The following is a 282411-nucleotide window of genomic DNA, read 5'->3' as shown; positions in this document are numbered from 1 at the left end:
GCCTGGTCTCCTGTTTGACACAAATACCACTGAGGCTGACTCTGCACAGGAGTGTGGGTATTGCCCAAGGGAGACCCAGCTGCACCTTCTTGAGGGAGGATAGCTTCAGGCATTCAAGGTGGCCCTATGAGGGTTTTGTGACAATCCCAAGAGAAAAGTGGCAAGTTCTGGGTATACAGAATGCCAGCAGAGTTCCAGGCACCAAAGTAGGAATGGATGTAGAGATGCTGCCTCCAAAGGCACTTCGACCCAGGTGGCCTACTACCACACATTCCAGGAAAGGGACCCCAGGACATCTCACTGACCCCAGGGTGGCAGAAGCATCACAAAAGGCACTGAAAGTGCCTTATCAAAGTCTTATGGAGCTGCATTGCATCGCCCCCTGCCAGCCTCCTGCCACCAAGCTGACACTAGCAGAGGACACCTGCCATATCCAGGACAGATCCAGATGCTGCACTGTCAGCCACAAAGGGCCATCCTCAGGCAGAAGAGGCGAAAGAACAATAGTGACTAAACCTCAAACCAGGAACAGACACTTCCAGAATCTCAGGGTCTGTTAATAGACCCACAGTGCACTCAACAAAATTTGCCTCAGCAAGACTGCAGTGACACCCACAGGTGCATGAGCTAAGCAGAGTGGCTCTGTTCAATAAATCCAGGAATTTTTGTTTTCCTCTGTTTTTGTTTTTTGAGACAGGCTGTCTCTGTATATCCCTGACTGTCCTGGAACTTGCTCTATAGATCAGGCTGGCCTCAAAATCACAAGATATCTGCCTGCCTCTACCTCCTGAGATTAAAGGCCTGTTCTAACATCATCCAGGAAATTCAGGAATATTTCAATGTTACTCAAACAGTTTCAGAACTAAATACTAGTTTTAGTACATTTTTGAGAAGCCTGTCCCCACACTGGAGGCCTTGCTCAGGATTTATTCTAGTGGCTGACTCTGGCATGAATAGGAAGTGATTTCTTATTTATTTATTTATTTAATTTGAGATTTTGCCAAGGGTGTTGGATCCTGGAGTTATAGACAGTTGTCAGCTGCCATGTGGGTGCTGGGAATTGAACCCGGGTCCTCTGGAAGAGCAGTCAGTGCTCTTAACCACTGAGCCATCTCTCCAACCCCAGGAAGTGATTTCTAAGTAAGATGAGACCATCCATCCTCATCAAACCCATTTGATACATACAACACTTGAAATGTTGAGTAACACAGACTGGACATGCTACATTAGATACCATTTACTGATGACTTCTAACTGCCCAACAGCCCAAGGAATCTGCAAAGAAGAAGAAGGCAAGGCACTGGGCACCTACTAAAGCAAGAGCCCACCTGTCAGCACACCAGGAGTGTGTTTTGCTTCAGTCGAGGCAAAAATATAGTCAAGATTTTTCTAGACTCTTCTAGAAGGAACCACAACTCCACATGTAGACTACCTCCAACCACACCACCCAAATGTCATCTCATCTCAGTCCCAAATAGTGTGATGAAGCCAAGCAATGTCCACTTACACTTCCAGGTTGGCTGCTGTAAGCTGAGGTGCTGTTGGAATTGAGATCACGGCAGCTCCAGTCATTCACCATTCCCAGGTTCTCTACCAAGAAGAAAGAGCAGCTAACATTGTGGGGCTCCCGGCTGGCCCAAAGGATAGGTGCAGAGCACAGAATGGTGTTGTAACCACTTCCCCTTTTCTGGATAGCAGGCCAGTCCTCACAGAGCCATTTAACTTTTTTTTTTTTTTTTTTTTTTTTTAAAGATTTCTTTTTAGGGGCTGTAGAAGTGGCTCAATGGTTAGGAGCATTTGCTGCTCTTGCAGAGGACCTGGGTTCAGTTTCCAGAACTCACATGGTAACTCACAACCGTTTGTAACTCCAGTTCCAAGGAGTGCAGACACCTTTTGGTTTTTGCAGGCACCAGGCATGCATGTGGTGTACATAAATACATGCAAACAAAACACAAACGTAAAAACAAATAAACCTAATTTTAAAAGTCTGTATTTATGTATGTGTATATGTGCGTCTCTGTGTGGGTACGTGCGTATGAGTGCAGGTATCCCAGAGTCCTTAAGAGTGCATTAGAGTTCCTGGTGGTTGTGGGCCTGATGTGGGTGCTGGGAACTCAATTCTTGTCTCCTGCAAGAGCAGTACATGCTCTTAACTACTGGCCCATCTCTCTGGCCCCCAAACAGTGCCATTAATTTTAATATGAAAATCAATATGCCAAGTGTGAACACAACAGCTACCATCCCATCTGAGACAGAAAGTGAAGTTTGTGTTTGTAACTACTTTATAACCACCAGAACCCAAACTCTAGAGCTGGGGGATAGCTTTAGAGAATCTAGTATGAGCCTATGTGAAAATTACTGACTACTAGGCTCTGGGGCAGCTGGCCAAGGCTAATTAAGAGACCTTGGTGTCTCCTCCAGCTACTCGGACAGACATTGACTCCACAAAGCCACTGCCACTCAGTCCCACTAGAACAGTAGCTCAGGGCAAGGTGTAGGTAGGTGAGCAGGTAAATGACAAACAGATCTGCATCTTCCTGAGGTAGGTGGGGCCCAGTAGGCCTTGGGGCAAGTATCCCTCTAAGGTTTGCAGTCCTGGCCTGTCCAAGATACAAAGGGCAAGTCTGGTCCAGCCATATGGCATGAGCCCCCACCCCAGCCATCTAAATGGGCATGACATGTACAGATGTGGCCAGTCCAGGTCATAGTGCTGATTCACCACTCTTTCCTGGTTATCAAAGCTGGCTCTGGTGAGCCAAAACTTAGTGAGACTCTGTGGATGTGCCCGGGAGGCTAGAGATTATCTACTTACTCTCAACATGTGCAAAGGCACAGAAAGGGCCCCGAGGGCAGTAGCCAGTTTGGCGCATGTCATTGCATTTTGTAGATTTGTAGATCTAGGAAATAAGACAAAATATGGAAGTTTACTGATTTGGGTCTCTGTGAGAAGAGCACAGCTGACTGCTCAGCACACACCAACAATCACAGACTGTGCAGGCACCTCCAGCTGCAAAACAGACATGCAGGGTCTCCAAAAGTTCATGGAAGGCCTAGTTCTCAACACTGGAAGATACTGAAACCTTGACAACTCAGGGCCAAGTGGGCAGCCCCTGGAACAATGAGGCTTGCTCTTGTGGGGGCAGGGCAGGCCCAAAGCTATGGGGCCATGTGATCATGGATGAGAACCTCCAAAACTTGGAGCTATTCAAACCTTTCTAGTGACAGAAAGTGGGCCACCACCTTATCTGCCCCTAGATGCCCTTGGTCCTGGAAACCCTCCTCCAAAGAACATATTGGCCAGGGCCAAGCTTATCCATGAGACTCCATGCAAAGCTACTCTTCTACTTGACTTCTTTGGAAGAGGTGTCTATCTCTCTCTGGTATACAGCAGATGCTCAAGCAACGCCTTCTCAATGAATACAAGCAACTACCTTGTAAGTAGACTTCTCACCATTCACTGAGGATACCACATTCACCATGGGAATATGGGAAAAGACAGACAAGCCTTGGCACCAGGAACTCTACCCCAAAAACCTACATTTGCCCAGATACCAAAATCATACCCCCCACTAACGAGGCTCAGGGAAGGACACAACACCACCCCTGCACTAGTAGATTTATGCCTGCATAGAGTCCCATTTCCTTCAGGTCCTTCAGCTTAGCTCCAGCTCTCTGCAGACTCAAGGCTTCAAGGACACTCCTTTTGCTTCTTCATTTTCACTCAAATCTAAGTGTGTTCTGCTTGGTGACTGTGGAGTCAAGGTGAACTCATAAGGATAGAGACAGACATCCCTGACCATCCTGGTAGATTGAACCCCTGGATCATTCTCACTAACTAGAGTCTCAGGGCTAGGTCGTTCATCTCACATGGCACTCAGGGTGAAGCTATGGGCCACAAGGAATCAGCTGAACCTCAACAGGTACTGGCAACAGGGGGTGAGTGCAACCCTCTAGTAAAATCTGTCCCACTCCCCCACCTCGTCAGAATCCCTGTTCTGGGAAGGTAAACACTGCCCTCACTCCATGGAGGTTGTTCCCACCTCCATCCCTCCCAATCTCCTTCTCCAACTCCTCCTATGCTGATTCAATGTATCTTGTGAGAAACATTGAATGGCATTTCTGAGTTCTATGAGCCCTTCCAAGGAGGATCCCACACACAGCAAGCCCCCACTGAGCTGCTAATCAACCCATCCAGGCCTGGCCAGATGCCTACCTCAGGATGGAACTGCTGCTCTGTGCGGGAATGGCAGTACTGACAGCTGTCCCCACCTTCACACCTTGAGGGCTCGCCCCACTCGTCACCATGCTTCACACTAGGGCAGGGCGTAGACCTAGAGCAGGAAGAATGTACCCAGTGTACTCAGAATCTGGCTCCCAGTTACTCAGAAAGCAGTGAAATTACAAATCCACCATGTTCATCTATAGGAGAGGTGTCTCTGGGCTCTTAAGGGGACATGGGATTATTACAAAGAGGAAAGGGCAGCCCTCTTCAAAGAAAAGGAGCAGGCTGAAGGACAAACCTGTGGGGACCGAGGCCTGGGCCACCACCAAGCACAGACTGTAAGCCGTAAGGGGAGGCCAGCTTACAGAAAAGGGCGGCTAGAGGCAGAGTGGATACTTTGGATGATGGAGGACCATCAGCCTGCTGGAACCCCAACCTAGATACAGGTGAGGATCAGGAAGTTCAGCATCCCCGAGAACACTCAGTCTCCAGACTCAGTGTTTTGTTATCAGCCTGGAAGGTGAACTCCATTTCACATCCCCCAGTAAAGTCAAAGGGGCAATGACTTCTGGGTGGGGCCCAGACCTTACATTACAAGAGTGGTACATTGTATAGGTGTGGTACATTATTACCAGAAGTGCCAGTAAAACACACAAGGATACTGGACATGATGCAGGGGGTAGCCCCAGTTGTGTTCCCCAGTGCCTGACAGGATGCCAGTGGGGGGATCTTATGGGAACCACTGTGCCTCAGTGCAGAGACCTAGGCCCAAGCTTTGCCGCACTTGTCCCTACAACAGATGTTCAGGCCTTTACTTTGTCTCTAATAAGCTCAGCCCTTTAAGACAGCTTCCTCGCCTATGGGGCGACAGTATTGCTGAGCAGCGAATCCTCAATGGGAGAACTCTGAGCATGGAAAATGCTCCCCCTCCCCAGCATGAGGCACAAGGGTCACAGAAAAGAAGTGAAGAAGCCTCATGGCCCTGTTTCTGTCAGATGAAGGGAGGCAGAGGGAGTTGCAGAGCAGTAAGGGCAGTGGCTACAGTAACGGTAGCTATTCTAGAGTTAGAGCAGACCCCTGATGGGAAACATCTGGGAGATGGCGCAGAGTCCTCCTACTTGTGGTCCCTGAACCCACCTGTACTGGAACCTCCTGGGGTTCCGACGGCGGTCTCTGCTGTTGTGGTAGTGAGGACAGGCATAGCCCTGGCGACATAGGCGTGGTGGCTTTGGGCACTGCTCTGTCTTATAGCTGCCCAACACGAAATTACTGTCTGTAAAACAGATGCAAGAAAACCTGGCCTTGAGTGCTCACAGTAACATCAGGCACAGCAGCCCAAGCTCAGACAGCCATACATCCATCACCACTGAGTAGATAATCAAACACAGTGTACCCCTGAGGAAGGACCAGACCTGTTGTACTATGGATTGCCCCCATCTCCTATACACAGTAGGAGATGCCAGGCACAAGGCTGTAAATACGACCAACATACATAAGATGTACAGAGTAAGAAAACCCAGAGATGAAAGATCACCAGAAGACAGGGAAGCCCAGTTCAAGTGGGATAAACTTCCTTTGGGAACTGGCTGGAAATATAGCTCAGTTAGTAGAGGGCTCACCTAGCATATACAAAGCTTGGCTTTAATCCCCAACATGACACAGGCATGGTAGTACATGCCTATAATCCTAGCATTTGAGAGATGTAGACAGGAGCATCAGACATGCACGGTTATTCTTGGTTATACAGCAAGTTCAAGGCCAGCCTTAGTGAAATGAAGCCCTATCTCAAAAAGAAAACATTTAAACGAAAGTGAAGTGATGGTCACACACTGGTGTGATCATATTAAAAACCACTGACAGGCTGAGGAGATGGCTTAGTGGTCTGTGCAAGCATGAGGATCAGACTTCAAATCCCAGAGTTTATGTAAATTCCACTCGGGCATGACAGCCTGTCTGTACTCCCATCATTCAGAATGCAGATCCAGTGAGCTGTGGGTACAATTCAAAGACTCTGTATCAATGAATAAGAGGAGAGTGACAGGATGATACCTGATGTCAACCTCGGGCTTCCACATATACACAAATTCACTTGTCCACACATATTCACAGGCATTCACACACAAACAACAACAGAAACAGCTTTTCTAACAATATACTTGTCCCCAGCTCACTGACCCACTCCCATTCTCAGGCATGTCTTCTTTTTCTTGAACTATTTCTATTACCTTAAAAAAGGTCAACTTACTGAAATGTAACCCTAATCTCCAAAGGCTTGGGCGATGACAGACCACTGTAGGTCTACCCAATGCACCAGATGTCTGACTCTGGCTCTACTGTGGATGCTGTCAATAAGGATGAGATGCACAGGAAGAGAGGCCTGGATTTTCTTCTAGTCTGTGGTCACTAAAAATACTTTTAGGCTAGTGAGATGGCTCAGCATGTAGAAGCACCTACTGCATAAACCTGGCAACCTGAATTAAGTCTCTGGAACCCACAATGAAAGGAGAGAACTGATCCCCAAAAGTCATCCTCTGACCTCTACCCAAGCACCATAGCCCTTGAATGCCCACTCCCACCGCTAACAATGATGACAATACTGGGGGAGAAGAGGAAATTCCTACTTTCAAAAATGCTTAACTTTTTTTTTTTTTTTAAACTGGTTACATGTAATCTAGACTGGCTTCAAACCCAACCACCTGTGTCTGCCATCCCAGTGCTGGGATCACACCAAGCTCTGCTCAGATTGTGCTGGAGATTAAACCTTGGACCTTTTTGTTAGGGAGGTACTGGGGAATGTATCTAGGACCTAAAGCCCAGGCAAGTGATCTAATATGGAGTTAAACAAACCCAACTTTCTTTTTACTTTCTACTTTGAGACAGGGTCCCATTAATTGCCCAAGCTGGTTCTGTAGCTAAGCTGGCCTAGATTTTGCAATCTGGCTCAGACCCAGACTCCCAAATGATAAGATTACAGGTATATACTAACCAAACCCAGCTCAACATCTATGTTAACGCTATGAAACACTCTTGCTATGTAGCTTAGGCGGTGCTTGAGTTCATGATCATCCTTCCTCAGTCTCCTGAGCACTGGGATCACAAAGTGTGCATCATCAACATTCAGCTTAAAAATAATTAACCTTATGCTGGGTGGTGGCGCACGTCTTTAATCACAGCGCTTGGGAGGCAGAGGCAGTCGGATCTCTGTGAGTTCAAGGTCAGCCTGGTCTACAGAGTGAGTTCCAGGACAGCCAGGGCTACACAGAGAAATCCTGTCTCAAAAAAACAAAACAAAACAAAACAAAACAAAACAAAAATGGTTAACTTTGAGGCTGGCTGTGGCAGGAAAATTGTAGTACTGGAGAGGCAGAGGCAGGTCTGAGTTACATTAGTAAGACCCTATCTAAAAACCAAAACAAAACTCCAAGCAAACCAAAACATAGGCAAAGATCCCTAAAAATCATCTACTTTCTTTCCTTCTTGCTCAGTTAAGTCCTGATAAGTCAAATCTACTCTCAGAGACGTGAGGGTTCTCACCTCCCACCTGTGGCACTGGATCAGATGCCCACTTGGAAGAGGAGAACAGATCCTGCCACCAGGGAGACTGCTGGATTGAGCAGAAGGGTGATAAAAACACACAAAGCCAGACATGAAGCTGCTGCCACACCATCCTCTAGCTGAATATCACACCCTGTCCCTACTCTAAGACAGGCCACTGCATGCCTCTCTCTCCAACAGAGACTGGGCAGGCAGTGTCCCTTCTCTTCTCCCAACAACGTGACAATAGGCCACAGCTTGTCAGCAATGAACCAGGTGGGGCAATGAAGAGAGTACAGTGTGAGCCTCAGTGGTGCCACCCAGCAAAGTGGGGGACCACAGTTAAGAGATGGACAAGGAGTCAGACAGAGCTCCACAGTCATACTGTTATCACAGCCTCTGGCCCCTCACTCAATTCATTCGATCCAATGAGGGAAGAAGACTGCAGGAAGACAGTCCACAGCTGGACTATCTTCAATGTGAATGCACTACTTACAAATGAGAAAGCTCTGAGCAGAGCAAGTTGGAGGGGTACTTCAAGACTTACTGTATTTCTTTAAACTTCACAGACTGGACATAACTGCCCCCCACATACACACACACACACACACACACACACACACACTTAAATAATAATAAAAAAAAATCTTTAAAAACAACAGCCAGGTACGGTGATGAAGATCTTTGATCCCAACACTCCAAAGCAGAAGCAGGTGGATCAAGTTCAAGGCCAGCCTGGTCTACAGACTGAGTTCCAGGACAGCCAAGGCTATACAGAGTAACCCTGTCTTGAATAAACAAAAACAACAAAAAACAAATGGAAAAACCTTCACAGACCATGGGTAACACATGACTACCCTTGAATAAAGCATTTCTTTTGTGTGTGGGTGCACATGTCCTTGAGCGCACCTGTGGGAGCTAGCAGTTGACATCAAGGGTCTTCCTTTAGCACTCCCACCTTATTATTTTATGTGTAGAAGTGTTTGCATATATGTCTGTACACCATGCATGTGCCTGGTGCCTACAGAGACCAGAAGAGGGCATCAGATCCCCAGGAACTGGAGTTACAGACTGTTATGAGCCACCATGTGGGTGTTGAGAAACACTGTGGTCCTCTGGAAGAGCAGTCAGTGCTCTTAACTACGGAGTCATCCTTCCAGCCACTTTTCCCTTATTATTTGGAACCCAGCACTTACAATTAGCTGAATTGGCTGGGTAACAAGCCTTTAGGATCCTCCTGTCTCCATTCCCCTAGTGCTTGGATTACAAGTCTGCACTGTAACACTCAGGTTTTCTCAGGAATACTGGGCATCTAGACTCAGATCCCGAAGCTTCTACAGCAAGCACGTTACTCACTGAGCCATCCCCCAAGCCCCCAAAATGGTGATTTTATGCGTATTTTACCACAAAACAACTTTTACTCTTCACAACTATCATCCATGAAGCCTGCAGGGAATATGGGTTTCAGAGCTCCAAAGGACAAGTTCAAGGACAGATAAACATCTGATTTAAGCTCCAGACACACAGAAACCTGGGTTTAGGCAGGTGAATCTGACTTTAATGGGGTAGGTGGCAGTAGACACCAGCTAGCAATATGCTGGAACAGGCTGCCTGGAAGTTGCCGTGGGCCCTTAACACAGACCTCAGCCACAGCCAACCAACACCACCCACAAAGACACCAGGTGGTATGATGGGCCAGCACAGCCTGGGACCAGATGGCTGGGTTCAAATCCCATTTGGCCATCTGTTTCTTAAATGGCTGAAGGTTAGCAGTGAACTGAGGAACCTTGATTTTTCCATCTGATCCTCCTGCAGGTTATGTTAAGAACTTACCAAGGGAGCAGCCACCAAGTGAAAGGGCACGGCTCTCCCCTGCAGGCACTGAAGTAAGCCTGGGCTTACCTTGCCACCGAGGATCCTCACCCAGGATCTTCTCGATCATGGCCTGGCTGGCCAAGACCCCAGGCTGCAGATCAGGTACACCATCCCCACCGCTGAGCTGGCCATTCTGCAGGGCTTCCTGAGCCTGAAGCTCCCTGCAACCAATAGCACAGCAGTTATAGCCTGGGGGTCCCTGGAGGTGGGGAAAGCCAGCAGAATCCATGGCTCCAGAGCCACTTAGTCTGTCACTTCACTGGCACTACCTGGAGGATCAGGGCCGGACTACAATGGCATCAAGCACAGCAGCCTGTCTTGGGATACCAGCTGTCTCAAGTTGCAATTTTAGAGCTGGTTCATTTAAAAAGGCTCTGCCCCCAGCCCCCACCCCTTCTATTTTAGACAGGGCTGATGTAATCCTAGCTCTCCTGGAACTTGCTATGTAGACCAGGCTGTCCTGAAACTTAGAGAGTTGTGCCTGCCTCTGCCTCCTGAGGCTAAGATTCAATGCATGCACCACCACACCTGGTCCTTTTCTTTTTTCTTTCTTTCTTTCTTTTTTTCTGTAGCTCAGAATGTCCTGGTATTTACTGAGTCACCCTATATTGCAGATAGGGCTTGAGCCTGACTCAGCCTCCCAAGTGTTATGATTTTGTAGGTGTGTGCTCAGGAAGGATCTACTTTCCACAGCAGCTGGGCACACACAGTGTTTATCTGTCTAGACAGAAAGCATTACACCTTTGTCTTTATTTGTGGCTTACAATACACAAGGAAACACTGAGAACAGATGAGGGGTGGCCAGGGGTTGTATGAAATCCTAGGTTTAATCCTAAGCACCATAAACTGGGAATGGTGGCAAACTCTGTAATCTTAGCACTTAAGGAGTGGCAGGAAGATAGGAAGTTTGAGGTCAGTGTGGGATACACAGGAGATCCTATCCCCAAATAGCAAGTAACCAAGTAAAACTGGGGCTCAGAAAGAGATGCTGTGAAACAAAGATGCCAGAAGCAGCAGAAGCAGCGCAGGAGGGAGCTGGTCCTCAGATAAGCACCCTACTCACCTGATGTCACACACAGGTGGCCGAAGGTCCAGGGGCCCATGTGCGAAGGCACAATGTAGGCCATTCTTCACACAGTGGCCCCGTGCATCTGTTTCATGGATACACGTGCCTGTCTTGTAGTAGCGCAGGTGGTACTTGCGCTCAGTGTCCCCAGTTGTTCGATGCAGGTAGGGGCATCTGGGAAGCAGAGGAGTGAACACACTGACTAGTCCTTGTAGACTAAAGTTGACCCCGAGCGCCACCTGCCTGCCACCGGCGTCTGAGTAGCTGCGTCTATAACCCTGCACACCAAGGTCTGCTCTGAATAGAAGGATGGCATACTGAATGAGTACCTGGCCCCTACCCTTCAATGTACAGTAGCTTTGCATATTTTACACCATGTACTGCTACTGATGCTGCTCAGTTTTTGTCAACTTGACACAAACCAGGGTCATCTGGGACCAGGGAATCTCAACTGAGAAAATGCCTCCATCAGACTGACCTGTAGACAAGCCTGTGAAGCATTTTCTTGGATGACAATTGATGTGGGAAAGTCCAGCTCACTGTGGCAGGGTCCAACCCTGGGCAGGTGATCCCCAGTTGTATAAGAAAGCAAACTGAAGCCGGGTGGTGGTGTTGCACGCCTCTAGTCTCAGCACTTAGGAGGCAGAGGCAGGCAGATTTCTGTGAGCTCAAGACCAGCCTGGTCAACAAGAGCTAGTTCCAGGACAGCCTCCAAAGCCACAGAGAAACCCCGCCTTGACCCCCCCCAACAAAAGAAAGCAAACTGAGTTGGTTTGTGGTGGTACCCGCCTTTAATCCCAGCACAGGAGGGACAGAGGCAGGGGATCGCTGTGAGTCTGAGGTCAGACTGGTCGACAGAGAGAGTTCCAGGACAGCTAAGACTACACAGAGAAACCCTGTCTTGAAACAACACCAAAAAAAAAAAAAAAAAAAAGTAGTAAGCAGAGTTCTTCCAAGGTGTCTGCTTCAGTTTCTGCTCAGGTTCCCTCAGGGATGGACTGTGATATGAAGTGTGAGCCAAGTAAACCCTTTCCTCTCCCAAATTGCTTTGGGTCAGAATGTTTTATCACAGAAAGAGAAAAGCAAACTAAGACATTATCCTTATTATCAGTAATTACTCTATGCCAAAATACATGAGATCACATAAAGACAGAGGCTTTTGGGTGGAGAGAAATTTAAAGGCTTTATTTTTATTTTATTATTATTATTGTTTTTGTTTTTTCAAGACAGGGTTTCTCTGTGTAGCTTTGAAGCCTGTCCTGGAACTCGCTCTGTAGACTGGTCTCGAACTCACAGAGATCCACCTGCCTCTGCCTCCCGAAGGCTGGGATTAAAGGTGCGCCACCACTGCCCAGTGTGAATAAACTTCTTTTTTTTTAATTTATTTACTGATTTTTATTACATATAGTGTTCTGTCTGCATATTTGTCTGCACACCAAAAGAGGGCACCAGATCTTATCATAGATGGTTGTGAGCCATCATGTGGTTGCTGGGAATTGAACTCAGGTCCTCTGGAAGAGCAGTCAGTGCTCTTAATCTCTGAGCCATTTCTCCAGCCCCTGAATAAAATTCTTAAATGTACATTCTTGGCATACACAAAGGTCATGTCATCTTTCTGACAAGTTATTATCAGAGAAGGTTAGGGTAACCTCTGAGTCCACATCCTGGTGTTTTCAAGGACCCCAAGGAGGGAAAAGGGTCAGGAAGAGCCAAGGCAGGACCTGGGGCAAACTGAAGAGATAGTGCAACGTCACATCACAATCACACAACAGGTACATGGCTATATACTCCCACAAGTCATAAACAACCAGAAAAATATAGGGGAACAGACCAAAGAGGCCTCATACTATAGGGTGTGTGTGAGTGTTTGGGGGGGATGATAATGACAACACTACAAACAAGTCCTCAAATATAAGGAGATGGACCTCACCTCCATTTACAGCCCACAGCTACCTTGCAGTGACCAGGCATGTGATCATTCATTCTAACCACCATCCCATCAAAGAAAAGATAGGACACAGAAAAACATCACTCCATAGGGGTAGGAAGAGAGGTCCCTCCAATGCAGAGAAAACTCACCCACTTTTATCCATCCTCCCAATTTTACAATGAAATGTATGTCCATTTCCATGGGGTTTGTGCTGAGGGACACCTTGTTTCTTTGCTCCAGGACCACTGTCATGGCAACCAGAGCCCAGTCTGAGATTTCTCCATAGAGCACTTGCACTCCCACTGCCTAGCATCCTTTCTGCTTAGCCAGGCAGTCACTGCCCATTACTCCATGACCTCAAGCTTGAGCTTTGATCAAATATAAATAAAATGCCTTGATGATAGGCATGTCTTATTTTTGTTGTTGTTGTTTTTCTGGTTTTTCAAGACGGGATTTCTCTGTGTAACAGCCTTCCATGGCTTGGAACTCATTTTGTAGACAGGCTGGCCTCAAACTCAGAGATTCACAGAGATCCCCCTGCCTCTACCTCCTGAGTGCTGGGAGTAAAGGTGTGCACCACCACTGCCCAGCTTGAGTTTCCATTTCTAAGACTTAAGAGCAGCTTTGCCTGTATACTGATGACTGTGGTGTGTGTATCATAGTTCTTACCTGTGATGTCTCCATGGAAAGACCCTTACACAGCATTTCATAAATAAAAATACTTGTGTGGGACCAATCGTGATGTTGCACACCTTTAATCCCAGCACAAGGGAGCTAGAGGAAGGCAGATCTCTGTGAGTTCAAGGCCAGCCTGGTCTACAAAGCAAAATCTAGGACAGCCAGGATTACATAGTGAAATTCTGCCTCAAAAAATGAAGATTAACTTGTAGGGCCTAAGGCTTAAATGAAAGCTGGACTCCCTGCAGGGTGAGTGTGAGTTGCAACTGTGCAAAATTTTGCCATGAATGGGAGGCATGAACAGTCCTGATGGCTGGAGTACCATATGTTAGAGGGAGAGGAAGGCTGATCTCTGAGTTTGAGGCCAGCCAGGTGTACAGAGTGAGTTCCATGACAGTCAGGGCTACACAGAGAAACCCGGTGTGGAAAAACCAACAAAAAAAAAAAAAAAAAAAGAAAGAAAGAAAGAAAAAAAAAAAAAGGGGAAACTCCACTCTTTCAGAAGACTTAAGTTCAGTTACCAGTATCCACATGGGGTAGCTCCCAACCACCTGTAATTCCAGCTGCAGGAGAGATCCTACATCTCTGGCCTTGGTGGGCTTCTGCACATACCAACACACAGACAAATAAAAATAATTAAAATAGCTGGGTGGTGGTGGCGCATGTCTTTCATCCCAACACTGGGGAGGCAGAGGCAGGTAGATCTCTTGTGAATTCAAGGCCAGCCTGGTCTCCAGAGCGAGTGCCAGGATAGCCAGGGCTGTTGCACAGACATCCCCGTCTCAAAAATAAATAAATAAATAAAATAAAATAAAAAGGAAAGAAAAGAAAGTTACCAGCAAGTTACCAGGTCATGGGAAAAGGCAGCAAGGGGGTGACCATCAACCACGGAAGAGTGTGGCAAATCTTAAGAATCTTAACAAGACTGCTTGACAGCAAGCTTTCCCAAGGAGTGTGTCAAAGACAAGGGAGACTGGGAAGGACTCTAAAGGGAGAGACGAGATGACCTGAGGGAATGGAGGGTACTCATCCAGGTTAGTGATGGTTTGGAAACCAGAAGGAAAGGGTGAGGGTAGGGGAAAAGTTACTGAGAAGTGCTGGCAGTGCTGCCCATCTAGAGTGCCCACCCTCCTGGAGCAGACCTAGAACCCTGCATGCTCACTTTACCCTACACTGACCAAAGGGGCTTTGCACTGAGAAATGCTGACGTTTTAAAATAACGGGTTGAGCCGGGTGGTGGTGGTGGTGGTGGTGGTGGTGGTGCACGCCTTTAATCCCAGCACTCAGGAGGCAGAGGCAGGCGGATCTCTGTGAGTTCGAGACCAGCCTGGTCTACAAGAGTGAGTTCCAGGATAGGCTCCAAAGCCACAGAGAAACCCTGTCTCGAAAAACAAAAAACAAACAAACAAACAAACAAAAACAGGTTTATGGGTCTAGGCATGAGGTTCAGAGGTAAAGCCTAGCTTTCTTGAGATCCTGGATTCTATTTCCAGTACTGTAATAAATAATTGCTTATTGATTGTTTGATAGTGCAATGCCAAAAACAAAGAATTTCAAGACCCTGAAATAAAGGGAAAGACGCAATGTCAATACTCTGGAAGGTACTATCTAATTTACAATTTCTATGGCAACTCTGCATGAACCAGAATATGCAATTCAATGAGATAAATGCCAGCCATTCCACACGTGCAGTGCTGGGGAAGTCCTTCTCAGTAATTACTAAGCAGGGACTCCCAGCGGAGGCAGCCTGTCAAATGCTTCCTGAAGGGCAACTCATCCCATGTGCTCTAGATAAATTACAAACAAAAAGCTTTCCTAAGACACATCTGACTCTTTTTAAGCACACATGCCCACAGAATACATTCCAAACTGAATGGCAAGCATCTGGACAAGTGCTGCTTAGGTTTCCGAATGATAAATTATAAGCAACTAAGCCTGAATGTTAGTTAACATGTCAGTAACAACAGCATATGATTATAATTGTACTTGTACACAGCTAAAGGTCATCATCTTCAGGTTGGAGTTCACTGCAGCATACTTATTCCAGTAAGAACGTATGCACTTGCCGGGCAGTGGTGGCACATGCCTTTAATTTCAGCACTCTAGGACACAGAGGCAAATGGATCTACAAAGTGACACACTCTGGATGCCCAACAGTGACATGCTCCAATAACCAAGACAACCAAGTTTCAGAACCACAAACTGCCCCTGAGACATGCTTTCTCTTTTTAGATTCATTGTACAAGTAGTTTGCCTGTATGAGTATCTGTGTACCATGTGTGTACCTGGCACCTGCAGACTTCAGAAGAATGTAATATTCCCTAGACCTGGAGTCATAGGTGGGTTGGAAGCTGTCATGACTGCCATATGGGTGCTGGGAACTGAGCCCAGGTCCTCTGGAAGAGCAGCAAGTGCTCCTAACCACTGAGCAAACCCTCCAGCCAAAGACATGCTTTCTTTTACAAATCAAAATCATCACTGGTAAATTCTACCAGATATCCCAAGACCATACTCTAGGACAAGGTCAGACAAGGAGGGTACCATTTGTCTCATGTATTCCTGCTCCAAGCTCAGGTAGTAGCAGCCCCAAGGTGACCAAGAGATCATAGAAAATTATGAACTAAGCCCAGGTCTTAGCTAGAGAGTCATCTGTCCTCTAAGGACATGTTCGAAGGAGCCAGTTCAAAAGGAATTAAATACCACAGGTGGTTGCATATCTTTAACTCTAGTACTTGGGAGGCAGAGGCAGGTGGATCTCTCCGTTCAAAACCAGCCTGATCTACATAGTGAGTTCCAGGCCAGCCAGGGCTACACAGACTATGACTTTAAAAAAAAAAAAAATGCTGGGTGGTGGGGACACATGCCTTTAATCCCAGCACTTGGGAGGCAGACACAGACAGATCTCTTGAGTTTGAAGCCAGCATGATCTACAGAGCAAGTTCCAAGAGAGCCAGGATTACACAGAGAAACCCTATCTCAAAACAACAACAAAATTACTTTATGTATTTAGAGTGTGTATGTGCAAGCATGCACATATATAATAGCATGTGTATGGAAGTCAGAGTATGATTTGTTTTGATTGTGAGCCAAGCTGTTAAGGGCTGGGCCATCCTCTAGCCCTAGAGTATATAGTTTGTATGAGTTTTCTTCTTCCACTATGAGTTGCAGGGATAAAACTTAAGTCATCAGGCTTGGCAGCTACTGCCTTTACCCAGTGAACCATGTTGCTGGCTCCAGAACACTACTGTAACTGAAGCTGCACTTTATCTAGTTTGGCTCTCAAGCTACATTAACAGCAACAATATATCCACTAAAAGCCTTTCTGTGAGGAACTGGAGGGATGGATCAGCAGTTAAGAGCATGTACTGCTCTTCCAGAGGACCTGGGTTCAATGCCCAGCACCCATATGGCAGCTCACAACTGTCTGTAACTCCGGTTCCAGGGAACAAGACACCCATGCAAAACACCAATGCACATAAAATGAAAATAAATACATTTTTTAAAAAAAAACGATCATGTACTGCAGAGGAGCCAAGCTGAGCTTCCAGAATTCACACTGAGTAACTCACAACCATCTGTAACTCCAGCTCCAGGAGATCCTCAGGCTTTTGTGGGCACCTCAACACTCATGTGCACAACACATAGACTCATACAACACATACACACACATACATACATACATACATACATACACACACACACACACACACACACACACACACACACACACACACACACACACACACACACACACACACACACACACACACACCCTGAGCAGAAAGCAGCTACTCCCTCCACCTCCCCAAACTACCGAAAGGACCAAGATAAAACCTCCTGATACTATCTTCCACCTCCCTCTGAACACAAAGTCTGACTTGAACTTTCTCATCTTCATACTTCAAAATGAAGATATCTGGGGCTGGAGAGATGGCTCAGTCAGTAAAATACTTGCCTTACAACTACAAAGAACTGAGTTTGATCCCCAGAACCTTAAATAAAACAAAACAAAAACTGGGCACAGTGGCACACACCTGCAATCCCAGTGACAGAGAGGCAGAGACAGGTGGTCCCTGGAGCTTGCTAGCAGACCAGCAAGCCTAACCTAGGTGACCAGCTCCAGGTCAATGAGAAAATCTTTTTCAAAACGAGTGAGGAACACATGTGAGGCTGACCTGTGAGCTCCGATCTCGGTATACACAAGAGAAAGAGCACCTACAGACACACTGCACCTGTACACATAAGCTCACACATGTATACACACATGCACAAAAGCTTGACTTATTAAAATGTGAAAATGTTCCATAAATGACAATGTGCAAATAAAACAATTTTCCTACCATTTTTTTTTTTTTTAATGACCTGGGAGGGTATCTCTGTGGTAGAGTCCTTGTCTAACACATGCAAGGCCATGGGTGTCACTTAATATACACTACATTATTACCAGTAATAAAAAGCAAAATCACCTCAGATTAACAATTCTGCTCCCCTTCTTTAAAATACACAGGTTGCTTTGGCACCACATATACTGAAATTGTAACAATAACAAGAGAATTACCATGGCCCCTGTGCAAGGATAACATGCAAATTCATGAAATGCTCCATATTTTTTTGTGGTCGAGATGTAAATCAAAACAAAAAAATAGAGAGTAAGTAGCAAGGAAACATTCCACGTTTATATGTAAGCAAGTACTTGAATGAAAAGCAACTGATCACACAAAACCATTTTACATCAGGTAGCTGCAAAACAACCGACAATTATAAAGTAAAGGCACTGAGTGGTATAAGGGTAGAAAGTGAATCAAAACCAGTTTGAATTACCAAACATTTCCCCCTACAACACACAATATCAGGGAACTAGCCTAAAAATGGCTAGTTCTGCTGACTCCTGGAAAACTTGAGTAAAAATGAGGTTCCCCTCTACAGGTAGTAGAAGTCAAAAAGAACCAAGGAGCTGGCATACTGGCATACACCTTTAATCCCAGCACTTGGAGAGCCGAGGCAGGTGAATACCTGAGTTCCAGGCCAGCTTGATCTACAAAGTGTTCCAGGACAGCCAGGGCTACATAGACATCCTATCTCAAAACCAGGAACCTCAAGAACCTGTTGACCTTTCCTGGGGAGAGGCCAGCAGCCACCCACCGGAGCCCCACTTACTCATCGCCGTCGGGACACAGGCCGGTGGCCTCATCGTACTTGGAGCAGTACACGTCCGGGCTGTAGTTGAAGGTGCCATCCCGACGTCGGAGCGGTCTGCGCCGACGCTGATTTAGGAAATGCCAATGGAAACAGGTGAACGGCCTGTGCTGGCTGCACTTATGCTGCAAAAACAGGGAGCACTGCTCTGTCCTAAACTCCTTTAGATACCTAAAAAGACAAACAGGGTTGCGGGCCGCGGCCGCCCTCGGCTGGAGGCGCCTGGGACGCGGCGAGGCAGGGTCCCAGACCCGAAGCCCCCCACACCGAGTCCATCTGATTTACACCCTCCCCTTTCCGCAGGCACAGTTCCTGGACCCCAGGCGACACCCCCCAACTCAGAGACAGGTAACTCCAAATAGACTCTCCGTCGCCTGATCCCAAATACCACTCCCCAGTCCCCAGATAAGGTTCCCCAAATCGAGGCGCACACCTCCTCCCAGCGTGCCACCCCCAAGACCGATCCCAGATAACTCTACACAACTAGACTCCATTCTCCGCCCCCTTCAACACAGTCCCTGACCCCAGGCGCCACCTCTCGATCCTCAGACCCGGTCTCTCGACTCCCGCGCAACTCCCTTCTCGGGTTCCAGATGGACTGACTGCAAGCTCCACCCGCCCACACCAAGCGCAACCCCTTTTCTGCACCGCACAAACGACCCCCAGGCTCACAGCCCAGGCGTTCACCCGACCCTAAGTGCGACTCCGCCCCCAACCCAGAGGCCACCCCAGACCCTGGGCGCCGCCTCTCAACCTCAGGCGGCGACTGCCGGCGTCCGGATGGTCGTGCGTCCACCTCCAGCCCAGGCGCGGCCCTGAGCCCCAAACGCAGGCGCTGTCCCCAGACTCCAGCCGTGCGCGCAGGGTCGCGGGAGACCAGAAGCAAGCCCAGCCCCCAAGCCAGGGGTCACCGAAGACCCTGGACGCCACCTCCCACCTTAGGCGGCGGCCCGCGCCCGGACGGCGTGACCCGCAAAGGCTGGCGGCGGGGCGCGCGGCGGGGCGCACCCTCAGCGGCGACACCCGGGCCCGGGGCGCGCGCGCCCGCTCCCCTGCGCCGCGGCGTCCCGGAGGCCACGGGCTGCAGCCCAGGCACTGACCTGTAATGAGTTGGTTTCTCGGTCTGCGGGGGGGACCCGCTCAGCGCCGCCGCCGCGCTTTCGAAACCGACGGCATTTTCAGTCAAAACAATGCAGCGCGCATGCGCCGCGCCGGCGCCCCCGGATCTCCCCCGCACCGAACCCCCTGCGCCCCCCACCGCGCCGGCCACACCCCGAGCACGCCGCGCCGGCCACGCCCCCGCCGACCCCTCGCCCACGCGCGCTGTGCGGCGGGGGTGGGGTGGGGGGGTGACACGCAGAACCAGCGAGCCCCCTACGACAGCAAGTTATCGGAGCAAAGCAGGACACGCCCGTTGGTGTAAAGTCCCCTCGCTGGCCTCTGGGCCCAGGGCCGTGGGCCTGATTGGGAGGCGAGGGCTGCTGGTGGGCATAAGGTTCTTTCAGCTATAATTAGACTGTGGCGATGGCCGCCCCTTTATTTAAAAATTGTGAATTTATGGATGGACCGTGTGTGAAGTCTCTGTTGGGCTGCTTTTTAAAAAATATGTGCAAAAGGTTGGCAGTTGAGCACTTAAAGGATGTACAGGGTGGTCAGAAATGAGTGAGCTGGGATCCACAGGGTGCTGGACACACGTTGGGGGCGGGGCTCAGCAGGTGCTAGGATGAATTCGGAAGCAGTGTGTAACTGTGTGGCACGAGACATCGTAAATGCAAAGAAAAGTGACCACAGTTCCTCAGCTGATAACATGGTGCTCTGAGGGATAAAGTTTGAGCATCGAGCTGCGAGGCCACAGGTACTCTGAAAGGAAAGGCTGGAAGGCAATTAATCCTTCTGCTTACAGAAAAAAAATCTGTCCCATTTCCAGAAACACCGAGCTGAAATGTGAACAAAGATATAATATGGTCCAAGTATGTAAGCTACATTTTAAAATACAGAAAAGGTAAGATTATCACTTGCCAATAGGCTGACTGACTTCTTCATATGACATTTGCAGACAATTTGTTTGAAACTTTTGGTAGTTTGGTTTTGGTGCTAGAGGTAGAAGGAAGAGCCTGTGAATGCTAGCCAAGCACTCTATCATTGAACATTATCCCTAGCCCGAAAACCCTGAAATGAACTTTAAAAAAGGTGGGTGATGTGGTTGCACAGGTATGTAATCCTCACACTCAAGAGGTGGAGATAGTGAGTTCTAGTCTAGCCCCGGGAAGAGAGTCTCAAAAAACAAAAACAAAAACAAACAAAAAAACCCTCCAAAACCAGGAACATTGTCATTTCAAAATAGATCAAACAGAACGCAGGGAAGGACAGACGGGGAAATCTACAGAGGAACGTACACATCTCAACGATTGCTGAGGAGTGGGCAACGAAATCTAGATCACCTACAGTACCCATGTAAAAACTAGAAGTTTCCTTTTTATTGAAGCTGTTATTCAAGAGCTGGAACTAAATCAAAACAGTTTTTTCTCTGTGTATGTAATAGCTCACCTTTTGAGAGACTGCCCAACACAACTGAGACCTTCCATTTGTAAAAGTTTACAAAAAGTGGCTGGTGGCTGTTGGGGTTGGAGAGATGGCTCAGTGGTTAAGACTACTGACTCCTCTTCCAGAGAACCCAAAGTCAGTTCCTAGGACCCACATGTTGGCTCACAGCCATTCAAAACTCCAGTTCCAGGAGATCTGACACCCTCTTCTGACCTGCATGGGCACCAGGCAAGCATGTGGTTCACATACATACATTATTAAACATATAAATCTAATTTTTAAGTGACTGTTAGGTTAACTCCTTTCCCCTTGAAAGAACATACTTAATCATTTATTTCTGCCCAACAGTTTATCTCTTGTACATGAAACAATCACCCATGCTGGCTCATATTTGCAGGTCCTCTCTCTATCAGATGTTTACTGGGCACTTACCCAGTGAAGTCACTAGGCTGAGCCCCTAGGAAAAACACAAGCTACAGCCAACCTGATCTACAGAAAGAGTTCTAAGAAACTCTGTCTCAAAATATAAAAACAATAAAAAAAAAACCACAAAACAGATGTGTAGTTAAGTGTGCCCACTGTCCCAAACAGCCAACATTCTCCTTTTGCTCATGAATGAGTTCAACTACACATATCACTTGGGGAAAAGTGATCAGCCTGGCAGCATTGTGGACCCACTTCATGGAATGTGACATTTTATTTATTTATGTATAAGAGTGCTGTCTGCATGCTCACCTTTACACCAGAAGAGGGCATCAGGTCCCACTATAGACAGTTGTGAGCCACCATGTAGGTGCTGAGAATTGAACTCAAGACCTCTGGAAAAGCTGAGCCATCTCTCCAGCGTGTCCCCCCCACCCGCCCCCCCAAAAAAAAAAATTCTATGTGAGCTGGGAGTAGAGCTCAGAGGTAGGCTAACATGCTAGATTCCTGGGTTCAACCCCCAACACCGTTAAAAAGACAGAAACAAAAACCCCACTGTATCATTGAAAAATAATTTTTTGAGACAGGGTCACCCCATGTATCCCAAGCAGACCTCAGACTTAGGCTACTCCTGCCTCAGTCTTCTCTAAGTGATGGGATTACAGACATTCACTACCACTCTGTCCAGCACTATTTTTGTTTTACTTGGTTTTGTTTTAAGTTCTCAAGTGGGAGGGAGAAGAGAAAAAAACAATAAACAAAAACAAAAACAGAAAAGGTTAGCTGCTTGGCCTAGAAAAGTACTCCTTTTGAAAATAAGAAGCCACAGGTCCTGCTGAACACCTTTAATCTCATCACTGGAGAGCTGGAGGCAGAGTCAGGCAGATCTCTGTTTGAGGTGAGGCTGATCTACACAGCCAGTTCCAGGTCAGTCAGAGCTATATAGGGAGACTTTTGGCTTTCAAAAAGCCAAAACAAGGAAACAAACAAAACAACGACCACCACAACAACAAAAACCACTTGATACAAGGGGAGGGGAGAATTGTGTTCATTAGACTTTACCAAATGTATTTTCCGTTTGTTAGTATTTAAAGTAGCTTCAACTGATGTTGTACACACCATGGCACCATACAAAGTGTAAAACTTCTGCAGTTATTCTGTCTCAGAAAGCAAATGACTGCAGACAACCACCCCCACCAGAACGGCTCTGGAAACATGATTAGGTTGTACAAACACATCGCAAATTCAACAGCACACGGTGCAGCCAAAACCTTTTCTATGAGCCTCAAAAGTCCTTGGGACATAATCACTGGGCATTGGTGTCTGGCAAGGATCAGATTTCGAGGATCCAATTCCGTGCTGTGTTCTCGCGTCTCGGCGCCAAGAGCGCCATCCAAGTCCTTTAAAAGCATCGAAGACACACGCAGAACCGGGTCAGAAATCGCCAAACTCGACAATGAAACAGAAGGACGGCTGCCTGTTTCCTTCCTCAGCAGGAAACCTGTTACGTTCTAGCTCCGTAGAAAGCCGGAGCTTCGGGGTCCTCCAGACGACCGTCCGGCTCTTCCTCCTCCACCTCGCCCATCACCTCTCTCAACCACTCGTCCGTGCTGGTCTCCTGCCTCAGATAGCACCATAGGATCAGAACCGTGAGAGTGATGGTGACCGGCAGCACTTTCCACCAGGGCCGCCGCTGATTCTTCCCCAGGGAATGCTCCACCGTCCAGCGGATTGGGGTGGCTTTACTGGAGGAAAACTGGAGGGGATGATTGAGGTCTTCCTCTTCCTCCTCCTCCCTGTCTGTAGGCTGGGCTGGAGACCCGCCATGGAGCGGCGGGTGCAGGCTCCGCGAAGTCCAGCCCACGAGCCGCAGAGCCCGGACCGCTCTGGAAAGAGAGTCAGCAGTAAGCGTCCCGCCGCCACGGCCGCCTCCCGCCCTCGCCCACCTGCACCTCACCGCGCTCACCCCGCAGTCCGAGAACATAGGACACCTCTCATAGCGACCTCGGCTCGCACTGTGCGGCGCACTGCGCTTTCGTTACTTCCGTCGCACAAAACCGGAAGCAGAACTTCACATCAAAGTTCTCTCACGACTACAGAACGTGTGTCCAGCCGCGCAACGGAAATTACGTATTTCCTCCCGTGAGCTCTTCCGTCTCGAGTCCCGCCCTGGTGGCCTGACGGCTTTCGCGTTTGTATAGTTTCTCCATAGAGACTGGAGCCGGCGGGGCGGGTCTCTGGGGAGCTTGACCGGGGGCTGTTGAGTGTGATGCCCGCGGTGCGCACAGACTTGAGAACCCTTAATCTTTGCTGTCTTCTTTCCAGGGCCATCATCACGGAGGGACTTAGTCCCTTTTTCCAGAAGCTCGTCTTAGCTCTCCATCCAGGCTCTCAGCCTCATTCTCAGCCAGTGCCTCAGCTACTAGCTACGTCCATCTCAGTTATAACCTCAGGCCAGAAGGTGGGAAGACTTCGCACCGTAGATGACGCCTGGCCAGGCCGTCCCCTCGAAAAGGCATGTAGAGACATCGCATTCACCTAGACTGCCATCAGGGAGAATGGAAATGGCTCTGGGTAGACCACAGGATGTCCAGACCCTGGACAACCTACCAGCTTACCGGGAGGCGATTCCGGAATTACACCCATACCTCACCAATGTAATGTGTGCCTGGCAATTTGAGCTGGGAGCTGATTGAGGCTTGAATTGAAGCTGCCTAGCCAGGCAAGCTTGTAACCCCAGAACTAGAGACAGAGACAAGAGGATCACTGATTCCAGGCCAGCTTGGACTACATGGCTAGATTACCAACCCAATTTAAAATACAAAATCAAGCTGGGCGTTGGTGACGCATGCCTTTAATCCCAGCACTCGGGAGGCAGAGACAGGCGGATCTCTGTGAGTTCGAGGCCAGCCTGGTCTCCAGAGCGAGTGCCAGGATAGGCTCCAAAGCTACACAGAGAAACCCTGTCTCGAAAAACCAAAAAAACAAAAAAAAACAGGATCAGCCCTAACTGTCTCCTGTGTACCTATCCTGCATAGAAACTGCAGTGAGTTATATCACACCTGAGCTTACCACAGGACCCACTAATGACAGTCACTCTGGACTTGTTCTTGATCTGTGAACCAGTCATGAAAAATAAAAACACCTCCCCTTGTCTCATGGGTCAGACTGCTGTGAGTCCCATAAACCGAGAATCCTTTCTGGACAAGCAGAGTCCCCATGCTTTTATTTTGCTCAAGGGATAGGGTTTGAAGGCACCAAATCAGGGAAAGGGAGAAGTTAGGCAGGAAGCTGACCCTTCAGCCCCTGACTGGTATCAATGTAGACATTCCTGCTGGAGGGAGGCCCAGTCTTACACAGCACTCCCAAAGAGGTGGTGGGTGCCCTCACTAGGCTGCAGAGAGGGAGATACAACAACCGCTCACAGAGCAGCAACCTGCTTCCTGAAGACATGAAAGTTCACTCAGCCCCACTGACCTTTCTTCACTTTCAACTCCTCTTCTGGGGGGCTGAACTGAAACTTCTCCCCATCCAGGGAAATAGGGACCTGAAATAAGTTAGATCCAGAATCATGGAGGGAAATTTGCACCTGTTTCAACTGCGGGATCAGTGGGCAGCCTGTAAACTCGCCTGCTTTGTCCCCACCAAGTGAGGAAGGCTGGGACCTTGTGACCTGGTTTTTTCCCTCCCTTTGCTCACTGTCTCCTTCAGTCTGTCATTCTGAAGATGACCTTAGCTTTTGGCTTCTTACTGTTTTGTGGGCAAAAGAGGGTCCTGGGATCTGTAATTACCCCAGGATGGAACAAAATTAGGAGCCTCCTTGTGACCTGGAGTATGTTGTTTTCCTGTGCCCACTGAATAGTGGGAAAAGCCCCACACTCGTGTTCTTGCCCGAGGCACTCTCACTGGGTTGGAGCAGGAGTAATACTAGAGATGTGAGAGCCCAGGAACACCTGTGAGTCTTCCCCACACTGAGAGGCCCAACCCAGGACCCTGGTTGAGAGCTGCTATGTCAACACAGGCACCTGTCTGCCAGGCCCTTCTCCCTGGGCCCTGCCCCACCTGTTCCATCACAGAACCCATAGTACTACACCACTCTCGACAAAGACCTAGCAGCACCCAGGGCCTTAACTATAGGTAATGTGCAAGATGAGGGGTGGGGAGGGGTGGCTTCCTGAAGGAGGTGGAGCTCAAGAGACCCTAAGGTATGAAGGAAGCCAGGCTCCTGGACCGGACTCTATAAGGGAAGCCAGACACAAGCTGCCCAGGACCATCTATGGGACCAAACAAGGAGGTAGAGCAAGAGTTAAGAGTCTCATCCTGGGGTGGGGCAGCCTCTCACAACAACTGGGGAGCCCATCTCAGCCTCCAAGCCTGTCTCAGATCAGAGACAGAAATATACATCTTAGGGCTGAGGGGAACGGCTCAATCTGTAAAGTGTTTGCCATGCCAGCATGAGGACCCAAGTTTGAGCCTTTCAGTTCTGTGTGTGAGCCAGGCTCACACCTTTAATCCAGACCATAGGAATACATCCTCTCTCTCTCTCTCTCTCCCTCTCTCTCTCTCTCTCTCTCTCGTTTTTTCGAGACAGGGTTTCTCTGTGTAGCTTTGGAGCCTATCCTGGCACTCACTCTGGAGACTAGGCTGGCCTCGAACTCACAGAGATCCACCTGCCTCTGCCTCTAGAATGCTGGGATTAAAGGCGTGCGACACCAATGCCCCACTACATCCTCTCTTTTGATTTTAAAAATTTTCAGCCAGGCTGTGGTGGCACATGCCTTTAACCCCAGCATTTGGGAGACAGGGGCAGGCAGATCACTGAGTACAAGGCCAGCCTGGTCTACAGAGTGAGTTCCATGACAGCCAGGACTACACAGAGAACCCTGCCTCAAAAAATGTCCATTTCATGTGTATGTGTTTTTCAATGAATGAATATATGTGTGTGTGCCTGGTGCCTATGGAGGCCAGAAAAGAGTGCTACATCCTCTGGAACTGGAGTTAGAGATGGTTGTAAGCCACTGTGTGGATGCTGGGAACAGAACGCGGTCCTCTGTAAGAACAGTAAGTGCTCTGAACTGCTGTGTCATCTCTGCAGCCCCATATGTCTGTTGTTCTAAGTCACCAAGTTCACGGTGCTCAGTCACAGGACTCCAGCAACTGATACAGACATCACCTTCACATCACCCTGTTCCTGAAAGCATCTGGTCCAGGGCCATGCCCTGTATCCTTGGAGCCCATTTCTCAGCCACTGGCTCCTGAACCAACCATCCTCCCACAGACTTCTTTGGGAGGTTCCTAGCTCTTCCTAGCAGGTTCTGCTACAGGAGTCTGGCCAGGAATCTGGAGAAGATGCAGCCCTATAGTACAAGCTCCAAGATGTAATATTCCGCCAACTGTATGTGAAGCCTTTGTCTTATCTCTCAGGAACATAAACACCTCAGCCCTCATTATTGTAAAGCACACAGAGAAATTTCACAGGAAACTTAATGTCTCCCTAATGGGGAGGCAGAGGCGGCAGCCGTCAGTGTGCTTAATGGCAGGGTAATTTATTATAGCTCCACTTAAGAGCTGACATATTGGAGCTATTGATTTTCCCAGGAAAATAGATACCAGGTGCCTGGGGATAGGCAGGTCTGTAAGAGCTGATTCTGCTCTTCCAGGGTCTGAGGCCTAACAGTAGGTCCTCACTGGTAAAAGTTAGGAGACAGCGGGCAAGGAGATTTGCTGGGCCTGACCCAAAACATTGCCCAGTTTGGGGCAGATGCTAGGACATATGCTTCAGCCCCAGCCAACTCCAGAGTCCCAAAATGGCAGATGACAAGGCCAGGATGACAGGGGCTTGGCCTGGCCTTGTCCACTCACTAACTGCCATCTAGACATATAAGGCAACCATTCTAGGAAAGTGTGTCTCTCCACTGACCCAGAGGTCTTCAACCAAGCCTTACCAGAAACAGAAGCTGCAGTTCAGCCTCTACCTGCAGGACACATGGTCTGCCATGAACATGGCTGGCAGCCCAGCAGGGGTGAAGAAGCCCTTTAAGTCTCCAGATCGTCCCTACATTGACACTATCAGTCTGCCCGTGTGGCTTCCTCCCTCAGGCCTCCCACCCCCATGCCAGCCCCATAGGCCCCTCTTAGGCTTCTCTTTCCAGACAACCATATGCTCTGGTTTCTCCCCATTTTAGAACCTTCCATCCTAGCTTGTGGTTCTCCCTGTCTCTTGCCAGGCAGTGAAGAGTGTCAAAATGACTGCAGGATAAGGATAGGGCCCTGTCCATGCACACCTTCCTCTCAGCCAGTACCAGTGAACATCTCTGCACTTGGTCAGGTCAGGACCTAAAGCTGTCAAAGTTCAATGTCTGAGTTAGACAGGGGGGAGGGGTGAAGGTGTATAGTGGGCTATGGTAAAAGCTGAGCACTGGGGAGGAGGCAGACCTAGGGAGTGACACAGAGGAGACGCTGAGGCTCTGGTGTTCTTTGGTTTCCTTGTATGTGAGCTTGTGCATGTGAACTGATGTGTGCATGTGTAGTGGGAGGTGCATGGATGTGAGAAGGGCACATGTGAATGTGTCCACGCGTGTGTGGAGACCAGAGGACAACTTCAGGTGTGGTTTCTAGATGCTGTTTACCTTTTCATTTATTTTTATTTAATTTATTCATTTTGGAGACAGGGTCTCTCTATGTAGCTCTGGCTTGCCCTAGAACTCACTATGTGGACCAGGCTAGCCATAAATTCACAAAGATCTGCCTAGCTTTGCCTCCCAAGTGCCAGGATGAAAGTCTTGCGCCACCACACCCAGCCTTACCTTTTTTATTTTCTGACAGTCCCAACTGATCTGAAACTCAAGAAGTCTAGGATAGTTGGATCCTAGGGTCTGCCAATCTCTGCCTCCCTAGAGTTAAGATGACAGTCATGTACCACCACAGCCAGATTTTGGCACTGAGTTCTCTCTCTTTTTTCTGTTATGGTTTTTGAAGACAGGGTTTCTCTGTGTAGCCCTGGCTGCCTTGGAACTCACTTTGTAGACCAGGCTGGCCTTGAACTCAGAGATCTGCCTGTCTCTGCCTCGTGAGTGCTGGAATTAAAGGTGTGTGCCACCACCGCTTGGCAGCTCTGGAGTTCTTGACCTCACCTGAGCATGACCTTAACTAGGACATTGGTACAGAGGATCCCCATGCTGGGAGCCACAGGGTCCCACAAACCCATCCAGCCCATGTGCAGCCAGGACTCTCACTGTGGTGCTCCTGTTGTGCCAATGCTCATGGTGTCAGTTATTAGCTTATGTGGGAATCCCGAGAAGGGTTTGGGGTCCAGGGCAGTTTTATTGATTTGAAACTAAGCATCAGATGACATTCCAGAACCTACAAGGAATACTGGATTCCTTATGTTTTCCAGCTTCTGAAAGTCCCAGAATCCCTCGGCTCATGTCCCTTTCCGTTATCAAGCCAGCAATGAAAGCATCTTCTAGCCTCAGAGATGGTGACAACTCTGTGATGACCTTGGGGATTCTAGCTCCTTGGTGATGGCTCAATCTTTTCAGACACTCTCCTCTGCTGGGACACTCTGCCTGCCTCAGCTCATCCATTTACATCTCTGACCTCACACCAAGCTCTTCCAAAGCCCATTCTTTGGCCACACAGGTGGGCCCTTCTCCTGAGCAGAATTGTGTTGCATTTCCTCCCCCTGAAGCACCTAGCCTGAGGTCCAGAAAGTGACCAAGGCTTGACCAAGTGAGCCAGTGATGGTCTGCACCCACAGCCTCAGGATGTCTTTCCCTGCCACCAGTGCTGGGTGGAATGCAGGTCACACCTCACATGCCCTTCTGGGAGGTACTTTACCCAACTCCCTGAAGCCCTGGCTACCCCCAGCAAGGTGCAGGTATGCAGCTGTAGACCCCAGGCCCACCTGTCAGTGATGTCATCTGCCTGTTTCCATCCCTTTCCTGGGCCAACATGTCCTTCTCCCACCCAGCAGTAGAGGGTGATGTGGCTTCAGCTCAGGGCAACTGCATTCCACTCCCCCCTGCCTGGCCCTCCTGCAGGTTCGGGCTTCGGTGGGTGAGAAGGGAGTGGACGGAGGCTGAAGCAGTGCCACCCACAGCCAAGACTGGCATATGTTTTTAGATGCTGGAGTCTGGAATGGTCAGACCGTTGGGGCAGAAGTAGATGGAATTCAGAGTAGAATGGACATTCAGAGCTGGCCCTAGCCAGGCATACTTCACTCCATGGCAAAAGTCTCATCTGGTACTCGCTGGGGACATGCCCAAGTTTCCTGCCTGAAAAGAGGTAGACGAGGTCAGAACTGGCAGTATCTATGCCATCCCCTTCCCCAAGTCTTCCAGTGTCCTGTAAGTTCTATAGGTGGTCTGCCCCATGCTGACCTTCTACAGGGACCAGCTCCAGGCATACAACCTAGTCTTTAGATGTGAGCAGCTTTCTAGACATTCAAGACAAAGTGTCCGTCTTGCCTACAGGCTGTTTTGTCACAGGGTCCCTTCCTTGTAGCCTAGTGTGGCCTTGAACTTGCTAAGGATGACCTTGAACTTCAGAATCTCTTGCCTCCACCTCTCAGTGCTAGGATTATAGGCATGCAGCATCATACACAGTTCATATGGCATTGGGGATCTAACCCTGAGTTTTGGGTACACTATGTAAGCAACCTACCAATTTCAGTACATTCCCAATTCAGCCTAGCCCTTAGAGGTTCTCATTCTTAGGACTTTTCATTTCCCTATGGCTTTCCCATGCTGGGTGAGGGGTCCTGACTGCAGTGACCAGGTGTGGAGTATCTTTAGGGTTGGTTCCCCTAACCTCTTACCCTCTAGAAAGCACAAACTGACTAAAGCCATCAAGTATGTTCTTGGGGCAGGAAAAGGCTGAAGGCCATTGTAGTGTGTTGGAAGTGTCGGGGAACATACCCTCAGCCTGGAGATTAGGTTCCCAAGAGGGTTAAGCTGGCTTGAAATAAAGTGCTGTCCTTGCCTAAGGTAGGGGTGGCGTCTGGAACAAGGAAGGGGCCAGGAAGGGTAAATGTTAGCCACACCCCTCTTAGCTCCCCAGTCAGGTGAAGTGCTGGCCTTAGAGACAATCATCGAGTGCTTTGGGCCCAAGATAGTGAAAGCTATGGTGTGAGGAGACACTTTCCTGTCCTTGGAACTAGCCCCAGCAGAAGGAGCCATAGTTGACACTCGAATTCACTGGGGGCTACTTCAGGGCAGCTGAGTGCCCCAGGGGACACATTCTTCCTGGAGAGTACCTGGATCAGCTAGAATAGTGTCCCCACTAAATGCATGTCCACCCTAAACCACAGGATGTGAATATATTTGGGAAAACGTCTTTGTTGCTGTGACTAGTGAAGCTTAGGGTGTGCTGGATTAAGGTAGCCCTAAAGCCACCAGTAAACACCCTTGTAAAAGTTGCAAGCCAAGCATGGTAGTATATGCCTGCAATCCCAGCACTCAGATGGCCACTAGGTTTTGGCCAGCATAGGCTATATAGCAAGACCTTGTTCCAAGGTTTTGTTTTGTTTTGTTTTGTTTTTAAGTGAAAGCCTGGAAACATGGCGGACCATGTAGATCAGTAGCAGACTGCCAGTACCGTAGAGGAGTCCTGGATCTCATCAGGCTCAGTTTGGATGAGGGACTTTATGTGAAGATGAGAAACGCCCGAGAGCTTCGAGGCAGATTATGTGCTTATGAACAACATTTAAATATGATCCTGGGAGACATAGAAGAAGCTGTGACAACAATGATAGAGACTGATGAAGAGACATATGAAGAGATATATAAATCAACAAAATGGAACATCCCCATGCTCTTCATCTGGGGAGATGGTGTTGTTCTAGTTGCCCCTTCACTGAGAGTTGGCTAAGACAGAAGATGGTCCTGTGTAGGAAAATGGAGACTTTGCCTATGGAGATGTACAGAACACTCACATGCATTCTGATAGTCAGAAATGACCTGAGATCCCTCCACCCTCAAAGAAGTTTATTTGCAAGTAACTTATAACCTCTCCAGCTAAAATGACACATTCCTTTTTCTCCAGCCCTCCTGTCAGTGTAACCACTCTGCTCTTTTCAGGAGTGGTTTGCCCATTGTTCTTGCAGTTTCAAGTTGTTTTTCTTCAAATTAAATTTGATGTCCCTTTTTTTATTAAAAAAAAAGTGAAAGCCTGTGTGAAGATGACAGCATTGATGGTAATGACAGGCTTCAAGATAAGGAATACCAAGTGGCTGGCAGCCCTAGGATCTCCTCAACTTTCCAGAAGGAACCAGCCTTGCTGACATCTCAGTTTGGACTCTGGCCTCCAGGAGGACAAAGAACAATGTCCTGTTGTTCTAAAACCACCCACTTTGAGATCAGTGATTAAGGAAGCCAGAGGAAGCTAATACACCACCAGAAAGGCAGAGAGGACCTCAGGAGTACTGGAGACAGCAGGCAGACATTAGAGCCCCCCGACTCTGCTTAGGTGCAGGAGCATCCAGAAGGCTTCCAACCAGAGAATGGAGGTGCCTTGTGCCAACCCCACAAAGGATGCTCAGGAAAGCAGTTGGTTAAGCAGTCTGACTACAATTACAGCTGGGTTTCTGGGCAAGTGGGTGGCAGCCACCATGAGAGTCGTCCTCACAGTCTTTACTGGGTTGGTTGACATGATTATGGCTGATTTCAGCTGCACAAAGGCCCAGAGACTGGAGGAGCTTGGAAGGGATCACAAGGGCTGCAAGTGTTAGCTCCTGTCTTGGACATGGTGGATGGTTGCATATACTCAGTACCTTCCCCCTGCTCCATGTCCTGTTGCTACATAGCGTAGTTTATAGCATGCACTGCAGGCAGGATGTCCTCTGGAGAGGCGTACTCCAGAACTCAAAATAGCATGAAATTTAATTTTCCGCCTATTTGACAAGGCTTGGATGGGGCCCCAATCAGCAGCACAGATAAGGGTCCTCGGGTCCAGGGTGTGGGCCAGCTGGGCCTGAGGCAAACACTCCATGGTCCCCAGGCAGGCTGCGTGCAGGTGAGGCAGTCTTCGGGCACTCCCCCCGCGGAGCTCTGGTTGCTGGGCGCTAAAGCAAACGGGATATGTTTGCCCAGTCTGCGATGACAATGCCGTTGCCAAATATTTGCCAGCCTCAGGCAGTTGTAGAGCCCAGCTATAAATGCTTGCACCCCAGGTGGAGGTGGGCCTGCTGAGTGAGCGCTGCAGTTCCAGTCAGGTAGGAGCCTGGGTGTGTGGGCTGGAGTCTTCTGGGATGGCGAGGAGGGACAAGGGGGGAATTCCTTCCATAGGGAATATGTCTGCATTGAGCTCTCCATTAGGAGTCATCCTCACAGACAAGTGTCATGACCATTGGGCACCTCCTGGGACAGAGGGATCCAGCAAAGTAGGACATTGATGTGGTCAGTCTCTGCTTCCCAAACTCAGGGTTTCAGGATAGCAGGGAGGGGCTGTGCAGTTTGACCCTGGGGAATCTGACCAAGGGGCCATTCATACCCAGGCCTCTGAGAGACAGATCATCTTCTGACACACCTAAGATATTCCCCTTTCTCTGTGAAGAGAGCCTGGTGACTCTAGGATCCAGATCTAGCCACTTCAGGGTTTCTAGCCAGGAAGAGCCATATTACTCTCCCAACCACCTCCTCTTCCTTAGGCTCAGTAGTTGTCTTTAGGTCTTTTTGGATCTGCACAGCAATCCGTGGGGTTCACTCCTTTAGGAATCCTTCATCTGTCCCTATAACCCTTAGCAGGAGGTTTGGGTGGGGGACATTCAGGTATCCTCACATTGTGGTCAGGTATCAAATTAAAACCCAGGGCTAGCTGGGCGTGGTGGCTCGTGCCTATCATCCCTGCATTCAGGAGGTAAAGGCAGGGTTGATGCAGGTTCTCCCAAGTAGGTCTCCTTTCTTTTTCTCTCTCTTTTTTTTTCTAGACAGTTTCTCTGTATAGCCATGGTTGTCCTGGTACTCACTCTGTAGACCAGGCTGGCTTCAAATCCTGAGATCTGCTTGCCTCTGCCTCCTGAGTACTGAGATTAAAGGCATGTGCCACCATGCCTGGTTTGAGGACCCCTCTCCCTTTTTTTTCAAAACAGGGTTTCTCTGTGTTGCCCTGGCTGTCCTGAAACTCACTCTGTAGACCAGGCTGGCCTCAAACTCACAGATATCCACCTACCTCTGCCTCCTGAGTGCTGGGATGAAAGGCACACACCACCACTGTCCAGCTAGATGCTTTTCTTTAAAAAACAAGAATCCCTACTCAGGAATGGTGGCACATGCCCTTAATCCCAGAACTCTGGAGGCAGGGACAGGCAGGTCTGTGTGAGTCTGAGGCCAGTCCAGTTTACATAGCAAGTTCCAGGACAGCCAGGACTATGAGAGAGACCCTATCTCAAAACAAAAGAAAACCAAACCAAAGCAGGAAAAAAAAAAAAAAAACTAAACCCCTACAATGTCCCTCCTCAGAAAAGAACTGCAGGCAGAGCTGTGACTGTAGCTAGGTAAGAACCAGGTTGGGTGGGGCTTTTTGACTGCCACAGCCCTTGAAGCTCCCCACAGCATCTGCCAGTGTTCTGGACCGGTGAAGGTGCTGTCCTGTCTCCACAGTGATCCCTGCCTATCCAGGTAGTACTTCTCTCTCTAGGACTTCTGCCTCTCCTACCATATTCTGTGGCCTGAGTGACCACAGCTGTGGTGGTTCTAATAGTTCCTCTGTACCACGATGGCCCCACCTACACCAGAGGATCCTGTCCACCTATCTCCCTGAGTTCAGGAGGCCCAGGGATCAGGAGAGGAAAGAACGAGGCAGCCTTTCCCGGGTCACACATTCAGGCTGTGTCCAGTGGGCACTGCCAGTCCTAACTTGCCAGCTCACCCCTTTACTTCCCTCCTAGCTTGTGTCTGCTACCCCAGGACCATCCCCCAAATTTGGGGGACCTCAACAAGATGGCTGCTGGTGTGATACGGTCTGTCTGTGACTTCCGGTTGCCCCTACCATCACATCAGCCCTTCCTGCCCACAGATCTGGAGGTTCCAGAAACTTCTGAAGAAGAAGAAGAGGAGGAGGAAGACGAGGAAGAGGGATACCAGGAGCTGCAAGATGAGGGGCCACAGGACTGCAGCCCAGACTCCCAGAGCTCAGGAGTGGCCCCCCAGAGTCCCAGCAGTCCTGAGACCCCAATGCAGCTGCTGCGCTTCTCAGAGCTTATCAGTGGCGACATTCAGCGGTACTTTGGACGAAAGGACACAGGGCAAGACCCAGATGCCCAAGATGTCTATTCTGACAGCCAACCAGCCAGCTGCTCTGCCCGGGACCTGTACTATGCTGACCTGGTACGCCTGGCCCAGGATGGGTCCCCAGAGGATGAGGAGGCTGCTGAGCTCAGTGTGCATGTGCCTGGGGGGCCTGAGGGTCAGGTGCACAGGCTGGGCCACAGAGGAGACAGGGTGCCACCGCTGGGCCCCCTGGCTGAGCTCTTTGACTATGGGCTTCGGCAGTTCTCCAGGCCCAGAGTGTCAGCTTGTCAAAGACTGAGGCTAGAGCGTAAGTATAGCCACATTACCCCCATGACCCAAAGGAAATTGCCTTCATCCTTCTGGAAGGAGCCTGTACCCAACCCACTAGGCCTACTGCATCCTGACACACCAGATTTTAGTGATCTGCTGGCCAGCTGGTCTGCTGAGAGTAGCTCTGAGCTGCAGAGTGGAGGCCCCCAGGCCCTGGAGGGAACACAGCTTACTGAGGTGTAGTGAGTAGGCAGGGAAGGGGTGTGCTAAGGCAGTGGTGACCCTTGCTAAGACACCCAGCCTCTTCTTCCTGTAGCCCAGGCACCTCTCTCATGGGTCTATCCAAGTAGCAATGTACTTGGCTCTTACCTCAAGAGGAAAGCAGACCCAAGAGGATCTCAGCTTATCCTGAGCCTGGAATTGCTGCCACCAGCACTGGATAGGGAGAGCAAATGCTTGTCTAGACCTGGCCATATCTGGCTACAGCTCTTGAAGGACCCGGCTATATACAGCAGGCCTCAGAACTCTTCCCTCAGGCACGAACTGTGAGTCACTTGCACACATGTCCCTCTGGGGAGACCCATTCTTTACCAGGCTAGCTCCAAGATTCAAGGTGGCAAAGGGTAGCTGGGTTGGGGACCAAACAAGGCCAGCCTTCTCCACTGTCTCTCTCTGTAGGGCCAGAGCTGATGATTCTATGTGCCATCTCCTCAGCAAGGCTGGTAGCAAGGACTGGGAGCTTCATGCAAAGTGCAGGTTTTCTTGAGAGGCTAGAAGAGGGTCACTGCTCGATCACACAAAGAAACATACATGCTGATTCATGCTCACAAGTGGCTTCCTCGGTGGCATTTCAGTGTTAATGGGCAGCTAGGCAAGGGTGAGGCTGATCTGAGGACCCTCACAGGCAGCTGGGGTGGGTCCTGACAGGTGTGGCCTAGGAAAGGTGATAAAAGTGCCTGGGGCTAAGCAGGGCAGGATGGATCCTTCAGGGTCAAACAACCTGGGCCTTCTGATTTTGCTCCCTCTCACTGCTTGATGCCCTTGCCAGGCCTATGAGCCGTGGAAAAGTTATTCTATCAGATAGCAAGAGACTCTGGCTCCAGTAGGTAAAAAAACTGGCGTGTTTATTTCTAGGACAGGGTCAGAGACATGATCTCAGCTGCAGGCTTCCAGTGGGTCATCGCTGAGATTGTTCTTGGCCTTTGCTGGGCCACCAAGTTCAAGAGGACTGTCTTCCATTGAAGCCACCTGCCAGAGACACAGCTCATACACAACATGCCTCCTTGTGGCTGGGCTGCTACCCTTGGGAGACCCAGGCTCTCAGCTGCCCACCTCACAGCCTGATACAAGCCCCAGGAGTTCACAGGAAGCAGCTCGCCCAGGGCTAGGTCCTTGATGAAGAACCGCTGCCTCACCAGGGACATGAAGACCCGCTTGCTGCCCAGTGTCAGTGGCCAGGGGCCCTCCTCACTCCACAAGCTCAGCATGCTCTCACGCAGAGTTGCAATTTCCTCTGTGCGCTGCAAATGTAGAGGTAGCATGTTAACAGGACTCATGGCGGGGGGTGGGGGGGGAGACAACTGCAGAGAAACGGGGATTGGATCACAGGTGGGCAGAAGATGTGTGTATGTGGGAATATCTTCTGTGGAGGAAGCCCAGCAGTAGGCCCTCATCTCCAGGAAACACTGTCCAGCACCACCCAGCTAGCAAACTGCCTGGTCCCCATGGAGACGGGAGAAGAGAGACTTGGGGCGAGAGGTCAGTGGTTCTTCAAGTTTCTTCTCACCAGCTTGGTCTCGTTATTAAACTTCAGGTTCTGGATGGTCTTGTTGGCCTGGAGGCTGTTCTCTAACTTTATTATTTGCTTCTGAAACTAAACACAGCTCCAATCATGGGTAGACATGGACTGCTGATGTCCAGATGTACCCATTACTACAGAATCACCAACATTTGGAGGTTAGGGAAATGGATGCAAGTGGCCTCCTGGGGCCCAAAGGATACCGTGGCCAGCTGGCCCTGGATCTCCGCAATCTTCCGTCCAGGGTTCTCCTCCTTCAGAAACTGCACAGACATCAGCAGGGTGGCTAGCTCCTGTCGCACAGCCTCAACCTCAGACTCTCTGTGGGCACCAAGGGCTGGTTGTAGGGGAGTCCCAGAGCCCAAGGAAGAAGGCAAGACTATCTATCGCAGGGCTAAACTTGAGAGTGCATACAGGCTATACCACAGGAGATAGAGCTCAGAGTGGGACTGGTTGGGGACAAGGCAAACACTGGTGCAGAGGTGCAGGGCTTAGAGGAGTACTGTGGGGATCAGTGACAATCAAGAGGTCCCAACTTTCTGTGCTTCCCAGTGGCCTGGGAGGCTTCAAACTCACCTGGTCTTGCCTTCAGCAGAGATCTTCAGGTCCACATCACTCTTGAGAAGAACACACTTGTTGCAGATACTTTCTATCTGAAATGTGGAAGATGTAGGAACCCCAAATGACTCAGCATAGCCACTTGGGAGTACCAGGCTAGCTCAAGCACAGCCAAGGCTAGCTGCACCCCGGCCTTACCCACCTGCTGGGGCAGGCTGTTCACTTTTTCTTGCATCTCCTGCAAGTGAGCTGAGATCTCTTTCAGGCATTGGGTCAGACTCTGCAGGGAATCCTGCTCCACGCCTTCCCATGCAGTCTGCACCTACAATTTCAACATCCAGTGAGGGATGGTACACAAACAGGGCTGACTGAAGCCAGAGGCAGAGTGTCTGACTCTAAGCATGTTTGTATATAGACCTGCATCTTGGCATGGTTTGTATATACACAGCCTGGCCAGACACTGCAGAGGACAGAGATGCCAGACCTATGGTCTTCCCAGCCAACAAAGCCATCCAGCTGAACAGAACCATGTTGTTGAGGAGGTGACAGCTGGCAGTGAGAGGAATAGAGAAGAGACTGGCCACACTGTAGGAGGGTACAAACATTGTGGTCAAAGGACCCTGTTGGCAGTTACTCTTTCTGGCCGTACATGCCCAGAAGGGATGCGGAGCCAGCCAAAGTTGGGGGATCTAGAGGTGTATATTCACAGGAGCTATAAAGGAGAACAGCCCATGTCTGTCAGCATAGGAGCAAGCAAAGCATGGCCTGTCCCCTTGTGGGAATGTTACCCAGCTGTAAAGGGATAAAGCATGGGTCCACACAACAGCGATGACCCATGAAGGCAACTCAAGAGAGAAGGCTGAGATGACAGGGCTGGGATGAAGGGCCTACAGCACACAAATCAGAGCTGGAGGGGGAGAAGAGAGACTGTTAGACTCTGGGGTTTCTATCTGAAGTAATGAGATAGCTTTGGCTGATAGCTTTTCTATGGATGTACTAAAACCATTGTGTTTTAGTTAGGGTTAGGGCTGAGCTCAGACACATGATCCTAACACTCAGGAGGCTAGGCAGGAAAATTGACTATCAGGCCAGCCTAGGCTACATGGCAAGATCCTCTCTTAACACACAAAACAAAATGGGAGGAGGTGAGGGGTGGGAGGAAGCAAGGGGGGCAGGAAGAGGGGTGGGAGGGGGAGAACTGTGGTTGGAATGTAAAATGAAATAAAAAATAAAAAAATCGGAAAAACAAAACAACAATAAAAAAAATAACGGGCTGAAGGAATGGCTCAGCAGTTAAAAGCACTTGCTGCTCTTCCAGAGGACTGGAGTTTGGTTCCCAGTATCCATGTTGGGTGGCTCACAATCACTTTAACTTCAGCTTCAGGAGATTGACACCCTCCTTTGGTCTGAGCACTCACACACATAAAATATATATAAAAGAAACTCAAATAAAATATAAAACCAAACAAAACCCAGTTTTTTGTTTTGTTTTGTTTTCCGAGACAGGGTTTCTGTGTGTAACAGCCCTGGCCATCCTGGCACTCACTTTGTAGACCAGGCTGTCCTCAAACTCACAGAGATCCACCTGCCTCTACCTCCTGAGAGCTGGGATTAAAGGTATGTACCACCACTGCATGGCAAAAGGTGATTTTTTTTTTCTTTTTCAAGCATGGTTTCTTTTTTTTTAATACTTTATTTAACTTTATTTTATGTGCATTGGTGTAAGGATACCAGATTCCCCTGGAACTGGAGTTACAGATAGGTGTGGGTACTGGGAATAGAACCCAAGTCCTCTGGAAGAACAGCCACTGCTCTTAACCCCGGAGCCATCTCTCCAGCCCCCATCAAGCAGGGTTTCCAGGTTGGCCTGGAATTCATTGTGTAGACCAGGCTGGCCTAGAACTCACAGAGATTCACCTGCCTCTTTCTCTTAAGTGCTGGGATTAAAGCAAACAGCCACCACTGCTGGGCTGAAAGAGGAATTGTTGGAAGGAAGGAGACAGAAAGAGGACAGAGAGAGAGAGAGAGAGAGAGAGAGAGAGAGAGAGAGAGAGAGAGAGAGAGAGAGAGAGACGTGCATGGCAAGGGGCCAAGATTACTGGAGCCACTCTGCCTGATTCAGAGGATCAGGTCTCTACCCTTGGTCCCATCATCTTTACTGCCCTTCCTTATGGGCCTGTCCACCTCACCTGAGACAGCTTCAGGCCTAATGTTTGCTCCTGCAGGTCTAACTTCCAGTTCAGAGCTAGACAGTGGTCACTCAGGTCCTTCAGCTGCTGCTCCAGCCGGGCCATCGACCCCTCTAGGACCTGGCTCTTCTCTTGGAGCTGCACAAGACAGCATGGGGTCGGGGGTCTCTGGCTAGATGCCTGCATACACCACTCCTGCTGACCACCACACCCTCAGCCGCTTACCAGCTGCAGTTCGCTCTGCATTTCCTGCTGGGCTAGCTTGCCAGCCATCTGCACAGCCTCCAGATTCTCGTGGACATACGAGGCCAGCTCCCCAGCCTGGTTCTCCTCCAAGCTCACCTTGGCCTCCCTGCATATCGATGCTCAAATTGTCCCTTAGCACTGGTCAGTGAGGAGACCTGGTTGCTAGCTCTGGGACCTTCCAGGTAATTTCATGAACCAGAGGATGGGTGCTATCAAGAAGGGGCTCTGTGTGAGGGTCAGGGTGGAGGAACAGGAGCTCTAGCAGAGGCCCGCTAGTCTGTCATAACATGTCCAACTGGCCTAATGTTTAACTTACAGCTGTAGGGGTTGTGGCAGGGCATTCCCCAGTTGAACCCAGCCAGTGGTTAGCTGAGCAAGGGACTGGGTGGCCTACTGTCCTAACATGACACCTACCGAGCTTTCTGTTCAGCCAGCAGGACACGATTCAGTGACACCTGGTTCTGTCGCACAAACTTGGTCAGATAGACCACAGCTTTGTCCAGGCCCCGGCACTGCTCCAGCAGGCGACCCTCCTCCTCCTGCTGTGGCAGAAGTGGCCCTGAGCCTTGGCGACTAACCCATCTCCCACCCCACCTGGCCACCCAGGCCCACCTCACTATGTATCTGCAAGGCCCGCAAACGCTCCTCTGTCAGTTCATGTAGCTTCTTCCAGTGGCTTTCCAGTTCCTCTCGAAGGCTGCTTTCTGCCATGAGCCGTGTGCTCTCTGAAGATTTCATTCTCTGTGGAGATAGCACTGGCTGCTGTGAATTTGTGACCCACCTGGGCAATCCATGAGGACACTGGGCCCCGCCAGGCTCTCACCTGCTCCATGGCCAGGAAACACTTCTGCAGAAAACTGCATAGTTTGGCCTCCCTCTTTAGGAATCGGATGCTCATCTCCTCACCGAATTCAGTTACCTGGTCCTGGGAGGGGTCACATAGTCACCTGAAGCTTCCCCACTGGACATCCTTCCATGCCTGGTGTATCCATTCTCTCATCCAGGTCGCACACACACACACACGCACACACACACACACACACACACACACACACACACACACACACACACCATGTTCCCAATCCCTGTATAGCCAGGCTTCATGCTTTGGGCTGATAGGATCCACTGTACTCGGAACACTAGCTCATGGGCCAGGAAGGGACCTAAAGGTCAAGGTCACAGGAGTCCAGACAATTAAGCCCACATTCAGAGCCCTAGTGTATCCAGAGAAGGTTGTGTAATGGGCACCGAAATCCATGCTGAGCTGGAGTTTCATTAAGAGAAGCAGGTGTGAAAACACCCCCATTATGTGAGAGCATCCCCATCCATGAGGGAACACCCCATGCTCAGGCCTCATCAAGGGGTGGGACGGAAACTATATGTAATCCTTTGCCTTCTCTCTATGCTGCTCTCCTGCTGCTCTGAGGGTCTGAAGGCACAGGACAGAGGTTCAAGGCCCAACCCAGCCTTCTGTCCCTCCACCTCATACCCTCTGTACAGTTGTCTCCTTTAGGACTTGACATAGCCAGTGCCATTATGGAGTTGACCAACTGTGGTGATCTCTTGAGATCTTGATCCACAGTCATGGCCATGAGAAACATCTCTAAGAAGATAGCTCTGTCTATGGGAATGGGGCTAACAGTCCCTCTGGGAGGAAGGAGGGAGAGTCACAAGACCTTTCTATGACATTACAACCACCACTTCCTCCTGTCCAACTACTCCCACATTAGAGGATAGAAATGGTAAAATTTTGATGGTGAGGTCATGGGGACTTTTTGGTGTTGCACCACCTGTGTTACCCATGTTGCCTGTAAGAAGCCCCAGTAAGCTTATTTATTTGTCTGCCAACCTGGACTTAGAATCTCTCTGTAACCCTGTTGGCTCCTTCCCTATTTGTAGTGAAATAATGTTTCTCTTATGTCTCCCCAGGAGACATAAGGTCAGGATTTGACAAAGCTGAATGTGTGTGGCACATGCCAGTAATTCCAGCACTGGAGGCTGACGTCCACAGGAGGGTTGAGGTTAGCCAGAGCTTTGCAATGAGCTCTCACCTCCCTACACATGCCAAAGAGAAGTCATAAGAAACCTGCTTCACAGTATCCATTTAACTCTGATCTCCTATGGCCACAGGCCTCTCCTGCCAACAGGCCCAGGTCTCAGACCCTGGGCTGTAGTCTGGGAGAAGGTGGCTCTCAGGGAAGTTTTAACATCATCTGAGCCACTGCTGGTCCCTTCCCCTGTAGGAAGAGAGCCTGAAACAGTGTTGGCCACTTTTTCTCTTTTGGGAGGGAAGGGACATTTCAAGACAGGGTTTCTCTGTGTAGTCCTGGCTGTCCTAGAACTTACTCTATAGACCAGGCTGGTCTCTGGTTCCTGAGTGCTGGGATTAAAGGTGTGTACCACTACCGCCAGACTTTCTTTTTTTTTTCCTGTTTTTTTTTTTTTTTTTTTTCCTTGAGACAGGGTTTCTCTGTAGCTTTTGGAGCCTGTCCTGTAACTTGCTCTGTAGGCCAGGCTGGCCTTGAACTTACAGAGATCTGTCTGCTTCTGCCTCCAGACTGCTGGGATTAAAAGCATGTGCCAGCACCACCTGGCTATTTTGGGGGTCTATGAGACCCTATCTTAAAAGAAAAATAAGATTTTTTTTAAGATAGGGTCTCATAGAGCCCAGGCCGCTCTCATATTTGTCATGCAACAGAAGATACTGAACTTCTGGTCTAGTCTCTAGCTGCCAAGGGTTACAATTACAAGCATGTGCCACCACACTCAGTTTTAGGGGTGCCAGCAGTTGAGTCCAGAACTTTGTGCATGCTAGGCCAGCACTCCATAAACTGAGCTACACACCTATCCCTCAGCCACTTTTTCTGAAGGATCAGACAGCAAACATTTCAAGCTTGCAGGGTCTCCCCTGAAGCCTCCCAACTCTTGTCCAAAGTTGCCACTGTCATATGTTAAACAAATGTTCATGACTCAAAAGCCTTATTATAAAAACAGGTATTGGGGCCGGGCGTTGGTGGTGCATGCTTTTAATCCCAGCACTCGGGAGGCAGAGGCAGAGGATTTCTGTGAGTTCGAGACCAGCCTGGTCTACAAAAGTTAGTTCCAGGACAGCCTCCAAAGACACAGAGAAACCCAGTCTCGAAAAACCAACCAACTAAACAAACAAAAACAAACAAAAAACAGGTATTGGGGTGTAAAGTCCTGACACCATTGCAGAAGAGCCCTCGAAGGTCCTGAACCCTCCCTGCCTAGTATACCAGGAATCCTAAGCTCCTGTGCTCTCTATGATGCCAACGTATTAGCTTCCCAGAAGCTCTGAGGGGAATGCCAGTACATCTGGGCAGCCAAATTATGCTGGGACAGCTGGAAGCACTCAGTATGCCCTGCCCATCCCATCCCATGAGGAGCCTGGACATACAGAACAGCAGCTGTAGTCACTGGTCTCTATTTAGAGCCAAGGAACTGGGTGGCAGGCATGTGTAACCATTCTTCAGCCCCATGAGGCCCCTCTTATGGGTACCAAGCAGAAGGGAAAACATGCTGCCCTGGGAATTTGTGGCTCCTACTTGAGGGAAATGCTAAAACTGAAAATAGCTGCACAAGGGGCTTTAGGACCAGATGTCCTTTTCTGATAGTTCACTGAGATGGTAAGAAGCCCCTTTTCCTGTACGTGGCTCTGTTCCCCCAAACTATAGCTACACATCACTTGAAACGCGGCTGTGTGACAGCAGAAGTTTTCAATGCCTTAGAACAAAGGTAAGGTCAGGGAATGGGCAATGCCAGGTGGGATGGGAGGTTACCACATCAGACAGAACAGTACTGGGAGCCTTATCTTTGATAGCGTGCAGACTGACACAAACAACTGCAGGAAGGGAGACCCACTGATGGCAAGGCCATAGGCTAGGGACACTGGAGGTCTATTCAGACACTTTTTGATGACTCCTGCCTAGGCTAGCGAGGCTTGGCTTTCAAGAGGTACCTGCATCTTGGCCAACCCAAGGTCCACCTTTTGGTTGATGTCCTCCTGGTTCTTTTGTAGGGTGCTGCAGGCTGCTTCCCGGCCCTTCTCCTCTTGCCTAAGCAAGTCAGTCAGCTTGGTCACCCTAGAGGCAGTAGGTGTGGTGACATCAACTCAGCTGGGGAAACACCCGGAGGCTGGTGGGCTTTGGGACCCTAGGTTCTTCTTAGGCTAGGGAGCACAACCTGCCCAGGTAACACATGGAAGGGTCCCTAGTGAGGGCTAGTGGCCAAATGAAAGAGAGCAGGAAGGCGGGGGGGGCAGGGGGGGCGCAGTCAGCAGTGCGGCACTAATGGCCGAGGATGGCCCGCTGGTGGCACTAGGGCAAAGGGCAGGTAGGACCTCAGCCTCAGTCAGGTCTGAAACTCCTAATGTTTATACTAAACTGGTTTGGAGTCAGTTCAGGGAATTGGCCCACCTGAGGTTTATCTCCTGCTCGGAACATTTCCGCTCTGAGTCCTGTAGCACCTGTGTCCTCCTGATCTGTGTCAAAGCTTCTCGGACCTCCACCAGCCTGGGATAAGGAGTTGCCCTGCCAACCCCAGAGCAACTAGGGAGCATTTATTGCCATAGGTCTAGCCACGGGGCCCTGCAACCAGCCTCCCACCACCTGTACAGAACCCAGTCTGAGTTGGACTATTATAGGTATCATCTACTTAAAAAAAGACACCCTCATGGGCCCTAACACCAGCCACTCCAGGGACGCATGGGTCCCAGTCCCTCCCACTGAAGCTTATGCTTGTCTCTGTTGTGTACCTTTTGTCCAGGACTTGTATCTGGTTCTGGCTCTGGGGCCCAGACAACTGCAAAGGAGGCGGAAAGAGGGACTAGGCAGGCCAAGTTTGCTGCCTAAAGTCCCTCCAGTACTGATGCAGGTGGATGTGTAGGAGCCAGGGCATGGAACCACTGAATTAGTAGGGTCAGGGTCCAGGAAGCTGTTCCAAGCACAAGGAAAAGGGTGGCTTGCTTATGTCTGCTGCTTGGCCCAATGTCTTACCTCTAGCGCCTCCTTCTCAGGGCTCCAAGCTGCCTGCTGCACTTCTTGCCTCAGCTGTCGCAGCTCTGAGGCCTGCAGCTGCACACGAGCACGAACCTGCAGCAGCTCACGGAGCAGGCCCAGTGTGGCATGCTCACAACGTTCCTTGTGTCTCCTCAGGCGAACCACCTCAGCCTGCAGCTCAGCTACCCTGGTCAGGGCCAGAGCAGCCTGGTCAAACAAACTGTGCCTCTCTCGGAGGTTAACTCCTCAGTGTGCCATCTTTCCCTGTATCTCATACTCTGTGAAACTCACCACTGCTCCAGCTGTTTCCGCTGCTTAGGAGTGTCATGTTCAGGGACCAAGGAGCTGGATTCCCGGCTACCACACTCATACCTCTCTGAGGTCTCCACACTCAAGGGCTTGGGACTGGCTAGGCCTTCTGTTAAGAGAAGCTGCAGGTCCTCGAGCGTGACTGTGCTCAGTTGTGAAGGTGAAAGTCCTAGTGAGGGGCTGTCCGCTGGCTCTAGAAGGAGGCACCTTGGGAGCTTATGCTCAGGAACAGTAGCAGTCCCTGTAATCTTGCTCAAATGCCATCCTGAACCCAGCTCTTGCTGAGTCAGAGACCAACCAGCTTGCTAGAGGTTCAGATAAGAGGGGTTGAGGGCCGGGAGGAAGGACACAGTTCTGGGAAGCAAGAGTAGCAAGCTTTCTACCTGGCCAGCTCTATCAGCCCCTGTAAGGTTCAGAAGAGGGACAGCTCTGCATATCCCCCCCGGCCCCACTCACCTGACATGGCTTCACCAGCAGTCACCACCTGTAGCTCAGGTTACAATATCAGTGCCTATGTGGCTGCCCAGAGCTGGACATTAAGGCCAGGGTGGCTGAGAGGTGGGTTGGAGGGAAGCAAGTAACTAAGGTCAGGAAGCTGCAGGGACTGGGGATTGGTAGAGATAGAAGGCTTTGGGCCAGAGTAGGCAAGGACTTAAGCGGCTGTGGTACTTAGGGAGGTGAGGGTGAAAAGGGGAGGTCTTTGGGAAGAAGATGGGAATGGAGACTGTGGACCTTTGGGAGAAGATGAGTCAGAAGAGGCTGTGGACCCCCGAGAGCAGTTGAAGTATGAGGTAGTGGGCTCCTGCCCTTATACCTGCCTCCAAATGAGTTAGTCTAGAACCTTCTTTTTCTCACCAGAACCCTATGACTTCATGCCCAACTGCCAATGGAACCTGAGTCCTCATCTACCCTGTCCTGCAGCCTCCCTAACTTCTGATTCCTGAAAGGATGTAGGGGGACTATGAGGCATCCCTCTTGAAAAGGGCCTCTTCTGGGTTACGGCCATGGTGAAGAGGTTGTCCAGGAATCTTCACAGGTGCTTGAGTCACACACACATAGAGCAGAAAGTGAAGGTCCTAGGCAAATGGGACATAGTCAGCACTGCATCTAAGAGCAGAGACACCCAGAGGGTAAGATAGCAACCACAGAAGAGACCACTGGAGTTTCAGCCTTCCCAAGAGCCACAATGATAATATTGGGAGACATGTTTTGATTGTTTTATTTAACCTAATATATCCAAAAATATCATCTCAACATGTAGTCAACACAGAACTGAGGACAGATTGCACATGCTTTTTTGGTACCAAGTCTTTGAGGCCCTGTGCAGTGTTTTTCATCCCCTTGGGTCCAACTTAGATATGGCTCTTCCCAATCCAGAGCACCCCTGGCTTTGTCACAAAGACCTAGTGGAGCAGGCAAGGTGGGTCAGTTACAACTTCTTGACATGCAGAGCCTGGCATGCCCAGGTTTGAGGACAGGATGTCATCCAAGAAGGTGACAGAAACCACGCTCTGCATTGAGCCTGAGAACAAGGCTGTGAGATGGGGATGAGGTCAGGGTCCCTGGATGACCCTCCCACTGGGCCCTGGGCTAGCTGAAGTACTTCTCAAGAGTTGCAAACCACTGCCCCTCACAGTCAGCAGCTACTGTTATAGAGGTGCCACTTGCACTTGTTTGATCATCATGCTGGGTGCCCAACTCTCCAGAATGCTGAGCCCTAGGCAGAGACAGGAGCCTCTCATTTCTCATACCCAGACCCAACAATACAATTAGTCCACCTCCTCATGGAAGGAAGAGCCACTCCTCTGGAGGGATGACAACTGGGAGGCAGCAGCTGCCAGCTTCCCAAAGGATCCATGTGGCTTTGTAACAGACAAGTGCCAGAGACACTGGAACTATCCTTACACAGTGTCCTAGAAGAAGACTCAGAAGGTAACTGCTGGATGTCAGGTCTACCTTGGTCCAGTGGAGCCAACTCTGACAATACAGGGTTTCAAGGTGAGGCTCCTTGGCTCTGGGTCTGGCTCAAGGTCCCTGGATGACCCTCCCACTGGGCCCTGAGCTAGCTGAAGTACTTCTCAAACCACTGCCCCTCACAGTCAGCAGCTACTGTTTATAGAGGTGCCACTTGGACTTGTTTGATCATCATGCTGGGTGCCCAACTCTCCAGAATGCTGGCCCTAGATCCATCTTAGGGCCACCCTTGGATGGCTAGGTCCTGGGAGGCCCCTGGCCAAGGGTGTATACAGTGCAGTTATAAACAAAGCCACTATGGACATCAGAGTCCCAAGTGCTGCAGGAGGACCTGCCTTCCAGCTGTGGTCCACAGTGCCATGACCCCCAGTTCTGAAAGCCTGGGGTGGATGTAGGTAAACCCAGATTCAGTCTTCATGTGATCTTCAGCTCTCAAGCCCCAGCCATAGAACCAGTCTCCCCATCTTCTGGCACATGTGGGTTCCCCCAACAGAGTCTGTTCCAGGCTGCACAGTTCCTCATGTCCTTGCTGCTGAAGCTCTTGGCTGGTGTGGGCAGTACCACCACAGTGTAGGTGCTCAGAGAAGAAACAGCAACAGGCAGTAGCTCACGCCTGTCTGTCTGTCTCTGTCTTTTTCTCTCTTTCTCTCTCTCTGTCTCTCTGTCTCCGTCTCTCCTCTCTCCTCTCTCTCTCTCTCTCTCTCTCTCTCTCTCTCTCTCTCTTCTCTCTCTCTCTCACACACACACACACACACACACACACACACACACACCACCACCACCACCACCACCACCACCAACAACAACAACAACAACAACAACTTCTACTGGCTCTGAGAAGTGAGCCACAAGGGGTGCAAATGCACACATTTCATCCTTGGAGAAGGAACCCAGGAGAAGGGCAAGTCCAAGGTGTGGAGGGGTCAGGGAACAAGGAAAGTGCTGATGATGTAAACCAACTGCCCAAGAACAAGGGTCTGGCCCCCACACCAGTCAGGCCCAGGGAGGACATTTGCTCCTGCTGTTGCACTGCCCAGAGGGGCAAGGCTTTGGCTGAGACCAGGGACCCTGGGAGGAGGTGCAGAGGGGCTCGGGTACCACTGCACAAGGGTAGAGCCAACCCTCACGTCTGGGCCAGCGAGAGCTCTTCAAGGCCTCCCTTCCCTAGGCGGTATCTTGCCAGGTCCTTCCTGGTCACCAGGCCGACCACCTGCAGGAACAACACCAGAGCACTTCTGCTCCATATGATGGCATACTCTACACACCAGTGCTAAGCAGGTGTGCAGCAACAGGCTAGGTCCCAAGAGAAGATCCAATGTCCACCCACAACCTAGCAGGACAGTGAGCAGCCTCACCTGATTGTGGTTGTCTACTACCACCAGGTGCCTCAAGCCCAGAGCCCGGAACAACTTGAACACTCGAGGAAGAGATGCCTCCTGCAAGGTAGTCAATTGCCTTTAGTCCACTTCACCCCACTGTAGAGATTCAACTCTCAAACCAGGCATTTCCAGGGTCCTGAGCTGTCCCTTCCCCTCCATGCATGACTCCATGCATGACTACCAAATTCTCCCAGGCTTTGGTAAGATGGTCCATCTCAAGCAGCAAGCCCCACTTGCACCATCCCTAAAGGCCTCCTCTCCACCTGGCAGCAGTTATTCCACAAGACTCCAGAAGCTCCTTATCACCGTTTCAAAGTGTATAAGGCATCTAGCTTGGGTCCTGGAGGTCATCCATACCCAGGCCTGCCCCCAACTCCTTTGGGTCAATAAGTACCTGGGGCACTGTGTAGGGAGAGGGGTTCATGAATTCAGAAAGGTCCATAGTGCACTCCCGCTCATCCTGGGATACATGTATGGACTGGATTGGAGGGAAGCGAGGGTAGGCATCACGGAAGTCCTTCAGCTTCAGCCGCCGCTGCACCAGACCCATGTTGGACCTTTCCACAAATACCTGCAGGCAGCAGCCAGTTGTGGTATCTGCCACTGTGAAGGACAGTGCCCAGGACACTCCCACCCATGGACTGCTGGGCATACCTTGTGCTTCAGGAGCACGATGAGCTGGGAGCGCAAGATCAAGCCTTGGAGCCTGGCTGGCTACAGGAGAAGAAAGAGAGGCCTTGAGATTGCAGTGGGAAAATCTGGCCAGATTCCCCACTGGCCCATGGTTGCTGTTTAATAGTCACCCCTAAGCACAGGCCTTGAAGTGGACATCTCTCACACACATTCCTGCTAATCCCTAAGGTATCTGAGACAGGGATAACCCAGTCTGCAGAGCATGGAAGCCAGTTGCTGAGAATGGAATCAACAGGATCAAGACATAAGCCAAGTCTGTTAATCACATTTCTTTCAAGCCACCAGGCTAATGTTCAACACATCCCTACAGAATAAGAATTGGGCAAGGGGGTAAACATTAGCTGGGCTCATATCTCATTGGCAGCTCCTGAAAGACATCACAACACCATAACCGACAAGTCCAGTCCAGTCAGAACTACACAAGGTCTGTACTGTGGGGACAGGCCAGCTAAGAGAAGGATTTTACTTTATATGCAACACAGGATTTCCTGTTCATGGGCTGGAGAAATGGATCAGTGGTTAAGAGCACTTGTTGCTCTTGCAGAGGTCCTTGGCTTGATTCTAAGCACCCACTGGGTAGCTCACAAACATCTGTAATATCGATTCCAAGGGGATCCAATGCCCATTTCTGCAGGCACCAGGTATGCAGGTGGTATACATGCAGGCAAAACACATAAATAGGATAAAAATATTTTTTTTTTTTTAAAAAGGAATCGTGTTCAGGTGAACTGCATGATGAACTTCCCCAATATATATATATTGCTCACAGGCACAAAAAACTTATACTCAGAAAGGTGCTCACAGTACCTGAGTGTCTCCCACATCCTCCACCACAGGGAACCCATTGTGATTGGATGTTGTGTCACTTAGGACGTCCACGATGACGCCAACCTTCTCTTTCCGTCTCAGGCAGGTCACAGGTGTGCTCATTACTTCCCTGCCAAGAGGCCCAACCCAAGGATACCATCTCAGTGACACTCATACCTCATACTGTCAAGGTACTTCCTTAAGAACTCTTGTATCATGTTAATACTTGGCAGACATGAAGTTGTCAGACTTGGGACCCCAAGAACCCCATTTCCATGCTATAAACTTAGCCAGGCACTGGGAGACCAGTCATGGGCCAGCTACAGTGGGAACACTGGTACCTGGGCTCTCCACAGGCATTCAGTGTTTTCCCCGTACACATCCACCCACAGTACCCAGGAACCTGAGAGCTTAGCAGGCCAGCTGGCCATACCTGGCAGTGAGCGAGTGTGAGGTGACCGGGGCCTCCCAGTGCAGGAAGGGAACACTTTGCAGTTGGATGTGCATGTCATAGAGGCCCTGGGTACAGAGTCATGTTTCAGGACACTGCCCAGGGGTCCTTAAGGCACCTTGCCTCCCTCAGGGCCCCACCACTGCCCCATTCCAGAAGGACATATGGGTGTGGCTCAATGGGCCCTCTTTCTTGTGCAGCTCTGCAGGCCCCTCAAACCCCAGTGTCAGGCTACAAGGTCAGTATCCAGAGTAAGCAGAGGACATCCCTCTCATGCTGCATACCTCAATGAAGACATCACCCACAATCTTAGCAGTCATCAGCACCAGCATGATGGGAAAGCCATAGGTCACATTGCTGGTAGCCTCCATCATGATGACTGTCAGGCTAAGAGTCATTCTCACGATCCCACCTGTGGAAGCAGTCATAAGCCCCTATCCCTCTAAACACAGGATCCCTAGCTCTGCTATGTCTACAGTCATTTTACCCACGCATCTTTCCAGACCCCAGAAGCAAGGGCGGTTACTGCTGGGCCCTGACTATTGCCATCTGGCCATGCTATGGGTCTGATGACCTCACCTGCCTCACTTTCTATTTTGTTCACATGAATGGCAAAGGCCAACCTTGGTGGAACTCATAATGGGTGGGCAGGGTACAAGTGAGCCCCATTCACCAAACAGGGCAAGAGCTGGGGCTTACCAAGCTGAGCAGCGGCTCCCATCAGGGCATATTTACCCGGGTCTGCCCAGATCTGTGGGAAGCAACATGGCTGAATATCAGTAGCAGTGGCAATCCTTCCCCAAATCTGCCAGAGCATACCAATGAAGATGCTATAAATTGGGCTACTGATCCACATACAGGAGTGATTTCATGGCTCACATGTAGAACACTCTACTCCAGTGCTCTCTGTTACAACCTGTGTGTTAACACTCTAGCTAGGTGTGCCTTGTACAGGGACAGCTATACAAACTCTACCTACTACCACCTGCCCACACCCAGGAATTCAGAAGGCTGTACGTGCTTTGTGCTGAGGAACCTACATGAAGGAAGACAGCAGGGCAAAAGTATACACAAGGTGCCACTGCCAATGCAGACACATTGGATCACCCAGCTGCGTAAAAAAAGATTCTAGGACATGTTACAACAGAGATGAACCAAACAGACATCATGCTCAGTTGGAGACCAGAGAGACATATGAGGGTGTACACTGTGTGCCCTAGGAAATGTTGCCAACAGATGAGCCCAGAGACAGCAAGGAAGCTAGAGGCCATTAGACAGGGGAAGGGAAATGGGAGCAACTGTGAATAGCAACAAGGTTCCTATCTAAGTGGAGAAGGAGCTCTGGAGCTGGCAGTGAGGGTTTAACAATGCTAAGCATTTAATAAATGTCACTGAACTGTTTCTGTTCAAAGCAATCATTCTTACGAAGCACATCTCAGAAGACAGAACTCAACCAAAGGAGATCTAGACAGATTCCTGAGCCTGAGGACAAGGGAGGGGTAGGTATAGGCTTCCTGTTGTTATCCCTTCTGTAATTTGTCCACCTTATTCACATGATTTAAGTGAGAAAACACACACAGATTAAAACCCCAAGTTCCACTAGCAGTTGCTGACAGGAAGAGCTAAGAGACCTACATGCAGGTCAGTGCTAGATGGACCTGGGCTCATTTCCCTTTTGTTATATTCTCTCTCATCTCCCCAACGTGTCTCCACAGTTCTGTGATATGGCTACCTGATAGTGTTAGAACTTTTGTCTACCTGCACTAGGTACCCTGATCTCCCCTGTTGTGGCCTCTGGGGTCACCAGAACATTTGAGCAGTGGAGCTCTGGCATGCCTCCCCCAACTCACCGCTGCCCCTGTGAGGTAGGACAGGGAGATGCCAAAGAGTCGACCCCAGGCAGCCCCAATGAGCAGAGATGGGATGAAGACGCCAGCAGATACTGTGAGGCCATAGGTCCAGCAGGCCAGGAAGAAGTAGACCAGAGTGAACAGGCCTAGTGTCATAGGATTGTAGGAGCCTAGGGAAAAGGAAGGCCATTGAGCTGTAGTTGGAACTCAAGCCTGCACAGGGATGTCCTGCCTACCATGTGCTTCCACCCTGAGAACCAGGCCACCATAGCCCATTCCCAGTGGTCCCCAGAAAGCTCTGCATCCTCAGCTGCTCCAGGTGAAGGGTGGGTCCCTAGAGTCAGAAGTGATGGTGAGAAGTACAGCAAGGGTCCATCAGGCCCCACGTCAGCACCAAACTCCCCACAACAGCTTGCCATGCCCTGCCCCATGGGGAGGCCCTCGTCTGGGAGAAAGAGGAAGCCCATGTTCCTGAGAGCAGCAGCAGACTTCCAACTCAGCTGGACTCACAACTGGTGTGACTTCACATAAGGCAGCTGCACTAGGACACCTTCCCTGAGCCTGAGCAAGGTCTGAACCTGGGAGCCCTGTAACAGCAGTTCAGGGAAAACACCAGAGGTGAGAGGTGACCAAGACATGTCCTATTGGGCCTCCTAACTACTCCAAGACCTGGATGGTATGTCTTTTCTAGACAAATGCTGAGGTTATATTTGTGGGTGAGAAACCAGAGAAATAAGACCAAATAGAGAAGAACAAAGAACCACAGTGGCCTATGTGAAAGCCAGAGTGGGGGAAAGCGTCATCAATCTGTATGGCTAAGAGCACCATGGCACAGATTACTGAGGTGAACAGGGCAGGTCAGTAAGGGCAGAGATCTATGTGTGGAAGGCCATTGGCTTATTCTGTGCCAAATTTATCCATTAACTTTCATAATCCTTTCCTATGGACAGCCCTGCACACAGGGAAGTCCCCAGTAACCTTATCCAGGAAACAATTGTAAATACTTGTCCCCCTGGGTAGGGTGGATGGCATGGTTAACTTCAGTTGCCAACTTGATACATTTGTGAAGAGGGAACTAAGGAACTGCCTCTATCAGATTGGCCTGTGGGCATGTCTGTGGGAGCATTTTCTTGATTGCTAATTGATGTGGGAGGATCCAACATACTGTAGGCAGTGCTATCCCTGGGTGTGTGGGCCAGGCCTGTATGAGGAAGGGAGCTGAACAAGCAAAAAGCAGTGCTCCTCCATGGTCTTTGATTCAGTTCCTGCCTTAGCTTCCCTCAAAGATGGACTGTAATCTGTAAGCTAAATAAAACCATTCCTTCATAAGTTGGTTTGGTCACTATTTTACCACTGACAGCAACAGAATGTGAACTAAAAAAACTCAAGGAGAGGAGTCTGAGATGCAGGCCTAAGGCTGCTCAGCTCTGCTTGGGCATGGCTGTAGGGCTTGGCTGAGCCCAGAAAGGCCTGGGCATGGAATCACCAGGCTAGGTTTTCTTCTTGAGAGAGAGACAGAGGTGACTCAGATGACTATCCTTAGGAAGAAAGAAGATGGAGAGCCCAGTCAGTTCCTTTCCAGGTGCTTGGCCACCAGGTACCCTACAGAACCATACAACCCCATGTTCCCAACTCTGCAATGTTGGTTCCTGAATTCCAGTACACCTCACCATACCAGAGGTGATGCCTCAGCTCAGGGCAGTGACCTCTGGGCCAAGAATTTGCCCACTGTCTTTAAGTCCCAGCCATGCTGACTGCACATACCTGGTGGATCATGGAACAGGCTGACAACACTCTTCTCCGGGGTGTTAAAGAAGGCTGCAGCCATGGAGTTGTACTCGCCATCTGCACAGAAGAGCTGTGGAGATGAGAGAAAAGACAGAGGGAGAGATGGCCACTGGGAGGATTCTGTGCTGCTGCTGAGTGCTCACGTACTGAGTCTGGAGAGCACCAGACAGGATCTGGGCTTAGAACACAGCCTAACTATAAATTCAGCCACGGCTTCAATGGCAGGACCATCTCTCTGGAGATGGAGATCCATCTGTCCCTGCTACCCAGAATAAACAGGAACCTAGGAGCTTTATGAGTAATGCCTCAGAATCAACAGTTGGACAATGGCCCTGGGAACCAGACTCTCAGATGAGTGCCATTTACTACATGGAGGGACACACCATTTGTTGGCCTAACAGGCTCTTATGAGCTGCTACAAGTATCCCTCCCTATAAGGTTTCTGTACAGTTACAGATATGTACTTCTCTAATCTAAACCAAGCCCGATTCTAAAACTCTCTCCAGGAGGTGTCTGGAAATGACTATGGTGAGATCAGTTTAGTATCACCACTCATTCCCCAGGCACCTGAAAAACAGCTTCAGATTACCATGGGACCCTACAATATAGAGCCTAAGGCCTACTAGCACTGTTAACACTGAGAAACAGCATTCAGGAGAGCTGGTCGTGTTCATGAGGCCAGCCCAAGACCTATGCCTACCTGGAGCGGGTAGGACATGGAGCTCCCCTGCAGGGGCTGGCAATCTCGAGATGAGTAAATCAAGACGAATGCAACCGTGGCTGTGACAGCAGCCACCAGCATGGCCTCAATCACTTGGAGGCAGGGTCGGTGGATGTACCTAGAGACCAAAGCCAGGGTGGACTTTGCTGCATGATCAAGAGTAGCCTCACCTGCCCTGCCCCTGGAAGTTGCCATGGCAACCTGACCCAGAACCCATTGATGAGAGGGCAAAACAACACAGGTTTAATGATCAATCAGCCCAGACTCCTGGAGTTATCTTTCTCCTTATGGCTATAGACTTCTCAGTAACAATGCATCCTGTTACACCACCACAGCAGCTTAGTCCAGTGCAAAAACCAGGAAGACATTCAGTGTCTTCCCAAATTTGATTGCTTCTTTTCTAACAAAAGGGTCAGCACCCTAGGCAGAAGGTAGACAGTAGCTAACTCACCTAGGGCTTTGCTCTCTGTGACAAATTTTCTCTGCTAACTTTCACAGACCTCAGGACCTGAGGGATGTCTCTCGGGGGAAGAGCACTCAGCCTCTGAAGCTCCTTCTGCCTCTCCCCCACTCCCACTTACTTGTCCCTCTCCTCCAAGGCCACACATTCTTGACCTGCCCTGAGAGCTAACCTGGGTAGACCTTTCAGAAAAGGATCCTCACTGACAAGGCTGCTACAATTAGTCCATTTCCTGCGCCCAGTGGGGCTGCACTGTCTATCTGGCACAAAAAATGGGATTCCTTCTCACCTGATTCGAAACATGGTTAGCCAGTAATTCAAGGCATTGAACACAGCTCCAAGAATGCCACCTGTGACCAGAAAAGAGACTAAAATTAGCTTCAGAGGGAGGACAGTGGAGGCCCCCAGAAGTGGGAAGGCCCTGGTGATGGTGTATTGTCAGATGGCTCCCCAGGCCGTACCACTAAGGCTGCTCTGCCTTCCACTCAGATTCTTTACAGAGCAGTATGAATTGAGCATGGGAGGAAAAAAAAAATTCTGGGAGGAAAAAAAAGGGGAATCTGAACCACTTCAGGCCCTGAGTATTTTGGATAAGGAGTCCTCACTCTGTAAATGTTGTAAAGTTCCCCTTGCCCCCCAGGGAATCTCCTTCCAGGTCTGAAGCTTTGCCACAGTAGAATTAAAGCTCTGGGGTCTTTCTGAGTTGCCCACCCCTGCATGCATCTTCATAAGACCTCTATCAGGACAGAGGTGAAAAGTGGAGATCTTCACAGCACCACTCTGGAGCTGGGAATCCATCTTCCCCAACACAGGCTCGCTCTGGTCCATGCTACAGGGAAGGGCCCTTACCCACCACACCCATGGCGATGAAGACAGGAATCTCATGGATGGTGTAGGCCATTTTCTGTGCAGAGGGGAAAAAGCAAAGGTTTTGAGAAGTTGCTGCTTAAATTACAGGAACTCTAGCTACAGGCACCGAGTCTTCTAGCACTTTTGTACAGAATCAAAGAGGTTCCATTGGTCTTCTTTGAAAAGACCTTATGGCCCTTCATGGGTGAGCTGGTTTGGGTGGCTTGTGCAACCTGGCACTTAGTACTGGAGCTATCTCACACTGTAGCTGTGGTACACTCAAAGCCCTGAGGGAGCAGATCCCTATGCACACTCCCAGAGGACTACAAGGTCCTCGAACTGACAAGAATTCAACATCCTTACTAAGAACTAAATTTTCGGGAGGAGAGATGGCTCAGGGGTTAAGAGCACTGACCAGAGAACCAGAGAACACTTCCAGAGGTTCTGAGTTCAATTCCCAGCAACCACATGGTGGCTCCAACCATCTGTAATATGATCTGGTGCCCTCTTCTGGCATGCACTGTATATATGGTAAGTAAATAAATAAATCTTTAAAAAAAAAAAAACAAAACTAGATTTTCCCAAAGCCATGTTCAAGTCTCAACCAACAGGGCTCTGAGGTGGCACCAGAAAGGGCAAGGTGGGATAATGTAGCTGGCAAATTACCTCTGAGTCGAATCTTCCAAAATTTATGAGGCCTGGGCTGGACAGGTCCCACATGTTTCCATGGTAGATGCTCAGAACAAAATTCAGTGTAAAGGTGGAAATCATGGAAGCAAAGAACTGTGGCAGAGAGAAACCAGAGCCTTAGAGACCTGCCTGATGCACCCAGCACCCTCAGAGCCCTGTCCAGCCCAGCCCAGCCCACTCAGTACTCAATGTCCTCAGAGTTCTACCTGGCCCACCCAAAACCCTCAAAGCCACATTTGGCCCATCTAGGCTCCATATATAGAACACTTTCATCTGAGTGCCAGAGCCAGATATGGAGACTGGGACTTGTGGTCATTTGGAAAGTTGTGTGTCTGGATACCTCATCTAAGACAAAGGGGCTGGAGCCAAGTGGGGCTGGGTCTACTGCTTGGCTGGGCAAAGGTGGCGTTGCTGCTCTATAGACAAGCTAGTGAAGGGTATAAGAGAAGGTAGTGTGTCTGAGGCAACCAGCACCAAGAACACCTGGCAAAGGGTTAGAGCTACTGGACCCACTGCGGGATTCTATAATACAAAAGGAAGAGTTCTCAAGGGAGAGAGAAGCATGATCGCCTTCCTCAGGTACTTACAATTCTCCACGTCAGGAACTGATTCCAGAAGGACGCACCTTCCTCCAGGCTGAACAGGACCCCACCTAGAAGGCAAATGGCAGGACAAAAGTGCCACCTAAGCCATAGGGCAGTCTACTCACTGCCAATGCCCAACAGAGGCCCCAGGGGATTAAGACATGACACAGGGAAACTGCTAGGTGGTACCAGGCCACAGCTGGTGGCTGTAAGGCACTGCCCATACCCTCGCCTGGCACTTGTCTGCAAACATCAGAACTATGCCTACAATAAAGACCTGCTTCTCTATCCTGGCCAACTATGAAGCACCCAAGGACATAGTCAGAGATGACAGGGAACTGGCTCCTCCTTACCTACAGGGGCTCCAAATGCAGCAGACACTCCTGCTGCAGCTCCAGCTGAGACAAAGTCCCGCTTCTCTGTGTCTCTGCGGAAGTACTCAAAGATCTGAAAGAAAAAGATGGAGGGTATGAGGGAGGCTCTGAAGGGTCACCTATCACAGGAAGGAATGTTGGAAACAGGTCCCACCAAAGGGACCAAAGAAGAGATATAAGAGGCAGGGAGCCTTTTTCTAATAATCACAACATTATAATCGTAGCAGTAGCCACTGGATTCAGAGAACAATATGACAGACAGTGAAGAAAACAGGAAGGCTGGGGGTGCCCATGTACCCACAGCTGAGAACATAACCACAGGATTCCACTTGTGACAGTGACCCAACTTCTCCACACATGCAAGCTTCTTGTTCGAGCTCTATCTTAGTAACTGGAGAAAATCCAATGAGTGGAAAAATCTAATCTTATTCTTGATTTTACAAAGGATTGTTCAGCCAGGCTTGGTGGTACATCCTTGGCATCTCAGCTCCCAGAAGCCTTGAGCCAGAATCCTAAGTTCAAGGCCGGCCTGGGTTACACAGTGACTGTTTCACAAGACCGGTAGACTTATCAACATAGAAGTTTAGCATAATGTCCATCTTATTGCTGTTAACAGTGAGAAATGTGACAAAATTGTACTAAGCATCTGAGTAGCCATTTAAAGCTCTGACCTCCCTCAAGTGACTATTCCTCCGAGAAGCTGGTCAGAGCTTTAGATCCTTTTCAACATAATCACACTAGCATCTAACACCAGCATCCTAGGGATTGACCATGGAGAAGCCACATGGTCTGTAACCACCTGGACTGGGAGCAGGCCAGGTTGTCCGTAGAGTCAGCAGTGGGCACAGGAGCTGGATGTTGAGGGAGACCCAGAGATCTAGAGAACTGCATAGGCAGAAGACCAGCTGAGACACACTCATGACTCCCCAGTTCACATGTGTGTATGGAAGGACTCACCTTGAAATCTCGCTTGAGTGATGTTGACCTTCCCTGTGAAATCCCAGCAGCGATCACTGAACCCGAGTGGATCATTGGCCCTTCCTGGGAGCACAAAGCAATCAGTACTCAGAGACCATGCTTGGGTCTTGGTGTCCCCACAAAGACAGAAACTCAGACTCAGGAGGGACCAGTATCACTCATTCTGTTGTTACCTTTCCCACAGCTAATCCTCCTACCACAGACAGAATCACACCGGACACCTTGATCACCAGCGTCTGAAACAAGGAAGATGCAGAGTTTGAATAAACATGCCGTACACATGTCTGAGCCTCAGGGGCTCAAGAAAAGCCAGCACCACTGATGAGTGCTCAGACGAGAACTAACATTCACCATCCACTCACCACAAATATTAGGGCAGCGCCCAGGGCTCCTGTTCCACACCCCATTGGGGGATCTAGTGCCAATGTCCCTAGAGGGTTCTGAGGGAGGAGCTCAAGCCTGCCTACAATTAAGCCTTTGCTCTAGGCCCAGCACAGCTTCATCAAAGAGACAACTACTAGCTGGGACTGACAGCACGACCTCCATCTCATGAACATACAGGTGTTTCCCCTGGAGACTTTAGTACCCACTCCATGGACACCCCAGTATTCCTCCACACTTCAGGTCAGAAACCATGAAGGTGAGGGCTGAGGGACTGTGACTCCCCTGAATAGCATGAGCCTGATGGGTGCTCAAGGCAGTCAAGGATGAGCAGAACTCAAACTCTGTCATCTAGGCCCATTAACAATAAAAACATAACAACTTATACATGCCTCCCCTGATACAAGGCCCCTTGTGCAGGGATGAAGGGGCCACTGGGAAGGACATCATGTTCAGTGCAGGTTCTGAGGAAGCCTCCTACACCTAGTCTGCTAGCCAAAGGCATTTAGCAAAATGTTCTAGAGTGTTCCACAAAGTCTAGTATGGGTAACAGTCAGTGCTATGTCCAGAAGCATCATCATGTCTACCCTATTCTATAGGAGAGCAGCAGCACAGGTCTTTTGCTTTAAGAGTGTAAACAAACTGCCTTTCCTTGGATATAGGGCACTAGGCCTGGGAGCACTCCAGAGAGGCCATGGAGTATCAGACAAGGAGTACATCAAAGGAGGCCAATGCTCACCTGTCTTTTGAGATAGGGACAGGAGGCAGTATCTGGCCAGCCTCAGGCAGAAAGGCTAGTCATGCAAAAAACAACCAATAATAAGCAGACTGTGTGGACAACTGCTTAGCCTCTGTGGCATTAGGATGCTGGTAATATTACACAATATGAGGAAACTTTGAACGTAAGGAAAGAAGCGGGTGTTGGTGACACACGCCTTTAATGCCAGTACTTGGGAGGCAGAGGCAGGTGGATCTCTGTGAGTTCGAGACCAGCCTGGTCTACAAGAGCTAGTTCTAGGACAGCCTCCAAAGCCAACCCTGTCTTGAAAAACCAAAAAAAAAAGGGGGGGGGAAGCAGGCCACCTCCCACCCTAGCTTAGTTCCTCTGGCTCTGAAATACTCAGGGCCATATGTAACTTAGGACTCTAAGTTACATACATGTACTCCGTGACTGCATGCACTACTTACTGAAGACAAAGACCAGTTTTTGCTACTTTCAGATGTACAATCTGTTGCTGTGAGCACACACAACAGCTGGTGTGCACACAGCTTGTACCAGGTGTGATGGATCAAGCAAAGACAGACCTAATTAAACCAGCAGAAATCCCATGCCCTGCTCCATATCACACCTCACCTTAAGTCGCACCACGTGAGGGATCTTCACCCCATTGAGAAAGCACTTGATCTGGGGGATTCCGCTGCCAGCAGCAACTGGCTGGAAAGACAGAGGTGCCACTGAGCAGGTGGAGTAAGGGGATGCAGCCTCTACAACCACAAGAAACATGGGGGGGGGGCAGGTGTGGAGAAGTGCTGCATGTCAGGGAAGCAGAGGTCCTTCCTTACCCCAGCCCAGAATGGAGTGAGCCCTAAGAGAAAACCTGGTGGGCATATGTAAAGGCCAAGGATAGAGTCTGGTGGTCACGTATCCCCAAGTGAGTTAGGGGAGCATGGACAAGACACTCATCATGTACCAAGTAGGAACTAGACGTTCCTAATATATGGGATAGCTGCTCTATAGCCACATAGAGGTTCTGGATGCTGTCCATTCCTTCTTTTATGACTCCACCGAAAGGAAAAGGAACATAGAGGGACCTAGAGAAGGGAGGACTTCTGGAAGCCTTGGAATAAAGATGCATTTTGGAAGGGCTATCTGTGGGATGGGAATACAGTCTCCTTGGGGAATGACTGGTCCTGCTGCCCCTCTGCTTGGATACTTGCATGAGTTGTCTGAACTCCTAGAACTTGCAGGCCCTAGAATACCTCATTGTATAGCTATGTAAAGGCCCTAAAAAACCTAGCTCTAACTATATGTGAGTATGGGGTAGATATGGTATATCTATGGTCTGGGTATGAACTGGGTAGCCAAGGGATGAGGTGTGGGTTGTACTACGAGGTTAAATATAGTACCACTAGGAGTCAAGCTGAGGAAGCCCTAGTGTCTTTTCTGTTCTGACCGAGTATTTCCCATCCGTACCATACTGTGGTTGTCTTTGGCAGAAAGCCTCCATCCTCACAAGCTAACAGGGCCCAGGGTAGGTAAGCTAGAGGGGCTCATACATTCACTGAGGCACACACAGCAGCTTTACCTCTATGAAGGCCACAATCACAGACCCCACGAGCACGAAGGCAGAGTTCAGCGTGGCCCACAGCAGGAGGGAGAAGGACAGGCCGCCCTTCTCTGTGAACTTGTCGATGTCTCAGGGATTGTCAAGGACAGGCACTGCTATACTGGAACACACACCTGCCCTGCTTGTCTCACTATTATGGCCAGTCTATCTGGCCCAGATCATCTCATGACCTGGGCCAGCACAACTACTGAATAGCTAGCAGGCCACAGTACTAAGTAGACAACTTGGAGATACCTCATAGCCTGACTATGACTACACCACCCATATGCTGAGCTGTGTGTGTGTATGGTAGAGGGTGGTCTCTATGGAGCCAGGCCTGCTCTATTCTTTACTGCCTGCCTGTGAAGGCACATGCTTGGGTTCTGCTACTGAACTCTCACCCCGTGTGCCCCATGCTGAGTGTCTCTGGAGGATACTGTCCTTGATGACTTTGTACTTGAGGCCCGCCAGGTTCTCCACTACAATGTCAATGAAGCAGGCTACCAGGCCTGTCAGGATTCCAATGAGGGCACAGATAACCCATCGTTTGATCTCCACCGTCCGGAAAGCCTAGATAAGGATGGGAAACATGGTGCAGTCAAAGGCAGGCACTGCAGCTAGGCACTTGCTGTGCACTGCTCTGGTGTTGGCAGATTCAAGGCTGCTACCACACATAGTACAAAGTTCAACTCTCAGCCCAAAGCTACTAACAACAGCCTCCAGCAAATGTTTCAATGACCACTGAGGGCCACAGGAAGTCACAAAGAGGTAAATAATATCCTACAAATTCACCACTAGCTACTAACATTTGAGGCACTGTCTGCCATCTGCAGAACAGCTTTATTGGCCACGATGATTTTAGTCCTCCCTTACAGTTTCCAGTATCTGGGGCCAGGTGTCACATGTTCAGAGCCCACCCTCCACACACAAACCATGAAACTGTGGCAGCAGAACTCAGAGGCTCGGGGTAGAAAAGAGGGGAGGATAGAACAAGGATACCACCTGGCCCAATATGCCAGCACCCAGGCAAACAAGCCACAAGCACAACCTGCTCACCGTGTGGTTGATTCGTCTCTCCTCTTCCAGAAAGAGCTGGTTCTCGCTATTGTCATAGTCCAGGCTCTGCACAGACCAGACCAGAGCACAAGGAACTTGATTACTGACCCAGGGACCAGAGTGCAAGTAGAGCCAGGCGACAGGGAAGAGGGCTGGAAAGGGTAGGGCTTGAACTCAGTCAGAAGGGATGGGGAACCCACCTCATACTTGAGGGAGAGGAGCTTCTCATTGTGTGGAATCTCCTTGGGGAAGGTGTGAGGAGGGTCCACTTCCTGTATGAGAAAAAAAGCAGTCCCAAGCTCTTTAAGAATAGAAACAAGAAGAAAAGGGGCTGAGTCTCAAATCCCATAGTTCAGCATGATCTGACACCCAAGACTGGGAAGTCACAAGAAACCTACAAACTACCATCCCATGAAATGTGGACACAAAAATCCTCCAGTGGGGCCCTGCAAACACCATATGTTTATTTCAGGAGTACAACGTTAGTTTAACATCCTAAAAATCAACTGATGTTCTATGTCAGAACAAAGGTCCACAGACTACCCTTCTTTAATTTATAGACAGACACATGGATATAGTTTGTTTTTTTTTTTTTTTTTTTGAGACTGGGTTTCTCTGTGTAGTCCTGGATGTTCTTGAACTCACAGATCTACCTGCTTCTGCCTCCCAAGTGCTGGGATTAAAGGCATGTGTCATCACTGCCAGGCCACAGACTGTCTTATAAACACAGAAAAGGGGTTATAAATACTCAACAAAGCTGGGTGTGGTGGAGCACACCAAAAACTAGTACCTAGGAAGCAGAATCAAGAGTATTGGAAATTCAGGGTCAACTTGGGTTATGTAGCAATCAAATAAATGAGTAAACAACAATAAGAACAGAGGCAGCTAAGTGACAGAGGACTTGCCTAGCAGACACAGGCTTTAGGTTCTATCCCCAAGTATAAAATAACAAAAGCACTAAAGAAGATAAAATAGGGGTCTGGAAAAATGATCAGAGGTTGTGTTTGCTCTAGCAGAAGACCCAAGTTTGGTTTCTGGGTATTCATATCATACGGCTTAGAGAAGCCTGTAACTCTGTTCCAGGGGGAGCCAATGCCTCTGGCCTTGAGGACAGCTACATTCGCAGGCATCACTGCCCATGGGGACAAGTAAAACAACAGAAGGCAGCACCAAAGACAAGCAGATTCCAGGGGAGAGAGGTGGCTCAGGAAACATTCCCATGTTTGTTTTTTCAAGATTTATTCTTTATTATGTGTATGCATGTGTGTGCCTGTGTGTTGCCATGTCCATGTGAGTACAGGTACTTACGAAGGCCAAAAGAGGGTGCTGGATCCCCAGGAGCTGGAAGTACAGGCAGTTGTGGGCTACTTGACATGGACATTGGGATCTGAGCTCTGGTCCTCAAGAGCACTATGCTCTCCTAGTCCCTGGAAAACTTGTTTTGGGGATGCCAGAATCCATCCCATGGTCAGTCTTCATGCCTAAGGACTGCTTCCTCATCCCTCTGAGACCCATCTCACCTGGACATCTTCACACTAAGCTGACTCCTGCCAAAGGCCTCTGTGCTGCATGGCCTCCCTGACACAGTGCTTCTGCCCACCTCTTCACACCTGAAGCTGCTGTTCACTTGGCCTCGGAGATCACATCCATATTCTGTGTGGGAGTCCTGCTATCTGCTGACCATGCTACCCTTCCACTTTCCTTCACTAAGGCCAGCTCAGTAGGAATAGGGAACATCACATCACTCACTGGGTCCAGAAGCTCATCGTCCAGCTCCACATTGTTCATCTGTCCAATCCGGAAAAACGCAGAATGAGACTAAAAACAAAAGAGAGGCCATGAAGGCACCAGATGAGGGAGGTAGAATACCACTCATTCTCATTCCCACCCTCACATCCTGCCCTCCTTAGGTGTTAGAATCCAGGTCTGCTCTTGACATGCACAGCCTGTCCCTGAGAAGGATAGCATGGGACAGAAAGCCCAGTTTTCCTCACCTTAGTACACCATCCTGTCTGTTCCATTATGAAAGGATACATGACCATGCACCAGGGCCAAGGGCTGCAGGACATGTCCAAGCAAGTCAGTGTCCACAGCCATGAAGCTATGGTTTCTCCTCTGCCTACCAGCTCCACTAAGCCTAGTCCAGTTTCTCTAAGCCTCTATCTGCTTCAAGCATGCTAATACAGCCCTCCCAAGCAGAAGCTGTAACAGAGCTGAGAGCGTCTGAGGTGTGGAAGTCCTTGTAGTGGTGCACCTTGGTGCAGCTAGTACCCTTTCTTTCCTGATTGTGAGCTTCCCAACCTGGCTAAATTCACACCTGCCCAGTAAGGGGTAGGTGGAAAAGTTGTGGGAAGGGTGGCACCTATGCCCAATTTCAACTATTTTCTGGGTGTTTATCAAAATGCTGGTGAATGTGGCCCTCCATTCACTGTGTTAGAAAGCAAAGTAGCTATGATGGAAACCAAGTGTGGAAGACAGAGGGAGCTCCAAGGACAGCCCATCAGCTTATGTACTGAAATTGTCCCTGGAGCTATCTTCTGGAAACACTGAGGCAGCTGCACGCCTAGCCTCAGTGTTTTCTGTATCCTTTCTGTTCCCAAGACTTATCAAGGTTCATTGGGACCCCAAGCATTTACATTTTTATTATTGTTGTTACTACTACTACTACTACTATTGCTTTTTTCAGACAGTGTTTCTCTACATAGTCCTTGTTGTCCTAGAACCTACTCTGTAGACCAGACTGGTCTCAAACTCAGAGATTTGTCTACCTCTGTCTCCCAAGTGCTGGGATTAAAGGCATGTGCCACCACAGTTCACTTTAACTAGTGACACTTGGCAAGTTGTGCCAAGAGGCTACATATAAGCAGGCCACCCTCTATGCCTTATTGGGGACAGTCAATTCTGAGCACCACCATGAACAGGGTAACAGCACAGTACTCTGGTTGCATTTGAACTTCCTATGAAGGAAAGTATGTAACAACTACAAGCACATTTCAAATATTGCATGGAACACACATTAAAAGTTACTAGTTGGGCTGGAGAGATGACTCAGCAGTTAAGAACACTGACTGTTCTTCCAGAGGTCCTGAGTTCAATTCCCAGCAGCCACATGGAGGCTCACAACCACCTTGAATGAAATCTGGTGTCCTCTGCTGGTATGCAGGCAGAAGACTGAATACATAATAAATAAATAAAATCTTAAAAAAGAAAAGTTACCAGTTTTCAGAGACAAAGAAATGGATCAGTGGTTAAGAGCACTTGCTGCTTTTGCAGAGGATCAGAGTTCAGTTCCCAGCATCCATGAGGCAGCTCACAACTGTCTGCAACTCCAGTTTCAGGTTCACACAGATATACATGCAGGCAAAATACCAACACACACAGAAGTTTTGGGACAAATAGTGTCCTAAAGTGCTAAGCTCAGAAAAAGGGCAAGTATGCTCCATAGCCTGTTGGCCAGTGTGCTGGCCCAGAAAGGAAGCTGTTGCACACAGATGAACCCTTCTCAAGAGAAGTTCCAGTGCTGTCACAGCCTCCCAGTCAATTTGTACACAGAGGTGCATGTGACAGGCCTTGTACCAGGCCTGAGTCAATAAGACTCTTGGTTTGTCACCCACTGTGAACCCCGTTCACCCCCTCAGGGAAATTCCCCTAGATGCTGAGTGACCATGCAGAAAACATAAGGACAATGAAGAAGGGGCTGAGGGGCACAGCAGAGAGAAGGGTAAGTAGCCAGTCTATTTTATCTATCACTGATGAGCTAGACAAGTCAAAGGCCATCAACAATTGTTCCACTATGTCACAGGTGCCAAGAGTCAGAACCACAAGGCCTAAGAAAATGAAACCTCAACAGTTTAAGAGGATATTGAGAGAGGTGCTGGCTATGCGTCATGTACTTGCTTACATGATATCCTCGACCCCAGACTTGGTAAGCAGTGGCCCAACCATGTGAAAGCAGTAGCAAGTAGGACCCAAAATCAGGTGAAGGCTGACAGAGCAATGTGTGACAGCAGAAAAATCCACAGACCACAGTGGGGTACAGGTGCCTGGTCCCCTTTGCAGAGGGCTTAGACTAAGGAAGTGGAATGACAGACATTCCCAAGGATCTAGACACACTGCACAGCTGGCAAACTCAGTGCTCTGGTACTGAGCTACGGCTACTCAACACAACACCCTAGAAGGAACTGCACGAGAACACCGGCCTGCTCAGGACTAGTTTTGCAACTTCTAGAAATCTATAATTATTTCAAAGTTACATAAAACAAAAATTCCCACACACCAAAAGACTGAAAAGGTAACTTTCAAAACAGAACATAAATGCAAATCATAGAATTTGAGAATGGCTGACAGGCAGAAAACAACGAATTACTCACACACATACAAACATACATACATACACACATACATGCAGGCCAGCCTGGTCTACATAGTGTATTCTAGGCCTGTCAGAGCTATGTGGTGATATTCTGCCTTTGCTCCCTCCCCATCCCCCCAAAGTAGAATGTCATCCTCAGCTACAAAGCTGTTCGAGGCCAGCCTCCCTAGTGTGGTTACATCCATAAAGACAGAATAACAGGTGGTGGCCAGGGGCTGAAGGAGAAAGAAAACTCTGGGTACAGTTTCAGTTTTACAAGATGAAAGACTAATTGCCCAACATTAAGAACATACCAGATGCTGGGCGGTAGTGGCACACGCCTTTAATCCCAGCACTCGGGAGGCAGAGGCAGAGAGGCAGAGAGGCAGAGAGGCAGAGAGGCAGAGAGGCAGAGAGGCAGAGAGGCAGAGAGGCAGAGGCAGGTGGATCTCTGTGAGTTTGAGACCAGCCTGGTCTACAAGAGCTAGTTCCAGGACAGCCTCCAAAGCCACAGAGAAACCCTGTCTTGAAAAACCAAAAATAAATAAATAAATAAATAAATAAATATTAAAAAAAAAAGGAATATACCAGATGGGTGGTGCTACAACTGTAATGTGTAATGCTGGATACAGAGCTTGGGGGAGGAGGATCAAAAATTAAAAGGCTGCGCCTACTGGATAAAGGCTTCTCTTCCTGAGCCTGATGACCTGAGCTCAACCCCCTGAATCCATATGGTGGAGGAAAGACTCAACTCCAAGTTATCCTGATTTCCACACACCCACTATGGCATACATGTGCAGATACACATACTTTCAAAAACAAAAATATGTTTAGAGCTAGCCTTACCTACACAGAGAGTTGAAGACCCGCCTGAGCCACTTTTACACTATACCAATAGTCTGACCTCACATAAAAATTTGCCGGGTGGTGGTAGTGCACGCCTTTGATCCCAACACTTGGGAGGCAGAGGCAGGAAGATCTCTGAGTTTGAGTCTAGCCTGGTCTACAGAGCGAGTTCCAAGACACCCAGGGCTACATGGAGAAAGCCTGTCTCAAAAAACAAAAACAAGCAAAAAAACAAACTAAAAGTATTGAGCAGGGTAGAATACCTGTCTAGTACACAGGAAGCCTGGGGTTCAGTCTCCATTATGGGGTGAATGGGGACGAATAGTGTATGAACCTAGACAGTGCATTCATGTTATGTTCTCTTCCTACAAAAACATACATACATACATACATACACACATACATACATGTATGCATACACAAACACACACATTTTATTTGACAAAGGAGGACAACCACTGAACACTGCCATCCTCCAGTTCCAGGGGAACCTGAGCTGCAAAACACCACTTCACACCTGCAGACATCCTATTTTTTTGTATTTTTAGCACTTTTTTGAGACAGGGTCTCTCTATACAGCCCTGGCTGACCTGGAACTCACTCTGTAGACCAGGTGGGCCTCAAACTTGGAGATCTGCCTGCCTCTGTCTCCTAAGTGCTGGGATTAAAGGCATGTGTCACCTTTAAAAAACCGTTTTTTTAAGCTGCTCATTGTTACATACTACCGGCTCTATACCCCCACTTCCTTGAGCAGCTGCCAGGTGCCAGGCTCCAATGCCAAGCACCAAAGAAACCCAAACTGCTATAGTGGGGCCATTATTTAAAAAAAAAAAAAAAGCAGTTTATACAGCCAGTGCAAATGTTACAAAGGGGACAGAAAATAGGGAAGAGAGACCTGCTTTAGAAGCAATAGCCAGAAGGCCTACAACAAGCAGAGCAGCCCAGAGCAGGGAGGAAAGGGCCACAGAGACAGGCTTGGGGGTGGATATGGTCCTGTATGGCTGCCCCGAGGCTTCCAGGACCTTATCCTTTAGCTCTCTGCACCTAGTTAGGCTGAGGCTTGCTTATGACCTGAGAGAGGACAAACTCCTAAGGCTGAGAACTAACAACTCTCACCAGAAGATAGCAAGGCCCAAGGGTCACTGGGGACAATTAGAAGACCCTCCCTGAAGCTCTCCAATAGCCCTTCAGGCTGTGGTCTGTGGTGTCAAGTTACCAGGGCAGAACAGTCCCATAATCACCTGAGGTCCCTCCTCTGTTAAGGGAGGGGATGTCTCTGGTGGCAATTCCCAAAAATGCAGGGCTTGTAAAACTGCCCTGCATTTAAAGAGACTGCAAACCCACACTGCTACCTTGCCACCACCGTTTGCTCTAGGATCAAACAGCCTCAGAGAATACTCTACTTCCCACAGCCCACACACATGACCATGACTTGCCACCTGACCTCACCCTCTCTCTGTTCCATTATCACCCCACACCCAGGAGAAGGACCAAAGCCTTAGCCTGTAGGTAGTCCTGCAGGACCCCAGCCTGTCTTACCTAGAGCAACTACTTCATTGCTTGGCCTGCTTCTGCCTAACTGAGGTGGCAACAATGCCACAGCCCAACACTGGAGATGCTGTATGTAACAAAGCCCAGAGGTCCAGGAGGTGGCCAGGATAAGAAGTTCATGTTCAATACCCAGGGTCACCCCAACTGTGTCCCCCTTTTTATTTCAAAAGGGTACTGACTCCAGACTAACTCACTGACTGCTGCTGCAGTACCAGGACACACCATGTCTGACTATGAGCCTGCTTATTATCCAGAGCAGACTTCCCCTGAATAAAGCAGCACCAAAAAGTCATTCCGCTGAAGAGGGGGCCATAGATAAATGTCAAGGGCAAAGATGAGTTTCTTTCAGTTTGGTAGGGTTTTTTTTGGGGGGGGGCTTGCTTGTTTTGTTTTGAGACAGGGTCTCATCTAGTTCATCATTAACCTTTAGCTTCTGGTCCTCCTGCCTTCACTACTTGCATGCTGGGATTATAGCTATTTGCTACCACACCCAGTTTTATGTGGTACTGGCACTGGAGACTAAACTCAGGGTTTCACTGATGCTGGGCAAGCATTCTTCTTCTCCAGACCCTTGCTGTTAATGACTAGTATCTATTGAGAGCCTGTTTTCTAACAGGCTTGCTCAGTGTTAAACATTTATTAACTTTTTACAGATGAGAAAACTGGCATGAGCAGGCCTCAGATCCTACTTGAAATTCTGGCTGGTCCAGTGACCACTGCAAAGGGTAGCCAGTGCCTGTTCAACCTGTCTAAGTAGGGCAAAGATTCCTTAGCACTGGAGCCCCCAGCTTCCTGCATGTTTCTCCTAGACCTAAGCCAAACTCAAAATCAGTTAACATGCCTGAACAGGACTTCCATACCACGAACCATATTCCAAACTATTGTAGCATTCTAAACATAATACTCTTTTTGTCCTGAGCTTGTCTGAGGACCTTGCACTATTCACATAGAGCACAAAAGTGCTCTGTGCACCCCCACACCTATAGGGCTCCTCACACAGAAGCAACAAGGAGCTGAGCCTGTTTACAGAGCGAAGGAAGCTGTCTTATGCACCTCAGTGACCTGTACACACACCTCAGAACCCACAATGGGGCAGGTGCATAACTTCTTTTTAAAGCTGTTTAAAGCAACCAATCAATTGTATTAATTGCAGTTTTAAAAGCTATAATGGTATTTAGGGAGAAAGACCAATTCTTTCTTTAGAAACCAACTCTTAGGTCTATTTACAAAGAAAAGCAAAACCAAACAAATAAAAACAAAACCCAACTGTGTCATTTTCCACTCTTTTCCTCTTTTTAAAAAAAATTATTTATTTTTATTTTATGTGCATTGGTGTTTTGCCTGTGTGTATGTCTGCATGAGAGTGTCAGATCTTGGAGCTATAGATAATTAGCTGCTTTGTGGGTGCTGGGAATTGAATGCAGGTCCTCTGGAAGAGCAGTCAGTGCTCTTAACTCCTGAGCCATCCACCTCTCCAGTCCCCATCTCTTTTCCTTTCTTAAAACCAGTATCCAACTTAAGGTTACTTTGTTTTGGGGAGGGGAGGGCAGGGAGGAAGGGAGAGAGTTATATAAGTGGAGGCCTGGAGAGGAGTGGGTTTTCAGATCCCTGAAACTAGAGTTACAGATGGGTGAGCCACTGGACCTGGGTGCTGGGACCTGAACATGGGTCTTCTGTAAGAGAAGCAAGCACTCTTAGTCACTGAGAAATCTCTTCAGCCCCCAAGGTTACTTTCTTTACAACAGGGATAACAAATCACACCTCCCCAAATGCCCTAGCACTCAATCACAGTCCCTTCAAATGACTGCAGCAGACCAGATTTACAGGCAGATGTCACTTCAAAGGGAGCTGAACTGCTTCCAGCAACAAGGAAGTGACTTTGACTTGCATTGTCCAATGCAACTTCAAGGGTCTAGAAAAGCCTAAATGTAAGTTCTGATGAAACAGCCTGTTCTTGTGTTCTTCCTACCCTTTAAAATGGTGGGGGTATTTGTTAGACAACTCTAAAATCAGGAGAAACGGTAAAAGATAAAAATGGTTATAAACGGACAGACATCAAGAGATTCACATAAATACCTTACTCAAAGGTAATACAATGCACACAGGCAGAAGAGCCAAAAGCATGCAAGTAATCAAACCAGTAACCCTTTTCAAACATTAATCATTTAAAGGCACAAACTGTGTTTTGAGAGGAACACACTCTGGTCTCTGACTTGTTGCTTATCACGTCCAGCTGCACATTCCAAATTCAAATTCAATTAGGTAGTAAGAGAAAATGAGTGGAAATGCTTGTCACTGCAATTATGTCCCAAACGTCTGGAATTACTGTGAATAAGGAGACACTTTCACTGAGAGTGCAATTCTGCCATTTAAACTGTAAAAACTGCCAGGCGTGTAGTCCAGGCCTTCCAAGTTCTTGAGAAAATGGGGCATAATCATGAGTTCATGGCCAGCCTGGGCTACACCAGTGAGTCCGTCCTGAAACGCCAAGGGCTGGGGAGCATATCAATTTACCTAGTATGTTAAACCCTGGGACCGACCTTCACCACGTAGAGTAAAATCAAGAAAACAAAAACAATACAGAAGATTAAAGTCCTAGGATCTCTTGCTGAAAAGCAAATGACGATTAATGATGCTGGAGGAGAGGCTATCATTTTCTCTAATGGTGTAGCCATTGGGACTAGACTGAAAAAAGGGGTTCAAAGGGAAAGAAAGGAAGAGGGGTGCGAAACTGTCAAAAATAAAAATCTTCCGGGAGTAAAAAATAATAATAATAATAGAGGAAAACGCTGTGGACTTCCCCTGGGTCCCTCCAGCGCAGCAAATCCAGCGGCCACAGCTCCGGTCCGCGGGCCTCACCTGGCGCGCGGCCGGACCGGCCCCGTTCAGCAGCGGCGTCTCTTCATCAGGCTGCCCAGTGCTTCGAAGCAGCGGCGCCGCCTCCTCATCATCCCGATCTCGGCCGGACCAAGACACCTTCTTGGAGACGTTGGCCATGGTCCACTAAGGACCAAACTCAACAAGAACAGCCTGCCGTCCCTCCGGCAGCGTTCCCGTGACGCGCGCCCGGGACTCACGTGATCCGCCATCGGTGCCCACGTGACCGACGATGGTGGCCGGAGAGATCCGTGAACGCAGGGTCTTCTGGGAGTTGTGGTTCACTAGTCCTTGCCGCCCCGGCTAGACACCTCAAGGGCTACTGTCAGTCAGTATCTTCACTGAATTCAGTGACCCAGACGCCAGAGAACTAACCTGAGGTGCACGCCCAGTCCCTGAAGAGATGATGTGGGGGAAAAAAGAAACTAGCTGTAGGAGTTCTGGTATCGACCCTCTTAACCAAGTTGACTTCACGTGTCTCCTGCGCTATGCTCCTGGAAGAGCAGCCTTAAAGCTGTAATTCCGGGAAAAGGCTGTGAGACCGACTTTCCAGAAGGAAGGCTAAGGTTCGGGCCTCCGAAGAGACAAAGACAGATTTTAGGCAATAGTATTTTAACAAGGTTAAGTTTATTAGTGTGGTCTTGGCATCGTTGTTGTATCAACAGAGTTGTTCTTTTTTTTTTTTTTTTTTTGGTTTTTCGAGACAGGATTTCTCTGTGTAGCTTAGGAGCCTATCCTGGCACTCGCTCTGTAGACCAGGCTGGCCTCGAACTCACAGAGATCCGCCTGCCTCTGCCTCCCGAGTGCTGGCAGAGTTGTTCCTAAGAGATAAATCTTGAAATGTGTAGGGGTGAGAACTGGGATTTGAAGCTGCAACTTCAGGAACTCGAAACTAACCGTAACCATCATGGGTGGCACTCTACAGAGAAGGAAGGGAAATGGTGCAATGTTTACTTCTCAGCAGTGTTATGGCAGTTGCTTTACAAAAGATGGTTAAAAAAAAAAGGGGGGGGCAAGAAAGAAAGTGTCCACTTAATGAAGGAAATAGGTACAATGTGAAAGCAACATTTAACAGAAATATTGGGGAGGGCTGGAGAGATGGCACAGCGGTTAAGAGCACTGACTGCTCCTCTGGAGGACCCAGATTCAATTCCCAGCACCCACATGGCAGCTCACAACTGTCTGTAATGTAACTCCAGGATCCAACACCCTCACACAGACATGCATACAGGCAAGACACCAATCACCAATGCACACAAAATAATAAGTGATTATTTTTAAAAATATTGAAAAACGGACGTTGGTAGCACACGCCTTTAATCCCAGAACTTCGGAAGCAGAGGCAGATGGATCTCTGTGAGTTCGAGGCCAGCCTGTTCTCCAGACTGAGTGCCAGGATAGGCTCCAAAGCTACACAGAGAAACCCTGTCTCGAAAAACATATATATATATATATATTATATATATATATATATATATATATATATAATGCTGGGTTAGCGTTGGCAACATAAGAAAACTCAAAAATAATTAAAATACAATTCAGACTTTCTTTTTGTTTTTTATTTTTTTATTTTTTGAGACCTGGTTTCTCTGTGTATCTCTGGCTGTCCTGGAACTTGCTTTGGAGACCAGGCTGGTGTGGAACTCAGAGATCTTCCTGCCTCTGCCTCCAGAGTTCTGGGATTAAAGGCATTCAATACCACCATCTAGCCGATTCAGACTTTGTTTTCTTTGTGTGTGTGTGTGTGTGTGTGTGTGTGTGTGTGTGTGTGTGTGTGTGTTATTTTTATTTCTTAAAATAATCTATGTTTTCTTTGACATATGCAAGAAATACTTTCAAAGATTCTTCATCCACCAAGTGACACTATCCTCCATGTAATACTAGCACTTTATGAAGATGGCATTTCCTTTTTTATAATTTTTTTATAATTTATTTTTAGTTTATGTGCATTGGTGTTATACCTCATGCATGTCTGTGTGAGGGTGTTGGTTCCTTGGAACTGGAGCCATACAGTTCTGAGCTGCCATGAGGGCTCTGGGAATTGAACCCAGGTCCTCAGGAAGAACAGCCAGTGCTCTTAACCCCTGAACCATCTCTCCAGCTCCGATTCAGACTTTCAATGGTGACAAAAATCATGTATAGGAAATTTAAAAAGGAGTTAAAAAGGAGCAAATTTTTTTGGGTTTGGAAATTTCCAAATCAAAAGTTTTAACTTTTCCTTAATTTCTAAGGGTGAGAGGATTACAGGAAACCTCCTTCCTTTCACAAAACTCAAAGTAAAAGCAAAACTAAACACAGAATAAAAGGAAGGAAGTCAAACGAGGTTCTGAATTTTCCCCATGATAATCCTGTGTGTGTGTGTGTGTGTGTGTGTGTGTGTGTGTGTGTGTGTGTGTGTATGTGTGTGTGTAAAACACCAAAAACAAAATTCCTTCCAAAAAGTTGTATTTTTTTCATTGATGCACTTTGGCTTTGTCATTTTGCAGGATAGTGACAAGGATATTAAGGCCCTCTTTTGTATTGCTGGGCATTGTGGTTGGGAAATGAAGATGGCTTGTGTTATGATAATGCACTTGGGGAACCTTGGCAGATTCCATGGCAGGCGAGGGTGACCCAGAAGTGGGAGGGTGGGTGGAAGTGGACAGGAGGGGACATGCCAGGCAGACAGAGCTTAAATGAAAAGTTTTATTAGAAAGGGGAGGGAAAAGGGAAGGAAAGAGAAAGGGGGGCAGAAGAGAAGGGAGACGGGGGGGGGGGGGGGGGGGGGGAAGTCCTGTCTGCCCCAAGGGAACAGCGGTAAAAAGATAGAAGTAGGTCAGGATCTTTTTTTTTTAAAGGGGTCCTTTGCACCTGCATGCAGACCAGTAGTCATGGAACCCTGGGCTGACCAGGGTACTGCCTGAGTGCATTCTGCCAGGTGACAGGGGCAGGCCAGCATAATGCCTGAATCCTTACAGCATAATGCCTGAATCCTTACAGCTTGTCTAATGAAGGTCATTGGGATTCAATGGGGCTTGAATTTACATACGTTTACTTTCAAAACTTTGATCAGAAGCTGGGTGGTGGTGACACACTCCTTTAATCCCAGCGCTTGGGAAGCAGAGGCAGGGGATTTTTGAGTTTGAGGCCAGCATGGTCTACAGAGTGAGTTCTAGGACAGACAGGGCAACACAGAGAAACCCTGTCTTGTAAAAACAAAAACAAACAAACAAACAAACAAACAAACCAACTTTGATCACAATTTCTTTGAAACTAGGACAGCCAGCTAGCCCCTTAGAGGTTCAGAGGCAAGACCTCCCTCTTCTCTGGTTCTCTGGTCAGGGACCATTATTCCTTCTCTCTCTCTCTCTCTCTCTCTCTCTCTCTCTCTCTCCTTCAAGACAGGGTTTTTTCTATGTAGGCCTGGCTGCCCTGGAACTAGCTCTGTAGACTAGGCTGGCCTCAAATTCACAGAGCTATGCCCGCCTCTGCCTCCTACATGCTGGGATTAAAGGTGTGTGCCACCATCGCCTGGCTTCATTATTCTTGACATATTCAGCACAAGTTGTCAGTTAGATTGAATGCACAGGCTTGGGTCTTGCTGGATGGTAGGGTCTGGGGAAAGAAAGAACCAGTAGAGGGCTAAGCAGAGTAGAGGCATGAGCATAGCAGGGCATGTGGGGGTGGGGGACATGGAGAGAATAGTCCTAGGGTGAAGGGTTATGCCTGGGAGGGTAGATGAACTCAGTAACCCCTTGCGGACAAGTTGGCACAATTCTCACAGCTCCTGACAGACCAGGGCCTTCAACTTTTTGTACTCTTTTTTACTGACTTTTTGCTTATTATGGATTAAACTTAGGACCTTACACATGTCAGGAAAGTGCTGTCCATCATTGAACTCCACCCTAGTCCTTGTAAAAGGAGAAATGGACAGGATGGACAAGTTGAGTATGTTAAAACCAATGGCTTCTAGTTGGGACTGACTTCTTCCAGGACCAGGGTTGTGATAATGTAATGAGTGTGGTTAAAGTAAGACTCTAGTGGCATTAGAGAGTGGGGTTCATGGTTCAAAATGTACAGGTGACTTTTTCTGACTCTACTGGGAGGCTGAGTCATAGAGACATGTTCAGACTGGTTCCCAAATCCATCAGAATTCCTATGACTGCCTGTCACAGATCTCTACTTGTCCTTGGGGTCCTGCCACACTGCCCCCAGTACTGCTGATTGACCCCCATCTAAGGCCTTCTCTTGCCTGGAGTGACTTTTGGTTCCACAGTGTCTCCTGGATGCAGCAGCCCACTGTGCAGTGACACATCTGCTGAAGTTCCGAGGTCTGCAATGCCTGGAGTGGTACCTCGGTTTCCCCTAGGCCATGTGAGCACCTGGAAGCTCGGAAGAATGTAGAAAGGATACTGTGCAGCTTACTTTTCCTGTCCTGGCTTTGAGTCCCTGTACGTCTGGCTACTTCCCGCTCTTCTAATCTGATACATGACATTGAGATCAAGAATCTGTAATCAAACCATTGGAGGTTCAACTCCTACTTGTTGCTAGGGGTCTTCCACAGAACAACAATTTGAGGGACCACACCATTCTCCAACAGTCACTAGATTGTGGCTATTTCCAGGAAGAAGATGCTGCTCCCCACTCTCCTAAGAGCCAGAATGCAATGAAACAAACAAACAAAAAATGTCAAGGGCTGGGCGGTGGTGGCTGGGTCTTTAATCCCAGCACTTAGGAGGAAGAGGCAGGTGGATCTCTGTGAGTTCGAGGCCAGCCTGGTCTCCAGAGTGGGTTCCAGGACAGCCAGGGCTAAACAGAGAAACCCTGTCTCAAAAAACGAGAGAGAGAGAGAGAGAGAGAGAGAGAGAGAGAGAGAGAGAGAGAAGGAAGGAAAGTTTGAGGAAGAGGGGCTCTCAAGCCAGGTCCTTGGGGAAGCAGAAGGCAGTGGGTGACTCAAGATCACAGTGTGAGGCATCCACCGGGAGTTTCCAGATCTAAAATACACTCCTACTGTGACTCAGGAACGGGCGGCCTTGATGGCTGATTTTAGCTGAAGGCCTAGAACACTGGGCACACAGAGGTTGGAAAGATGCTGTTGAGAATCATGTAAGGGGCTGGGGATGTAGCTCAGTTGGCAAAGTACTTGCTTAGCATGCATGAAGCCCTTTTGGGAAACCCCTGTAATTCCAGCTTCAGAGAGTGGGGGTAGAAGGGTCAGGAGTCCAGGGGCGTCATCAGCTACAAGTGAATCCAAGCCCAGCCTGGGCTACATGCGAGCCAGTCAAAGAAAAAGGAAAAGGACCAGTTTAGAGCACTGTCCCCATGACAGTGCAGCTGGGTAGGTGTGCATACTGCCGGCTGCCTCCCTGTGGATGAGAAGGTGGCCAGATGAAGGTCCAACCTCTACAGAACAGAAGCCAGCATGCACAGAGTGCAGGAGGCCTTGGGGATCCCATGGTTTGATTAGCACTGGGCATGAGTCACATCTAGTCTGTTTTCTCATGTCTGAATTTTTTTTTAAAATGTTATGTATGAGTATTTTGCCTGCATGTATGTACACCATGTGTGTGCCTAGTACCTGTGGAAGCCAGAAAAGGCTATCAGATCCTCTGAAACTGGAGTTGCAGACGGTTATGAGCTGTCATGTGAATGCTGGGATCCAAACCTGGGTCCTCTAGAAGAGCAGCCAGTGCTCTCCACCGCTGAGCCATCCCTCCAGACCCACAGTTTTACTTTTGAAATGGAAAGGGAGTGTGGAGGCACATGTCTACAATCCCAGCATTTGGAGCATTGAGGTGGGGAGGGAAGGTAGCAAGGTTGATACTGACCCAGATTATACAGTGATACTCTCTCACAAAAAACAAAAACAAAACAAAACAAAACAAAAAACCTCCAAACCAGTGATGCAGGAGTTAGCTTTCTGTAAGCAGGAAGGGAAAAGGGCACATGGTGAAAACTCCAAATTGCTCACAAGTGTTACAGTGAGAAGACACTGAGGTTTAAAGGAAGATTACATGCTGAAGTGGCAAAGCCTGAAATACTGAGGTAACCAAACTGATGCCTAATATAGTGGCACAAGCCTTTAATCCCAGTGGCAGAGCAGAGGCAGGGGCAGGGGCAGGGGCAGGGGCAGGGGCAGGGGCAGGGGCAGGGGGGGCAGGGCAGAGGCAGGTGGATCTGTGAGTTTGAGGCTATCCTGGTCTTCAGAGTTCCAAGACAGCCAGAGCTACATAGTGAAACTCTGTCTAAAAAAGGAGAGAGAGAGAGAGAGAGAGAGAGAGAGAGAGAGAGAGAGAGAGAGAAACTGGAGTGACAGGCTTTTGGGTCAGTGAGGACAGAATGACTTCCCCCACCCCCAGCCTGTTTATAAATGTTCATATAGCAATATTGCACTTTAATATACTCTTCCTTATAATATAACCAATTATAACAGAAAGTTTCCAAGAAAGCCTCTACATACATCAGGAAAGAAACCCCAGACCATTCCCTAAATGAAAAGTTAACTATGAATAGTTAAGAACAACAGCAGCTATTTCTTGAGAATTAAGAGAGCTCAGTATAATTAGCAGCACTTGGACACCTGCAAAGTCAGATAGCAAGCTGACCAAGAGAATGACAGCTATCAGACAGTCAACAACTGAGAAAAAGCCAGAGCCAGAAATGGACAAGGGAGGGAATTTCAACTCTAACTAACCTGATAGGCAGCACACGCTCATAATCATCCCTGGGCCAGGGGGACTAACCAAGAGCATGGCAGCCTGCTCTCTGGGTAGCTCAGCTGTTAATGCACCTGGAACTGACCAGTCTCATAGGACTTACCTCAGCCCATTTCTACCATAGCTCTATAAAAGCCCCATAGACAAAAGAATCCAATGGCGTTTCCTTCTTTTAGGAATTCCTCCCATTGCAGTCTCTCTCTCTCTCTCTCTCTCTCTCTCTCTCTCTCTCTCTCTCCTCTCCTCTCCCTCTCCCTCTCCCTCTCCCTCTTTCCCTCTCCCTCTCCCTCTTTCCCTCTCCCTCTTTCCCCCTCTCTCTCTCCCTTATTTTGAGACAGGGTTTCTCTGTGTAGCCCTGTCTGACCTGGAACTTACTCTGTAGGCCAAACTGGCCTCAAACTCACAGAGATCCACCTGGCTCTGCCTCCCAGGTGCTGGGATCAGAGGCATGTGCCACCACTGCTCAGCTTTCATTTTTTCTTAATTTCTTCTTAAATAATTTTTCTTAAAACTTGACTTTCTTTGCTTACTCTCCACCATTAATCTTAACTGTTTTGAGACAGCAAGCTTGATGGCCACCGTCTCTGTTGACTTTTGATGGCTGTTGAGTTGCTAGCATCTTAGAGTACAACTGGGTCAAGAAGGATTCTGCTGGACTCAAAATTCCTGTGAAGGAGAACAAAAGGAGGGGAGGGGACTAGAGAGACTGATCAGTGGTCAAGAGAACTTATTGCTCTTTTAGAGAGCTGGCTGGGGTTCTCTTCCCAGCACCCACACAGGTAGCTCATAAGCAATTTAGCTCCAGCCCCAAGGAGCTCAGGCCTCTGTGGGCACACACAGCATGCACTCCATAGATCCAAGTAGATATTCATATATACATGATTCAAAAGAAAGTAAATCATTTCTTTTTAAAGAGGGGAAGGGGTGCATTCTGAGGACCAGACCTGTCCCTAGGTTCACTGGGCCTCTCTGTGTCTCTATTTCCTGGCTATACCAAAGGACTTTGATTTTAAGATCTTGATTTTGGATCTTCTCTGGGGGTTCTCCAGTGTTGTAAAGGTAAATTTTCAAAAGCACACCAAAGCTGAAAGTAAAAATGTCTGTTTTAATTGTCAAAGCATTTTTTAAAGATGTATTTTTATTTCATGTGTGTGAGTACCTGCATGTATGTATATGCACCTTATGTGTGCTGGTGTCTTCAGAGACCATAGAAAGGCATCGGAACCCCTGGAACAGGAGTTACAGATGGTTGTGAGCTGCCATGATAGCTGGGAACTGAATCCAGGTCCCTTGCAAGAGCAGCAACTGCTCTAAACTACTGACCCCTCTCTCCGACCCCATGTGTTTTGCTTTGTTTTTGTTGTTGCTTTTGCTTTATAATGGCTCCAGTTTGGAATCTGAAGAGAAGGTTGTCAAAATCGACCACACCAAGGTTTGCCAAGGATGCTGAGAAGGGGAAACCATCACATGTGGCTGATGGGGATATATACTGGGCAGCAACTTTGGAAAACAGTTTGGAGGTTTCTTTGGGAACCTAGATATGAGTTTACCATATGGTCCATCTGATCCTGAGTATTTTCACAGGATAAATAAAGACATATCCATTTACTCAATGACATATGTGAGAATGCTCATAGCAGCCTTGCTCACATTACTAAAAAGCCAGAACAATCAAAAATTCATCAGCTGATGAATGGATAAACAATCCATGGAATATTATCCAGCTACAGAAAGGAATGAGGCATGGGTACATGCCACAACATAGATGAACATGGAAAAACTGTGCTGAAATACAAGAGCTGGACATATATTTTATCTGGATTGTTCAGGACAAGCAACCCCACAGAGCTGGCCAGGGACATAATGTTGGGGGAATGATTTAAACTAGACTGTTATGTGTCTTTAATCCCAGCACTTAGGAGGCAGAGGTAGGCAGATCTCTGTAGGCCAGCCTGGTCTACAAAGTGAGGCAGCTAGGGATGTTACACAGAGAAACTCTGTCTCAAAAAAAAAAAAAAGAAAGAAAGAAAGAAAGAAAGAAAGAAAGAAAGAAAGAAAACTAGATTGTGGTTTATAAGAGCTAGTTCCAGGACAGCCTCCAAAGCCACAGAGAAACCCTGTATCGAAAAACAAAAAACAAAAAAAAACAAAACAAAATAAAAAAACTAGATTGTGATGGTTGCACAACTCAGCACTTTTATTAAAACCTTTAAGAAAAATTTCAAAGGGGCATATATTAGCAGGGTATTGGTAGCACAATACTTTAATCCCAGTATTCAGGAGGCAGAGGCAGGCAGATCTTTGTGAGTTCCAGGATAGCCAGAGCTGTTATACAGAGAAACCCTGTCTTAAAAAACAAAAAAAATCAACAAAAACAAAAAACAACAAGGCAAGTATTTAATATGGAAATCATGCTTCAGAAATTATGTTTTAAAGCATTGTTAGTATGTCTTTAATGGTAGCTCTGGAAGCTTCAGCAGCTACCACAGGGAGGGAGGGAGGGAGGGAGAGAGGGAGGGAGGCAGATTGGTGACTCACATTTGGAGTCTCTGCTATGAGTTTGAGGCCAGCGTGAGATACAGAGTAAGTTCTAGGCCAATTAGGACCACAGTGTGAGACCCTGTCTTAGAAAACAGCAAACAAACAAAACCACAAAAATGCCAACCAAACAAAAGAGTTCCACAACAATAGGAAGTTGCAGTCTGGGCCCCTTTTTCTCCATTGCACATTTTCCATCTACTCCCAACTTCCATGCAGGTGGTGCCTATGTCAGAGCACAGGTGCACAGTCCTGAAGTGATGGCAGGGGTGTGTTTTGGAATATGTTGATATGAAGGCTTGCACTTCTTGCTGGCCTTGACTGTGATGCAGCTCAAGTGTGTCAGCCTCATGGACATTGCTCCAGGCAGGTACATTTGGCCCTCTTCACAAATCCCCCCACTGATGTGGCATTGGTCAGCGTCAGAATAGCACCAGTCGGGAGCTCTTTCCCAGTGGCAAGGTTTGCAACTTCTTTAGGTACCAGTGCCCGGTCCCAGATGGCCAGGCCAGATATGCTTCCTACAAAGGCCTCAGAGCTGTCAAACTCACCTCCCATAGTGTCTTGTTCCTGGCCCAACACGAGGGATCCTCCAGGAGGGATCTCATAGCCCTCTCTGAAGTGGGTGCCAGTAGCTACTATCCTTCGGTCTATGTGGAGCCAGTACTTGCCCTCCATGGATGTCCAGATGATACAAATGTGGTGCCACTGACCATCCAGAAGTGGTTTCAGGGACAGTTCCCTGAAGACCGGGTCACCAATTACAAAGTGGATGGAGCCAGGGTCCAGGGAGTCTCGGCCATGCAGTACTAGCTTGTTGTCATTGTCTTTGGTGGCATAAGAAAGGAGGGTACCCAGGTGGCCAGAGGCCATACGAATCCAACTGCAGAAAGACAGAGCTCGTAGGGGCGTGAGGAAGCTGGGGCTAAGAAAGATCACATTTTCAGTGGAGGCGTTGGGAAAAATTAGCACTGGGCCTGAGCTGCAAACTGAAAACAGAGGGAAGAGAGTCATCCCTGAGCACGAGGTAGTTCAGAAGCATCCTGTTGCAGTCCTGCCCTTCACTCTCACCTACATCACCCAGGGTCTTTGGAGGGCTTGACTCACACCCTCTCTGCTGCACTCACAATCTCAACACTTCTGCTCCACAGGTAAGGACTGAGAATAACTTCTCAGGGAGTGGATGGATCCCCTATGTGTGACTCAGCTGTCTGTCTAGCAGACACCTCACAACCAAGGGAGCTTCTGTCTGAGCCCCCAGAGCTGCTGTAACTCTGCTATAAGGATATTGATGTAAGCCAGCCCTCTCTTGGAGGTCATAAACCTGAACTTGGTCTCACAGGGTTCAAGACATAGCTTCCCCCAGAGGCTCAGAGGTCCTTCCTCATTCCACTTGGAACTGGAAGAAGCCCTGCAGGCCTTGGTCCTGGCTATGCCCCAGTTGTATATTGTATCCTCCTAAGCTTGGCCTCTGTCCTCAAGTGTCTGCCAACTCTGACTCTCCTGTCTTTCTCTCTAGCCTTTGGTGACTATTATCAGCCAGATAATCTAGGGTGATTCTATAGGAAACAAATCATTATGGCCCATTTTCAGTGTGAGGTGCCTTTAGAAGTTATTCATGAACCACAGATAAGCAGCTGTCACCAGGCCCATCTCTTCCATCTAGTAGCTGGTACCTGCTTGCCTGGGCGCTTTTTAGTTTATCTTAAATTGAGAAGTCTATGCGACTGAGTCCAGTATCAGGAAAGAGGAGGGCATCGAAAGCCCAGCAGGATTTGGGGTGGGGACTAACCTAGACAAGTAGAAAAGATTGTACCTCCTTGAATAACTTAGTTAACGAGAATTCAGAAGGGAGGGGAATGTGATCAGGAATTCAAAAGTCACTGCTTTGTGCCAGATTAGGAATATAAAAGTCACCAGCCATTTCTGCCTTTTGTTATAAGTTCATACTGAGCTCCTGCACAACCACAAACTAAACTATTTCACTTTTGCTACTCCGAGACTCCAGTATTCTTACTATGAAGTGAAGATCACTGTTTCACACAATTCCTCATTTTGAGGCTCCTGATTCAATCATTTCAACAGAGGCCCTTCTGCCATGTGACCTAACCTGCTAAGGACCTGCAAATGATAAGGTTGGGCCATTCTCTCTTCTGGTGTTGGGTATATGGCCCTTTGGGGGAAAGCTTTTTTGGGTGAAAGGGGTGGGGAATGACATTACAACCTCAAATATTGCTAGGGAAACCTAGAACTGGACAGGGAGGTGACAGGCTTGTGTCACTTACTGTTTCCTGGTTCTTGGTGGGTCCTTGGTAGGGCTGCTTGATGTCTGCTTGGGGCTTGGAACTTCTGTGTCTTCTGGACATGGACAGTGAAGTCTTGGGGGGAGCTCCTGTTTTGTAGTGAAGGCCTGGATGTCTGGCTGTTTCTCCACAGTTGCAAGGAACCTGGGCCTCGCTGAGCAAGCTGAGTGGGCATCGGGGCTGTAGTCAGCCCCAGAACTGCAGTACCAGGGGAGGCTCTCTGTATCTGTCCCTCAAGAGCAGCAAGCCTGGCATCCTGGCTGTGGACTTGCTGTGTCAGGCTGGCCAGTGCATCCTGCAGGGCCCTAATGCTCAGGGCCAGGCTTGCAGTAACCTCTCTCTTTGCTTTTTGCTCCTTTTCCTCCTCCACCCATTGCCTGCTCTTTGTGCTCAGAGAGAGGTTCAAGGCTTGAAGCTGGGCATCCACCTTCTGGCTTCTGCGTTGGATCTTCCTGAGCCAAGTTTTTAGGTGGGCCACATCCTTTTGTATGGCAACTTGAGACCGGTTCGCTGCTAGAGCTATGGCCTGGCTCTCTTCCACCAGGCTCTGGAAGCGGGCATCCACATTGTAGTACACATTATAGTTGCTGGCAATGTCCTGCAGGTGTGTTAAGGTCACCTGTTGGAATCTCTGAAACTGTAAAAGAACACCACTATCATGGGGTTGGGGTGAGGCTATCCTAAGTATACTTACCTATTCTGCACCAAGCCTATGTATGGATAGCAGTGGATAGACCAATTTGATCCTTGTCACCATGCTAGGAAATGTGGGGAGATTATCATAAACAATTCCAAAGGGACAGGTACAAAGGGGGTGACTGTTTTCAGGTGCCACACTGCATGGTGTAAAATGTGGGCTTCAGGCTCATGACCTTGGCTGTGATCCTTCCCACCTCTGACACTCTGGAAGACCACAGCCAGTTATCTCACTGCTGTGGTCCTCAGCCTCATCTACAGAGCAAGTTCCAGAACAGCCAGGGCTACACAGAGAAACCCTGTCTTGAAAAACAAAAAAACACCTCCATTTTAGATTTATTTATTTAATCTTATGAGTGTATGAGTGTCTTGCCTGCATGTATGTATGTATGTATGTATGTATGTATGTATGTATGTATGTATGTTTGTATTGTATGTATACTGTGTGTGTATCCAGGAACTGGAGTTATGGATGGTTGTGAGCTGTCATGTGGGTGCTGAGAATGCGCCTGGGTCCTCTGCAAGTAGCTTGTGCTGTTTTTTCTCTTGAGATAGGGTTTCTCAGTAGCTATGGAACCTGTTCTAGAACTTGCTCCATAGACCAGGCTGGACTTGAACTTACAGATATCTACCTGTCTCTGCCTGAGCCAACACTGCCTGGTGTAGCTAGTGCTCTGAATTGCTGAGCTATCTCTCCAGCTCCAAGTACCTTTATTTATTATTTTTTAAAGATTTATTTATTTATTATGATTTATTATGTGTACAGTATTCTGTCTGCATGTTGCCTGCAGGTCAGAGAAGGGCACCAGATCTCATTACAGATGCTTGTGAGCCACCATGTGGTTGCTGGGAATTGAACTCAGGACCTTTGGAAGAACAAGCAGTGAGTGATATTAACCACTGAACCATTTCTCCAGCCCCCCATTTATTTATTATTTATTTATGTTTTTACAGTTCTGAGAACTGAATCTAGGATTTTGTTCATTCCAGGCTAGGCAGTACTCTGCCACTGAGCAACCTTAGCCTTTACAGGTTTGTTTTGTTGTTGGGTCTTTTTTAAATTTATGTTTTGGTTTTGTTTTTTCAAGACAGGGTTTCTCTGTCTAACAGCCCTGGCTGTCCTGGAACTCTTTCTGTAGACCAGACTAGCCTTGAACTCACAGAGATCTGCCTGCCTAAACCTCCTGAACATTGGGGTAAATACCTGTGACACCACACCTGGCTCCTTTTCAGGTTTTTTTGCTCCTTTGTTTTGAAACAAAGTCTCACTCAGTAGCCCAGGCTGGCTTAGAACTTACTATGTCACTCAGGCTAGCCTCAAACTCACAGATCTCACTCAGATATTCTGAGCACTGGGATTATGGGTAACTATCATGCTTGGCTTTACGAGGATCAGTACAGGAAGTGCTTGGGTGGGGGAACTGTCTACAGACCCCCAAGTGGAACCCTTGGGCAGGCATACCTCTTTGAGGTAGACCAGCACTTTCACAGCTCCCATACCTATGGACACTGTTCTGCACTGCTGCTACCAAGGCCTCTCCAGCTGTGCTTTTGGGGCCCCCTAGAGACCGCTTTAAGTCTCCTGCATCTTCCCACACACACATTGTCTAGCTGGACTTCAGAACGGAGCCTAGCAAATGCTTGCCTGATTCCCAAACAGATGAGAACATTGTCAGCTTTCAGCAAGGATAGCAAACCAATTGCTGTGTGCGGTAAACACAGATAGCAGCTCTCTCTGTAACACCTGTCCATTACCTGCTACTGGCTTTATACATCCAACTGCCCAAGTGTGTTTCACCTACCTGCTCTTCCAGTCGACGGAGCCTCTCAAAGAATGGTTTTCTTTGCCTAGCTGGGCCAGCTTCCTGCAACAGAGTCCCACGTGCATATATGGACACAAAAATGAGGAGAAAAGACAGGGTCTTCTTCTTCAAGCAGTCCATGCTGGGAGACAGACACAGGAACTGAAGCTGGTGCCTGGAATCTGTCTCATACAGCTCACCACTTGGATGGTTTTCTTCTTTCTGTCCTGGTTGATGGTCAGATTCTTCCTGCCACCTTAATGAATGGCATCTGCCTTCTATCCAATGGGCTTGAGAGCCCAAGGTTCCCAGGGAAACAAACTTCAAACAGGCACAAACAGTTTCTTTGGGAAATTGTTCTGCTGGTTGTGCTCCAGGCTTTGTCTCTTTGGCTTGGAGGCAGACAGGAGTGGTTAATGGCTCTAACAGGAGCACCTAGACTAGAGTTCCCACCAAGAAGTCAAAGCAGGACAGGGGTTGAGTGTGCCAGGTCTGCTCTGGCGCCTAGCATTCACAGCCATACCCTGAGTTCCCTTTGCATTCCCCTGGAAAAGAAACCCCTCTTGGTAATGTGACTGAGTTTCACTTTAATTTATGTTTTTTTTAAATTCTATAATGGGATAACTTAAAATTAGCTATTGTTTTTCTTTCCAGGGAAAGGGTCTTGCTGTGTTGCTCATGCTGGTCTTGAACTCCTGGGTTAAGTGATCTGCTGCTAAGACTACAAGTATGTGATATGTGATCCCTCTCCTCTCTCTCTCTCTCTCTCTCTCTCTCTCTCTCTCTCTCACACACACACACACACACACACACACACACACACACACACACACTGCACATGTTTTGAATTAATGAGATATTTCAATAAATGTATTATGTAATGTTAAAATGAAGCTAAACATACCTGACTTTTCCTGACTGGCTTTTGGTTACAGACTGTGCAGGGGGATTATTGATGCCCCTGAGAAGATATACCCAAGTTCTGACCCCAGGACCTGTGAATATAGTCTTATGGGGAAAAAAACCGGCTAGGCATATCTTAAAATGGGGTAATCCTGGGGTATCCAGATAGCCCGGCACTCAACAGCAAGTGTCCCAATAGAGACAGAGAGGAGAGGACACCATGGAGAAGGCCCAGTGAAGATGATGGTGGAGATGGGAACATCTGCTCTGGTGAGAACACCTGGAACCCTAGAAGCCAGCGGAGACAAAGGCCTTCCCAGCAGCCTTCTGAGGTAGCATGCCACCTTGCTTTCAGACTTTTAGCCTCCAGAGCCGAGAGAAGATAATGTTCTGTTGTTTGAAGAATCATAATTTTTAGTAATAAACTAACTCAGGAAGGTGTCCCCCACAAAAGCACCCAGCATTTCCAAGATGACATGAACCAGACTGCCATACCGGTGGATGGGCCACTGATACAGAGGCTCCTTTTGTCATGCATCAGTACACCACAGGTGGAGAAAAATCACAAAAGCATCTAGGGAGAAGATATTTGCTTGTGGAGGTGACTGAGACAATTCCCAGCAGACCACTGACCCTCTTAACATTTATACTGGGCCAAGATGTGATCCCTGGCACCACACAATGACTAAAACAACCATAAAAATAGTACCTCTAGCTCACATGAATAGAGCAGGAGCAAGGAGTAAAGACATTTTCAGATATGCAGAGACTCAGGAAATGTGTCTGCCCCTCCCAACCCCACATATCCTGGGAAGTTACTGGATGGAAAGCTTCAGGCAGATGGATGGATAAAGGAACAATGAGGTTGTAGTTAGGGATGGAGTCCAGAAAGGTCTCATACTGGGGTTGTCACACCCCACCCTTAAGCCTTAGCTCTGTCTGGAGACACCAGCCTCCAGCCTCTCCATTCCACAAGTGTCCTGACAACTGTATCAGTGGTGCTGCCTTACTCCCTGTTCTCTGGACTGACCCAGTGTTGACCTTTATTTTTTATTTATGTATTTATTGTGTGTGTGTGTGTTTACTCACAGGACCAAACATTTAAGTCACATGCCTTCCTCTATGGCTCTCCAGCGTAGTTTTTTTGGAAGCAGAGTCTCTCACTGAACTTTGAACTTATTGATTAGTTAGACTGGCTAGATATAGATAGCAAGTTCCCCCCATCCACCTATTTACCTACACCCCTGCCCCAGTGCTGGCATTGCAGATAGTTGTATAGGACTGTCCTCCAATCAACCCTGTCACCATCAACTGGGGCCTGCTTTCATGGCTGGGCTTAATGACCTTTGGTGCTACCTCACAGAGGATGGCAACCAGTTGTATTCAATTCTGCCATTGCACATAGGGTCACAGAGAAGGGACAGAGTATATAGATAGGGAAGGATTAGGGAGGGGTTCTATCTACACAGTCATGGGAGTCATCATCCATGCTGGATGCCAACCTTCCAGTATGGCTGCTTAAAGGGCATTTATGCTCCTGCCTGTAACCCCTCACCCACTGCTCTAAGTGAGCCTAATAAACTCTTTGATTTCCCAGAGTGAACTTTGGTGGAACTTGGTTTATGGTTGGGGCTATAGAAGGAGGGGGTAGATGTTGTTTGCATCTCTTCTAGCAAGGAATCTTGGCAATACAAATACACATCTCTTCACTTGGCTTTTATATGAGTGTTGGGGATTTGAACTCAGATCTTCATGTTTGTACATCAAGCACTTTGCCCAGTACACCATCTCTCCAGGTCTCAGGACTGGCTCTTTTTTAAATTAATATTACATTTATTTATTTATTTATTTATTTATTTGTGTGTGTGTGTGTGTGTGTGTGTGTGTGTGTGTGTGTGTGTGTGATGCACACAAGCTCCATGGAACACTTGTGAAGGTCAGAGGACAACTTTCAGGACTCAGTTTTCTTCTTCCACCATGTGAATCCTGGTGATTGAACTCAGGTTGCCAGGCTTGGCAGCAAGCCCCCTTACCTTTTAAGTGAAGGTTGGATCCGACAGACACCCATCCCTCCCTGGGACACTGGGCTAAGTAGTGTTAACATTTCTTTTTCCTTCTTTTGTTTTTTGTGTTTTGAGACAGGGTTTCTTTGTGTAGTCCTGGAACTTGCTCTGTAGACCAGGCTGGCCTCAAACTCACAGAGATCATCTGCCTGCCTCTGCCTCCAGAGTACTGGGATTAAAGGCATGAGCCACCACCTCCAGCTTGGTGTTCATTTTCTGTAAGTTAGCATAGACATCGGGGTGCTGAGGCAGCATAAACCCCTAGTTAGCAGCTATTAGACTTCCCTTTGTTGTCCTGGGTGCCTAGAGCGAAAGGATTGTCAGTCAACAGTCAACTGGACTGCCTTTATGGCAGCCCTGACTATCCTGAGTGCCCTGTTAGGGCCTTGATAGAACTACAAGGTCTCTGATTAAAACAGCTCCAGAGGCAGAGCCTCAGGGCTTTCTGAAACAGTTTGTACAGGGCTTGGCCCACAAGCCTGGGTAAACTCTAGTGACCTTGCAATCACTTTCACCAAGTAGAGAAGGGAAGTCAACCCCGGGCAGAGGAACTCCTTTGGCTGGTGCAAAGGCTCTGTGGAGCAAGTGTCCCCTTTTAGGCTTTGAAGCAGCCACTCAGGTTCACCTTGGGAAAGACTATCCTGTGTTGCCTCCCTTTCTAGCTTTAGGTTCAGCAAAAGTCATCTCTTGAGACTTTGCTCACCTACTGTTAGCAATGTGGGCTGATCTGGTATCGCGAAAAAAGAAGCAGCAAAGAGCAATGGCAGTGTTGAGTGGGCAGTCAGGAGGCCAGGCTACAAAAGGGACAGGACAGCCAGCTTTGTGATCCATCGCCGAAGAAGCAGTAGCCGAGGCATCAAGAAAGGGCAGAGGACTGAGACTGAATGAGGATAAATGACTAAACCAGACAAGAGAAGCTGCAGCCCTGGATGCCAGAGAGATCCAAAGAGCCAAGAGGTCTTAAACCCAGGCCAAGAATTGTAACACTGTTGTCATCAAGAGTAAAGGTCTATAAAAAACTGTAAAGCTGTGGAGGGCTGAAGAGCTCCTACAGTAATAGCTTAGGTCTGCCTGACTGTTGTAAAGCCACTGGAAAGGGCCCAGGAATCCTACACAAGAGCTAGAATACTTATAGGTTTAAGATACACAATGCCTCTAGGCCCCTAACACTAAGAGGGGCCAGCTGCCGCCTCTCCCTAAGGTCAAACACTGAGGGAAAAGAAAGGTAGCACTTGAAAAGTTTATCTTTGACTACCCACAGTTCTTTTTTATCTGTGTAGAGCAAACAGATTCTGGCCAGCTGATTAGCAACACTTCCATGGGTGCTGGGAACTGAATTTGGGACCTTTGGAAGAGCAGCAAGTACCTTTAAGCTCTGAGATATCACCCAGCTCCCAATATACACTTTTTTTTTTTCCTCTTTTGGTTTTCCCATACAAGATTTCTCTATATAACAGTCCTGGCTGTCCTGGAACTAGCTCTGTAGACCAGGTTGGCCCCAAACTCAAGAGATTCGCCTGCCTCTGCCTTTACTTCTGCCTCTGCCGCGATTAAAGGCCTATGCCACCATTGCCCTGCCAGTGTGTGCTCTTAACTGCTGAGTCCCGAATGGGTACTTAGTTCTTCATTTCCTCCTCAGGAAGGGTAAATTTGCCTGACGTTGTTAAACAAATACATATCGCCCAGATTTCCACCCATACTCGGTCCTGTTGAAGTGTTGCTACCTTAGCATATCTTTCGGATCAGGGTGGTCAAGAAAAGTTCTTCCATGATGGAATGTTCCATACTTCTGCCAGGGCCCCTGGGAGGCTACTTAATCAGCGATGCTTCATTTAAGGTAGTTTGCAAGTGGTTTGTGGGTTCTCATTAAACAATGCAGCCTTGTGTGCCCACCGCAAGCATCAGCATCACAACTTGTCTCGTTTCCTTGACAGTCCCAACTGAGGGTTAGTGTCGTCCTCAAGAAGCCCAGCTCTACAGTGGAAAGTCGCCGGACCCAAGCGAGCTAGGTAAGACTGCTGGGGAGAGAGAAAACAGCAGCTACCGGGGAGGAAAGAGGTGGACACACCTACCCAGGCTTTACCCTTCCCAGTCTCTTAGGCCACGCCTCTTCTTCCTCTTGCGCAGGCGCAGATGCTGCGGTCACCAGCGCGCCGGCCCTCCGCGGATTCATCCCGAGCTTCTCGTAGGCTTCAGACCCAGAAACTCTAAATATCCTTGCTAGTTCCACGTGAGCTCCGGGACTCGAACTACAACTGCCCTAGGCTGACACAGAACGGGGCTCGTGGTCCCGGTGCCGTGGCGAATCAGCAGCGCGCGGGAGGGAGCACGCGGCCTTGGCGCTGAAGCATGGGGGCCGGAGGAACCCTGTAGGCGTGGTTGGTCCGGTTGGGACTACCGTGGTGACGGCCTTTGGGATGGCCAGCTTCCGTGCTAGCCCAGGGCCTCGTGTTTAGGGGGCTGGGTGTTCACCTGGAGCTGCAGACGCTGGGGTTGCAGTTACTGCAAAACCTGGCTAGCCACTCATTCACCCAAGTACCAGCGAGCTTGACAGAGGAGACAGCCCCCAGGGCACAGGTGCTGACCCACCTAATGGGCGCAGTCCGAGGCTGAAGCCCTGTCAGACCACCCGGCAGGCGGGGAACCCAGAGAAGGCAGGGACAGCGTGAGTGAGATCTCGTGAGGCTCCAGGGAGCAGAAAAGAGGGCTACTGGGGTTTCTGAGATTTGGAGCCGACCCTCCTCTCTCTTTAGCCTGAGTCCTTCCTTCCTGGGTGCCACGGGAAGAATTCTTGAGACTCTTAACCTGCTTTTCTGGGCCCCTCAGCTCTGTCCTGCAAGATGGACCCAGCACTGTCTGCTGTCCGACTCACGGTCCAAGAAGCCATTCACACCCTTTCATCTTCAGAGGATGTAGGCCACATCCTCTCTACCCTGGGGACCCTGAAGCGATACCTGGGTGGAACGGAGGATCCAGCTCTCCCTGAAAAGGAGGAGTTTACCACCATCCACTTCTCAGCCATTCTCAGATGTCTGGTCAGCAAGCTGAGCCCAGGTTGGCTGGAGCTATCCCCGGATGGCCAGCTGGAACAGCTTTGGGAGAGCTTCTTCCTGGATGGCCCCCCAGACCAAGCCTTCCTGGTGCTGATGGAGGCCATTGAGAGCACTGCTGGGTGAGGAGCTTGTGAGCAACAGGATGCCTAAGTTCTGAGAAGGGACCTAACACTCTAGAACTGAGTGTAGCTGTGTCCAGCTCTGAGAGGGAAAGGACCCTGCATCTTAGTTTGGCTTCCCTCCCTCTTATTGGAGGCCAGGAGGAAGAGCAGGACCCACATTGCAGAGAGCAGGAGCAAATCAACAACTCAAGAGAGTCTTCACCACCCCCATCTGACACCAGAAACGTAGTCAGTCACCCTGTCCTTTTCTGGATCTACCCTTAATTTTGTGGCATCCTCAGGTCCATCTCAGAACACTTCAGGTTTTTGTTTTTGTTTTTGTTTTTGTTTTTCTGTTTTTTTTTTTTTTCGAGACAGGGATTCTTTGTGTAGCCCTGGCTATCCTGGAACTTGTTTTGTAGACCAGGCTGGCCTCAAACTCACAGAGATCTGCCTGCCTCTGCCTCACAAGGATTAAAGATTTGCACCACCAACAACACCCAGTGCAATTGCAGGTTTTTAAATGTCTTGCTGCCATGGACCCCTAGTCCCAGGTTCCACATCCAATCAAGTGGCAATTCTTGGGAGGATGCAGTGACTTTGAGAAGCTGGGTTTTAGAAACTTGTGGTGGGTGCTGGAGAGCTGGCTCAGAGGTTAAGAGTACTGATTGCTTTTCCAGAGAACTTGGGTTCAGTTCCCAACACCCACAAAGGCTGCTTACAACTGTCTGTAACTCCAGTTCCAGAGGATCTGAAGCCCTTTTCCCCATAGACAATGCACACATGTAGTACACAGACATACCTGTAGGCAAAACACTCCCACACACACATGAAATAAAATCTCAAAACTTAAAAAAAAAAAGAAAGAAAAAAGAAACTGTTGTGATCCAAGCCAGCGTAGTGCGGAGTAGAGGAAGAAATGGTGGTGTCTGTTTGTACAGGGTCCGTGAGGACAGCCTACTAGTAACTGGCTATTCAGCAGTGGAATTGAGTGTTTTCTTCGGCTGATGAGTTCCAATGTAAATGCTTATGAAGTTGTTGGGACTAATTCTTCTTTGGTTTGTTTTTTGGTCTTTTTGATACCTGGTCTCTATTTTGTAGCTCTGGCTGTCCTGGAACTTTTAGACCACACTCACCTTCTTGAACACACAGAGATTCTCCTCCCTCTGTCTCCACCATAGTCAGCCCCTTGGTTTTTTTTTTTTTTTTTTTGAGATAGGTGTTTCATTTGCTGGGAGCTAAGCTGTCTGGCCAGGGAGTCCCAGGGATCCACCTGTCTCTGTATCCCCAGGGCTGGGACTCCAAGCACTTGTCACCTTACCTGATTTTTTTTTTTTTCCGGGTGGCAGGGGAGGTCTCACTTTATAGTAGTTCTGACTGTCCCTTGAACTCACTATGTAGTCCAGTTTGGTTTTTAAATCACAGATCTTCCTGCTTCTGCCTCTTGTATGCTGGAATTAAAGGCATGTGCCACTGTGCTTGCTTCAGCTGGCTTTTTAATGTGGGTTTTGGGGATCAAACTTAGGATCTCATGCTTGTAGGGCTGTCTTCTTAGCTCTAGGACTGATTATGGCCAGAAGGGACACCAGGATAGAGGGGGCTGAGGGCTCTGCCTAATACACTTGCTATACTTTAGCCCTAGCTTCCGTCTGATGAAGATGGCTCGGCTGCTGGAGATATTTCTGAGCAAGGGCAGAGTGGCTGCTCTAATGGAGGAGCAGTGTCGACCTCAGACAAAGCCCAGCTTCCCCCTGTTCCAGGAGACGCTGCTCAGCAAGGTGGTGGGCTTGCCTGATCGGCTGGGCAACTCTCTCCAGCAGGACAACCTGACCCAGTTCCTCCCCCAGAACTACTTCCCTCTGCTTGGCCAGGAGGTTGTGGAAGTACTAAAGGCAGTTGTGAACTTTCTCCAAGGTGAGCACCCTGCTTCAACGACTCTCTCCACCTTTATTTTCTTCCTCCCCTTGAAGTAAGACTCAAAGCCCGTGGGGCCTTAATAGTATGGTGGGGCTATCAGTAGGTTAGATGCTACCTGACAATATCACATCACCCGATAGACTTTCATCTCTCTCTTGGCTTTTGAGCTTGGGGAGTTGGGTCTGACCCTAGGTTCCTTTAGTTCTTAGTTGGATGTTATGCAAAGCCACCAGATTGAGACCTACCTGGCCACTTGTATATCCTAGAAGCTGTCCTTGTTTGCTAAGGTCCACCTCCTTGCTTGCTTGAGTCTGCTTGTCTGTGTCTTTGGTGGTGATGGTTTTGAGTGTCCACTGTGTATTGACTGTTCTTGGGTCTGAGGGCAGATGCTTTTCACATGTATTGTCGGGCACTATGGGGAACTACCTGTTGCTCAGAGATCTCTAGCAACCACCTGTGTTTGTCCAAGGCTAGCTCTGCCTTCTATGGGACATGATAACTGGCTTTCCCGGGTATATACCTTGGGAATGAGTATGGGGGATGAGCCATTGTGATTTTTAGGTGAGTGAGCTGTCAGATACTGGGAAGTGACTGATGGCTTGAGCCTTTGCCTCTTCCTGAAGTATTCTCCCTTCCTTCTTGTGCCTGCCAGGTGCACACTACAGCATACCTGAGTTTGTCTGGAGCTACTATGGCTGCCTTCTTTCAGCCTGCTCCTAGCTGAGTTTCCACTTTGGCTTGCTTCCATGCTGGGCTCAGCCCAGCACCCCGAGGGCTCCTGTGTCCCTTACCCATGTGACCCCAGAGGAAGCTGGTCCTCTAGAGCCTTGGCATGGCCCCTACCTGGCCCAAGCCACTGTCCTTCCTAGATTCTTCCAGCAACCACTTTCTGGTCTGTTTTGTTTTGTCTTGTTTTTGAGACAGGGTCTCACTCTACTCTTAGTGGTGCTTTGATTCTGTCCTTGCAGGCTCTTAAGTACCTGTCCTTAGGTCATCATATATCTGGCTCCATGCCTGTTTTCTGGAAGATGTCATAATCTCAGCTCTACTAGTGGGAGGCTGCCACCCCATCTCCCCTTGTTCTTGACCTTCTCGTGGCTCCTTAATCCAGGAGGGAGACCTTATGGGCAGTGGCTGTTGCCATGTCTATAGCTTGCTTAGAGCCAGTTTAGCTTCTGTAGTTGGCTTTGGGGCCTCTTCAGTAATGTAAGTAGGGTTATTTTAATAGTTGAGATGATGTATGTAATGATTTTAAAGCTTATTATTACTGGATTTTCAAGTTTAAAAACAGCTCCACTTAGATTTCCTGTCGTGTTAGATATGCACATTCGCTCCAGATAGCTGGAGCTTCCATGACTGACCTGGCTGCTAAAGTCTCTATCCTTAGTCAGATGTCCATAATGTTTTTCCTGATGACCTCTTTTGCAATTAGATCTTGCTTTTCATTCCAGGTGGCCTAGACTGCTCTGTCTCCTTTGTGTCTCGAGTCTTAGGGAAGGTCTGCATCCAGGGGAGAAAGAGTAAGTAGTCCCTGACACCTTCCCCACCCTTAGAGGAGGGTGAGAGTCATGTACAGGATGTATACCATATGTGCATTCCATACAGTGACATGTAAGTTGACCCTTGCCCATGCTTGTGAGGCTGTGGGGCTGTGGACACTGGGTACCCCTGTTGCCCCCTGGCTAAGGTGGCTCCTGAAGCTTAGGGCCTCTGTGTCCCCCTCAGAAGAGATCCTGGGTGTGCTGGTGCCCCAACTGACAGTGCTCACCCAGGACAGCTGTCTGTGGCAGCGGGTGTGCTGGCGTCTGGTGGAGCAAGTGCCTGACCGAGCAGTGGAGGCTGTGCTGACAGGGCTTGTAGAGGCCGCTCCCAGGTAAGCAGCCAGTTCCTCTCCCAGCCATTGTTTCTCAGGATGGAAGGATAGACTCTACCATTGCTGCCATTCCCCATGCTGCTCTCCTGGGTGCCATATGAGAGCCCATGTCCTACACAGTTTGGGTGGCCTATCCTCTCTTAGCATTGCATTTTCAGGCTGGCCATTGGTTTCCAGGCTGGCCATTGATGTGATCCCAACCCCAATACTTGTCATACTTCCTTCACTGTGGTCTCATTGGCTCATTAATTGATCTGCTTCTTCTTTGTTGTGGGGACTCTGCGATCCCTGTGAGCATTCACTGTGAACTGTGTTGGTTTTGTCTCTGACAGATTCCAGGTCACTTCCTTCTGTTTACTTATCTTTGTGTAGAGGTGAATCTATGAGTCTTGTTGCTGGAAGCAAGCCTGTTGGGCTGGCTGAATTTTCTGAGTGCATTGCTAGCTCACCTGGTTCCCAGTGTCTGTCTCTGCACAAGGCAGCACTCGATGTTGACTTTGCATTCTTTGGTTGTAGGTATGGGTGTGAATTGCTTACTGATGTCCCTTGCTTGTTCATGGTGGGTTCCCAGTGTGTTTGTAATAGTTTTCACCATAAGTTCTGGGCTCAGCCAGGTGGTGGAGGCACATACCTTTGATCCCAGCACTCGGGAGGCAGAGGCAGGTGGATCTCTGTGAGTTCGAGGCCAGCTTGGTCTACAAGAGCTAGTTCCAGGACAGCTAGGGCTACCCAGAGGAAACCCTGTCTTGAAAAAAAACAAAAATAAGTTCTGGGCTCTATCCTTTGAGGTCCACTGGGCCCTCAGCAGAGCACTACCACCTAGAGTCCTATGGGTTTCTTGTTTGTTTTGTTCTTGATCTGGGATTACAGGCATGCACCATGAATTCCAGGTCCACTTTAGGTTCTGAATCTTGTCTGTCAGGTGGGCTGTCTCCTATGTACTTATTCCCTGTGCTAAAGCCATACATCAGTTTACATAGGTTTGCGTTCTCAAATTTTTAGGGGTCCCCTCCTTCTTTCCAAACTTTTATGTCTTTCTTTCTTTCTTTCTTTTCTTTTCTTTTTTTTTTTGAGGCAGTGTTTCTCTGTGGCTTTGGGGGCTGTCCTGCAACTAGCTCTTGTAGACCAGGCTGGTCTTGAACTCACAGAGATCCTCCTGCCTCTGCCTCCCGAGTGCTGGGATTAAAGGCGTGCGCCACCAACGCCCGGCGCAAACCTTTATGTCTCTTTAATTTTTTTTTAAACATTAAATTTTTGTGTGTGTGTGTGTGTGTTTTCTAATGCTTGCATGTGCACATGCATATGGAACCAGGGGTCAGCCTCAGGTATTGATCCTCAAGAACTGTCTACCTTATTTTCGACAGTCTCTCACTGACCCTGAGCTCATTGATTAGGCTGGCTGACCAGAAAGCCCCAGGGATCCTTTCTGGTTCTGCGGGTACAAGTGCGTGCCACCATGCCTGGCTTTTTCTAGTGATTCTGGGGATCAAACGCAGGTCCTCATGCTGTCCAGCAGGCACTTTACCTATAGAACCATATTCACAGCCCTAGCCTGTATGACTTTGTGTGCAATTGTTTTTCTTTCTTTAAAACAGAATCTCACTATGTAGTCCTGAACTTGCTATGTAGACCAGGCTGGCCTCAAAGTCAGAGATCTGCCTAACAAGTTCTGGGATTGAAAGTGTGTGCTACCGTACTGGCCTTTGTGTGGGATTTGATGTAACAATCAGGGCTGGTGAGATGGCTCAGCAGGTAAAGTCACTTACTATCAAGGCTGGCACCCAAGTTTCATCCCCAGGACCCACATGGTGGAATGAGAGAACCAGTTCTTCCAAGTTATTCTCTTGACTTCCATGGTGTGCCTGATATGGCATACACATGCACACAGACGCATACATACAGACACAGATAAACAGATACACACACACAGAAACACACACACATATACACATAGACATGCATTCACACACACACACACACACACACACACACACACACAGATGCACATACAGACACAGATACGCACATAGAACACACACACCAAGACATACGCACACACATACAGACATATACATACATACATAATATATACACATAAATACATGTAATAAAAAGAAGTAACGAGGAGGAAGCCCTGCTGTATCTATCTGTGTGGCTGAGGCAGCTGGCCACAATCTTACTTTCTGAAGTAGTCTAGCTTGGGCTTCTGCATATTGTTATTTTGGGCCAAATCAGGCTGGTGTTTTTTGTAAATAAAGTTTCATTTATACATTTGTCTGGGGCTGTTTTCAGCCACTACCAGAGTTGAGTGGCTGCTTTGGAGAGTAAGTCTGTCTAAGAGTGTACTTTCTGGCTCTTAACAGCAAAGGTGTGCTTCCCTGTTCTAGAGAAGCATTCATCCTTGGCCTTGGCAGAGCAGGGAAGGACCCCCTTCTTGGGTTGGTCCTCTCAGCTTTGATGTGGGGCCCGGGCTTTCCATGGGCATTCACATTTGTTCTGGGAAGAAGAAAGATTAAGGATCAACTCAGGTCATGGAAGGGCTTGACCAAACTCTCAGAGTGAGCAGGTGGCAGGACACAGGGCACCATACTGTTTGCTTTTCCTTGTTCTTCCCTTTGAGGCCAATTTGTGATTCAGGCTCCTTCCAAACCTGCCTCACAGGCCTGAAGTCCTGTCACGACTACTGGGGAACCTGGTGGTGAAGAATAAGAAAGCTCAGTTTGTGATGACCCGGAAGCTTCTGTTCCTGCAGTACCAGCATACGGTGAGAATGCAGGACATGGTGGGGCCTGCAGGCTTTCCAAGTCACAGGAAGAATTGTTATTCAAAATGGAGTAAGGGGAACTGGGTGCATGGCACACTCCTTTAATCTTAGCACTCTAAGAGGTGGAGACAGTTGAATCTCTGAGTTCAAGGCCAGCCTGGTCTACATAGTGAGATCTTGTCTCAAAAAAAGGGGGAGGGGCTAGGCATAGTGGCACACTTCTGTAATCTTAGTATTTGGGAGGTGGAGACCATTGCCATCTCCAGCTATGCAGCAAGTTTGATGCCAGCCTGACCCTGTCTCAATGACCCTAAACAAGAAGAAAAAGAAGAGAGATTAAAAAGCAGTGTGTGCTTGGCATGGAAGGTGTTGTAGTCTATCCTCAATACCACAGGGGAAAATCAAAACAACATAAACAACAAGTATAGTTAGCAGGTGCCTAGGAGATGCCAGCAAAATGGTAGGCCCCTCTGCAGCATCCTGGGCACCAAGTGAGCATGTCACATGTCACACGTCTCCACACTACCCAGGAAGTAACCTTCACCAGCTCCATTCTGTGCAAGAGGGGTTGATGCATCAGGACTCCAGAGGCTGAGTACCTCAGACATGACTATGACTGCCTCTGTCCATGTGCCTTGGAAGCTCTAGCTCAGAGCTAGCCAGTAGGTCAAAGCAAGAGAGAACGAGGAACAGGATATAGCCAGTTAAGTGGACAGCAGCAGAGGACACCTGTCCTGCTCACCTTTTCATCCATAGTGTTTCTTTGACATTGGGCTCTGTCTTGGGTACTGAGCATCCACTGTGCACAGAAGAGCCCCATCCTCATCATCTTAAGTTCATGTTACAGGAAAGGAAGCAGATGTAGGTGTAGGCTAGTTAATACATGGGGTGATGTGGCAGGTGCTGGCACCAAGGGGCAGGCAGGGCAGGAGGATGGCTTGGAGGAGGAGGCATGGCTCTGAGGATTTGTCTGGCCTCTGAGAACTGGAATACCAGGGAGCTAACTGATTGGCTGTGCAGAAAGCCTGAGCTGGTAGGGGTTCCCCCTGGTGGCCAGAGAGCAAGAGGACAGTAAGGCCAGGCTGATTGGGTGGATATGTGGAGACTGGGCAGAAGTGAACCAGTTGGACTGTCTGGCTCCTGTGTGGAGGACCAAGGTGTGAGGAGCCAGGGCGAAACTGAAGTACCTTCTACTTGCTACATGCAGACAAGCTTAGGCAGGAGCCCTGGAGAGTCCTCCCAGTAACACGAGTTGGCAGCTGGGTACAGCTGCAGTGTATTCATGAAGGGATAGAGCCACTTTAACATTGAAGCCATCCTCCAAGAGGGCATGTGGGCAGTGGGGGTTCTAGGTAAATGGAGGCAGAGATTATCCCCACAGACCTCTGATGAAAGAGCATGCAAGCTGTCTATTCCTGGGTCCAATGCTCTGTTCTAAGCCATCAAATCATAAGTCAGTGGGATGATGTCACAAACCAAGAACTACAACTGCCAGAGTACACTTCATGCAATCATTCCTTCACCATAAGGCTGTGGACTTAGAAATAGTTATGAAAGTGGGTAACTAATGGGGCTTGGGAGGTAGTTTAGTTCACACAGTTCTTGACATACAAGCAAGAGGCCCTGAGTTTAAGCCCCCAGCATCTGCATAAAAGGCTGGGTATGGTGGCATATACTTGTCATCCCAGGGCTGGAGAGGCACAGACTATGAACTTTGGTGCTCACTGGCCAGCCAGCCTCGCTAAATTGGTGAGTCCCAGGTCCCACTGAGACCCTATCTCAAGATGGTAATGGTCACACATGCGTTTAATCTCAGCTGTCTTAGTTACTTTTCTATTGCTATGATAAGACACCATGACTAAGGCAACTTATAAAAAGAAAGTATTTAATTTGGGCTTATAGTTTCAGAGGGTTAGAGTCCATGATGGTAGAGCTAAGACATAATGGCAGGAACAGCTGGGAGTTTACATGTTGCTCTGAAAGTAGGAGGCAGAGAGAGGGAAAGGAATATTGAGAATGGAGTCTTTAGCCATCTAAAAGCCTGTCCCTAGTGACACACTTCTTCCAACAAGGCCACACCTCCTAATCCTTCCAAAACAGATCTAGCAACTGGAGACCAAGTATTAAAATATATGAGCATATTAGGGCCATTGTCATTCAACCTACCTCACCACTGAGCTTGGGAGGCAGAGGCAGGTGGGTCTCTAAGTTCCAGGACAGCCAGGCTACATAATAGAGACCTTGTCTCAAAAAACAAGTTGGATGGCTCCTAAGGAATGACACTTGAGGTTGACCTACATGCATGTGACAGCACACATGGACAACCTACATACTTCTTTATACATACCCCCCCACACACATGTGCACAGACACACATACACACAGAATAGTTTAGCCAGGCATTGGTGGTGCACACCTTTAATCCCAGCACTCGGGAGGCAGAGGCAGAGGCAGGTAGAGCTCTGTGAGTTCAAGGCCAGCCTGGTCTACAGAGCGAGTGCCAGGATAGGCTCTAAAGCTACATAGAGAAACCCTGTCTTGAAAAGCAAAAAAAAAAAAAAAAAAAAAAATTTGAAAAAAAGGGCTGAAGAGATGGCTCAGTGGTTAGGAGTATACTGTTCCTGTGAAAGACCCTGACTTAGCTCCTATCACCCACATAGGGAAGCTTACAAATGCTTGGACCTCTGGCTTCATGGGACCTGACACTATTCTGGGCTCTGCGGCATATTCATACATGCACACACACCACACACACACACACACACACACACACACACACACACACACACACACACAGACACAGACACACACACACACACACACACGAACGATAGAAATAACAAGATGGACTCTAGGTTCAGAAGCCTTTCCAAAGGAGGAAGCCCAGAGAGTTGTAATGGGGAGTGCAGGATGCTCTTTTTTGTTTCGGTTTGTTTTTGTTTTTTCAAGACAGGGTTTCTCTGTGTAGCTTTGGAGCCTATCCTGGAATTCACTCTGTAGACCAGGCTGGCCTCGACTCAGAGATCCGCCTGCCTTTGCCTCCTGAGTGCTGGGATTAAAGGCATGTGGCACCAATGCCCAGCTACAGGATGCTCTTGTATGTCTGGATGGAAAAACCCAGCATTGAAGGCCTCCTCTACCACGAGAACCAGGAAGTCTGAAATTTGGCAAACAACTCATTGAGTTCTTAAAGTTTGTTTGAAATGGAAAGTAGAAAAATTATCTCCTGAAACTGGTGGTGCTGAGGCGGGGAACTGGGGAGGGAAGCTGGCTCTTTGGTTTTGTGGGAGGTTGGAGTTTAACAGTCCCATTCCATCCCATTTCTCTTCTTGGACTCCTGAAGACCCTTGTAGAGAAAGTCAGGGAGCAGACCCTGCCTGGTAGAAAGGATTCGTTTTTTTGTTGTAGACACCCATGCTGCAGAGCCTGCTGGGGTACTTGGCTGTAGACAGTCAGCGGCGGCCGCTCCTCATTCAGGTAAGCACCACTTGAACCTCTAAGCCTATGGTGGCCCGGGGAGAAGGGCAGTGGAGGGACTGTCTTCTGATGGGAAGGACGGGTCCAGCTTCACTTATGCTGAGCCCTTTGGGAGTGCTGTGGGCTATGACCTGAGACTTGGGTGGCTGTGGGGTAGCTGCTGCTTGAACAGGCTGAGGCTCTGCTGTTTGCCAGGTGCTTAAGGAGCTGCTAGAGACATGGGGCAACAGCAGTGCTGTCCGCCATGCACCCCTGGAGCAGCAGTGCTACATCAGCAAGGCCATCCTTGTCTGCCTGGCGCACCTCGGAGAGCCGGAGCTGCAGGACATCCAGGATGGTAAGCAGGTTGTGGCATGGGCACACCCTGACCCCTAACCCTTTGAGGACCCTTCAGGACTCATGTCTGGTGCTTTAAGAATTGCTGGCCAGTATGATGGCAGGTGTGAAGTGCCGTCTCGACAGCAGCCTGCCCCCTGTTCGACGCTTGGGCATGATTGTGGCCGAGGTCATCAGCTCCAGGATCCATCCTGAGGGGCCTCCCCTGAAATTCCAAGTGAGCAGGCTATCTTCTCTATGTCCTCCAGGTGACAGGGCTCTGGGTCTCCCTTGCTGATATACCTACACTTCTAGTACATCAGTTTCCTGGGATCTAGGATTGAGGAGAATCCCGTGGTGGGCATGTGGAGGGCCAAGGCTCAATGTGTGAGGCAGTTCTAATGCCAGTTCTAATGTGGGTGGTAGCTGGAGTGGGTCTGTATGTGGTCAGGGCCAAGTCTATGATTATGCACTCCGCAGGATATGCTCCCTGGCTTGGTTAGACAACATTGAAGGAACCATTGCCTTGGGGTTGGCCTGCTGAACCTGGGTGCTCTGAGCCCTGAGGACTGTAGAGATGCTCTGAGCTGGCAGTGTGTAGGGGGTGTCATTTTCTACTGACCACTGATTGGCATGGGCACTACCAGGTTGGACCGTGTGGGCCTTGACTATGTTGGGCCCTCCATGGTTTAACTGCGAGCTTATAGATGTAGCTTCTCCTACTTCTATAGCAGAGGCAGGTGTGAAGTGCCACCTCAACAGCATACCCTGTCCATGGGTATGTCAGCAGTCAAGGGTCTCCAAATCCTGAGGGAGGAAGAGGCTTCTAGGCTCAGCACACCTAGGAGCATGCTTAGCTTGAGGTGGACATTCAGAAGTTGCTTTAGAAAAGGCGACTGGCTTTCTGAGGCCAGACTGCTAAATGAGATGGAGCAGTATGTGAGAAGGGCTGGCTTTGGCTGGCTATCCATGTGAGGTGGCTTCTGCAGCCTGTGGGCATCACTGACTCCAACATATCTGCAATAGTACGAAGATGATGAGATGAGCCGTGAGATGCTGGCCTTGGCAACCCCTGGGCCTGCGGGTGCCTGCTCCTCCGAGACAGGGTGAGGATCTCCACATTCCTGGTCCCCATCCTGGTCCCCATCCTGGTCCCTCTGACAAAAGTTAGGGGAGACATGGGCAGATAATAGAAGCCTTTGTGGGATATGTGGTGCACAAGACTAACCTGGGTGACTCTTGTTGCTTGTTTCCTAGAGGCCCATCCCTGGCTTCGGTTGTAACAGAGACTCCTGTAGAGACACCTGAAAAGACAGTGGACAGTGATGTCCCCTCAGTTCAGCCACAGGGCTCTGACTCAGAGCTGGACAGGTAGGGCAGATTTCCTTGGCCTCTGTGGGTTCAAATATTGGTTGAGGGTGGCATTCTGTTTTGGGTGGGGCGGGGGGTGGTAGGGGGTGCTGACCACATGCAGGAAGTGCTCCTTGCATAGGTGCTGATTTCCTAGCACACTCCTCTTCCTGCTAGTCTGCAGTGTGAGCCTGGGCAGCGTCACGCTGTTCTTTTCATGTACCCATCTCCCACAGGGGTCAGGCTCTTGGGAGGGTGTTTTAGTATCTTCAGGGTCTTACCCTTGAGGAGTAAAACATAAAAGGGAACCTAAATCCTTACTGAGGATGGGCAGATCCCATTTCTCTTTTTCTTACTACAGTGATGATGAGTTCATCCCCTATGATATGTCAGGGGACAAAGAGCTGAAGAGCAGCAAAGAGCCCCGGTATATCCGAGACTGCTTGGAAGGTGGGTTTTGCTGGGGTCAAATCACTGTGCTTACCCCACAATAGCTTGTTTTTCGAGATACCTGGGCCTGGCCCCACTTCTCCTTGTCCTACAGCTACCTGCCAAGTCTTGTTTTTACACTCTGGGCACACTGGAGTCAAGGGCAGTGCTGAGACTTAAGGCTTGTCTGGGTTCTGTGCAGCCTTGACCACATCTGAGGACATGGAGCGCTGGGAGGCAGCCCTAAATGTGCTTGAGGGCCTGGTTTATAGGAGCCCTGAGGCCACTCGGGAGGTGAGAAGTAAGAGGATATGTCAGTCAGGGTAAGCTGGGTAGGGGGTGTGGGAGTGAGGGCTGGGGACTGGGGACTGGGGGTAGGAGGGAAACCCTGGGGTGGCAGGTGTCCTTGTGGCATCTGTATCCTAGATATAAGAGGGTAGCACTGGATTGCTAATTGGGCATATGGAGCTGAAGGCATCTTGATTCCTGGCCCTGTGCAGGTGAGTGTGGAGCTGGCCAAGGTGCTACTGCACCTGGAAGAGAAGACCTGCATGGCAGAGTTTGAGCAACTTCGCCAGAGAGCTCTAGTGGCTGTCACGGTCACAGACCCGGAGCAGGTAAGTCCTAGCTTGACCCTGGCTAGACCATGAGCATCAGAAATTGCCCTGGTGGTTCCATTCTGTGCCCAGATTGGGCCCTTGGGTAATCTTGGAGCCTTAGCACAGTGGTTTCTCCTTTGCCTACTTAGGTAGCCAAATATCTGACAACACAGTTCTATGGCCTGAATTATAGCCTCCGGCAGCGCATGGACATTCTGGATGTAAGTTACCTAGACCCCTGTTCCTATCAGACCCAGGCTGCCCTAAGTTAGGAAGTTGACCTATATGGACTATGGACAAAGGTCACCCCCAAGCTTCCTTGGTGGGGATGTGAGAGGCTGAAGCACTTCTGTCAGCTCATCACAGGTTCACCAGTGGGGGGCTGAGAGCTGTTAGCAGAGTCTTTTCTTTTGTTTGTGTGGCTTTAAAAATGTTTTTATTTGTGTGTGTGTGTGTGTGTGTGTGTGTGTGTGTGTGTACCTTCTGAGTCATCTCGTTGGCCCTGTTTGTGTGTTTTGTCTTTATATTCATGTGCAGATGCGTGTGCCTGTGAAGGAGAGAAGAGGGTGTTGAGTTCCTTGGAGTTGGAGTTATAGGAGGCTGGGAGCCATCCAGCACCGGTGCTGGGAACTGAACTCCAGTCCTCTACAAGAGCATTAGGCACTCTTGACCACTAACTCTTACCAGCCTTGTTTGTGTATTTTGGTTAACAATTAGTTTTTATACAACATGAAATTTGTCATTATAGGAGAAACTAAATGTATCTCTGTGTGGTTGAGTGTGACCCAGCTGTAAACTTCAAAACTTCTGATACCTACTACAGCACAGACAGCCCTTAAAATCTTGTATAAAAGCCAATTGCACATCCTGTGGCATGGCTGTGTGGTAGTACACTATCCATGTGGTGCATTTATAGAGATAGGGCTGAGGGGTGGTTACCAGGGTCCCAGAGATTGGTGCTTAACATGGACAGTGTTCTTTTAGGAGATGGAAAGCTGCCGAGCTGAATGGTCTTGAGGGTTGCCAGCAGTGATCCTGTGCTCAGTACACTGAACTCAAGGTTCTCACTGTGTAGCACTGGCTGGCCTGGAACTCCCTTTGTAGACGAGGCTGGCCTTTAACTCAGAGATACTCCTACCTCTGCCTCCTGAGTTCTGGGAATAAACGTGTGTGCCATAACACCTGGCAACTACTGAGCTCTTATGAGTGGGTGAAGTGAAGGTTGAGGAGATGGCTCAGTCCATAAAGAACTTGCTGAAAAAACATTGAGGGCCTGAGTTTAGAAACCCAGCACTCATAAAATCCTGCATGTGATGGCATGTCCTGTAATCCCAGCACTAGGGTGGCAGAGAAAGCAGGACCCCTGTAGTTTGTTGTCCAGCAGCTGAGTTGGTAAGCTCCAGGTTCATCAAGAGACTCTGTTGGGAACTAAACTTGTGTCTCAGCAAGGGCAGTGAGTGCTCCGAACCTCTCTGCCATCTCTCCTGACCTTGTGTACTGGGCCTTTTCTCTCTAGGTCCTTGTTCTGGCTGCCCAGGCACTGTCTCGGCCACGGAGCCTCCAGAGGCTTTCCCAGCATGGTCCCCCTGGTTCTGGCACCTTGTGTGCACCAGCACTAGCTAGTTCTCAGCCTGGCAATGCTGCGACTCCTGACTGGCAGGTGGTTGTGGAAGAGCGGATCAAAAGCAAGACCCGGAGGTTCTCCAAGGTCAGCAGGGCTCTGTTCAGGGCCTTGAAGACATGGGGCTTTTGTTTATGGGTGGCAGGGTGAACAGTTGGATTCCTCTAGGTGTTGCCTGACTGAAAGAGGCCAGTCACAGGCAGGGTCAGTGCCAGTGTTTGGGGCACCTCTGAGTGAGTGTGTGTGTACAAGTGGGGGGCATGTCAGAGCAGCATGATTTTAAAACATAGAAGTGAAAGGATCTCAGAGTGCCACTCAGAAATAAAAATTGACTCTGGGAGTATGGCAACATCTGGAGATAATTGAGTTGCAGCTCAGGGCTGGAGACCAGGTTATTTAAATTTAAATTTAAAAGACAATGCCTAGGTCTTCCCATGGTGTGGACTATAGCTCTGAATTGTTGATGTGCAGGGTTGGGATTCTGCTGTCAGACCACAGTAGCCTGAGTCAGACTCTGCCCTCTCCAGAGGGCCCTGAAACCCAGAGAGGCCAGGGCAAGCCTCAGGAGGTTGCACTGTGGGGCGGGTAGCCTTGCACTTGGCTAATGCTGTGTGTTTGGTAGGGCTGTCCTCGGAGGGAGCTGACAGGTGGCCCTAATGAATTCAACTCCGTGGCTGGTTACTTCTTCTTTCCCCTCCTTCAACACTTTGACAGGTGAGGTTTCTGGAACTTTAGACACACCCTGGTGGTCAGTGGTTGTGACACGACAGGGTATAAATGAGGGCTTGGGTTCTTTTATAAGCCTGAGTTAAATGATACGGAATATTCTGGAAGGTCCCTTTGCTATTGAGTTTTGTGGTGGGGGCATAGACATCTGCACTGGATTTATGAAGGTGCTGGTGCCGCCGCCAGTGCTACCTGAATGCTCAGCATGTGAGATTTTGGTGACAGCATAGGGTGTGATCTTGACTCAGGGCCTGGTTTGTGCCTGGCAGCATAAAGTATGTTGTGGTGTTTGGAAATGCCTTCATCTTGTGGCTATCATTTGCCATACTGGCCCAGGGTGGGAAGGTGGGAGGAAGGCTATGTGAGCCTTCAAGGGTTGGGTTTCTGTCAGTAACCCTCTTTCTGGGCCCTTAGCCAACCATTAAGTGTTGGGGCTGCCCCATCCACTCTGCTCTATGTTGTAGGCCTCTGGTGACCTTCGACCTTTTAGGAGATGATCAGTTGGTACTTGGAAGACTGGCCCACACCTTAGCATCCCTGATGTACCTGGCTGTTAACACCACAGTGAGTTGGGAAATGGGAACTGAAAGCCCGACCACATAGCTTTACAGCAGTGGGGTGCAGGGATAATTACCATTGTTCACGACAGGACCTGATCTCTGTGTGTTTGTTCATTTCCCACCTGTGAGCAGTGCAGGGTGGTCAAGGTCATAGGCATGGGCACTGCACCCGCAGAATACATCCTCCCCTCCCTTTGGCCTTAGGGGCAGGTCTGTGCAAAGCTCCACAAGGCATTGCATGCCATCCCCTCAACACAGACGAGCAGTGCAAGTGTGGGAAATACACACAGCAAATGCCCTTACCAGCTGTTCCTCTGCTGACTTCCAGGTGGCTGTGCCTATGGGTAAGGCCCTGCTGGAGTTTGTATGGGCCCTTCGCTTCCACGTTGACACGTGAGTGGCACATGGGGCTCAGGGAAGCACAGGGTCTCCAAAGCAGCATGCCTAATGTTTCCTAACAAGAAGTGGCCTGTCAGGCCTGAGGGGGCTCAGACAGGGCTGGAGTGATCTTTGTTGCAGGTTGGCCTGCTGGACTTGGTACATGTGGGAGCTTCTTCCATAGGCTAGTTGGAGGCTCCATCCACAGAGTCACATCTCATCCTTCCCCACCCTCTTGATTGGTAGTTATGTTCGACGGGGCTTGCTGTCCGCTGTTTCATCTGTCCTCCTCAGTGTACCCACAGAGCGGCTATTGGGGGACCTGCCAGATGAGCTGCTAGAAGCCAGATCCTGGTTGGCAGGTGAGTGTCTGGGCTGCAACAGTGTCACCAGGTGTGTGGAGTAGTTGGAAAAGATGGGGCTAGGCCAGCCAGTCTGAGTATGTCCTGTGTTAGCTCTGAGAAATGTGATGACCTGAATGTGGGGATCAAGGAGACAATCCTTACCCTGTTCACTTTGGGGACTACTACAAGGATCCCAACAGAGACAGTTCAGATGGGACTCTGTTCCTTCAGAATGCTCCCATATCCAAAGCCAGACATAGTAGTGCAGGCCTTTTACCCCAGTACTTGGGAAGCAGAGGCTAGCCTGAGCTCAGGGCTGGACTGGTCTACACAGTGAGTATTAGGCTAGCCCCTAGTCTGGAGGCTATATACTAAGACCTGTTTTTAAAACCTGATTTAAGATTTCAAATGCAGGGCTGGAGAGATGGCTCAGAGGTTAAGAGCACTGACTGCTCTTCCAGAGGTCCTGAGTTCAATTCCCAGCAACCACGTGGTGGCTCACAACCATCCGTTATGGGATCTGGTGCCCTCTTCTGGTGTGCAGATACACATGGAAACAGAATGTTGTATACATAACAAATAAATAAATAAATAAATAAAATCTTAAAAAAAAAAAGATTTCAAATGCAGACAGGTTATGTGGAAGTAGAGTGGACGCTAGAAACTTCCATGTAGAACCACTCTCAAGTAATGTCTCACCTCTCTACATAATCTTTTAAAAAGTCAGTTGCAGACTCTGTGACTGTTCACCCCAGACCCATTGGAAAGACCATACGCAGAACCCCAGCTTCCCATGAGGCTTTGTGACTGGCCTTGATACAGCATCAAACTGTGGCTTCCATAGGACGCTGGCCAGGCAGAGGTCCTACATATCTTCTATTGCTTTGCTGTTTGTGATGGTTAGCCACAGCAGGTCCCATTGTCAGCCATCTTGGTCAAGGCCAGGTTCTCCTCAGGGTCATGTGCTGGGCTCCCCAGGTTGTCTTCCCTGACTGGTTTTATCCCAGGTCAGTGCTTGGGTTGCTGAACTGTGTGTACCTGGCCTGTGTGACACTGCTGCCGGGAGGTTAGGGCCCTTTGCTGGGAGAAGCCTGGCAGGTGGCTCCTCGAGAAAACTGTGAAGGAGAAGGAAGGACTAGCTGGCCCCATGTTACTCACTTGTTCTTTACTTCCTTCTACCTTGGCAGATGTGGCTGAGAAGGATGTGGACGAGGACTGCAGGGAGCTGGCAATGAGGGCTCTGCTGCTTCTGGAGAGACTCAGAGACAAGCTCCTATCCATTTCCTCTCCATAGCCCTGAGGACTCCACAGGGGCCCAGATGGCCCCTCGGTCCTCCCCACTGGAAGGAGGAGACCTCTGAGGAGCCAGGTCTGGAGGGGCTGGTTGGTCCCAATGTGCTCCTATGAGTCTGACCTTGCTGTTAATTTATGTTCTGGAAAGGCTGAGCGTTCAGCAAAAGATACTAGGGCCTGTGCCATGGGACTCAACAGCCTTAGACTGACCAGAATTTGGACTGGGGGTGTGGGATCCAAGAGGTTCCTCCTCCTGAGAGCAGAACTTTGTGGCCAGGGCCTCAAGGGTGAAGAGAAGGGACAGATACTTAGCTTTAACTGTACCCCGACGGGGATGCTAGGACAGCAGACCAGGGGTAGCTGGCTGGGACCCCAGGGGCTTCTTGACAGTGTTTCCGTGAGAATAAACAGGGATGCAGATACCACATAGTCTGTTTTTGTGGTGCTCACTGGAAGGACCTACATGGGTCCTCATAGGGGGCAGCAAGGAGTACAGGTATTTGAGAGAACAGACCTGAGAAAATGGACTTTATTTGGAGTCAACAGGAGTGTGAACAGCCATGGATGGTGCGTGGTATTACAGTCCCTACTCTGGTGCATAGGGCACAATCCTCAGGGCTCAGGCCTGCCCCAGGTGGTCCTTGCTGTATTCTCAGGAGCACCCAGCTCTGCTGGGTCTATCAGGTAGCCAACTACAGGCATGGTTAACAGTAAGAAGAATCCCCAGTAACCAACTGCAGTTCAGTTCACAAAGTTCTAGAAGCTTCTGAGTGTCTTGTTGGGAGAACATGGGAAAGATGAACTAACTCCCTCTAAAAAGAAGTAAACCAAAAACCCACAGGAGCCACCAAGCACCTGGAGTCAAGAACGCTAAAGGAATGACTTCAAAACACAAATGCAGTCTTCCTTCCAAGTACAGAACTGAGGCAGACCCAGAAATGCATACTCCCACTGGGCTGCAGTGGCTGGGCTCCATGTCCCACCACCCTGCTCATATATGACAATGCAGAATTTAAAAACAATAATAAACAAACAAAAACCAAAAAGAGCTGCCTTTCCTGGAAGACTTCTCCCAGCAGCAGTAGGGGCCCAGGACTGTCAGGGATCATTTTCCACCTCTTCCATCACCTCTTCATACACATCCTTGTGGTCCTCCATGCTATTGTGCCGGACCCGCTCGGGCAAGATGCGGGATGGCGGGAGGCCCAGGCCCTGATGCACAGTGTCCACAGTGCGCTGGTCCACATAGTATGATATGTTGGCTGAAGGAATTCTTTTCCTCATCTCCTCAAGATACTTAAAGGCCTAGAACAGAGGAACAGTGGAGACTTGAAGGCTCAATAAATGTGACCACCAGTTACTTCTTTAGTTCACATGAAAACAAGGCAGCCATATATCATTCATTCATGGTAATAAGGTTTCTTAAACATCAGCTCCCAGCTGCCAAGGAAAGCATCCTTGCTCCAGGTAAGAGAAAGGCCTTTGCTACGAGGGGCACTTAGAGTCATTGGTCTGGGGCTCTCTCGTATTTGTAAGGGGACTGTCGTGTGGGAGGCCATCGGATGTTCAGGTTCTCAATGGCTGTCAGTGAACTGTGATTAACACGAACAGCAACCCTTGAGAGTTCTTTTTTTTTAATTTATTATGTACAGTGTTCTGTCTGCATGTATGTCTTCACACCAGATTCATTACAAATGGTTGTGAGCCACCATGTGGTTGCAGGGAATTGAACTCAGGTCCTCTGAGAAGGAAGAGCAGACAGTGCTCTTAACCACTGAGCCATCTCTCCAGCCCAAAGTTTTTTTTTTTTTTTTTTTCCGAGACAGGGTTTCTCTGTGTAGCTTTGGAGCTATCCTGGCACTCGCTCAAGAGACCAGGCTGGCCTTGAACTCACAAAGATCCACCTGTCTCTGCCTCCCGAGTGCTGGGATTAAAGGTGTGTGCCATAAACGCCCAGCTCTGCTTGGGTTCTATCTCCAAAATCCTAGTCCAAGTGATGGACTAGGAGTTGTAAGGTAAACTAACCCTTTCTGCTGTAAGTTGCTTTTGGTCATGGTGTTCATCAAAGCTATAGAAAGCACACTAGAACAGTGAGCTTGTCACCTCAAAGGAAACAGTAATAATCTCTACCAACAACCAGGTCTCTGCTCTAGAGCACCAGGACTTGGGATAAACAGGGTGGCCTTACCATTTGGTATTCCTCCATCTGTACATGGTGTTCCACCAGGAAGCCATAGACGTCCCCGATGCGGATGGTGCTGTCCAGGTCTGGCTCTTCTAGGAGCAGTTCACACTGTCTGATGGACTCTTTGGGGTCCTCTGTGTATGTCCTAACAAAGTGGCAGACAAGGCTTAAGCCCAACCCACAACATGTTGCATGCCAGCAGCTGGCATAGGCACCTGTCCTGCAGGAGCAACTTTATTCAGGTGGCATTGTGTGTGTGTGTGTGAAGTTGATTGCTGTGAATTATGCTAATTGCTTAATTTATTCATTTAACGTACACTCATCACCTTCAGTGCTGGGTCCTGTGCTTTGACACCGAGATCTGTTTAGAAGGGGCAGATGGGAGGGTGGCACATGGAGAAAGATGTGCCACATTACACAGGCAGATAAAGCTAGGAAGAACCTTCCTGTCAGGTGTGCATGGACTAACTCTCTGATACTGTATCAAGCCCCCATTAAGTGCTTTCTTTTATAAGTTGCCTTGGGCATGGTGTTTCCTCACAGCAATAGAAAAATAACTCAGCCCCTGACCAGGCCAAGGCTCCTCTTACACATATCTATTGACTTATGCTCACTCCTCCTACATCAGTCTTTTTTTCTTAATTTCTGTGATATTAATAATCTTCCCAAGATGGTGTTGAGATCCTGAGGGAGTTCCAGAGAGAAACTCAGGTATAACAGGCAACAGTGAATTCTACTTAGCTGTTCAAGAATTACCAGAAGAATATCTGTTAGAAACACAGACTTGGTTGGGCGTTGGTGGCACATGCCTTTAATCCCAGCACTCGGGAGGCAGAGACAGGTGGATCTCTGTGAGTTCAAGACCAGCCTGGTCTACAAGAGCTAGTTCCAGCACAGCCTCCAAAGCCACAGAGAAACACTGTCTCGAAAAACCAAAAAAAAAAAAAAAAAAGAAACACAGACTTGTTGATTCCCATGAATTATGCTAATTGCTTAATTTATTCATTTAACATACACTCATCACCTTCAGTGCTGGGTCCTGTGCTTTGATACCAAGATCTGTTTAGATCTCTTAAAATCAGTTTGAACTTTTCTGAAGGAAAGTGGAGAATCTTGGGGTACAAATAGAGGGCCTGGAGGACATGAGAAGCTCCCCCAGGAGAGCTTGCCATTACCCTCCTGACATGTTCCTCAAGAGGACATACCTTCGGGCCTGGATGAACCTCTTCACTAGGGTCATCTTGCTTTGTAGCTGGGCTAGCTTGGTCTCCTGGTCCAGGGGGCTCTTGGCCTTGGCTTTGGATAGGCACTTATAGGCCTCAGTCAATGCCCCGTGAGCCTTGTCATAGTTCTGGTATTCATCAATCTCCACCTGTACCAAAGAGACCCTTGAGGACCTAAAGGGGTTCTATAGGCCCCCTGAAATCCTGCTGGGACCCTACAGAAGCTCTGTACCTGGGCACAGGCATCATAGAAGCCAGCCAGGAGGTCCAAGGCCCGCCCTTTGGTGTAGAAGCTGATAATATTCTTCATGATCTCCGGCTCCTTCCGCCAGTCCAAGGACTGTAGGTAATTGGCTGCCATGATATAGATTTCCTTCTGTCTTGAGACGCCCGCAAAGAACACAATTTTCTCTGTGTCTCCAGATTTTAGCAGTGCTCTCATGGCCTAGGCAGAGAAAGGGCCAGGGCTCAGTTGAGCAGGTGTAGGTTTTGAAAAACTTTAGGATAATACAGTTCGAGTTTGCTAATGGGACCCAATACTGTGAGTCTATCTCCACTAGAAGCACCATTGTAAGGGCCTTTATGGATCTCACTCCCCAGTCCTTCAACATCCTAGCTAGGAAGGCTGCACCCTGCTCAGGATACTCAGAGGTACATGTAGCAGCAGGGCAGGTGCCCAAGTGCCCAACAAATGGCCCAGCTGAGATTCTGTGGCCCAGACAGACTCACTTTCAGCTTGTTCCCAGCCTGTGTGTACTTCTTGGTGGCCAGGTGATAGTTGCCCTGGCGCATACAGCAGTTGGCAATTTGCTCTAGCAGCTCACGCCGTGACTCCTCAGACAGGTCCTTTGAGTCCTTGGACACGGTCATCTTCTCTGCCATCTCCTCAGTGATGGTCATGTTCTGTTCTAGGCACAGCTGCAGAGCCTCATGATACTGCGGGAGTGCCAGAGAAACAAAGCAGGGCAGTGACGGAGCTGCTAAGAGGACCTGGAGTTCCTTCACATCTGCCACCCCTGCAGAGGAAGCTGGCCCCTGGCTCTGTGTTGGTTACTGCCTGTAGCCGAGTCGGACATAAAAAGGGCCAAGCTAAGGGACAGATTCAGACATGTTACTTTTCCTCATGCTTTTAATAGCTCAGAAGAATAAACATTTGCTATGGGGAAAAACCTCCGACAATATATGTTTTCATTAAAAAATACTGCGAAGTCAGGTGTGGCAGTGCATACCTGTAATCCTACTACTTGGAAAGTGAGATAGGAATGTGAGTGTTAGTCTAGCTTGAGCTTCATGCTGACTTCGAGGCTGCATCTCCAGGTTCTAGAGATAGACACTATCTTAAAGACAACAGCCTATGCTGGGCATGGTATCATGTGTTTACGGTTCTAGCTGCTTCTCAGAGGCTCATGCAGGAAGATCACTTGAGCCTAGGATTTTGAGGCCAGCTTGAGACACTATCTAGAAAACCAAACAAGCCCCCAAAATACAGGAAATTTTTGTTGTGTGAATTCCATTGTGTGTGCGTGTATGCGTGTGCGTGCGCGCGCGCGCACACACACACACAATCACACACACACACACACACACACACACACACACACACACACACACACACACGAACTGACTGCCTGGTTAGAGCTGAAGACATGGGGAGGGTGGTGAGGCTGCCCTCCCAGCAGCAGTCTTGATGTGCTCTCTTGGGTGAACTTTTGGGATTCCCCCTGACTTCCAGCCAATTGCAGCCATAGCCTTCTTGAGACTTTATAACAAACAGAAATAACAGAAGTGTTTCCTACCCCGTAGCTCCCACCATCCCTGTACCTTCTTGGCAGCCAGCAGAAGTTCGACAGCCTTTTCAAACTGCCTGTGCTCAATGCAGAAGTCTGAGCAGCGGGACAGGAGAGCAGGATCTGACTTCTCATCCAGGTCCTCTGCTATGAGCTGTAGGGCTGCAAACTGCTGGGTGGTGAAGGCCAACTCCAGGGCCTTGGAAAAATGTCCAGCCTATGGGCAGTGGTGGAAACTTAGCTGTTGCTTGAGGTCCCAAGAATTTACCTGGTCAGTTTTCCTGGAGCATCACGAAGGTAGGTGTCTCTAGTCTGCAGGTTCCCAACTGAGGCCAACCAACCACTCACCTTATGATACAGCATGACAGCCCTGTCCATTTGCTCGCCCTTCTCCTCATAATATCGGGCTGCTTCAATCATGTCCTCTGGAGAGCTCAAAAGGGCCAAGTTCATGAGCTGGTCATCTAAGCCATTCTCCTGCAGGGAGGAAAGTGTAGCTCTGCAGAAAGTTCTATCTGGCATACCCAAATCCACTTAGATTTGTATTTGTGAATGTGGCTATGTTTGGTATCACCAATGGATCTGTGCCAGTTCAGTTTTTAAGGAGTACCAGGCTTTACTAGGTCAGTCTATGTGCCAAGACTTTTAAATGCCTTTTGTTCTATTTTACTGAGTGCTGCAAGAAACACCTGAGGTAGGGATAATTCCAGTAACAATAAACACCTGAAGGGGATACACATAATGTCCAACAGCTTTTGATGAGGTGTCTATTTGTTAGACTGTAACCTATGTGCCAGCCTGTTTATTACTGGTGCAGGAGCACTGGATAGAGAGACAATGTCAGAGGAAGACCAGAAGGGAGGAGGGCAAGAAAAGCCAGAAGTGAATATGGACACCAGCAGTGAGTGTGTGTTCATAATATGGACCTCTGAACCTTTGTGTTTGAAGCACTTTTTTTCCTCCCCAGACAGTGTTTCTCTATGTAGCACTGGCTGTCCTGGAACTTGCTCTGTAGACCAGGCTTGCCTCAAATTCACAGAGACCCATTTGCCTTAGCCTCCCTAGTGCTGGGATTAAAGGCATACGCCACCCCTGCCCAGCTTAAAGCGCTATCTATCTATCTATCTATCTATCTATCTATCTATCTCGACAGGGTTTCTCCGTGTAGCGTTGTAGACCACACTGGCCTCGAACTCACAGATATCCACCTGCCTCTGCTTCCCAAGTGCTGGGATTACTTTTTTTTTGTTTGTTTGTTTTTTTGTTTTTTGTTTTTCGAGACAGGGTTTCTCTGTGTAGCTTTGGAGCCTATCCTGGTGGCACTCGCCCTGGAGACCAGGCTGGCCTCGAACTCACAGAGATCGGCCTGCCTCTGCCTCCAGAGTGCTGGGATTAAAGGCGTGCGCCACCAATGCCCGGCTACCACTGCCCATTTTTAAAGCACTCCTAATAAAACGTTGAAAACAACAACAGTGTGGGGAGAGGAGGAAGCCCTGCGTGAATGTGTGTTGTTGACATTGGGCATGGCTGTATCAAGGAACCTAATGCTTTAGACCCATAGAAATAGCAAAAGCTTCCCTGGGTCAGGCTCGGGAATTGGCAAGGCCTTTGGTCTGTGTTACAATGTTGACAATGTGTACACAAAGTGTGGACAGTGTGGACACAAAGTTGGTTGCAGCTTCCTCCTCTCAGTTGTTTACAGTCTGAGACTGCTCCCCTACAGAGACCTCTTACCAAGATCCACTAACCCCTCCTCCCTGTGCTGTACATACTAAACACTCTGGGATTCTAGTTTGCTAGTAGGTGCTCTCCATAAGAGTGAGTGCAGCTCACATAATCCCAGCTGTTCTGTGTGTCTGGCATTTCTTCACTTTGTTGTTACACCAGTCAGGGTTCCAGGACCAAGCAGTGCAAGATGCTGCACAAGGGCACCACTTGCCTTGTGCCCAGGGGAACCACATACCTTGCATAGGCGGATGGCATTGTTGAAAGCCTGTGCCCTTGTGTAGAAGTGCACTGCCTGTTTTACCTCATCCTGGCTCTCATACTGCCGGGCAAGGTGGTAGGATGCAGCCCAGTCTCCAGTCTCGTTGGCTATTTCAGCAGCCTAGAAAGACCCAGAGCACTCAGGTCATATCTCTTATCCAACAGCTTCACTCCACTCTAACAGGCCTGCCCCCACAGGACGCAGTATCCTGTACTTTATTCTTAAAGGTTTATTTGTTTTATTTTGCACTGGTGTTTCGCCTGCATGTATCAGATCATCTGGAACTGGGGTTATGGGACACTTGTGAACTGCCATGTGGGTGCTGGGAATCAAACCCAGGTCCTCTGGAAGAGTGGCTAGTGATCTTAACTGCTGAGCCATCTCTCCAGTCCCACCTATTTTAAAAATATTTAATTTTTATGTGTATGTGTTTGTGCATATAAGTGCAGTTCCTGAGGAGAACAGAAGAAGGCACAAACAAAATCCTCTGGAGCTGGAATTAACAGGAGGTTGTGAGTTGTCCCACATGGATGCTGGGAACTCAATTCTGGAAAAGCAGTAAGCACTCAACTGCTGAGTTGTCTCTCCACCCCCTAAACTTTTTCCTTTTTTAAATTAAAATTGTACACACACACACACACACACACACACACACACACACACACACAGAGCGAGATGCAGGGGATACCCGTGCGCACCAGGCAAGGCCTCTACCTCCCCACCTGCTCTCACCTTCTGAATGTTGCCCTGAAAGCAGTGAATCCGGACCAGGGAGAAGTAGTCCTGTGCCAGCTCGTAATAGCGCAATGCAGTGTCCATCTCGGCCTGGCTCTCAAGGTACTGGGCCCACCATCTCCACAGGGTCCTGTGGGATAACCCTTGGGGCTCAGGGGCTCACTTCACTGGAAGTGACACTCTGCACCATTACTGCTCACAGGTGATGCATGAAACTGGAAGGGACAGATCTGGAGTCTGCTCCAGGACCAGTACTTGGGTCAGGTGGACTCACTCCCCACTCTGACATGGAACAACATCATGCCAGATCATGGCAAACCCACACAACTGGGAGGTGTTGTCCCACTGGGGACACTTACTTATCCTTCATCCTGTTGATGTAGAGCTCCAGTGATTGCAGGTCTTCTGAGAGCATCCTAGGTACCTCAAAGCGGTGGGTGTCTGACTTCTCGTAGCTGTGGAAGAAGGAGCTGTTCCATTTTGCTTCACAATCAGGGGCTACATCACAGAGTGCAGGTAGCAGCCTAAGAGCAGTCACCTGGCCTGCAGCCCTGGGACTGTGCACTGTTGTATGTTTGCTGTGTGGGCCAGAGTGTTAGCCATACCTCAGAGCTTGTCATGCAAATTCCAGATCAAGGACGTGACTCTAAGCACAGCTCACCCCAGCTTTGGTATGGGTTTCCCTGTGACTGTATCCCTGTGGTTCATTTTTTCCTCAGGGGTCCCCAAGTCGGGAATGAACCACATTGACTGACACTCAGAGGGGCAAACACTCTGTCCCACCACCACAGAGCCCAGGCTCCTGGATAGCTCCTTTGGAGGATCACATGGGGCTGTCCTGGGACAGATCTTCCTTTTAGAGCTGTCAGGGCCACCTAACTAAGGCAGCAACAGTCAGAGCCCATCCCTGCCCAAGTCCTACTCACTAACTGAGGGCCAGGCCACAGTCAGCACTGGCCTCCAGGTGCTTGGCATAGTTGTAGTAGGTGGTGCGCAGGTGGACACGGTCGTGGACCTCAGCCACCTCCACGGCTTTCTGCCACTGATCTGAGGCCTGGTAGAGCTTATTCAAGAGGTCGTAGCGCTTGCACTTCTTATACAGCTCTTCAGCCTCCTCCTGGGGGTGAAGAGAGATGACGCCTCAGTTACAGTGTGATGTTTTAGAAAGGATGATGGTCGCAAGGGACTGTCACAGTGTCACAGAATAGGACAACAGCTGCCCCTACAGGCTTATGACAAGGATGCCCAGCATGCCTTGAGAACACACACTTGAGATGTGCATGGACACCATGCACAGGGCTGGCCCAGGCAAGACAGGCAACATGTGTCCAGGTGACTTTCCAGTCACCACTTAGACCTGCATATTGCTGAGGGAATGCTTAACCTTGCTGCAGCCCAGCTATCCTCTGGTGGGGTCCTGCAGAGCTTCTGTGCTCCCCTACAAATAGGGAAGTCCTCTGCCATGCAACATATGTGTGGGTGGGTTGCCTGCACTCCACAATCCCTTGCTCAGAGGTCTGTCCCTTGTATCCACATGTACACCAAGTGAAGGTTGCATCTGACTGTGGTGAATGTGTCAGTATCTTTGGGCTGAAAGCAGGAGGAGGTAGCTCTAGCAGAGACCACAGGCCTTAGGAAACTAACCTGATGGTTTAGGATATTTTGAGGGACTTCTGTTCGTAGGTGGAAACCTGCCAGAAACACCTTCTGTTTCCCTTCTGCAGGCCCCAGGCCTTAAGAGACCAGCAGCCAGACTGCCCGTCCACCTGCCAGCCCCTTCCTAGGCCCTTATTACTAGGCTTTACCCGAGGAGGGTCTTTGGTTAGCAACCTCTGCTCTTTTTATTGCAGGCTCAGCTTGGCAATGGCAACCACCTTCCTCTCTGCCCCCATGTGATGTCTGTCTGAGACTGGGACCACTCACCAGCATGCCCAGCTGTATGGCCAGCATGGCTACTCTGGCTTCCAGTTCTGGCTCTCGCTCAGCTTCCCGCAGTGCTCGGGCTCCACGGGCATGGCCCATGTTCCCTAGGCACACCTTGGCGACATCCAGCCTCTGAGTCTTCACACACATGCGTGCCATGTTCTCCCAAACAGTCTCACTGTAGTTAGAAGATAGAAGGCCCTGTCAGCTTCCAACCCAGAGCTCAGGGTACCCACCAGCCCCTTCTCAGCATCTGACAGTGCATATAACCACCAAGAAGGGTGTCCTACATGGCACTGTATGCAGACTACACAGTAAACTGAAGACTAAGCATCACATTCCCATTACTCAAAAGGAAGGAAGTAGTGAATTATCCTGAGTCTCCCCTTGGCACATCTCACATGGCGTCCCTGATCTTGAAAGCCTTTGGGGATGACAAAAGGGACAGGTGGTCTTTACTAACTACTTCCTGTGCTACTTTGTCTGCTCATCAGACAATGGCTTTTCCTAATTGTGAGTACACATTGAGTCAGGTCAAAGACAGAACCTCTTGCTCACAACTGAGCAATGGACTTCACACGGAGCTTTCCTAAACTAGTTCCAGTGCTAGGGACCCTACGGAAAGAAGGGGCCATGATGGCCTTACATCGCTTCACCCAGGCAGTCAGAAATCAGTGTTTGGAAAGGTGGGTGGAGTCCACAACCCCAACTCAATCTAGGGGCCTGGAGCAGGGCCAGCCCCTGATGTGTGGCTGGACAGTGGACCCTTCCTTGTCCCTCATTTTGAGGCAGTCCACTGTGAGCCTGGACCTCCTCAGACAGCCTCTGCCTGAGACACAGAAGCTGAACAGAGAGATGGAAAAGGGAATCAGCTTACCCTCCACAGTCCCCTCTGCTTAGGCTAACCTGGAATAGGTTCTTCCTACTCTAAGACCACAGCAGTGATACCTACACATGGCCTCAGGGGACATGCTGACAGGAGCATCCATTTAGAAGCATTTACCTCAGCACTTCTCATCACATTCCAGTGGCTCCCCTTCCCCAGATAAAGCCTGGCCAGAGGGGCATCCTCCTTCCAGAAAGTGGAGCAGGTTTGTCTTTTCCCAGCCTCATAGACTTGGCAGAACTAAAGAACTTGGAAGGCAGCTGTCCATACAAGGTTGGCTGTATGTTCTGGGGAGTGGGGCCTGGAATGCAATTGTCCTGAACATTTTCCTAGTGATTTGTCCAGGAAGAAGGATGGGTAAGAGGACTCTCGATCTGTTGGGCCAAGTCCTTCTGTGGGCAGTTAGATGATCCGTGGATGACCCACATCTTAGATTCCCAGTTTTGAACAGAAGTGGAAGGAAAATACTAAATAAGTCAGCTCAATCATTGGCTGGGGTGGGGGTAGCCACTGCTGTGCCTATGGTTGAAAATTTCCACAGCCAGGTGTCCTTCATGCCAGGATATTCTGTCCATAGGTTATTCTGACCTGTCAGGGTCCTGCTAGAACTCTGACTGATTCCATAGGTATATGTATCAAGTAACAGGAGGGCAAGCATATCTACATTTTAGCAGCAATACCTCTGGTGACTACTGCTTGTAGTGTGTGTGAAGCCTGACCAGAGTTACATGGCAGCTACACAGGGTCAACATGGGGGAGCTGTGCTAGGAGAGAGGTAAGTGTGTATGCATAAATCCCACCCCAATCCCAGTCGCTGTGGAGGGCTTTAGCCCTCCCCTACTCCATGCTCCTCAAGCTCAACCCTTCACAGTCTCTCCTGGGGCTTCTCATGCTCTGGTCTGCAATTTCCAGAACATACAGGAGCTGGTGACACATGAGAGAGGCTGAGGACCTCAGAGGTGTCAGCCATTGGGCAGCACCTTGCTGAGTTATTTTTTCCAGCAAGTGGACTCACTGTCCTCATGCTTTTGGAAATCAAATGACTCATGGTAGCCCTGAGGCAGCATATATGGCAAACCTGCTCAGTGCCACATGGCCCTGGCCAGGGCAGCATCCCGACAGGAACTGCTATGGCTGGGTACACATCCATGTCAGAGGCTGGGTATCTGGGGTCTCAAGCAGTAAGTCCCACTCTTTAAAGACTATTTCTTCTTTCTTTCTTTTTTTTTTTTTTTTTTTTTTTGATTTATTTATTATGTATACAGTGTTCTGTCTGCATATGTCCCTGCAGGCCAGAAGAGGGCACCAGATCTCATCACGGATGGTTGTGAGTCATCATGTGGTTGCTGGGAATTGAACTCAGGACCCCTGGAAGAGCAGCCAGTGCTCTTAACCTCTGAGCCATCCCTCCAGACCTCCGTAAGTCCCACTTTTTAAGTTTAAACTCCCTACTATCCTTTGGTGTGGTCTCTCACAGGGAGCTCGGAGCCTCAGGTCAGATCCTGTGTGATGTCTGCCAACTCTGTACAGACACGTTCTCTAAGTCAATGCTGTTCCTAGAAATGTCATGCAGTGCTAAGTCAGGAATCCCAAAGGAAATGCTTAGTTCTCCCAGCACAACTCCAGTGGGCTACATAGAACTTTCAGAATAGACAGGGTCTGCCAGTACCCTCCTGAGCTTGCTGGGCTAGCTGAGTGTGTGACGCATGGGCTGCTGAGGCTACAGCAAGATAGTGGTTAGACATGAGGCTCATTAAAAAAATCATATTATTCTTGCTAGTTTACATGATTAGACGCTTAAAAAATGTTTGCAAAGCTGGATATAGTGGCACACGCCTTTGATCCCAGAAGCAGGAGGATTTGTAAGTTTGAGGCCAGCCTGGTCTACACAGTGAGTTTCAGGATAGTCAGGGTTACATGGTGAGAACATGTCTCAAGAAAATAAAACCAAAAGAACAGTTTGCTTTCACTGCCTCCTAAGGCCTGGGTGTGGGGACTAGATGGGAGTGGGGTCATGGCCTTTTGGCTGCCTCTGCTTCCCTGGGTAGCCCCTCTTCTTCTGCACTGTCTAGAAAGCAATGGCTGTATCCATATCCAGTGTTGGGAAAATAACTAAGTAAGTGTAGTCACTGGCCTGTGGACAAAGCTGACTGGTGTGTGCCCTGGGTTTTATCTTTTCCCACCAGGAGGGTCTGCTCCAGGCAAGTGTCTGTGCTGTGTGGGAGACAGGCTGGAGACTTGTCTCAGGATCACTGTGCTTCCCTGGCCCTGTACACGACAAAGATCTTTTCGCATCACTGAAATGTCTGGCTATTTCCACAAACTTCCTCCCTGACAATGAATCAAGCAGGAGATCTGAAGAGCTTGTGCTGGAGGCACAGCCCCCAGCCAGGCAGGGAGAATTTGGGAGGAGGGTCCCTTAAAGGCTAGCCCTCTCTTGCTGGGCTGAGGTTGCTGTGTACCAAACATGGGGAGGGCCAGACCTCAGCTGCTGCAAGAGCCTAGGCCCAAGAAATGGCTGCCGCCCTTTTCCACAAATGCAGTGTATTTTCCGTGGCTGTCTCTAGACCAGGACCATCTCAACTCCCACAAGATTCCTGACATTCTCTGCATGCAGCTCCCGGACGGCTTCACTCTCCAAGGATGGGACAACTCCAACTCCAGGGCAGAGTTCTGGGATTTGTGCATCTGGCATAAATTCCAAGAAGTAAACACCCTCCCGGCCCTGTCCAAGTCTTGAGGATTTCCTGTTGTCTGAGTTACTCTGTAGAAAGGGTTCACATCTGCACTTCATCAGCTTACAGGCGCCTGGATGAGAAGCAGATGTGGTCACAGAGGGGGCTCTGCCACGGGCCTAGTTTCTGGGAGGACTTATGCTCTGCTGGACATGTACTGAGTGAACAATTAGGGAACCAGAAGGCAGATCTACACTTGTGATGTTCCCTACTTTGTGAGTGTGTGTATATGCGCGTGTGCACACACAGTAACCGTGCAAGGAGTGAGAGGCTGATGAGCATGTAACTACAGTAACAATCTTCCAGCTAAGTTTGGGGTCCTCTGGGTTGGAGAATTCTTACCAGCCACACAGGATCCTAAAATCCTCTGAGGACAGCGAATATCAAGACAGGGCCCTCCTGACTCCACCTCTCCCCTGCCTACCCTCCCACAAAGACAGGCAGGCTTCCTTCTCACCCAGCTCAGGAAAGGAAAAACACAACTAGTCCAAGGGCCCCATCTGAGATGATCCGACACGTCCTTGAGGCCTTCAGTACCAGCTACAGAAGGTTGAGGTAGAAGGATCAGGTCAGTTTGGAACTCTTAAAACAGCTTCCTTGGCTTGAAACTTCATGTTTGGTTCTCACTGGAAATTAGCCATTTAATAAATACCTAAGATAACTGGCTTAATTAAGATTTTTTCTCTTTAGGCCGGGCGTTGATGGTGCATGCCTTCATGCCTTTAATCCCAGCACTCGGGAGGCAGGCGATCTCTGTGAGTTCGAAGCCAGCCTGGTCTACAGAGCGAGTGCCAGGATAGGCTCCAAAGCTACACAGGGAAACCCTGTCTCGAAAAACCAAAAAAAAAAAAAAAGACTTTTTTTTTTTCTTAATGGAAACTTGGGGAAATCTCCATTTCAAATACACCTGCTCTATTTTGTGTTTGGGAATGCTGTGTTGGAGATGTTGCACCCTAATTCTGCCTCTGGGGGGAGGCACATGCAGGAACAATGGCAGTTGTCCTACCTAAGTGTCTTCTGAGTCATAGTATGAGCTGACAGTAGATAGCACCCCACACTGCTTTCAAATTCCTCCTGCTTAGAATATAACCCACAGGCCTGGCAGTGGTGGTGCATGCCTTTAATCCCAGCTAATATTAGAGAGGCAAGGCAGGTGGATCTCTTTGAGTTCGAGGCCAGCCTGGTCTAGAGAGAGAGTTCCAGGACAGCTAGGGCTGTTATACAGAGAAACTCTGCCTCAAACAAACAAGAAAAAAGAAGGGAAGGAAGGAGAGAGAGAAGGAAGGAAGGAAGGAAGGAAGGAAGGAAGGAAGGAAGGAAGGAAGGGAAGAACATGACCCACAGAGAGGCTGGACCCAGGTACCTAGAATGACAAGTAAATCTCCTTCAGGCCCGGGCCAAGGAGAATGGAAAATATAAATAAGCCATATTGATACTGGCTTCAAACGAGGGAGAAAGTCATAAAACCCCTCAGAGAATTGAAAAGACATTCTCAGGACTGATGATGGGAATGTAAACTTATGGAGTGCCAGGAGCCTGACTATATACACAAACGAGGGATTGAAGGCAGCAATATTTGGAAGTAGGGGGTGGCCTATTGTGTCAGAGCATCAAGTCAGGAAGAGACTGTACTGTTACAACTTGGGGCACTAGTCAGCACCAGATTTCTTGTGTCCAAATACTGTCCTGGGAGTGTGTGCTAGAGGATGGGTTAGGCAGCTGACAGCACCTACATTCTTATGTTCATTTATATAGCTCTAGAACCCTGGTGGGTGGATCCCTGTTATGGGAGGGTCAGGGTCTCTGCAGGTGAGGCACAAAGTCTCAGACCTTTTATTCACCAGAGCTGAAGGGTTATAAGGAGAACAAATGGAGCCAGGCGGTGGTGGCGCACGCCTTTAATCCCAGCACTGGGGAGGCAGAGGCAGGCAGACAGATCTCTGGGAGTTTGAGACCAGCCTGTTCTACAAGAGTTGGTTCCAGGACAGCCTCCAAAGCCACAGAGAAACCCTGTCTCAAACCACCCCCATTCCCCCTCCCCCCCCCCCCCCCGCAAAAAAAAAAATAGGAGAACCGATGATAGTATAGTCACCTGTCTTGCTCCTGTACAGCCTCAGGGGATCGACTGCCATGTTAGTAAGCAGACCTGGCTAGTCAGAAACCACATTGGCTATCCCAGCCTGCACAACGCTCCAGGCTCCCTCCCAGAATTCCATCTCTTCTTGCCACCACAAGAACAACCCAGGCAGAGATTCCTCAAGTAGGGACCTTTCCTATCAGGTCTGAGCACACTTGCTCCCTTGAGGTGCACGGTCTCTGCCCTCCCAGAACCTGAATCCCCATTCAAAGATAGAATCCCAGCTGGGCGGTGGTGGCACACACCTTTAATCTTAGCACTCAGATCTCTGTGCGTTCGAGGCCGGCCTGGTTTACAGAGTGAGTTCTAGGACAGCCACGGCTACATGGAGAAACCCTGTCTTGAAAAACAAACAAAAAAGTAGAACCACTGTGGAGAGGGGAAGACTTTAGAGCAGTGGTTCTCAACCTTCCTAATGCTGCGACCCTTTAATACAGTTCCTCGTGTTGTGGTGACCCCCCAACCATAAAATTATGTTGTTGCTATTTCATAACTGTAACTTTGCTACTGTTAGGAACTGTGATGTAAATATCTGTGTTTTTCCAGTGGTCTGAGGCCACCCTGTGAAAGGGTTCATTTGACCTTCTCAAAGGGGTTACGACCCATGGTTGAGAACCACTGCTGTAGTCACTGGGGACTCACAGCACCTACCATGAAGAGGGCAATGGATGGATGGACGGTTGGACACCTAGTCTCTTAGGATTCTGCCTGCCTACCTGTGTGTCCCTGGCATCCCCCGGCTCTGCACCTGGCACAGCTGCACAGCTGGCTAGGCCTGACGGCAACAGGTAAGAAGATGAGTGTCCTGGCTGGCATCCCTGACTACCCCTATGGGACAGGAAGGTGGGGAGGGGCAGCCAGGGGGTGGGCTGGAGCAGGCCATTCCCATTAGGAAGCGCATCCTGTTAGTGTCTGGCTCTGTGGCAGGGCTGCTATTTGTTGCAGTTGGCTACGCCCTCCTGCTCACCAAAAACAGCCTCAAAAACAACCATTTCCTCTCTGCTGAGAGACAGGGAAACGGGAGCTCACGCGCACGCAGGCGCGCATACACACACACACACACACACACACACACACACACACACACACACGCACACACACACACACGCACACACATCCTTGTAGCACACATTCTGCTTTCCAGGACCTGCCATTTGTGGCAGAGGTACCAAGACAGGCTAAGCAGGAGAGAGGTGGCCAAACCCACACTGCTTCAACAACCCTGCTCTCTTCGGACTGGCTCCCACAGGCAGTTCTAAGGAGTGTGACCGGCTGATTCCCATGCTGTGCCTGCCTCCCGAGTTACTTTGTTTTCTACTGCTGTAGGCAAGAAGCACTGTGGATACAGCCTCCCTGGCCTCTGTTCCAAAGAAGACGGCCCACTTAACAACTCTGGATTCTCGCTGGTGTGGCCGGTGCCCCAGATTTCTCCCTGGAATGGGTCTTGGGGAAACCTTCTTCAGCACAGGCTTGTCCCTGCTCCAGGTTCAAGAGGGAGGATAAGGCAGGGCTGTGAGCAGCTCACTTGGACCTATCCCATGGGCTTCTCCCCATACCGCCAACATCCTCATGTGCCTGGCTGGAGCTGCTGCATAGCTTCCCAAGGATGAGTGGTGATGTTCTCTAGCTACACCTAGCAGCATCTCGGCTTTCTCTGGATGCACAGCAGCTGACCTGGACTTGGGACTTTCTCCGAGATAGACAGTACTGGCAGTCAGATATGACTGTCCAGAAACTTGTGGCCACAGCTGTGCTGGTGGCCCTTGTCTCCCTCATCCTCAACAATGCAGCAGCCTTTACCCCCAACTGGGTGTACCAGACGCTGGAGGATGGACGCAAGCGAAGTGTGGGGCTGTGGAGGTCCTGCTGGCTGGTGGACAGGGGTAAGGGAGGCACAAGCCCTGGGGCCCGAACTGGGCAGGTGGACACACATGACTGTGAGGTGCTAGGATGGGGCTCTGAGTCAGCAGGTTTCCAGGAGTCTCGAGGCACCGTCAAACGTAAGTCTCCTTATTTTTCTGTCACCTTCAGGTGGTTAGGGAGGGGAGGTTGTGCTCAGGATAGTGGTGGTGTCACGGAACCTGGGCCTCATGCCCACCCTGAAAAGCAATGCCACATAACATCCCTGATGGGCTTCTTTCACAGGAGTTCAATTCATGTGGCTGGAGGCTCTTTCTCTGCCACTATATGTGGCTGAAGGAAGAAAGATGGATGGGTATGCTGATCAAATCAAGACATTGTTCCTTGATTTAAAAGAAGGAGTTAAACGAGAAGTGTAAGAACATGTGAATGAGTTCCGTCTGCATGTCTCAGGTAGTCAGGGCCTTTAGGCCAGTGAAGGAGACTCTGGCTGGGATGTCTAGGAGACCAGGGGAAGCCCGTGGTAGCAAGGCACACAGTGTTACCTCCCCCACCCCAATGGTGGCCTTTTCCTTCTCCAGCTTTCTTGTCCTGGAGTCTATATACTACCCTGGGAGTGGGGACTTCACTTAAAATAGCACTCAAGGGTTGTATAAATATGAAGATACTATCTAAAAATAGGCATGTCTGTTAATATGCAAGTTCTCTCCAGATGACAACCACCCTAAAATTGACAAGGGGTCTCGACTACAAACTGCCATGGAGGCTACAGGTCAGACAGCTCTGTCAGAAGACAACATTGATCTTTAGAAAGCATGAGACTTAGGTGGGCATCCATGCCTCATTGTTATCAAGGGACTTTCTGGAAATCCTGAGTGCAATTTCTGGAAATGCCCAGTGCAACCACCTCAAGCCTGATCTTGACCAACGGTTGGTTTGCAAGCTAGGCCGGGGAACAGCACCCCCATCTCATAGGTAGAGGTACCTAGGCTTATAATGGGGGTAGGTCAGCCTTTTCCTTGAGGCCTTGACAGGCAGGGAGCCTTTTACTGAGAGAAAGATCAAAGCACATGAATGCACTCTCAGAATCTGGGTGTCTTGTGAGAGGCCAAACAGCTGGACTTGGGTCTTCATGTCATGTGTCTAGCTCTCCCTCTGCATTCCATGACCGTTCTGGCTAGGCAGGAAAGCTAGTAACCTTGAGGTTCCATCAAGCCTCTCATACAGGTCATGGCTTTGCCCAGGTCTCCTGGGGTGGGGCCAGGTGTAGGCTGGGGCTCCTGCCTTATACTTATCACTAGACTCTGAGAATAGCCAATTCTATTCTGGACCATAAAGTTTCTGGACAGTCCAGCTGTCCTCTGTGAAACGTATACAGCACTGTCTCCCTTTCCTGCCTTTTGTGCTCCAGCTGGTGCATCCAGGAGCATCTTGTGTAGACAACACCTAGTTCTTCCCACTCTCCTCCTTCTGAAGCCTATTCTCTTCACAGGAATACACAGGGCCTCTATGACCTCTGCCCCGCCCACATCTATGTGTCGGCATGGCAGCCACAGCTGCTCCTGCCCTGAATAGCCCACATTTTCCCTCTAACCTATGCCTTCCTCAGGTTCCCACCAAATGCGAGCCTGCTGCTCTACCTGGTGAGCTCCCAAGACTATTTAAAAATACTTCCCTAAGCTGGGCTGGTAGTGGATGACTGTCACCCTAGCACTCGGGTGCTGAGCAAGGCTAGCCAGGGGTGCACACTGAGACCCTGTCTTAAAAGGAGAAAAACGAACAAACACTTCATGCAGTTAATATGCCATTTGTAAGTAGCTCATCCTCAATGAATCTGAGCAGCAACTATTGCTCAAACAACAAGAAGACACTGAAAAGCTTCTTGATATTAAGTAACAGGATGAAAATTTTGGAAAATAGGCTAAATGGATAATTCTGGTTGCTAACACAGTCGAACACACATTGAGACTGAAATGCAATAGGAACAAAGCAGCCATCAGTCAGCATTTCCTGAGGGGAAGCTGGTCCCTAACCCCCTGGCTGGGGACAGGGCTGTTTGGCTTTGTGCCCAGGGGCTTGGAGGTAAAGATGCTGCTGCTGGTCTCTTCCCTTTCATCTCCTCTCCATGAGCTTTGCTCCCCACTTGTGCCAACCACTAAGTCAGTTCACACACTGTTCTTCATAGACAGAGACAATGGGAACCACATGGCCGTGATGCCTGTTGCCCTCACCCTTGTTGACCTATATCCCCAGCCTGCATGATGACTTGCTACCATTTAAAACCAGACTTGTGACCAATCTTGAGACTTTCATGAAAAACCCCACCATGTGACCCAAGTGGATCTAGAAATCAACCCTCTGGGGAGGGGCAGCTGCTCAAATTCTGCCATCTAGATAGATGGCATCAGGGTAACATCCTTCATGCCTGAGCAGTGATACTTTATAAACCCTCCAGTGCACTATGGGCATTGGTGTCACAGGGCTGACACTGTGTGTGGCTTGTTCACAATTTCATTATGAGGAGCAGCCTAGGGCACTGGGGCACAAGTACAGGATAGGCCACTCTTAGAATTTCCAGACATCATTGGCAGAGCCATCTGGTAGGGCCACCTCCTGCTAGTCCTGTGCCATGAGTTCTTGCTTGCAGAATACATTGAGTTGGGGGTCACTCAATGCTTTTTGATTGCAAACATCCAAAGGACTAGCCTGAGTTGCAGAATAAACACAGAGGGCATTCCTGACATTCTCAACTCTGGTCTAAGGGCTCTGTGCTCTCAGATGTCATGAGAGCTTTGTAGAGGAACATTGTTCACACAGGTCAGACTCAGGCCCCCATGTCTTTCCTATGTCATACTAGGACCTCCCCAACAGGGTTATGGGGATTTTTTTTTTTTTGCCAGTTGGCCATTCTGTTAAATGGTACCCAGGGCCTTATCACTGACCAGGGACTCTCTTCTCTCAGAGAAGCTGGGAGTCAGAGACCAGGGGTCTCAACTTGACTAGTTGAACCCAGGTTTAGCTTCGCTCTTTGGTGCTCAGTTTCTCTGCCTCACTTTTCAGAGCTTTTGTTCTTGGTCAGGGATCCTTAGTCCTTTTTCTGAACTTAGGCTGCACCTGAATAATGAACACAAAGTTGAACCCTGGCACAGATCAGCTGGACCTCTATGCTACTAAGGGAGAGCCCTCAACTCCTGCTCTTAGGTAGCTCCTGAGCATCTTCACACATCTTGTGCCATGTAAAACAAAAAAATATTCCCACCTAGATAGGCTGGCTGGCTGGACACTTGGCCTGATAGACTGCTTGACTAGGCATATTTATGCCAGGTGCTTGCTCACTGAGACATCTTAGGCTGTACATACAGGCCCTCTGGGTGGGGGTGGGTGGGTGGGGGTCAGCCGCTTCAATGAGACTGCTTCTTTCTCAGCCGGATGGGGCTCTGCAGAACTCTCTCTGATTCAAGGGGAACTCATTCAGTCAGGGAGTGAATGACTTTGCAGAGTCTGTCATGGGGTATGGCGGGACTCAAGCTTCCAGGAAGTCAGGGTGAGGAAGACAACAGAATGGGGAGCAGAGGGCAGAAGGACAGGCCAGCAGTCTGTCTGCATACTCTTCCTGGCTCCATGAGCCAGCCAGTCTTCAAGCCTCGCTGCACCTATTGTGCATACCGCTTAGTAAACCACTTGGGTCATTCTCCTTCCAACCTGCTCTGTCATTTATTCAGCTCCTTTCCTGGCCTTCAAGATGAAGCTTGGGGTGCCTGTTAGTCTGTTCCTGCTAACATCACACTGCAACATCTTCCAGTTCCACTCCACTTTGAAGTAGCGGAGTCTCTTCATTAAGTATTAAGTCACAGCTCCTTAAACTGCAGGTCATGTTCCCATATGGAGTTAGTGTGTGTGGGGGGAGGTGGGGTGGGGTGGGGTGGGGGGTATCACAGGGAATCTGGCAATAGTAAAAGTTTCTGAATGTTCAACAATCTGAATCTAATGGACAATGAATCTGAGGTGTTTTGGGCAGGGTTCACCTGTGGTTCTGGGTACTTTATTAGAACCTTGGCCCTGAACATAACACTGTGTGCACTTGGTACTTCCTTGTGTTTTGCGTTCTCATATCACAGTGCCAACAACGGTTGCCTGAAACACCTCAGCTCAATTTGAGACTCTGTATGTATTTTCATCACTAGCTGAAACACAACTGCTCTTACAGAAACACAATTGTTTCATAATGAGTAGCAAAGATTTTAAATATTTTTCCTATCATCATTCCTCAGCATGTATGTATCAAATTGGTACATCTTTGGATTGAATTATAGTAATTGATTTCTTTCTTTCTTCTTTTTTGAGACAAGGTTTTACTATATAGCCTCAGCTGGTCTGGAGCTTGCTAGTAGACCAAGCAAATCTCAAGCTTAGAGAGATCAGCCTGCCTCTGCCCTGGGTGCTGGGATTAAAGATGTGAGCCACCACTCATTCATTGCCTATTTTTCCTCTTTTATAAACTTTGGTTTGCTGGCTTGAGTTTTGTTTAAAAAAATCATTAAAAGAATTTTGATTTCGGATTCTGACAGAATTTAACAATTTCTGAAACCCCTTTAACCAAACTTCTGCTATCTTGTAATATGTATTCATGTGAAGCACCCACATGGCAGCTCACAACTATCTGTACCTCTAGTTCCAGGAGATCTGACACCCCCCCCCACACACACACAGTTACACACAGGCAAAACACCAATGCACATAACATAAAAATAGCTAAATAATTAAAAAAAAAAAAAAAAAGAGCCAGGCAGTGGTGACTCACACCTTTAATCCCAGCACTTGGGAGAATCTCTGGGTTTAAAGCCAGCCCTATCTACAAAGTGAGTTCCAGGACAGCTAGGGCTATTCAGAGAAACCCAATCTTGAAAAACTAAAACTAGGGGTGGTGGTGGCGCACACCTTTAATCCCAGCACTCGGGAGGCAGAGGCAGGCGGATCTCTGTGAGTTCGAGACCAGTCTGGTCTACAAGAGCTAGTTCCAGGACAGCCTTCAAAGCCACACAGAAACCCTGTCTCGAAAGATAAAAAAACAAAAAACAAAAATAAAAACAAAAAAAACCCTGAAATTAAAATAAAATTAAAAAAACAAAAACAAAAAAAACGGGGTTGTCAAGATGGCTAAGTAGGTAAAAGCATTTAGACTAAGCCTGAGTTTGATCCTTCCACCCCACATGGTGGAAGGAAAGAACCAATTCCTGAAAACTGTCCTCTGACCTTTACACATCCTCTATGAGATGCTGTACCCCCAATAAATAGGTTAATGTAAACAAATAGTTTATAAAAATCAGAATTGTATCAACTCTGAAAAATGAAGATGCTCTACATCCTATAGCACTAAATATTCAACCAAATTTAATTCTTTGTTTTTTGAGACAGGGTTTCTCTGTGTAGCCCTGGCTGTCCTGGAACTCACTTTGTAGACCAGACTGGCCTCGAATTCAGAGATCGCCTGCCTCTGCCTCCCAAGTGCTGGGATTAAAGGTGTGTGCCACCATGCCAGGCAAGATTTAATTATTTATCAATTAAAGAATTAGTATAATTCTTTACTAGTATACAAATAACTAGTATATAAATTTGTTTTTGTCTTTTTTTGCTTTTCTCTTTAATAAATGGTAAAATTATATGTATACCAGAGAATTATTTTAAAATGTCTTTATGATTTATCATCAGTAAATGTTTGGCTTGTATTCCTATTTTACCCACCCTTATACCTGAGATATGTAAACAATTTCTTAGACAAAAAAGGTTTGTGAGGCTGAGCACTTGGGAGGCAGAGGCAGGCGCATCTCTGTGAGTTTGAGGCCAGCCTAGTCTACAGAGTGAGTTCTAGGACAGCCAGGGTTGTTACACAGAGAAACACTGTCAAAACAAAAATGAAGACAGAGCTTGTGAGTGGGAGAAGCCCTTTGGGGTGGGGAAGTGCTCAGTAGTTAAGAGCACATGCTTCCCGGGGACGACCTGGGGTTGACTCCCAGATCCACATGGTGGCTCACACCACCTTTAACTCAGTACCAGGAGACTCCCATGCTCTCTTCTGGTCTCTGTGGGTACTAGGCACATACACTGTGCACAGATATACATGCAGGCAGATACCTGTATAATAAAATAATAAATTAAAAAAGAAGCCCTGATATATAGGGTAAAAATAACCACACAACAGTTAGGGAGCAGGCCTGAGGGCGAAGTGCTGACTGTGAAGGTGAAGGCACAGAGACCAGAGTTCAGTTCCAGAACCCATGGGAATACCAGGCGGATGTCATGGCCCACCTCTAATTCAAATGCCCAGGGTGCAGAGACAGGGGAGTAAATTGGAGATCACATGAGCTCCTGGTCCAAGTGAAGACACCTCAGTATATAAGCTGGAAAGTGACCAAGGAAGATGCCCCATGTCAACCTCTGGTCTCCATACACATGTACATACAAATACAATTGCACCCACACTCACATGCCCCAACACATGTGTGAACATGTGCACACCCCATACATATAGGTACATACACACATGCACACAAAATAAATCAACAACACCAAAAAGCCCAGTGTACAGATGGCAGAGCATTATGAAGAATGAGGCTGGTATAGGTTGTCAGGAATGCTTTTCCAGATTACAGAGGGAGCCTTCTGGAGTGCAGAGCCTGCCAAGTGGACAGGGCATCCTGCAAGAGCACACAGAATGGGGCTGAGCCCCCTGCAGTGTGTGGTCATTATCAGGCTATCTGTAAAGGAGGGAGGTGCAGTCAGCAAATCAAAAGAGGTGGCCACTGAACCCCAGCCACTACCTGCCTGTTACAAAGTCTTACCCTGCTGTGGGAGGTCAGAGCCATTAGACCCTGAAACCACACTCCCTGGGCCTCAAAAAAATCAAACCATTCTGCACAAGGCACATTTCCTACCTCCTCATCTTTCTAGAGTCCAAGATCACACACGTCTATTTTAAGCTTTGCCTATACCTTGAGGGACATGCCTGACCGACTGTTTCCTATCAGGAGTCTTAAGACGACCAGACCTGCTAGGCAGTGTTGGCGCATCCCTTTAGTCCCAGCACTTGGGAGGCAGAGGCAAGTGGATCTCTGTGATGTACTGTCGATCTCTGGTCAACAGATCTAGTTCTAGGACAGCTAGGACTGTTACACAGAGAAACCCTGTCTCAAAACTGCCCCCCCCCAAGACTGCCAGACCCTAGTTCATCTCTTGCTCTTTTATTAAATAACTTAGGTTTATTTTTTTTAACTTTTTAAAATTTAAATTAGAAACAATCTTATTTTACATATCAATCCCAGTTCCCTCTTCTTAGGTTTATTTTTATTAGCATGTACACTCATGCAGTGTGTGCAGACACACGCATGCCATGGTGCCTGTCTGCAGGTCAGAGTCAAGCTTTTTTGAGTTGGTTCTCTTCTTCCACCTTTATGTAGGTTCTGGGAATCAAATTCAGGTTGTCAGGCTTTTGTGGCCAGTGTTTCACCTGCTGGTCAATCTCGCCAGACCCTACCTTATGCCCGCCCCTGAAGCATCACCCAGCTGCATTAGGGTCTTCGGGGATCTGCGTTCTGGTTGATGATTACTCTGAGTCTTCAGTCACCAGAGGCAGGGCCCACTGGTGGCTGGTGGCTTTGCTGTGAGTAATGCAGGGGAGAAGCAATTGCTTGGATTCCCAGTGTGGAAAGAAGGATCCAGTGAGTGGCAACTGCCATTGGTCTAGCGGCACCTCGGGCTGGTGGGACAGCAGATGCATGGGCTGTTTGGATTGCCCGGTAAGATCTTGTACATCTATGCAACTCTTCATGCACACGGTACACAAGGTTCGCTGCGTTTACACCTGCTTGTGCTGTGCCCACATTGGAGGTGGCAAGCTAGAAAGGCTTGAGACCTAGAAGAGGCCCCCAAGTTCTAAATGACAGTTGAGTTCTCTGCACAGGAAGTAGCTTAAAACACAATGGTCAGGACAGACTGACCCTTGGTGGCAGGAAGTGGCACAAAACCCCTGGATGACGCCGTGTGACTCCATAGCCTAAATACAAACATGACCCTGAAAGGAGCTGGAATCAGACACCATCCAGCATGAAGATGGAGTGTGCACACAGGGCCCTAGGCGGAATGGCAGTCACATGTCACAGCACTCCAAGTCTATGCTCAGTCCATGTGTTAAGATGGCTTCTCTCGAATTGCCATCATGGTCTGAGAAAGGACTGAAGGAAAAGGGACCTCACTTCATGGTTGCCAGTACGGGGTTTTAAGTAAGTTCTTCGCACCATCCCACATGCTTATTGGCCCAGCATGTAGATAAGATGTTTCTCATCCAGGGTTGCCCAAGACACTTTAACCCTTCACCTGTAAGAATGTTGACTGCTGGACAAAGTCAGTTTCCAAGAACAGAAAAGTGCACAGAGGTCTCTGGGTATTTGGACAAGACTTCTGAAGCCTATGAATTCTAACCTCCAGGCCTATCTATGTGTTCTCATAGGCTCTACCCTATTCTACATAGTCACCTACTAGGTTGGGTCATTAGAGGCAGGGAAGAATCAGGAGACTTGAGACTCTGGCTTTGCTGTGCAGTGAGGGGAACCTGCGAGGGTGGGGCTTTGGGAATGGGTTGGATGGCGGAGAGTGACAGTGAGGTGCCCATAGTCCTAGCAGAAGTGCTCACTATGTGCCCAGATACAGAACCCACATGAGCTGAGAGGACAGGTAGACACCGAGCCTGAGAGCTCTGAGCTATTTGGTAAATCTATATTGCATTTCAATAAACACTTAGGTCAAACCAAACAGAATTGTCAATATTGGTGGCAATGGTTCAAAGTTACCTTCTGGCTATTTAAAAGCCCACTGAGGTGAAGTGGCCTTGGGTTGCCTCTCAGTGGGACAGAGGATCTATAGGTCTTTAAAAGCAGGGCCTTACTTGCTGGTTCACACAAAAGAGGCCACTCATCTTGTGCATGAGATGGCCAGACTCTATGCCTTCCTTGCCCACAGAGGCAGACAGACAATACAACAGTAATCCTGGAGTACAGGTTCTTCAGGGATCTCAGAAGGTCTTTCATGTTCAGTTCTTGTGTTTCTGATGATAACATTTATTGTGACCCAATTCTGAAAATCAGTCTTTCAAAATTGGGGACAACAGCACCTCCATTCTTCGAGGCCTGCTTTGAGGTGAACACTGATCTGCAACAAGTTTGTAGATCAGAATTCCCTAATCACTGCTAGACCACAAGACAAAGAACACAAGGCTGGGCTGGACACTCCTCCTATGTGCATTCACTGCTTCCTAGCAGTGTCCAGTGATATGTTTGCTGTTGCTCTTGGGAGCAACCTGGGCCTATAAAGTCAGCGTGCTTGTGTGCTACCATCTCACAGTATGGGCTTTGGTGTGACATTTAATTTCGAGGGAGGAACAAAATTCTGGAGCAGATGCCTTCTCCCTCTACAGTTCATCGACCACACTCTACCTTGTCCATCTCTTCAGACCAGGGTGTGGGGCAGAGCAAAAGAAGGGGAGGCAAGCTGAGCATGGTGGCATACACCTTTAACCTCAGCACTTAGGAGGCAGAGGCAGGTGGATCTCTAAATTTAAGGCCAGTCTGATCTACAGAGCAAGTTCCAGGGCAACCAGGGCTACATAGAGAAACCCTATCCCCAAAACAACAACAACAACCCCAAACAAACAACAACAACAAAAATATATAGAGAGAGTAGAGGGGATGGGGAAGGCAAGTACAAAGGTTGGAGCACCACTCTAGCTGCTAGTAGAATGAAGGACATGGGATCTTAGAGGCATGTAGGGTGAGGGCCTGGGTTCAGCAGACCCAGGTCTGGTTCCTGCACTGTCCTTTGTTGGTAGAGGCCCAGTAATGTCACTTAAGGTTATAGGCTCAAGTCTTTTGCCTATAGGAAGGAGAGGTAACAATGCTGATTTTTAAACTGGGTTTGGTGCCCCACACCTTTAATCTAGCACTTGAAAGGCAGAGGACGGAGATCTGTGAGTTAGAGATCAGTCTGGTCTACAGAGTGAGTTCCCAGGACAGCCAGGGCAATGTAGAGAGACCCTGCCTCAAAAACAAACAAATAAAAACAACATTACCACAAAAAACCAAAACCCCCAAATCAAAACCCAAACCAAAACCAAACCAATGATGAGTTCTTGCATATCTGGACAGCTAAGTGGGGACAGCAGCTGAGGACCCATAGTATCCACCCAAAGCAAGAAACCCTCTGCTGTTGACGGGACTTCCCTTCTAGTCTCCATGATAATACAGAGCCTGGGGATAGGGTGATGGCTCAGTGAGTAAACTGTTGGCTGTGCAAGATCAGAATTTGCATCTTCGGCACTTATAATAAACCTGTGTGTAGTGGAGTGTGCCTGTAACCCCAGCACTGGGAAGGCAGAGACAGGAGGATCCCAGGAGTTCAGTAGCCAGCCGCTCTAGGTAAAATGATGAGATAACAGAAGCAGTGAGACCCTATTTCAAAATGTGAAGTTAGAGAGCAATAGACAGGACACTTGATGTTAATCTCTGGTTTTCATGTGCACATACTTGGAAGTCTACCACACTCTGGTACCATGTGTACATACATGCATATACCACACACACAGAGTCTCCAAGGACAGGGGAGCATTCCAGCCCAGGTGGGGTGTGACCATTGCAGTCAAGCTAGGGAGTCCTTAAATGGCTGGGAAGAGGACAGGAAAGCATGAAGACTCCAGAGGAGGTGAGGTGCTTCCAGAAAGTTCTGTTGAGAGAAGATACTAGCTGTCTGTGTTGCTTTTTGAAAGGGAGTGGCTATCACTGAAGATGAGTGTGACCAGGGCCATCTGACTTGGCTCTTTCCTACTAAGCGGCTCACCATGCTGACTGCCTTCTTCCCTCCTTTTGGCCCACAGTGCAGTTTGACATGATGCGTGCTTGCAACCTGGTGGCCACAGCCGCACTTGCAGTGGGCCAGCTAACCTTCGTCCTTGGGCTGACGGGCCTGCCCCTGGTGTCACCAGAGTCTCAGTGCTGGGCGGAGGCAATGGCTGCGGCATTCCAGCTGGCAAGTGAGTACCGGGGAGGGGGGGCAGGCGGGCGCGGGGGGGGGGGGGACTAGACACACTGTGGCACCTGTGAGGCAGGCAGACTTGCTGGGCCTTTTTGATGTCATGGAGGGAGAGTACCCAGGGCCCTGCGTGGCTTGAGGTACAGTGTAGGCTTTTTATTTGTCAAACCCATTTCTGTTTTAAAGGTGGTTTTAGCATACTGAAGTAAGGAGTTCTGCTTTTCCAAGACTACAGAATCTATACCATATTTGCCCTTCTGTATGTCAGTATGCTCCTGATGCCAATTTGAAGCAGCTGGTGAAGAGCTGGCTTATGGCTGGGCAGAGGTAGGAGATAGCCCCAGCCTGTCCCAGCCTACTCAGTTGACGGCCACAGAAGAAGGCAGGGTTTTGTTGTAAGTGAGGCTTCTTGGGGCCTGACCTGGGCTCAGCACACACCCTTGCTCATGACCAGTGACAAGCTCATGTAAACATGTTATACACAGCCCAAGTAGACAACAAATGCCCACCCATACATGCATACATCTCCTATCTTGGCTGTAACACAGATGCAGACCATAACCTGACCTTGCATGGCATTGGGTCATCAGAGAACAGAGCTGCCACAGTACTGCATCAGCCACCTACCTGCACAGTGATCTGGGGATACTGTGTGCAAGATTAGACAATGTGGGAGAAAACTTGCTGTTATTTGTTTGTTTGCTTGCTTGCTTTGAGACAAGATCTCACTACGTAGACCTGGCTGGCCTGGAACTTGTTATGTAAGCGAGGCTGGTCTTAAACTCACAGAGATTCACCCGCCCTGCCTCCTAAGTGCTGGTATCAAAGGCGTGCACTGCCATGCCTGGCTGAAAATTTGCTGTTTTTAAAGGATAAGAGTGGTATTACCACAAGAAATGATCCACAGAACTATGGAAGGTTTAGGCTGGTGGTAGATGTCATGGCAACTGTCCAAGTGTGACCCACCTCCCTGTGACTTGGGATTCCACTGCTCCGTCCTGTGGGCTCAGAGCTGTTAGGATCATCAACAACTAGGTGAAGTTCAAGCTTGTTGCAGCTCACTGAGGATGTCAGCTATTTGGTCTACTGACAGAAATGAGGGCCCACAGGTGCACAGGAGCAGGGTGTGGACACTCAGGCGACCTTTCCTTTTTCGTCTAGAATGCCAGCCATTCCTGTGTCCAGTGTATACCCCTAACAGGGGAAATGGCAGGAAGTCCGAAGTGAATCATTCGAGGAATAATGGATCCTGGGCCTTTATCTTTCTTGAGAAACAGTTTCCAGAATGAGGTTGACCGGTATTTATGTGCTAGAGAACGCCTGGTGGGAGTCAGGAAACCCTGCTACCCTGAATGCTAAGAATAGTGTGGCGGAATGGTCCTGGGAAAGTCACTTCCCTATGGTCAGTCAGAGGCAGGAAGGGGTGGGGGTGGGGGCTTGTGAGAATGGGAAGGGCTGTGGAAGAACCCAGGACTCAGCGGCAGGGGAGCTGGATTTGTATCCTGGCTCTACCAATGTGAATGTGAGCCAGTCACTCACTGAGCCAGCTGCAGTTTACCAGCTGCAATACAAGGTCATTTCTGTGACTCCCACTGGATATGAGGAACACTGAGATGAGACACGCAGATGTGACTGAGGGTCAGTCCTGTCCTCGTCCCACCTTCACCACTGAATGTACAACATGGGACATGTTTAGAAGTTTCTCGCTTTGCTCTCTAGTGACACAAATCAACAGTACAAATCGAATAGCTCTTCCCACTGAAGTGAGGGCCTCTGCCATCTGAACCCATCCTCTCAAGAAGGAAATGGAAGGTTTTGAAAACATCATAGGGAAGGCTGAGCTTTACAAAGATATCTTGCTAGGAATCCATGTCTTTAATCCCAGCATTCTAGAGACAGAGGTAGGCAGATATCTGTGAGTTCAAGGCCAACCTGGTTCTACATAGCAAGTACCAGGCCAGTCAGAGTTACATGGTGAGACCCTGTTTAAACTACCTCCTCCCAAAAATAACAAATAAAAAAATTAAAAGACATCTTAGTGGCAAAAAAGAAAAAGAACAATAGTTCTTTCATTGTTGTTTATTTTATAGTTCTTGACTGTGGAACTACAGCTAGTGTGATAATCAACGCGATTGCTGCCTTTCTTCGTTAAACATCCTAGAGACTCTTTCTTGGAGCCATCAGAACTTGCCAGGGTTTGGTGGCAGTACTGACAATGGCTTCCTGCAAGCATCTGTTTCATGGGAAAATAGCATTGCTTCCAAATACTCATTGAAAAAATCAAAGTGAGGAAAACTTCCATTAACTGAAATTCAATTATCTTTGGCAGTCTTGGAAGGGATGTATCAGGGCCCCCTGAAGGGTGCTGGGGTTAGTACATCCCCTACTTTGAGTATTTCAAGGCCAGCACAACCTCTGGAGAGGTTAGACCATCTCTGTGGAGACCAGTGGAAATTGCCAGATCAACGAGGGCGGTGGTCCTGGGGCACTTTGGGAAGCTTCTGCGCCTTCCAGCTGACTATCATCCTGAAAGGTCTGTTTTGCCCAAAAAGGAAATGCATTTGGCCTGTTTAGACTCGTTTCATTGACAAACAGTACAGAGAGCAGCTATGTGCCTTTCTTCTATCACACTGCTAATTTTAGAGCTGGGTTTTTTCCTGTGCTTGGGTCTGTTTTAAAGCCAGGGAGAGACTGTGGGGCGCCAGGATGTCCTGTCACAGGACGAGGAAACGCCTGCTATTACCTGTTGTCAAGCGGACCCAAGTCCCAGTGCTGAGGCGAGGTGGGTGGGCATGGGGGAAGAAGATGCTAATGAAAGAGCAAAGTATGTGGAATTGACTGCGGAGGCTGAGAAACCTTGGCAACCAGAAGAAGCAACAAATTCAAGGGGGGGGGGAACTCCCCACATGCCTGTGCTTTTATTTGCTATGCACTCCACATCTCTGGGCACCAGAGCCATGTTCAGCACAACCCTAGTAAAAGGACCATCCCTCCCCTGCAAGAAGTGCAGCTCTGAGGACCCTTTCTTAGCAACATCAGGGGCAGCCGTGTGAAGCTACTGTTTTCATGGGTTGTCAGCAGTCTCGTTGGTTTTACCCTTATATACTCAACCCAGTCTTCTAAGGACTGTCCAAGTCTAATTCTGCTTCACCTGAAAGTTGGATAAACTCCTTCATGACCCCTATTCCATGCCCTCAACACTGCTCACTGAAATCCCAAACTTTTCCCTGTGATAGCAGCATGCTGTGTGTCTGTCAGGGAGATAGGTTCTAAGACAGAGTTCAATAGAGAAGTTGAACCAAAGTCTTGGGGAGATAAGGAGGAGAGGCGGCTCTGACAGTATTTCCACTACCATCAGGCAGCTCCACACTGGCTGTCTTGCTCTTTCCACTTTCTTTTTCTCTCATTCTCCTCCCTTTTTGGCTTTCTGTGGTAACTAGCACAGCATAGATTTTAAAATGTCAGGATTTTGCCAGGCGGTGGTGGCACACGCCTTTAATCCCAGCACTCGGGAGGCAGAGGCAGGTGGATCTCTCCAGTTTGAAACCAGCCTGGTCTACAAAAGCTAGTTCCAGGACAGCCTTCAAAGCCACAGAGAAACCCTGTCTCAAAAAACCAGAAGATAGAGCACATGGATCCCTCTGAGCGCTGCCCAGAGCAACTGTGCACTCAGGATCCCAGCAGGAGGGCTGCAATGAGAAGCCAAACCTGCCAGGGTCCTGAACATTTGGCTCCAAATGTTGGGTCTGTGTGTTGTCTTTCTGGCCTCTCCATAGAAGTCCATGCAACTAGAGGCACTCTGAGCTCCTGTCCCCACTCCGTGTGCTCACTCCTATTTCCTCCACTTTTTATTTCTCCTCTTCCCTTTGCTGCATCGTCCATGGTCTGCGATCTTGATTTTTTTAATGTTGCTGGTTTCCCACAGGCTAGTAAGCACTTAACCACTGAGCTACACTCTCAGCCCCTTTTTCATTTTGCTATGTAGCTCAGGTTGGCCTGGAACTCACCACGTAGCACAGTCAGAGGACGGAAAGGGGCGAGTAGCCTGTCAAGGGAGCAAGCTTGTGTGGCCTCTGGCTCTTCACTGGCACTATGCAGCACCTGGGGCAGGGAAAGGGACTGGGGTGGGTTCACACCTCAGTGCTATATGGCTTTTGAGGATTTCTGAATTATTCAGGTGTGTCCCAAAGAGAGTGCTGGCTCTAGCACAAGTCACAGGTTCCACACCTGGCTCTGCCCACTGCCAAGTCCTGTTTGAATCCCTTCATCCTATGTCACCTGAATATGAGGTGGGGCACATTCTTTTCTGATCCATAGGTATACCATCTTCAGAATGTTGCCACTGCTGTCACCCTTCCCTAAAACTGTGGTGACACCCACACCGAGGAGACACCATTCTCAATGTATATTCTCTGTGTCCTTTGAGCGCAGAACCTGGGCTCTCCTGACATGCACTCTGGGTAGGTGAGCTATCACTTCCTCTGGAGTAGGCCTTCCTACCCATTCCTCTAATATTCACAAAGGTGTGGTCCAGGCCTCACTAAGCTGCATAAGATATTTGGGGGCCAAGGATTTAGTAGGATAAAGTTGCACATTCAAAGTACAATTTCCCTGCCATCATTAGAGCCTTGCTGCCTAAGGAGTCCACTGTGAGGCTACTACATGCAGGGTCAGGCTGGTGAGGTCATCACTATCTCCTTAATCATGCCAGTGTGGCACTATTTATACACACATGGGCTTATGGCATCCTCCCTATGGAATGCCAGGTTAGAAAGTTCTACATTTATTTTGGAAGGCAGAGATGGGAGCTGAAGGTCTCAGAAATGACAGTGGATGCTTAATCCTGAAGGCCATGCTGAATTCGCCTTTAAAAGCTCCTCTTCTACACGCACTACCATATGGTTTCTATAACCCATTTCCAGATCTCTTTAGACAATGGCAGTATATAAATAAAAAAAAGTCCTAGGCATAGCACCAATTTGTCTTAGAGAATGTGGGTTGTGTAAGTTATTTCGTAATTAATTACTTTATTCACAACTGCCTTTATGGTGGAATCTAAGCCTTCCTCTTCTCCAACATGGTATGTATGTCTGTATCTGTGTACGTACGTATGTATGTATGTTTGTTCTGGCAATTGAGCCCAGGGCTTTGTGCATGTAAGACAAGCACTTTACCACTGAGCTACAACCTCAGCTATTAAACAAAGAAAACATTTTTTTTTTCACTTAATGTGTTTTGAGATGGAGTCATGTTAGGGGACCCAGGCTAGCCTAGAGCTCTCCATGTAGTTCACGATGGCCCGGAACTCACTATATATAGTCCAGGCTGTCTCCAAACTGGACTTCTTCCTGCTCTATCTTCTAAGTGATTCCTATAAGCATACATCACCACACCCAACCTCAGCATTTGGCTTTTTGTCATGTAGTGCTGGGTCTCTTAACACAGGGGATTCAAGACTAGTGATGAAAGAGGTAGAGGCCTGGCTTGCATTTTTCCCTTGTTGCATATACATGCTGGACATGCCAACCCTAGCAGCGTTTGCAACTGTCCCTTTGTCAGTATGCTTGTTAGACTCCAGTCATGTCCCCCCAGGCACAGGCACTTTGCTTACTCAATTGTAGAGGAGCACCAGAGGTCAGCCCCAGTGTCTTTCCTCTGATGCCACCTGTGTGTGTGTTTGATAGTCATTCCAAAAGGAAGACCTTGTGACAGAAGCTTAAGCCCCAGGAAGAAGGCAGGAAGGAAGAAAGAGAGGAAAGGGACGCTCTCCACTGTGCTGGAATTCACACCGCCCTCCGCTGGCCATCGCACAGGAAGAGGCTGTTTGCTTTGGCAACACAACTTCATAGAGATGGAACTGATCCCATGTGCAGAACAGGGTTCTTGCTGAAGCACTTCCCTTTGGTAGGTTTCTGGACAGGCTGATTACATCACTGAGAATCTGGGGGAGAGAAGTCTTCAGGGGAAAGGACACAGAGGAGAAAGGGAGCCTCCTTTAGGGACTAATTTAGTTTAGGGGTAATGGAAGTAGGAACTCCAAGCTGAAAGCCAACCTCAGCTTACTGGTCCATCTCCTTCCATCTAGGCTTACCTCTCTCAAGCATAGGAAGTCCCACAAGTAGAAGCTAGCCTTATTTCAGAATAATGTCTGTAGTGCAATATGCTGAGCCAGCTGACTCCAGGTGCCTTCTCACAAAGGACAAGACAAGGGCTCATGTAGCAAGGCAGTGAATACATGAAGCTACTCAAGTCTCTGCTTTCCCATGCTTTCGTTTGCTTTTTATTGATGACACATGGGACAAGGAGGTGATTTCTTCATATCATATACATTAGTCCATAATCTGTTGGTCAGGGTAGGACTTAGATGGCAGCCGACTGCAGGAGCTGCCGGATGCTATAATAACTTTGCCTCTTACAATGTATCAGGTCCCCCTTTTACAGGACACATGTCTCTGGGCTGGCCTTGGTACACTTAGCTCCCTGTGCCCTAAAGGCACCCCCCCCCAATATTGGGATTGAACAGACTATTCCATTTCCCCTTTGTGGTCAAAGTTGATCTATGACAAAACTGAAGCTCATGCTCATCTTTATACAGAATGAGTCATATGCAAAACGTCTGCTTTTGTTTGAGAGAGGGTCTCCATACATAGCCCAGGCTGGCCTGGAACTCAAGGTACTCCTATCCCCTGCCTCCCTAGTGCTGGGATTGTAGGTTCATGCCACCATATCAGCATCCAGTGTGAGACTTTATTAAATAGTTATTCTTTTCCACTGGGGACCAGTGAGAAAAATGAGATACCTGGAACTCATTCAGTCCAGCCCAGGCCAAATACTACCGGGTTTCCATGACTACTGATGAAAAAGGTGAAGAGCTGTGTGTGTGTGTGTGTGTGTGTGTGTGTGTGTGTGTATCAGACAGGGTTTTCTCTACATCCCTGGCTATCCTGCAACTCACTCTGTAGACCAGGCTGGGCTCAAACTTAGAAATCTGTTTGCCTCTGCCTCCAGAGTGCTGAGATTAAAGGGGTGCGCCACCATCGCCTGGCTTTTTTTTTTTTTTTTTTCTTCAAACCTGGGTTTTGTGAGGGATCTGAACTCAGGTCCTCATATTTGCATTGCAGGTATTTTGACAACTGAGCTACCTACCTGGCCCAGATCTACAGTTTTTACCTTCCAACTTTTATTTTCTGAACATAGAGGGAGGGCTATTCCAGTTCTTCCATGCGCATTTGAGTTTACATTTCTTTAATTAATTTCTCAGTACAATAAGTGCTTTTTCATCTTATAAGGTGTTCCTGGAAGCAGATACATTCTCTGAAACTTTAGTTTGTGTACATGATAAATAGTATAGCTAGTAATGGGAACAATACATTAAGCTTACACACATACTATGCTGGGGCTAAGAAAAGAAAAGAAGGGCTGCAGATTGTGCTTAGTGGTAGGGCACTTGCTTAGCTTGCACACTTCACCCCAACACACACACACACACACACACACACACACACACACACACACACACACACACACGGAAAGAAGGAAGAAAGAAAAAGAAACAAAAAAAAACAATGCTGGGCGGGGGGCACACGCCTTTAATCCCAGTACTTGGGAGGCAGAGGCAGGTGGATCTCTGTGAGTTCGAGGCCAGCCTGGTCTACAAGAGCGAGTGCCAGGACAGTCTTCAAAAGCCACAGAGAAACCCTGTCTAAAAAAAAAAAAAAAAAGAAAGAAAGAAAGAAAGAAAAGAAAAGAAAAGAAAAGAAAAGAAAAACAATTCATGGGGCTGGAGAGATGGCTCAGAGGTTAGGAGCACTGACTGCTCTTCCAGAGGTCCTGAGTTCAATTCCCAGCAATCACATGGTGCCTCACAACCATCCGTTATGAGACCTGGTGCCCTCTTCTGGTGTGCAGATATACATGGAAGCAGAATGTTATATACTAAATAAATAAAATAAAAAAATTTTAAGAAAATGATTAAAAAAAGAAAACATTAAAAAAAAAAAGAAAAACAATTCAGCAAAATAACAGTTAAGTGAGTTTGATGCTGGCAAACATCAGGCAGGGAGAGCTGCTGCTTTCTATCTGGCATCTTATGCCCTCCCTACTAGGAAGGATACTGGCGCCTCACAGTTAGGATATGCTTAGCTCTTATGCTGTCAAAAGAGGAGCCCTGCAGAGAGCTGCCATGGGACTGGGAGGCTGGTCTGGTCTGCTGCCTATGCTGACTATCTGTCAAAGGTCTTAGTGCCCCCCCCCCTTTTAATCAGAGTTCAGTGATCACACCTCCTGGCATGGTAAGAAACCATCAAATGCCATCTTTGGGTGAATGGACCTAGTTCTTAGCTTCCTCAGACAGATACCCTTAGACAGAACTGTAGGTTCATCACCCGAGAACAAACATTAGCTGTTCATGAGCTCCAGGGCAGTGCCTAACATGGTCCTAAGGAGACTCAGCAGGGGTGGCTCAGTCACGTGAGACTAATTCTGACCATCACTTAAAATCCAAGAGGCTAGGTGTTGGTGGTGCACGCCTTTTATCCCTGCACTGGGGAGGCAGAGGCAGGCAGATCTCTGTGTTCAAGGCCAGCCTGGTCTACTGAATGAGTTCCAGGACAGCTACAGCTACACAGAGAAACCCTGTCTTGGAGGAAAAAAAAAATCAAAGTGTTATTATATAGCTTCTGCAAGGTGTCAGCTCCAGTATGGCCTTTGCTAAGTCATGGCCAGAAGGGTAACTAAAAAGCTTAGGCGGGCATTCCCTTTACTCCTTTTCTATAGGTTCACACCATTCTATTTTGTTTTGCATTTGCTGTGATTTGTCTCAAATTATTTACTTAGCAAGTAATTACTGACAGTCCTTGGGATGGAGGAGTTCTGGCACCAGGGGAGATAGAAACAAACGGAGTGGTAAGAGGGGACCAAGCACCTAAGAGCCAAGGGATGGACACAACTCTAAACTAAGTCTCTCCTAACCATGAAGTAGCAGGAACAAGAGGAGTCAGTTCACTCCTCCTAACGCTGTGGCTGAGTTGTGGAAGCCACAGGTGGCAGGGGAAGAGGTGTCAGAACAGGCAGGGCCGCTATGCTGAAGTGCAGAGTCACATTCTAAGGCATCAGGAAGCATTTTTTTACGTGGGGAAGACACAAGTTTTGCTCTAAGAAAATTGCAGTAGGTCTGTGAGAAGAGGTAGCAGATGCAGCAACGTCATTTGCAGTGTCAGCCAGCACAACTACAGAACACATAGGGCAGGTTACCTGCTGCATGCCTTGCAGCAGGAAGAGCTTGTCCCTGCAGAGTCTGCATAATTGTCCCTTAATCTGCTGGCATGTTTCATTGTGACACACCCATACAGAGGTGTTAAAGCAGGGATGTGTGAAAAACTGACCCTCAAGACGCCCTGCCCCAGGTCACCCCTCTCTAGCACTGGTCCAGTTACACCAGACTTTCTTGACAGTTTTATAGCCTGTGTATTTTATAGCCTGAGATAGAGCTGAGCCTGTATTTGGACTGTTCAGAGACTGACTGACTGTGCTCTTGTGATGTCCTCCTGGGCCACCACATCTGAGACTTTCATCCCTTCTCTCTGCTCATCTGCAGTTCACGCAGGGCCATCCCCAGTGAGCTCATCTTGGTGAAGGCTGAGTGGGGTCACGACTACATGAGTTTCATGTTAGAATGTTCCTGGAAGTGCAACTCTGGACCCCAGGGCCATAGCACACTATTCTTGCAAAGCCTTGATTAAAGCAGGTCTCTTTGTCCTACATGTCCAACACTTGCTGTTTTCTCCTTGCTAGGTTTTCTAGTCCCATGAATGCACCTTAGTCCTTACCAGAAGGTTTAGGGTCATCCAAAAATTTTAATCAAAACAAGTTTCTAGAGAATACTACTACAAGTTTTTTTTTTTTTTTTTTTTTTTTTTTTTTTTTTTTTTTTTAAAGGACTTTTCTGGGCAGTGGTGGCCCACACCTTTAATCCCAGCATGTGAGTTCGAGGCCAGCCTGGTCTACAAAGTGAGACCCAGGACAGCAAGAGCTACACAGAGAAATCCTGTCTCAAAAAAAAAACAAAAACAAAAACAAACAAAAACCCAAACAAACAAACAAACAAAAAAAACAAAAACAAAAGAAGGGGGGAAAGGGAACTATTTTTAAAAAGATTTTTAAACATTTTAAAAGTACGCATATGTGTGTGTGTATCTGTACATTTGGGAGTGTACATTGGGAGTACAAGTACCCAAGGAGTCCAGAGTGTCAGGCACTTGTGAGCCATCTAATATGGATACTGAAAACCAAACTCAGGTCCTCTGCAAGAGCAGTATTAATCTCTTATTAACCACTAAGCCATCTCTCCAGCCCCAGGAAATTTTTTGTTTTGTTTAATTTTTTGTTTTTTTGAAACAGAGCTTCTTTGTGTAGCCCTGGCTGTCCTGGAACTCACTCTGTAGACTAGCTTGACCTCAAACTCACAGAGATCCACCTGACTCCACCTCTAGAGTGCTGGGATTAAAGGTGTGTGCCACCACCACCCCGAGTCTCTTTCTCTTTTTGAAAATATCATTTTGTGTGTGTGTATAATTGTGTGTAGGAGTGTGCCTATCATAGCACATGCATGGCATGCGTGGAGATCATAGGGCAATTTTTGTGGAGTTTGTTGTCTCTTCCCACCTTTATGTGGGTTCTGGGGATTGAATTTCAGTTGTCCGGTTATGTCATTGGGCAGCAAGCGCCTTTACCGGCTGAGCCACCTCACTGGATCCTCCATCTTATTTTTTGAGACAGGATCTAAAGCTGGGTCATTGACACTGAACCTGGAGCTTGCCCTTTTGGTTAGATTGGTTGGTGATGTGTGTTTTTCTCCTTCCACAGGACCCTTCTGTCCCCATCCCTCACAGTTACAGGCTCACACTGCAGTGTCTGGCTTTTATATGGGTTCTGGGAATCTGAATTAAGGTCCTCATGTTTGTACGGCAAGCATTTTACCCACTGAGCCACCTTTCCAGCCCTTTCAAATTCTAAAAATGTTCCTTAGCATGCAGAGACCAGAAGAGAAACTTGGGTAAAGGAGAGCAGGTGGCTAGATACTTGGTAGCAACTGGCTCCTGCTGATTGGCCAAGTTTCTTCCTACTTGCCCACCTTCTTGGCATCTTTCTTTCTGCTTGGTTTTGTTTTAAATCCTTCTTTGTTTATCACTTATTATTTTAGAAGACACCAGCTGGCAACCTGTGTACCCAGTCTGCCTCAATTTCAACTTCTTCTCAGTCTTGAAACAAGCATAAAAAATTCCTTTGGCTGTTAAACATGTCCAAAGACATGAGAATGAAGACACAGTCTGAAAGCATTTCTGCATACATTAGACAGAACACCAGTTCCAACTGCTTACTCTATTAACATTAATTTCTATAGCACGAAGCTGGTAGGGAAGTTGCCTCTAGTAAGCTGTCAGTACAATGGAATGCAGTGAGTATGTGTGTGTGTTTGTCTCCTAGAACTTGCTATGTAGACTAGGCTATCCTTGAACTCAGAGATCCACCTGCCTTTATCTCCCAAGTACTGGGATGAAAGACTTGAGTCACAATACCCAGCTTGGAACACACATTTTAATAGCTTTTCATGTATGAAAAATTCCACAAAGTACCACAATTATTATGGACATGAAGTTTAATAATTTAGGACAAGATAGGGGAAAGCAACTTTTTCAGTTTCTACTTCTGGAAGGTCCAGTGATGATAACAACGGCCATGTTTTAGAGAAGTCAAAGCTGCTGTTCCCCCATCCTTCCAGTCTCTGTCTCTGTCCCTGACTTGTCTGTCTTGATGCTGCTCTTTGCTCTGGGACCACACAGGACCCTCATGATTTTGTCTTCCAAGGGAAGCAGTGGTGGTTTTGTGAGTGAATGGAACATTCACAACCTACAGATGTCAATATTCAGGACTGTAGATGGACAGTAGCAGGGGTTCTACGTAATCAGAGCTCCGGGATAAACCAGCTTTGGATAAACCTGAGGGGCTAGTGTTTGACCTAGACCAACTCAAGTGATGGGAGAGTTTGGCACTTTGCATACAAGAAAGACCCAGCTAGAAGGCTGGAGGAGGGTGTTGCTTGGGGAAGAAGTAGGATTGGTCTGTGGTAGGGACAATATGGGATCCCTGTGTCCTCTGACCTTCCCCAGGCCTGTTTCTGCCCTGCCCTTTTCACTCTTGCTCCTACAGCTGAGCTGAGCCCCATAATCTCCCAGACCTAGTGAGTCCCTGCAGCTGTCTTCCAGGACCAGCTTCTAGGCAGCAGCATGGCAGAGCCTCTACCCACCAAGACCTACAGATCTCCCAGTGCTGTCTTCTTTATCAAGCAACTGTGTCCTCATATCCTAGTTGACACGGTCTGAGCAGAAAACTGAGATGCTCCTCTTATAAGAACCAAGAAGATCAAGCCATTGTCATTCCTTAAGAGAGGACTTAGTGAGAGCCAAAATTAGTGGTACAGTACTCAGGAGGATGAAACAGGATGACGGTCAAGAGTTCAAGGCCAGCCTAGCCTACACAGTAAGATTTAGACATAAAAGCAAATGAACAAACAGTAATCAAGACAGTTTGTATCACTCTTCACTTGCACATGTTAACCAGCTGGCAGTTCCTGACTAACTTCTCCTGCCCTTTATGTAGTGTCAGGTTATGAAGAGGAAGAAAGGCACAGAAGGGAAAACAGCAGCAGAGCACAGGCAGGTGGGATATGACAGGGGGAGGGGGAATTCTGAACCTGGATGTTTCTCTCTCTCTCTCTCTCTCTCTCTCTCTCTCTCTCTCTCTCTCTCTCTCTTTTTTTGGTTTTTCGAGACAGGGTTTCTCTGTGTAGCTTTGGAGCCTATCCTGGCACTCGCCCTGGAGACCAGGCTGCTCTCGAACTCACGGAGATCTACCTGCCTTTGCCTCCCGAGTGCTGGGATTAAAGGCGTGCGCCACCAATGCCCGGCTTGGATGTTTCTCTTAAGAAGTTAAAGGAAACCAAACATATCAAAACCAGTCCTGAGCCAGGCCCCAACCTGGCTGTGTTTGCTGGGTGTGGGATCTAGGTTACCCTGATCCGAGAAGAGGGAACCTCCACTCCCTCTGATGCACTCCCCAACAGGGATTTAAACCAACAAATGGCAGTCTTTTTTTATATAAAATTTAAGAACTACCTGTTTTTGCTTCAAATGAATCAAGCACTTATAAAAGTCAGAGGTAAGCTGGGTGGTGGTGGCGCACGCCTTTAATCCCAGCATTTGGGAGGCAGAGGCAGGTGGATCTCTGTGAGTTTGAGACCAGCCTGGTCTACAAGAGCTAGTACCAGGACAGCCTCCAAAGCCACAGAGAAACCCTGTCTCAAAAAACCAAAAAAAAAAAAAAAAAAAAAAAACACCAAACCAAACCCAAAACAAAACAAAAAAACCCAAAACATCTCAGAGGTAACTGAACCGGTTTAACAAAATGATGGCTGGCTCTGTCTGGGGCTGGGAAAGCCGCCTTCCAGGTGTGGCTACTGTAGAAGCCATACTGACCCTGAAGAGCAGGCCTAATGCCCAGAGGTTGATAGGAGAGGACCCTCAGTACTGTCTTCTGCAACTACCCAGAGTTATAGCCTAGCTACAACCTCCAGGTGCAAAGGCTGCAAGAGATAAAAAGGCTGACACAAAGTAGCCCAGCTCCCATCCTAGGAGGACAGCACTGAAGGACAAGGGCACAGCCTGCCTCCAGGGGGCTCAGATATAAGCTATTAACCTTTTCTCTCCTCTCTGTAGGCTTTGTGCTGGTCATCGGACTGGTGACCTTCTACAGAATTGGTCCTTACACCAACTTATCTTGGTCTTGCTACCTGAACATTGGTGCCTGCCTTCTGGCCACACTGGCGGCTGCGATGCTCATCTGGAACATTCTTCACCGAAGGGAGGACTGCATGGCACCCCGGGTGATTGTCATCAGCCGTTCTCTAACAGCACGGTTTCGCCGTGGCTTGGAAAATGACTATGTGGAGTCTCCATGCTGAGAACACCCTTATTGGGACTTTCTCTATGAATAACCACTGTAACTTCATAGTCTAGAAACAAATAGCCTGTCCTAGGCTCTGCTTGTGCAGAGGTGTGGGGCAAGTCTGGGTTACCTATATATACATATGTATGATACTTATGTACATTTATTATGTTACATATGAATATATTATGTGTCTACATGTCATGTGTGCCACCCTACTTCTGACACAATCCTCCTTGGCCAGCACAGCACGGTTTCATATCATGCAGGTTTAAAAGGCAGAGACTAGTTGTTGAGGCAGGGAAGGAGGCAGTGTGGGCACCTTGCTCTCCACCTCTACTTGGGGTTAATTTATTCTGCATCTACTAAGATGGCATCCCTGGTTACTTTTATAAAGCAGAACATCCAGGAAGCTGTTCATGAAGGGTCTGATAACCCTTGAATGAAAGAGAACTCACAACAGGTGGTAACGGTTTATGCCAGAGTCAGGTCAGCAGTGTATGCTTACCCCTGATTATTTGTAAATACACACAAGCCTCTGCACTGTATCTAAAACTTGTGCTTTATAAACTCCATCCGTATTTCTACATTTCTCTGAGACTTTGGTGAGGTGACACTAAAAAGGGCTGAAAAGACCTCGTTTAGGATCCAGAGGAGGCACATACCCCAATTCATGGTTTGTGCAACCCAGAAGTCCACATCTGTGAAGTCCACACTCCTGCACCCTGAAAACTGGCCTGTCACAGCACATCAACAAACAGGAGCGAAAGGATGAAATCGGATAGCTTTTCCCAGGAAACCTTCAGCCTCCCTCCAGCTAGGGCAGGATAGGCTACTGGATACCTCCAGAGGCCACACAGTTTTCAGACAGGCTGGATCCCTAGTCTGTGGCTCCCCAGAAAGTGTATCAAATATGTACCTCTGGAGTTAAAAATGGCCCACAGGACCCAGAGCTGCCTGCCCACATCTGTGCCCACGGTCCTGGTGCACCCTTGCTACATAGCTCATCATGGCCACCAGGAGGCAGGAATCACTGAGGGCATACTCAGCAAGAGGGAACTGGCACTATCAGAACATGAAAGCCAGGAGTGAGCTGCCCTCCTCTGGCTGGTCTCCTAATAAATGTCAAGTCTGTTGCTTTCACTCTTCTAGTGACTAAGGTTGATCAGTTTACATTCCGAAGCCCATCCTGTACCAAAGCTTTATCTTTAGTCAGAACAAACAGTGAAACACTTGAAGAGACTGAGGATGACATCTAAGTATTTACAGATTGGCCATATGCAACACATAGCACATGGTAGAAATGAGCAAGGACATATCCACAGTACAACACACAGATTCAAGCATTTGGCTATAACTTTCTCCCACCTGTCTCTCCCTATGAGACATTTTTGTTTCTAGTCATACACTAATACTAGGTATGTGCCTATATGAAGTACATTAAAGGTCTAAAAGTGGCCATGCAGTCTGCTTCAGGCTGTGATCATGTCCACAGTAAATGCAAGCTACTCAGGAAAGATTGGGCTATGATGTTCAGCCTTGCTGGTCACCTCCAAATTAAATGTCTACATGGCTAGTGTGGGGAAAAAAAAAACAAAAAACAAAAAACCTCCTAACTGCAATAAAATCAGGCCTCAATAGTTTTCAAAGACAGTAGATGAAGGTTCCATAAAATCCTGAAAAGCGCAATCTATGCTTCAAAAGAATCACTGTATGTAAGCTGAGGCAGGGAATTTATTCTAAGCATTTCTTTTTTTTTAAAATATATACTTTATTTTTATTGTATGTTCACTGGTGTTTCGATTGCATGTATGTCTGTGTGAAGGCCCTTGTACTGATTACAGACATGTGTGAGCTGTCATGTGGGTGCTGGGAACTGAACCCAGGTCCTCTGGAGAGCAGCCAGTGCTTTGAGCCATCTCTCCATCCCCAGGCATTTATTTTCACACCTTTCCTTTCTCATAGTATAACTCTCCCACATTTTATTTTACCATTTTAAATGATAATTTGTCAAAAACTCTTGCTAAGAATTTCTGAATTCTCTCAGAGATGGAGAAAGTATTTGTAGATATCCCTTACTGGTTTCTTTTTTAAGACAGGGTCTCTCTGACTCTGTATCTGGGGCTCACTACACAGTCCAGACTAGCTTCCATGTTACAGTAATCTTCCTACTTCAACCTTCTTTTTTATTTTTAAAAAAGATTTATTTATTTATTTATTTTTTTGAGACAGGGTTTCTCTGTGTAGCTATGGAGCCTGTCCTGGAACTAGCTCTTATAGACCACACTGGTCTCAAACTCTGCCTGACTCTGCCTGACTCTGCCTCCCAAGTGCTGGGATTAAAGGCGTGCGCCACCACCACTTGGCCTGAAAATATTTATTTATTTATTTATCTGCTCTGCTTAAAAAGATTTATTTATTTATTATGTATACAGTGTTCTGTCTACATGTGCTTTTGCATGCCAGAAGAGGGTACCAGATCTCATTATAGGTGGTTATGAGCCAGCATGTGGTTACTGGGAGTTGAACCAGGACCTCTGGAAGAGCATTCAGTGCTTTTAACCTCTAAGCCACTTCACCAGTCCCCTACACTTCAACCTTCTAAGTGCTGGGATGATCAGAACAAGCCAGAATTATCTAGATTACTGTAACTTCTTTCATAAAAAATTAACTGTACTTCATTGATAGTTTTGGTGTTTATTTATTAATACTTTTGAGCAATATTTAGAACCTATAGAACTTTGGATCAGAATACTCTAAACACTTTAAAATAAATAAAAATGATAAAGTAACAGCCTAGAGGTTCCCAGCACCACTGATATCAGGAGCCAGGCTTGCCTGCAGCACCAAACAGTGTGCCAGATCCCATATCCTTGAGCTTGGTGGCTATTGGCAGGTAATTCATTGAATACAGTTAAACATTGCAATATGATAACAGAGGCATTCTTAGCTTAAAATATAATTGATAAAGAGGGCATAAAAGGGCCTGGAAAGATGGTTTAGTGGTTTAGAGCACTTGTAGCAGAGTGCTACATAATGGCTCACAACCATCTGTAACTACAGCTCCAGGGTACCAGATGCCTTCTGACTTCCTTAGGCACTAGACACACATATGATTCACATACATATATGCAAGTAAAATATTCATATTTATAAAAATAAATCTAAGAAAATATTTTTTAAAGAAGGCATTAAAAATGTTGAAGGCTCTAGGTAGGACGCATGTCACCTTTGACACTTCAGTGAGTGGACACCTTACCTTTTGATGAGTTTGATAGATTTGAAAGCTTCATCCATGTCCCCAATGGTGACAAAGAAGCTGAAGTTGAGCATGGCTTCCCGAGTAGGCTTGTCACAGTCCTCCAGCCCCACAAAGTCTCGTAGGGGTCTCTTGGCTACCATCTGAGGGATGTGGTAGTGCCCAGAATCCACCCTGTCTTCTTTCTCTGCTTCTCCAGGCTGGAGGACAAAGGCCCCATATAATTATCAGGTAATATGCAAAGGCAATGCCTGCAATTATTCAACTTCCTCTAAATTCAAACACCACTGGGAAATCTATATGCAGGGAGGCACAGGGAGCCATTGGCCATGGAGTTCCCACAGGGTCCTGAGAAACCTTTAATGTCACTGGAATTGATCAAAGCTTTGTGTCTTTGTTTCAGACAACAGACAGACAAAGGCTATCCAGGTATAAACTTGTTTTGTCAGTTTCTAATTCAGTAATGTCAGTCTCACATTAAAAATAGCTCTTTTTGCTACCCTCTCCCAGTGTTTCACTCATTGTGAAGACTTTTTACCAGCTTTAAGTCAAGTCAGACACACATGTATCTCTTAAAATTGAAGAACACTAGTCTGACTTTCTTGAACAGGAGGTGCTGAGGAGCCCACTGCCCCTGCCATGGCTCTTCTAATGCTCGAAGCCTCTGTACCTGTGCTTAGACCCTTCTCTCCAGGACTGGGACTCCCTTCTCTCTGCAGACCATTTGTATATTGTTATGTACACATACTGTCTGGCATATTATCTACCACCACGACTATCCATCACCTCTCCACCTCAGCTATCATGAATGATTCAGCCTCACTGTTCTTTCTGAGCCCACCTGGCAGGCCCAGTGAGAAGACCCCAAGGAGGAACCAACACTTGTCCTGGACTCTGAAAATCTGATGAAATGTATCATGCCTCATTATAGCTGGAAGCCCTTCTAGAGACAGCATAGGGCATAAGCAAAGGTTCTGTTGAGGGAAGCTTGAGTTTAGGTCCATGGAGATAAACATCGATATATAGCTCAACTAGGTGACAGAAGAGTTTGGCTAATTGTGCACCAAGTTGGACACTGTCCTTCACAGGTAACATCATCCTTGGTGTGCTTCTAATGAACCCATTTTATTGTGTGAGCATGCTGGGGAGTCTCACAATTCCCTGTTTCCTGCTTATTTGCCATGTCTCTTTATTTTAGCTCCTTGTTACTTATCTCTGAAACAAGAAATGTTGTCTATGGCCACACTACCCTGAACACATCTGAACTTGTCTCATCTTGGGAGCTAAATAAGGCTTGGACCTCATTTGTATTTTGACAGGAGGCAGAAACTTTATCCTATGTCATAGTAGATTGGCACAACCTGCCAGTCACATGGTAAGGGTGCTGGGAACTCAGAGTATTGGAATTTCTCAGACCATCCTGGGATGTGTGGGCAGTGAACATCCGGGCATGTCAGCAAACAGAGTAAGAGCAGCCTTTAAAGGAACACAATGCCTTCTGGCTGGTCCTTAGCAGCACTTTGCAAGTTAAACTAATGATACTCCTTATATTACAAGCAGGTCAACCAAGCATTTCCTATATCTGGAGATAATGTGAATGGCTACGCACACCACAGGTACACACCAGACTGAGAGCCAATGGGCTTCTGTCAAATTTTACTAAGTCCATGGCTCCATGGTCAAACAAAAAGCCCTAGCCTCCAGAAATATGTAGGTGAGCAAGGTAGGCAGGAAGTGCTGGAACACACACAATATAGCAAGAAGATAAGGGTCTCAGGGACATGACAAAACCAAGATGACAAGCCATAACCTAGGGTTTCATACTTACGACTGCATCATAAATGCCTCTTCTGTGGAATAACAACTATGAGTGTAGGCACAGAAAGGGAGATGAGAAAAAAAGAAAACATGCATAAATATGTGGAAGAAACAAAATCCAGAATATGAAATTAATGTGGAAAACTCAACAGAAAGAACTTAAATGAGCTTTCCAAACTCTCTGTTTTCAAATCAAAGAGAAATCACATCAAAGCACATAAAACAAGAATGAAAAATACTGGGAAAACATCAGTCTGGTAGTAGAATTCTATTTTAAAATAAAGCAATTAAGGACACCTGTACTGACAGAAAAAGTACTCCCAGAACTTAGCTAATCACACGAATACTTTCCCAGCTTTCACAAACATCAACTCCATTTTCACGGCACAAGGAAGTATAACATACAAACTGCTCATACACCAACTTTTAGCGCCTGTGCAATAATACTGCTGTATATGGCAACTTGGAAACTGAAACCAACTGTCCTGGATTTGTTTTTATTTAAAATGTATCATTATATATGTATGTTTGCAGATCTTAAAGCTAGAAGCCCTCATAAAGCTGGTCACAATGATCACAAATCAAGGGGCAGTATTCACTCCACCCTATTCTCACGGCAATTCCTTTTAGAGCAAATCACAGCTCTAGAAAGAGCTGAGTGTGGCTTGCATGCTTGTGACTGTCTAGCAGTCCACATGGTACAATTTCATTAGCTTATATGGTTATGTGGAGGGGGCTGTACAGCAGATAGAAGCTTTTACTCTGCTCTGTCTCCCTGTGACCCATTCTACTTACTCACTTTTGGCTACAAAAGTAACAACAGGCTAAGTCAGGCATGGTTGGATACTATGTAATCCTAGCAATCTAGGCACTCAAGAGGCTGAAACAGAAGGACTAAATGTTTGAGTTCAAGGCCACCCTAGATACATAATTACAATCTTGCAAGCAAGCAAGCAAGCAAGAGGGTGGGGTGGGGTTAGAGAAATGGCTCAGTAATTCATAGCATGCTTGCACTGCTCTGGCAGAGAACCATAGTTCAGTTCCCATTCCCCAGGGAGCTCACAACCACCTGTATACCCACATCTATACACACATACATAAAATTAAAAATAGTATTTTTAAAGATAGAAGGGTTAGTTTCAGACAATAAGAATAGCACAGGGCTCATTTTAGCAGTGGATCTCTGTGAGTTCGAGACCAGCCTGGTCTACAAGAGCTAGTACCAGCACAGCCTCCAAAGCCACAAAAAAACCCTGTCTTGAAAAACCAAAAAAAAAAAAAAAAAAAGAATAGCACAGGGCTCATTTTAAAGACTGATTTTTACATCACCATATGGGGAAACTAAGAAACACTTAGGTAAAAGCTGATACCATAGGTCCCCTCTCTCTGCCTTTTTGGCATGATAATGCAAGGGAAGTGACAGGGAGGGTGTCTACATTTTTCCAGAAGGTGTGGGTCCAGCAAGATAGCAGCTTCTTCAGTTCAGGGGATCAAAGCCATGACAGCAGCTACAGAACACTATGGAGCTCACTGACAGCTCCAGCCCCTGTGCCCAAGCTTCAACCCACAGGCCCATTAGGCTGCTGTGTAGAAAAAGTCCCTTAGGTATAGTTGTGAGGTGTAGCTCAGTGTGGTAGAGCATCTTGCCTAGCATTTGTGAGGTCTTGAGATTGACTCCTAGCAAAAAAAAAAAAAAAAAAAAAAAGCAACAGCAGCCTCCACAGTCACCACAGCCACCACCTCTCAGGTGACAATGGAGCCCAAAGCTGAAGAACTAGCAGCTGGTAAACATGGATGCAACAGACTGAGAGTGCCTGGACTCAGGTTCTTTTGTCAATGTGTCATTTTAGAGCCACAGCCAAATGGATCTGAGGCATGTAAAATAAATGCGTTAGGATGTATGCTAGTGTTTACTGACCCCATTCTTTCAAAACTTACAAAGAACCATGTGTGTGTACCTCATTTATATCTAGGTTACAGAAGCCTTCCGAGTAGTGATACCAGCTGCCTCACAGTGATCATCTCTGGGCCTGGATCAGGGAGATTTGTATTATTTGTAGTTCCTAAATTCCTTAAGAAGAATACAGGAGTAATTATTATAAAAAAAAATCTAGCTAGAATAAAAGGAAATGACAAAGGCTGAAAAAAGTTGTGCCATTAGAAGGAAAGTCAAAACAAAAGGGTCAAGAGTCCTGTCGAGCCACAGTCCAGTGTCACCTTAGTCACGTTAGTCCTCCCCAAGAGCAAAGGCAGCACAGGAGATGCCAGATAACTACTGCTAGCTGATGGCAGGCCTGGTCTCGTGAGACATGAGCCTCACAACTTAGAGGCCAACTCATATCTCAAGTGTGCTAGAGACACATGGAAGAACCCACCCAGGGCAGGGAGAACAGAGAGTAAGTGTGTAGGTATCAGGGATTCCCACCTTTTTTGTGAAGTAATAATGAGGCACTTCCATTCCCAGAAGGCTCTGGTAGATAGGAGGCCGGGGGAAGCAGTCGTGGAGCAAGAAGCCATGCTCTTCAGAAGCAAAGAATGACAGAATCAAAACATCTTCCTAGAAGACACAGGACAACGCTGATTGGTTTTAAGTTTAACAATATACTTTCCTGGCTTCTTTTCCCTTGTTGGCCATCTGAAGGCAGCTCTACTGGAGTCACCCAAGGAAGTTCTGCCTAGGTTTTTGCTCTTGCCGTGTCTGCTCTAACCACCATGGTCTGATCCGGAAATACCAGCTGAATATGTGCTGTCAGTGTTTCCATCAGTATGAGAAGGACATACATTGGATTAAGCGACCTTGAGTGGATTATTCAACACTGTCTACTCAGTGAAACAGATTATGATAGTCTTTGTATGTAAAGAATAAAAAAAGGGGGGGCAGTGGTGGTGCATGCCTTTAATCCTGGCACTCAGAAGGCAGAGGCAGGTGGATCTCTGTGAGTTCGAGGCCAGCCTGATCTACAGAGTAAGTTCCAGGACAGCCAAGACTACACAAAGAAACACTGTCTATTGAAACAAAACACCAACAGCAAAAATAGAATAAAAAAAAGTGAAGACCTCAAAAACAAAACAATATACTTTCCTAATTTCTTCTCAATTTCTTTTCAGGGAGTATAGCCATGATGCTGTTTCTGCCAGGGCTTCCCAAGCTTCTTATCTGCCTCCTTTGAAGAATAAAGGCATCTTCCACGGGACTACACCTCACCCGCCTGTGACCAACAGATCCTAGAGTGACTAATCACTCAAACCCATCTGAGTGCTTGTGATTATTAAAAAATGCCCTTTTAGCCAGGCAGTAGTGGCACACGCCTTTAATCCCAGCAGAGGCAGGTGGACCTCTGTGAGTTCGAGGCCAGCCTGGTCTACAAGAGCTGGTTCCAGGACAGCCTCCAAAGCCACAGAGAAACCCTGTCTTGAAAAACAAAAACAAACAAACAAACAAAACCACCCTTTGTGTTTCCTTGCTCTGAGGAATAGGGAAGGCACCAGGGAGAGCCCAATTTTATGTAGCCTCTGTCGCATGTGAGCAGAATATGCCACAACAAATGCCAGAACCACCTTCCTGTCTGCAACTGCTGCTTTTTTTTTTTTTTTTCCCTCTGAGACAGGGTTTCTCTGTGTAGCTTTGGAGCCTATCCTGGCACTCGCTCTGGAGACCAGGCTGGCCTCGAACTCATGGAGATCCGCCTGTCTCTGCCTCCCGAGTGCTGGGATTAAAGGTGTGCGCCACCAACGCCCGGCTTTTGCAACTGCTTCTTAAAGATGGAGAGGACACAGGACGTTTCCTCACTATTGTGGTGTGAAGTCTTAAACTGTACACACCATCATCACAAAAAACATAAAGAACCACTTAATCACCACCAGGATCAATCTCCCCATGGACATGCCTTCACTCTTACTAGCTATCTTTGCTATGCCCACTATTTCCTGGGGCCGTCACACTGCCCATCTGCAAAATTCCTCTGGCGATATTTCCTTCATCCCAGCGATACAGAAGCCACTTGATGTAGCCTGTCATTCTGGCGTTTGAGGATCAAGGGCAGGGTTTGCTCCTGGTACTCTCTGGGTACTGACTGATTTCAGTCTCAGGGGCAGACTCTCATCTGTGAAAACTCCTCTATCAGGAAGATGAACCCTGCAACTATAGAATGGGTTTCTCTATGCTGACTTCTCTGAAAGGAAGGTGGGTGATAGTGGCATACACATTGCCGGGCTTGTTAGGAACATCTGACATCTTGCAAAACATAAGCCTTGGAAAGTATCAGAGTCCCAATTCCTATGTGGGTACTGTTCTGGAGCCAAGAGCACACCTGCATGGAGCTTGAGCCCCACAGAGGTGGGGGGAAATGAGGAGGCCAGAGACAGTGACTGAGGACAGCTGACGAGGGGTGAATGGGGGATTACAGCTATACCTCAGATCCAGTCTCAACATGTGCTAAGGCGGTAAGGGTTAGTTCACATTGAGCTCTATAAAGAGCTCTGCCCTCAGAGAAGAGTAACATGAGACAGTTAAGAAAATCAAGAAATTAAAATTTGGGATTACACTGGACAAAAAAGTTGGAGCAGACCTAGACAGTTAGGGTGGGGCAGATTAACACTGCAGCTTTCCTGTGTGGCTCAAGACGGCTCTGTCTGCAGGGCAAGGTAGGACATGCCTTTAGTTCTAGCACACAGGAGGCAGAGGCAAAGGCAGATGGATCTCTATGAGGTTGAAGCCAGCCTGGTCTACAGAGCTAGTTCCCAGACAGCCAGGGCGACACAAGAGAAACCATGCCTCAGAACCCCCCCCCCCCACACACACACCAGCTGCAAAAAGATCTATCGTCCATGGACGTTATGGAAATGATCTTGATGACACAGTTACCTATTCAGTAGGAGGTATGATGTAGATATGCTACTTCATATGAATGAATTTTCCTAGAACTCTCCAATAAATTATGCTATGGTCACCATATATGTCTAAACATGTAACACAGCAAACAATAGATACCTTGTGGCATGTGTCCTCCACATGGGGCTGCTTGTCTACGCCCTGTGGTTGGGCTCCAGATGCCTCCTGCAAGGCCTCACACACGAAGAGCCTGGGCTCACTCTGATCCCAGAAATGGTTCACAGGGATGTAACTCGCTAGTCTCTCATGCATAAAGATGTGGCTCCTAAAACAGAAGGGAAGAGCCATCCCCAACTCTGAGAAGAATATGGCTTTTAGTGCTACCCACACCACTCAGCATCATCCCAGTCAATGCCAGCAGGTGACAGTGTTTGCAAGTGCATGGCTCCTCTGGGCCACTTACTGCCATACAGCCTATCAAAACAGAATACATTCTTACAGACTTTGAGGAATTGGGAGAAAGGATCTGGGAGGTCTGGCTTGGAGACACAGAGAATGATGCTTGGATTTGGAGGTCAAGCAGGGGCCCTAGAATATTCTAGGAGGTATTCAGAAGCAAGCCTGTATGACACTGTCTAATTTTACCCAAGTCTTTCCCATCTGCAAGATACTAGATTTATAAGTCCAAGAATTTGAAGAAGTTCTATAGGGAGATCAATAACTAGGTGCAAAGGCTGGAGATCTCAACAGTAATGAGTATGGTGGTACATACCATCAGTTACAGTTATTTGGGAGATGAAGGCAGGATAGTCACATACAAAAAGGGAGAATTATGAGGTAAGGGAGATAGTCTTCCTTAAGTGCCTCCCTAGAAGAGCACAGCAAACCCAGGGTAGAATGTGGGGCTCAATGGCCCTTGGTGGCTGTGCCGGATACACTCTTACAGGAAACATTTAAACCTCATAGATGCTACTGGCACCAGCAGCTGTGCAGAGTCTGCTCAGCTCTGTGGTAACAGATGGGACAAGCACAGAATTTAGGATGGAACATATACCAAGGACCTATGAAATACCAGACATAGTTTGTTTCCTTTGTTCTGTAAGGAGTCTGGCCAGAGAGAATGGCCTGAAAAGAGAGTTAGAACAGGTAGAAAGGCTGTTGCCTATTCTTAAAGAGAAGTGAAATTAGGCAGTGAAGAGAAAAACAGGAGATAAAAGACATTTCATGAGATAAAGAAGGGAAGTGGCAGTAGGAAGTAAAAGAAAGGTTAGTTTCAAAGATTTACACCTGGTTGTAGAGAACGCAGGAACGCTGGGATGGGATGAAGCTGTATCAATCTGAGGGGTGAGAAGTTCAAGGGCCCATATTCTGAGGTGGAAAGAGAAGAAGGTGTTGTTGAAGTAAGGCATCAACAGAGATGAAAGTAGAGCAAGCAGAGACAGATCTAAGGAAGCAGGCAGGACTCAGGGAGAGAGAGAGACGGGAAGAACTCAGGGTAGACTATGCAGGAAGATCTGAGTCAGGAAGGAGGGGCCTGCTAGAACAACAAAAGTAAAGCCAGGGCTGGTGTGTTACTCAGTGGTAGGGCACTTGCTTGGCACACACCAGGTTCTGCGATCCATCCTTAGCATCATAATTTAATCATATCAGTCAAACAACAAAAATAGCAGAACAGTACAAAAAAGTATGACAGAAAAAGTGAACCACTGAATGCAACCCTGTTGCCAGCTCCTCTGTTCTCTGCAAGCTACTGAGGTGAGCCTGAAGGCTCCCATACATGTTTGGTGTGCACTTACTTCACTGCAGACATACCTAGCACTCTTTCCCAAACTGTTTGCTTTCCTGATTCAAGTAATGCAGAATTAAATATAGACGGTAGCGGAGTATTGCTAGTTCTTGAAGTCCCAAGAACATGTTCTCTGTAGCAGGAACTATATTTATGGGTTGCATCAACCCTCCCCCAACAGAAAGACACTTATTTCTTATTTTCTCCTGAAACATATTCTCTACAAAGACAAGCACCTTTTTTCCTGTCAGAGCTGCCAATAAGTCTGAGGCCACTCTGTTCTGGGACATCTCTAAAGATGTTTGGAAGAGCCCCTCCAAATTTTGAGTTTCTACTAAGCCAGTTCCATAATCTCAACCCTGGAGCACAGAGACCAAGAACTGAAATCTACTTCTTAACAATCTGGTTTTACTACTAGTAGCTTCTGTGAGGCTCTTAAGTTCAAATATAACATAGTAAGCTGGAGGGCAGGCAAATATGTTTTCCACAAAGTCCCCTCAGCTAGAATCTTACTCATTCATCTCGGGCTCATTAAAGGGCAGTGTCTGCGTCTGTCCAATCTGTCCAGTCTTGAAGTTGAAGACATTCACTGTGTCCATTTCAACATCATAGATGTAGATTTTGGAATCAGGGCTATTGTCAACCTAGGAAAGAGAAGACATAATGCTCAGGGATTGGCAAGTGCTTTAGGGCCTGTGCCCTAAAAGTAAGTAAGTAAGTAAGTAAGTAAATAAGCTGACACAGCATATACTTGAGGAAAATCACCTGTTGCCAACCACCAGTAAATGGCACACCACCAGAATATAATTTAGCTCTTTATTAAGCCCACTGAAATAGTTTTTTAGTTACTACTTTGCAATTTCAGACAACTTGAAACAAAATCTAAAAAGTTGTACCTGCTCTCAGTTTTGACTAGAGATAAAAAAAAGAAGCTGGGCGTTGGTGGCTCACGCCTTTAATCCCAGCACTCGGGAGGCTGAGGCAGGCGGATCTCTGTGAGTTCGAGACCAGCCTGGTCTACAAGAGCTAGTTCCAGGACAGCCTCCAAAGTCACAGAGAAACCCTATCTTGAAAAACAAAAAGAAAGAAAGAAAGAAAGAAAGAAAGAGAGAGAGAGAGAGAGAGAGAGAGAGAGAGAAAGAAAAGAAAGAAAAACAAGGTCTCACTATATAGCCTTGGATGACTTGAACTAGGCTGGCCCTGAACTCACAGAGATCCATGTGATAGAATATTATTTTAAGGTGTGTGACTTTTGTTTATGCTGCACTTGTTTAACTCTTGAAGCTGTGTTACTGTGCCTGTCTAAAACACCTGATGGTCTAATAAAGAGCTGAATGGCTAATAGTGAGGCAGGAGCAAGGATAGGTGGGGCTGGCAGGCATAGAGTATAAATAGAGAAAGGAACCGCAAAGAGAAGGAGAGAAGGACATCAGGGGGCCAGCCACCCAGCCATGGAGTAAGAAGGAAAGTAAGATTTACAGAAGAGAAGATAAAAGCCCAGAGGCAAAAGGTAGATGGGATGATTTAAGTTAAAAAAAAAAAGTTGGCAAGAAACAAGACAAAGTAAGGCCTGGGCATTCCTTACTAAGAATAAGCTTCTGTGTGTGATTTATTAGGGCGCAGGGTAGTGAGCCCCCCTAAAAAAAAAAAAACAATAAAAAAGTCAAGAGTAAAACATGGCACAACAGATCCACCTGCCTCTACCTCCTGAGTCCTGGGATTTAAGGCATGTGCTACCATGCTCATCCTGGAGACATTTTCTTAGCAGAGGGACTCAAAGGAATCTGGAGATGGCAAAAATAACATTCATACACCTGAATACAAATGAAACAAACTTCACAAAGATGGGGTGATGATCATTTCCATCTGGCAGCCTATACACAAAGCAGTGAGTAATGTTGCTAGTAAAGGCCAGGAGCAGAGCCTGGCGGCTCCTGCCGTGCTGCTTGCTGCTTGCTGCTCACAGCTGCGAGGAGCTTCCAAGGCAGTGGTTCCATTCTAAATTCATAGAAGCTCTGTTCACAAGGGCAAGATGTGGACAGTCACCAAGTGAGCATCACAGATCAATGGAGAAAATGTGGTCTGTCAAACCAACCCAGGCACACAGAGAATGAAGCACTGACACATGCTACAATGTGGATGAGCCCCAAAATGCTACAGTGGGTGAAAGAAGCCAGAATCAAAACGCAACGCGTTATGTGACATGTCCAGTACAAGAAAATCCAGAGATGGTAAGCAGGCTTGTGGTTGCCAGGAGCTAAGATGGGGATGGGACTGGCAGTTAATGGATATGACATATTTCTTTAGAATGAAGATGTTTGGAACCAGATAGAGGGAGTAGCTGTACTACTATACCTCAAATGTACCAAGCGCCACTGGATTGCTCCCTTTAAATGGTTAATTTTATGTGACTCTCATCTCAGGTTTTTAGAGAACGTATTTTAAGATAAAGAAATGTCAGCATTCCCAAAGGGCACCTTGAGCCTGTTTTGAAGTAGAGGAAGGAGGTGTGACTAAGTACTGACAACAGGCCCACCCAAGGGTTCTTTATGTGCCATCTCTGAAAACTGCACCTGCACCCTGCCCCTCATAAGAGGAATCTCAGTAAGTGGCTTTGGAAGCAAAGGAAAGCAAGTGAATCCTGGGTTCTAGCTTAGCTGCTCTGGTTTTCTATGCTCAGAAGCTGTAGAGCTGAGCTTCTGGTGGTCCTGGATGCCCCGACCTCGTGACTGCACACAAAGATTTCTTTAAAACAAAAAGAGATTTATTTGATTATGTGTGCATGTGTATTTTGCCTGCATGTTTGCATGTATAACACATGTGTGTCTGGTGCCCACAGAGGTCAGAAGAGGCAGTCAGATTGAGTTAAGGATGGTTGTGAATCACCAGGTGGCTTGTGGAACAGAACCAAGGTTCTCTGCAAGAGCAACAAGTACTTTTAACCTTGGAGTCATCTCTCCAATCTCTACACAAGGATTTCTGAGGCTCAGGGATGTTCTCTCCTCACAGTTTCAAATGTTCCCTACTGAGATGTAGAGGAGTCTCTGCTGCCTGCCTCACACCGTTGCCTCTGTGTCCTTATCTTCTTTGTATTACTTTGACACCATTGTGGGACTCTCCCATCCCTTCCATTAGAATCAGGATCCTGAGCTGCAGCAATTATTGGGCTGGTGGTGTATTTTAAGATTGGGTCAGAGAACTTGCAAAACACAGCTCATAATGATGTTACCACTATAATCTTATCATTTTTCATTTCCTTCTTTTGAACACTTGTGAGGGAGAATATCATGTACATGTACGTACAAGAAGCTGAGGAAAGGGAAGAGCTAGGCTCAATCCCCCACTCCTCGCCTTCTCCCCTGTGTCCACCAGCCTTTGTGTTCTGTTAATTGGATCTCTTCCTCAAAGCTTCCACCAATGGGCACAATTTGAAAGGCAGCCAGCTCCTCAAGCTCACAAAGCAATAATGAGGAAACACATATCCAGAAGGAAACTCTATTCTAGCAGGCACGAGAATCATAAATAGAATGTGAGTTCCTTAAAAAGGCAAGATGAAATCTTGCAGAAACTTCAGACAAAAGACTCTGTAGGCTTAACAGTGGCAGAAGAAATTGTCACCCCTTGGCTCATAACCATCCACTGTGAGATCTGGTGCCTTCTTCTGGTGTGAAGATATACATGGAAGCAGAATGTTGTATACATAATAAATAAAATCTTAAAAAAAATTAAAAAAAAGAAATTGTCATCCTTTCTGGTGACAAAGAGTTTGGCTGGGTGACAAAGAAGACAAGCAAGAAAGGGACAAGGATCTCTGAAGAAGCCATCACTGTTTCTGAGGAAAACAAAGAAAGGCATGAAAAGATGGGAAATGTATACAGGTGAGGATGTAAGAGAGTATATGTCAGATGTGATGGTTGCACGCCTTTGATCTCAGCACTCGGGAGGCTGGAGGACCTCTATGAGTTGGATGCCAGCCTGGTCTACAGAGTGAGTTCCAGGACATCCAAGGCTATACAGAGAAACCCTGTCTAGAAACAACAAAACCAAAAACAAACTAATGAAAAACCAACCAACCAACCAACCAACCAAACAAACAAACAAACAAAAAACAAAGTGTGTCTCGAGAGAGCAGGCCCTACACCTCTCGTGGACAGCACAATAGAGTCAACCACATTCGTGTAGGTGTGGGTGATCCAGTCCTGAAGTTGTGAGCATGGGAAAGCTGTCCCCATTACTCAACTGTCATTTGGTAGAATTGGCAGGGAAGGATGCCACCAACCCCCTCCCACCCATCAATGCTCAAGACAGGTGGGAGACCTGGACCTGCCGCTTATCAGCCACAGCACTCAGAATAATGGCCCCAATGCCAGACCTGGGCAACACAGTAGAGCTGACCCTGAAGGTATAGGTGTGAGGGACTTGACCTTGAGGACATGAAAGCAGAATAACTGGCTCCACCCTTAGCTTATTGATGCAAGGGGTGGACTTGGCAGGACAAAGTGGTTCAGAACAAGGGAGAGCTGGTGGGCTGACCAAGGCCCAGAACTAGGGTTGTGTGTTTTCAGATCCTCACATCTACCCCATCTGTGATCTGCTGGAGCATGGGAAGGGATCGGTCAGTCCTACAGACCCAAAGCCACAGGATTTCCACAACACAGGGCAACAGCAGGATAACCAAGAGGAGTTCCGGTGAAGGCCCAGCATTGATAATGTAGCAGAAACCAGAGGCCTCGAACCAGACCAATGACTTTCTGCAATAAACACTTGCAAGTAAAGATACACGGATAAACGGGTTTACTGCTGACTCACTGTGTCACACTACAGCCTCCAGGACAAGACTGAGTTTTTTTCTTCTTTTTTCTTTTAAATTTTATTTTATTTTGGGGGGAGGTTGCATGGGCAGAGGGTGGATATGAGGGACAAGGAAATGAAAGGGGTGGAGATGCATGATGTGAAAGACACAAAGGAAAAATAGAAAACCAAAACCACCACCACCACCAAAACAGAGTGTGCACCAAGGTGGAAGCAGGCAGGAGAGGGCCGATGGAAGGTGGAAAATGGAGGAGGGGAATAAAGGAGGGGGGCTAGAAGAAAGGGCAAGGCATAAAGACCCCAAAGACCTACTGAGGAGAATATTCCAGCCAGAGGCACAGCCCCTCTCCAAAGAGGCCCTTCACGTGAACAGCGAAGGCCAGCAGTGATGTCGGCCTTACCTTGTTAAGGAGAATGCTGATCTTGTTCCCATTGGCATTGCACCTCAGAGACATGATGCTCCCCACATCAGGGATCATGTGGGCCAGGTTCTTAGAGCTGCAGTGCACTTTTGCTTCCCTATGTGAGACCAGGAAAAGAAAGAATGACCTCAGCATCAGGCAGAGATCCCTTCTTGGCACCTTTCTGCTGATCACAGAAATTAATTTTTCTGACTGCTGAGACTTTGGCCTATGGGGTGTTCTGTTCAGCTTACTGCTTCTCACCTGTGCATTGAACCCCTAGCACAGGGAAAGGGAGGTTCATTTTTAGAACCAATAAATAGTCTCTTCTAAATTAGAAAAAAGAGGTGTCACATGAGATTAGAACCTAAGACTTTCTGACACTGTTCCAATTTTCTGTCTACTAAATTGACTCATAATTTAAAAAAAATGAATACTTCTGTTTGGATGAAAACTGTACCTTCTGGAAAGATCAAAACTTTTAAAGTGAGCTAAATCTGTCCCTGCAACCAGGAAAGTCCCACAGACGTCTAGGAAGCAGGGGCTCCCCTCGGACTCAGAAAACAGCAGAAGTTGTTTGACAGTTCCCTGGGGAAAGAAGAACAAGTTTAGCAGTACACTTGTATGGTGCCCTGTTCCTCTCTTATCCATCCACCCAGTAAGTGATCACTAATGGGCCAGCAAGCATTTAAACTAGGGTTCGTTCCACAGGAAGACAGGCCCCTGACTCAGTACAGTCCTGGTGCCTCAGGTCAAGGATCAAAGACACACAGGCACTTAGCTGAGAAGTGTTCTATGGTCGCACACAGGATGATGGAATGTAGCGAGGGTAGATGTGACCTCTGTCCCTGTGGGTTGGTCTGGGTGGGCATTGTGTTAGAGCTACAAAGATACTTCTCACGTTGTCAATATTAGGTGCATGGCTATCTGGGTGGTAAGATGAGGAAAGGATGCTCTACCAGAATCTTTGTCACATTCTGGACATATGCCATGTGTGGAAGGCAGTTCACAGAGCTCCTCACTTATATTCGTGCTTTCTGTATTTTACCATGTGCAGGGGCCACATGGTGCTTCCTTCTCACATCTGCACAATCCAATCTCACTAGAAGTTCTTCCTGTCCTTCTCCCTTTGGCCTTCACTCTGGCTGCCTGCGACCTACGAGTAAAAACCTCATGGAAGGGGCCTGGATGAGCAGCATCTAAGGTACAAGATCACGGATGTGGCAATTCCAGTGAAGCACACACCGGGTTCCAAGAAACAACTCAAAATCCCACATAAAAATCACACCATGGCTGGGGCGATGGCTCAGTTGGTAAAGTGCTTGTGTCACTGTGAGGATCTGAAAACCCACATAAAGCTAGGTCTCCTAACATGCCCTGAATCCCAGTGGTGGGCAGATGGGTTGAACAGCTGCCTTCTAAAAGATCCCTTTTCTTGAAACTCTACTGTAAAAGAGTTTTTGAAGATGTAAGTAAATCAAGGATTTGTTTATTTTTATGGTCCCAGGGATGTACCTCAGGGCTCTGCCCAATCCAGACATTCTACTAATCTACACTCCCAGCCCCAAGACTTTTAGATGAACTCATTCTGCATTAGAGTGAGTCCTAAAACCACCGACAAGTGACTCTGTTTTCTATGCTCTGAATGGAACCTAGGGCCCCCTCCATGCTAAGCACATAGACTACCACTGAACTATGCACCCTAGTGAAAGTGTGCTATTTTTGTTTGTATATTTTAAAGACTTATTTATTTTGCTGGGCAGAGTGGCACATGCCTTTAAATCCAGCACTCAGGAGACAGAGGCAGGGAGATCTCTGTGAGTCCAAGGCCAGTCTGGGCTACAGAACAAGTTCCAGGACAGCCTCCAAAGCTACATAAAAACTCTGTCTTGAAAAGCCAAAAAAAAAAAAAAAGATTTATTTATTTTATGTGTATGCATGTTTTAATCACATGTATGTCTCCATACTACATACATGCCTGGTGCCCTTATAGCTCACAAGAGGGCATCAGATTCTCTGGAACTGGAGCTATGGATGATTGTGAGCCACCATGTGGGTGCTAGGAACAGAACCTGGCCCTCTGTAAGAATAAGTTCTCTTAAATGCTGAGCCATCTTTCCAGCTTCTGAAAGTGTTTTCACCAGATATGAAGAGAAGACACAGATACAGAGAGATGTTATGAGAAGCACAGAGCATAGGGAAACCTCTGTGAGAGGTTTGACAGTACTACTGGTTCCTGGAAACTGTGAGAGGCAGTCACAGATTCCTTGGTAAAGCTTTCTGAAGGAACTTGGCCTGACCAACCTCGATTTAGGATTTGATTTCCAGAACTGTGAGAAAACAAGTTTCTGTTGCCTTAAGCCAGTTGTTTGTGAGAATCTGTTGTAGCAATTACAGCAAGTTAGTATCATGTCAGTTCTGGGTTCTAGCAAGTCACAGTGGGATGCAGACAGGCAAGATACGGCACACAGATGCTGTGCTGGAGGCCTCTCACGGTAAAAGGCCAGCACTACCCCTTCTGGCCTGACCTTTACTCACAGTCAGGGGGATTGTTCATCCAGGAATATCATCTAAACTGATAGCACAAAACCCTCAGGAGGTTTTTAAACCAACAAGCATTTCCTCCCATTTCATAGCCCAGTATAGTCAAGGTCCATGGAAATGGACTCTTCCCTGAGAAAAGCTCTAACCCTGACTCCCTATCTCAGAGGTCACAGCATGGATGGGGAAGCCACACTAGAACCCATTTCCAGTGAGCCACCTGATTGGAAAATAGGACTTAGGAACACGAAACAGCATTTTCAACTTAACTGCAACTTTATCACCACAGTCACTGTCAATAGTCACTAACCTGCCAGGTCCGTACTTGAATTCGGTTTGGCTCCACTGTATAAATGCTTTCTTCATGCATTGCTAACACTGATGTTTCACAAAGAAACGTCCCTGAAATGAAAGATGAACATCAAAACAGCATCAGAATGGTACAAGTGCCTCGTCAGCTTGGTCCTGATGATAGCTCCATGAGAATATCTTAGTTCCATGAATCTCATAGATGAGCAGAACAAGATTCTAGAATAAAAAAGGAAAACAAAAACAAAACAAAACACAAAAATAGAACAAACACTAAAAATATAGAACCAAGGGCTGGAGAGATGGCTCAGAGGTTAAGAGCACTGACTGCTCTTCCAGAGGTTCTAAGTTCAATTCCCAGCAACCACATGGTGGCTCAACCATCCGTTACGAGATCTGGCGCCCTCTTCTGGTGTGCAGATATACATGGAAGCAGAATGATTATATATACATATAATCATATGTATATATAATAAAATCTAAAAAAAATATAGAACCAAGACACAGGAAAACACAATAAAAAAGAAGTGACACAAAGGAACATTTGCTCTGAACTATATAGGAAACTATATAGGCTCCTAGGGCCCTAGTCACGACCTGGTGGATTTAATATGCCCATCCACCCTGCTCACTAGCCTTTATCTCCTCTTCCCCTGGTTGAAGGTGCTCCCAGCAACACAACATCTAGGACAGCATGACTGATTAAACACCTGTTCCTCTGTGCCCCAGCCAAAGGTGTTGAGGAGCTTATTAGTCAAGGAAGTGACAACATACACAAAATGGAAGATGTCTTAGTACTTGCTGTACTAGTCATTATTGAGATAGAAGGGCTCATCCTTGCTTCTTGGGACTCACAGGAAAGAGGAGCGATGGTGGGGAATTATTGTACAGTATAGGCAATATGACAATTTTATCTATCAGAGAACTTCAGACAATAATGTTATGGGATGCACAGAGGCTCTTAGGCTCGTAGAAAAGCACTAGGGGAACCAAGCATGTTAAACATACAGGGCTGTCTTTTCAAAGGGAGAGATGTATAACTTGTTTTCCAACCAGAAGGCTGGGAGTGGATGTGGCTAACAGCCTAGTGACCTCTGCACTATCTATGTAGCCTAGACCATACTGGATCCTCCCCCAGACACTTCCTGTGAGTTTGTCAATTTATAGAACATATCTTTATGGAATGTTTCATACACAGTAAATCTAAAGAGCCCATCTTTATGGAAGAGGTCACATACATTTTACAAAGAATTTTTTTCTTTCTTTTTTTTTCAAGACAGGGTTTCTCTGTGTAGCCTTGGCTGCTCTACAACTCATGCTGTAGACTAGGCTGGCCTCAAGCTAATAGAGGTCTGCCTGTCTCTGCCTCTCGAGTGTTGTAGTTTCAATGTAGTCATGTTTAAAGAGTTTCAATGTAGTCATATCTTAAGCTTTATTGTGCACATGAGATAGAGTTAATTATAACCAGAAAATTTTTCATGAAATTCTGCTATGCTTAAATATGCCTAAAATAAACTACTTGGGGTGAGACTTGAAGTTTGAGCCAACACCTGCTGGAGTTGTGTTGACCGAACTACCTTCTTGTTTCCGGCACACTGTTACTCTGCTGCTGGTCACAGAGTGTTGAGGGGGATAAAAAGTGAGTGAGAAAGATATGAGGGAGTGAAGTGATGACCAGTGAGCAGCACAACACTCAGCCTCCTCAGAGTTAAACATCTCTGAGGTGCAGATGATGAGGTCAAGAAGGGGTTACAGGTAAGTTAGAGAGAGGAGAGTCACATCCCAAAGGTAGGTATTTCAGGAGGCTCTAAGACAGTATTACAAGATCTGTGCTCTGAATCCCAAAGCTTATGAAGAATACTACATACAATAATAGATGCTAATGCCTCAAAGGCAAGGTTATTCTGGACTGTCCAGGCAGGCCCAAAACATAGTTACAGGTGTCCCTGTGAGGAGGGATTGACAATAGTCAATGTGGTAACATAGCCAAAGATGAGCTCTGCAACCATAAACTATAGTAGCCAGAAACTAGAAGAACCAAAGAATGGACTTTCCCCTTGAGGACACAAGGGGGTATGGACATATTTGCTGGATTTTGTTTTTCTGGTCTTTGAAATCATAGAGAATAATTCCTACGGTTCTAAACCACCATGGTGTTATAGCAGCACAATGAAATTCATGTATGTGTGTGGAAGACAGGGGTAGCTAAATTAAGCAGAGAAAACTGAAGCAATTGGTGAAATGCAGAGCTCAAATTTGAGATTGACTGATCGTCTCTGAAGATCCACCTGTGGCTCATAGCTATGGTTACAGTCATTTTACAGGGCACTTGTTCCTTAGAAGGAACAAAATTGCTTATGCTCATGCAACCTTATTAGCAGTTCTGGATCCCAGGAGGATTTGCTGGTGCAGACTCTTATATTTCTGAAATACCTTGACCACTTCACAGGATGTAGTCTTGAAGCCCCGGCTGCAGGGGCCAGCTACAGCATTGGCTCTAGTAACTCAGGCACAGGAATGAGAGCTGGCATGAGGGTCTTGCTAGTTCTGTGCCAATCCCAATACTCCGCATTAGAAGGTGAGGCAACAGCAGGGGTGTGGAGCCTACTCTAAACAGAGTCTAACCTGCATTCCTTAAGGTAGATCCGGAAGGTTCAAAGACTGCCACCTGTTTTCCATTCCAGACAGCCACAGCATCCTAAAATGAACATGGATGTCCAAAAACAGAGATAAGGAAGAGTACAATGCAGACCACAAACCCATTACACATTTCCGAAGCCTGTTTCCTTCCCTCATCACTGAGTGTTATCATGATGTGAGCCCAGTTTCAGGTTGCCAAGTCTTCCATAGATGCAAGTTAGACCTAAAACGCCTGTGAGTGTTTAATATTTTTTTAAAATAAATATGACACACATGGACATTCAGGATGGATTAAGCTGTCACCAAGTCCCCTTGCTGTTCTGAATTACTCTAATGACCTAGCAGACAGCTCTTTTTGTTACATTGAAGATCCTTGTCTAACACCCACAGACCACCCTTGGTAGTCAGTCACCTTGGTAGCGAATACTCCACTGATGTGCATGTCAGTACGAAGGCTGTGTGTGCTCCCCGTGGACAGGAAAGACACATTGACTAAGCTTGGGGAGATCTGCACAGCAGCTACTTGCTGGTGGAAGTGTGATGACATGGCTTGCTCACTGAGGATGGACACGGAGTCGGCACTGCTCACTGCCAGAAGGTTCTTCCTGGAGCCCCACTTCAGTACCAGGTGGGGAGAATCACATCCATAAACAAAATATGAGAGACACAGTCAGGAAGTATATAAATGCTCCCTAGGAGAGTCCACAAGCCACCTCTTGTTATTAAAAAAAAAAAATTAAAAACCTTAAAAGAGGCAAAATATGCACTTTGTAGAAACACTTGTGTTGGTGGTGCACGCCTTTAATCCCAGCACTTGGGAGGCAGAGGCAGGCGGATCTCTGTGAGTTCGAGGCCAGCCTGGTCTCTAGAGCGAGTGCCAGGATAGGCTCCAAAGCTACACAGAGAAACCCTGTCTCGAAAAACCAAAAAGAAAGAAAGAAAGAAAGAAAGAAAGAGAGAGAAAGAAAGAAAGAAAGAAAGAAAGAAAGAAAGAAAGAAAGAAAGACTTTAAAATACTGATAGACTTGAGCTGTGAACTGGCAGGCAGATACCTGTGTGGCTGTTCTACCCAGAGTCTGCTCTAACAGCAGGGCATCTGCTAGGAATCTGCCATTCTAATTATGACATATTCATATTCATTATTTTCTGTGAACTTACAGGCAACTTATATCATTAAATTATCTAGCTTTCTTCTGCTGTTGAGAAAGAAATGTTAGTTTCCAACTTCAAGTCAATCTGAAATGCTCAGTTTTCACAAATAATTAAGATCCATGTAGAGGATCAGAATATGGCCAAAAAAAAGATGTATTAGAAGTAGCTCTGTGAAAGGATCCAGATGATGCTGGACTCAGCAGACTTCAAAGAGGCTGCAATAAATATGGTCATTACCATAAGCATCCTATTGCAGTACTACAAGGTATGATGATTCTGTCTCATCAGAGAGTGTCAACAAGTGACAAACACAAAATGCTTCCAAGAAATGAACCCTTTGACTATACAAAACCCCAAACACTTGTTAACAGCAACTTCATTGATAACTGCTCCAGATCGGAAGCAACCCAAATGCTCATCAGCAGAAAGCTGAGGCCTACTTGTGCAATGGGGATGTCAGCCATAAAGAGAGAGCACTGAAACCTGCTGTGACATGGGAGAACCAGGACGTCAGGGAACAAAGTCACAAAGAGTGGATTTTTGTTTTTGTTTTTGTCTTTCAAGGCAGGGTTTCTGTGTGTAGCCCTGGCTGTCCTGAACTCAAAGACCTGCCTCTGCCTCTGCCTCCTGAGTGCTAGGATTAAAGGTGTGCACCGCCACTGCCTGGTTCTCTTTTTGTTTCTTAAAAGAGGGTTTCATCAAACTTGTGAATTCAGTGATTCTCCTGTCTCAACCTTCCAAGTAACTGGGACTATAGGTATGCACCACCATACTTGACTTAAATATCTCCCCCTTCCCCCCAAGACAGGGTTTCTCTGTATAGCCCTGGCTATTCTGGAACTCACTCTGTAGACCAGGCTGGCCTTGAACTCAGATCCCCCTGCCTCTGCCTCCTGAGTGCTGGGATTAAAGGCATGTGCTACCACCCCCATTTAACCCAGGCTGGCCTCAAGCCTCAGGTGCCTAAGTATTGGGATTATATATCTATATAATTTCTTGTTAGTATTATTTTTCTGGTGCTAAATTGAATAAATGATTTTTTTAAAAAAGGTTCCAAGTTAATTATGTTCTCTATTAGGTATAGCAGACAATGAGTGCACCAAATATGATACAGAGCTGATTACTGTACCTTTATTTGTGTGATGTTTCCTTCAAGTTCAGTAGGGGTTTGAAGAGCCCACATGTCCTTGCCCTCAACCCCCCTGCCACTTAGGGAGTTTGGCACTTTTTTCCACAAGGCTACTCGCCCTTTATTGGTCCCAGCTGCCAGGAGACCTACAGGTAAAAGCAGAGCACATGTTACTTGTTGAGAAAGATTTCCACTAGTGCCAAGTCCTCGGCAGGGCTAACTCAGTGACACTCTGGTTCTTCTCCTAGCTTTCTGTCCTTGGTATTTGCACACTCATGCATTTGTATACTTTCCCTAGTGCACAAACATTACCCATACCATGAAAGGTCCAGGCCTCGATGTATGTAACACCAGTGTCACTCTTTTGGTCAAACCTTTTGGACATTATGTGAAATAAGAAGGTTTTGTTGTCACTTGTTCATCTTTGACCAACTGATAATAACAACTTACTTATCTTTCTTTTTTAAAGAACAGTACCTGACAGGTGGTGGTGGTGCACGCTTTTAATCCCAGCACTCGGGAGGCAGAGGCAGGCTGATCTCTGTGAGTTTGAGACCAGCCTGGTCTACAAGAGCTAGTTCCAGGACAGCCTCCAAAGCCACAGAGAAACCCTGTCTCAAAAAAACAAAATAAATAAAAAAAAAATAAAAAACAGTACCTCGCTGCCAGGGGTCCCACAAACAAGAGTGGGGAGGCTTGGACATGCCTCAACTGAATGTGCCAGGCTTTGTTGACTCCCCATGGGAGGCCTTACCCTTTCTGAGGAGTGGATGAGGGAGGGCTGGGGGAAATGGGGGGAAGGAGAGGAAGGGAGAGAAGGGGAACTATGGTTGGTATGTAAAATAAATTTTTAAAAAAGTTCACCTTAGAACCAAATTTGAAAATAAATTCTAGATATTGAAGGGAGAAAATCCCCCAAAAAAGTATCTCACAGGCTGGAGAGATGGCTCAGCAGATAAGAGCACTGGCTGTTCTTCCAGAGGTCCTGAGTTCAATTCCCATCAACCACATGTGGCTCACAACCATCTATCATGGGATCTGACTCATACACATAAGTAAGTCTTTAAAAAAGTACCTCACTATGACTATGTAGTCTTTGCTGGCCTGGGACTCACAATATAGACCTTGAACTCAAAGAGTTCTTCTGCTTCTGCCTTCTTCATGCTGGGATTAAAGGTGTGTGTCACTGTACCCGCTTCCATTTTTGAAGGTGTGTGCCACTGTACCCGCTTCCATTTTTGAAGGTATGTGCTACTGTAGCCTGCTTCCATTTTTGAATAAGCTCTAAATCTCACATAACTTATTTTTTTTCTTGACACAATGCTTGAAATTGTTTCTATTCCTTTCATGTCAGGTCAACAAATCCCACCCTTGCCAGCTAGGAGGCCAAGACAAGTCTATGGGACCTCTAACAGTGAAGCCAGTCTTTATCCCTAGAGCACAAATGGACTTTGGGAACCCATTCCCTATGGAGGGATACTATTGCAGCCCAGATACAGCAAGGAGGGCCTAGGCCCTCCCCCAAATGGTATGACAGACTTTAAAGGTCCCTGGTGGAGGGTCTCACTATCCCTGAGGAGGAGAAGTTTGGGGATGGGTTGGGGGGGGGTTGTGGGGAACATGGGAGGATGGGAGGGCGAGGGAATGGGGGGGATGGATATGTAAATATGAGTAGTAATTAAAGAATTTAAATAAAAAAAAAGAAATCCCACCTTTGGTTTTACAGAAACAAACGCAGTTTATATTCTCTCCCTTTTCAAAGCCAAATTTCTCTTGTGGACTCAATATGTAATTCTCTCCTCGTTCTAAGTCCCAGAATCTGCAATAGAAAGAGGAAAGCCCTGTGAAGGGTTATATTAGTGCCCTTCCTCTGACCTGAGGGCTGGGAAGAAAACTCTGAGCTGTGCTCTACAGACTCCTAATACAAAAAAGAAACCTGATATACTGTTTATGAATAAAAAGGGTGGTTACTAAAGGATTAGAGCAAGAGGAGAACATAGGAATCCCAGCTACACACAGTAACAGTGAACATTATGTTGAACATTATGAGTGGCCAAAAAGATACCAAAATGCCTGCTTCTAATTATGCCAATCTTAAGGAACTATGCAGAACTAGGTTTGGAGTATACACCTGTAGTCCTAGTTACTCAGAGGCCGAGGCAGGAGCGGTGCTGGAGCCCAGGAGCTGGACACCAGCATAAACAGTAGCAAGACCCTATTTAAAAAACAAATTTCTCCCAAACCAGGCAAAGTGATTCCAAGGGCAGATGTGATGTAGTCATGCTGCCTGAAGGCCTGGGAGGAAGCAGGAAGGACAGCTAGAGTAGGCGAGGACCCCTGGAGCCACCACTGCTTAGCTTCATAGAGCTGTCTAATATGGGAAAATTCATAACAATGTGCATTATCCATTTCTATATAGGAGAGTCCATTCCAGAGGATTTCCCAGGGATCCGCATGGGAAGACAAGCTCTCACCTGAGCACTGGTTCCCCAACGGCTGTGACAAGAAGGGTGCCCTCTATCAGAGTGATATCTGCCCGGCGACCTGTTTTCCCACTCAACTTTACCTGTATGGGAAAAAAGCAACTTAAAAGAAGCACAAGGCTCTTGCCAAGATGCCTGATGAAACTGTGTTAGCCTGGCATCTGGTCTTCAGTGGCATCACTGAGACTCACCAAGGGGTCACAACATAGGGCAAATAGTGGAAATGGAGAGCTGGCCTTATTTTTAAGGGGTTGGGCTGGAAAAATGACTCAGTTTAAGAACACTGACTGCTCTTCCAGAGGACCAGGCTTTGATTTCCAGAAACCATTTGGCTGTCCACAACTGTCTATAACTCCAGTTCCAAGGGATCCAACAACCTCTTCTGGCCTTAGTGGGCATTAGGTACACTCATGGTACACAGATATGTGTGCAGACAAAACACCCATACACATAAAATAAAAATTCTAAAAAGATTAAGAAAAAAGATGTATAGGTTGAAGCAAACAGCAATTTACATAGGCAGAGATGTCTGACCTAGTGCATGGTGGGCATTTCTAGAGTGGATAGTAAACACTCCTTGTGCTGTCCTGACCTATACTATAGGTCTCCCATCCCTATTTAGTGCAGAAAGCAAATTTTCCCAGTCTAGCAACCAGTAGGAGCTAGTGAGGTACCTGAACCAACTACCTATATTACTGTATGTGTAGATATGGCCTTTAGAAGGCAATTAAGGGAGGATGGTAGAATCTGGCCCTAGGAACAAGTACAGCAGAGAGCACATGCTCTCACTTTCCCTCAAGCTCATGTGTTCTCTTCCTCCTTCTTTCCAGACTCCATGTAAGGACACAGGGAGGCTACTCTATGTAATCCAGAAATCTATCCCTCAGCAAGAACTAAACTGGTTGTAGCCAATTTGGACTTCCTGCTTCCAGAACTGTGAGTGCAATGTCTGTTGATAAACTATATAGTAAGCGGCTATTTGTCAAGTTGGCTCAAGCAAGACACTTAGTCCATGCAACTCAAGGACTATTTACAACTGCTGTTATAGGATACAATGAACTCTCCAACCTGGAAGAGTATCTTCAGGGAAAGTTCGGCATTCTCTATGGTTCATGGATTCTTATAAATCAAGACCAGCTGGGCATTCCAATTCATACCTATAATCCCAGAATTAAATAGACTATGCCAGGAGGATCAGAAGTTCAAGGTAAGCCTTGGCTATATAGCAAGGTCCAGGAAAATGTGGAAACGTGAAGTCTTGTCTCAAAACAAACTAACAAACAAAACATGCTGTGGGTGGTGGTGGTGCACTCCTTTAATCCCAGAGGCAGGCAGATCTCTGTGAGTTTGAGGCCAGCCTGGTCTACAGAGTGAGTTCCAGACAGCCAAAGATACACAGAGAAACCTTATCTTGAAAAACCAACCAACCAAACAAACAAAAAACCCCAAACCAAAACAAAACTAATTAAAGAAACAAAAGAGGGCTGGAGAGATAGCTCAACATTTAAGAGCACTGGCTGCTCTTCCAGAGGACTTGGATTCAACTCCCAGGACCCACATGGTGGCTCGCAACTTTAGTTTCATGGGATCCAACACCCTCTTCTGACCTCCATGGGCACCAAGCATGTATGCAGTATAGAGATATATGTGTAGGCAAAACTCCTACACATATTTAAAAAAAAGGGGGGGGGACAAAAGATTAATAGGGGACAGCAAGCAGCAGTGCTTTTAAATGAACTATACAGGGTATACAAGTGACCTTTATCTAGGAGCAGGTGGCACTGGACACATTCCTAGTGGGCCTCTTAAACATGTGGAGGGTCTCAGGGCTAACAATACAGCTGGCATTACAGTTCAGCCAAGATAACTAACTTTGCTCACTGTATAAAACAAAGTAAACACCTACGTAAAAGACCACGGTGCAGAACTACCATTGTAATAGACACTAGGCGATGCCAACCCCGGCTCTGGGACAATAAATGAGCCTTCTTAGAGGCTCTTTCATACAGCTGGAAGGTGGAGACAATGTCTCCTGTTCTATCCATCCCTTTGTGGAAATCTAGTGAGATGCTGAAGGTGAATTCTCTAATTGAGAAGGACACAGACTGGGAGCAAGCCTAGGTAACCCTAACCTTACCCAAGCCTGTTCAGAGACACTGGAAAAGCTTTCATTTTCCTCACTTACACTGATAACCTAGAGTAAGAAGTGACACTGAATAGCTAGGCTAGCTGCTCTTTCAAGCAAGTGACAGCTCTTCAGCCTTGCTAACTAAGACAGAAAGACAGTAAAAACAGGCAAGAATCCCGGTCTTTAGCCTAAGCCAGTAGCCCTGCCGGTCCAGCACCTTGCTCTTTCACCTACCTTCATTACTTCTTCAGCTTCCCCCTCAGGAGTCACCACATACAGAGACAAGAGGAGGTTCTGTGTAACCACAACCAGTGCTTCTCTCTTCTCAATGTAGAACAGCATCTGGATGGAGCTATCTGTGGATGCCACCTGGGCAGTCTTGCCTTTTTCATCCACATAGTGCACTGTCCCTGGGGAAAGAGGTGGCTCCTGGTTCATGTTTTTCAATGGTACCCATGAGCATCAGTTTCTATCTACTTAAGGAAACTCTCACAACTCTAAGAACTTAAGAAGACATTTGCCACAATGTTTCGTAGGCTACCATCTCTGACACGATCCCTGCTTTACTTTACTTGGCCAGCATAGCTGACTCTGTGGATTCCCCCTCCAGCTCCCTCAATCGCCTCTTCCTCCTCTCTAGCAATGGGAAGTTCTACCCATCCCTCTCTGGCACCCACTTTCACTCCACCAGCAGCTTCAGTCCCCCCGTTACTTGCTCCCACGCCACTGTGAGACCCCCTCCATCTCTCTCTGCCCAGCTCAACCCAGCCACAGTTCTCCCTTTGTGGGAGGTTTCTGGGGTGCATGGCCTGGTTAGGGTACATGTCTCCCCACCTAGACTCCTCCTCTTCCTGCCCTGCCCTGAACAACCACGTCAACACTGGTCAGCACCATCTGGTCTGACTCCTTTGTTTCTTCTTAGGTGACTGAGGATGGGTGAGTTTCCAGGACTCTCTGGCTCAATTCTGAAGGTCTTCAAGAGCCTCCACAGGGGACCTTCTTGTCTCTGGTCTCATTCTCCATGGATAACTGGAGCTCTTATTAAATGAAAAGTTCAAATTCATCTAAGTTAATCTGAACAATTTAATAAGCAGAGATTATGGAGTATGGTCATTAGACAATAAGGCAGCAGACTAATATAATCCCTGTCTTCCACAGAGGGAAATTGAAGCACATACATGATCTTGCACCCTAACACCCACATCTTGGGGGATAGGCAGAGACCTAATCTAGATCCTCCACAGCTCTGTATATATCCTCTTCCAGGCTACTAGAATCATTCCTTCCATCTTAGTTATCATTCCTATATCCTTCTCCCTGCCCCATGTACTTCCTCAATTGTCCCTCTCTACTGACTCTATTTCTTTATCTTTTAAAATGAAAGGTTTCTCCTATTCAGAAATTATGAACCCCATGACCTCTTCCAACATCAACAGCCTCCCTTCTCAAACCCAGCCACCTCCTATGGTTCTCATTTCCTGGGAAAGGTACCACATCTGACTGTCACTCTTTCTCATTAGCTTCAAGGAGTACTTGTTTCAGCCCTGGCTGCAAAGTGTGTTTCCTGTTTATACTGAGAATAAATGATATTAAAATCAAAAGGTGGTATAGCTACAATCTCAGCAAGCAGGAAGTTAAAGTAGGAGGGTTCCAAGAGTTTCTGTCCAGACTAGGCAAAAACAAAAACAGAAACAAAATAGGTAAAAATAGGTAAAAATTCAATGGGCAGATGGTGCTTAATAGCAGCCTCTGTGAGGGCTAGCTACAAGCTACAAGGGCAAACCGTCATTGTGATGCTTATGCTTCATTCTCAAGAACCTCAAACACATCTGGCATACAGCAAGTACTTGATAATTATGCAGACTGAATAACAAGGGAACTGGAAAAGAACCTTCCAAAACCATCTCTGCTGTCTCTGCTGCTATGCAGTCAGTGTAGAATTGCTGATTAAAAGCTTCATGAGGCTGGATGGTGCTGGCGGCAGTGACAGTGGTGGCGGCAGAGTGTGCAGCACTGGGGAGGCAGATGCAGGTGGATTTCTGTGAGTTCAAGATCAGCCTGGTCTACAGAGTGAGTTCCAGGACAGCCAAGACTACACAGAGAAACCCTATCTTGAAAAACTGAAAAGAAAAAAAGGAAAAAAAAAAAAAAAGCTCCATGAGGGCAGGTGTGGTGGCACACACCCTTAATCCCAGCACTTGGGAGGCAGCAGCAAGTGACCAGACTGGTCTACACAGCATGTTCTCAGCCTGCCAGGGGTACACAGTAAAACCCTGTCTCAAAAAGAAAACAAACAAAAACCAAAAAACCAACAAAAACCCAAACAAACCCTCAAACAAAACACTACCAATGAAAAAAATTAATCAACCAATCAACCAGATAAAAATCCTGAAAACATCTTTATGAGCAGGTCATGGACAGTGGTATATGCCTGTAGTCCCAATATTTAGGAGATTGTGGTAGCAGAAAGGTCATAAATTGGAGGCAAGCCTAGGCTACATAGTGAGACCTATATCAAAACAATGCAAAACAAAAACAACAACAAAACCCAAACAAAAGAAAACTTCTTGAGGAAAACCCTTCAAAACAAATTAAGATGGCCTGTCTGCATCTCTTCTAGAACAAGCATAGCACCATCTAGTCAGGAGAACATCTTCAGGGAGCCCAGCATCCACAGATATATGCACTGAGGTCATTTTACACAGAAGCACTGCTGTCAGCCTAAAATCTCTTTGGACGAAATCTACAATGACATCCCGAGTTGCTCACCATCCATCAGACTGACAAAGAAAGACAGCCCCTCTTGAGACCCCGTCTTCAGGAAACTTCCAAAGCTGCTTTTTCTCCAGTTAAACATGTCCAGGGCTTTTTCATCACCACTTACTGCTGCCTTTGCCAACTGAACTAGATCCCTGAGAGTAAAGGATACAGCAGTCAAGATTTCTAGAAGACTTGGGTCTGGGTCCACCTGGGTCAGGAGCCATACACCCCACCCCCAGGATGAAGGAGGAGAGAAGACAGACCTCGTGGGGCTTCCTACTTACTCTCCAGGAGGAGGGAGGCGGAAGATGCAATGGGTGAGTGATTTCCCGTATTCATGTTTCAGGAGTGGTGTCCCCTGTACTCGGCCCCGCTGGTCCAGTCTCCACAAGAGCAGGACCCCAAGCTGCAGGAGGTCAACATCATGTGTAAAGAACACTGGTTGGAGGTGAACAATAAATGGAGTAACACAACATTGGTGATTACTTGCTCAAAAACATCACTGTACTACATGTGCACCATGGAAATGCCAAATTATTCAAAAGTGCACAGAACCACAACCCTTCCCTGTGCCCCTTCCTCTTCCTCACTTCTAGAGAGCAGCTGCCATGTGCTCAGAATGCACTGCTAACTTTAGAAGACATTCTGATTCACAGGAAGATTGCATAGGACAGTACAGAGCTCCTGTGTATGACTCCAGTTTCCCCTACTACTATTCTGTAAGGTACACTTCTTAGAGTTAATGAGCTAGGGCTTGGGATACAGCTTGGCAGTAGAGTGCTTTCTTAGTACACACAAGCCTTGAATTCAGTCTCTAGCACTCCCACGAGAGAAAAAAAAAAAAAAAAAAAAGCACTTGTCTAGAATTAATGAGCTAATATTTATATCACCACCAACTAAGTCCACAGTACTTCATTCAGAGGTCTTCAGTTTCCCTTACTATCACTTTTCTGTCCCAGGAGCCTGCCTAGGATTCCACATGACATTAGCTGTCATGTCTTCTTAAGCTCCCGTGGACCATGATTTCTTCAGTGCTCCATTTACTTAGCATTAAGGTGCTGCTTAGGTACAGTGTAAGGTGCTGCACCACAGGGATTTATCTGATGTTTTCCCCATAGCTGGATGGGGGTTATAGGTTTGTTAGGGCAGAACCAGAGAAGCAGTTCCCTACTGGAAAGTCCATACTGGAATACAACGCATCACTGTGATGCTGACCATGACCCCTTGTAGAGACAGCTTTTACTTGTTGTACAGTGACTCTTTCCCCTCCCCTTTCTACACTGTACTCCTGAGAAAGAAGGCTGCAGTGTGTACTTCTCATTTAAGGGGTAGAAGCCAAGGACGAAGTATCTACATAAATCATTTAGTATTCTTCAGCATAAGAGATTTGTCTCTTTTCTATTATTTGTTTACTAATAAGCATTTGTTTATATCAACAAGGACTCTTAAGTATTTATTTCCTTCTTTGGTTATAATCTAAATGCTGCTTATTCTGTTGCTGAACTGGTGTGTTCAATTTGAAAGTCATCAAAGGCTCAGATCAACTACATAGGTAAGTGCTAGAGAAGTCTAAATGCAACTCTATCACAACTGGTTGAACTGAGTGGGGAATATGAGTCAGGCTTTGGCAAAAGACCATGTTTCAATCTGAATCTCTCCACCCTGATACACAAGCATTCCCCAAGGGCTGTTTCTCCACTCAAGACCAGTAGACATTACAGCACCTGTGAACTCTCTTTGCTGGACTTCAAAAAAAAGATTTGGCCCTCCCAGAAAGATTATGCAAGTTCTAAGACAGCATGAAACATAAGCACACACACGATACGAAGAGGATACATAATAAGCACACACACGATATGAAGAGGATACATAAGCACACATTATGATATAAAGGGAATATTTAAGCACACATGTTATGAAGAGTATATATTACGAAACTGACACTCCTTGACTCTGCCAGCTTTATGAAGACAAGGAAAGTGTTTAGAAATTCTGTTTGCTTGTTTTTTGAGATGGGGTGTCTATGTGGAGACCGGGCTGTACTGGAACTCTCTCTGTAGATCAGGCTGGTCTTCAACTCACAGAGTTCCACATACCTCTGCCGCCCAAGAGCTGGGATTAAAGGCATGTGCTATCATCCAGCAGAAATTAATTTTTAAAAAGTTAAAAATGTTGTACAGTAAGAAAAACACAATATGAAAAGATAAGAAAAAGAAACTTTCCTAGAGTTGAGCACTATGAGGGCATATGCCATGACTTGTGAGATATTCCTATCTCTGATTTTAATTAATTAGCTCCCAGATGACAGCTCAGACAGGTTCCTAAACATTCACACATATCCATATTTCTGGGCTACTTTGATTTGGGGAAGAAGTTACTGGATATAATCGCCAGTTTCTTTTTCTTTTTGGTTTTTTGAGATAGGGTTTCTCTGTGTAGCTTTGGAGCCTATCCTGGAAGTAGCTCTTAAGACCAGGCTGGCCTCGAACTCACAGAGATCTGCCTGCTTCAGTTTCCTGATTGCTGAGATGAAAAGGTGTGGGCTACCACCACCCTGCTCATAAATGCCAGTTTCTTACAACCAACTGCTAACTTGGAACATTCTATTACAGAAAGACTGCAAAAACAATTGGATTCTTTTATATGACATTGATCTCCTTACTAAAGGACTTACTTATATGACACACTTAGAGTTGATGAGTTAGGGCTGGGCTGTAAGCTCTATTAGAAATCCACCCAGGAGCCCGGCAGTGGTGGTGCACATCTTTAATCCCAGCACTAGGGAGACAGAGGCAGTCAGAACTCTGACTTTGAGGCCAGCCTGATCTACAGAGTGAGTTCCCGGGACAGGCTCCAAAGTTACACAGATAAACCTTGTCTTGAACAAAACAAAATAAAACAAAACAAAAAAAAAACAAAGAAAGAAATGTACCCAGAAACAATGTCTTTTACTCATTTAGACGGTCATATGACACTCATTCATATGACAGAGGGCAAAGGAGCCTGTTGCCATTATGAGTTGAACTTCCACTGACTGACAGAGAAGAGAGCGACTGGATGCAATGAGCTTCTGACCTCAGGTTTATGCCTGTTAAGCTAGAAATATGAGCAAAAAGTGACCTGGAGATGCATCTGCCTCCTTTGTGCCACCTTCCTGATAGGGATACATTGAGCAGTACCAGGTTCCAAGTCTGGGAGTCTTTTCCATGTCTTCACCTTCCTGTGAGGACTTTGAAGGCTTACCATTCACAAGGGTGGCCCTGGTATCTCTTCACCTTCTTTTATTCCTTCTTCATTATTTCATACAATGTAGCTGTAGATAGTATGATCACAAAGGAACACTGGCTGTAAGGTAAAACCAGCTCCATTTGTGAAGGTGACTGGACTTTTAGCGCACTAGTGGGAAGTCTGGGTTACCAGTATGCTGCATTTCAATAGCACATTCCAGAAAAACCTGACTAAAGACTCACTTGCCACATGTTGGGGTGTAGGTCTCCTTAACTCTCATGCTGGCCTCTGCAAGAGGTAGTGGGAGGAGACAAATGGCCTGGTCTGTACGGTGGCATTCTAGGCCCTTCTAGAGCAAAAGGATTTCTAATGGACATTTAGTGAGGTCCCTGGAGGTATTTCTTTATAGGGCTATCGTCCTCCACAGATGCTGTTGACTGGTACACATGAGGTACTCGGGAGTAAAGTGGCCTAGTGTCCTTCCCAAAGTGTAGACTTAGTCTTTCTTCCTGAAAGGCTGGGATCTTGCCCGATGCATAGGACAGCCTGCTGGCCCCAGATTAAGTATACATTTTCTGGCTTCAGCTGGTTGTTTCCCTTAGTGAGCACAACAGGGGTGCTTGTGGAAAAGTGGCGAAGTTGCCAGGATCAAGCCTGGTGAGGGATGTTCGCTCACTCTTTATATGTATCTTCCTGCTTTAGCTTATAATTAAATTAATTTCAGTACAATGTTAGACTTTCTGAGAAGGATTAACATTTCTTTTCTTAAATAGTCTGACTCAAGGAACTTAGCTCACACCTGGGCTTCATTTTATGCCTGAGTAATCTGTTTGGTTAACTGTGTCTTAATTTTGTCAAGATGAGAATGATGAAATATAATGATGCTGAATTATTCTATTTCACAGGAGACTGTCAAGACTATCATAACACTAAAGTGGAAAGCTCATTAATGATATTCTGCTATACTCATAGATTGGTGTTTAGCCCGACTGTCATCAGAAGGCTTCATCCAGAAACTGATGGAAGCAGATGCAGTGACCCACAGCCAAACATTAGGCAGATCTTGGGGAATCCTGAGGAAGGGGAGAAGGAAGGATTGTAGGAGCCAGAGGAGTCAAGGGCACTACAAGAAAACCCACAGAACCAACTAACCTGGGAATCATAGGGGCTCACAGAGACTAGACTAACAACTAGGGAGTCTGCATGAGACTGACCTAGGCCCTCTTTATATATATATGTTACAGTTGTATAACTTGGTCTTCTTGTAGGACTCCTAACAGTGGGAGTGGGGCTGTCTCGACTCTGTTGCCAGCTTTTGGGACCCTTTCCTCCTACTGCATTGCCTCATCCAGTCTTAACAGAAGAGGAGGTTCCTAGTCCCACTACAACTTTATATAGCTTGGCTGGCTGATATCCATGAGAAACAGGAGTGGATAGGGGAGGGGCTGGGAGGAGAGAAAGAAGGGAAAACTTCGGTAGGGATATAAAAACAAAAAATTAAATTTAAAAAGTTAAAAAAGAAAGAAACCAATTAAAAATGGGCAAATGAAACATTAGGTGCACAAAGAGCCCAAATTGGAGATTTCTACGGGTCCCTTCCCTTGGAGCTTAGAGGAACCTCTCGGAACAAGGGGAGGAAGAATTGTAGCCAGAGAAGTCAAGGACACAACAAGAACATGGCCCACAGAATCAACTAAGCAGGGCTCATCAGGGCTCACAGAAATGGAAACAGCAATTGGGGAGCCTGCATGGGTCTATGCTAGGTCCTCTGCAAGTGTGTTATAGTTGTTAACTTGGTTTTCTTGTAGAACTACCACCAGTGGGAATGGGAGTGTCTCTGACTCTTTTGGCTACCTTTGGGACTCTTTTTTCTTCTGGATTGCCTCGCCTAGCCCTGAGGGTTTGTGCTTAGTCTTATTGTATCTTATTATGCTGTGTTCAGTGGATATCCCTGCGAGACCCTCTTATATTCTCCAAAGGTATTAGCCATATGCTAAATATGTATGCTAAATACTAGGTCCCAGAAACTTTAGGAGGAAGGGTATACTGGAAAGAGTTAAGTTAATGGAAGGTATGTCCTTGAAAGGGATATTTGATGTTGGCCCTGTCTGCCTTTGCTTCCCAGTAGCCATGATGAGAACAGATGTTTCCCATTATGCACGCTTGCCTTGGTGTACTATACCCAAAGCAACACGAACAAGCAGTCATGGATTAGAATCCCTGAAACCACGAGTTAAAATAAACCTTTCCTTGTTACAAGTTGGTTCATGGTGAATATTTACTACAGTGATGGAAACTGAGTAATCAAACCTTCTATGTGAAAGTCCTGCTCCAAATGTTTAATTTGAAAGCAATCATGAGGTTATGATCAAACATTTAAACCGAGGGACATTCTTGAAAGCTACTAGCCTGGACTCTAGATGTCAACATTATGAAAGACAAAGGGGTGAGGGAGGGATGGTCTTGGCTAAAATACCAATGAGTATGACAGGTAAATGCAATGTATGATCCATGACAGAATCTTGGATCTAAATCCATGAATGCAATTTCCTAAAAAATTCTAGACATATTTTTGGTACATGTTGGGATCTTAGAATGAATAGTTCAAGTCTGGCTTCAAATACATATTTTTAAAAGAAAGAAAGAAAAAGAAAAGAACACATAAAATTGGGAGGGTCTAGGATATTTGGGACAGGGACAGAATTGGAGGGGAGAAAATATGGGGTAGACTTGATCAAAACACATTATATGTATGTATGTATGACATTCTCTTCCTCCCCCCCCCCAAGACAGGAGACAGAGTTTCTCTGGAGCTTGATTTGTAGATCAGGCTGACTTCAAATTCACAGAGATCTGCTTGCCTCTGCTCTGCCTCCTACTTGCTGGGACTAAAGGCGTGCACCACCACTGCCTGGTTAACATTCTCAATAAAAAACGAGAAGAAAGATATCTACAATCATGCCTGAAGAGATCAATTGACTCTAGAAACCACACATTTCAAATAACTTGGTCTTTAGCATCTTTCACATGCATCCCTATATGCATGGTGGGGATGGAGACTGTGTACTTCTTACCTTATCTCCAGATACCAGGCAGCTCCCACTGGTACTCCAACTGAGGATGACAATGTCAGTGGTATGTGGCAGGGGCACTGTGTGCTGCTCCTTGTCCTGCTTATTAAACATTATCACTTCTCCAGTCTCCCAGCCAACAGCCAGGATAAGCCTTGTTGGGTGCCAGCACAATGAAGTGACCCGGGAGGACCTCTCAATGTGGGTGTCAGGCACAGGCTCACCCTATGTGGGACAAGAAGTAAAATCTCCCATTGTAGATAGTGGCAGGTATATCAAGAAACTGTCTAACCCACACAATTCACATCAGCTATTTTAAGATCAGAAGAGCTATTTAACAAGGGGACATGATAGCTGGTCTCCCCTGTGTGCTTGGGTACACATGTGAATGCACACGTGTGTGTAGAGACTAGAGGCTCAGTCACTCTCCACATTATTTTAATTACTTTTTATTATTATTAATAATTAATTAGTTATTGGGGGCTGAAGAGATGGTTCAGCAGTTAAGAGTTCTTGCTGCTCTTCCAGAAGACCTGATCAGTTCCCAGTACCTAAGTCAGATTGCTCACAATCACCTCTAACTCCAGCTCAAGTAATCTGATGTTTTCTAGTATCCCAGGGTATTGGCACACAGATGCATTCACATACTCACACAAAATAAAATCTTTTTAAAATGAGTACTTTCTTCAATAATAAGCTGGTTAGTGGTGGCCCTAACCCTAACCCCAGCACTCAGGAGGCAGAGGCAGGCAGGTCTCTGAGTTCGAGGCCAGCCTGGTCTACAGAGTGGGTTCCAAAACAGCCAGGGACACACAGAGAAACCTTGTCTCAAAAACAACAACAACAACAAAAATTACTTATTTTCTGTGTATGCAATGTAAACACATGTGTGTGCCATGATGTGTGTGGAGGTCAGAGGACAAATTGGGAGAATTAGTTCTTTCCTTCCATCATGTGGGTCCCGTAGACTGAACTCAAATCTTTAGGCTTGGAAGCAAGTACCTTTGCTCACTGAGTTATCTTGTCAGCTCACCTTATTTTGAAACAGAGTCTCTCACATGAACCTGGAGCTAATTGCCCCAGCTAGGCTGGCTGGCTAGCAATATCTGAATCATCTGTATTCTGGCCTCTATAGCTGCGAGAAAAGGGTTTATATTCTTTAAAGACACCCAGTTTGTGGTAATTTGTTAAAGCAGCCATAGGAAACTCGTACAGTTTGAAAGGGTCAACATGGGGCTGGAGAGCTGACTCAGTGGTTCAGGGCACTTATTCACCTTGCTAAAGACCTGGGTTAGGTTCCCAGCAACAACATGATGGCTCACAACTATCTATAACTCCAGGACCAGTGGATCCAGTGCCTTCTTCTGACCTTGAAGATGTGCATATACACACAGACAGGCAAAAGAATCATATATATATATATATATATATATATATATATATATATATATATGTCTAATCTATATATATGTCTAATCTAATATATATATATATATATATATATATATATATATATTAGATAAATCTAAAAAAATTCAAAGGGCCAACATGGAGAGTTGAAGAAGGCAAGTACATCACAGGAGTCAGGTGTAAGCATGACTATGCTTGAATCTATATGGCAGGGATAAAAGAACTGCCATATGGAGGGCTTGGATAATCAGGCATAAATTGACCTTTAGGAAGAACTGATGAGGAGAAATCTAGAGCTGAGTTATCCTGACTCCTTGCTTCCATGCCTCAAGAAAAGAACACAAGAGCTAGAAGCTGCTGAAGTCAAAGTAGCTCTGATGACTCACTTGTTCAAGGTAGATGTCAACATTGCCTCCACAAGATGGGCTTACAGATGCTACCGCCAGGAATGGGTGGGTGGGGTGCCAGGTGATGTGTGAGGGAGATCTGGATACATCTGGGGCTTTGATTCGGTGGTCAAAATACAGTGCCATGATGATGCATAGATCTGGTCAGGGATGAAACCTGCAGAGGAAAAAACCACCAAGAGTAACTACATATAAAAGGGAAGCAAATCTACAAAAACACTTAGCACCTTAAAAGTGTTCTTTAGACTAATGTGGGTAAGTTCATTTGTTAGAGATTTTTATTATGAAGGAATAGAAAAATTAGAAGCAAAGAATTGGACTTAGAATGATCCACAGTGTGCTGGGAAAGAAGTAAAATCCATCACCATCAAAGAAATAACTAAAAATAGAATGAAAGCAAGTGAGCACTGAAGCCAGGGTTTCAACTAATTCTTGGCAATTCTCATTCCGGACACAATAAGCATGATTTCAGTTTCTATAAATACCTTCAAAGAAAACTTTGAAACAAAATAAAAGCAAACTGCCCATAAGAGAATATCTGTTCAAGGAGAAAAGGAGAAAAACAGCATTCAGTTTCAGTAAAGCCATAAAGCTCAAGAATGTTGTCTAGGGCTGGAGAGATGGCTCAGAGGTTAAGAGCACTGGCTACTCTTCCAAAGGACCCAGGTTCAATTCCAGGCACCCACATGGCAGTTCACAACTGTCTGTAACTCCAAGATCTGTCATTCTCACACAGACATACATGCAAAGCACCAATGCACATAAAATAAAAGTAAATAAATTTTAAAAAAGAATGCTTTCTAGCTACGATTTCCAGGTGGTAGAGGACAGAAGCTGTCTCTTATTAGACAGTCGGGAATCACAAAGCTACAGTGACCATTGAGAAGCTGAATTAGAAATGTTACACAGGTTTGAAAGCATAGTGCTCTTCCAGACAACTCAAGTTCAAGTTCCGGCATTCACATTAGGAAGCTCACAACTGCCTGTAACTCCAGCTCCTCCAGGGTCTGATGCCTTTACTGGGGTGCATGCATGTGTACACACACACATACCAAGTGACACAAGATTTTAATCCCAGCACTCAAGAAGAGGAGGCAGGAGGATCCCTATGTGTTTGAGGCCAGTATGCTACATATTGAGTTTCAGGCAGCCAAGGCTAGCTACATGGTTGAGACCTGGTCTCAAAAAAAAGAAAAAAAAATCTTAGTTTTTAAAAAGGGCCTATGTGCCAGTTTCAATAAGCTCATTTTATACAATGTTTTAATGGTTCATTCTCTCTTTCACAAGCACTTAAGTTTTTAAATGAATATCAGCCACATAATTAAAACATTATTAAAGCAAACTTTAGGAGGCAGATGTTCACAATAAAATAGCTACTTAACAAGAATCTGATAATGGCCTTAGTTCAGGAACAAGTACTTACCCTTTCTTCAATTAAAACAAGCTCCAAGTATCTAGCACAGAAAACAAGAAAAAGAAAATTTCACTTATCAGTCAACTGATCCTCATTTTTATAATCCCCAGGGGTAATTGCCTCTATCAACTTTTTGGAAAGAATCTGTTAGGCTCATTATGCCACGGAGCCATACTAACAAGGCTTAAAGAAAAGCTACTCCTCTGAGACACTCAGGAACAAAAGTATGGGGACTAATGTAGACTTTCAGGAGTAATGAGTGACCAATGGCCACACTCTAGGCCAGAATAAGGCCACTGGCTCCATCAGGCAGACATTACTGAAAAGCTGTGCAGTTCAAAAGGGGTCCAAGTCAGGTCATGGTATCTTTTATAAACCACCCGAAGGTTGACTAAGCGCAGGATTTCGGCTTTCTTGCCCCGCCCCCCTCCACTTCACACTAAATGCATCAAGAGGAAACCACAAATCGAAAGTTCAGCAGAGGGCCTAGGATTGTGCAGGGAAGAGATAACCCTCATGAAACCAGCACAGAGGAATCAAGAGGGTCTGGGCAGGTCACCTCTAGGCCCCCAGCCCGATCTTGGAGGACCCACCCCACCCGAAGCCTGGCTGGACTTCCTGCTCCAGCCACAGACACGTCTGCATCTCAGCTATAGGAATCTAACTTCGCCAGATTCCCTGTACCTCCGTGTTGCCGGGACAACGCTGCTTGAGGAAAGCAGAAGCAGTAGCAGGAGAGCGCCGCGCCTCCGATGCTTCCCGAAACGACTGGCGGCTGGCGGCGGAAAAAGCCGAAGGTAGTCGGTACCACCAGGCGGAGCTCCGAATCTTAGGCCCGCCCCAGGACCACAGTTTGGGATGCCTGCTGATAGATGGACCAGAACTATTTGCCACTCAGGGCAAGCTGCGCCAAGCTCCCTGGTATTTTCTCTTTGGGTTCATCCTGCCCACTCCACTACGGAGGCCATCAGCCAGCACTTGGAGGAGTTTAGATGCATTTCCTCTGATAGGAGGACGCGGCTCGAGAGCTTCTCTGGGACGTTCTGGGTACCGGACGCCGCCCCCGAGTGTAGCGCGCTGACGTTTCGGGAGACAGCTGCAAGCCAGTGATCGGCAGAACCTCGCGACTAGTTAGGTTCCCTGGGCGACCGTGCGCGCTTGAGCCAGTGTTAGCCAACGGCGGGTGTCGCCGGAGAGCAGGCGCAGTAGCACGGTCCACGCCAATGAGCGAAGGGGATAACCAGAGGTGGGGACCTCCCGTGGACTAGGATATTCATTTTCAAACGCCACTTGCGTAAGCAATAGAATTTTTAAAAACATTCCCTTATCGCCTCGAAGAGGAAAAGTGTCAGTGGGCTATGCTATGATATGTTTATGGCCCTACACCTGTTTTCTGAGTGCCTCGTCTCCACCCGAGTTCGCGCGCGTTTCAAGACGCCCCGCTGAGGCGGTGATTTCTTCTCACGCATCCGTCAACACAGCCACAGCCAATCACAGCCAGGACGCTGAACCTATTGGCTATCGGTTGGCCAATCCGAAGAGACGCACGATCCGCAAGGGCGCGAGGTTGCCGTCACAACACGCCCCACGTTGCGGGACCTCCCCGGGAGACCGCGCGTGCACGCGCACGCAACCGCTGCTGACCAATGGCAACACAGCTGGTTGGGCGCGCCCGCAGAAAAGCTGGACGTGCTCGTCTTCTTGCAAGACGTCCGCCCCGCCCCGCTCCGTCGCTGACTTCAGGTCCCCGGCGGCCGCCGTAGCCGGAACTGTTTAGAGCGCGGTGTCCTGGTGTGGGAGGGCGAGCGGCGGCAGCACCGGCGCCCTCAGTCCTGTCAACCGCACGCCGGTCCACTGAGAGGACGTGCGAAGGAAACGGTGCTCGGAGACCGCATCTGAATACGACCACCAGCCCGGCGTCGCGGCCTCGCCGCAGCCGGGGCTGCCCGGCCCGGTTGGTTCTGCGGGCGCCCGCGGAGGCCCGGGATCCGGGATCCAGGCTGCCGGGAGGCGTGGATGAAAAAGGTGACCGCAGGCTGCACTCGGGTGCCTACGGGATCCACGGTGGGGCCGCGGTATTGGCGGGCTGCGCTGCGTGCAGCCAGCGGTCAACTTCCCGGGAAGGTGCGCGCTTCTCCCAACCGGAATGGGACAAAGGGTGTGCAGCCTGGTTGAGGCCCGCAGAGCCCGTGCCTCCCACGGTCAGGAAGTGACGGGTTTCGTTGACGGACTCCTATGGAGTCCACCGCTGCTGGCGAACGACCGGAATGCGCCTGGGGACGCAGCCTGGCGCGCGGGCCAGTGGGTCCTTGTTGGACTGATGTGTTTTGCTTAGTGGCGTTGGCGTGGCTGGTTCTGGGAATGGGTTTCACTCCCTAGCGCAGTGACAGGGTTCTGGGCACCTGGGCGAGATGCTTAAAAGTGAATAGATTCAAAGAGAAGTCCTGTGCTATGAAATCCTTTAGCCTGGGTATGTGTCTTGTGTTGTTCTGTTCCAATTTTCTTAAGCCAGTATTAGAAAGATCAGATCCAAACAGGAAAACTGCACACCATTTGTTGTTGCAGCACCATTTTGTGATGTTGCTTCGAGTTTTACGTCCCGGTCTTTACCCCTCAGTCTGTTTCCCTGTTAGCTTTGGTGCCTTGTTCTGTCTAGTTTTCTTATTCAATAGGAATGTTCTCAACAGTTGCCTTGAGACTAGTGTGGTGTCTGCTGAAGAACGCAATGTTTCTCTTTCCTGCTTCATCACACAGCCTGTGCTTAAGATGTTGGAATGTACTTGATCCTTAGTTTATTGTGAGTGTCACTCACTTAGGCTGCAGATAGCTGCTATTTTGTTTATCGATATTTTTTTGTGACAGTGATATAAGTTAACGCAAGAATCTTGTTGTTTCCAGAATTGTTTACATAGTTCAGTTCCGATTCTTGAAATTCGCCTGGAACATAATAGCGTTTGCTGTCACTTTTCCGGTGTTCTCTAACCTGTTCCATGCAACAGGCTCTGTTGCAGGAGCCTTGTAGTCGGTCCATCTCCCATATCCCGCCTGGGAAGGTTCCCGGAGTGCAGAGCCTCTCTCTTGCATGCCAGCTTCAGAGGGAGCGGCAGCTTTGGCCCGTGGAGCACTGGGGGCTCCGAGGGCAGCGCAGGCCGTTGCATTAGGCAGGTGCGCGGCAAGATCACGCGCGTCTCCAGAAAGCAGACGGGAGGCCAGGGGCTACTGGCGGTGCGGGGAGCGAGGCCGGCCCAGGCTGGGCCATGAACTGCGGCGCCGTGGGGTAGGTGGCGGGACAGTGGGTTCCATAGCGCTGAGGCCAGGCCTTGCCGCCGTGCCTTCCACGGCTCCCGGCGGTGTCAGCCAGCCTGGGTTGGGGGCATCCAAGGGCGGGGCGGGGTCCCGGTCCGGTCGGACTCAGCACTGTGCGGGCCCTCCGGCGGGCGGCGGGCGGCGCTGGAACAAACAACGGCCGCCATGTTGGGAGGCCGGCGGTAAACTTCTGCCTGTCGTTCGCCTCACCGCTCCTCGCCTCTCCCGCTGCAGGATGACAGTGAAGTTGGGCGACGCCGGCAGCGGGGAGGAAGGGCTCAAGAAGCTGGGCAAGCGGACGGCCGATGAGGAGTCACTGGACGGAGAGGGGCCCGGCGGCGCGGACGCGGCGGAGGACAGCAGCAGCACAAAGAGGGACGGGCAGACCCCTCGGGCCTCCGGAGCCCCCGCACCACCCAGAGGGCTACCGACACCGTCCCCACCGCAGGGCAGCCCCCAAGACCAGCACCACTTCCTCAGGTCCAGCGTGCGTCCACAGAGCAAGAGGCCCAGGAAGGACGCGCCCTGCGCTGTGGGCACTGGTGGTGCCAGTGGTTCCGGGCCGCGCGGAAAAGGTAAGGGACCCAATCCTTTGATGGGTGGCAGGACCTCCTTGGGTGGCACTTGCAGGGGCACGTGTCCCCTTCTACTCCTTCAACTCCTTCTGTTGCTTTTCTCTTTACACTAGGATAAGGGACAGTGATTGTCCTTTCTCTGGGCAAGAGAAATAGATTCCCAAAGGGTCCCTGAAGGCTTTCCATGGATGGCCATTTTAAATTATGCACAATAGCTCAAGAATAGGCAGAGAAAGTACCTGCTCTCTTTCCACACCTCAAGTGGTGAGAATGTAACAAAGGAACTGACTTTTGAAATTTATGGGCCGGGGAAGCTGTTGATGAGCGATCCAAAACCTAATGTTAGTGATGGCAGAGGCTGGATTTGGCTCATTGTCCTCCACCAAAGAGTTCCTGGCTTGAAAGTATGAAGAACACAAAAATGGCTTAGAGTTTCAACTGAGGTATACTTGGTGTCACAGGAAGGAATCAACGGTGATCTATCAGGGGGCAGCCCATGGTGCTGTCCTTGAGTTGAGACTGTAACTGCTTTCCTGAGGCTCTTAAAAAGTAATCTTTAAAAAGTGCCATTTTGGTTCACCACATGCCCTTATTTCCTTGTCTGCTTTTGTCTATTTGTATTTAAACATCATGGGTTTTATTAACTACTCAGGCAATTTGCTCTTACATTCTTTTCAGACCAAGCTCCCCCCACCCCTCCTTTTTTTTAAGACAAGATCTGCTAGGTAACCCAGGTTGGCTTGGAATTTACTAAGTAGCCTTAGGCTGGCCTTGAACTCATAGCAGTCTTTCTGCCTCAGCTTCCTGAGTGCTAAGATTATATGCCTAAACTGATGTGGTTAGCTTATAACACCTTTTTAAAAATACCAAATGAAACATCAGTTGTGATTTAGCATGGAGGCTAGAGGCAGAGGCCTGAGCTGGTGGGTCTCTGAGTTCAAGGCCAACTTAATTTACATAGCAAGATCTTGGCCACCTGGGGCTCCATAGTGAGAACCTGTATTTCAAAAAACAAAATCAAATCACTCACTTATAGCACTGGAACTATTATAGTTTGTTTATGTATTTATTTATTATTTCTTTGGCAAGTATTGATTTAAATTACCAAGATGATCCTGGTAGTTTTTTGGGATTTTTTGTTTGTTTGTTTGTTTTTTGTTTTTCAAGACAGGGCATCTCTGTGTAGCTTTGGAACCTATCCTAGCACTTGTTCTGGAGAACAGGCTGGCCTCGAACTCACAGAGATCCGCCTGCCTCTGCCTCCTGAGTGCTGGGATTAAAGGTGTGCACCACCAACACCCGGCAGATCCTGGTAGTTTTAAAAAGAAAATGTTTCAAGAGCTAATCAAGAACCCTCTTTGAGGATCTGACCCAAATGTGTCCCATTCAACTCACTTCTGCCTTGCCCTCATCTGGGAGGCTGGCCTTCAGATTCATGGCCTTACCAAATGATGAAGCATTTTGAAGCGAGTATGCCTACTTAAAGATCTAGTATGAGGTAACTTTGTATGTTTCCAAAACTAAAAGTTGCCTCATGTAAGTTTGTTTTGGTGTTAGAAAAACATGAGTTTATAAAACTTGGTTGTTTTGTAAAATCTCTTTTCATTAGAAGATACAGTTATGCTTAAGCTTCTTGGGTCTGTGTTAACCTGGTTTATGTTCTTCGGGTGCCTTTTGGTGGTAGTATTTCAAAAAGACCTGCATGTGGACTCCTACTGATATCACATCTATCATGTCCTTGCCCTCTCAATTCTCAGATTTGCTTTTCTGTCAGAGCTATACACACTTGAGAAAAAGGGAACAATAACAGTTGTTGGTGCCTCTTGAAGTTTGGCTGCTGGGAAGAAATATATTGGTGTAAGCACACTGACTTATATATAGTTCCCTGCATATAGAAGGGGTGCCAAAACTGATGTCCAGTGGGTTGGGAGCTGTGAAGTGATAAAAGGAGGTTTGCTTTTGTTTGCACAGGTTGAAGAGGTTTCTTGGTTAACTTCTCCCTTATGTCATTGGTGCTTCTGGTTCTGATTCTTGTCCACTATAATAAATAAGATATAATAATGCTTCTAGGAGGGAAGTGAGAGTCTGTTTCTTTTGACAACTTCTTTGGCAGTGCCTGGCTTGCTGCTGAGTCCTCTTGGTAGCTGCCATCCACTCACGGGCTGCACAGACCTTTTGGATATACTTCATCATGCCCTGGACATCTCTGTTCTGGCTTTGGAGAAACTTTTGCTCAGTCATCACATCCATCCACTACCAGGAGAAGTCAGGTGTGACCACATGCCATGGTTCTCTGGAGGAACATTTCTCTTATACACTGGAAATCTCCACTTTGGCTGTCCAGCGTGGGTCAGTAGGAAGTGAGGAATGCCTGCAATTTTAGTCTCACTTGGAAAAAAACATGGCTTGCATGAAGAAATCTCACAGCTGAAGCAGTGACAGTTCCTTTGCTTGTTGGATTCCCATCTTTCCAAGTCTCATCCTGATGGGAATTTGGCAGGAATGACTTACGGAGATGATGGAGGTCCTCCTTGTCTGGTTTTCTGTACATAGCTATGGTTTCTTTTTCTGAGGATGTAAGAGTAGTTTCTTTGACTTGAATGAAAAAAAAATTTACAGTGTGATTTTTAATTAATGATAAAGAGAGAGAAGATTTAGTGCCCCCATGAAAGGCATTTTTCATTTCTATAACTTTGTTTTTGAATGGATATAGAAACTACTTTATTGTTTCTATACTGTGTTCAACCTAGAGCAGAAATAGCAGTTCTGGGGCTGGAGAGATGGCTCAGAAGTTAAGAGCACTGACTGCTTTTCTAAAGGACCTGGGTTCAATTCCCAGGACCCACATGGCAGCTCATAGCTGTCTGTAACTCCAGGTCCATGGGACCAGACACAGATGGCAAACACTAATGCATATAAAAGTAAAATTTTTTTAAAAACTTGCCATACAAGCTGTTTCATATTTTTTAAAAAAAGAAAAGAAAGAAATAATAGATCTGCTTGATTCTTCCAGTCCTGCCACACTGCCAGGGAGACTCAAGGACCCTTCTGTGACTGAAACTCAGTTGCCGAGACTGTTCCTAAGAACCTAGTTTGGGACCTAGAGCCCTCTGATGTTCTCTTTGTTTGGCCAGTTCATATACTAGTGGATTACTCAGTAAAATCGTTTTATCTCTCGGAGCCTCAATTTCTTACCTTTAAAAAAAAGAAGAGAAATGGATAGATGGCTCTGCAGTTAAGAGCTCTTGTTGCTCATGGCTCCCAGCACCCCTATGGTGGCCAAAACCATCTGTAACTCCAGTTCCAGAGGATCTGATGCCCTCCTCCAGCCTCTTTACACTGCATATATATAGTACGCAGATATGCATGTAGACAAAACACCAGTACACATAAAAACAAATACATCTTTTTAGAAGGTGTTTTTAAAAGGCACCTTCTAAACATTGCAGTCAGCTTTCCACATTCTAAAGAGGTTTGAACTAGCAGTCTAGGGTTCAGCTTCCACTCCAGAGCTCTCAAATGTCTGGTTCATGTCTGTGGCAGTGGAGAAGTAAGTCATAATGCCTGAACTATAGATTCCTTTTTGAATAATCAAGTGAGCACGTGGCTGAGACCTACACTTATCTTATCCTTCATGGTTGAAGGATTAAACTTTATAGTGACTTGGATCTAATGTGTTCTCAAGAGAACTTTCTGCAAGGTAGGCTTGCTGAAATCAACATACAGTTGTAGATCAGGTGAACTTCTGCTTAGCTTTTGCCTTTGTGAGTGTTCCAAACAGGTAACAGCAAGAACACTACCCTCCTCCATATAGGTGGGGATGGTTTTAGGGCCTGGTGCTGCTTTATTGCTCTGTGGCCACCTTCAAGGCTTTTGATCAGGCATTGGGCCCAGCATTTAATTGCTGGCTGGGCTACAGTGGGTGTATATCATGAGGCCTCTGTGTCTACGCTGTCCAGAGCGGAGGTCAGAGCATCTAAAGACTGAAGGATAGAGCACCTTCCTCTACCCAGTCTAATTCAGTGAGAGCCCATTGTAGTTATGCGTGGGCAGTGACATTAAGCATGCCAAGAAGCTTGAGGCTCAGGGAGAAGAGGAAGAAAAGGGGGACTCTCTCTTGCTTCCACCCATGCCCTCTGTGACATCCACTACAATGGAAGACAGCCTGAACATGTAATCCCTGTTTCTGACATAGACCCCACCTGTTCTCACTGTTTCAGAAGAGGTAGGGCACCCAATACCTTACAGACTGTGATGACACCGAGGCAGAGAGGAAACTATCAAAACTGTGTATAATTGTATATAATTTTGTTTTTTTTTGAGACGGGCTCACTCTAGCTCAGGCTGAATTCACAAAGGGTCTGTTGCCTCAGCTCTTATGTGCAATTATATTACTGAAAGGTTCATGATAAATTATAAAGTTCAAGGAAGTTGTTAAGTAGGTAAGGTAATGTCAACTACTGTGTTGAAGGCTCACTATGTAACTCTGGCTGGCCTAGAACTCAAATTGTAGACAAATTGGCCTAGAACTCACAGAAATCCATCTCCAGCCTCTGCCTACTGAGTACTTAGCTCATTTCTTTTTAAGGTTGAAATGAATGTAGTTTCAAATGTCTATCTTGGTAGTGTTGTCTTTTGCTAGTAAAGAATGCTTTAGCATTTTGATATTTGTACCTTATTTTGGATTGTGTAGAAACTATTTCAGATAGCTAAGTCACAAATTGAAAAATTAGTGTTGTCATATATGGTATATAGAAAGCTTTTATTAGGTTGAATAACTGTGATGATCTTAGCACTAAAGAACAATATAAAAACCACCTAAAAACGTTTGTAGTTCAGTAGGGATAAAAGGTATTGACAATAGAAGACAATGAGAAAAATCTCTGTAGTAGTTCATGAGGAGGACTTAGGTTTTTATAGAAACAATGGGATTTTGGTTGTGATTTCTTTGTTTGTAGAGAGATGGGAGAACCTTTGAGGTATGACACTGAGCCTGGCGGGTGTGAGGAGGCTCAGTGGAAAGAAGGGGATCTCTCTTCAGGTGATAAATGAGTAACCTAAGGCTGAGAACTGAGGTTCTAAGTCATCTTCAGAGTACAAGGGGGGGCATTTTAGAGTCTAGTCATCTTGGAAAGGTTTTACAGAACAGTTGGAACACACAGATGGCATCTTTGGGAACTAGTTGAAAGACCAGAGTTGAGAGGGATCCTTACTGTTCATTGAATACCTTTCATATGAATCAAGCAGCATCTTTGAATGAGAATTGAAAATGGGCCTGGGCCAGTGGGAAATGTTTGTATTCATCCCTTGAGATGGCAGTAACTGAGTACTGGCTTATGAAGAATTCCTTCTGTGTGACCTTGGTAAGGATGGTACTTCTCAGAAACCTCTGCGACTCTACAAGCAAAACTGTTTGAGCTAGCTTCTGATGTGAATGTCCTATGCCAGCAGAGTTACGGGATCTGAGTGAGGTTCCCTTCATGAACTCTTGCCTTTAGCCTTGACTATGTATACTGAAAATTGAATTGAAGTGGCCTTGTTGTGCCTTGATGGTGCGTACCATCCTTGGCTCCTGTGAAATGTCCCTGTCCTCATATGCTGCAAACATAGGCCATAGAGATGCTTTTCTGTGCTGGAATTGAGAGTGGACAAGCTTGGAGCGGATTCCAAAATACCGTTCTGAGAACAGATTAAATGAACAGGACAATCACTGCATCTCTTGACTTAGCTGGTTGCCTGCTATCTGGATTTAATGTTCTTAGTTCTCAGAAGGAAGCTCATAAACCACAGAGAGAGAAACCTTCAAGACGGTGAGATAATGTTCTTTTAAAATATGGTAGATTATAATGGTATCTTTGAAGTTGACCAAAGTGTTCCTGTTCTCTGCCTCCCCCTTCTCCTTCTCCCTCCCCTTCTCTGTTTGTTTTTTTTTTTTTTCTCCCATACTTTTTCTCCTTCTCCTTCCCTTCCTAGTGATTGAAGCCAAGGTCTCACCAATGAGCTATAATTTCTAAACCCAGTTATGAAGTTTGTAAAAATGTTTTTTGGTTTTTGTTTTTGTTTTTTGAGACAGGGTTTCTCTGTGTAGCTTTGGAGCCTATCCTAGCACTCGCTCTGGAGACCAGGCTGGCCTGGAACTCACAGAGATCCGCCTGCCTCTGCCTCCTGAGTGCTGGGATTAAAGGCATGCACCACCAATGCCCGGCTTGTAAAAATGTATTTTTAAGAAATAGAAATCAGGGAGCCATGCAGTGGTAGCACACACCTTTAATCCCAGCACTCGGTTGTTAGAGACAGGTGGATCTCTGTGAGTTCGAAGCTGGCCTGGTCTACAGAGCTAGTTGCAGGACAACTAGGGATACACAGAGAAACCCTGTCTCAAAAAGAGAAAAAAAAAAAAAGAAGAAAGAAAGAAAGGAAAAGAAAGAAAAAGAAAAGAAATAGAAATTGGCCTGGAGAGATGGCTCAGTGGTTAAAAGCATTGACTGCTTCCAAAGGACCAGTATTCAATTCCCATTACCCACGTGGAATTTACAGCTGTCTATAACTTCAGCTCCAATGGTGTACTGTGGAATGAGGCCCAAGAGGTCAGGACCAAGCCTGTGTTTAGTGGTCCCTTGTCTGCCTCCACTGCTCCTGAGCTGTCACTGAGCTTCTGTTGCCTGAAGCCTGGTGCCAAGCTTAGACCTGGGAGAATAAGATCTTGTCCTTGCTTTCAGGGGGCTCTCCATTGAGGAGCCTATTTGTCTCTTCATGCTCAGGGACACTTGCATTTATCATACATGTTATCAGCAAAGCCCTCTGTGTTCTCCAAAGCATGCCTCTGCACCCTGGGGAAGCTTCCAGTCCTGGAGTCTTCCCTGAAGTCATTTCATCATCTCGTACATTTTTACTTCTGCTATTTTCTTGTTCACTGTGGTGATATATTATCTATGATTTATTAAAGCTTGCCTGAGAATTCAGAAAGCGAAGTCAGCCACAGCCATAGAAGCCAGGCACACACTTTTAATCCCAGAAGCCAGAAGCTAGGAGGTGTGAGTCCAAGGCCTCCCAGATCTACACAAGATTGATTCAGTCCCAATGAGAAACAGCTCACACAAAGATGATCTCAGCACCGGGGATCACACGCCTCTAATCCCAGCATTAGGGAGGTATATAAGACAGGAGCAGGATCTCAGTATTGAGCATTCATTCTCCAGCCACATTGAGGATCAAACATTCATTCTTCGGCCACATTAAGGATAGGAAGACATTCAGTCTCAGGATTCTTCAGCCACACTGAGGAGAGGCAACAGGATCAGCCTGTTCAGCTTGGGGTAGTAGTAAGAGCTAGTGGCCTGCTACTTTGCTTTTCTGACCTTCAACTTGAAGTTTGAACCCTAATATCTATCTCTGGGTTATTTATTTTTCCTGTCACAGTTCACCTTGATCACTTTCTGTTTTCCTGTGCATTTTTCTGGACTGAACCTCTTCCAAACTGTTGTTTTTATAGTCCACCAGTGTTCCTGGTTCTGTTTCCTATTTTTATTCTTTTTGTCTTCACCTGAAATTTTGGAGGGAGACTAGGTGTCAGTGTTCTTTCTCTGAAGCTTTCGAGTTCTAGGATGCTGCATAGTAAATGCTAGAAATAGTTACATGGAATGATTTACTTTTGATCTTGAATATCCAGGTTGCCTTAATTTCCCTCTTGAGGATATAGTACTTTTGAAATAATAGAAGGGAGGGCTAAGTATCTCAAACCAAATGGCAGGTCCTTGGAATGGTGGCTGTTGCTCTGAGGAATTGCATGCCATCTCAGCTCTTCTCACTGATGTAGATTCATACTTAGGATTGAGTGATGGGGGAAGTACTTCTGTGGATGTTTATCTTATTGATTGTTGAATAAAGCTCTGGCTAATGAAACAGCACGTTAGACAGGACTAGGCGCCAAAGAGGATTCTGGGAAATAAAGTAAAGAAGTGGTGTTCCAGGCAGGAAGTGACATAGCAAGGAGACTCATATTTAAGCAAGGAGAAACAGGAAATGTCCTTTTCCCCTTCATCCTCCAGTGGCAGGTTGTGAGCCACTGGCAAGAGAGGGTGCCAGCAAAAGGCATCCTCTATAAAGATAAGTCTTTTAACATATATAAATTTATGATAATTGAGACTGAGCTAACAGATGAGAAATCCTAGTCATTGGCCAAGCAGCATTGTACCTAATACAAGTCTCTCTGTGCATTAATTGGGGCCCTAACTCGGGCGGGCGGCTGGCATAGAGCACACATGGCTGTGGGGCTCGGCTTTTGGCGGCAAGATTTATCGCAACAACTCTGTCCCTGAGGCTCCTTTTATCTCAGATTGGCGTCCATTCCGTTTTCCTTTATATTTCACTCTCCCTTGTCCAGGTCACCAAAATTCAGTAAATTCTCATGACATTTGTCAGACATGTGAGTTCTGGGATTTAGAAATGGTGTCTGTTATTTCTGATCATGCTAGTGCCAACACAGACTAACAGGAGTTAACCTGAGTGGTGTTAGAAGAGCAGGCTGACTGGCATGCTGTTACTGTGGAGAAGAGAGCTTGTATTTCTTGGGAAACTAGAAATAACTCAGAAGTTCTCCCCTGTGGAGGTTTAGAGGTGGACAGACCTCACTTCTTCAACAGCATCATTGGAGAATTGTGGCTTCCTGGGAACCAGATGTTCTGGAATTTGAGAACTGTTTTAATTTGTGACTTGATTTTCAGTACACCACAGCAACATCTCCTGCCTCCTGGAAGTGCTGCCACACCCTGCCTGTTGCAAACACCCTAAGAAGCTCCAGGATTGTTATACTGAAAGGACAGCAGTCTTGAGGTTTTTCTAGCTCTTCCTTGGCCTGCTGTGTAGCCCAGGGACCTGAGTAGCATTGATGGTGTAAATGCAGACTGGAGTCTATTTTCATTGTATGGCTGTTCGGAGCAGTAAATACTGAGTATCAAATACAACACTGATGGTATTAGCAATTTTCACTCTGATTAAAATGTTTTTTCCGCTATCTAGGAAGGTTACCATGAGCCATGTGATGTCATTAAGTGTCAGAAGTTTGGTGCGAGATTAAGGAACTAGTTTTTTTTTATGTTTTTGTTAATTTATTTATTATTTTCATTTATTTTGTGAGACAAGGTCTCACTATATAACCCTTGGTTGGCCTAGAACTCACTACATAGACCAGGATGGCCTCTTACTCATAGAGATATGCCTGCCTGTGCCATGGTTTTTATTCTTAATCAATACTTAAATAGCCTTATGTTATTTAGGTTATTACTAGGTAACTGGACAGTTTGGCTGTAGTACACCATTGATTTCTATGTTTTTATAAGCCTGATAGTATTTCCTCTTGAAGTTCACCCACACATATCTAAATGAGAGACTAGAGCCCAATTTGATGTAGCTAGCTAGCTAAAAATGTTCTTCATGTATGCAAATATGCAGATTTCTGGGTGATGTTTTCAAATATTCTACCTTGAAATATGACTGCTCTTTGATTCTCAATGAGGTTACCTGCTAATAAACTCACCATAGGGTAGACACTATGCTAAGCTGAAAGTCCACTTAATAAACCTAAGTTATGGCTAGAGAGATGGGTTAGCATTTAAGATCTCTTGCACCTTGTTCAGAAAACCTGAATTCAGTCCCAGCATCCATATCAGATAACTCAAGCCCAACATCCTTATCAGGTAGTTTACAACCATTTAAATCCAGCTCCAGGGGATCTGGTGCCCTCTTCTGGCCCCTATGGGCACTCACACATTCACACACACAGATACACAGACACAACACACATATACACAGAATAAAAATATTTATTTATTTATTTATTTATCTATTTGAGACACAGTTTCTCTGTGTAGCTTTTCGAGCCTGTGTTACAGCTCTGGCTGTCCTGGAGCTTGCTTCATAGACAATGCTGGCCTGGAACACACAGAACTGCCTGCCCCTGCCTTTTGAGTGCTGGGATTAAAGGTGTGCATAACCACCTCCTGGCTGGACTTCCAATTTTTAATTTTGTCATCTTTCATTCTCTTCTATGAAGCTGCTTCATTGATACTCCCCAGGAAGTAGGGGAGGAGTAGCCCAGAAGCTATACAGGCTGAGTAGAAACTGAATCTCAAATAGAAAGAATTACAATTATCTCATTAGGAAAAGATTTTTACACTTTTCTGATCCAGACATGATATAAAGACCTGTAAACCTAGTACTTGGGAGACTGAAGCAGGAGGATTGCCATGAGTTCAGGGCAAGCCTGGGTACTGAGTGAGACTCTGACAAAAAAGAAAAACAAAAAAGAAAAATCTGTTTTTTTCTTTTACTTCTGTGGATTTTTACTTCTGTGGTCTTACTTTCTCCCTCATAAGATTGTTTCAAGCTTGGAAGGTTTCTTGGCTTTCTGTGGTCCTGCAATTTTATAAAATGAGATTACTAATTAAAATAGGGGTGTTGTGAGATCTGTTCCCTATAACAGAAGAATCTCAGCTGGCAGAGCACTAGGCTAGGGCATAGGTTCTTCATCTGTGACTCGTTTTTTTTTTCTTCAGGGCCCCTTACTTTTTAGGGGCTAATATGTTGGCAAAGGATTTGGATAGATTTTGCTAAATATCAGGGACTGATGTTTTAGGAGAACTTTTAAGGGTGGTGGTACTTTTGGACTCCAGAGATAATGTTGAGGTGTATAAAAGATGAAGTAAGGGATCAATGGTAGAGTGTTTGCCTAGCAAGTAAAAAAGCTGTGCCTGGGCGGAGGTGGTGCACGCCTTTAATCCCAGCACTCCGGAGGCAGAGGCAGGCGATCTCTGTGAGTTCGAGACCAGCCTGGTCTACAAGAGCTACTTCCAGGACAGCCTCCAAAGCCACAGAGAAACCCTGTCTAGAAAAAAAAAACAAAAAACAAAACAAAACAAAACAAAAAAGCTGTGGGTACAAATTTCTATTACTGGAGAGGAGAAAAAAGAGACCAGGTGTTATGGGATCTCCTACCCAGTTCCAAAGCCGCCTTGCCCCAAATGAACACACAGACACTATATTAATTAGGAAACTGTTGGCTGGTGGCTTGAGCTTTTTATTGGCTAGCTCTGTCTTAACTGTTAACCCATTTTTATTAATCTAAGTATTTCCACATGGTCTTATCTTACTAGAGAAGGGTCCGGACCTGTTACTCCACTACATGGCGACTCCTCTCTTATGCTTCCCTGAATTCTCCTTGTCTGATAGCTCCACCTATCCTTCCTGCCTGGCCACTAGCCAAACAGTGCTTTATTCATCAACCAGTAAGACAAACATATATACAGAAGGACATCTCCCATCAACCAGGGGTCTTTACACTGTAGCACTTATTGGCATTAAGTGGTCTATATTAAAAAATATCAATCTTGCCGGGCGGTGGTGGCACACACCTTTAATCCCAGCACTCGGGAGGCAGAGGCAGGTGGATCTATGTGAGTTTGAGGCCAGCCTGATCTTCAAAGAGAGTTCCAGGACAGCCTCCAAAGCCACAGAGAAACCCTGTCTCGAAACCCCCCCCCAAAAAATTAATTTGTAAAAATAAAAATGTGGTAAGGGGCTGGAGAGATGGCTCAATGATTAAGAGCACTGGCTACTCTTCCAGAGGACCCGGGTTCAGTTCCCAGCAATCACATGGCAGTTCAATACTGTCTGTAACTCCAGTTCCAGGGGATCTGATATCTTCACATTATTGCACATAAAATAAAGTTAAGTAGTTTTTTTTTTTAAATCTTTAAAGAACTGTGGTAAGAGTATTTCAAGAATTTAAGAATCAGGATGAAATGTGGTTCTTGGATTTGCTGGAGGAACAGGGATTATATACTCTTGAGTGAACAAAATTTCAAATTCACTGTACTGTTAAAACAATCCACAAAGGCCCTTTTCTTACAGTATAAACGTTTTAGATTCATCTTGTCAACTCTGGCTTATATTCAGGACCCATTGGCTTATGGGTGCTCCTTTGCTGGCATGGCCTGTTGAAGAGCTGGAGTTGGGTTGAGCAGTGGGCCCCTGTCCTTGGTGCCCCTCTGTCCCTCCCTGCTGCTGTCCCTCTGCTTTCTGGAACAGGTCACTGTACAGTCCTTTCTCTCCAAGGAGGTGACGGCGCAACATCTTCTGGAAACATATCTGTGGTTGCTCCTGCCACCCCTGCAGGAGGTTCTCGCTCCTCTTCCCGGAACTTAGGATCTTCAGGGCCTGAGAAGGAAGAAGGAAAGAAGGTCCGGAGACAATGGGAGTCATGGAGCACAGAGGACAAGAACACCTTCTTTGAGGGACTATATGAGGTGAGCTGTAGACGTGAGACAAATCCCACAAGCAGTCATTGTTCTGAGTTCTCATTGTTTATCTTGTGTTTCCCTTTGCTGCATAGCTGTTAAGTGTGTAGGTTCAATCAAGGAGCCCCATAAGTGGCTAGAGCAGTTGTCATCTCATTCCTGCAGCTACTAGGATGAATCCCCTTTCCCAAGGCTCTCAATCATGTTTCATGCACACTTCTTGCCTGGAGTATGACCCTCCTTGGGGCCTTTTCTTCCTTGGCTATGCAGTGACTGATTTTGTGTGCCCAAGTACAGAAGGACAAACAGATACCTATCCCTATCATTCAGGAGATATTACAGCTAACTTAGAGCCAAATTCCCAGACCTACTGTCTACTGATATGGTTGTGCCTGGCCAGCTGCCTTCACTTGGAAGTTTGCTTCTCAGAGCCTTGGAGTTATTTATGAATACACTTCCGTTAACATCAGATGTGTTTTTCATTGTGATTTTTTTTTTTTTTGTTTTTTTTTTTTTGTTTTTCGAGACAGGGATTCTCTGTGTAGCTTTGGAGCCTATCCTGGCACTTGCTCTGGAGACCAGGCTGGCCTCGAACTCACAGAGATCTGACTGCCTCTGCCTCCCAAGTGCTGGGATTAAAGGCCCAGCCATTGTGATCATTTTTTAAGGATTTGTTTTAATTTTATATGTATGTGTATTCACATCACATACATTCAGTGTATCCCTCAGAGGTCAGAAGATTCCAGATACCCTAGAATTGCAATTACAGATGGTGGTGAGCTGCCACATGGGTGCTGAGAATTGAACCTGAGTCCTCTGGAAGAACAGCCAATGCTTTTAACTGCTGAATCCTTTTGCTTAGTAAATCAACAACAAATGTCTATAAATGTGCTGCAGCATGTCCATTCCTTTATGTACTGATTGTTGATCGAGTAATAGAGTTGACTGGTTGAGGTAGATTTGTCCCTTGAGTGTATATGTGTGTGTCTGTGTACCTTTGTGTGTCCATCTATCTCTAGGGTCTTGTGCATGCTAAACAAAGAATTTACTACCAGGCTGGTCCAGCCTATTTATCCATTCTTGTTTATGATTTTTTTTTTTTTATTCCTTGCAAGATGACTTCTTTGGCATGTTGACTTAATCATATCATGAGCCTTGTCCTCTTAATAGTTAATTCACTAGAGAGATGGATACACCTTGCCAAGTCTAGGAAGGACAAGCTTAACACAAGGATGAGGCCTAAGAATTTAAATCATGAAGTGTTTCCAGAAGATTAGAAAAGGAAACATTTCTAATGGACTATAGGCTTGGTTTCTATGGCTAGTATTGCTCCTTCCTGTGGCTGATAGACTAAATTCTGCCCCATTCCAGGTGGGTGTGACTGACATGTTCACATGATTCGACCCTTGTTATCCATAGAATGAATGAAATAGATGTATACAAGACTTGTTAGGGCAGTTGTAAAATCATTCAAACAGATGTGAAAGGGCTCTTTTTCAGAGTATAATAAAGCAGAGGCTCCATCTGTATAGATTATATCTTGCTATCAGGCATAGAAGACTTGTGATTCCTAATGGGTTGTAAGAGTGTGCAACTGTTAGTGAGTCCCCTCCCCCTCCCCAGGCAGGGTTTCTCTCTGTGGCCTTGGCTGTCCTGGAACTTGCTCTGTAGACCAAACTGGCCTCAAACTGCCATTCTTCAGGTGCACAGAGCATTTCCTCTAGTTGGCCTAACCTTGTTTCCTTTTCTAGCAACCAGGCATGAATTTTTAGGTCTCCTGATTAGTCCTATGTTACTAATGTTTTCTATGGTTGACAGGTAGAGGGAGAGAGGGAAAGAGTTTTATTCTAGTTTGGTTGCTGTTGCTCTAATAAACACCATGACCAAAAACAACTTGGGGAAGAAAGGGTTTACAGCTGCCAGGTCATAAACTATCACTGAGGCTTTGAAGTCAGGATAGGAACCCAGTCAAGAACCTGGAAGCAGAAACAGAAGCAGAAACCATGGAGGAACACTGCTTACTGGCTTGCTTTCCATAGCTTGCTCAACTAGCTTTCTGTTTATACAATTCAGGATGGTATACCCAGGGGCAGCACTGCCCATAGTAGGTTGGGCTCTTCACGTCAATCATCTATCAAGAAAATGGCCCATAGACAAGCCCACAGGCCAATACAATGGAAGCAATTGAGGGTGTCTCTACCTAGGTGACTCTAGTTGGTATCAAGCTGACAAAAATTAACCAGTCCAAGGGTTTGTATTTATGCCTCATGTCTCATTTGGAGTCTGACTAAAAGACCCTGGTGAGGTCTTGGGTCTGTTTGACCAGTGTAGGGCAAGTGTGGGATTAATGGTAGCTCAGCATAGACATCTGTTCTGAGAATTGTTTATATGATATTTGTCAGTGTGTGTGTGTGTGTGTGTGTGTGTGTGTGTGTGTGTGTGTGTATCCACACATGTAAGTATGAATAAAAGTGCTGGCAATTGAAACCTTTGTGTGTGCTAGACATGGTATTCCCTCACTGAGTAGATTTGCACACTCTCACTACCTTTTTGAGGAACCTAGTCTGACTTATTTACCACCAGTGAAGACCCAGCTCACAGCAACACTCCTGGCCAAGGAAGCTGAGTGGTTGTCCCGGCCCTGAGGGTGCAGGTGTCTGACCAAATGCAGGGACTCCACTGCTGTCTTGGTCCTGGACTTCAGTTTCTTCTCTCTTGCTTAATTAAGAAACCCACATCTCCAGCTGTGGTGAGGACAGTTTTGGGTCTGAACTCAGATTGTTTTTTCAAGTGATGGTTCATCTAGATGCCATCCTGTGTCTTAACAGTGAGTTCTAGTCCTTCTGCTAGAAGCTATTAAAGGTGGGCAGGCCAGTGTGCCCTGAATGGAAGGCACCTTGGACCTTGACTAAGTCCTTTTGGTTTCAGTGGTGTTTTTATATAAAGCCTACAACTGTGCTTTCATTTTATTTATTTATTTTTTTAAATCATTAATCCTTTTAACTACACTATGCTTAATTTACTTCATTGAGAACTGCTGTGGAGGCCTTGTCTCTGATGTGCTTCTCAAAGTTCCCTCCCCAGTTTCCCACAGATGCATAGGTATCGTGGTATCTTTGGCTTTTCACCGAGTAATTAATATGAGTTTTCACCACTTTGACTTTCAGTCTTTTTCTCTTCCAGCTTTGCCTAATTTTTGTTGTTGTTGAACCATTTATCAAGTTCATAACTGAGTATAGAACACGTGGTTCTAGAAATGCAGAGGTGCCTCAGGCCCTACCCTTCAGGGGCTACTGTCATATCAGAAAAATAGAACAGATACATGCAGGGTGATTGTAGGGCACATACTCAAATCCCATGGACAGTGTAGTTTGGGAATACAAGTTCAGAAGTTGTAAATAAAACAGTCAGGCCTCAGGACAGTGAGGTTGTTTGTATTAGTTTCCTATTCAACTTAATGGTTGCTGGGAAGCTAGGCCCCCAGCTAGACACAGGAAGGCATTTTAGACCCAACTTCACCTTTGCATGATTAGGTGCCTGTGTTATTTTCCTTTTATAAGATTGAGTCTCAGTCTGTTGCCTAGGCTGACCTCCAGTTCCCCACCCACTTAGCTTAGCCTTGGGTATCTGTTTCCTGTTAAGTTTCAAGTAAGTTCCTGAAGTTGCAGCTTCAAATCCCAATTCTCGACCCTAGATATTTCAGGATTTATCTCTTAAGAACAACTATGCCAGCACTCGGGAGGCAGAGGCAGACAGATCTCTGTGAGTTCGAGGCTAGTCTGGTCTATAGAGTGAGTTCCAGGTCAGGCTCCAAAACAATACAGAGAAACCCTGTCTCAAAAAAACCAAAAAAGAAAAAAAAGGGGGGGGAGGGGGAGAAAAAAGAAAGAAAGAAACAACACAGCAACACAAGTTACATTCTCAAATTCCAGCCACACCCAGGTTTTGCAGGAGGCCTTTTAGGAAGGGTTGGCCCTGAGGTATGGTCAGAATGCCTGTGTTTGGATCTATTCTATTCCCAAGTGTTTGTATTTGCCACTTCTGTTTGATCCAGCTTTCTGTGATAAAAAAACACAAGGTGGTTTTGGAGTGATCCATTCTTTAATTCTAAGATGCTTTGTGGTGGTAGCCTGAGTTCTCTTCCCATGGTATCCTTCTGTCTGCAAGTTTCCCTCATGGTCCACTAGGAGCTACTCAAGATGAAGCTGTTTGTCCCAGTGATAAATTTTATGCTTTTTTTCTTTCTTTCTTTTTTTTTTTTTCTTTTTGCTTTGAGGCTATTTTAGTTTATTTTATGTTGGCATTGGGCAGTTTATAAAAAACTGAAATCTCTCCTCTCCCCACTAGAGATTGAACCCAGGGTCATATATATTTTGTGACTGAACTATATCCCTAGCCAATAGTGGTAATTTATTTTTACATCTTAACAAGGAGAAACACTGTGTCCTCTCATGGCAGAAGGGTAAGCTATCGGAAGCTTCCTGAAGCTTTTTATAAGGGCCTAATTGTCACCAAAAGGAAGAAATTTTCGTTGCTTAATTACCTCTTTCGAGCCTGCCTTTTGATACCATCATATCTATAATACCTGAACTTTAGAGGGTACACTAAAAAAAAAAAAAAAAAAAACTGGCAAAGCCCTTGCCTCTGGTGTCCATGGGCAAGGATAGTTCTGACCCTGAGTTATTCTATTGCTAGTTTATTCTAATTAAAACTTGAGATTCTGCCGGGCATTGGTGGCTCATGCCTTTAATCCCAGCACTCCGGAGGTAGAGGCAAGTGGATCTCTGTGAGTTCAAGACCACCCTGGTCTGCAAGAGCTAGTTCCAGGACAGCCTCCAAAGCCACAGAGAAACCCTGTCTCGGAAAACCAAAAAAAAAAAAAAAAAACTTGAGATTCTAAGGAAGCAAAGTTGGAATTTGTATGTGCAGAAGTATCTTGAAGGACAACCTTCTTGTGCATAGCTGGTCCCTTGTTGATTCTCGATGCCTACATCATACAAGAAAAGTTGTTTCATTTTAACTGTTGTGCTTTTATTGTGGACTTTGTTTCTAGCATGGAAAAGACTTTGAAGCCATTCAGAACAACATTGCTCTAAAATACAAGAAGAAGGGCAAACCTGCAAGCATGGTGAAGAACAAAGAGCAGGTCCGGCATTTCTACTACCGCACCTGGCACAAGATTACCAAGTACATTGACTTTGACAATGGTAAGTGTTCCACAGACTCAGTCTCTGGGAGACTCCCAGTCGGGGTTGATTCTTTCAGGCAAATACCCATTGCCCACTCTTTGTGACACCATCCTCACTCAGCTGCCCACTATGGGACTTGCCTCCCATTGCTTTGGTTGGTGGCCAAACTTAATTATGAGGAAGCTGCCTGCATCTGCATTATAGGGAATTTACTACTATTTGAGTTGGTTTTCTGTGTTTTAGTGTGTGTGTGTGTGTGTGTGTGTGTGTGTGTGTGTGTGTGTGTGTGTGTGTTTGGGGGGGAGAGACTTTTCCTGGGAAGTAAAACACCACACATACCTACTCATCCCAGAGAGAGAGAGGGAGCCCATGACATACTAGACCAAAGTACCAATACCACCAAACTCCAATTTGGTGGGCCAGTGAATTTTGTGGGAACTATTTACAGGAGTATGAATGAAGGGTTACTTTCAGTAGCAGGATTGACTAAAGGCTGCATCACCCAAACCCACCCCAGCAGATGTGACAGCTTACCAAAGCTGGAATCCTGGAGCACACTGCACACCCTGAAATCAACTCAACAAGTTGGAAAACTTTTTCCAAGGTGACTTAGTTGGTCTGTGCCTTTTCCAGGAAGCTTTGCTGAGAATTCTTTATAGTTTGATTAGTCTGAGAGTAATTCTTAGTAATCTTTACTGCTTATATACTCTTGCAGAGGGAATCTAGCCTAGGAAATCTGGTCAATTTCAGGTACTTGCTCAAGCTATTTTGAGTTGTTCACTTCCTATCTAAATGGAGCTTCTGCACAGGAAGTACTTTACTTTCCCCCAGAACATCCTGTTGTAAACATGCTGTCCTAGACTGTATGTTGTTCACTTTCTCTTTATATCCTATGTCTCGTCAAGTTTCCCTCCCAAGATGGAGGAAGATTTTTACCTGGAAGGAAACTGCCTCACAGCAGAGGTTCTGGATCCCCCTACGAATTTGGGCATTGAGATTTAGCTGTGGGTGTACAAGAAGGCCTAAATTGTGCTGGTTTGCTGGGATGGATGTTGACTTTGCCAGTACTCTGATCATCTGTGTTGCAGTCAAGATTTGCACAGTCTAATTCATCTTTGGGAAGTGACTAGGTCATATCTAGCTGTTAGGCACGTTTCTAGCTAAAAGCACCCTGGGTTGACTACCTCTTCAGTCCATAGTCTAATCAATTGTCTCTCCCTGTAAAACTTAGCCACCTTCTTCTTCCATGTTTCTGGAGTCTTCCTGCACTCATTTGGTCCCAGCCTGCTCCATTCTGCCTTTCGTTTCTGCAGTTTCTAGAGCCTGCATGTTAGGGACCCTTCCCTTCTAATGCTCACTTTCAGTTTTCCAGATAGTCAAGTTTCTGACCTGGGAATCACTAATGTACAGCTGTGGCCACATTGCTCCTACTTCTGATCCCTGCCTTTGCCTTCATGCTGGCATTTGAGACCTCTGATCTTTACCATTCTTGTGGTGTGCTTTTTGCCAGGTCACAATATTTTGGCTATGATGTGCATTGTGTTACTATAGCTTTAAAAGAAAGTTCCTGATTCCCCATCTGAGTGAGGAGCAGAGCTCTGTGAGGCCACACACCCTTCTGCCTCTTGTCTGTTCTCTAGAAACCCCTGTGATTACATTGTCAATCTCCCTACCTGGGGGCTATCTCCCTGTTGATCTCAGGATATTGTTGATGCCTGTTTGTTAGCTTCTATAATTCATATGACCATCAACATAAGATTTTTCTGCAGACTTCAGGTCAACCCCATTTTGTTCTTTTTCAGTTACCAACACTGCTGTGTGTTCCATAACTGGTTTGTTTGCTTATCTCACCACTAGTCCAGTCACCTGAGATCCAAGGCTGTCATCATTCATGTCCTATTGTAGTGAAACATCTGTACCTTCCAGATGCACTGTTTATGTACTTTTTCTTTTCTTGTTGGAGTGCATATTAAGTTCTGAAAGTCATTCCAAGACAAAGGATACTCCAGCTGCTCTTGAAGTCTCCTCAGAGAGAAGATGACTAATGAGTTAGGGTTGAAAGACTGTTGTGGATCAAGTTATGCCTTGTGTGATGATTGAGTGTGTCTGGTTTGTTCACCAAGCTCTACCTTCAGGCATTATGGATGGTACAAGCTTAGGTGTTGTCCATGGCCCTGAGACATAGATATTCCTTCCCAGGGTCTGCTAAGTCTGAGATTTTTTCCCATGGGTTAATATTGCAAAGTATATAAAGCTGATGTTCCTTTTCTTTTACCTTTCTCTGCAGAACTACCTCCTGATCCCAAGTCCCTCAGGCTCCTTGCAGCATCATTCCTTTTAGGTCTTTATCCCATCAGGGATAAAGATAGAGGCTTCAGCACATTGTCGGATTATACCAAACTGTATCTTTCACTTCCTTATGTGGTGACCCAGCATCCCTCATGCCTTCCTCTGTCCTATTGACTGCATAGTCATCACACATGAAGGGCCCTTTGTTGTTCTAGGCTATCCTTGAACTCAAAGATCCACCTACCTCTGCCTCCCAAGTACTGGGATTAAAGGTGTGTGATACTACCACCCTGATACAAGGGGCCATTTTTATATGTGTTTATGGCTCTCCCAAGGTTCTGTTGAGCCATGATTGAATACATGCAGTCAGTGGCTACTCACTTGCCTCTATGCCAGAAAGAGGATTCTCAACCAGGCTCCTTGATATGGATCAACCTTTATAGCTGGCTTTGGACCTCGGGGAACCTCAGGTCAGGGGTCACTAGTGTGTTTTGAATTGCCTAGTGTCCCTGTTGGGTCCTTGTGTGCTGTTATTTTCCATCATGTAGAATAACACAAGACCCTTGAATTTCAAGCATTATTAACAGAATTAACAGAAAAAGTGTTCTATCCTTGGGTTATCATGGAGCTTTGCTAAGAACCAAAGCAGATATAAGGAGGGCATGTGTTGTGTCCTGGAGTCTGAGATGACCAGTACTGGGTACTTGCAAAGGCAGGTCATCACTGGGAATATAAATCCCTTTTATCGAGGCTCAGTGCTCTGGCCTCTGTGTGCTTCATCTGGAATTTTAGTAGTTTTACAGTCCTTTATTGTTTCCACACAGAAAACAGGTCCCTGATGGTTGCTTCTAGTGTTCTTGGAAAGAGAATAGTGACTATATGCCCACCTTTCTGCTATTGTCCCCTGTCACATTTGAGTTTTCTCCCAACAGACTTGATGTGCTAAAAGGGAAGCTCTGAGCCTGTACCAATATGTACACACTAGCCCAACACTCCTTGTGAAGGAACATAGGAAACCACTATGCCTGGGGACATTTTTTTCTCTCTAGGGTTTCCATTCCCCAAGCTTCAGCTACTTTTCTACACGTTTTGTTGTTGCTGCTGCTGCTTTTTTTTTTTTTTTTTTTAATCTATTTAACTTTATATTGGTGTAAAGGTGTCAGAAGCCCTGGAGTTACAGACAGTTGTAAATTGCCATGTGGGTGCTGGGAATTGAACCCTGGTTCTTTGGAAGAGCAGCCAGTGCTCTTTCTTAAACCACTGAGCCATCTCCAGCCCATTTTGGTTTTTTAAGGCAGGGTTTCTCTGTATACTTGTAGCTGTCCTGGAGCTAATTCTGAAGACCAGGCTGACCTCAAACTCACAGAGGTCCATTTGCTGCCCCACTCCCCCCTCACCACCAGTGCTGGGATTAAAGGCATATACCACCACCACTAGGCTTATTTATTTATTTATTTATTTATTTATTTATTTATTTATTTATTTATTTTTGGTGTGTTTGTGGGGGCCTTTTCTTCCTTTGGTATTTCAAATAGTGGACTTTAAAAAAAAATATTTTTGTTACGATATGGTCCACTTACCCTAAAACTCTCCTTTTTTTTTTTTTTTTTTTATGTGTAGGCCAGCATTTGGTATATCCATGATGTTCTGCCTTTGTCTAGTTCTAAAATACTTTCATTACCTCAGAGAAGTCCCCATTCCCATTAACCTTCCTATAGACTTTGACCCTCCCCAGTTGCTATGGCCACTTTCTACAGTCTTTGAATTTATCTGTTTTGGATGTTTCATGAAAATGGTCTTATAGCTTACCTGGTCTTTTTCTTTTTCCTGGCTTCTTTGACTGAGTGTGATTTTATGGTTCACCTATATATTTTAGTGTAGCTGCATAACATTCCATCATATTTATAGGCCACTTTTTTTGTTTTGTTTTGTGTTTTTTGAGACAGGGTTTCTGTCTGTCCTGGAACTCACTGTGTAGATCAGGGTGGCTTTGAACTCAGAAATCCGCCTGCCTTTGCCTCCCCAGTGTGGGTATTAAATGCATGTGTCACCACACTGAGCTCCATGGGCCACATTCTTGTTATCCATTGAGATCTTAGGTTCCTTTTGAAAGTCTGACATGGTCTTGGGGTTTTTTCCCCTCAGGAAAACCTTCAGAATTGGTCAGCCCTAGTATTTTAGCGTCTTTGAGCTAGTCCACGTCCCAAAATTGTACTCATGTATGCATTTCCTGTTTTATACAGCTGAATGCTAATGCCTCCAGGTCTCTGAGGAGAGAACCAGAAAAAGCAGTTAAGATTTTGCAGGGGCCATTTTTCTCTACTCTGTGAGATGACCTAACAGTACCTAGACTGCTGTTGGTGGCTTCAATGTGCTATGATGTACAGTATCTGTTGAAACAGTGGCTAGCATGCAGGGGCCACTCTCCTTTTCCTGGGTGTAAGAACTCGAGCTCCCCAGGCATGCTCTGCTATCCTCTGTGTACTGGGGTGTACAGGATGGCTCCAGGCTAAAGCCCTTGAGGAACAAGATGAGGGAGCAGGCCAAAGTGTAGCTTCTTTCCATCTCAGCTTTTCAAAGGAGCCTGTGAAGTTTCACACAACAGTCCTGGTTTCCATATTGAACCATGTCCCTAATCGTTTTCTTCCTAAATACAGCTGGCACCTATTTCACCTGGGGAGGGCATAGGCAAGTGGGAAGGTGGGTTCTAAGGGTTCAGGCCGATGGCTCACCTGCACTCAGGGAACTCTATACCATAAAAGGTGTTATGGTGCTGTGTAACGTGAACTTTATGGCCTGGCACATCCCGCTGCCCTTCTTTGCCCCAAATGAACACACAGACACTATATTAGTTATGAAACTGTTGGCTGATGACTAGGGCTTCTTATTGGCTAGCTCTGTCTTAATTATTAACCCATTTCTATCAATCTATAGATTGCCACAAGGCTGTGGCTTACCCGGTAATGCCCCGGCATGTTGTTACTCCTTCGGCAGCATCGTGACTCTGGCTGTGAATGGAGGAGTAATTCTGGAATGGTGAAGCCACAGGGGATTCGACTTTGGAGAGGCTTCTGAGATATGCTGTGAGGGAGCTGCTAGTGGCAGCATTCTGCCGGGTCCCTGCCTGGTTCCATTTGAGTTCTACCTGTCCGTCTTCGGTTTTCCTCTGAGGCCCATTCTTCCACTGGAGTCAGGGAGGGAAAAGAAATAAGAAGCTTGTGGCAACCAAGGAGCCATGGTTACCGACCTGCCGCTACTCTCAGGCTCCCACGGCCCCTGCGCCTCCGGGGAGTAGCCGGGGTTTGAAAGCACCTGACATGTCCTAAGTAACTCAGAAATAATTGTTTGGAACCCATGTCGAAGGAAGGGCAACGATGATTACAGCTGGGGATTTGCAGGACTTTGTTCCTTTTAGTCTCGACCACTGCAAGTACCACCCTAATGCATTGAACCTTCAACTTCAGCCAGCCTCTGAATTATGGTCCTCTTGATGGTGCAGCTGGTTTGGTGGGGTCTCTTCAGGAGGTTACAATCCACAAGAAACAGAAGTTGGCAGTTAAGAAAAGGTATGAGTGAGATTGGAGATGCAGCTGACTCGATGAAGAGCTGTATGTGGCTGGGAACGTGGTTATCTGGAGCAAAGGGAGTAAAAGTCAGGCACTGGCAGTGTACAAAGCATTCACAGTGGACAGCACTGTCCTGCAGGCATTGTGGTTAGTGACTTCATTACACCACAGGATAAGTCTGAAAAGACCCACAAGAGCCATGAAGTAGAGAACTGCATATGTACATTACAGATCTCATGTACGAACATGCAAAAAATAGAGGGGAAAGTTTATGTAGCTTCCTTACCATTTCAGGTGGCAAATGTTTGGGCCACTAAATAAGGTTTGCTGCTCAAATGAAGCAGTTCTTCACATGAGGTGCCTCTAAGTCTACCTAGAGAACCTTTGCCTACTATGTTCAGCATGCTACACCCGCTAGATGAAATAACTCCACTTGTTTGTAAATCTGGAAGCCTTTTTTGGCTCATCATGGTTTCAGTATGTCATAGATCCTGCAATGAAAATTGTGTTCCTCAATATCGACCCCTCCATTGTAATGGCCTATGATGCTGTTCAGAATGTGCATTCTGTATGGACTCTGCAGAGAATAAAGCCAGAGGAAGAGAATTTTGTTTTGAAGTTCTCTGAGCAGGCAGGGACCTTTCAGAATGCTGCCACTCACAGCATATCTCAAAAGCCTCTCCAAAGGTGATTCAATACCCTGTGGCTTCACCATTCCAGAATTACTCCTCCATTCACAGCCAGAGTCGTGATGCTGCCAAAGGAGTAACAACATGTCAGGGCATTACCAGGTAAGCCACAGCCTCGTGGCAATACATAGACTGATAGAAATGGGTTAATAATTAAGACAGAGATAGCCAATAAGAAGCCAACATCTTTATAATTGATATAGCTTCTGTGTGTTTTTTGGGGGCTCTAGGGCTGCGGGACCCCTGCCAGGCCAGAAAACTCACATCAACAGTGCTGGCCATTCAGTTCTTTTTCCCCTTTCTCTGAGAACAAGCCATTTCTTTTCCAGGAGACATTTGCTCTACCTGTCAGGAGTAATGTTTAGACCTTGTTTTTTAGATTTTTACTGACAGTAAAGCAACACTATTCCTCATGCTTTTTGCCAGTTTCTTCAGAGATCAGCAACTACATGTCCAAGTTGCTGTGATCCATATGTGATCAGTCTAAGCCTCTTGAGAGTGTGCTTCCGTTGTTCTTGTACAAACAGACTGTACCCTGTGATGTCTCTGTCCCTCCCACCTAAACATCTGTACTTTTATCTTCCAGTGTTCTCTCGAGGGCTAAAGAAATCATCCCAGGAACTCTATGGTCTTATCTGCTATGGAGAGCTACGAAAGAAGATCGGGGGTTGTGAGTACTATTGCTGTTCTTGGATCATCATAGTGGGTTGTTGTCCTCGTCACCGCTGATCTTTATTGCATAGGAATGCCTGTTTTCTCTCCAACTTTTATGTTGAAATTTTTTTTTGACAACAGAAAAGTTGTAAAAAAGATATGATGACTATTCTTTCATGTAGTCTACCATGTTTGTTTATGCTTTTCACATAGGCTTACACACACAGGTGCAGTTTTTCCTCACTGTCATGTAACTGTACATCTTCATCTCATACTCTAAAGACCTCAGTCCTATGACCTGAAGTAGACACTTCTACACACCACCTGTCATGATTGCAGTCATTTCAAACCTATCAAAGGGTGCTTTTCCTGCTAATTTCCTGCCTATATTCAGAGTCTTTAGAACATCCCCAAGTGATGTTCAAGTCCTTGCCCAGGACTACTGCCCCATATGCAAAGCCATGGTGATTGGTTGCTTTTTTCTGCCATGACTGCCTAGCTGAGCCAGCATATGACAGGAGCCTTAGTTCTGGCTGAATCTTCATAGGTCCTAGCCTGACTGCACCTCAAGGCTGCTTGTCCTTATCTTAGCCTGTGGCCCTGGCACAGGCATCTGCTAGATGTGATGTCCAGGACTTCTCACTTTCCCCCCCCTTCCTCTCCTTTCTTCCTGTTTCTTCCAGGACATGTCTCATAAGGTCCCATCTAATTGGTTTGGCCTCCTCCACTTGGGCATCACTCGTAAGCCACCTCTGTAGAACCTGCTAGACACAGGACTGCCATGACTTTCCTCTTCATTAACCCATCTTTTGCAGATGTGAGCTCTACTGTCCCCGTTGATACATGGCTGGGTCTCCTTGACTTAAACTCTTTTGTTCTCTCTCTCTCTCTCTCTCTCTCTCTCTCTCTCTCTCTCTCTCTCTTTCTCTCTCTTTTTTTCCCCCTTGTTTTGTGGTAGTACATGAAGAGGTTAGTTAGTGTCCATCTAAGAGCCATGGTGTGCCTTGCTCTTGCAAGACCATGCCTACATTTGCCTTTTTCAGTATTCTTCCTCCTTTCCTGAAGGCCCATTTCCACCTGGGCCCTTCAGAGTGAGCGCTTCCTTTACTTTCTGTGGCGCAGTTTTACCAGCATTGAATCCTTTCACTTACTGTTCATCTGAAAAGCCTTCATTTTGTTTTCATTCTTTTTTTGTTTTTCAATACAAGGTTTTTTTGCGTAGCCCTAGCTATGTCCTGTAATTCACTTTGTAGACCAGGCTGTCCTCAAACTCAGAGATCCATATGCTTCTCCTCCTGAATGCTGGGATTAAAGACTTAACACCACCAAGCCCAGCTCTGTTTTCATTCTTTTTTTTTTCTCTGTGGCTTTGTAGACTGTCCTGGAACTAGCTCTTGTAGACCAGGCTGGTCTCAAACTCACAGAGATCCACCTGCCTCTGCCTCCCGAGTGCTGGGATTAAAGGCGTGAGTCACCAACGCCCAGCTTCTGTTTTCATTCTTAAAAGAAGTTCATCAGAGTAGAATTCTGATTTGTCTGATTTTGTTTTTTGTTTGGTTTGGTTTTTTCTTTTTCTTCTTTAATCATGTTTATAACTGTTCTTCAGTGTCTGTCCTGCACTGTCTATGATAAAAAGTCCTGTAAGTCCTTCATAGGTGCAGTACATCTCTGGCTGCTTTTACAATTGAATTCTTGTCTTTGGTTCTCTGCCTGGGTGAGTGATTGTGATCCCACTATTACTCAGTCACTCAATACTGTTAAGGAATTTTACAGTGTGTACCCCAATGCCTAGGTTCTTGTGTTATCTTTTTAATTCTTTCTTTCCTGTGAAGACATGATGAGGGCAGAGAAACTAGGGCATTAGAGTCATCTTTGTTTGTTTGTTTGTTTTTGTTTTTCAAGACAGGGTTTCTTTGTGGCTTTGGAGGCTGTCCTGGAACTAGCTCTTGTAGACCAGGGTGGTCTTGAACTCACAGAGATCCACCTGCCTCTGCCTCCTGAGTGCTGGGATTAAAGGTGTGCACTACCACCGTCCAGCTTAGAGTCATCATTTAACAGACCTTGCAGTTCCAGTTATATACCTGAAAGTCCACATACAGTCAGTCATCAGGGGAAAAAGGCCCAGGACCCAGTGAGATACCTGAAGGAAGCAGTATGGGAGTTGTGGTTCAGCAGTACTAGACTATCAGCCACAGTTTCTAGAAGAGGTTAGCTGTACAGGGAGCACATTAGACCCTTGAGACAATGGTTAAGAAGAGGCTGTGTGGGACAGACAAGGTACTGGTCAACTTCACTGCAGATGCAGATTCTTTAAGATACAGAACATTCATTCGTAAGATCTGGAGTCTGTGTGGAAGGCAATAATATAGGAATTGTGATTGTTTACTTCTAACTACCCCATGGCCTCATTTATTTTTCTTTACATTTAAAGGTATGGATGACAAGAATGCAACAAAGTTGAATGAGCTCATTCAGGTTGGGTAAGTACAACTGTCTGTGTATGCTGTTCATGCATCGAACTACAGAGGTTGAAATATGTGCTGTTTTCCTTCATTTTCTTTTATAATTTTATTATTGTGCATATTGTGTGTAAGTGCTGATGTGTTGTGGTGCTTGTGTGGAGGTCAGAGCATAGCTTTCAGCAGTCACTTCTGTGGTATCCACTTACTGAACTCAGGTCATCAGATTGTGTAGTGTTCTAATTTGCTTTTTGTTCTGATGGACACAATGACCAAAAGCCATTTCGGGGAGGAAAGGGTTGATTTGGCTTACACTTTAAGGTCACAGTCCATCACTGATGGATGTCAGGGCTGAAACTGAAGGAACCATGGAGGAATGGTGCTTACTGGCTTGTTCCCTGCTGAAGAATGATTCTACCCACAGTGGGCTGGGCCCTCACATTTCAGTCATCAGTGAAGACCGTTACTCACAGATACAGCTACCAGCCAGTTTGATCTGGGCAGTTCTTCAGTTCACATTTCCTCTTTCAGGTGACTCTTGGTTGTATCAAGTTAATGATAAAGACATTAATTAGGACACAGGGCAGATATTTTTATTTGCTCACCCTTTTAACTAGCCCTCCAGTTTCTTGATCAGGACCCACACAATTATACCTTGTTACTGTCATCTTAGGCCTGTGTTTTTGTTCCCACAGATGTTCCTTTTGTGCCAACCCTTGCCTGTGGCTCTGTGTACAGATGGCCTGGGCTTGAATTCTCTTTCCTTAATACTTTGATATGTTGGCTCCTGGGCTGCTTTGGGTGGACTCTCTTGACTTTCAACTCTTAATCTGGCTCTCTTGACTTCCAGAACTTATATGTTATCTCAGTGTCACAAGCCACCAAGATATTTTCAGCTCATTGTTTTTGACCTTTTCTGTTCCAAAGATACCATCTACATCAGGGTTGAGTATAGAGATAGCATACTGCCTTGTCTTCAGGGTTCCTCCATTGAGTGCACCAGCTGACTTGGATGATAGAGTTAACATTTTAATCCTCCCGAGTCCTCTTGTGTTCTGCTTGTCTCTGGAGTTTGGTACATAGGTCAGTAAGATCTTACCCTGAGCCTCTCTTTAGTTTCATACCCACCCTGTGTAGTCTCTTGGCTGCTCCAGAACATGTTTCTGCACATGTTTTTGTTGTTGTTGTTTGTTTGTATTATGAGTTTCTTCAGTTTTTCCAAAGGTCTCCGTGAACTTTCCTGGTTGAAATTAGCTACAGGGTTCCATATCTAGTTTGGGGCCCTCGTGAAAGCTCTTTTTTTCTCCCTCTAATTCTCCATCTGGGACTTAGAGCTTAACCTTCCTTCTCTTAGCACCACCCCCCCCCCTTTTTTTTTTTTTTTTTTTTTTTTTGGCAAGGCTGAGTATAGGCCTGTTATAGGAGCTTTTTTGGGAAGATTGGTGCTCATGAGGTGATTATTCTTATGGTCTTATCAGTAGGTGAGAAGTGGCCCTTGAGGCCTAGTACCACCCCTGTGATTTGATATAATAGGAGCATATCTTCCCTGATTTTATTTCAGAATTCACTGATTTAAACTATGGGTGATTTTTTGTTTTTATAACAAGGCTACTATTGATGGGATTCACCTGGCCTACTATAGTACCTTCCTGGAATAGATAGATCAAATGGCTATAGCGGGTTCTGGGTGTTGTTGATGGGATGAGTGAGTGTTCACGTCAGCATGGGTTGTATCTTGTGGTAAGGAGATGAAACACTGATTCCTGGCTAGGCCAGTATCCTAGAAAAACTTCTGAGTAGCACTAAGGAAACTGATAGGCATCTCCCACTCTTACTTGATGGACACCTCAACTGGTACTACCCCACCATATACCATGGTGTTCTAATAGTGTGTGCAGAGATTTCTGTTTGAACCTCTGGGCAAGTTGAGGCAGAAAGTGTATACATTATACTCATCCATTGGAAATGTCTAAGTGACTGTATGCTATCATGAGAGGGTGGGTGTTATAGTGGAAGCATTGCACCAGAGGCAGGTCTACAATTAATGACCCTTCTGTGCCTTTGTGTGCCTATGTGCCTGTGTATATCTGTAGAACATTACATTGAAATGATAGCTATGAGTAGGTAACAGGAAGGGATCCCATCTTGAATATCTAGGGACAGCTTTCTGAGGTATGATGTTTAGGCTGGGGGTACATGAGGTGCAAAGACAATGGCTACAGAAGAAAGGCCAGGAGTAGCTCTAAGTCTGGTGGGTTGGGACAGGCCCTGTCCTGCTGCATTGCACAGGGTTTCAGTGGTCTTCAGTTATTTCTGGAAGCTAGATCAGGCAAATCAGGAAAGTCCTGGGTAAACCATTCCTTTGGCTCCTATGAAGAGTTAAGTTAGGGATGCATGTTAAGATTGGCATTTAGTGGTTTTGTTTGTTTGTTTGTTTAAAGTTTTATTTGTTGTATGTGTTTGCCTATGTAGATGCATGTTCATACCCTGGTGCCCACAGAGGTCAGAAGAGGGTACTGGATCCCTGGAACTGAAGCTACAGATAGTTGTGAACCACCATATGGGTTCTGAGAATCGAACTTGGGCCTTCTGAAAGAACAAGTGCTCTTAACCACTAAGCCATCTCCCCAGCCCCTTACTTGGTGTAGTTATATTTTACATATAGTTATATGAGTTTGACATTTGGGGGTTTACATATTTTATTGAATTTAGTAGCTTTTACATTGATTTTATTTTTTAAGAGTAGTTTTTAAGTTTATAAGAAAATTTTGAGCCGGGCATTGGTGGCGCACACCTTTAATCCCAGCACTCGGGAGGCAGAGGCAGGCGGATCTCTGTGAGTTCGAGACCAGCCTGGTCTACAAGAGCTAGTTCCAGGACAGCCTCCAAAGCCACAGAGAAACCCTGTCTCAGAGAAAAAAAAAAAAAAGAAGAAGATAGAAAATTGTGTAGAAGGCTAAAGGATAAGATCCTGCTCAAGGCCCTGGGTTCCATTCCTAGGATATCGAAAATAGCATTATTACAATTGATGAACCTGGTGGCTTGTTCCTTAAATCCCAGTTCCTGGAATTTGAAGCAGGAGGATCATGCTAAGGCAGACAGTTATGGTACCTCTTCTAATGCTTCATCATTATTGACTGTGGTTTTTGTTAGGGATCTTGGTTTCAGGTGTGTTTAAGGTTGCACAGATGTACAATAAAACACCTCCCTCCCTACCATTACAATTTCATTCAGAATACTTTCTCTGCCCTAAAAAGCTATTATCTGCTGTCTCTTTGTCTCTCCCTTTACTATTTTAGAGGTCTGCTTTCCATTGAGCATCATCTGATTGTAGTTAACTAGCATACAATCTGTTTAGATTGCCTCTGCCATTTTTGGCTCTGTGAGTTTAACAAGAACACATAGCAGGGAATGTCTAGCCCATGCCTAACTCTGGGCCACCATAGTGCTACTCTTTATAATGCCTTCCTTTTCTGAGCAGCTGTTCGTTTGGGACCATCATATAACCTGTGAGATTGGTGGTTCTCTTTAAGCAGTGTGCATAGGACACTCTGAGGCATTGTACAGAGCTCCACAGCTCATTGCCTTCCCCTGCCCAGTGGAGTTAGTAGCATGAACATACCTATCTGTTGATCTGTCCGTTGTGGAGTATTACTGGGTTATTTAGGGTTTTTTAATGTTTATGAAGGAGTAACTCTAAATCTAAGTCATGAGGTTGTTTTGTGAGCATGAGTTTTTATTTCATCTGGGCATCCCAAGAAGAGATGTGAACATGTATCTGTCTTTATTAGAAACTGTCTTCAAAAGCCTGGTCCAGGTGCTTCCATGCTCCCAAGGACTTCTGATATGTCCAACTTGGTATGAAATTGCTTTGAGTTTATTTCTTTGGTGATCAATGGCATTGAGCATGAGTTTTTGTTGTTGTTTCTACATCTGTGTGTGTGTGTGTGTGTGTGTGTGTGTGTGTGTGTTTGTGTGCACGCGCTCACATGTGCATGTGTATTCATGTTTTGTTTTTAAATCCCAGTCCCTTACAGGGCTCTTGTTGGAGAAGCTTGTTGAAAAATTGACTCCTCCATCCTTTATTACTCTCTTTAAAATATTCTTCCTGGTTCCCCTTCTGTGTCACTGTTAGTGCTCTATCACTTTTTATCAGTGTGTTTCACTTGGTATAAGGTAATTTAATAATTTTGAGTTACTAAAATATGTGGTTGCTTAGAGACCTATTTCCTGTGAATTATTCCTCCAGATGGAAAGTGAGTAAGGGGTGCTAGCCTCCTTGGGCTCTTCTTGCTCCCTTAGTCAGGCTTTCTTATTTTTAGCTTTGCATTTTGGTATTTAGCATACAGAGGTAGTTTGGTCCTTGGGTGGTGTGTGCATATGGGGTGCATATGACAGATGAAATGATGGGCAGAGGGATACTTAGGATTGATGTAAAGACATTTAAGAGGACAGTTAAGCAAATGAATCAGTGGATAGAAGAATGGCTGGTTGAGGGATGGATAGATAGATAGATAGATAGATAGATAGATAGATAGATGTATACAAAGATATGTAAATGATTGGGCAGATATAGCATAGATGGATGAATGTGCTAATAGGAGTTAGATAGATGGAAGAATAAATATAAATGCATGGATAGACTCACAGATGGAATAAGGATGAGTGAGAGAAAACATGGACAGATGAGTGGGTACATGGCTTAGTGTGTGGGTGGGTAGGAAAATAGATGCTTGGCTAAGTAAATAGATATTCAGGTGGAAGGGTGAGTGTATAAGATTGTAGCTGCCTTAGCATGAGGAGTTACTGAGCTTTCTGTGTTGAATGATTGTACCCATCTCCCATTTGAGACCCCACTGTTTGAATTGTCTTATGAGTACTTGCTGAAAACCTTAAAAGTGTTTGGAGCCAATATGAAACCACTATGCAGGGTTCTGAGACTTCATAATGCTAAAACCTGAGCCATATTCCTTTTCAGGATAGAGGTATGTGGTATAGCACTTCTCTCCTGACTTTAGGCCTAGTTGTCTCCTGCTTTACATGTATATCTTTGAATTGCTTTTTTAATCAAATATTGTATCAACAGACCCCTTTCCACTGCTTGTTCTGTTTAAAGCTATAGTTCAGTTTTTTTTTTTTAAAGATGTATTTATTTATATATACAGTGTTCTGTCTACATGTGTCCTTGAAGACCGGCACCAGATCTCATAATGGATGGTTGTGAGCCACCATGTGGTTGTTGGGAATTGAACTTAGGATCTCTGGAAGAACAGTCAGTGCTCTTAACACTGAGCCATCTCTCCAACCCCCAGTTTATATTCTTATCTGCAGATGTAAGCAGCATTATCTGAGAACAACATTTTTTAAAATTATATAAGTATAGTATAAATACATTGTGAAAGAATATCTTTTTTCTTAGATAGTTTTAAACATGCAAAATCAGCTGGGAAATCAGCACTTGGGAGGCAGAGGCAGGTAGATCTCTGTCAGTTTGAGGAAAGCCAGTGCTCAGGAAAAAAGAAATATAAAATCAACAGCTAGCCCATCTCCTTCCTCTCAACTAAAACTTTCCTTAGGGAATTTACATGAATGAACACTTAGAAGCAAATATGAATCTGTACTAGTATGACTATATCATTCCTTCCACATCTTTAGAATCACCTCATGTATATTCTGCCACTTTCCTGCATATGTCTTAGAAATTAAAAAGCAAGAATAGAAGCTGCTCTCATAACTGACATGCTCACAGCTGAGAGTAGGTCAGTTAAAAAAAGTGGGGGAGGGGAGTCCAAACATACTTCTTTAATCCTGCAGGAGGCAGAGGCAAAGGCAAGGAGATCTCTTTGAGTTTGAGGCCAGCCTGGTCTATATTGTAAGCTCGAGGACAGCCAGAACTACAAAGTGAGACCTGTCTAACAACGATGGGTTAAAGCAAAGAGGCATAAAGTGATAGTGAGTTTGAACATGTTATAAAATGCAAGCATGTATTCCTTCCCCTGTAGAAAAGGCCAAAGCCTTTTCTTCAACCTGGATCTGCTTCAATCTGCATCCAAAGCACATCATTTGTCTTTTCATATTCAAACAGTGGAAACTCAATAGTCAGACTGATCAATCTTAACTTTTGGCTGTCATGTTCACTGTCTGAAAACCAGCTACCTTTACTGAGTGCTTTGAAAGCATTCAGCTATGGGTTTTTTGTTTATTTGTTTTGTTTTTGCTTTGTGTTGTTTTGTTTTTAAAGGAGCTCTCATCTTCATTTCAGTAGCCAAACAATATTTCTGTATTGTATATAATTTCTAAGCTACTGCAGCTCCAGCAAAAGACCTTGGCTAGCCTAAGGTCTTGTGTTTGGGCCTGTGACACCTAACTCTAACTGCTTATATCCTTGCCCTACTGTATGGATTATAGGGGGTTGAGATTACCCTGCTGTGGCAAATTGGTCATGAAGAGTTCACAAAAAGTCATGTAAAGGTGGGTAGGCAGGTCAGGTGGAAGACATACAGAGGTGGCTATGGAGTTTCTGTTTTAAGGCTCTAAGGAGGAGGAATGCTTAAAGGTGGGGTGAACAGAGCAGCTCAACAGTGAGCCTAGCTGTGTGTGACATTCAGTAGTCATGCTTTCATCACAGTTTGCTTCCTATAAATAGCACATGTCCCTTGGTCTGGAAAGTAGCAGATATCTAGAGATCCTGCCTCTACCTACTATCAGAGGTGACCATGACTGACAGCATAGGGTTGGATGCTCACCAGGCCTTCCTGTTTACCACACTTCAGACCTGATAACCCTTCATGTCTTCCATTCACATAAAGTTCTCAGCATTGCTTCAAATTCTATTCCAGGGCCACCACAGTACGTTATAAAGGGAGAAATCTGCGGATCAAGGCACCCATGTGTCGAGCCCTAAAGAAACTCTGCGATCCAGATGGTAGGTGGCAGGAGAAGGGGTGGCATATATTGTAGCTTCCATGGTTGTTTTGTTCCATCCCACGATGGGCAGGCTATGGTACTTTGTGACTGACTGTTTAACCATCTCCTGTGAATAGACAGGGGTGGGGTTTGTTTTTTTGTTGTTGTTGTTTGTTTGTTTGTTTTGTTTTGTTTTGTTGTTTTTTGGTTTTTGTTTTTTGAGACAGGGTTTTTCGGTGTAGCTCTGGCTATCCTGGAACTCACTCTGTAGACCAAGCTGGCCTCAAATTCAGAGATCTGCCTGCTTCTGCCTCCCAAGTGCTGGTATTACTGAGTTTGACCCTTCCTAGGGTTCCTCTGTTCTTCTTGTTTCTAGGCATAAGACTGTCTCCTTTGGTAACAGTCTCAGTTTCCTATGGTTTTCTGGCAAAGTGTTTTGTTTTCTACCTTGAGGTTGGTCTGCATTGGACTTTCATGGTCCCTTTTCCTCAGGTCTAAGTGATGAAGAGGACCAGAAGCCAGTGCGCCTACCCCTGAAAGTTCCTGTAGAACTTCAACCACGGAACAACCATGCCTGGGCACGAGTACAGAGCCTGGCCCAGAACCCACGTCTCAGGTGACATTTAGCATGAGGAAGGGCCCCATGACAGGCAGGACGTGAGGGTTTGGTGTTTCAGTTTCACTCAGGGTATCCTAGAGAAACAGATTTTGCCTAGTGCCCTGACACCATATGAGGACAGGGTATGGAGGTGACATTGTCATGATAATGCTCTTGAGTTGGAGGGTGGTCTTAAGATCCTGAATTGTAATTCTACCAGGCAAGGGTCTTTGGCCAAGTAAGAAGATATCATTGTGATTGCCTGCAGAATCTTCATCTTTCCTATAAAGCTCCTACATTTCTTTGTTTCTGGTTCCCTGAAGATTTGTAGGTAATTTATGAACAAAGCCCTGCCATACCTTTGGTCCATTTCCCATTTACAGTTTGTTAATCTGAAGTAAAATTCATACAACATTGAGTGAGCTGTTAGCCACTTGAATGTTTATAGTTAAGTGACAGTTTGTTCACTGTGTTGTACAACCTTTATCTCAATTGACTTCCAGAATGTTTTCATCATCCCATGTGCCTGTTAGCCAATGCTCGTCTCTGTCTGCTGCTTTTTATCCTGGTGGACTTGTCTCTTTTAGACATTTGATGTTAATGGAGCCACACAGAGGAATCTGCTCTGTCTGACATCTCTCATTGGCCTACTACTGTTCTGAGGCTCATCTATATTTTACCATGTGTTAGTGCTTCATCTCGTCTATGTGTTTATTTTATTTTCTTAGAGCAAATTAGGGGTAACTACTTTCCCTCCACCCTTGAAGACAAAGAGCACTGATAAAATAGGTGGTGATGCTTTGAATGCTTACACACTAGCCAAGCACCCACAATGGAAAGTGTTCCTAGACCTCTTTGTGTTATTTATAGCTCTATGTGACTCTATAGTGCTTTCAACAGACAGGACTTACATTAAGGAATAGGAGCTGAAGACCCTGTGGATCCCCCCTTCTAGTGTCTACTTATCTGTCATATGGTTTTGGTGCAGGCAGTCATTAGACTGGCTTTCTTACTATAATCTTTTTTTCATTTCATAGGATGATTGTGGAGCTACATCGAAAAGTCTCTAGTCTCATTGAGTTCTTGAAGCAGAAGTGGGCACTCCATGAAGTGCGAATTGTATCTTTTTTCAACTGAAGCAGACCCTCCAAACCTGTCAGCTATTCCTGCATGGGAATGGGGTCTTGTGTTCCCTAGTTCCTGTCATTGCTATGGGGCCCTGTGGGAGTCCAACACTCTTGGGTTTAGGTGTAAAGTCCTGCCTTTGACCTACTTGCACTGCTTGTATTCAGTCTCAGCCACCTCTCCATGTTTTGAGTGGCCAACTATCTGGCCCATGAGATGTGGTCTAAGTATCCCCATCAGTAGAGTGGGTGGGAGGATAGACACACATTGCAGCCTCCTTTGTGTCCTTGGCGGGTTATTGGCCCTACTTGTTCCCAGGAATAAATACTGTCATCAGGTGTGAGTTTCCTAAATACACTGAATACCTGAGCCAGCACAGTTGGTAGTAGCCTGAGGAAAGTTCCTAAGTGAGCCTCAGGAATATCAAGGGGTAGGTGGGGCTCCTAGGGAAGAAGGCCCTAGTCTGAAGTCCATAGCTCTCCACTGATAAATACCTTGATCACAGTGTAGTTTTTTGGAGTTGCTCCTTGACCGTGTGTCCAGCGGAAGACACTTGAGGAGAGGCAGCTGCAGGGCTCAAGCACAGCACAGACCCAGGAGAAGGTGGCATTGCACTTGTTCCCAGGCGAGAATTGTACACTGACACCACTGCCGGGCGTGGCCCGTGTGGTTCACTCCAAGGCCTTCTGCACTGTACACTGGCAAGAGGGTGGCCGGTGCAAGCAGGGCACCAAGGACACACACTCGCTGCCTCCAGCCCAGATCCTGGGCATCCAGAGTGGTCAGGGAATAGCCCGGGGCCAAGTGAAGTGCCAGAGGGGCAGTGCTGAAGGCAAGGGTGGGAGCCGGCTCCTTCCTAATGCAGATGCTTCACAGAGTTCAGGGGAGAGTTCCCCCGAGAGTGCTCCTGGAGAGGGGGCAGTTCCAAGTCTGAGCAGCTCGGATGCCCCTGACAGGCCTCCTCATGGGCACCAGGACTCTGGCCCACAGCTTGAGAAGACTCCTTTAGCAGCCCTTGCAGTAGGTGGGGACAGCCCCATTCAAGAATCTGGGACCCTGCCATGTTCCTGCGGCCATCCCCCAGATTTGGAAGATGAACTCTCACTCCTTGACCCTTTTCCCCGATACCTGAAGTCTTGCCAGGATCTCATCATTCCAGAGCAGTGCCGCTGTGCAGACACACAGTCTGGGAGAGAGCACCCTCTGGGCAGGGTAGCTTCCCCAGAGGCCCTCATGCCTAGCAGCAAAGAGGTTGCTGACAGTGGTCCCCCTGGCCTGGACCCTCAAACTGGCACCGATCCTCAACTTGACCCCAGGCTTCTGCCAGATATTTGTACTAAAGAGCTGGCAGATGTATCTCCTGAAGAGGCCCAGGAGAAAGGGAGCACCTCAGAACCTCTGTTGTCTCAGGGACAGCCTGCTGCCAGGCCTTCAAAGGAAGTCCCTGCCACCCAGCTGGCCCAGCAGCTGCGTGAAGAGGGCTGGAGCTTGCAGACCTCTGAGAGCCTCACTCTGGCTGAAGTCTACCTCATGATGGGCAAGCCAAGCAAGCTGCAGCTGGAGTATGACTGGCTGGCTGTGCTGGGCCCTGAGAACCAGGCGCCCACAGCACAGAGCCAGACTGTCCTACCCCGTTCTCCACCCTCAGCCCTCCACCAGCAGCGCCTCCTTAACTGCCTCCTGAGGCTTATCTCCACTGAAGTCCACCCCAAGATGGTGAGTGGTTTAGATCAGCCCAGGACATTGAGTAGTTTGAGGTGAGCCTGGGTTTGTGTGTCAAGCATGGCTCTTCAGAATTCCAAAGGTAAATAATCACCAGGGCTGTAGGGTCCTATACCCCATTGCCAGGGCTGATAGTGAAGGTCTGCAGCTTCAGCACTGTGGAAGAACCTCTGAGTGGATCCAGTGGCAGGGTTAATTAGCAAGCTGTGACTAGACAGATGACAAGTTAAAAGACTTCAGATTTGGCCTTTTGTGGAAAGATGTGGTATGGTCTCCTGCTCAAAGAGGGGAGGCCAGAGCAAACCTGAGTCAGTAGGAAAGTAAGAAGCCTTGACTTCAGCTAAGGGTAAGTGAGGCAGTTTAGAACAATGTTGTGGAAAATGATGAACCAGAAGCACTGCAAGGCACCCAAGGTAGGCTCCTGGCCAGCAGCCTTAATACCACTGAAATCTTGTGAGAAACAAGATTACAGGGTTAGACACATGCCATTGTCTCTCTGTCCACTCCACCATTCTAGAGGCTCACAGAGAAACACTTAGTTTGAGGCTAGGCTGGACTTTTAAAGACAAGACAAAGAAAAACACAAGGAAGGGATGAAAGAGAAAAGAAAGGACAGACATTGCCAAGGGTTGAGGGAAGAGGGGTTGCAGATGATAGCCAAGTCCCCATAGTGACCTGATGAGCTCTGTTGAAACTCAAGACCTTGGCTCAGAGACAGGTCATCTGTCCTTAGTCCCTCTTTTTCTGCCTGGCAGACCTGTGGCAAGCAAGTACTCCCAAGAGTCCTGAGACTCAGTCAGGAATTTGCCAGAGTTACCTGAAATGCTCAATCTGAGGTGGGAATACTACTACTATTCCCAGAACCTAGAGGCCAGAAGAAAGATACAGGGAACAGGGACAGGCTGGCAATGATGGCTTGCTTGGGCAGAGCAGATGAGACCATAGTGAGGATCTGGACAGAACTGTAGAGGGCATGTTGTGTAGTAACCCCATTAGGGCATCTGGTGAGGTCTTCCTGAAGGTGACAAGACCACCATGATAGAAAGGGCAACAAAGAGGTGGGATGCCTTTGTGAAGCCCTAGGACTTAAAGCCATCTATTTTTATGGCTTTTGTTTTGTTTCATTTGCTATCAATTGGTATGTGTGAATATGGGTGTTCCAATGCATGATACACACGTGGAGGTCAGAGGACAGCTTTTTAGGAATCGGTTTTCCTCCCATGTTGTTTTGAGGTAGAGTCCCTTTTTTTTCTGTCACTGCACTTCACTTCTCCAGCCTGTGTGGTCTGTTCTGTCCACTTTTCCTATCTTATAAGAATTCTGGGATTACAGATGTGTGCCTTCACATCCAGCTATTTACATGGTTTCAGTGAATCAAACTCAAATCCTCAGGTTTGTGAATCAAGTGCCTTTACCTGCTTAGCCATCTCCCTGAATCCCCTGAGGCCAACTCTTAAAGCTAGGCAAAAGGTTTTTCATCTGTTTCCTTCTTCTGACTCACAGTAGCAGAAGTTAACATGATTGTCTTAGGCTGCCTTTTCGCCCTGGCTTTAAAAGACAAACCTTTGTCACTTACCAGTACCTCTTCCCTATACTGTAACTCTGCTCTGCTGGTCCCTGCCCCCAGTGTGCCATAGAGCTGCTTGTCTGTTCTCACCACCACATTGTGGCAATGGAGACAGGCTAGGATCTCCTGAGGAAAGCAATGAGTTGCTTTAATTATTCATCTCGCTCACCTGGAGAATTAGAGTTAGGGGTGGTTAATGCTTGTGCTAACACTTGGAAGACTAAGGCAAGTGTATCACCAGAAGTTTGAAGCCAGCCTGGCCTACTTTGTAGATACATGCCAGCTAAGGCTATAGGGTGAGACCCTATTTCAATAAAGAATACCCCCTAGAGCTGGAGAGGTGGCCCAGCAGTTAAGGAAGCTTGCTGTTTTTCTTCCAGAAGACCAGAGTTCAGTTCCTAGCACTGGTGTGTGTGTGTGCGTGTGCGGGTGCGCGCGTGCGTGCGTGCGTGCGTGCGTGCGTGCGTGCGTGCGTGCGTGTGTGTGTGTGTGTGTGTGTATACAATAAAAAATAAACCTTTAAAAAATTAACACCCTAAATTTGTAAATTATAACGTTGGGGTATTTCCAAGGTGTTTTTGTTTTTGCTTTTTTCCCACCATGAAAATGAATGTCCTTAGGATATTTGTGACAGATCTATTTTCTTGACCTGAACCTGTTCCTTTGACTCTGAAACCTGATGTCTTTGCAGGCTTTTGAAGCAAACACAGCATCAACAGCCCCAGTCAGGCCCACCCAGGAGGAACAGTCTACAACCCCCCCAGGGAAGGTAGTGACCATCAGCTCTCGGAGTCCCCGCTGCTCTCGAAACCCATCAGCCCTCCGAAGCAGCAAGACTTTCCCATCTGGTTCTGCACCTTGTTCCCCAGGTATGCTTCAGGGTATCCTGTTGTCCTTGGTACTGAGTTAGAACTGAATACATGGTCATGCTGTCTACCACCCATGATCTAGTGGGCATAGCAGAAGCAGAGGATCACCTCCACTGGAGATGGTGAACATGGGAATATCATAAAAGACTGAGTTCATGTGATAAGCAGAGGGTGGGGTAGCCTTTATTGGTCTGGTCACATTGGAAGTTTTGCATCAGAAACCTTCATAGTATACTGAGTAGCTTACAGCCACTAAGGAGGATTGGTTTGTGAATCTGTAGTGACTTGATTTTCTTTACCTCCAAAACATTTGAATAAAGTAGTCTTCTATTAACGGGCATGCTGGCAGTTTATTGCAGTATTGAAAAGAAAGATGGAATAACCTGTTTTTTAGTATATCCTTACTTTTCATCCGAGAAATAATTTTGGTTTATTTTGTGGTACTAAGGATGGAGTTCAGGGCATCATCCATGTTAGGCAACACTTTGCTGCTAAGATATCACCCCAGCTCCTAGGAAGAAATTTGATTCTCTTACTGGGTACATAAAACCCAAAGCATGGCCATGCCATTTATTTCCCAGGGCATCAATTTTGCTTGCTTTAACCTACAGAGGCTATTTTCCCCTCTGTTGTAAGGAAGTTCCTACATTAGTGTACCAAAGATAACATAATTCTTTTGGCAAAACAAATATAGTATCCTGTCAGGTTAACAATTCTTTAATAATACTGTTTTTCATTTAAGAACATTGATGGCTTTACAATATCTCTGATTTACTATTTTGTGATCAGTTTTTCCACTTCTGTTTTCATGGCAATCCTTCCAGTGTGTGGACACATCTTGCAGTTGCTTGTTTTTTGTTTTTGCTTCCCCCTTCTTATGACTTTCTTTGTTTCCTGTGTAAGGAAACAAAATCTAAGCCACTAATCCTTGAGATGAAGGCATATTCCCTGAAGTGGGCCAGGCAGCAGCTCATGATTGCTTTTTCTGACTTCAAGTGAATTTCTCAGTGTCCTCTAATATTCTCTGTCTGATTGAGGATTGTAGACCCAGGGTCCTGTACTTCCATGTCTGGCAAGCTTGGCCTGTGAACTATGTTGGTCCATACCAAGCTATGAACCATGAAAATGCTTTTGTACCACAATGGCATTTCAACAGGGTTATTGTGAAATAAATATTTTGTGTCCTATTATCACTGGGACTATTTTCTATACAGTAAGGGATTTTAACCAGGGGTCAATAATGTGCAGCCTACTTTGTGTAATTGCCTGTGTTACACAAATAGCTACATAGGCATGTAACCATACTCTCTCTCAGACATACATCTGTGGCTGCTCTGTTGCTGCCACATGAAGTTGAGTTGCCATAGAGACAAGATGGTCAGAGTGTGTTGCTAAATAGCCTCTGTAGAGAGTCTGTTTTCTTTTGGCCAGCTAGGAATGCCCTAGGTTTTGTTAGCTCTGAAGTCTTGATTAGTTGTCCTGCCCCCCTACCCCCCCTCCATAGATCAGTGGTAATGTGCTTTTAATCAAGAGGCCTGCAGTCCCTGTAAAGTGGGGCCAGGAACCAAAGAAAGCAAGGCAGTACTTTACTGGGATAGAGCTGAAGAGTTGTCAGGTTCCTTTCCTGGTTTACTTCCTAGTGGAGCTGCGTTGCCCTGGAGGGTATGGTATGTAAGTGAGTGTCAGCACATAATTCTCCCTTCTGTTCCAGGTTTGAGAAATCCCCCAAGGCCTCTTTTGGTGGCTGGTTCCTCCAGCACAGGAAGTGGTGACTCAGATGGTGGCCTCTTTGCTGTCCCAACGACTTTGCCACCCAATAGTCGACATGGAAAGCTCTTCTCTCCCAGTAAGGAGGCGGAACTGACTTTTAGGCAGCACCTGGACTCCATCAGCGTGAGTGCTGGGAGTGCCAGGTTGGGTGGCTATGGTGTGCTTCGAAGGTAGAATGCCTATTCTTAGGGCTCATGCTCTTTGTCTTATAGATACAGTCAGACTTTTTCTCACCAAAGCCCAAGAAACTACGGAAACGGCACTTACGAAAGCCACTGGTGGTCCAGGTGAGGGAACGTTGCTTGAGTCTATGCATCTGCAGTATGTCTGTTAGGTCCCTACTCTAGCTATTGAACTGGCCATGAGATACTTTTCTTACATGTCTTTGGTTCTCAGAGTGAAATAGAGAAAAATTCCTGCCCTTGTCTTTCTTATTAATAGGAAAAACAAAACCATGAACAATTTACTGGTACCCATATAGATAAAGATAGACTTTGATTAGCATTGAAAATTACTTATATACAAGGCTGGGGTTCTGGGTCACAAGAGTGTCCAAGTTGGAATATTTCCAGGAGCTGCCAGAGCTTGGGCTTAAAACAGTCAGGAGGCAAAAGTTGGGCTGGCAGAAGCAAGGATTTGTAAAACTATAGTAAGTGGTGGGAGAACCCACAAATGCCATCTATCAACCATGACAGACACAGGATATACAAGGCACCCAAGAAAGAAGACAGCAGCATTTTCACATGAAAGACAAAGGGAGTAAGGCCATAATAACATAGCCATAGGAATTTGTGATTGTCTGTAGTTTTTGGAAGACACGAATAGACTAGGTTCCTTTTGCTTGTCTCTTAGAAATCCTTTTTTTTCTTTGGGTCTGGTGAAGTGACTTAGTGGGTAAAGGTACTTGCCACTAAGTCTTACAATCTTTCCTCACGTTTTAGAAGGACAATCCAACTCATAAAGTTGTCTTCTTACCTCTATACTCATGTCATGGTATGACTACACACTAAATAAATGAACATAATTTTAAATTTTTAAAGAAAATATTTTTCTGTAGTGGCAGCTTGCCTTGCCAGTAAACTTACTGTAGTAGCTACATTTTTTTCCTTGAGATTGGTTTATTTATAAATAAGAAGTATGCTGAAGTTAGTGGCTACAGGGTGAGACCATGTTATAAAAGAAAGGAGTATTGCATGAATGATGTTAGGAAGTATGTATACTAAACTTTTTAATTTTTGTTCATGCTCCCTTAGTTTTCAATTTAACTTCAGTTTCTTTGCTCCTTTGTCCCAGAAGTGGGAAAATACTTTCTGACTTGGTAGAGGCTCCGTGGCTGCTAAATTTAGCTTCTGAATATTAAACTAAACCCCATGGTCTGAACTGAGTCTGTTTTGTTTTCTGAATGAATATGTGTGTGGTGGCACAGTATGTGTACAGGTCTGTGCATATGGAGGCCAGAGGTCTATAGCAAATTTCTTCCATAATGCTTTCCACCTTATATATTGAGGCAAGGCTTCTCATTGGAACTCAGAGCTCTCAAGCTCTGCTAGTCTAGCTAGCCTGCTTGCTCAGGGGACCCCTTGTCTCTGCTTCCTGCAATCTGGAGTTTCAGGTGGCTTGACATGCCCATCTGACATTTATGTGGGTGCTGGGGATCTGAGTTCCTGTGTCATATATGCATGACAAGTACTTACTCCCTGAGCCATCTTCCCAACCCCATCCTGTTTTTATTATTTAAGATATCCAGCCGGGTGGTGGTTGCCCATGCCTTTAATCCCAGCACTCAGGAGGCAGAGGCAAGCAGATCTCTGTGAGTTTGAGGCCAGCCTGGTCTATAAGAGTTCTAGGACATGCTCCAAATCTACACCAAGAAACCCTGTTTCTAAAAAAACCAAATAAAATATCCAATATATAATGTTTCATATATATATATATATATATATATATATATATGTATCATAATGCTCACTCATTTAAAGTACACAGTTGGACAGGTTTTAGTGTAAGTATGGGGTGTTACCAACTCATGTTCTTTTCATAGAATATTCTTAGCTCTCAGAAGGAGCCTTGTTCCCAATAACTGCCAACCCACCTATCTCTATGGATTTACCTATCCTGGGTATTTCCTCAGATGGGATTGTACAGTATGTGGTCTTTTCCACTTAATATTTTTGTAAATCAGTAAAGCTTTATTGACAGAGAGCCATAGTTATGTTCATACTCTCTGTGGCTGCTGTGTCCCACAAGATCAGGGGCAATAGTGGCCTCAGAGCATTCTGTCTGGCTCTTTATGGACAAAACTTAACGAGTACTACCTAGCCCTTGGAATGAGGTATGGTAAGCCTCAAAAGTGTGCAGAGATGTTAGTGAGTTGATCATGCTGTCATCCCAAATTCTTTCTGGTCTCTGTTGTTTGCCAACATCCTGGGGAGATCATGCATGAACTAAGGTCTCAAGGCAACCCAAGCCCTTTATATATGAAAAGAGTATCAACTTTGTGCCAGACTCAGTTGTGTCATGATCCAGTGTGACTGACAGATCCTTGTAAATGTTGCACTGTTAGCACTGTCAGTGGTCAGTACAGGTTCTTCTTAGCTAAATAGGTACTTACAAGTATATCAGGACCTTTTGTTCACATGTAGGAAGGAGACCTGGAAATGATCATCTCTTATCTTTCAGTGCCTCTTGTTAGAAGCAGTCCATTAACTCTCTCCATTTTGCCCACCAAAATGCTCAGTATTGAGCCCTATCAGCCTATCTACCCCTTGGTTGTAAACAGATGCCTATATGTGCCTTCTAGCCAAATCCAGACCATTCTAGGTTTGAATTAGATCCTACTGATACTTCTTCAGTTTTCCTTGGGAAAGGTCTCATCCTAAGCATTCTAGACTGATTTTTTTTGACACTGATGTCTTCTTATCACCTTTACTATATGCAGTTTGTTTTTTTTTTTTCTCTTTTCTCACAGAGGACACTGCTCCCTAGACCCTCTGAAAACCAGTCCCACAATGTGTGCTCCTTCTCCATCCTGTCTAATTCTCCTATAGCCGGTAAGGACAAAGATTCCTGGGATAGCTTTCCCTCAATATGCCTCACTGTAGGACTGTAGGTGTGGCTTTCCATGGCTATTTGTGTGACATTTCCAGCATACCTGTGTTCATTCTATCAACATATACTAAGTGTATATTGTGCCCACTGTGTTGGGCCTGGCTGCCATTATGGGCAGGAAGACTGCCTGCCAGTGGCTGGAATGTACCTTCTTTTTTCTTTTTAAAGATCTTATTTATTTATTATGAATAAAACATTCTGCTTCCATGTATATCTGCATACTAGAAGAGGGCACCAGATCTCATAACAGATGGTTGTGAACTACCATGTGGTTGCTGGGAATTGAACTCAGGACCTCTGAAGAGCAATCAGTGCTCTTAACCTCTGAGCCATCTCTCCAGTCCTGAAATGTACCTTCTTTAGACATGTGTTCTATTGTCTTTGTTGGCAGCACCATTGAGTTCAGTTGTGTGTTTTCACTTTCTGCCTGTAGAGTCATGACAGGCACTTATAAAATAAATGGTGTTGTTGGAGTGTATGATCACATTTTTTATTTACACCATCTGTAAACTTGGTGTGTGCTCTTGTGCTTTGACATAAGCCATAGTGTGCGTTTTGTAGTAAACACAAATGCTTGTTGATTTATCTTGACTAATCTTTTTTTTTTTTTCTTTTTTTGCTTATGATTCTGGAGATCAAATCCAGAGCTGTAGGCTGATCAATTGATGTACTGCTAAACTATGTTATGTTTCCAGCCCTCATGAATCTTTTTATCTTTTTTCCTTTTTTTTTTTAAGATTTACTTATTTTCATGTGTATGTGTAAGTGCCTTTATGGCATCAAAAGCCTATGGAGGCCGGAAGATGTGTCAGATCTCCTGCAGTTACAGGAGGTCATGAGTCACTGAGTGGGTGCTAAGAAATAAACCTGTGTCTGCTGCAAGAGCAGCAAGTGCTCTTGTCCACTGAGTCATCTCTCCAGTCTCTTCATGAGTTGTATTCTTTTATTCTTTAATTTTATGTGTATGGATGTTTTATCTGCATGTATGTATGTGCAACATTTTCTTGTCTCCTGCCCATGGAAGCCAGAAGAGGGTGTTGGATTTCCTGAAACTGAAGTTAACAGGTGGTTGGGAGCTATCATATGAGTGTTTGGAACTGAAACTAGATCTCCTTCTTAGGAGCCTGTGTGATAATACTTCTCATTCTCGAGGTTAGCAAGTGTTTGGACTTGCTATGATCCTAGCTATGTCTGTGAAGGAACCCCTTCATAGCCCCATTGTGCGCTGTAGGGTATGGACAAACCAGTTGACATGACTGAATTTATCTTCCCCTCACAGGCAGAGGCTGGTTTCGGCCCATCCAGTCTTCTCTTACCAAAGCAGCTCTGTCTCGACCAATAGTGCCCAAGGTCCTCCCATCTCAGGCCACCAGTCACCTGCCCAGTAAGTCTGTAATGTGCACAGTGACAGCCACTATGTGAGCTTCCTTAGTCGCTTTTTTTGTCATACATCTTTGTAATGTTCTCTTCTTCTCCAAGGCATAATGTCTTACTGCTTTGCTAAGAGTATTTCAAATCCCTTGGCTTTTCACTGAAGAGAGGTAGAGGGAGAAGCTGTCCCAAACTCCCTGGGCATACATCATGGAGTGGAGTGTTATGGAACAGAGGTTTGATATATCACTCCTGTTGCCAGGTGCCATCGACTTAGCAGCTCAAAGTGCTGGCATCATCCCTGAAAGTCCTTTGCCAGTTTTAGATACCGATGGTTCATCTGGCATTTCTGCACTGTCTTCAGAACAAGTAACCACTGCCATCTCGGGGCAGAGTGACACTGGACCACACCAGAACAGAGACCCTGTTACTTCCGTAAGGGTGAGTGCATTTACAAGGGCTAATTTGGCATTACTGATAGCTTCTGGAGCAAGACCATGGACCCTGTGGCACCTTTGGAGGCCTGGTGTGTTAGAGGATACCCTGAGCCAGGGAAGCCAAGGTTTGAACATCTACCATGGAACACAGAGTGGGAGGGTGAAGAGAAATGTTTGCTGTGTGGTGATGCTAAAGAATCCATTGCTAAAACAAGCAAGTAATTCTGCATTTCAACTTAGAGGCTGACATCAGCCCATGGGTCCCTTAGTCAGGTGGTAGTAAGTGCTCGCTGTATCTTGGTAGAGAGTAGCTCCTATGGCCTTGACCACTCTTTTTCTCGTCAATCTCCATATGTTCTGATTTCAGCCTATTTGAAAGGAGAGTAAATGGGGAGATTCCATGGGGCTCTAGGGTCTGAGATAATGTGGCCAGCCTCTTACTGGGCTGTTACATTTCCTCTTAAAAAGCAATGAAAGAATGTAAGTGCAGAAGTAGCACTCTTATGGCTGTCCATCATTTCCAGCCTGGAACACAGCCCATTCCTGCACCTCTGTCTGTAGGGAGCCTGCAGTGACTGAGAAGAGTTTTTCTTTGGTGCTCAGCCAGACAAGCACATGGCTGTTAACCCAGCTCAATGCCAACCACTCATCCGTCTTCTTGTTGTTCCAGGGCAATAGTGACCCCTTTATCAGCGTTCCAAGACCAGAGCAGGAGCCAATGACAGACGGTTTCCAGGTAGAGTACACCTTAGGGTCTCAGTGCCCTCCCTGAGTGCACAGATTGTGCTTTCCAGCAACACTGTTGTCCTGCCACCTGCCTTGCCTATTGCCTCATGAATGAGTGAACCATCTTGTCCCTGGTTCTAGCTTCTTTTTTTTAACTCCATGTCTAAAAGGACTGGGTTTTCTAACCTGGGAAGCAGGACATAATTGGCAGGTGGCTCTCTGTTTTAGGGATTTTTTTTTTTTTTTAAAGACAGCGTTTCACTGTGCAGTTCTGGCTGTCCTGGAACTTACTCTGTAGAGCAGGCTGACTTCAATATCACAAATCTGCTTGCCTCTGCCTCCTGAGTGCTGGGATTAAAGGCATGCACCACCATTGCCCAGACAGCTGGCGGCTTTCTGAGCATTACTCTTTACCTAGATGCCACCAATGGAAACAGGCTCACCCTACCCTGGCTTAACTTTCTTCTGAAGAAGTATATTTCTTTAGTGTTGTCCTCCCTTGGAAGAATGGAAGACACCTGCATTTGTTGCATCTGCCAAGCTAGAGATGGAGGCTGTACTCACTGTTTCAAATGCTGATGGGCACCTTATGTCTGAACAATATTTGTCCCCCTCCTGGCAGGGATCATCTGTTCTGTGCTTACCTGAGCTGCCCAAGGCTCATCTCCAGAATGGCCTTTCCACACCTTTACCCTCATCAGAGAGCTCCAGCACCAGGCTTTCCCCACCCAATGTTTCTGCACTGCTGGACATATCCCTACCTGGCCCACCTGAAGATGCGCTCTCACAGGGAGAACCTGCCACACAGATCAGTGACTCCATCATTGAGATTGCCATCAGCTCTGGCCAGTACAGTAAGTACAGGTGGCCTTGCACACCTTTATCAGAACCAGGTTCTAACTAGGATAGGGCAACCAGACTCGCCAAAGGGGACCTGATCTGCCTAAGTATTTGCCAAACTTGCTGGTAAAGTACCAGTGTAGCTGTCAATTTTTGTTTGTTTGTTTGTTTGTTTTGTTTTTCGAGACAGGGTTTCTCTGTGTAGCTTTGGAGCCTATCCTGGCACTCTCTCTGGAGACCAGGCTGGCCTTGAATTCACAAAGATCTGCCTGCCTCTGCCTCCTGAGTGCTGGGATTAACGGCGTGTGCCACCAACGCCCAGCGTAGCTGTCAATTTTTAACATTGAATACCTACCACTACAGGGTCCCTTTGCCTGACTTGGCAGGAGTGGTATCTGGGAGCTAGTGGTCTGGTTGGGTTGTTCCTGACCTTGAGGTAAGAATGGGATGGTTTAGAAGGTTCTCTGAAGCCTAGGGATCAGTTTCCTCTTTGTGTATCTCTGGGAGATAACCTGCATGTTTCTCAGGTGGTGCTTAGGAAGTTGCTGCACGGATAGTCACTAAGGGCCTGATACCACTCATTCTGTGGTTTTCCTGGTGGCAGGGGTACAGCTGTTGCTTACTGACATGACTCATATTGAGGGGTTCAAGCAGACACAGTCTTTTAACCCATGGGCTTGATAGAGCTCCGACTTGCCTTTCTCAGTAGTAGACTGGGAACTCTGCACCCTACAGGATGGAATCAGGAACATGCATAGCACTCTTGGCACAGGGCCTGACCCTACCTGCTGTGTTCTGCATTGTGCCCTTCTTATAATGAGACGTTGCCCTGTAGGCTCTGTGGTCCTTGTTTGTAGACAACTACTTGCTGTCCCTTTGGTGTGAGCCCAGTGTATCCTGGGTCTCCTGGGTTCAGTTATACACAGCCTTTGCCTCCTGCTGCCTTACTCTGGGTTGAGGGAGGCATCTCTGACCTTGGATTTTGGTTGACAGGTGAAGGAGTCCCTCTTTCTCCAGCAAAACTGAATGGCAGTGACAGTTCCAAGAGTCTTCCCTCCCCATCCAGCAGCCCCCAGCCCAACTGGATTGCCTCTCCCACTCATGACCCACAGTGGTACCCTAGTGACTCCACAGATTCCTCCCTCAGCAGCTTGTTTGGTGAGTGTTTCTGGGGGACTCTTCAAGATTGGAGTCAGGCCACACCTCTGAGAGCACTTTTGCTGTTTTCACCAGTGTTTGTTTCTGAGTTAACCTTTTAAAGTATAATTTACATATAGGAAAATGCAGATTTTCAGTGTGTAGTTCACTGAATGTTGGCATGCTTATAGACTCTGAGAGCCTTCAGCCCAGTACAGACGAACACTCAAGTCACTCATCTGGTTCTCAGTGCCTTCTCCAGTCTGTCCAGCTAGCCCTATTTTCTTACAGGACTCTTAGGAAGATAAAAAAAAATAAACAGACCATACTATCTTTATGCACTCAGTTTCTTTGTAGGATAGACCAAAGTTGAAGCAATGATGGGTCAGTAATGGCTAGGACCACACATTGGCCAAGATTTGTACCTCTGAACCTCTATTTAAACCCAAACCTGCCAGTACCCTGAATATGGGATTGGGGGATGGGCTCACTGAACCTGTTTATTTTGTTCCTCTTCCCAATGGTGCTTTAGTGAATAAATCTCCTTTTCTGCTTTTCAAGATTACTTGTTTCTTTAGTGGGTCTATTAAGAATGGATGACTAAGCTTAGCTTTTAGAGTTGCTAAGACCCAGGCTTCTGCCTTATCATCCCAAACATAATCATCCTTGCTATGGGTTCTATGCCTGGTGGGGATTGCAGGGAACCAGCCCCACACCCAGTGGTTTTGCTATCAAAAGAAACAGTGCAGACATGAGCAAAACCATCTGCAGTCTGTGAAGTCGGAATCAACCTTAATGCCCATCAGTGAGGGTCCGGCCACAGAGAATACAATATAGGAGGAGTACAGCACCTTGGGACCCTCAGAAAATGATAAAGATGAATGTACACTGACATTATTAGATGACAAAAGCCTGTTATAGCATAAGGATGCATCTGTAGCCCTTCACACAAGTGTGAAGGGAGAGACATAGAGGGGCCTGACTGACCTAGTTGGATACCTATGCCTGACTCAGCTTTCTCTCTGCAGCCAGCTTCATATCTCCAGAGAAGAGCAGGAAGATGCTACCAACTACTGTTGGGGCCAACAGCGGCACATCTTTGCTTGGTCCTAGCTTGTTGGACGGAAATTCAAGGGATTCTTTTGTGTCCAGGTCTCTTGCTGATGTTGCAGAAGTAAGTGCATTTCCTGAACTTAACTTCCCATCACATTCTGTGGGATCCCTCCTAGGTCCTGTGGGTCTTAATGAATGTTCATGGGAACTATATGTCAGATAGAAGAACACACGGGCCTAAAACTCTGGCAGCACTGGAACAACTGATGACCCACAGCAAACTGTAAGTAACAGCTTACAGTTTGTAGGCTTCTTAACCTGGGAAGCCTGGGATCAGGGTAGAGAGCCAAGTCACCAAAGGTAGGCAGAGCGCTGTTGAATCTCCTCATGTCCTTGCCTTGCTGTATAACCTTGGGCTGTCTCAGTTAACCAATCTAAGGTATAGTGCCATTTGGAAGTTGTAAGATGTTATTTTATTTATTTATTTATTTATTTATTTATTTATTTATTTATTTATGGTTTTTTTTTGAGACAGGGTTTCTCTGTGGCTTTGGAGGCTGTCCTGGAACTAGCTCTTGTAGACCAGATTGGTCTTGAACTCACAGAGATCCATAAGATGTTATTTTATCACCTTTCCTGCTCTGGCTACAGAAAGCCTTTGAATAGCATTTCCCTGTAATGTTTTGTGGCCATGACCCTGTAGCACTTAGGAATAGGTTCTGTAGTAGAGTTCTGTCCTTTCTCTGCTTATTCTTTTCCATGTTATGGATAGGCTTTCTGTTCCTGCAGTCATAACAGAGGTCCTCACATTGTCTATGTGTGCCCTGGACTGCAGGGCAGCACTAGAGGGAGGACAGCTGCTGTGCTAGGTACAGAGCTGCAGGCATCATGAGAGACTACATTTCCCGAGCTGGTTCCCTGGATATCATAAGACCTTGCAGGTTATTCCAGGAGAGTATTATAGCCAGACACTTGAAGCAAAGTTCAGATCAAAACAATATTCAAAATAGCTGTTTCCATGATGCATGGTAGAATAAGCCTATAATCCCAGCACTTGGGAGACTGAGGGAGGATAGCTGTGGCTTTGAGATCAGTCTAGGCTATAGAATGAGACCCTGTCTCAGGAAAAGAAAAAAATCAATAATAACAATATAAAAACACAACTTTTCGGGTGGGCCTAGAGAGATGGCTCAGTGGTTAAGAGTACTGGCTGATCTTCCAGAGGCCCTGGGTTCGATTCCCAGCATCCACATGGCGGCTGACACCTGTCTGTAACTTTATACCAGAGCTTCTGACATACAGACATCCATAAAATACAGACATAAATGCAAGCAAAACACCAATAAACATAAAATACAATTTAAAAAGTGGGTGGGGTAGGTTAATAAATAATTAAAAAATAAAAACAAAACAAAACAACTTTTTCACAAAAATACAGTTTTCCAGTGTGGATTTTGAGATGGAGTTGTGGAATGTTTTGATGATGTATGAGCTGAACCATGACATGCTTGACAATTTGTTAGAGAGATGGCTAGATGATTAAGAACATTTACTTTGCAGTCATGAGGACAAGAGTTTGGCTGTCAATATTCATGTAACAACTTGGCCATCCAGCCTTTACCAGGAACCCAGCTTTAAGTGTGGAAAGATGCAAACAGAAGGATCACTTGGGGCTTGCTGACTTCTAACCTAAACTAAAAAATAGGCAGTGGTGGCGTATACCTTTAATCCTAGCAGTTGGGAAACAGTGGAGGGTGTGTTTGTGTGTTTCTGTGGACATGTATATGGAGGCCAGAGTCCACAAATTTTCCTTCCTTAATTGCTCTCCATCTTTTATTTTTATTTTGTTTAATTATTTACTCTTTACTCTAATGACCTTATGTACTGTGGATGTAGTGAAATGTTAGATCTGAGCGTAGCTTGCAAGAATTGGTTTTCTCCTACTCTGTAGGTCCCAGGGATTAAACATAGGTTGTTTGAGTTGGCAGCAGGCACCTTTATTTATCCACTCACTATGGCACTAGACTGCTACCTTATTTTTTGAGGCAGGAAGCTGAACCTGGAGCTCATTGATTGTGGTAAGCTGACTGGCCAGTGAGCTCCAGGGATCCACCTGTCTCTGATCCCCTGGCTGTGATTCCAGATGCCATACCCTGCTTTTCTATGAGTACTGGGATACAAACCCAAGTCCATGTGCTTTCATGGAAAGCACTTTAATAACTGAGCCATCTCTTCGGAACCCTCTCATATAATATATGATATTTCTCAAACCCATTCTTTACATATGGATTCTTTACTCATAGGGCTCTTTGTAGTTTAAATGTGTCACACAAAGCCGGGCGTTGGTGGCACACACCTTTAATCCCAGCACTTGGGAGGCAGAGGCAGATGGATGAATCTCTGTGAGTTTGAGGCTAGCCTGGTCTACAGAGAAACCCTGTGTGGAAAAAAAAAAAGTTCCATACGAAAGACTGTTCTTTCCTTTCCTGTTAGTATGAACACTATAAGCCCCTGGTATCTATGAGATGGACACTGCTGAAGCCTGGAGGTCAGGAATGCTGAATTCAAGGCAGCCAACTCCCAAGTCGGCATTTCTATTTTCCCTGGTGATGTGGTATTCAGGACAGTGAGCAACACAGAATATTTTATCTGTAGCAAGTGAAGGACACACATTCATCAGCAGAAGAACCAGTGTACTCAGCAGAGGGTCTTTCTAAGAGCTCTATACTTTAAAAATCACTGCCTTTGGAAAGGGCCCTCATCATCTGGAAGTGTAGCAATCATTTATGAATTCATTGATCTGATAGTGGGATCTGAGTGAGAGTAATATGTATAGTCTATAGGGATAAGGGAATCTGTTTTGGTTGATGTCATGGAATCAGAGGATGCATACATAAATGGAGGAAGTCTGTTTTGGGTCAAGGCCTTGCTTGGGCTGGTCTTGAACTCACAATACTTCAGGCTGCTTCAGCCTCAGAAATTGTGGGATTATAGGCGTGCATCATTTCCTGTCTTTGCTCCACTGTTTTTAAAACTGTGTGAGTGTGTGTGGGGGTACACACGTATAGTAGTCAAAAGACTACTTATATGAGTGTTATCCCCTTCCACATTGTTGTAGTTCTAGGGATCAAGCTCAGATCATCTGGCTTGACAACAAATAGCAAATACTGTTGTTACACACTGTGTCCTCATTCCAGACCTTTTTTAAGAATAGATTTCAATTTGTTCAACATTGCCAGTAAGAATTTTAAAATTTAGTTCTTGCCATATTAATTCATATCATATAGTTCACAAAGAAAAAAATCATGCAAATCTTACCAAGTGTTACTATAGTCACTATATGGACAGAAGTTCCTGTTATGAATCTTCCAGTGTAATGGAGAGAGACAATAATGGTAACAGCTCCCAGGACATACAAGATAATGTCTTTAACACCCAGGACATACAAGTGTCTGTGTTCTTCCCAATAGTTCTCTCTCCACCTTGCTTACTGTGCTGAGTGTACCAGTTTTCTAGTGTTTCTTGAACAGCTGCACTCTGCCTTTGCACTGAGATGGGAATTTTTTTCCTCGAATGTTGATATACCTGTACCCACACCTGTGAGATCCTGACACTTTGGAGCACCTCATGTAACTCTTCTCTGAGGCACCTCTGCTTTGCCTACTTTGATCTCTGCCTTCACTTGTCACTGTTGACCTTTCTGTGGACTGTCTTCCTCATGAGTATCAGGGAGGACTGCTACTGTAGCTCAGCATCAGATGTTTATGTTCCTGCGGGGCTTTTCTAGGATCGTATGCAGAGTGTGTACTTAGAGAAAGTCCATGTGCTTAGACCACCAAGGGTTTTGAAATTCCTAGTAGAGCAATAGGCTCCTTGTATTGACATTCTGCTCTGGGGGCCAAGAGCCTCTAGTCAGGATGGTAAGCCATCCTCCAGCTAATGTGGTCTTCTTATCCCTTCTGTCCTACAGGTGGTAGATTCCCAGTTGGTGTGCATGATGAATGAAAACAGCATTGACTACATATCTCGATTTAATGACCTGGCCCAAGAGTTGTCCATCAATGAGCCTAGCCGCCGAGAAGTTCTTTTTGATGGTGGAGGAGGTGGTAATCCTGTTGGTGACCTCTCTCAGTGACTGTGCCTTGTGACTGTGACATGGGCATCCTGGAATCCACAAGGGAAGTCTACAGGGCTGGCCCATGAAACTGTCTTCACAGAGAGAGTCAAGCCCAGAATCCCCAGGAGACAGTGAACCAGAGCACCTCTAACAGCATACGATATGCAGCCCATAGGAGCTGATCATGGCCTGTCCCCAACAAGCAGGAGCAGTACCATACACAGAGGCCTTCTCAGAGAATGAGCTCTGAGAAGAGTAGACATCAGAAATTCTTTTGGTATCAGAGTCCTTACAGTCCTGTTGCCTGTGTGGCAGTCCCCAACTGTATGACTGCCTGTTAAACCTTCCAGAGGGTGGTCTCCTTGCAAGAGACATGCCTGGTGTTCATTTTTGTCTTGGGAGCTGTTAGTTAGCCTGTGTGCAGGGAGGCCACAGCCACTGCTGCTTTCTTCTGATATCCTTTTCTCCACTTGGCTGTTCTGTCTTATGGGTCTTGCTTGATGGTTTCTGCGAGCTAATACACTTCCTGGATATCTTGACCATGAAGCAGAAAAGGGTCCCAGAGTCAGGTAGCTAGCAGAGGTTTGGTTCTTCCTGGCGTAAGAAGGGTGAAAGAAAGTATGTCTTGCAGGTTGTATGGGTGTTTTATAGGATCTTACAAAGCTGGTTGAAAATGGTTTTCTTGTGGTTTAAGAATTGGGAGACATGGACAAGGAATAGTAAGAGTCTTTTATCTAAGTGGTTCTGCTCTCTTCCTATGCTAAATGCCCAGTTCTTTCTAGGTGACCTAAGATACCATTCTTCTCTGCTTACTTGCCCCCCCCCCCCACCCCGCCCAACCAATCCATTGCTATTATCTACAGCTAAAGCTTTTGTGCGTGCTCTAATTTTTCATGTGTTACTCCTGGTGTCTGAGGGTTGTCTTTGCCCCAGGCTGCCTCTCTTCCTGTTCTGGGACGTCTGAAGCAGGGTTCAGATGTCAGTGTGGTGAGAGCTCACCACTTGGTGGTATTTTAGCAGCTTTCTTCTAGAGCCCAGCGGTGGTCAGCAGTCATGATTGTGGCTAACCTGTTTAGAATGGTTCCAACAAGAGTTTCATCCCCTTCCTTTGCCCTCAGTAGATCCTTGCAACACAGTCACTCCTGCTAGACCCCATATGTTCTGGGTGAACAGGTGACACCATCTCACTGCTTACTCTCCACACAGCAGCCAAGGCTGACAGGTTCTTTTCTTTCTTTTTCTTAAATTTTTTCTTTTCTCTTCTCTTCTCTTCTCTTCTCTTCTCTTCTCTTCTCTTCTCTTTTCTTTTCTTTTCTTTTCTTTTCTTTTTGTATATCCCTGCCTGATTGTTCTGTAACTCAATCTCTAGACCAGGCTGGCCTGGAACTCATCTCTGCTTCCCAAGTGCTAAGATTAAAGGCATGTGTCACCACATCTGGCTTGACAGTCCTGAAACTGCCACCTCTGCTCTCTACCTGTTCTCTCCTTATTTGCAGAGTAGTCCTTAAGACCAGCTCAGGCCCTTCCTCTGTCTGTCTGCAATGAAGAAAGGGTTGGAAACCTCCCTGGTGGGACACTGATCCAGTTGTCTCACCATCTACTACAAACCTTAGAATACAGGCTCCACTGCAGGAACTGAGAGGATAGGTGACTCTTGACAGCAAATTTCTTCACCTCCTAGGATCCTCCTGTCCCTGGTGCTGGTAAAGGACTGGCCCCAGATCCTGGCGTATAAAAACCCCTAGGTCTGGTAAGTCTAAAACTCTTAGAGGATGAGGAGAGCAGCAATCAGTCTGTTAGGAAAGACTGGTGAAGTCACTAGTGTGTCTTTACCCAATCATGTGTTTGCAGCACTGCCTTACTTAGCTCAAGTTATTTAGGTCTTGGGACAGTAGCACAGTTACGATATCAGGCTCAACTCAGGCCATTGCTAGCTGCCCTTCCACTGTTTCAAGCAGACTCTCCCACATTAAGTATAGGTGCTTGTAACATCCTGGTAACTGAGCATATATAGTACTAGGCAGTTCAGTGCCTGAACTGATTCCCACTGGGCAATCAATGCCTTGAGGCACACATTACTCTGTGTCTTCTAGAAGGAATTGAGGTTGCCTTGAGGAGCAGAGCCTACAGCCCTTGTCACCTAGCATCAGGCAGGAGTGGAATGGCCTGACTCGTTACTACGGGGAAACTGGCAGGATTCCAGAATATTCCACTGCTTTTTTAACAGGCAGGCAGACACATTTGCTCATCATCACCATATTAATCACTTGTAGCAGAAAATCAATGGGTATAACTTCTCCCATCCTAATCAAATATCCATACATAAAACTGAAAACTGTTAAAGGTTGGAGATTTTTAAAAACAGCAAGGAAGCCTCCTGGGTTCTTCGTCTTTCTCTGCCTTTCCTTCAGTTTTGATGGTTCATGTTCACCTAGGGCTTCCAATGTGCATGGGAACTTAGTGTGATAAACATGAGATCTGTTTTACACACACACACACACACACACACACACACACACACACACACACACACACACACACACGGTCTCTGTGGCCTTGGCTATCCTTGAACTCACAGATATTCGACAGCCTCTGCCTCGTATATTCTGTGATTAAAGTCATGCGCCACCACCGCCCAGCTGAGAACATTTTTTTGTTAATACTAATGTCTTAGACTTTTTGTTGATTGTCTTTTCAAAAGATTGAGATGCAGTATCTCTGGTGCTTGGCGTGGATTGTGTCCTATAGAAGATGCTCAGGCAAGTTGAAGTTCATATATCCTGTAAAGGCATAGTGTACTTGCTCAGGGAATATGACTTTGGCGACATTTCATCTGTTGGTCAACCTTTTTTCCCCACCCTGTTCTTTTTTCATTCCTTGTGGCCTCACTGCTAGGGGAAGTCTCATTCAATTTAATAGCATTTTAACCAGACCACATTATTAGAAATGGTCAAAACAAGTTTAGAGAGAAATTGTTTCATGTACTTTTTAAACAGATCTGCCAGATGCATTCATGAGGAAATACCATACTTTGTCTTAATTTAAAAAAAAAAAAGGAAAAATCAATTTTAAAGACATAAAAAAAGGAAAGAAACCCACAGAGGATACTGTTCCAAGAGGATAGCCTGATGAGGTCAGTCCAGTTTTGGAAGCACTGCACCAGTCCAAAGCCTTACTAGTTAGTAAAATACGCTGGCAGGAGGGGCGCAGCCGGCAGGCAGAACTCAGTGCTGTTTGCTTTGATAATCGTTAAGCCATATCATCTGAGGTTTCCGGCTTGAGATGTGAATTTGTTTTATAGACTATAAATATACAGTGTATGTATAAAGCAGAATGCCTGTCCTTCTGATTATTTTTTGTACCATATTGTAAATTACATTATTTATTCTTTACCAATTTTTTGGGAATAAAAGGTGTTTTGGTTATTTAATATAATAAACAAAAACTGTTAAACTTCAGCCAAAATTTCCAGTTCAGCTTGTAAATGTTTTTATTGTGCATAAATACATACTAATACTTGATCTAATGACTGTCTTTTGTGCCTGCTTATAAAGCCAGCATACTTGAGGTATTCAGGTCTGGCGAAGGCGCAGCATTAGTGAGATGAACCCTGGAGCCAACAGGCAAGGATGGGCGCAGCAGAAGAGTTCGGCAAATCCTGGGTTAGACAGGGCCTCAGGGAATGATGGTTAAGTGACCGCTGAAAACCGAGGTGGAGGTCATTGCACAACCAGCTGCTCCTGTTTTGGGCCTGGTCTGCGAAACCCTGAAACCTGGCTTCCGCCTGAAAGCGCCGCAACCTCAGAGGTCCACATGGAAATGCAGATTAGCAACCTGAGAGGCGCTGATGTCGGAGGGTGGGGCGAGCGGTGAACCAATGCCCACGCCTGAAAACGTGAGAGGCGGCTGCTGCGGCCAATCGACTGTAAGCGCGATGAGGTTCTGTCCAAGCCTTCCTCTCGTTGGGGGCGGGGGGAGGGAGTGGGGCAGGCTTCCACGATAGGCTGCAGAAGTGTGATTGGCGTGGGAGGCGTCCAACGGGCTTGGGCGGGTCAGGGTACCTGCGCGGGACCAAGCGGGAACCGCCGCGCGGCGGCTGGGGAAGCGCGGGGCGGCGGCGGACATGTTCCAGGGCGCGGACGGCCAGGCTGGCGGGTCCGGCTCCAGGTGCGCGGGCGGGTGCTGGGGCCCGGGTGGACGCGTAACTGCAGCCACGTGGCGGGCGGGAGGCCCTACTCATGCGGTGGGTGTGACTCGTGGCTCCTCTGAGGGTGCTGAGCGCGCTCTCTCGGGTTGGCTGAAGCCGGGCCTCAGAAAGGCTGGGGAGCGCGCGCGGAGTGGACGCCGGGCGGCGGGACGAAGACACGTGTCTCTCCTGAAGAGCTTGTCTATGCTCGTCGCTAGCCGGGCGCTGCCGAGCTCCTTTTGCCGGCTCCTAAGTCCTTCCCGCGTCCAGCCTTCTTTGGTTGGTTACGACGAGCTTTGATTGTGGCTGAGTTGCGGCAGCAAAATGACCCAACTCACGACTAGGTGTTCATCGTGTGCACCTACTGGGCCTCCCTGGCCGGTCCTTTCCCAACACAGTTTCATCTGGACTTTCTGTCTGATCTGCTTTGAGTGATAAAACGAAACTGGTGTTCTAATGACTTCCCGAGCTCCTGAAGTTAGTTGTGAAGTAGGCGTCCATGGAGAGGATTTTAGGAAAAGGGAGAATTCCCCATTTGATATTGGAGTGTGGGGGCAAGGGAAGCTGCTTTAATTGGATGAGGAAGTATAATTGGAAGCCTCAATCTGTCTGGGCCATGTTCGCTAGTAACCGGGCTGTGGATGGCGTTTTACCCAGGAGGAGGGAAGATAGCGCCTACTCAGACTGACTGCTTCAAAGATTTACCTTGATTTTTGCCTGCAGCCACTGTAAGGTCTCCATTGCAGGATTCTTTCTTCTAACCCTGTCTTTTGTCTCTGCTGAAGATTTTTCTTGTGCTGGGGACTTTTGAACTGTAAAAGCATTATGGTATTGCTGTCATTCATCCATAAAATGGAAAATCGTGAGGAGTGTGCCCCACATCTGTTTCCCAGGGCTTTATCCCAGACCTGATCACTTCCTAAGTTTTTCTCAAGTTCACTGTTGCAGGGAGGTTCAGGGGCATTGACACTTTCCAGGTGTTTTCTCGTGCCATAGTCCACTTGCACTGTGTAGCTTTTCATCTTAGCCTGTATCTCTTACATTCTCTTGTATACTTTGAATATTTCTATTGAAACATTTAGGGGGTAAACTAAAGGGAAAAGCAATTAGAATGTACCTCCACATTGTGAATTTGGCCCTAAAATCTGAGCTGGCTAATCTTCCCCTAGCTCCTAACACTCCCGTTGGTGTTTTTGTGATAATGGCTGCTAGCAGCTTCCAGAAGGCCACACTGTGCCATTGTTATGGGCCCTATTTATTGAAAGGCCTATTGAACTCAGTCCCATTTGTGAGACCCTGCTGGGGCAGCCTTAAGATTTGCATTGCTGCTGTAGGCTGTGCAACTTGTGCTTGCCCCATTGTCTTTGGGATGGAAATGGACACTGCCCCAACCCAAATGCCCTTTATCTTTGCCAGAACTTTGTATGGCACCACTTTGCTTGCTTTCAAACTACAATTCAGACAAGTAGACAAAGCAGTACTAAATCCTTAATTTCTATATGCATATTAGCATTAATTTCAATAATTGTCATTTGTCTCCTGTAGTCCCACCATGGACTCAGTCTGGTCTCATATCCTCCCAAGGTGGCTTTGAGGTTCCAGGAGCACAGTGCTTCTTTTGCATCATGCACATGGGACACAAACCACTGATGCAGATCTTGGCTATGCTGTTAAATCTTGAGATCCAGCCAGACACTTGGTCACTCCATCCTTTGTGTCTGGAATTGGGTACAGAATAGCCACAGAGAGACTGGGAAGGTGAGAGTATAGAGCCAGGGCCTGGCAAAGTCAAACACCCAACAGATGTTAGTGGCTGGGAAAACAGCTGTCTTCAAGTAAATGGAAATGATTAGCAGTTGGGATGTGGAGGCAGAGGACTCAGAGTTCAAAGTTTGTCATTGGCTTTATAGTGAATTTGAGGCCAGCGCTGTTAAGATCCTGGCTCAACTCTTTCCAACCCCCAATAAGAAAATGAAGTAGGAATTTTAACTCAGGCTCACATGCAACTTTATACTAAATTAGTTCAGTTCTAATGATTACAGGTCCCTTTTTCAAAGAGCTAACCACCATAGACCCAAAAACCTGACAATCTGTAGGGAGATGGTGGCACTCACCTTTAATCTCAGCACTCTGGAGGCAGAGGCAGGCAGATTTCATGAGTTCGAGGACAGGAAGGGCAGGAATCCTATCTAGGAAAGAAACAAAAGAAAACAAAAAACCTTGACAATCCAAGAAAAACCTAAGGATGGTCAGAACTGTGTAGTTTTTCAATGGGCACTGATGTCAGGTAGTCTTAACTTGTTAAGTGTTTTCTAATGGACCTGGCTTTTGGTTAAACTTTTTTTTTAATTTCCTTTTCAAATGAGCTTTTCTATCCCTTCCTAAAGCACTTCAAGAAATGCTGTTGATGGATGGGGCAGGGTTCCCCTTCCCTCCTAAGAAGACAGTGGCCTGGCATCTGCGGTACTGGGTGTCCAGCCTTCATTTTCTGTTGAAGCATGACTGGCACATTTTGTTAAACCTCTGTAGGGCACTTGGGGGCCTCATTTTATACTTCCCTGCCTTACAGCCGGCAATCTGAGAACTCCAGTTACATTACACTGCAATAGGCCAACGCCTTTTTACCTCTTTGGATGAAACACATTTTAGATACTTTTGTTGTTGCTTTTGTTAACTAACCCTTGAGTAGCTGGTATTTGCATAGCTTTTCAGCCAGTCCTAACCCCTACTCTTGCCTTTTATGTGTCAATCATTCTTTGACTTTTAAGTTGTTGTGTGTTTTTTTTTTTTTTTTATGTGTGAGGTCATACATTCTCAGCACTTAGGCCTAGTGAAAGAAGGTGGGACCAGGTGTGGTGCACACCTATAATCTCAGTAGTGAGAGGCGGGGACAAAAGGAAATCTGTGCGTTAGGCCAGTCTGTTCTACGTAAGAGTTCCAGGACAGCCACAATTGCATAGATAACCTGTCTCAAAAACAAAACAAAAAATAAATGAGGAAGAATATGGGCCATTCACTTATTTAAAATTCACTCTCAAGTGGCCTCTCTTCAAAATGCACGTGTTGTTTTTATTTTTGAGGTAGGTGGTCTTGAGTAGCCTTGGTTGGCTTTGCATTCACTATATAATGGAGAATTACCCTTTTTGGTTTGGGTTTTAAGACAGGGTCTCTTTATGTAGACCTGGCTGCCCTGGAACTCACTGTGTCAGAGAAGTCTATCCACCTGCCTAAGCCTCCTGAATGCTGGGATTGAGGGCATGCCCCACTATGCCTGGCTATGGATAACTTGAATACTGATCTTCTACCAAGTGCTGGGATCACAGGTATTAGCTGCCATGCCTAACTAAGGCAGTTTAAAAGTCTGACCAGGGGTCGGGTAGTGGTGGTTCATGCCTTGGGTCCCAGCACTCAGGGGGCAGAAGCAGGTGGATCTCTGAGTTCCAGGATAGCCAGTGCTGTTACACGGAGAAACCCTGTCTCAAAAAACAAAAACAAAAAAAACAAAACAAAATACACACACAAGTCTAACCAGGTATCTGAAATATGCATACAAATTCTTTTACCATATTGCAGCTGTATACCTGTGCTCTGGACATCAGGGCAGAGCTTTGAGGTAATTGTAAGGATTCAGGCATTATGCTGGCCTGCCTCTGCCAACTGGCAGAATGCACTCAGGCAGTACCTTGGTCAGCCCAGGTGCAAAGGACCCCTTTAAAAGAAAGACCTCTGCCCACTTATGCCAGGCTGGCTCTTTTCCTCTCTCTTTCCTGCTGTTCCCCTGGGGTGGGCAGACAGGATTTTTCTTGTCTCCCTCTTCTCTTCTGTCCTATGTCTCTGTGTCTCTTTACGTCGTTTCTTGTTCCTTCCCCTGTTTGCCCTTTCTAATAAAACTTCTCACTAAGCTCTGTCTGCCTAGCATGTTTGTCCCCCTGCCTTGGTCACTCTCAATTGCCATGGAATCTGCCAAGGTTCCCCTCAAAATTTATCCTAACAGTAATTCCATAAGTCTTCAGTGGCTTCAGTAAAAACTATTCACTTTTTAACTTCCCAGTTGTGCCTGATGAAGTTTCCCAAAGGTTGGAACTTAAGGTGGGTGTGGCTGTTTGTGACTGGCACATGAAAACCACATTTTGTGAGTGTTTAATTAAAAGCTGTGCTTCTGGAATATCAGAGTTTAGAAGGGAATGCTCATCCATATGCCCTGATCTAAAGTAGACAATGCTGCCAGTATGGTGGTTTTTCTTCCTAGTCTAGGCAGTTCACTGGTTATACCAGACATCCCAATATAGTGAGTCTTTAAATCAGGAAAATTATCTTCAGAGATGATGAACCTAAGATAAAAGAGCTTTTTACAAGACACATAAGAAGGGGTCTGGATCAAAACCCAGCAAAGGATCTAGGGCATTGGCTGTATCCTAATGCCTTCCTAAAGGTCTCTGGGAAACAAGGGGAAGAACTCCTTTACTCTATCCTCCCAGGTTGGGCCTGACCCCAGATTAGCACCTATAAGTTCTGGCAGGAGAACCCCTGGCTTCCATGGCTACTAAGCAGAAAGGTTACATGTAAACTGACATAGCAAAGTTGAAGACTGCATGGAGAAGAGAACAAAATAATACCTCTTAAATTGTCTTTTATCCTGTTCAGAATCTAGAATGATATTAGCGGGGTAGTAAAACTAATTTCTGATCCTCATTACTGTAAATTATGACTCTTAAAAAATGTAAAGTTCCATATGTGGTCTGTCTTACCCCTATACCTGTATATGTGTGTTTCTGTGTAACCCATCTTGGCCTTGAACTCTTAAGTCCTGCCTCAATCTCCCAAATGCTGGGATTTACAGTCATGAACCACGAGCCCAGGGATGGCTCCACCCACAGTGCCCTGAGCCCTCCCACATCAATCACTACTTAATAAAATGTCCTATAGGCTTGCCTATAGCTCACTCTTAAGAGGCATTTTCTTAATTGGGGTTCCCTCACTTCAGAAGACAGCTTGTGTCAAGATGATATAAAATAGTTCTGGGTTTGTTTTGTTTTGTTTTGTTTTTCTAAGACAAGGTCTTACAACGTAGGCTACGCTAGCCTCAAACTCAGACATTTGCCTGCCTGGAATTGGGCTGGCCCATAGGAAAGAGACCTCTTAATGAGTCCTGGGAGCCTGTTAGTCGACTATCATTGACTGTGTTTACTCTGTTTATAGAGCCATGAAGCCCCCAGGAGGAGAATCAAGCAATCTTTTTGGAACTCCAGAAGAAGGTATTCCTTCAAGCAAGCCTAATAGGATGGCATCTAATATTTTTGGACCAACTGAAGAACCTAAAAACATACCCAAGAGGACAAATCCTCCAGGTGTGGTCTTTGTACTTCTTAGATCCCTTGGCTTTTTTTCTTTCTAAGATATTGTGTTAGGGTTATTTATCATTGCTGTGATAAAACACCATGACCATAGCATGTTGGGAAGGAAAGGGTTTATTTGGCTTATATTTCCACGTTACTGTTCATCATTTAAAGAAGTCAGAACAGAAACACAAACAGCAGGAACCTGGAGGCAGGAGCTGATTTAAAGGCCAGGGAGAAATGTCACTTAGCTTATTGGCTTGCTCAGCCTACTTTCTTATAGAACCCATGAGCAACAGTCCAGGGATGACTCCGCCTACAATGGATTGGGTCTTCCCACAAAACCACTAATTAAGACAAGGTCTTACTACATAGACCAGGCTGGCCTCAAACTCAGAGTTCTGCCTGCCTCTGCCTCCCCAGTGCTGTGATTAAAGACATACACTGCCCAACTTGTTCTGGGTTTGTTTGTTTGCTTGCTTTTTGTTGTTATTGGAAGACAGAATCTGTGTGCCCAGACTGTGAACTCAGAACCTTCCTGCTTGTCTCTGTGTGCCTCACTTTTCTTTTTACATGGGTTCTTCCAGACACCTTGCATAGCACCTTATCCCTCATGAACAGTTTCTTTTAAGGGAAAGAAGGGCTTTCCCTGACTGTCTCTTTCTCTCTTGAAGGTGCCTAGAGTGTCTTTTGTGTTCCATCTACATAGCACATGACCTGCTGAAGTTGCCAAGGGTACTGGGTGATGGGTTTCTGGGAATCAGCGCCCCTAATATTCTGAAATTTTATGCAAATTGTACGGATCAGTTCTAAGACAGTCAGGGCTACACAGAGAAACCCTGTGTTGAAACCCCACCCTCATAAATTTCCATGGATTGCTTCTTTGGTTTTTTATTTGTTTAAGATTTATTTACTATGTATACAGTGCTCTGTCTACATGTATGCCTGCATGCCAGATCTCATTATACATGGCTGTGAGCCACCATGTGGCTGCTGGGAATAGAACTCAGAACCTCTGGAAGAGCTGCCAGTGCTCTTAACCTCTGAGCCATCTCTCCAGCCCACTTCTTTAGTTATATGGTATTGTTTGACTTTTCCTGGGGAGATATAAACAGACTTCTGGTCACCCTAGATAGCCCATCAGCAACAGACCAAATAAACAGTCCATCCAAGTCCAGCTTGGTAAACCAAGTTTACTGGCATGTTTTATAGGAGCATCAATGAAGGGTTACCTGGAAGGAGTATGGGTGACTCAAATACCTCCATCACAAAAAAGTCCTGTGTCAACATGGATAGTGGCCTCCTGAAAGTTGCATAGATTAATGCCCCCTTGAGTTAACTTCCATGTCGTGTGTATTCTAACATTTCCTGACACCCTATGTATCTGGATCATGATTACATATAGCTGGATACTATATCAAATGATATATAGAGGGAGTGGCTGGAATTTCAAGTGAGGGTCTAATGACCCACCCATCACCTCCTATGAGGGCACTAGTCAACGTCTCTCTTGTTGAGGGTCTCATGCAGGTAATCACAGCTATTTGGGTTATGGTAATGTCTATGTTATACCTGGAAGACAGTGCTCCATATCATATGGGAAGCATAATTAGCATGTATTGGTTATTTGCACTATGGACATTGCCTCAAGCATTTGTCCTGGGAACACCAGCAACTTACAGAATCCTCACACAACCTAAGAGATTGGTCCATACGTTGTCCTCATTGTACAGTTGAGGAATTAGAGGCATAGAAAGGCTGGGTAACTTAGAACAATATGGGTAGTCTATGGGGGTATTTTTTCTGTTGTAGATTATAGCTTTAGTTGGTGTACTTTGGTGTAATGCTGTGGGAAAGGTGGGTGCTTGGTATCTACTGAGTGAAGACATCAATTGGTGTTTTGTACCTTTTCCCCTAACCTAGGCATCCTTCTATAATGTCCAGGCCTTGGGCTATATGATCTGCTTGAGATGCACATTTCTATAACAGCTTCATAAACTCGGTGGGCAGCAAGGAGCATGTCTCTTAACTTGTTGATGTCTAGTCTCACTACAAATTCTAGCCAGAAGAAGGTCAATGACTAACTTATTTTTCAGATTATAGGTTCACCATGAATAGTAGTGAACTAAACATTTAGTTATTTACTTTCAATCTGTTTAAGAACTTCCTGAGGCCAGGCAGTGGTGGTACACATCTTTAATCCTAGCACTTGTGAGGCAAAGGAAGGTGAATTTTTGTGAGATTGACACCAGCCTACAGAGCAAGTTCCAGGACAGCTAGGGCTGTTACACAGAGAAACCCTATCTTGGAAAACAAACAAAAAAAGAACTCTTTCTGATTAACAAAGGAGACTTTCCACTGGAAAACTTACATTGTTCAGCATTAAAGGATTTCTGGGGAGAGGTTATATTTTATTCCTTCTCCCTTTTAGAGTCCAGCCCAGGGCAGCTTGGTTGTATACATGAAAGCTGCAACAGACCAGGTTAAGGATTAGCTAGGATGTGAGGCTTCAGGGATTGAAGTTATTATCCTACCCTATTTCCCTGGAACTTAGGAAGACGGTAAGTCTTTAATAAAAGGTTGTCTCTCCAGGTAACAGTGGAGTAGGATCAGGTGGGTGTTCCAATGTTCATTACTCTGTGATTGTTTCTGCAGGAGGCAAAGGAAGTGGTATCTTTGATGAATCGACTCCTGTGCAGACTCGACAACGTCTAAACCCACCTGGTGGGAAGACTAGTGACATATTTGGGTCCCCAGTCACTGCCACTGCACCCCTGGCACACCCAAACAAGCCCAAGGTATGGACAACATATGGAAAAATAAAAGTTGTGCCAACTTAATTCCTTATAAAAGTTCCAAGGCAGCTGTGACACAGTTAGAAAGAGACATATAGACAATGTTGGTTTTCCAGGTATGGTCATTCATCATTAGATTTGGAGTCACCAGAAAACATGTTTCAACCTCATAACTAAATCCCTGGGGGAAGCAGTTCTGCTCGCCTTTCTACACAGCAGCTGCCTATCTGTGCTACCCTGCTTTGTGTACATGAAGTCTGGTGACTGAGCACAAAGCATAAGGGTTTGACCCTCGTTGATCTTTGACAGGAAAGATGATGGGTCTGTTCTTTCTATGGTACTGGAGATTAAACGTGGGACTTAGTACATTCTAGACAAATGCTCTACCTGAGAGCTACCTCCCCTGCCCAAGGTGGCTCTTGATGGGCTTTCCTCCACACAAGGCTGAGCTTGTGTTACTTGTCTTTGAGGATTTATGGTGCTAGGCAAACAGGATCACAGGCCTCAGATCCAGTGAAAGTACCCTTGTAATAAAAGAACATGATCTTTGCCTGTACTCCAGCTCAGGAGCTGCTGGGAAAAGAATATCAGAACAATGTGGCTTTGGACTTGACCTTTGAACATATGATTAGATTTATGAACTCTCTGGGCTGAGGCAGAGGCTTGGCCAAAGCCAGCCTTAGCTGCCTTCTGTCCCAGAGATTACTGGTAATGAAGCCCAGGACTATATTATTATTATAATTATTATCAGTATATTTATGTTATTTAGTATTTTTATTTAAATTTTTCTTAGATTTTTAAATTTTATATGTATGACTATTTCCATGTATGCATGTTTGTACGCCATGTGTGTGCCTGGTGTCTGATGAGGTCAGAGGGCAGGAGGTGCCCTGGTTCTGAAAGTTATGAATGTTTGTGTGTGATGTTAATTGAACACAAATCCTCTGCAGGATGCTACTCGTGCTCTTAATTGCTGAGCCATCTGTCCATCCCCTCACCTCCCTTTAATTGGAGACCAGGTCCCATACTGTACCCTAGACTGGCCTCGATCTCTCTACATAGCCCAGGACAGCCTTAAATTTGAAGCAATCCTCCTGTTTTAACAGTCCAAGTACTGAGATTTATAGATATTTTTTTTCCACACCAGTTTTTTTTTTTTTTTTTTTTTTTTTTTTTTTATGGTGTTTTGTTTTGTTCTGAGACATAGTTTCTCTCTGTATCCTTAACTGTCTTGTAACTCACCCTATAGACTAGACTGGCCTCAAACTCACAGAGATCCACCTGCCTCTGCTTCTGGAGTGCTGGGATTAAAGATGTGCACTGCCACGACTGCCCGGCCCATGAACCCACCAGTTTTTATTCAGTGCTAGGATCTTTGTGTATGCTGAGCAAGTATAATATATATGTCTCCATCCACCTTCAGTTTTTCTCCATCTTTTTAGTAGCCAAAAGATAGGGTCTAGCCAGATGTAGTGACACAGGTCTAGCTCGTTAGAGGTAGAGACAGGAGGACCAGGAGTTGAGAGTCATCTGCTACAGTGTCTTGATACCAGCCTGGGTAACTTGAGACATTATCTCAAATTAAAAAAACAAAGAGAGAAGGCTGGGTGGTGGTGGCTCAGGCCTTTAAGAAAGAGCCAGGCAGATCTCTGAGTTCGAGACCAGCCTGGTCTACAAGAGCTAGTTCCATGACAGCCTCCAAGGCCACAGAGAAACTGTGTCTCGAAACCCACCCCCACCCCCCCAGAAAAACAAAGTAGGTAGGAAGGGAGAGAAAGGTTCTATACCAACATTTCACACCTGTAATTTCAGTATTAGATGCTTAAAACAGAAGATCCAGATCTCAAGACAAATATCGATATATGGTAAGACCTTGCCATATTTGTTTTGTTTGGAGAGATGGTTCAGTGGTTAAGAGCACTGACTACTGTTGCAACACACATGGCAGCTCACACCTGTCTGTAACTCCAAGATCTAACACCCTCACACAGACATAAATGCAGGCAAAACACCAGTGGAAATAAAAATAAAATTACTTTAAAAAACCAGCATGGTCTACAAGAGCTAGTTCTAGGACAGTCTTCAAAGCCACGGAGAAACCCTGTCTAGAAATACTCAAAAAGAAAAAAAAAAGAGTAATAAGGTATAGTTTTTTTTTTCCCCCTGACCCCACCAAGGTACAGCTTTTTAAAACAGGAAATTCTTTTTGTTGTTCTTGTTTTTGTTTTCAAGACAGTTTCTCTGCGTAACTTTGGAGGCTGTCCTCTTGTATACCAGGCTACTCTTGAACACACAGAAATCTGCCTGCCCCTGCCTCCCGAGTTCTGGGATTAAAGGTATGTGCCACCAGCAGGAAATTCTTAGCCATTTCTGGAGTTATGTATGGGAAATCATTGGATTTAATACTGCTCATTGCAGTATTAAAGTAGAGATTTAGAGACTTAAACAAGAAAAGAACAACAAATGGAGCCAGACGGTGGTGGCACAGAACTCTGTGAGATCGAGGCAGCCTGGTCTACAGAGTGAGCTCCTGAACAGCCAGGGCTACACAGAGAAACCCTGTCTCAAAAAAACAAAACAAAACAGCAACAAATGGGAGTGCAGAAATCTTGGCTGGCCTGGTCAGATCACCCATGTTTCCTGCTTGAAGTGTTGAAGACCATCCAGTGGATACTAGTTGTATTGGTTTCAGAGAGAAAAATCTTTGTGTTTGTGGGAACTCTACTGCACTTGCACTAGATCAGAGCTGCTCTATGGAGTAGCACTTCTCCACTGAGGAAGGGCCTGAATTAGCTGTGAGTGTAAATTAAGTGTAGCAATGCAGCTACTATTCAGTGCTGGGAATTAAACCTAAGGCTTTGTGTGTGCCTTAGGAACATGTGCTCTACCAACTCATTCCTTTTCCATAGAACAAGAGGAATCAAAAAATACTTGCTAAACATTAGGGTCCTTTGGCTCAGGAGCATTGTTTATCACAAGCTCATTAGAGATAGGGCCAGTTTCAGGATGAAATCAGGATATACAAGAAGCCTGAAATGTCTTATAATACCAGAGAGCCAAGAAAGTATCACAGATAATAAGAACCAACGGAAAGAAGAGGCATGTTCCACAGAGAAACCATTGGGTCATCAACAAGGACAGTAATTGCAATGGATTAAAACTCGCCAACTATTTTGAGTTTGTTGTTTGAAAATAATCTAATTTTAGACCTTTAGAGGTTGCAAATAAATAAATAAATGTTTAACAGAACAGGGCGTGGTAGCACATGCCTTGCTGGGCGTTGGTGGCGCACACCTTTAGTCCCAGCACTCGGGAGGCAGAGGCAGGTAGATCTCTGTGAGTTCGAGGCCAGCCTGGTCTCCAGAGCGAGTGGCAGGATAGGCTCCAAAGCTACACAGAGAAACCCTGTCTCAAACAAACAACAAAAAAAAATCAGGGCGTGGTAGCACATGCCTTTAATCTCAGGAGTCAGGGGCAGGTGGATCTCTGTGAATTCCAGGCCCCTTAGTTCCAGGATAGCCAAGGACACTTAGACTGTCTCAAAAACATGTGCCCCTCCCCCAACCAAAACAAAACCAAAAAACAACCTTGTTTAGCAGAGTTTCCTGTATGAAGTGTAGTGATATTAGCTGTTAAAGAAAAGTCCCCTTGGGCTGGAGAGATATGGCTCAGAGGTTAAGAGTGCCGACTGCTCTTCCAGAGGTCCTTAGTTCAATTCCCAGCAACCACATGGTGGCTCACAACCATCTGTAATGTGATATGGTGCCCTCTTCTGGTGTGCAGATATACATGGAAGCAGAATGTTGTATACATAATTAATAGATAGATAGATAGATAGATAGATAGATAGATAGATAGATAAGTAAAATCTTTAAAAAAATAAAAAGAAAAGTCCCCTTTACAAAAGTACTGTAAGATACCAGCAAGATGGGTCAGTGGGTGAAGCTACTTCTTGCCCAAGTCTGAAGGCCTGAGTTTGATCCCTTGGACCCACTAGGTAGGAGGAGGGAACAGCCTCTGAAAAGTTGTCCTCTGGCCTCAACATACATATCATAGCAGGCCCCTCCCCAACCCTCAGTAAATAATAAATGTACTTTAAAGTTGAATACAGTGGGTGCACCTGTTAATGGAAGCTATTTGGGAGGGTGATGCAACAGAATTGTGACTTGGAGGCTAGCCTGAGGAGCATAGTAAGATCACAAGGCAGGGGGCTGTATTCCAACTTGTAAACAATGTATAATCATAGAGTAGTAAAATACCAGCACTTTGTAAACCTGGTCCTGAAGGGGTAGGCTTAGATGATAGTCAATAGCTACTAACAGAGTAAAATAAGAACCAACCAATAGTTACAGCTTCCTAATAAAAGTCCATCATAGACCACCTCAGGTCAGCATCTCCCAAAAGTCAAGCCTAAGTAGTCTCAAAATGGAAGGGTTTCTTTTGGGTTTAGTTTGTTTGTTTTTTAAATTCAGTGCTCTCTTATCAGCATGATGGAACACACGTTTTGTTTTGTTTTGTTTTGAGACAAGGTTTCTCTGTGTAACAGCCCTGGCTGTCCTGGAACACTCTCCAATAGACCATGCTGGCCTCAAACTAAAAGATCTGTCTGCCTTTGCCTCCAGAGTGCTAGGATTAAAGGCATGGGCTACTACTGCCCAGCAATCAACCGGTTGGTTGGTTGGTTGGTTGGTTGGTTGGTTGTTTATGAGCAATCTTTACAATTTGGAGCCTGGTGTAGTTACTTTTTCAAAAGCCACATCTTGAGGTACTTACGAAAAAATAACTAGGATTTATTTTGGTATAATCCGGAAGGTTTAGAGTGCTTTGTTGAGACGTGGATGGCAGTGAGCTAGCACCACTGTTGCAGTTCAGCAGGTTACATGGGCTCACTCACAAATGTTTTGCATTGCTAGAGATCAAACCCAAAGAGGCTCTTGCACTAACCATTGAGCAGCAATCTAGCCTACTAGTTTATTGTGAAATTGTATTATTTTTAGTTACATGTGGGTGTCTGCACATGAGAGCAGGTACTCTCAGAGGTATCATATTCCACTGGAGCAGGAGTTACAGACAACTAAGAACTGATCTCAGGTAATATGGAAGAACAGCAAGAGATCTTAACCACAGAGCCATCTCTCCACCCACTGCAAAGATCTTAAAGTTTAAAAGTAAAGCAGACTTAGCCTGGGGGGGGGGGTCACTTTAATCCCAGGACTCTGAAGTCAGAAGCTGGTGAATCTCTGAGTTTGAGGCTAGAAAGTTCCAGGAGAGGCAGGGCTACACAGAGAAACCCTGTCTCCAAAAAATCAAATAAGCTGGGCGTATGTCTTTAGTCCCAGCCCTTGGGAGGACAGAGGCAGATGGATCTCTCTGAGTTCGAGGACAGCCTGGTCTACAGAGCAAATTCCAGGATGGCTCCAAAGCAATACAAAGAAACCCTGTCTTGAAAAAACAAAACAAATGAACAGTGAAGCAGACCCTATAGTGCAGTCTATAACCCCAGCTGTTCAGGAAGTTGAATACCTGCCTGCCTACAGAGTGAGTTCAAGCCTACACTTCAGAAAATTTTATGAGATCCTGTCTCAGAAAGTAAAAAGAGAACTTGAGGATGTGGCCTGGTGGTAGACTGCTTTCCTGGCAAGCATGAGGTCCTAGGTTCAAGCCTTAGGTGGCAAGATTTAAAAAAAAAAAAAAAGCAGTCATCCATCCTCAGATATCCTTGTCTACCTGAATGAGTGTTAATCTGATGGCTTTTCTTATTGTAGGATCATGTTTTGCTCTGTGAAGGTGAAGACTCTAAATCTGACCTGAACGGTAAGTGTATTTCCTGCCCCTTCTATGAGACTTTATGCCAGAAGAATTGCTAGTATATTTGGCAAACAAAAGGTAGCATTCCTCCATGTCTTCCAAGACAGCTGACCAAATCAATCATGAGAGAGTGGCCAAGAGGCTGGAGAGATGGCTCAGATGACTCACTGGCCATCTTCAGAGGACCCGGGTTCAATTCCCAGCATTCACAACTGTCTCTGACAGTTGTTCTGCACCTTCACATAGACATATATGCAGGCAAAACACCAATGCACATTAGATAGATAGGCAGGCAGGCTAAGGGGTTTAGTGTTTAAAGGGGGCTGGGGTCATGAGCATAGTTACTTCTGGTAATACTTTCAGGTTTTCTTTTCTTCTAGAACAGTGATTCTCAACCTAATGCGACCCTTTAATACAATTCCACATGTTGTGGTGACCTCCAACCATAAAATTATTTCCATTGCTACTTCATAACTATAATTTTGCTACTGTTAGGAGTCATAAATATCTGTGTTTTCCAATGGTCTTAGGTGACCTCTGTGAAAGGGTCATTCAACCCCTAAAGGAGTTGCAACCCAGAGGTTGATAATCACTGTTCTAGAAGCTCATTTGTGCCAGTATGAATGGTGGGGATCCAGAATGCTGCATGAGCTTGAGACCAAGTGGGGCCTAGTAGAATTCAGAGCTTACTCAATATTCAATTAGCGTAGCTTGCTTCATAGTGTAGTTACTGCCTCTCACAGACAAATATTGACTTTGTCCCACAGCTACAACAAACTCCACACCCAAAGGAGAACAGAGCGAGAAGGGAAGCTCAAAAGAAGCAGACCATGCCAAAATACCAGAGCCTACACCTACAGTTGACAGTCATGAGCCCAGACTGGGGCCACGACCTCGTTCCCACAACAAGGTCCTGAACCCACCAGGAGGCAAATCCAGCATCTCCTTCTATTGAGAGGCTCCTGCTCTACCTGTAATCAGACCAGACACTCAGAGATAGGGTGTTGAATGTTAGTGCTTCTTTTAACCCAAACAAGTCGGGGTGGGAGAGGGTTTGTCATGCGTATGGGGTTGGCTGCTCATGGGCCTTGTTGCCATTGGAAGAGTGGCAGAGAGAGAGGACTGTGCCTTCCAGACTGCCAAGATACACATCTGTGGGGATAAAATGGGGCGTTCTTATGCCTCCTCTCTAGTTGTTCTGTGTAGAACAATAAGGTTCTGGGGAGGGCAGAAGAGACAGTTCCCATTAGCAAAAGGATCACTAGGGTCTATCTTACTCTGTATCAGCAATCTGCTGGCTGTTGGACATCTAAGAATGGCTTGATCAGGGGAAGAAAAAAAAAAAAAAAAAAAACCAGTCTACCTATCCCTCACTGGTATGGAGGAGAAACACATAAACGGAACTCTTAAGACAGAGTGAAGTCTACATAGCCTCTCCTTTCAGGGAATGCTTATCACCAAAATGTTCCCACCTCTAAGATTACCTCTGAACCCTAGTGTCTCCTCCCCTTTTCCCCCCCTCAGTACATCACCCTATAGTGTTGGAACATGACTGTTCTTTCTGGTAGCAGTCAACAGAAAGTCAAACAGTTATTGTAAGTCTTGTCCTGAGTGGAACGTTTTATATCCTGATCCTCTGAATTGTGCCCTTCCTGCACCTAAAACTGTGGCCAGGTCTAGGTAGCAGCCTGTCTTCCCCTATGGTTGGCTTGGTTCCTGCCATGCCAGAATTGCATATGGGTTTTGTTTCTCTCATCAGCCTTAAATCTGGGCCTTAGTTCCTCACCCGTGAGGGGGCTCTTGCTATCCATGGTTCTTCTATACATAAGGTCTCGGGCCTCTGCAGGGCATAAAACACTGCTCTGATATGTCCAGGTATTGGGTGAATTCTTGGTTTCCCATCTTGCTTTGTTCCTGTAGTTGGGAGGAAGACCTGCTGAAGGATACTGGGATGGACTGGTTTCTTTACCAATCTACAGAGGTTTCTTAGGAATACCCATGGGCTGTGCTTCTAACACCTAGAGAAACGTCACTGTGGTCCACCAAAGCAAAGAAGCTGCTTCTGACTTCTCAACCTCGCTCACAAACAGTGCTCCTTGGGCCTGGGTATTAAGTGTTTTGGTAATAAAGTCACAACTGTCATCTGACAGCAGAGATAGTGGGCTCCACAGTCATGCTGCTGCTACGTGTCCCTCCTGGTCAGCCCTCAAGGGCTGCATGCAGCCATGGTTTCTTCTTTCCCCCTTCCGGTGGGCGTCTGTGTAAAGGGCTAAGTGGTGCTACTTTTGTTTCTAGTGCCTACAGAGCTTCATAGCAGATGCCAGAAATGTCCTCATTAAATTTTGGAAAGCGACCTTTTTGAAGTCACACTTATATTGACCTAGATGTTTAAGTGCCTGCAGGAGCCACCTGCCAAATTCTGCTTCCTACACCTGGTTCATTGAGGGGTCTGACCATGGCTTTGTCAACCAAAGAGTTTTTCCCCTTCAGGTGCCCTGTATCCTGAAGCTAAGAAACATGTACTACATGTGTGTGATTCTGTAACAATTGAAATGGGTTGTGGTTTAGTCATGAGGATGTCATTTGAAATTCAGAGCATTTTTTCCATTTTAAGAAAATGTCATAAATGTTTGCTTTATTTAGCCCAGACACTAATGTCTTTAACTTATAAGGAAATAACACAATGATAGAAATAAACCTCTGTTGTAACTGCTTTCTTAAGTAGAAAATGATTTGTGAATTCTAAATTGGATTGTCAAGAAGGAATCTGACTTGATCACTGCGCAGGCCCTGAGGTTAGCCCACTGAGGAAAGCTGCAGCCCCACTTGCTGGCCTGGGTAGCTGGGAGGGAACTGGGCCTGAGACAGCTCCCCTATCTTTCTGTTTTTCTCTGAAGCTGGGCTTAGAGCATGGGCATTCTGCCTCCTGGAAGGAGTTGCTACCCAGCTAAACCCAATGGTATACAGATGTTATACAGTTATCACTTGCATTAAGCCTTAAAACTCTTTTTAAGTGCATTTGGTGCCAACATTTTTCTAGCACTGTGTCAGCAAGAAACCTGTCCTTACATCACAATGTAATTTTGATAGTAATGTTTTGTTATTTTTATGAGGCAGAAATGGGTATAATGGTTGAATTAAACTTAGTAACCACATACTTACAGCTTGTGTGTATTTGTGTATGAGCTCCTCCATAGTTGGGGGGGGCCACAATTCCTGAAACTGTGGCCCCTTTTCATAGCTTTCTGTTCATAATGATTACTTCTCCCTTCCTTGATCTTGATCTAGAAATGTCCAAGATAATCATGTCTTAAGATTTGAGCAGAATTAATGAGCAATATGCTGTAACCTACTATCTAGTTTTCTGTAGTTGAAGCGTATTCGTTAGGACAAGTGATGTGAAAACTTAACTGGCTCAAACTTGGCTTTGAAATAACCCAGTAACAAGCCTTGCATTGATGAGGTGGGGTGTCCAGCTATTCAGCTTTGTTGAGAAAACATGGGTTGAATGTCTTTGCTGTGTGTTTATCATCTGTTTTCATATGTCCAGTCAAACTCATATCCTCATGTGAATTATATGGACTGTGGCAGAGTGACTACCTACGTAGTGAGTCTCTCTGAAGTTTAACATCATTCTGAATACAGAACCAAGGCTTAAGATATAAACCAACACTTCACAAGCCAGGAGTGGTGGCACACATCTTTAATCCCAGTGTTTGTGAGGCAGAATCAAGCGGATCTCTGTGAGTTCAAGGACACCCTGGTCTAAGTAGGTAGGTAGACTGATACTTCACAAAGAAAATAAATGTGTATTACCTGAAACAACATCTTAACTTGCTTGTCTACACATAATTAGAAATGTAATGAGTTTCATGAACTGGATTAGAAACTGACAATTCAGTATCATGTTAGCAACTGTTCCAGCCCTGGACAGGCACTTTAAGATGTCTGCATGACTCCAGAGGCTGACTCTGGGTGGCTCTGTCTGTGATAAGAGTGAGGAGGTGAAAATGTCACAGTTGCCATCTCTAGTCTCATTTGTAGATAGAAATAATGCTGGAATTACATGGTTTTGTGTTAGCTCCTAAACTAACATTCTATTCCTAATTTTTAGCATTCTGAAATCCAATTCATGACAGAATGAAAGAGACATAGCAGGGATAATTGGGCTTTTTCAGACAATAGGGACATGATTAAAGTAGCACTTTTGACATGTATTACTGGGATAAGACAACATAACCATGACAACTTATAAAAGAAGTATATGGTTCCATAGGTATGAGTCCATCACCGTCATGGCAGGGAAGCATACAGCAAGCAACCATGGTAGAGCAAACAACTCACATCTTAAACCTCAAAGTCTGGCCCCAGTACATACTTCTTTGAACACAGCCACACTTCCTAAGCCTCCCCAAACAGCATAGCATCATCAACTGGGGACCCGGTATTCAGATGTCTGAGGCTATGGAGGGATAGTCTGTCTTATACTTTATGGCCTGTTTGTTTGTTTGTTTGAGACAGGGTTTCTCTGTAACAGCCCTAGCTGTCCTGGAACTAGCTCTTGTAGACCAGGCTGGCCTCTAGCTTACAGAGATCTGCCTCCTGAGTACTGGGATTGAAGATGTGCACCACCACAGCCCAGCAACTTTAGGGCCTTTTAATGGGACAAAATATCCTAATATACCTTCCAACATCCAGGATCAGAAAAACTATACATTTCAATAAATACCTATTATGTCATTTTTGTTAAAATTCAATTATAGGAGCTGGAGAGAACACTTGATACTTTGCAAAGGAATTGAGGTCAGTTCCAAGCACCCAGGAAGGGTGGCTCACAACCACCAGTAACTCCAGCTCCAGGGAATCTAATGGGTCTCTATTGGATGGATACCTGCATTCATGTGAACATATCTACTACGTATACATAACTTTAAAAATATTTTTTTTTTTAAACTAGGAGGTGGTGATGCAGACCTTTAATCCTAGCACTCAGGAGGCAGAGGTAGGTGGATCTCTGAGTTTGAGACCAGCCTGGTCTACAGAGCAAGTTCCAGGATAGCTAGAGAGACAGCTTTGATTAGTTCCAAACAAACCTACCTCAATCATGTTACAAACAAAGGAGTACCAGGCTCTGTGGTGCACACCTTTAATCCCAGCACTCCTGAGACAGGCAAGTAGATCTCCATGAGATTGAGGCCAACCTGGTCTACATAGTGAATTCTTACGTCTATGTAGATAGACCCTGTCTTCAATACAAAGCATGGGGGTGGGGGTTACTTTTTGAGTTAATGTTAAGTTGGTCTGTACCTGTGTTGGTACGAGGTGCCCCCACTGTGGTGTACTACAGTTAAACATTTACAGGGACTGGGTATGATGGTACGCAACTTTAGTCCCAGTACTTGGGGAGCAGGGACAGATGATCTCTATGAGTAAAGAGGACTCTCTGGTCTACATAGTAAGTTCTAGGACAGCCAGGTCTACATAAACCCTGACTTAAAAAAAAAAAATTACAGGCAGGGTTCAAGTTGCTGAGACAGACCTAAGATAAAATACTAAGACTGCCGGCCCCTAAGCACAAGTGTGTACTGTGACTTGTTTATCACAGGACTGGAGTCAGAGCACTTGCTGTGCTAGCAGAGGACCTGGGTCCAGTTCTCAGCACCTACATGGTGACGCCTCAACCATCTATAATTCCAGTATTGGAGATTTAATGACCTCTTCTGACTTCTATGGGCACCAGACATTCACATGGTATATACACATGCAGGCAAAATACTATACCATACAAAGGTAATCTTTTTAAAACAATTTTTAAAGAATTACTCATTTCACCCATTTGTCCTGATTGCTGATTTTGGCAACTTAAAATTAACTTGGGTGGGACTGGCAAAATGTCCCTGTGAGTAGAGCACTGGCTGCTATTCCAGAACCCACATGGCACAACTGTTAATAACCCCAGTTCCGGGGAATCCATTATACTCCTCTGGGTTCTGTGGGCACCAGGCACATGCAGATCAAACACCCATGCACATTAAATAATAAAACTAACTCAGGTAGCATTCACTGCAAGTACTATTGCAATAATACAAGGCCTTGGCTTTGCATTCTTGGAAGGAAGGTTAAGTCAGTATCAAACCCCAGGCAACCAGGAAGTATAGGGTATTCACCAGGGAAGACTGCTCAGACATGGTTTTTGGTTTGGTTTGGGTTTTGGTTTTTCTAGACAGGGTTTCTCTGTGTAGCCTTGGCTATCCTGGAAGTAGCTCTGTAGACCAGGCTGGCCGTGAACTCACAGAGATCCACCTGCCTCTGCTTCCTAAGTGTTGGGATTAAAGGTGTGTGCCACCACAGACCAGCTTGGACTAAGCATTCATAATTAATATTAAGCTTCTGTGTGGTTACTTGGGAGTGGGCTATACTAACTGATCAGGAGTAATTAGAAAAAAAATCTTGCCAGCCTGGAGAGATGGCTCAGAGGTTAAGAGCCATACATGGTTTTGTTGTTGTTTTTGTTTTTAGCACTTGAGAAGTCTAAGCCTCTCCAATTTTGCAGCATCATTTCTGCAAGGGAGTACACCTGTTGTTTTAATACCTCTAGGTCCTTATCAACCTGTCTACTTAGTTTTGAGAGCATCAGAAGAGACACATTTAGTTGAACCATTGGTATATGCCCACCAATAAATTTCAGTGCCTCGTTAATATTGCTATCATCCAGATGAATTAGCCCACAAGGCAGAATAGCAAGCATCAAATTAAGTGGGAGGGCTAGCCTACCAGCACTCAGGAGGTAGAGGCAGGTGAATCTCTGTGAGTTTGAGGCCAACCTGGTCTACAGAGTAAGCTACACAGAGAAACTCTGTCTTGAAAAAACAAGAACAAACAAACAAAAACAAAAAGAAGCTGACTGGCCAAAATAAATTTCAGTGGGAAAATCAGATTCGGAGAATTCTGGGAAGAAGAGGGCAGAGTCAGAGGAGTCAAAGGAGACAGAGAAGCAAGAAGGACATGCTAAACTGAGAAAAGGTACCAAGTCACATGGCAAAGCATAGATAAGAAATATGGGTTAATTTAAATGTTTTAGCTAGTAACAAGCCTGAGCTATTGGATAAGCTTCTTTTTGTTTGTTTTCCAATACAGAGTTTCTCTATGTAACAACCCTGGATGTCCTGGAACTCACTCTATAGACCCGCTGGCCTCGAACTCACAGAGATCCACCTGCCTCTGCTTCCTAAGTGCTGGGATTAAAGGTGTGTGCCACCACTGTCCATCTTGGACTAAGCATTCATAATTAATATTAAGCCTCTGTGTGGTTACTTGGGAGTGGGCTGGTGGGACAGGAAAACTCCACCTACGATAGTCTGTAACAGCCCCAACAATGTTTAAAAGTCCAAAACTCAAAGTCTCTTCTGAAATTTATGCAGTCTCTATAATTCCCTGTAAAATCAAAACCAAAAAGCAGATCACATAATGGCACAGGATATACATTACTGTTCCAAAACATAGGGAAGTGAGCACAGTGAAGAAACACTGTACCAAAGTAACTGAAAACCATCTGGGCAAACAACCAAACTCTGCATCTCCAGGTTTGATGTCAAAGCACTCTTCAGATCTCCAACTCTTTTCAGCTTTGTTCACTGCAACACACTTCTTTCTCTTGGCCTGGTTCCATTCCCTGTTAGTTTTCCTAGGCAGGTATCCCACAGCTCTGGCACAGGGTACTTCCATGTCCCCAAAGTTGGGGTTAAAAACCCTTTTGTAATGTCTTTTGTGAACAGACAGATGAAAAGGTTTTGAGACATCTGGAAATATTAGGGCTAGAGCTGAGGTCAGAGCTGTTTTTAAAGCCTCAAATGCCTTTTGATCAGTCTCAGTCCAGATTAGAGGCACAGAGTCCTTCTTTGTGCTGAGATAGTTCCACAAACTGGTAACCAGAGGCAGCAACACCTGGCTGCACCTAGGCACTTTAAACCCATCTCTTAGTCTTTGGAGTTGGAATTCGAAGGATGGTAACAATCCTACACTGAGAAAGGCTCTTTTTGCTTCCCCTCAGCTCGTAGCCAACATAGGTAGCCTCCCTCTGATGTACAAAGTTGGACTTTCTTAGTGAACATCTGTAGCTCTTGCAGCCTAAGATTTGTATGTCTTGCAGCCAGCCCTTATTGGCCCTTTTACAATTTTTTTCCTGGCAAACCTCTGACAGAAGGGCAGGAGGTCAGCTCTTAGTGTCTCCTCAAAATAAAGTTGGAGAATTTTTTAAGTTGCCAGGTAAGTTGCCTACTGTAACTTCCCTCTGGTTCTGTCCATTTAAAAGCAAAGACAGGTTGACACATCTCTGCCAATGTGCAGCTGAAGAATTATCTTTCAGGTCCAAGACAGTATACACCTGTTTCTCTGAAAGAATCAGAGGCCTCATATTTCTTCATAAGCATCAGAGGTTTATTCTAGGGTGACTGGCAGGGTACCAGGATGCCCCCCTCCTCTTTCCAAGCTGGGCACTAGGCACTATTTCCCCCTTTGTTTTTAGGGTCATTGTGTACTATTTAATCTGGATGGGGTTATCTGAACTGGTTTATCTGAACTGGTAGGAACTTGGTGTGTTCCAGTCCTGGGGAATCTTTGTTGTCAGTCTGAGAGATGTCCAACTGTATCTTTTGATTGGAGACAGAACTTTCAACTTGGAGATACTCCTTTGATAGAGGGTAAAACACCAAAATTTTGCTGGGTATCTGTAAATCTAACTGTGTCTCATTATCAGAGAAAGTGATGGTGGCTTTCCATTTATACAAAAATTCTTTTCCCAAGTAGTTCTCTGTTGTTAAACACCTTTTGAGATGCCTACAGCACTTGGAACCAACTTATACCTTTAAATTTTATAAACCCCCCCAATATCTGGGGCTGATGGGTGACAAAGGAAATCTTTTTTTGTTTTGTTTTAAAGATTTTATTTATTATGTATACAGTCTTCTGCCTGCATTCCAAAAGAGGGCACAAGATCTCATTACAGATGGTTGTGTGCCACCATGTGGTTGCCGGGAATAGAACTCAAGACCTCTGGAAGAACAGTCAGTGCTCTTAACCGCTGAGCCATCTCTCCAACTCCCCAAAGGAAATCTTTTTAGCAGCTGTCTTTAATCCTTTTAAAAGGGTCTAATGAAAGTTGCCTAAAGTCTCTTTGGTGCTGGACAAAAAGCAAAATCCATTCTGTCCAGGCTGTGTGGTCTGGCAGAGATCCCCCTACCCAGCCCAAGGGATGTTTTTCTGCTTTGTTTCAGAGAATGGTAGATTTTAAGTTTTTTTTAATTTTACAGATCATTGGCTTGTAATGTGATATGAATCATGAGAGAAAAAGAAGTGGAACTTTCTTTTTCCTTTGGGCTCAGCCCACAGAAACTTTTCCCCTTTCTTGGGGCTGCTTAGAGCAGGCAAAAACAGAGGGAATGATCACCTGGGGAAAGTATTTCCCCTTCCCTGTGTGCGACCTGCTTAGATGGCAGGGGCCTTTAGATGAGAGGTCCAACCCCTCCCCACTTCCACACAGGTACTGAGCCAAACAATGAAACAAACAATTGCTCCAGCTCTTGAAGCGGGACAGGTGGAAGGGTTTTTACCCCCCTCTCTGACCTGGCAGAGCCAAAAGGATTTAAGTCCGCAACAAGAGGGGACACAAGTCTTCATACCAGAGAAAGGCATTGGTCAATACAGGGAGACAGAAGTGACAGAAACACACACACACACACACACACACACACACAGAGAGAGAGAGAGAGAGAGAGAGAGAGAGAGAGAGAGAGAGAGAGAGAGAGAGAGAGAAACAGAGACAGAGACAGAGAGAGAGCGCATGCAGAGTGGCCACCACATAGTCATACAGCTGAACATAAGGATCCAGTGACATCTCACATGGGATTACAGACCCTGGATCAGCAGCTGTATCTGATCTCTCATATGTGTCCAAACAGAAGGTGCCTTAACAACAATTACCTCCCACAGGTGACAGACCAGGTGACTTTCTAATTTGTTTCCTTTGGGAATAGAAGTGCCAAAACCTCTGAATCATTAGGCAACAATTGGCCAAAGGGAAACCTGGAGACCTGCAACACCCCCTAGAAGTTCCCTGACCAATTCACTCTTCCTTGCTCTAAGGAGCTCTGAGACCCCTGGAGTCTCAAGGTCTGACCTCTAGGATCTTGCTGGGGCCTCCAGAAAGGTAGTGGGGGTATTCACCAGGAAAGACTACTCAGACATGAGTTTAAAGCAATAGAAAGTCTTTATTAGCTACACTGGGTATTCAGGATTGCAGAACAGCCCCACACTCTTGTTTTAACTTTGGCACAGAGGCTGTGCCTTAATCTACTGCAATTTTAGCCAGCAATTGCAACTCCATGGTTACAGGCCTGCTTCTCTGGCAGTAGCCTGGCCATTTAGACCGCAGCCTGGCATGAATTTTGTTCCTCAGGCACCAGCTCTGCTGCTGCCACTAAAGGTAGTTTTAACTAAATCTCATTTTATTTATAAGTAAGACTTGAGATTAAAAGGTTGGGTGAAAACTTTCTAGCTCAGAGAGGTTGTGTAGCAACTAGTTAACCTCTTTTTGCTGGCATCGCCCCCAAAAAGAGCATCCTTCTGCTTCACCAAACAAAAAAGGACACACCACTCCAAATCTCTCCCTACTCCTTCTGGTGCATCTCTCTATCTCTCCCAGATGTCCTCTGATGCTCTATGATTACTTTCTGTCAAATAGTTGTTTTATTGCTAACTCAGCAACCTGACCTAAGGTTAATTTTATTTAATTAATGCAAATGTAAACTTGAGGTTCATAGTGTGATCGAATATCCTCCAACACCAAGCCTTTCTCAGGGTGAGCTTTTAAGCACACACATACACACACACACACACTATGTCCTGGGTTGACATACTTCAGTTAACAAGAACAGTTAGCCAGAAGCAGAATTACAGAAGCCAAAAAGCAAGGTTAGTAGATTTAGAAACTTTCCCAGAACTATAGATTTTGATGGATTAGGTCTATTGTTTTCATTTTTGGCAGGTGGTGCTGTCTACATGCTTAATTTTACAGCATGAAAGGCACTTCCATGATGGAGTCAGTTGTGTAACTTCTGGGGGCCCTGTTGCAAAACAATCTCTTCGGGAATGTAAGTATTTGTCTCTATAGCAGTGCTGGGATTAAAGGCTTGCACCAAGTGGTGATTGTGCACGCCTTTAATCCCATCACTGGGGAGGCAGAGATAGGTGGATCTCGGACTTTAAGACCAGTATGGTCTATAGAGTGAGTTCCAGGATAGCCAGGGCAACATAGAGAAACCCTGACTCGAAGAAACCAAAACAACTACAAAAAGCTAAACAAATTGTTTGAAAGGGCGAGGGATTTATAGCTCCAGTGACGGTATGTGCACTTAGTCCTAGCTGAATAGCAGAAGCAGGCAGATCTATAAGAGTTTGAGGCCAGGCATAACGTGTTCCAGGTTAGCCAGTGCTGCACAGTAAGAACTTGTCGAGACACACACACACACACACACACACACACACACACACACACACACACACGTGTGAAATTGTGAGCAATGTTTTTAAGTGTTCTGGATATCAGCTACAGGACTCATTAGGTTGGTGTGGTTAGGAGTAAGATCTGGTGGCTGAGACACGGCTCAGCGGTTGAAAGAACTTGCTTTTACAGAGGAGGTCCTCTGTTCAGTTCTGTCCAGCCATAATGGACTGTAACCCCAGTTCAGACGCCCTCTTCTGGGAGGGGGGAAATCATCTGTTAGCAGAAAGCAGTCAGTAAACCACGAGGTGCCACAGTTCAAAGTCAGGCTCATGGTGTCCCCAGCAAATAAACACAAATAGATCGACTAGCTTTATATTCCGGCCTCAAAGTACTGCTACACATAAGGACCCCAGAACCCAGGCGGACGGTGCAGA

The 282411-nt window shown here is 46.5% G+C and overlaps 12 protein-coding genes, 1 long non-coding RNA gene and 1 other non-coding gene across 27 annotated transcripts in view; 8 read left to right on the top strand and 6 right to left on the bottom strand.

Annotated features, from left to right (window-relative positions):
* The window catches only part of Unkl (unk like zinc finger), a 41468-nt gene extending 21791 nt beyond the window's left edge, over nucleotides 1–19677 (bottom strand). The window contains 9 exon segments of the mRNA XM_027425040.1: nucleotides 1508–1590; nucleotides 2813–2897; nucleotides 4214–4331; nucleotides 5360–5495; nucleotides 9659–9792; nucleotides 10695–10871; nucleotides 18463–18672; nucleotides 19602–19659; nucleotides 19662–19677. Coding sequence (XP_027280841.1) covers nucleotides 1508–1590; nucleotides 2813–2897; nucleotides 4214–4331; nucleotides 5360–5495; nucleotides 9659–9792; nucleotides 10695–10871; nucleotides 18463–18672; nucleotides 19602–19659; nucleotides 19662–19677 — 1017 coding nt within the window.
* On the top strand, nucleotides 17813–17916 carry LOC113836662. Its single transcript, XR_003487069.1, has one exon. It is a non-coding gene; the product is annotated as a U6 spliceosomal RNA (small nuclear RNA).
* A 2621-nt stretch (nucleotides 19678–22298) lies between the features above and the next one.
* Nucleotides 22299–23572, bottom strand: C7H16orf91 (chromosome 7 C16orf91 homolog). The gene is made up of 2 exons (XM_027425035.2): nucleotides 23435–23572; nucleotides 22299–23354 (listed from the first exon to the last, which is right to left on the bottom strand). The coding sequence occupies exons 1-2, from the start codon at nucleotides 23464–23466 to the stop codon at nucleotides 22973–22975; spliced, it is 414 nt and encodes a 137-aa protein (XP_027280836.1). The 5' UTR covers nucleotides 23467–23572; the 3' UTR covers nucleotides 22299–22972.
* A 7455-nt stretch (nucleotides 23573–31027) lies between these two features.
* On the top strand, nucleotides 31028–31495 carry LOC100773124 (U6 snRNA-associated Sm-like protein LSm3). Its single transcript, XM_035447357.1, is given in 2 exon segments — nucleotides 31028–31073; nucleotides 31076–31495. Coding segments are annotated over 2 exon segments (309 nt in total). The 3' UTR covers nucleotides 31339–31495.
* A 2911-nt stretch (nucleotides 31496–34406) lies between these two features.
* Nucleotides 34407–35210, top strand: Percc1 (proline and glutamate rich with coiled coil 1). The gene has a single exon (XM_035447660.1). It carries the CDS (start codon nucleotides 34407–34409, stop codon nucleotides 35208–35210), a length of 804 nt encoding a protein of 267 aa, XP_035303551.1.
* Nucleotides 35211–36070: 860 nt separating this feature from the next.
* On the bottom strand, nucleotides 36071–46091 carry Ccdc154 (coiled-coil domain containing 154). Its single transcript, XM_027424814.2, has 17 exons — nucleotides 46086–46091; nucleotides 45068–45390; nucleotides 44774–44963; nucleotides 44533–44579; nucleotides 44195–44290; nucleotides 43738–43861; nucleotides 40582–40683; nucleotides 40371–40499; nucleotides 40173–40297; nucleotides 39738–39864; nucleotides 39513–39650; nucleotides 37526–37645; nucleotides 37342–37418; nucleotides 36969–37086; nucleotides 36754–36840; nucleotides 36300–36487; nucleotides 36071–36215 (listed from the first exon to the last, which is right to left on the bottom strand). Exons 1-17 carry the CDS (start codon nucleotides 46089–46091, stop codon nucleotides 36098–36100), a joined length of 2115 nt encoding a protein of 704 aa, XP_027280615.1. The 3' UTR covers nucleotides 36071–36097.
* A 1790-nt stretch (nucleotides 46092–47881) lies between these two features.
* Nucleotides 47882–72274, bottom strand: Clcn7 (chloride voltage-gated channel 7). Of its 3 annotated transcripts, none has more exons than XM_027425032.2 (25): nucleotides 72055–72274; nucleotides 64197–64265; nucleotides 62648–62719; nucleotides 62448–62513; nucleotides 61829–61961; nucleotides 61371–61480; nucleotides 60419–60499; nucleotides 58857–58919; nucleotides 58663–58746; nucleotides 57685–57778; nucleotides 57335–57399; nucleotides 56724–56840; nucleotides 56058–56112; nucleotides 55498–55558; nucleotides 54728–54866; nucleotides 54004–54097; nucleotides 52240–52409; nucleotides 51089–51194; nucleotides 50674–50801; nucleotides 50372–50457; nucleotides 49939–50068; nucleotides 49093–49152; nucleotides 48833–49009; nucleotides 48415–48495; nucleotides 47882–48269 (listed from the first exon to the last, which is right to left on the bottom strand). In XM_027425032.2, the coding sequence occupies exons 1-25, from the start codon at nucleotides 72190–72192 to the stop codon at nucleotides 48183–48185; spliced, it is 2466 nt and encodes an 821-aa protein (XP_027280833.1). In that variant the 5' UTR covers nucleotides 72193–72274; the 3' UTR covers nucleotides 47882–48182. The 3 variants fall into 3 exon arrangements, with proteins under 3 accessions (XP_027280833.1, XP_027280834.1, XP_035303378.1); XM_027425033.2 differs by having other exon boundaries at nucleotides 51089–51140; XM_035447487.1 differs by lacking the exon at nucleotides 61371–61480 and having other exon boundaries at nucleotides 60419–60549; nucleotides 61793–61961.
* Nucleotides 72275–80966: 8692 nt separating this feature from the next.
* On the bottom strand, nucleotides 80967–86882 carry Ptx4 (pentraxin 4). The gene is made up of 3 exons (XM_027425031.2): nucleotides 86110–86882; nucleotides 83594–84248; nucleotides 80967–82297 (listed from the first exon to the last, which is right to left on the bottom strand). Exons 1-3 carry the CDS (start codon nucleotides 86248–86250, stop codon nucleotides 81657–81659), a joined length of 1437 nt encoding a protein of 478 aa, XP_027280832.1. The 5' UTR covers nucleotides 86251–86882; the 3' UTR covers nucleotides 80967–81656.
* Nucleotides 86883–91185: 4303 nt separating this feature from the next.
* Telo2 (telomere maintenance 2) lies at nucleotides 91186–114456 on the top strand. 7 transcript variants are annotated; one of them, XR_003487041.2, is made up of 22 exons: nucleotides 91186–91260; nucleotides 91902–92247; nucleotides 93866–94143; nucleotides 95598–95666; nucleotides 95872–96019; nucleotides 98681–98783; nucleotides 102192–102260; nucleotides 102456–102597; nucleotides 102677–102813; nucleotides 103602–103681; nucleotides 103833–103946; nucleotides 104287–104375; nucleotides 104557–104648; nucleotides 104855–104971; nucleotides 105103–105174; nucleotides 106470–106661; nucleotides 107197–107288; nucleotides 107765–107864; nucleotides 108189–108253; nucleotides 108485–108600; nucleotides 109770–109951; nucleotides 114196–114456. XR_003487041.2 is itself a non-coding variant. In XM_027425023.2 (21 exons), the coding sequence occupies exons 1-21, from the start codon at nucleotides 91209–91211 to the stop codon at nucleotides 109874–109876; spliced, it is 2580 nt and encodes an 859-aa protein (XP_027280824.1). In that variant the 5' UTR covers nucleotides 91186–91208; the 3' UTR covers nucleotides 109877–110300. The 7 variants fall into 7 exon arrangements, 6 of the variants coding, with proteins under 6 accessions (XP_027280824.1, XP_027280829.1, XP_027280828.1 ...); XM_027425023.2 differs by lacking the exon at nucleotides 114196–114456 and having other exon boundaries at nucleotides 109770–110300; XM_027425028.2 differs by lacking the exon at nucleotides 114196–114456 and having other exon boundaries at nucleotides 91206–91305; nucleotides 109770–110300.
* Nucleotides 110389–195080, bottom strand: Ift140 (intraflagellar transport 140). Of its 3 annotated transcripts, none has more exons than XM_027425016.2 (31): nucleotides 194671–195080; nucleotides 193996–194026; nucleotides 192552–192729; nucleotides 190759–190980; nucleotides 184741–184862; nucleotides 184466–184608; nucleotides 181931–182106; nucleotides 179560–179651; nucleotides 178798–178904; nucleotides 177086–177231; nucleotides 175217–175420; nucleotides 174790–174862; nucleotides 172166–172257; nucleotides 169775–169902; nucleotides 169315–169432; nucleotides 164615–164745; nucleotides 162475–162640; nucleotides 159910–160041; nucleotides 155667–155866; nucleotides 119716–119893; nucleotides 118719–118909; nucleotides 118152–118247; nucleotides 117790–117922; nucleotides 117034–117177; nucleotides 115419–115547; nucleotides 115105–115287; nucleotides 114013–114219; nucleotides 113516–113728; nucleotides 113266–113432; nucleotides 112064–112205; nucleotides 110389–111180 (listed from the first exon to the last, which is right to left on the bottom strand). In XM_027425016.2, exons 3-31 carry the CDS (start codon nucleotides 192696–192698, stop codon nucleotides 110974–110976), a joined length of 4389 nt encoding a protein of 1462 aa, XP_027280817.1. In that variant the 5' UTR covers nucleotides 192699–192729; nucleotides 193996–194026; nucleotides 194671–195080; the 3' UTR covers nucleotides 110389–110973. The 3 variants fall into 3 exon arrangements, with proteins under 3 accessions (XP_027280817.1, XP_027280818.1, XP_035303497.1); XM_035447606.1 differs by lacking the exon at nucleotides 194671–195080 and adding an exon at nucleotides 194580–194598 and having other exon boundaries at nucleotides 110974–111180; XM_027425017.2 differs by lacking the exon at nucleotides 159910–160041.
* Nucleotides 121962–124006, top strand: LOC118239147. The gene is made up of 2 exons (XR_004770752.1): nucleotides 121962–122020; nucleotides 122788–124006. It is a non-coding gene; the product is annotated as an uncharacterized LOC118239147 (long non-coding RNA).
* Tmem204 (transmembrane protein 204) lies at nucleotides 126804–152606 on the top strand. The gene is made up of 3 exons (XM_027425029.2): nucleotides 126804–127473; nucleotides 138252–138407; nucleotides 152179–152606. Exons 1-3 carry the CDS (start codon nucleotides 127194–127196, stop codon nucleotides 152421–152423), a joined length of 681 nt encoding a protein of 226 aa, XP_027280830.1. The 5' UTR covers nucleotides 126804–127193; the 3' UTR covers nucleotides 152424–152606.
* A 684-nt stretch (nucleotides 195081–195764) lies between the features above and the next one.
* Nucleotides 195765–255878, top strand: Cramp1 (cramped chromatin regulator homolog 1). 3 transcript variants are annotated; one of them, XM_027425020.2, is made up of 21 exons: nucleotides 195765–196011; nucleotides 197527–197867; nucleotides 209979–210169; nucleotides 215214–215367; nucleotides 222480–222563; nucleotides 224979–225027; nucleotides 231846–231931; nucleotides 232405–232528; nucleotides 233548–233629; nucleotides 234179–235351; nucleotides 237616–237793; nucleotides 239505–239686; nucleotides 239776–239850; nucleotides 242532–242613; nucleotides 243951–244055; nucleotides 244305–244483; nucleotides 245150–245215; nucleotides 245828–246059; nucleotides 247039–247203; nucleotides 248211–248356; nucleotides 252206–255878. In XM_027425020.2, exons 2-21 carry the CDS (start codon nucleotides 197528–197530, stop codon nucleotides 252368–252370), a joined length of 3858 nt encoding a protein of 1285 aa, XP_027280821.1. In that variant the 5' UTR covers nucleotides 195765–196011; nucleotide 197527; the 3' UTR covers nucleotides 252371–255878. The 3 variants fall into 3 exon arrangements, with proteins under 3 accessions (XP_027280821.1, XP_027280822.1, XP_027280823.1); XM_027425021.2 differs by having other exon boundaries at nucleotides 195765–196110; XM_027425022.2 differs by lacking the exon at nucleotides 195765–196011 and adding an exon at nucleotides 199981–203677 and having other exon boundaries at nucleotides 197736–197867.
* A 492-nt stretch (nucleotides 255879–256370) lies between these two features.
* Jpt2 (Jupiter microtubule associated homolog 2) lies at nucleotides 256371–273634 on the top strand. 2 transcript variants are annotated; one of them, XM_027425014.2, is made up of 5 exons: nucleotides 256371–256519; nucleotides 261738–261886; nucleotides 264530–264672; nucleotides 270435–270483; nucleotides 271245–273634. In XM_027425014.2, the coding sequence occupies exons 1-5, from the start codon at nucleotides 256476–256478 to the stop codon at nucleotides 271430–271432; spliced, it is 573 nt and encodes a 190-aa protein (XP_027280815.1). In that variant the 5' UTR covers nucleotides 256371–256475; the 3' UTR covers nucleotides 271433–273634. The 2 variants fall into 2 exon arrangements, with proteins under 2 accessions (XP_027280815.1, XP_027280816.1); XM_027425015.1 differs by lacking the exon at nucleotides 256371–256519 and adding an exon at nucleotides 256576–256595.
* The last annotated feature ends 8777 nt before the right edge of the window (nucleotides 273635–282411 follow it).

The sequence above is a fragment of the Cricetulus griseus genome, chromosome 7 (genome assembly GCF_003668045.3).
Source record: "Cricetulus griseus strain 17A/GY chromosome 7, alternate assembly CriGri-PICRH-1.0, whole genome shotgun sequence".
In the NCBI taxonomy this organism is placed as follows: domain Eukaryota; kingdom Metazoa; phylum Chordata; class Mammalia; order Rodentia; family Cricetidae; genus Cricetulus; species Cricetulus griseus.
The sequence above is the reverse complement of the archived record's forward strand: the minus strand, read 5'-3'. Positions and strand labels throughout refer to the sequence as shown.

Coding starts and splice junctions, on each gene's coding strand:
- C7H16orf91 (XM_027425035.2), bottom strand. CDS start 23,466: ATGAGAGGTGTCCTATGTTCTCGGACTGCGGG. Junction 23,355..23,434: donor CTATGTTCTCGGACTGCGGG/GTGAGCGCGGTG, acceptor CTCTCTTTCCAG/AGCGGTCCGGGCTCTGCGGC.
- Percc1 (XM_035447660.1), top strand. CDS start 34,407: ATGGCTGCTGGTGTGATACGGTCTGTCTGTGACTTCCGGTTGCCCCTA.
- Ccdc154 (XM_027424814.2), bottom strand. Junction 44,291..44,532: donor ATACAAGTCCTGGACAAAAG/GTACACAACAGA, acceptor TCCTTATCCCAG/GCTGGTGGAGGTCCGAGAAG. Junction 40,500..40,581: donor GTTTCCTGGCCATGGAGCAG/GTGAGAGCCTGG, acceptor CTATCTCCACAG/AGAATGAAATCTTCAGAGAG.
- Clcn7 (XM_027425032.2), bottom strand. CDS start 72,192: ATGGCCAACGTCTCCAAGAAGGTGTCTTGGTCCGGCCGAGATCGGGAT. Junction 62,720..64,196: donor ACGATGAGCTTCTGGACCCA/GTGAGTGATGTG, acceptor TTTCTCATACAG/GAAGTGGACCCTCCTCACAC. Junction 57,400..57,684: donor TGCATTTGGAGCCCCTGTAG/GTAAGGAGGAGC, acceptor TTTGCCTTCTAG/GTGGGGTCCTGTTCAGCCTG.
- Ptx4 (XM_027425031.2), bottom strand. CDS start 86,250: ATGGACTGCTTGAAGAAGAAGACCCTGTCTTTTCTCCTCATTTTTGTG. Junction 84,249..86,109: donor TCCGTCGACTGGAAGAGCAG/GTAGGTGAAACA, acceptor GTTCTTTTACAG/TTTCAGAGATTCCAACAGGT. Junction 82,298..83,593: donor CCACCAAGAACCAGGAAACA/GTAAGTGACACA, acceptor CTCTGTTTTCAG/TTTGCAGCTCAGGCCCAGTG.
- Telo2 (XM_027425023.2), top strand. CDS start 91,209: ATGCTGCGGTCACCAGCGCGCCGGCCCTCCGCGGATTCATCCCGAGCT. Junction 102,814..103,601: donor GGCCTCCCCTGAAATTCCAA/GTGAGCAGGCTA, acceptor TATCTGCAATAG/TACGAAGATGATGAGATGAG. Junction 104,972..105,102: donor CGGTCACAGACCCGGAGCAG/GTAAGTCCTAGC, acceptor TTGCCTACTTAG/GTAGCCAAATATCTGACAAC.
- Tmem204 (XM_027425029.2), top strand. CDS start 127,194: ATGACTGTCCAGAAACTTGTGGCCACAGCTGTGCTGGTGGCCCTTGTC. Junction 127,474..138,251: donor GTCTCGAGGCACCGTCAAAC/GTAAGTCTCCTT, acceptor TTTGGCCCACAG/TGCAGTTTGACATGATGCGT. Junction 138,408..152,178: donor TGCGGCATTCCAGCTGGCAA/GTGAGTACCGGG, acceptor TCCTCTCTGTAG/GCTTTGTGCTGGTCATCGGA.
- Ift140 (XM_027425016.2), bottom strand. CDS start 192,698: ATGGCACTGTATTTTGACCACCGAATCAAAGCCCCAGATGTATCCAGA. Junction 184,863..190,758: donor GCCTGGTATCTGGAGATAAG/GTAAGAAGTACA, acceptor GACCTCCTGCAG/CTTGGGGTCCTGCTCTTGTG. Junction 112,206..113,265: donor AGGTTCATCCAGGCCCGAAG/GTATGTCCTCTT, acceptor CCACTTTGTTAG/GACATACACAGAGGACCCCA.
- Cramp1 (XM_027425020.2), top strand. CDS start 197,528: ATGACAGTGAAGTTGGGCGACGCCGGCAGCGGGGAGGAAGGGCTCAAG. Junction 222,564..224,978: donor ACGAAAGAAGATCGGGGGTT/GTGAGTACTATT, acceptor TTACATTTAAAG/GTATGGATGACAAGAATGCA. Junction 239,851..242,531: donor GAAAGCCACTGGTGGTCCAG/GTGAGGGAACGT, acceptor CTTTTCTCACAG/AGGACACTGCTCCCTAGACC.
- Jpt2 (XM_027425014.2), top strand. CDS start 256,476: ATGTTCCAGGGCGCGGACGGCCAGGCTGGCGGGTCCGGCTCCAG. Junction 256,520..261,737: donor GCTGGCGGGTCCGGCTCCAG/GTGCGCGGGCGG, acceptor CTCTGTTTATAG/AGCCATGAAGCCCCCAGGAG. Junction 261,887..264,529: donor CAAGAGGACAAATCCTCCAG/GTGTGGTCTTTG, acceptor TTGTTTCTGCAG/GAGGCAAAGGAAGTGGTATC.